General features: G+C 40.9%; 19 protein-coding genes, 3 non-coding genes and 1 pseudogene across 38 annotated transcripts; 12 read left to right on the forward strand and 11 right to left on the reverse strand.

Moving 5' to 3' along the window:
* Positions 1 to 3,488: 3,488 nt before the first annotated feature.
* On the forward strand, positions 3,489 to 26,316 carry adgrb1b (adhesion G protein-coupled receptor B1b). Of its 2 annotated transcripts, XM_006788031.3 has the most exons (32): positions 3,489 to 3,983; positions 7,263 to 8,158; positions 8,929 to 9,078; positions 9,174 to 9,272; positions 9,411 to 9,572; positions 9,981 to 10,145; positions 11,275 to 11,439; positions 11,566 to 11,730; positions 11,838 to 11,939; positions 12,057 to 12,163; positions 12,267 to 12,461; positions 12,551 to 12,619; positions 13,583 to 13,691; positions 14,226 to 14,369; positions 14,486 to 14,555; positions 14,759 to 14,861; positions 15,295 to 15,338; positions 17,168 to 17,294; positions 20,578 to 20,681; positions 20,816 to 20,918; positions 21,030 to 21,180; positions 21,305 to 21,374; positions 21,494 to 21,560; positions 21,669 to 21,754; positions 21,907 to 22,078; positions 22,213 to 22,308; positions 22,422 to 22,461; positions 22,633 to 23,249; positions 23,350 to 23,385; positions 23,490 to 23,594; positions 23,835 to 23,885; positions 24,120 to 26,316. In XM_006788031.3, the coding sequence occupies exons 2-32, from the start codon at positions 7,456 to 7,458 to the stop codon at positions 24,315 to 24,317; spliced, it is 4,575 nt and encodes a 1,524-aa protein (XP_006788094.1). In that variant the 5' UTR covers positions 3,489 to 3,983; positions 7,263 to 7,455; the 3' UTR covers positions 24,318 to 26,316. The 2 variants fall into 2 exon arrangements, with proteins under 2 accessions (XP_006788094.1, XP_035762485.1); XM_035906592.2 differs by lacking the exon at positions 23,835 to 23,885.
* Positions 26,317 to 29,331: 3,015 nt separating this feature from the next.
* On the forward strand, positions 29,332 to 29,413 carry trnas-uga (transfer RNA serine (anticodon UGA)). Its single transcript has one exon. It is a non-coding gene; the product is annotated as a tRNA-Ser (tRNA).
* Positions 29,414 to 39,829: 10,416 nt separating this feature from the next.
* On the forward strand, positions 39,830 to 43,469 carry atp5if1a (ATP synthase inhibitory factor subunit 1a). The gene is made up of 3 exons (XM_006788030.3): positions 39,830 to 40,017; positions 42,988 to 43,100; positions 43,182 to 43,469. Exons 1-3 carry the CDS (start codon positions 39,946 to 39,948, stop codon positions 43,321 to 43,323), a joined length of 327 nt encoding a protein of 108 aa, XP_006788093.1. The 5' UTR covers positions 39,830 to 39,945; the 3' UTR covers positions 43,324 to 43,469.
* A 107-nt stretch (positions 43,470 to 43,576) lies between these two features.
* hnrnpr (heterogeneous nuclear ribonucleoprotein R) lies at positions 43,577 to 51,384 on the forward strand. 6 transcript variants are annotated; one of them, XR_015717067.1, is made up of 16 exons: positions 43,783 to 44,058; positions 44,711 to 44,871; positions 44,965 to 45,083; positions 45,192 to 45,299; positions 45,466 to 45,579; positions 45,757 to 45,933; positions 46,104 to 46,239; positions 46,368 to 46,573; positions 46,665 to 46,814; positions 46,906 to 47,027; positions 47,112 to 47,650; positions 49,554 to 49,614; positions 49,946 to 50,013; positions 50,565 to 50,625; positions 50,910 to 51,015; positions 51,157 to 51,382. XR_015717067.1 is itself a non-coding variant. In XM_087834546.1 (13 exons), the coding sequence occupies exons 2-12, from the start codon at positions 44,715 to 44,717 to the stop codon at positions 49,586 to 49,588; spliced, it is 1,863 nt and encodes a 620-aa protein (XP_087690672.1). In that variant the 5' UTR covers positions 43,783 to 44,058; positions 44,711 to 44,714; the 3' UTR covers positions 49,589 to 49,614; positions 49,946 to 50,818. The 6 variants fall into 6 exon arrangements, 3 of the variants coding, with proteins under 3 accessions (XP_035762346.1, XP_087690672.1, XP_035762345.1); XR_015717066.1 differs by having other exon boundaries at positions 49,946 to 50,625; positions 51,157 to 51,384; XR_015717068.1 differs by lacking the exon at positions 49,946 to 50,013.
* Positions 51,385 to 52,093: 709 nt separating this feature from the next.
* Positions 52,094 to 58,508, forward strand: dnajc8 (DnaJ (Hsp40) homolog, subfamily C, member 8). Its single transcript, XM_006788024.3, has 9 exons — positions 52,094 to 52,177; positions 52,703 to 52,804; positions 53,339 to 53,395; positions 53,508 to 53,574; positions 53,857 to 53,951; positions 54,068 to 54,139; positions 57,655 to 57,746; positions 57,868 to 57,943; positions 58,046 to 58,508. Exons 1-9 carry the CDS (start codon positions 52,106 to 52,108, stop codon positions 58,163 to 58,165), a joined length of 753 nt encoding a protein of 250 aa, XP_006788087.1. The 5' UTR covers positions 52,094 to 52,105; the 3' UTR covers positions 58,166 to 58,508.
* Positions 58,509 to 58,872: 364 nt separating this feature from the next.
* Positions 58,873 to 60,038, reverse strand: LOC118453985 (uncharacterized). Its single transcript, XM_035906448.2, has 3 exons — positions 59,818 to 60,038; positions 59,423 to 59,510; positions 58,873 to 59,346 (listed from the first exon to the last, which is right to left on the reverse strand). The coding sequence occupies exons 1-3, from the start codon at positions 60,036 to 60,038 to the stop codon at positions 59,185 to 59,187; spliced, it is 471 nt and encodes a 156-aa protein (XP_035762341.1). The 3' UTR covers positions 58,873 to 59,184.
* Positions 60,039 to 62,233: 2,195 nt separating this feature from the next.
* On the reverse strand, positions 62,234 to 72,493 carry clk2a (CDC-like kinase 2a). 2 transcript variants are annotated; one of them, XM_006788022.3, is made up of 13 exons: positions 72,270 to 72,493; positions 70,770 to 70,969; positions 70,370 to 70,649; positions 69,220 to 69,310; positions 68,286 to 68,352; positions 66,763 to 66,879; positions 66,449 to 66,615; positions 65,889 to 65,983; positions 65,434 to 65,563; positions 64,378 to 64,460; positions 63,986 to 64,065; positions 63,800 to 63,890; positions 62,234 to 63,646 (listed from the first exon to the last, which is right to left on the reverse strand). In XM_006788022.3, the coding sequence occupies exons 2-13, from the start codon at positions 70,967 to 70,969 to the stop codon at positions 63,458 to 63,460; spliced, it is 1,590 nt and encodes a 529-aa protein (XP_006788085.1). In that variant the 5' UTR covers positions 72,270 to 72,493; the 3' UTR covers positions 62,234 to 63,457. The 2 variants fall into 2 exon arrangements, with proteins under 2 accessions (XP_006788085.1, XP_006788084.1); XM_006788021.3 differs by lacking the exon at positions 72,270 to 72,493 and adding an exon at positions 71,989 to 72,193 and having other exon boundaries at positions 63,458 to 63,646.
* Positions 72,494 to 72,777: 284 nt separating this feature from the next.
* LOC102798714 (uncharacterized) lies at positions 72,778 to 79,592 on the reverse strand. Its single transcript, XM_006788018.3, has 11 exons — positions 79,541 to 79,592; positions 77,854 to 77,930; positions 77,557 to 77,725; positions 76,133 to 76,236; positions 75,432 to 76,046; positions 74,995 to 75,156; positions 74,014 to 74,209; positions 73,858 to 73,931; positions 73,435 to 73,625; positions 73,204 to 73,330; positions 72,778 to 73,109 (listed from the first exon to the last, which is right to left on the reverse strand). Exons 3-10 carry the CDS (start codon positions 77,718 to 77,720, stop codon positions 73,244 to 73,246), a joined length of 1,593 nt encoding a protein of 530 aa, XP_006788081.2. The 5' UTR covers positions 77,721 to 77,725; positions 77,854 to 77,930; positions 79,541 to 79,592; the 3' UTR covers positions 72,778 to 73,109; positions 73,204 to 73,243.
* Positions 79,593 to 80,695: 1,103 nt separating this feature from the next.
* setdb1a (SET domain bifurcated histone lysine methyltransferase 1a) lies at positions 80,696 to 86,250 on the reverse strand. 2 transcript variants are annotated; one of them, XM_006788017.3, is made up of 8 exons: positions 85,987 to 86,250; positions 85,118 to 85,223; positions 83,561 to 83,893; positions 83,303 to 83,473; positions 82,170 to 82,371; positions 82,010 to 82,083; positions 81,724 to 81,914; positions 80,696 to 81,411 (listed from the first exon to the last, which is right to left on the reverse strand). In XM_006788017.3, exons 3-8 carry the CDS (start codon positions 83,886 to 83,888, stop codon positions 81,301 to 81,303), a joined length of 1,077 nt encoding a protein of 358 aa, XP_006788080.2. In that variant the 5' UTR covers positions 83,889 to 83,893; positions 85,118 to 85,223; positions 85,987 to 86,250; the 3' UTR covers positions 80,696 to 81,300. The 2 variants fall into 2 exon arrangements, with proteins under 2 accessions (XP_006788080.2, XP_087690674.1); XM_087834548.1 differs by lacking the exons at positions 85,118 to 85,223; positions 85,987 to 86,250 and having other exon boundaries at positions 83,561 to 85,083.
* A 307-nt stretch (positions 86,251 to 86,557) lies between these two features.
* Positions 86,558 to 86,676, forward strand: LOC118454010 (5S ribosomal RNA). The gene has a single exon (XR_004843540.1). It is a non-coding gene; the product is annotated as a 5S ribosomal RNA (ribosomal RNA).
* Positions 86,677 to 87,660: 984 nt separating this feature from the next.
* On the reverse strand, positions 87,661 to 87,843 carry LOC148096723 (cortexin domain-containing 1 protein pseudogene; annotated as a pseudogene).
* Positions 87,844 to 91,328: 3,485 nt separating this feature from the next.
* Positions 91,329 to 104,790, reverse strand: cers2a (ceramide synthase 2a). Its single transcript, XM_006788016.3, has 12 exons — positions 104,378 to 104,790; positions 98,458 to 98,631; positions 98,186 to 98,303; positions 97,731 to 97,849; positions 96,402 to 96,459; positions 95,703 to 95,753; positions 95,518 to 95,610; positions 94,603 to 94,731; positions 93,872 to 93,978; positions 92,989 to 93,142; positions 92,720 to 92,852; positions 91,329 to 91,485 (listed from the first exon to the last, which is right to left on the reverse strand). Exons 2-12 carry the CDS (start codon positions 98,628 to 98,630, stop codon positions 91,454 to 91,456), a joined length of 1,167 nt encoding a protein of 388 aa, XP_006788079.3. The 5' UTR covers position 98,631; positions 104,378 to 104,790; the 3' UTR covers positions 91,329 to 91,453.
* Positions 104,791 to 107,246: 2,456 nt separating this feature from the next.
* Positions 107,247 to 143,126, reverse strand: celf3a (cugbp, Elav-like family member 3a). Of its 2 annotated transcripts, XM_035906459.2 has the most exons (15): positions 142,980 to 143,126; positions 142,641 to 142,804; positions 141,583 to 141,735; positions 139,962 to 140,044; positions 125,574 to 125,622; positions 122,370 to 122,498; positions 120,905 to 120,984; positions 118,162 to 118,305; positions 115,144 to 115,288; positions 113,374 to 113,523; positions 113,160 to 113,219; positions 112,538 to 112,642; positions 111,673 to 111,816; positions 111,441 to 111,573; positions 107,247 to 108,159 (listed from the first exon to the last, which is right to left on the reverse strand). In XM_035906459.2, exons 3-14 carry the CDS (start codon positions 141,725 to 141,727, stop codon positions 111,446 to 111,448), a joined length of 1,362 nt encoding a protein of 453 aa, XP_035762352.1. In that variant the 5' UTR covers positions 141,728 to 141,735; positions 142,641 to 142,804; positions 142,980 to 143,126; the 3' UTR covers positions 107,247 to 108,159; positions 111,441 to 111,445. The 2 variants fall into 2 exon arrangements, with proteins under 2 accessions (XP_035762352.1, XP_035762353.1); XM_035906460.2 differs by having other exon boundaries at positions 122,370 to 122,495; positions 142,641 to 143,126.
* Positions 143,127 to 147,737: 4,611 nt separating this feature from the next.
* rprd2a (regulation of nuclear pre-mRNA domain containing 2a) lies at positions 147,738 to 165,168 on the reverse strand. Of its 4 annotated transcripts, none has more exons than XR_436807.3 (12): positions 164,709 to 165,168; positions 156,873 to 157,002; positions 156,570 to 156,721; positions 156,151 to 156,203; positions 155,875 to 156,001; positions 155,598 to 155,773; positions 154,985 to 155,327; positions 153,345 to 153,548; positions 152,720 to 152,902; positions 150,617 to 152,625; positions 148,100 to 148,248; positions 147,738 to 147,949 (listed from the first exon to the last, which is right to left on the reverse strand). XR_436807.3 is itself a non-coding variant. In XM_006788013.3 (10 exons), the coding sequence occupies exons 1-10, from the start codon at positions 164,881 to 164,883 to the stop codon at positions 150,926 to 150,928; spliced, it is 3,243 nt and encodes a 1,080-aa protein (XP_006788076.2). In that variant the 5' UTR covers positions 164,884 to 165,168; the 3' UTR covers positions 149,948 to 150,925. The 4 variants fall into 4 exon arrangements, 1 of the variants encoding a protein (XP_006788076.2); XR_436806.3 differs by having other exon boundaries at positions 147,738 to 147,953; XR_436805.3 differs by having other exon boundaries at positions 147,738 to 148,248.
* A 2,617-nt stretch (positions 165,169 to 167,785) lies between these two features.
* ciarta (circadian associated repressor of transcription a) lies at positions 167,786 to 171,898 on the reverse strand. The gene is made up of 6 exons (XM_006788012.3): positions 171,670 to 171,898; positions 169,625 to 169,972; positions 169,434 to 169,509; positions 169,263 to 169,341; positions 168,860 to 169,013; positions 167,786 to 168,605 (listed from the first exon to the last, which is right to left on the reverse strand). The coding sequence occupies exons 2-6, from the start codon at positions 169,970 to 169,972 to the stop codon at positions 168,237 to 168,239; spliced, it is 1,026 nt and encodes a 341-aa protein (XP_006788075.2). The 5' UTR covers positions 171,670 to 171,898; the 3' UTR covers positions 167,786 to 168,236.
* Positions 171,899 to 176,952: 5,054 nt separating this feature from the next.
* On the reverse strand, positions 176,953 to 179,697 carry mrps21 (mitochondrial ribosomal protein S21). Its single transcript, XM_087834550.1, has 2 exons — positions 179,566 to 179,697; positions 176,953 to 177,355 (listed from the first exon to the last, which is right to left on the reverse strand). Exons 1-2 carry the CDS (start codon positions 179,646 to 179,648, stop codon positions 177,175 to 177,177), a joined length of 264 nt encoding a protein of 87 aa, XP_087690676.1. The 5' UTR covers positions 179,649 to 179,697; the 3' UTR covers positions 176,953 to 177,174.
* Positions 179,698 to 183,933: 4,236 nt separating this feature from the next.
* crabp2b (cellular retinoic acid binding protein 2, b) lies at positions 183,934 to 189,385 on the forward strand. Its single transcript, XM_006788010.3, has 4 exons — positions 183,934 to 184,170; positions 186,768 to 186,946; positions 187,259 to 187,375; positions 189,050 to 189,385. The coding sequence occupies exons 1-4, from the start codon at positions 184,089 to 184,091 to the stop codon at positions 189,098 to 189,100; spliced, it is 429 nt and encodes a 142-aa protein (XP_006788073.1). The 5' UTR covers positions 183,934 to 184,088; the 3' UTR covers positions 189,101 to 189,385.
* A 6,769-nt stretch (positions 189,386 to 196,154) lies between these two features.
* On the forward strand, positions 196,155 to 209,473 carry scamp3 (secretory carrier membrane protein 3). The gene is made up of 9 exons (XM_006788009.1): positions 196,155 to 196,558; positions 196,807 to 196,887; positions 201,362 to 201,481; positions 201,892 to 202,012; positions 204,488 to 204,616; positions 206,019 to 206,184; positions 206,321 to 206,422; positions 207,451 to 207,568; positions 208,595 to 209,473. The coding sequence occupies exons 1-9, from the start codon at positions 196,505 to 196,507 to the stop codon at positions 208,742 to 208,744; spliced, it is 1,041 nt and encodes a 346-aa protein (XP_006788072.1). The 5' UTR covers positions 196,155 to 196,504; the 3' UTR covers positions 208,745 to 209,473.
* Positions 209,474 to 210,196: 723 nt separating this feature from the next.
* rnf115b (ring finger protein 115b) lies at positions 210,197 to 218,697 on the forward strand. Of its 2 annotated transcripts, XM_006788007.2 has the most exons (9): positions 210,197 to 210,586; positions 212,082 to 212,140; positions 212,278 to 212,338; positions 212,428 to 212,642; positions 214,168 to 214,236; positions 214,364 to 214,442; positions 214,607 to 214,700; positions 217,881 to 217,996; positions 218,136 to 218,697. In XM_006788007.2, the coding sequence occupies exons 1-9, from the start codon at positions 210,509 to 210,511 to the stop codon at positions 218,256 to 218,258; spliced, it is 894 nt and encodes a 297-aa protein (XP_006788070.2). In that variant the 5' UTR covers positions 210,197 to 210,508; the 3' UTR covers positions 218,259 to 218,697. The 2 variants fall into 2 exon arrangements, with proteins under 2 accessions (XP_006788070.2, XP_006788071.2); XM_006788008.2 differs by lacking the exon at positions 214,168 to 214,236.
* Positions 218,698 to 221,191: 2,494 nt separating this feature from the next.
* Positions 221,192 to 263,955, forward strand: ash1l (ASH1 like histone lysine methyltransferase). 4 transcript variants are annotated; one of them, XM_087834543.1, is made up of 42 exons: positions 221,196 to 221,484; positions 222,372 to 222,483; positions 225,696 to 226,499; positions 227,335 to 231,775; positions 234,713 to 235,382; positions 235,542 to 235,715; positions 235,852 to 235,946; positions 236,475 to 236,548; positions 236,630 to 236,675; positions 236,888 to 236,996; positions 237,721 to 237,927; positions 238,016 to 238,162; positions 240,966 to 241,074; positions 241,174 to 241,323; positions 241,870 to 241,937; positions 242,731 to 242,897; positions 243,063 to 243,215; positions 243,399 to 243,453; positions 243,863 to 243,995; positions 245,466 to 245,738; positions 246,153 to 246,239; positions 246,354 to 246,444; positions 246,942 to 247,080; positions 247,183 to 247,355; positions 247,546 to 247,712; positions 248,403 to 248,850; positions 256,799 to 256,837; positions 256,919 to 257,032; positions 257,750 to 257,848; positions 258,085 to 258,160; positions 258,258 to 258,332; positions 258,492 to 258,560; positions 260,460 to 260,619; positions 260,712 to 260,795; positions 260,935 to 261,009; positions 261,134 to 261,208; positions 261,289 to 261,352; positions 261,442 to 261,512; positions 261,610 to 261,636; positions 261,716 to 261,824; positions 262,072 to 262,169; positions 263,310 to 263,955. In XM_087834543.1, exons 3-42 carry the CDS (start codon positions 225,894 to 225,896, stop codon positions 263,418 to 263,420), a joined length of 10,128 nt encoding a protein of 3,375 aa, XP_087690669.1. In that variant the 5' UTR covers positions 221,196 to 221,484; positions 222,372 to 222,483; positions 225,696 to 225,893; the 3' UTR covers positions 263,421 to 263,955. The 4 variants fall into 4 exon arrangements, 3 of the variants coding, with proteins under 3 accessions (XP_006788068.2, XP_087690669.1, XP_006788066.2); XM_006788005.3 differs by lacking the exons at positions 256,799 to 256,837; positions 256,919 to 257,032; positions 257,750 to 257,848; ... (11 more) ...; positions 262,072 to 262,169; positions 263,310 to 263,955 and adding an exon at positions 251,521 to 254,124 and having other exon boundaries at positions 221,192 to 221,484; XR_436804.3 differs by lacking the exons at positions 256,799 to 256,837; positions 256,919 to 257,032; positions 257,750 to 257,848; ... (11 more) ...; positions 262,072 to 262,169; positions 263,310 to 263,955 and adding an exon at positions 251,521 to 254,124 and having other exon boundaries at positions 221,193 to 221,484; positions 248,403 to 249,841.
* Positions 263,956 to 264,796: 841 nt separating this feature from the next.
* rps27.1 (ribosomal protein S27, isoform 1) lies at positions 264,797 to 267,017 on the forward strand. Its single transcript, XM_006788002.2, has 4 exons — positions 264,797 to 264,866; positions 265,490 to 265,598; positions 265,706 to 265,816; positions 266,760 to 267,017. The coding sequence occupies exons 1-4, from the start codon at positions 264,861 to 264,863 to the stop codon at positions 266,786 to 266,788; spliced, it is 255 nt and encodes an 84-aa protein (XP_006788065.1). The 5' UTR covers positions 264,797 to 264,860; the 3' UTR covers positions 266,789 to 267,017.
* On the forward strand, positions 266,425 to 266,554 carry LOC118454009 (small nucleolar RNA SNORA35). The gene has a single exon (XR_004843539.1). It is a non-coding gene; the product is annotated as a small nucleolar RNA SNORA35 (small nucleolar RNA).
* Positions 267,018 to 267,439: 422 nt separating the features above from the next.
* On the reverse strand, positions 267,440 to 275,496 carry LOC102793342 (small conductance calcium-activated potassium channel protein 2-like). The gene is made up of 9 exons (XM_035906530.2): positions 274,621 to 275,496; positions 274,332 to 274,427; positions 273,785 to 274,072; positions 273,048 to 273,169; positions 271,199 to 271,340; positions 270,991 to 271,101; positions 270,342 to 270,463; positions 267,884 to 267,953; positions 267,440 to 267,766 (listed from the first exon to the last, which is right to left on the reverse strand). Exons 1-9 carry the CDS (start codon positions 275,494 to 275,496, stop codon positions 267,536 to 267,538), a joined length of 2,058 nt encoding a protein of 685 aa, XP_035762423.1. The 3' UTR covers positions 267,440 to 267,535.
* Positions 275,497 to 281,564: the final 6,068 nt, after the last annotated feature.

The following is a 281,564-nucleotide window of genomic DNA, read 5'->3' on the forward strand; positions in this document are numbered from 1 at the left end:
CATAGCTGCTGGTCCATGAAGGCAAACCAGGAGCTGAGCATGGGAAATAACCTCAGTCATTTTGGTGTAACTAAAGCTGGGCTTAGTCAATACAGGTGCAAAGCTGAAATGGCTGAAATTAGGTAGAAATAAATACCTTTCTGACACTGCTGTGATCTTTGAAAGAGCTGCAAATGTACCCTGTTGTAGGTCTTAAAGTACAATCAAACCACCAATTTTTTTTAAAAAATCACCTGGTTCCTTGAGAAAACTACATCCTGTGAGTCACCTGTATGTGGGGATTTGCCTCTGTTTAGGCGTGATGCTTTTTCTGGGCCCATGCAGTCCTCTCGCCTCCGAAATACTTGTGTAGTAAGAGGGCTGTCCTGGCTCATGTGGAACAGAATGCGGAGGCGAAAGGCATAAAGGTGCACTGGTGTTTCCTCAAAACTTTTTTTTCTCTGTTACAATGGCATATATGGGCATTTGTTTATATAACTGTGCCTGCAGCAGCCCACGCCTCCCTCGCAAATGAGCGCATCAAAGCAGAAAGCATTCACAGGTTCAAATAACTAAATGCAGCGGTTTGGATTTTGAGTTGTTTTCAGCTAGATCGCTGTTTATTAGCCATGGTGCATGCTTGTTAATTACTCTCACATTCGCTGCAGGCATGCACTCATTTGCACAGTTGCGGTTATGGCCTCTGAGCAGCTCTACTTTAGTAGCTGGAGGTGAGGAAAGGTCTGGTAAGCAGTAGACAGTGAACAAACACGCTTTACATTTATTTGCCCAGACTGTCTGGAGTCTTCCAATCAGAATTCCTACCACTGTTTCCCCTTTTATTCACAACCAGCATCTACTCATCATCAAAATTCACAAACTCTCCTGGCCCTTTAAGTCTGCCATCCCCAGTAGGCGAGCTTAATGAGGGAGGGTAGTTGTTGAACAATGGGTCAAACTTGTCCCCGGCTTCTCACATGCTGGGACGTCTAATGGCTCATTTGATCACACAGCTGGACATATATTTGGTATGTCCACTCAAAAGCACTCTGCTCAGACAGCAGAAGAAAAGAAAGTATAATCTATCTGAATAAACGTGACATAAATGTATTACTGAAGGGGTGAAAAGTTATGGGACAATGTATGCATAGAGGATGCTTGCTATGGGATACAGCATCCACAGCAACAGGAGAACAGACAACATGTAGCTTTATGACTAACATCAAGTAAATGCAGGTTAATGACAGGGTTACAGTGATCTCAAAGAACTGCAATTACTGTAGACAGTATGATATGATGATAATGGATAATGTACAGTAAAAGGAAGCCCGACTTGTGTTGTGTAACAAGTGGCTTTATAAATGTCGAACATGGCTTGTAATATGATGCACAGGATGTTGTTTTGCAGTGACAGTTTGTGTCACCCATGAGTAAAGAAATACAAACGCTGTTGTTCCTACTCATAACGCCAGCGTCACAAGCCTGTGTGCTGACTTCAGTCCAAAAAACAAATACAATTTTGCTACAGCTGTTCTCGTAACTCTGTGAAATGTCATTAAGTGTAAGTCGCTGAAGGGATTTGGCAAGACGTTCTACACACGCAAAAGAGACAGTTCAGACAGTTTCCGTGAAAAGAAAAGACGCTGCCTTCAAATGTAGAGAGTTTCAAAGCCCTTACAATTAAATGCGTGACACTACACAAAGAGCAAAAGTACTTTACTTTACTTTACAATTAAAATCAGCTCGGGTTTTATTTATTGTTGTTAGACGCCTTCAATTTTACTTTATTTCCAGTGCTTTAAAATCCATACATTTAGTTTACTTACATGGAACAGTTATTAAAATTATTCATAATAAAAGCTGAAAACAGAGAATGTCAGGTATTTGTGTGTGGTGAATAATCTGCAAATGATTACTTGAAATTTAAAATTTTCTCCTCAAAATTTTTTTTTAAAAAAAGGAAAAATAAAGCTTAAGTGACTCAAACAGTGACAAAATCCAACTTTGTCCTAGTTATACGAAGAGTTATAAAGGTTATTTTAAAAAACGTGTTGTTTGGGTTTGTTTTGGTTTTTTTTACACTGTTTATGATCACTCTAGTCAGTTTTAGTCTCATTCGGAATCCAGTATGTAGGTTATTAGTTGCATCTTGATAGAGGTGCCATGTCTGGCTTTTTAGTTGCATTCTGAAAATGTGCAAAACAGACCACATTTCCAGATCCCTTCCTGACTTGAATATGCGCCAACGCACCCCTTTAAATGTACTACTTTGTAAGTCTGTGGTGACTCCCCACTTAAAGAAGATTCCCATGCCATCACAACACAACTCAGCATGACTCCTCACTCCCACTAACCGTGATGAAACTGCGGGACAGAATTTAAAAAATACAAAAAAGGACAATGACTGATGATCAGTTGTTGTAGCTCCTCTGCTTTACACTTCCTGAATCATGCTGTTTGGGCAGTCATTTATTTATTCCGATCTCTTTTTTTCTGTCATGCAGTTCTGCTAGGAGAGGAATCAAGCCAACATTACACCAACAGGCAGACACCCACATTAGGTTATCCCTTTCACACTTCGAGAACTACCCAGATCCACCCACATCCCCAGAGAGACCGAGAGGGAGAGGGAGAGAGAGAGGGAGGGAGGCGAGGGGGGGGGCGCCTATTCCTGTGTGCATGTGTGAGAGAGTGTGTGTGTGTGTGTGTGTTTTAGCGAGACAGACAGGCGGAAAGAATGTTCGCGCCCGTATTTCCTCCTGCATTACCACACCGTCTGCACCACACCTCGACTTTTAATTGGTCGAGGAGATACCGCCGTTTGCATACATCATGTTCGATGCACATGTGAGCTTGCAAAATACCCCCACGTGACCGTTTAACAACTTTTACTTTTCCCTTATCTAAAGTAAGGGATCGTCCCTCGATGTGTTTAGTGAACGGCTGGATGAGCTTCCGCCACAAATCAAATGTGTCTGACATTAAAAAAAACATAATCATGTTCGCTATATGATATAAAATGTCATAATATAATATAATTAATATAATATTTACTATTGTAAAGCCACGTTTTTCAAAAACGTATCTTTCAATGTCCAGCGTTCGCGCACACAAAGTCTTGTGTTGCGTTCGTGTTTATGTGAGGACAATTCATCTCTTTATGTCGTCCCCGTGGCTGCACACCTATTCCGTTGATCCTCTTTCCGGTACCTTTGGCTCTGCGTTGATATCTGCGTAGTTTGGTGTTCATAATCGTTTGTCTCTGTCTCCCTGAACAAATCCCTCCCCTCTCTTCAGGCTCCCTCCCTCCTCCGTGCGCTGACATAGTCACTCTCACACTTTGGCACGCACGCGCGCACGCACACAAACACGTCTCCCCCGCACACTCCCCCCGTCTTGGTGCTGTCTCATTCACTTCAGTACTCCATCCACGCACAAACTCCAACTTGAAGCAGGGGGGGCGGGGTTGGATATATACAACCAAGAGCAGGCCACAAGCTACACTCAGACTGGACCCACTTGCAGTGCAAAGACCACAAGCAAGAAGACTCCGAAGCCGGGAGTAGAAGTACCAACATTTATCCTGGAGCTTAGAGCGAAAAGACAAGCGAGACCACGGCGTTTGGTTCTGCGGACTGTCTGCTGGAGCTCCGATACAACCAATTTGTCACTCCGCTATACACCAGTTTCTCTGGATATAGCAACTAAACAAAGTTGGTAGTAAACTCTTTGGAGTTTGGTTAGAGTCGCTTTATATTTCTTTGCTTGTGAGATTGGACTGCACTGAAACTTGGGATCGACCCTCCTGGGTCGGGCTGGACCTGGCGCATCCTTTTCGCGGCGTCAAACACTGCGAAAGTTTTGGCCAGAGCGCAGATCTCAAGACTTTGAGTCGGGTCAGACTTTGAGATATCCTCAGCAGCTGCTATCCGTGTCCAGATTCCAGATACCTGGGCGATCGGTTAGAGAGCCACTGACCAGACTTCAAAGAAAACGTTTTCAAGGTAAGAAAAGAGCACAAGTTTTTTTTTCGTTCTTTCGTTGCTTCATCTCTTAAACGTGCCTTATGTGAGTGCGGGGTTGTTTTTTTCTATGTTTCATAACTTAACATGCTGTTAAGACACTGAACACTGAAAGTTATAAAGTGATTGTGTATGAGTTTGTCCTCCGGCAGCGGAGTTTGTTGTCACTTGTAAGTCGCTGTCTGTGGTGCTGAAACTCTCGGCTGTCAGTGATCTGATCTGCTCTGTTCGTGCAAAGCGTTTCTGCCGAATCGTTCTGTTGTTGTTCTTTGTAGTTATTCAGCTCTTGTGTGTAACCCATGTTTGTTCCTTCAACAGCCCCTACAGCTGATCCGCACAGCTGCTCTGAACTGTTAGAAAGTTCTAGCTCAACAATCCTGGAAGGGTAGCGATAGTACTATGTCATGCAGCTCTGATTTTGGCAACAGGTTGTTTGACAGAAGTTTCTGGTATAGCTGTATCTTTTAGACTACATGGAAGATTTGGGTGTGGCTGTGAAAGGTGTTAGAATCTTCTGAACTGTATAAAGCAGAACATTTAACTATTGCAGATGCTTTTTAAGTGATGCCCTCAACAGCTTACATCGTCTGACTATTCCAGGATTTCAAAGATAACTAAGACAGAGACTTTGCACAGCAAAAAGAAATGTCTGCATCCCCGAAAAAAGCCTACAGACTGAGTTTATTTAACACACATGCACTCTGCAAACTGTGCCTCCAGGTGCCCAGAGTCCATGTGAGCAATCGGTTGAGTTTCGCTGTTTGATATTTTTACTGTAGCAAAGCCATCTCCAGTGGTCTAGTTTCCTGCACACGTGTGCAACTACTTGCAATGGGTGCAGCAAACAAAAAAGCGAGCAATTTGTGGATGAAGCACAATCAGTAATGGCTTCAGAAATTGCTTTTCTTGAGTTCGGTTCAGCAAAAGAGAGCAGCTTGCAAAGAAAAGACAGAGGTCGAGAAATACTGATTATCTGTTTGTTATTCTTCCTCTACTGCACTCAAACATACATACACACAAATCTACCAGTGAAGAAGGAGACAGATTCCATCTCAAACAGCATTCAGACAGAAAAGCTTAAGTTTCACATTTCAGTTGATACAAATCTAGATAGCTAAATGTATCTGCTTTCAAAGTGTTACATCAGATTAAAAGTAATTGGTTTGTCTTAATGGATTTTAATATTAAATATCTCTTCTGGGAGATAGTATTCTGACTAATTTCGACACTATCCTCTTTATCACATCTTAACCAAATCAGAACTCAGTGCTTACTACAACCCATGGAAGTTATCATAACTTTCTGATTTACACAGTAATACAGTTCTTTATTTATTCAGGTAAAAGTCTCATTAAGATCAAAACTCTCTTTTACAAGAGAGACCTGGCCAAGATGCTCATGCAGATGTCTTAAACATCTGCAGGTGTTTCTTAACAGCCTGTGCAAATGTAACATTTCATCAAATGCATGCTTTTTGCATTAATAAGTATAATTGTTTCTTTGCACCTGACACGAGTAATGTAAAGCTTGCTGTACGTGCCATAGAGGAACTGTGTATGCCAGCAAAAGCAGACAACATGCTGCGGATTGTTATTTTGCACTTTTTATGTGTTTCACACTGATCTGCAAAAAATAACCCCGTCTCCATAACGACAATCCGCCTGCTTTTTAGGCTGCCCGCTATGCAAAAATGTTGTTGACGACAGCAAATGGAAGAAGCAAGACGAAAGGGGCAGAAAGACTGGGTGTGGGGTGGATGGGGAGGGTGAGCAAGCGGGGGGTGGGGGGGGTGTTGAAAAAGAGCAACACAGACTTTTTCAAAGACAGCTGGACCTTTCTTTTCACTGTGTCTCATCCGATGCCCATTCATGGAGCTTCCGGTTGTTGGGAGGCGGGAGATAGACACCCACCTACACAAAGCAGAGGTCTTTGCTGCGCTGCTCAAAAAGAGGAGAGGGAGGGTTAGCGAGAGGCAGGGATGGATGGAGGGAGGTGAAAAGAGATGTGAGGAAAGTAATTATGAGTTCTCTGCCTGAAAAGTGCAGGTGCCTCTCAAAGTGACTATAGGCATCAATTGTATGGCTGTGTCGCTGCCCCACCTTTATGATTAACCCTACGGCAACATGTAGCCAATACAGGCTTTTACTGAAATAACATGTTTAACATCCTGCATACACATATCTTACAATTCCTGATCACAGCTTGTGTATTAAATGTCGCAGTGGATGATAGCTTCAGTGGGCTGCACTGACAATAATCAGTCAAGTATAGCTGAACATGAAAAAGAATAACCCTGAAAGGTGTTGCTGAGCAACAGTGTTTTGTCCTCCCGTCTGAGCTCAGGGAGCATCTTGGCCATTTCTTCTGTGAGTCCAATCGACTACACAGACTTTGTAGTGACTGTGCACTGCTTCTCCATGCAGGATTAGTCATATAGTGGCAAAGGTTGGAGTCTCTACAAGATAAAGCGAGTTCTGTACAAAGTATGCCTGCAGGATTAGTAAGACAAAATAAAGAAAAGTAAAGAATGCAGCAGATGTCTAATGTGCATGCATATGGCCTTTCAGCAGAGCAGAATTAAATGCTTCACTAGAGTGGGTTTCAGTGATTCACAGGTATGATATGTGCATGCACCTCGCCTAAAATGCATGTTTTTTCCCTAATTATGCACAGAAGACAAGCATTCGTCACCATAGCTGCATAGATCATTTCACTCACTGCAATGGTATGTAATGCAAAAGCAATTTTAGAAATGCCATAGCAGGATATGAAATCACACACAGACTAACCATTTCACTTGTTTACCACTCAATAGCAGGGGCGCATTGCACAAATGATGGAACTAATAGGCGTCTGTGGTTGCCAGTGGCAATGCTTGTATGAACGTCAGACTGACGCACACGATTCGCAGTACAGTTCAGTGTGTGGGAGGAAAGAGCAAAAGCTTGGAGATACCAGCTTGCTGTGAAGGACTGTAATTGCACTGCCTGAGTAATTATGTCCCAAAGAACAGGGCATTTTAGATCACTAAACATACCCCGAAACGCTGTGATACAGATCAAAGGCAGATTCCTGATGCATAAATATTAGTCTGACAATAGGGCCAATTAAAATGCATATCATGGAAGTGGAAGAAATGCATTGTATTTGAAGAAAGCGCCTCTCATGCATACTAATATGTGGTGTTTTGTTTTGATTAGTTAAGTGTTAGTCCATACTGACAATTTTTTTCCTCTTCTTCATTTCTCTGTTTTTCTGCAGCTTCCTCTTTGATACAGACATGGCACATTGTCTGACTTGCTAAAACTTAAGCATCCAACAATTCTTGAGAGGGGTTGTGAAAATAAGTAAGAGATCTGAGTGCAGTAACTTGCAACAAAGAAGTCAAAGAGACGACCTGGTTAAACCAGAAATCACAGATATATCAACAACATCCTCTATCTAAGCCGACCCAATGGCGTGGTCAGCTCTTACCGGCCCCTGTGTGGCCCTCGTCCTGCTCTTCTTCGGTTTGACCTCCTGCACTCCTTCTGGACCTGCCTCTCCCACCTGTGCCACCCTGGAACAGAGCCGCTTCTTTGGTGTTTTCACTTCCACGACCACCCTGCACTCCACACCATGCTCCTGGACCCTGCAGAATCCTGATCCTCGCCGTTACAACGTCTACATGAAAATCACCAAGCCCACCGAGTCCTGCGTGCCCCGCCAGATCCGGACCTTCCAGTTCGACTCCTTCATTGAGACCTCCCGTACCTACCTGGGCATGGAGAGCTTCGATGAGGTTGTTAGGCTGTGCGATGGTACAACCACTGTCACCTATCTGGAGTCAAGCAAGCAGTTCCTGCAGATGCGCAAGGTTGCTCCACGAAACGGCCTGCAGATTGTGAACGGTGACAATGATGTCAGTGAGTTCAAGGCTGAGTTTCTGGTCGTGGGGAAGAGGAACCCAAGTATGCCTGCCTGCCAGATGCTGTGCCAGTGGCTGGAGAAGTGCCTGTCCAGTAGCACCCATGATTACCCCTGTGGCATCATGAACACCCCCTGCCAGTGCTGGGAGGTCCCAAAGAGAAAGCCAGGAAGCTGCTACAGAGGCGGTGTCTATGTTGAGAAATGCCTTCCCGTTCCCAAAGACAATGGACGTGATGCTGAGATTATCAGTAAGTTTGTAACTTGAGTGTTTTGATTTGTGCTCAAACCCCCTTTTTTCCCCAAGTATGTTCTGGCTTGCTTATTATTTGCTTAGCAATAATCAAATAGTTCAGACTGTTGTTGGGGTGGTTAGATAATGTTGTGCAAGACCCCACAGCTCTGCATGCTTTCTGCAACTCGTCTGTTAGCGTGTGTGTCTGAAGAGGAGCTAAGGTAATGATCCTCGTCTGCAGAGCAGGGCCATAGGCAGAGGTTGTGTACTTAACCATCGCAGAGTAATGAGGGGTAAATCAAAGGTGTTAGAGAAATTCGCCACTGCATGTTCACACCTAAGTGGCAGGACCTCCTGAACTGCACACACAGTCAGCGCTTCATTTTATCTAGATGCTTGACAAGGAGGCTTAGTCTTAGGGGGAGATAGAGGGCATGTTTGTCCGTTAGCCCGGGGCAGAGAAGAACACAAAGACCTCGCAGCCAGCTGGCACCAGAAATCGAAGTACCGCACTTGAGGTTGTCATAGCAACGCACCAGTCAGGCTAACACACACACACTGCTCTGCTGTGGTTCACACCATGTGGTTAAAAGCAAACATTCATCATTTCAAATTGAACTTGTATTGCTTATAAAGAATCGTCCTTGCTCATTGTCTTTACATAAAACATATATTACTCACTTCCTGTTCTTTTATTGGAAATGCGATTAAAAATCAACTACATCACAACAATTTAAGTTTCCAACTTTTGCTCAATATCTCTCTCCCTCTTATCTCTTCCTGCAGAGGGCTGGTCTGGTTGGGGCCGCTGGTCCGTATGCAGTCAGGAATGCGGTGGCGGAGTCCAGGTGCGCAGCCGAGCCTGCCAGCCTGATGATACCGCGTGCGAGGGAACAGTGGAGGAAGGGCGGGCTTGCAACTCTCAGGCATGCATTGGTAAGCCCAGCTCTAATTTAGTCATGCAACTGAGAACGATGGTGCAGATGATGCAGATTAAGTAGTGTAATGGCGTAATTTTCGAACTCTTTCAGGCAAGGAGCGCAACAAGAGCCAGGGTCTGCGGGCCATAATTGGGTTGAGAAGGGACAATGCTGATGATTCTAACCATGGAGTTGTTGCCACTCAAACAGGTGAGATAGCAAGCACTTGTTAACACTTTTGCACACTGTGATCCAAGCCAAAGGTGTTACTCAGGGCATCTAATTATCATCCTAACATTTCTGAGTGTTAAGGGGCTGTGATGACCCTCTAATATATCATGTTCATAGATGCTACTACAGATGAGTGGACCCCCTGGAGTGCATGCTCAGTTACCTGCGGGGAGGGCTGGCAGGGCCGAAGCCGTGTCTGTGCTACTTCCTCATTCACCACCCAGTGCACCGGACCCCTTCGCGAGAACCGGCCATGTAATAACACAGTTGTCTGCCCTGGTGAGTCCCTGGTTGATCCTCTTTAATGTTGCAGAAGGAGAAAAGAAAAAAAACAGAGAGAGATGTAGAAAATTGGAGAGACACCTGGCGTCTTTGAAGTGTATAACACAAGTAGAAGCCATTATCTCTTAATTAGTTTCCTTTATGCAACATCAATCACAAAAGTAAAGTAGATGACGAGATGCAGACAAGTTATAAAAACATCTGAGCTCTCACAAACTGAAATTAAGAGCCTGAAAAAAAAGGGCTGACTGTCATTATCAAGGAAACTTCACTATCTTCCACCTAGCTGACTGCCCCACCTAGTGGAGAGTTTACAAAATGTTCCAGGACATAAAAGCTTACATTTTCATCCTGTGTTCTATAATATCCTTCATCAAAATACCCCCTTGTGTTACCTTTGTGCAGTGGATGGTGCTTGGGATGAGTGGACCCCCTGGAGCCTGTGCTCATCCACTTGTGGCCGCGGCTATCGTGATCGTACCCGCACATGCAAGCAGCCCCAGAATGGCGGAGAGCCTTGCCCCGGCCCCGCAAAGCAAACCAAGTTCTGCAACATTGCTGTTTGCCCAGGTGAGTCATGAACCTTTAGACTGTAAGTGTTTATTTAAGTGTAAGTATAAAAAAGACATACGTAATCCTCATCAAATGAGTTCTACTCGACTCATGTTCTTTTACTACCGTCCTTAAAAATCTATGACAACTGACCCTGGATATGCTATTTAACCCCCCTTGGCGAAGTGATTCATAAACGAGAGCTAATTAAGCCACTTATTGGCATCACCACCATCACAAACAGCGACTGCAGTGGCAGGTTGATATTACATCTGACGCATCAGAATAAAATCCTCTGTGGGCATTAGTCAGTAGCTTTATAACAACTGCCAGTGACTCATAATGTGCTCACGGTCATTCAGCCACCTACACATGTACTGAAAAGATTTAACTCGTTTTGAAGTCACAGCAGCAGTTTGATAGTTTTTCCCTACTTTGTTCACAGCTGGTTTAGTCTGTGTTTTTCCTTCTATTTTTTAAATCAGAATAAAATCTTATTGCAGTTGCATTTTACTATCAGCAGATGTCTCTGTCGTCTACAGCTAAATCACTGCTAGTGTTTGAAACAGAGAGTTGGCAAAGTCATTTACAGAGAGGATTATAAATTCAATTTGAAAGTGAAATGTTTAGGAAATTAAGTCATCCTTAGCTGCCTATTTGCTGTAATTGAATTCTTTATTTTGACCAAATTTTCTAAAGACCACGAGCATTATTACATCTATTTTATCATTTCAGGACAGCATTTAATAACAATTTTGATTCTTTTTTTTTCAGGGTTATTATGCTCTTAAATATAAAAATAGGATGTGAAAATTGGTTTCTGTTGTCAGTCAATCTTCAATCTTAGTTGCATTTCTGAGTAATTTATTTAAAAATACATTACAAGAAAGATGGCTTCCCTGGTCAGTGTAATTGCGTGTATTCTATTTAAGGAGAGTGGATCTTAGAGGGTGAAAGGTACATGCAGTCATGCTTGAAGGGCAGATTACTGAGCTCCAACTTTCTGTTTCATTTAAACTCAAAAAAGTAGGTCATGTGAAATGTTAATGTACTGGTGACTGTGCTATGATGCCTCTGGCCTGAGTGTCTGTCACGTCTTCACAAAGTTATAACTTTCCGGCGTACATGCTCTTCTGCCTCCCTCTAGTGGACGGATTCTGGAATGAGTGGTCTGCCTGGACTCCATGCTCTACCACCTGCTCCAATGGCACCATGCAGAGAACCAGGGAGTGCAACGGGCCATCTTACGGGGGTTCTGAGTGCCACGGCAGCTTTAAAGAGACAGCCGACTGCTTCCTGAAAGAGTGCCCTGGTAAATATATGTATATATATATATTTATATATGTTTATATCTATATATCTAATTCACTTAAAGAAAAAAAGAAATGAATCAGGCATATCACAGTACAGAGTTAATGCTGTAAAATATTTTGTGTAGTTGATGGACGCTGGCATGAATGGAGCTCATGGGGCAGCTGCAGCAAGACTTGCGGTGGAGGCAACCAGCAGAGGCAGAGGGTCTGCGAAGGGCCTTTCTTTGGAGGAGAACCTTGCCCTGGTGATTCTAGAGAGCATAAGCGCTGCAATGACAAGAGATGCCCTGGTTAGTGGTCTTGATGCAATAAATAAACATAGTCTCAGTACAGCGCAGCCCAAATACAAAGAAAATAGATTTCCTATCTTATCTCACTTGATTCATTTACCTGTCAGAACCCCATGAGATCTGCCCCGAGCAAATCACTGGAGATGTCGTGTGGAAGCAAACCCCCGCTGGAGACCTGGCTGCCACTGGCTGCCCTGCTAATGCCTCAGGTAGAGTAACATTGATGTTTGATGTGATTTGTAGTTTTTATTTCCGCCCCTTGGATGCTTAAACTATATAACCCCCCACTATGCCAAAAACAAGATTGTGCTTTCTCTTTACAACAGGTCTGATTCTGCGCCGCTGCACTCTTGATGCTATTGGCCTCGCCTCCTGGGAGAACCCAACTTACATCAAGTGTGTCTCCAAGAACTATGAAAACATTCAGATGCTGGTAAGCCCTGAAAAACATGCCCCAGTTAATTAAAATCCTAATTGCCTCATCTGTTTTTTGGGAGCGCAAAGGCTCAAAGTAACCTCTTGACTCTCTGTTGTAGTCGAGGGACTACAACGCCAAAGCACAGATGGGCCAAAGCGTGGACGGGGTCGCTGAGGTGATCTCACGCCTGAGAACCTCCTCTGATAAAGGGGCAAGTTACAGCGGCGACATCTTGGCCATCATGGAGATCTTGAAGAACACCACTGAACTCTACAAAGAAACTAGGCTGAGACTGAGCAACTCCGATATAGAGGTGAGGCCTTAAGACTTGTTAGCAAGCAATTCAAAAAGCACGGGTGTTGGCACCTTCTTACACCTCTGCCTCTATTTAATGATCTGCAGAACTACGTCCAGACCATCAGCAACTTACTGAAGGAGGAACATCGTGACAAATGGGATGAAGCACAGCTGGTAGGTGATAAGGGGGTTCATACACAAGTGATTCACAGTAGATGCGAGCAAGCTGGAGAAAAAGAGTCTATTTTCATGACATTCTCCAGATGGGATTATGTACAAGAAAATATTTAGAATTATGGCTCTAACATCTAGCATTTCTCAATTTGTTTAAATATGTTCTTAAGTTGTTCTTACAACAGACCGGGAAGAACATATTCCCCCCTCCCACTTTCATGATGCTCTGTCAGTGTTCCTGCTAAAGCGAGTGATGAAACAACTCCTACTAATTGAGTTCCCAAAGAGAGACAAGACTTTTTAGATAGAAAAGTTCAAAAAGAAGAAAACTCCCACCGCATCTTGCAAACACGTGTTTGTGTACAAACTGAAAAACAGGAGGGTGGATTACTAAGGCCAATGCGACACAGAGAAAAGCACGTCAAGGTGACAGCAAGGGAGAGAGAGAGAAACTGAATCAGGGAAAATCACTACTCCCACTCGGCAATCTGTGAGCCTCCATGCCATCCTACATACTGATGGCTGTTGTAGGGAGACACAAGCTGTACATCTCATGCAAGCACACACCTTGCGCCCACATCGCTGCAGTTGTGCGTCAGAAACACGCAAGTCGGGCAGCCCTCCCTTCCACTGAGCAGGAGAGAGTGGACGAAAAAACCTCAGTATGAATCAACAGCCTGCCCATTTATGGCCTTAAGGAAGTTCCGAGGTTGCATAGCAGCAAGAAACATTTTTTTCTTATTCTTTTTTCAGTCCACTGCAGAGCACTCTGAAAGAATAATCACAACCCTAACAGTCAGAGGGACAGGAAATCTAGTTATGAACATGTAATTAAGGAACTGCGACTTTGCCTTTCTACACAATTAAATCCGTTTGCACGCTTTTTATACAATCAAACTCAATCAACTGAATTCACCTGTTATTGACTCCTATCCTTCTCTCTTTTGTCTTTTTCTTAACCAGATGGGTGCCACTATTAAGGAATTCCTCCGCCTCGTTGAAGAGTTTGTGAGCATGATTGGGATGCAAATGAGTGGCTTTCAGGAAATTTATGAAACCACTGAGAATTTAGGTGAGCCCCAATTTCCTCTGCCAGCCTCTCTCTGTCCCTCTCATGTCTGCTCAGAGTGATTTGTCCTTTCTCCACCCGGAGAGTCCATCAATCTTAATCTAGCCGCTGTGTATCTGAACATACAAACGGCAGCAGGCTGTCATCTTCATCAGCTATAGCAGATGAAGTGCCACCTCCAAAATGCTGCGCCAGTATTTTTGGCATAGCATGCATGTGGTGCCTTTTGCACAAACTTATCAAACTTCCAATTAGCGCTACAGCGTGAAATACAAACGTCACACGCTGAATCACTTTCTGCAATTTGCATGGCTGTTTTGGCTCAGTGAAGGTGACATTCTCACAGAATTTAGTGGGAAGTGACTACTATGGTCAGCTAGCACTACACACGAAACTGCAGTGTCCTTGGCGCAGTTTGCATCAGTTCATTCAGTTTTTCAGCTGTTGCAGTATAAAATAAACAGAGTTGAAATAGATGATCTCTGAGTGCTGTTTACTAACAAAAAGCCATAATGTCTAAATTTCTGTTCCTCTCAGTGCTGAGCATTCACAAGCGCTCTCCGGCTACAAGCTCCAACTTCACCTTCACTTTGAAGGGCTGGAGAGACACGTCTGACTGGGTCAGGACCTCTGAGGAGAAGGTCACAGTGTCCCGTGATGCTCTGTCCGTTGAGCAGTCAGGTGAGAATTAACAAACGTGTATCGATATCATTTTTACATAATTGATTTTATGGGTGAGATCAGCCAACATGCAGCCTTGTGAACATGATTTATTTTTTTTGCTTGTGTTTTTCTAGATGGCAGCGATGCGATTGTGACTGGCATGGTCCTCTACAGAAACCTTGCATCCATTCTGTCCTTCCATAGGTAATACAATCTCTCTGCTTTTATGTGTATGAAACTGGCCTTCCATGAAATACATTTTGTAGCCACTAGATGGCGCCCCTTTGACTTTATCCTCCTGTATTTTCTTGCATTTATGAGTCATTTTTACTGCTAAGCCTTACATCAGACCATACCCGCGTTCGTTCTGCTGTAATGTCTCATTGCAATGTCCTCTTTCTCCACAGCAACACTACCCTCCTCAATTCTAAGGTGGTGACGGTAATCGTCAAGCCCAGCCCAACTCTCCTGTCATCCCCCGTTGAGATCGAATTCCCCCACCTTCATAATGTGAGTCCCTAATGGTTCTCCAAACTAATGGAGCCTCACGAATAAATATCACCCCCCCCTCTGGCTGTTTGCTCACTACAGCGCACAAGGCCTGACATTTTACTGACATTTTCAGTGACACTGTGACTTTTACTTTACTTGTGTCAGTTGAAATTCAAGGAAGATCACAGCACAGCCAAATGGCCGGCTGCTGCTGATGATGGTGAATGATGACGATGATGACAAATCATGCGTAATGATTAGCCTCTTGTGCTGATAAGGAGCTGTTTTTAGTTTCATGCATGCTTTTACAAGAGAGTGTAAGAAATGTGGGCAGGTGGCTGACAGCAAGCTGTTGCATCTCACACATTTATAGTAAGGTGTCCCAACCCACGCGTTTCCCTTTTCTGTAGCGATTCCTCACACTTTCTTCTCCATCTGCCTCTTCTTGCAGGGCACCATAAACGAGACGTGCCTCTCATGGGACGAAAGCGAAACGTAAGTGGTGACTAAAGTTGTTTTTCTTCTTATATGTGCGTCTAACCATCACTCACAAGTCCTGCATGGTCTCGTCACCTGATCTGGTGCTAGCTGCTGTTTATCTCCTCACGTAGAGCTGACGTCCCCACAATAGCTATTCAGCCCCCTCCACTCCCCCGGCACTACCCACTGTTAATCTTACTCTCACCGCAGAGAGAGCAATAATTTCTCATCCATTTTTCATGTCAATCACTTTGACAGCAACACAGAGGAATGCCACAACATGTTCATTTTTTTTTTTTGAGCCCCATGCCTGAAGCTTCAGGACTCAATCAGCTGTCTGACACACTTACTGCAAAGCACACAGATGCGAGAAATGACAGCTCTAATGAGCCACACTGGTTGCAGCACAGTGACACTTCACTTTGATCTAACAGTCCCCTTTGTCACTTTAAACTAACCACATCCCGAAGAGGGAGAAATACAAAGGCGGCACCTCTAACCTCATTATTAGCATCACAGTGAGCTCACTGCTGCACCTTTAGGTCAACTGCAGAGTATGAGCGTAAAGACGATGGACACTGTCCCTCTCGCTCCTCTCAGTTATGCTCATACGCCACCGCTGAGGTTAATGTCTGTGGCATTTGGAAGTTTAGTTTTTTAAAGATGCTTACATCCATTTGAATGACTTGCCCTGGATCAGTCAGCCTCCAGACCCACTATGCCACTCTTGAGCAATACACAGGTGGACAATTTGCATATAGATAGACTTGTATACTTCAGAAAGACTGATAAGAAAATACACCTGCACCTCACATAATAACCAGAGTCTGAGAAAATGTAATTAACTCATATACTTTCAGAGAGAAGGCATGTGCCTGTAGTCAAATTAGATTCTTTTTTGACAGCGGATGTGATTAATGGCAGGATAGAGATGGTGGAAATGGCAGAAGATGGAGCTCGGGATGGTGACAGAGTTGGGGGGGGGGGGGGGGGGGTCGCTGTTTGCTTACAGAGCTGCATATGTCTGAGAGTGCTCTCATCGCAGGACATGGTCTTTTGCTGTGACATTAATGGGGTCACACATGCTTTTTAAGACCTGCCTTTCATCACAATTCAACATGCAACCTTTAGCCTATCACAGCTCAAACAGAGTGCACATTAAAAAGTGCAGCCCAGCCTACTTAGATGTAGCCAGTCATAATAGTTTTACCCTGCAGCTGTCCTCCCATGACAATCTATACCAGACTGGACCTGCTGGTTATAATACCCTTCTCTCTTTACCACCCAGTCAGAGCCTGAGGGTGCTGGACATTGCCTTAAAGTCCCCTGTGCTCTCTGGCATCTGACATGTGGCGCTGAGGTGTAGGCTTCCTCAAAATTGAGAAATTATCACAATTCACATCGCTTCCATGTTCCTGTCCTTCTATTTCTAAAGAGGGAACATCTTGTCCTTTGTCTTCTTATCCTACATAAGTTGGACATCTGTTTGCCTTTTATCTCATGTCTGCTGAAGAAAGATAGTATGTAGCAAGAACTGTTGGAGATTAAGACTTTTATGAAGGTCTTTTATCACTAATTATGTCACAGATGGACCCATCAAAAAGAAAATAACCTGCAAATAAGTTCTAAAATAAAACAGTTCAGTCGTAGTATGTTATAGAAAAAATAATTTATTCACATAAACGAGATTTGAATGCATAGATATGTTTTATATATACATATTTTCCCACCACTTATATAACAAAAACCATAATAGTAATCCATCAAGAGACATTCACACGAGAGATTTCTCTGATCTCTCCTCTCCTAACCCGTTGTTGCCTTCCCTCTCCTTCTCTGTGCAGTTCCTCTCTGCTTGGGTCTTGGTCTGCTCGGAGCTGCAGAGCGGTGCCCGTTCATTCATTCAGAACCAAATGCGTCTGTGACAGCCTCTCCACCTTCGCCATTTTATCGCACGTCAACTTCGACTCGGTAAGTTATCCATCTGATCATAAAATAAGCTTCTTTATGCCCTCCGATGTACATGTTAAGTGTTTAGTGCAGTGTGCGCGTGAATGCGGTGCAGTGTGAACGTACAGCGCTTGTTTTTCAAGCGCTTTGCTGTAGCGCTGCCTGCCAGCGCTCCTTTGTCTCCGTACAGGTGCCGCTGATCGGAGAAAAGCAGCTTTTTCTGGGTTATGTATATTTAGCGGGGGATAACGGAGCAACATGTTGATGTGCGCGGATTGCGTTTAGATTTTGAATTCAAAACCTTGCGAGTCGGGCGTGCACATTTTTATTTTGCTCGTGTTTGTTAATTTGATGATGATTTGTTTGCTGCAGCTACATAAATTATATAAAAACAATAGAAAATATATATGTTTTATCTGTAGTAGGAAATAAGATAATGCCTAGCTGCTTGTATTAGAAGAAAGGTCGCCTGCGAATGATTAATTCAACACCATAAAATGATTTTCTGCCCGTCGGACTGCATTTATTGTCCGATTATGGTTATGAATAATGCACGTTTGTCCAAACTATACGGAGTTAGTGCAGCTTGCATGCCCGATGCGCTGATTACCAAAATGTGCCCTTGTGCATCGCTTTATTTCATGCGCAAAGACAATGTGTAATTTTCCCCCTTTAGACTGTGTTGCCTCTAGAGCATCTTCCTCTCCAGTTGCCTTGGTAACGGCTTCTGCAGCGCAAACTCGGCCTGTGTGATTTTTGATAACTGAGATGCTGAAGGGGGGAAAAACACACACACAGTCACATCCCCTCCTCTTCCTCCTCTCTCCTATACCCCTCAGGACAGAGGAAATGGTCTGTCCATCTCCGATCTGATAAACAATCAACAGATGTCCATTAGTCTGAGGAAATGTATAGTTTAAATACGCAAATTTTGCTTATTTCCTTAAGTGTGCAGGCAGGAGTAAGACAAACAACCAGTGAATTTGGTATGCAGTGTTTTTCTGCTGCTCAATCCCCACTGAGGATTGTCATTTTTTCCTCCCCAACCTGTTGTTTACATCCTAGATTTGATTTGCTTTGTTGTTGCCAGTCTAAATAGTCCCTCCAATATTTGTTACAGGCTACCCATACACACACACACACACACACACAAACACACACGGCCCTCCCCTCATTCCCCCGCACCACTAAAAATGCAGCTGCGCCAATCATTTCGTCTGCCAATATCCCTGAATTCTCGATTACATCCATTCCCCTCCTCCTCCTGCTTCTTCTATGGCCACAACACCAAGTCTGAAATGCCAGAGAGGCAGACCAATGAGAGACAGACGTCTGGTCATGCACTGATGCCCCCCCCCCTCCATCCTTTGATGTGCGCTGTGGACATTTTCAATAACATCTTCCTGCAAACTGTATAAACAACACAAGCGAAACGCACAAGGCTGAAATAGAGAGGAGCGGAAAAACAGCCAGACACTGCAGTATGTTAGCTCTCATTCGATGCTATCGTTTCACGAGTTCTGAGGCAGGTGTTTGAAACACCATGGTCCTGTGGGAACAGCCCACAGCTTGAACAGCCGATTCCCTCGACCACTACTTAGTGCTAGTAAGAAACACCTTAAAAATGTGCACGAGCTAAGATGTTCCACATTTAGATTTCTTCACAAGTAGCTGATGCGATTTGGTGAAGGGCAGGCAGAAGACATGCCTCATATGTAGGTCAAGCTGGCTTTCTAAATTCTAGTCAGTGGCCCATGGTAAAGATTCAACCCAGATATAGAGAATGAGAAAGAAAGGGGTCAGGACAAACTGTATGAACCCTTTTGTTCTCTTTGCCTGATTTAGTAAAGTCTGGGGAAAAAATACAATGCACTTCTATCTGCCATCTGTTTTGGGCCCCTTCTGATGTAGCTGGATAGATTTTGAAACAAATTTGCCACACTAAATTAGTCTTTGGCTGCCACAGGCTGGACTTCATGGTAGAGCTTTAATATCGGGGGGGGGGGGAGCCCTATGTGGAGCAAATACTGAGATGAAGACGAATAATCCCTCAAGGCTCTGTATTGTACCATTTAAATTTGGGGACACAGTGGTAAACGTATTAGAAGCTGTGCTTCTCATGTGCCCTGCAATACAAGAATTTATCACCATCATAAATCAAATGGAGGCCAAAGCAGACTCTATCTCCCTCTCCTCTATCAGGGCTAATTTGATACCTGCAGATTTATTTCATTTCAGGGCAGTTTTCTCACTCACCCTTTGCAGCTGTTATCCGTCTTTTCCCTGTCAACAAATTGTTAAAAATACAATCACAGCATTTGTCAAAGAGAGATTTTTTTTACCAGTCATCACACGCTCTGTGGTGATGACAACTTGATCAGAGGTGTTAGATTAACTTAAACCCTTATTAAAGCCACGAGGGTAGGTGTTAGACAGAGATTCCGGGCACACAAATTGTGCGAAACTGCACAATTATCTTGTGGGGGCTTTGCAGGTGCGTTAGCCAAGCAGCAAGGGTGTTTTGAAGTCTCAAGGAGATGAGATTTGTGTGCACAGCGGTGACCCATTGGCCCTCTAGGTGATTGAGCAGCAGGGACGAAAGACAAAAAACAATCCCTCCTCTGTTTCCCCCACCAGAGGTTCGGTGACAGGGCTGTTTGAAACATGGGATGGTCACCGCCACTTGCAGCGGCAGGCACCAAGCTGCTGTCAGAGATCAGAAGGGCAGGTGGTGGCAGATTAATGCACAGGTGATAATGGTCCACCTGTTCACCCCTCCAGGGATGGATGAGGAGCTGCTGGTTGGCACAAATATGAACCAAAATTCGGAGGCTAACAGGGGAGAGAAAAGACGAGCGCAGGATGTCTGTCAGTGATTAGACTGTCGCTGTAGCAGCTCAGACTAATGACTGATTACGGCAACCCTACCTGAACTGCCCCTGGGATTTGAGCAACCCCGTTCTTGCCTAATGGAGAGAGATATCTGTGTATTATTTTCACCTCATTTGCTGACTCAAATGCTCAGTGGAGAAATGCAGTGACCCTGACCATTTGTCTAGCTTGCTGCTCCATCTTTCTGACATGTCACCTTGCCTCAGCCGTGGCCTGATTGTGCCATTCAACTGTTTGCCTGTGGGGAGCTGTCTGCTATTCCAGATAGCGCATACCCAGAAGCTTAGTATCCTGAGTGTGTATGTGTGTCTGTGTGTGTGGCTTTTATTGCTGGTTTCTTCTCTGCATAAATGTGCATGTGTGTTCATAATCAGCTCTAAGAGGCATGCATGGTCTTGTCTCCTCTCTGTAGATCATGGACAAGGCACTGCTCCCGTCCGTGACTCTCATCGTTGGCTGTGGGGTCTCCTCTCTCACCCTGCTGCTCCTCATCATCATCTACGTCTCCGTGTGGAAGTAAGTATCCCTCTGAGCAACGATCAGCCATGCTAGCCTCTAATATTCTATGCCGTGTTCTGTGTTTTTCCCTTCCTTCTGCCCACGCGTTGCCAAACTCACTCTTTTTTCCTTCCACCTTTCCCAAACTCTAGGTACATCCGCTCAGAGCGCTCCGTTATCCTTATCAACTTCTGCCTTTCCATTATATGCTCCAATGCCCTCATTCTTGTTGGACAAACTCAGGCTCGCAACAAGGTAAGGCACTTTTCTAAGCAATCCTACCCTCTCTTTTTCAAATGTACTGCTTAGGGGATTGACACAGATTTCTCATCTTTCTATCTCTCCCTTCCTTCCGGGCTCCCACAGGTGGTGTGCACTCTCATCTCTGCATTTCTGCATTTCTTCTTCCTCTCTTCTTTCTGCTGGGTGCTGACAGAAGCTTGGCAGTCCTATATGGCTGTCACTGGTCGTCTGCGCAACCGCATCATCCGCAAGCGCTTCTTGTGCTTAGGCTGGGGTAAGCGTCTTCACGCTCGTGTCTCTCTCTTTTTTTAAAAAAAAATCTGCGTTGCATCATTTGTTTTCTCCATAGCTTTTTATCTTTGATGATCTAACTTTTCTCCCCTTTTTCTGTCTTGCAGGCCTTCCTGCACTGGTGGTGGCTGTGTCTGTGGGTTTTACAAAAGCTAAGGGATACGGCACTGTCAACTAGTAAGTCTACTCGAAGCCTTCTGTTTTTGTCACTTCTCTTTACTCTAGATTTTTTTTTTGAGGGGAGAGAAAACTCTTGTCTTAGCTAAAGAATTAACTTTCTTCCTTTTCATTTCTAGCTGCTGGCTCTCTCTTGAAGGTGGACTCCTCTACTCATTTGTAGGCCCTGCTGCAGCTGTCGTTCTGGTTTGTATTCTGACTTTGACATCCCAATCCATCACAATACATAGCTGTTTGTAAATGCATCACGTATGATCACACTGTTTCATCCATGTATTTTTTTCCTGCACACAGGTGAATATGTTCATTGGTATTCTGGTCTTCAACAAGCTGGTATCCAAGGACGGCATCACCGACGTGAAACTGAAGGAGAGAGCCGGGTAGGTCTTATTGATCTTCTCAACACACTCGAGTATTGTGCTTATCGTCCTTATCAGTGCCATTACAGGTTCATTGATGATGTGCTTTGATATCACGCCGCACAATCAAACAACTGAAGTTGTTACTAATCTGCTGTTCTCTCCCGCTGCAGGGCATCACTGTGGAGCTCCTGCGTGGTTCTGCCTCTCTTGGCCGTCACCTGGATGTCTGCCGTCTTGGCCATCACAGACCGCCGCTCAGCCCTCTTTCAGATCCTCTTTGCCGTCTTCGACTCACTGGAGGGGTTCGTCATTGTCATGGTGCACTGCATTCTGCGCAGAGAGGTAAGAAAACAAATCAATAAGACAAGGTAAAAAAGATAAAAAGGAATTGGTTTGATTTGGTTGTTTTTTGATCAGGTTACCTAACGTAGAACATAGACAATTTTCTCAATATCTTCCCCCCTTCCATGCATTAGGTTCAAGAGGCTGTAAAGTGCAGAGTAGTCGACCGCAAGGACGATGGAAATGGAGACTCTGGCAGTTCCCTGCACAATGGCCACACCCAGCATATGGTAAATTTCTTGGCTTATTGCCTTTTTAATGTCTTGAGTGCCTCTTGAATTTACCCTTAAATGAATATATGCATACATTAAACACTGATAGAATGTTTTTGTTCTTTTATCAGCCGTCTGATAGTGAAAAGGATGGAGATTCAAGCAGACAAGGTGAGCCCCTTTTTACATCAACTTTTTCCTTTCTTGCCCTTAACCATTTTTCCATTTGCATTTCAATATAAGTGAGCCTTGCACTTGCAAAGAAAGAGACCATTTTTATTGGACCAAATTCCTTAGACGTCCATTATTTTTAACTCTCGCTCTTGCAATTCTGCTTAAAAGGAATGAAGAGCTCCTCCGAAGAGAAGATGCCTCCTCCTCAGATGCCCCTTCCCATGGGCTCAAGCTACCACACCCTGCCATCCAACCCCAGTAAAGGTCACATGCAGGCGGTTCCTGAGTACTCCAGCCACACCCTTACCCTGAAGAGAGAGAAAAGCCGCCTGGCGGGAGGAGTCGACCCATCCTGCGGAAAACCTGTGTATGTCTGCGAGGGAGAGCTCTTCAAGCAGCTGGACGCCGATCTCGCTCAGGCAGAGGGCGGTGTCTCTGATGGCAGCGGTTACGTCCTCATGCCCAACACTACCTCCACCCTGAGGGCTAAGCCCAAAGATGACACGACAAAGTACAACATCAGCGTGGAGCAGCTGCCGCAAGCCAGACTCATGCACCTCGGCGGGCCCTTTGCGGAGCCTCAGGCAGCCTTTGGAATGAAGTCGATCCCCCCTGATCAAGTCAGCGTGTCATATTCAGAGAGAGACTCCCCCATCCAGAACATCCACAACATGTCCAGTGAGTCTCACATCACCCACAGCAGCCTGGAGAACACCTTCGAGTCCATGAACTCAATGATGTCCAAGAGTGAGACCATCTCCACCCTTTCCATGAGCTCCTTAGAGGTAAGAGAAGATGGAATAGTTGCTTTAGTCTCCTTTTGCAGTTTTCTAATAAGTTTCTAAAACTGAACTGACCTTCTTCCTCTCGCTCTTTTTCTCACAGAGACAGAAATCTCGTTATGCTGAGTTGGACTTTGAGGTAAATATTGTTTGGATATTGTCTCTGAAAACATTAGGAAAATGACTTGTATAATAAATGCAATGCAACAATGCACTAATTTAATTTTTTTACATGTACTCTAGAAAATAATGCACACCAAGAAACGCCACCAGAACATGTTCCAGGACCTTAATAGGAAGCTACACCATGCTGAGAAAGACAGAGAGTCTCCTGCTTCTGACAGCAAGGTAAGAAATCATGATGTAATTGTTGTAGCTCATCTCCATGCACATTATGTTTCAGGAATTGAAAAACACATCAATGGGAAATGCAGAGGCAATGTTATTGCTTAAAAAAAAAAAAAAAAAAGATTACGTGGTGTGAAAATGACCTTTTAAAACAATGTACAACATAGTGTATTGTACTATGGTTGTAAGTGCCTTGAGGTCATTTGAATAAGGATGTATTTTCTTCCTTCCTTCTTACAGTCTGTGAGATGGAGTGTGTCTTCAGGAGGAAGTGACAAAACGAACCACAGCGTGAGTGTTTATATACAACCTCACACTCTCAAAATTTACAAAATATAGTCAAGACACACTATCATAGAGTCCACATGCCTCAAAGAGGAGTAATTTTCCCCAAATGACAAAAATGACTTTCATTATCAGAAAATCACCTCTGATGAAGCCCATTTAATTTCAATTAGATCAGGAATTGCCCGGAGCTAACGAGTGACAGCCACACTAAAGTGACCTCTCTTTGTCCTCCTACAGGACAAGCAGCAAGGTCCTCTGGAGAGGCCATGGGAGGGAGTCCGGGGAATACCGTCATCACCCCCTGCATGGGTGCGCAAAGACCTGGAGCCCTTAGCTGCCTCGCCTCTGGAGCTGCACTCTGTGGAGTGGGAGAAGACAAGCACCACCATCCCTCTGGTGGGACAGGACATCATTGACCTGCAGACAGAGGTCTGAGGGGGAGGAAGGGGGCTAGCGAAGCCGCCTAATTTCACCTCGGTCACCTTTTTTGGTTTGGGAATGGGATCCTGCATGGATAGTGTAGGGGAAGCCAAGAAAGAGAGGAAGTGAGAAAGTAGGTCCCAGAATCAATGTCTTCAACCCTCAGCCAGAGCAGGAAAGAAGGAAGAGAAGGAGGGATGGTGGAGGGGATGTTTAATGTAGCTTCAGAGTGGACTTATCAGCATCTCTTATTAGAGTGCTGCAAAGGTCATAGGGGTAGTGGAGTGATCAGTGGAGTCCACGGACCAGGACTGTCTGTGGTTCCATTAATGCTTCACTGGGAGTTTCTTGAGCACGACAGCCTGGGTTTCAGAGCTGTGGTCGACATGCCTGTGCTTCTTTTTCCTTCTCAACTTTGGAGAAAAAGTGAATAATTTTGAAACGGCGCGTTCTCCCTGCTTCTTGGGAGCAACAGCCGGAACTCCTGGCTGATTTTCTTCCAGCCAAAAAAAAAACCTTCCAAAAAACAGGACAAGGCAAAGAGAGCATATGGGACCAGTTTCATGCTCCAATACTCTGATGGGCGCATACATTTTGCTTTTGTGAAGTGGGTTACTTTATTGTTTTTATTAATCTTTTTCTTTTATTTATTCAGCTTGTGTTTGTTTGTACTGCTTTACATCTGGAACTGCAACTCCAGAGCTGAAAATGACTCTGTGCTGAGAAAAAAAACACACTCCTCTATTGGAGAGCTTAATCACGCTGATAGAGCTTCTCACTCTTGTTATCACCATGGCTATTATAATTCCAATTATTATTGCTGGTGTTATGATTAGCATTGTTTCTCTCATTATTGAGTTAATAGCATATTTTGATTTTTATTCCTTCGTCATGAAGTGTCAGGCACAAGATTTATTGCTGTACTGTGACCTATGACATTATTCAAAAAAAAAAGAAAAAAGAAAAGAAGGATTCAATGCACCCATAATGTGTTCGGAGCCCATATCGACTGCATCGGGACAAACAATGCTGAGTGGTGATGGAGGTGGTGGTTAGTTACCATTTGCTGGTTTCCTCCAGTATTCTGCTTCGATACCAAAACACCAGCACCAGAAGGAACACAGACTCTCAAGCGGGAAGAGCAGTGCACTCTGGAAAATGCTGGATAGAGATGTGAGGAGGTGGCTGGGGACACCACCCTCCCCTCACAGCTAGCACAAGATGCAGGCTCTTCCATGTTGAACATGTGGATTCAAGGGTTCAGAAAGGCCTTTCATCATCGCCCTTTTGTTTCTCAGCCTTGCAGGACTTTTGGACAGAACAGGAGGCTCCTGGCTCTGAAATGACTTCCAAGTTCAGCGTCAGGTCCTCAAAACTTCAACACATTTGTGTTTTCAGCCATCAGTGTGATATAGTGCAATATGATGGGCGCTTGATGCTCAAGCAAGACTGATAATATAATTTAGGCCGAGATTTTTTTTTTACTAATGTTTCAAAATTTTTATACCATCTTCCTCATATTTACTGAGCATATAGATGCTTTATGAGAATACTGTATAACAAATCTGTATTAGTAATTCAAAGAATTTATTCACTAGAGATCTGTTAGCACAAGGCTCCATATTTGGAGCTCTCTGTGACAGGTAGATGATAGTACTGAGAAAAAATGAGTATTATATAGAATGAATGATAGCTTATGAATATCACAAAACTGTGTTCCAGGATGTTTGTTATTACTCTCAGCTGTGTAGCGGTGGGTAATTGAACCTCATGTCTTCTGTAACAGTGTTGATAACTCAACAGTATGTACTACCAGTCAATTCCCCTGCCCCGTCAAAATTTTCTGCCCCACCCAAAGCCCAATTCATACCTCGAGTTACTTGTATTGAAAACCCGATTGTACTTTCTCGTCACAATGTTTTTAATGTTCTGTTTTACCTCCTGTAAATGTACAGTTTTCACAGCACAAAATGAATGTGACTTATTTCTAATAAAAAAATATCTTATATTACAATACGTGAAAGAATGTGGCCTTTAATTTAGTTTTTTTGTTATTGTTTTCATTTTTACGGGTAACAACAGTGTAATGTTAAAATACAGTTTTATCCTCTTAAGATTCACATTCGCAACAACTTCTACAGAGTCTCATGTGCCTGCTGTCACGTAGCAGTTCCTAAAACCCAGAACAAAACGCAAGGGAAGCTAAAAATAGAAGTTCAAAAGTGAGAAATTGTAACTAAGAAAGGAAAAATGCTGCAATACTACAAAGAAAGATGGAATACAGACAAGTAAATTTTGAACTCCTGCCACATTAAAGCCTCTGGCAAACATTTCACTCTCTCTCTCACTTGAGATGTGATTTGCAGAAACATAAAACAGCAATCTCTTAAGATGATAGAAGTGCAATTTTCCTCTGTTCTATTTTTGCAGAAAGGCAAATTATTACCAGGAAAAAAATATTTCTGAAGTTGAGTAATGGCAAAACAAACAAATTTGACAGGCGCTAGAATATGATTCTGACCCCTTTAAAAATAGGAAATGTGCTCGGCAGTTTAAATATAGTTTTGTCTACTTTTGTCTGCAGTATTCCCGCTCTGATTTCTCTACTGCCCGTAATCAGTCCTTTGCTTTAATTGAGCCAGTGCGCTGTAATTCTGCTGCAAGGCATAAGCAAAATGAGATTTATATCATCCATTTGTAGAGCACTGCTCATTTCGTGAGGTCACCTGGAGAGCAGACTGGATTATGAGCAAATGGTACTTTACTGTAGGTGCAATTTTCGCTGCATTTTAATGTGTGTTATCAAATCATATGATGTGCACCATTACATCGTTGCTTATGGATCATTTTTGCTTTGTGGAACACTTTGTGCTAATTTATTATCTCGCCAAAAGTCATCTGCATAGCGTATGTGCAGTGTGCTAATGATGATTCACGCTGCTGATATAAAGACTGTTTTGCAGCTGCTGTGCACTGTGACCTATTGGTGTTTATACATATATATATATACACATATAAATATTCATGTCATGAGTGTTAGGAGGTTGCAGAAGAAAACAGAAAGAACTATAGAGAGCTATAGAAAGAAAAGCGATGGATTGAGAAAACAAGGAGAACAAAGGGGGGAAAGGGTCTGCTGCTCCATTTCAATCGGTCGGTGTCTGAGTTAGGGCTTGCCAGGGACACAAGTTATACACTCACACAAGCAATTTTAATGCAGCTATAAAGATTAGATGATTGCACATTTCCTAATACCCTCTGTATAGGACACAGCCTGTTTCTCCTAATCAGCCATTTAAAAAAGAAGCCAATCCAATCAAAGTCACAATAATTATATGCAGATGCAGTGTCTCTCCCAATGCTAATAACATCCAAAAGCTGTCAGTGGCTTCTCATACACACACTAATTCTTTCCCTAATTCTCATTTCAACCCCCAAATGACATGAAATCCAGTATCAATTAGCACCTTGCTGGCTAACAGCGAGAACCTGGCTGTCTCTTAATTGAAGAGGTTACTATAGAAACAGAGGATGCTAATCCTCGAGATGGAGAAAGAAGAGAGGGTCTTTAGGCCTCCCGAGAGAAGTGAAAATCTTTTCAACAGTCAGTAGCATCTTCTCATTAGCTGACAGCAGTACATTAAATTATTATAATTAGAAAGTGTGAAGCAGCAGAAAAGTTAACACTAAAACCTTTCAGTCTTTTCCAGTTAATATCTTTATTAAGCTTGAGGAAGTAAAAGATCTATGAGCTTGATTATCTTTTTCTTGTCTTTTCCCTGTAATTCAGTTTGAAAGTTAATTTAAAATGTTTCAAATTATTATCCGTGCACATATGTTAGTCACAAACAGATATTTTGACTCATCACCAGGTATATTAACAATTGCTGCACTCCGCTGCTTTTATGTGTGCGGTTTCTCTGTGAACATTTACTGTACTACTTAATAGAGATCAGCCATTATTATTATTATGCTTATGTTTGTTTTTGGTTTTTTTCTGCTGCCATAAAATAGGTCTGTTTACATAGACTTAATAGACAGCTATACTAGCAAGCATCCTCATGCAATGAGCCCCACCACAATTATATGTTTTTAGTTAAATCTGCAAAAAAAAGATAACACAGGCATAACATTTTGGCATCAACAAGGTGATACCCAAAGAGCTATTAGATGAAGACTCAGCATATCTGGGGGAGTAGGGGCGGTGATCTTCTTTGGTTCAAGTTGTTGTCACTGTGTACAGAGGAGAGAGGTAAAATAGTGTCTAGAGCCAAAACACAGTTGAACATCTTTACAAAATTACCATCATGATAACCCTGCAATGCCATCTGTAAAGTGCCTAATTCACTTCATTCTTCATTTTTCAGTATAACAATGATTCCAAATACACCGCCAGTGCAGTAAAAGCATGCATGGATAGAAAAGCACACAATGTAAAACTATCACTGAAAGATTTGCCTCGCCAGAGCCCAAATCTCAGTGAGGGATCAATTTGACAAAGAACAAAAAAAAAAGGCAGCCAATATCCAAAAAAGAGCTTTGAATATCCTTCAAGAAGCCTGGAGAACAATCGTGAAGATTACTTAAATAAATTATAATAGAGCTTGCCTAAGAGAGTTTAGTCTGCGTTGAAGAATAAAATCCATCCATCCATTCGCTTCCACTTCTCCTTTTCAGGGTCGCGGGGGGCGCTGGAGCCTATCCCAGCTGTCATAGGGCGAGAGGCGGGGTACACCCTGGACAGGTCGCCAGTCTGTCACAGGGCCAACACACAGGGACAGACAACCATTCACGCTCACATTCACTCCTAATGGCAATTTGGATTTTCCAATTAACCTATCCCCACAAGCTGCATGTCTTTGGACGGTGGGAGGAAGCCGGAGTACCCGGAGGGAACCCACGCAAACACGGGGAGAACATGCAAACTCCACACAGAAAGACCCCGGCCTGATGTTGGAAGTGAACTCAGGACCTTCTTGTTGTGCGGCAACAGTGCTAACCACCGTGCCACCGTACTGCCCTAAAAAAAGCTGTGATGGCCGAGTGGTTAAGGCGTTGGACTTGAAATCCAATAAGGTCTCCCTACGCAGGTTCAAACCCTGCTCACAGCGGCTCAATGATGAAAACAGAATACAATGATTTGCAAATCCTTTTCAATCTATATTCAAGTGAAGACACTACAAAGACAAGATATCTACTGTTCAAACTGATAAACTTTGTTTCACTTTCACTCATTTGGAATTTGATGCCTGTAACACATTCCAAAGAAGCTGGGACAGGGGCATGTTTACCACTGTGTTATATCATCTTTCCTTTTAACAACACTCAATAAGTGTTTGAGAACTGATGACACTAATTGTTGAAGCTGTGGAGGTGGAATTCTTTCCCATTCCTGCTTGATGTACAACTGCAGTTGCTCAACAGTCCGGGGTCTCCATTGTTGTATTTGGCACTTCATAATGCGTCACACATTTTCAATGTGAGACAGGTCTGGACTGGAGGCAGGCTACTCTAGTACCTGCACTCTTTTACTACGAAGCCAGGCTGTTGTAGCACATGCAGAATGTGGTTTTACATTGTCCTGCTGACATAAACAGGGACGTCCCTGAAAAAGACATCGCTTGGATGGCAGTATATGTTGCTCCAAAACCTGTACGTACCTTTCAGCATTAATGGTGCCTTCACAGATGTGCAAGCCACCCATGCCATGGCCACTAACACACCCCCGTATCACAGATGCTGCCTTTTGAACTCGCGCTTGCGCTGATAACAATCTGGATGGTTCTTTTCCTTTTTGGCCTGCAGGACACGACATCCATGATTTCTAAAAAACAATTTGAAATGTGGACTTGTCAGACAACAGCACACTTTTCCACTTTACATCAGTCCATCTCACATGAGCTTGGGCCCAGAGAAGCTAGTGGCGTTTCTGGGTATTGATGATATATGGCTTTTGCTTTGAATGGTAGAGTTTTAACTTGCACTATAGATGTAGAGCCAAACTATGTTAACTGAAAATGGTTTTTTGAAGAATTCCTGAGCCGCCATGGTAATATCCTTTGCAGAATGATGTTGGTTTTTAATGCAGTGCCCAATGAGAGATTGAAGGTCACAGGCATCTGGTGTTGGTATTCGGCCTTGCTGCTTATGTCCAGGGATTTCTCCAGATTCTCTGAATCTTTTGATGATATTATGGACAGTAGATGATGAAATCCCTAGATTCCTTGCAATTGTACGTTTAGAAACGCTGTTCTTAAAGTGCTGGACTATTTGCCCACACAGTTTTTCACAAAGTGGTGAACCTCAGCCCATCCTTGCTTGTGATTGACTGAGCCTTTTGGAGATATCCCTTTAACACCCAATCATGACAAACACCTGTTTCCAATTAACGCGTTCACCTGTGGAATGTTCAAAACAAATGTTTTTCTAACATTCCTCAAATTTACCAGTCTTTTGCCTCCCCTGTCCCGGCTTTTTTGGAACATGTTGCAGGCTTCAAATTCAAAATGAGTGAAGATTTGCGAAACAACAATAAAGTTTATCAATTTGAACATTAAATATCTTGTCTTTGTAGTGTATTGAATTGAATATAGGTTGAAAAGGTTTGCAAATAATTGTATCCTGTTTTTATTTACACAACATCCCAACGTCATTGGAATTGGGGTTGTACTTTATTTCCAGGTATGTTTCAGTAAATCGCTAAACCCATTTTCAATTTCCATTAGAAAATTCTAAATAAATAGTTTTGCACACTCCGGGCAGGGTAAGATTACACCAATAACAAGTGGATAATCAATAACCAACATAACAAACACTGATGGCAACACAAAAAACTAAAGAAAGGCTTTAATACCTGCGCCTATTATTGATGCCACTATTGGCATAACTGTCATTTGCATGACCTTAAAAGGTGACATTTTAACTGAGACACTGTACAGAAACAGTAATTACATAAACCACTTCACAGTTGGACTCATTGAACAGTTGGATTAATCCCTGGAGCCAGTCAGTGTATTTCAATTAGTGCTTCCTCAACCTGTCAACATATTGTAGAGCAAGACAGTCAAATTGCACCTGCTCATTCACCCTGAGAAGAACATTAGCTTCACGTCTGTGTAACGTTATGTAATGTAATGTCATTTCTGCAGGTGTGGAAACACCTGCACCCTCTACAGTAAATTGTTAGATGTATTGTGGTATTCCAAATTATAATTTGAGATCTGGCAAAATTAAGCAAACTCTGCCTAGTAATAAAATCATGTCATATGAGCAGAAACTGTTATTATAATAGACACCGTGTTGGATCTGTTTTCTACATTTCTGCAGAAAATACTGAATGTCCAGTTTTGTTGGACGTTTGTATATTGAGTTCCTTTGTTAATCTGTATCTTTAATTTAGAATATGGGCTTTATATTTCCATAATTCATTGTCTAAATATGTATTATGTATCTCAGTATTTACAATATAAAATAATAGATAGAAGAAATCAGATTTCAGCAATGATTCTGATAGTTTAAACGCACTGTGTCATGCTGTTTGTTACAAAATCTGTGGCAGCTTTAAGTCATTAGTGGGGAACAAAAACTCTGCTCAGAAGATTAGCTACATCCATTGTTTTCAGCTGTGGCACAGCTTGTCCTTCAGCTCAAATGACACTCGTGTTATCCAGAGCGTAACTGATCCAAAAGCTTGACTCTGAGACGCTTAAACTGTTGGGTTTTTCTGTTTCTGATAGCAGAATTTCTCTTGAATATAAATGCATATTTGAAGCAATCCCATACCACTCAGGAAATCAGCAAAGAGAGCCAGCATGAAGAGAAGTGCTGTAGAGGTTGATATTATTATGGTCTCCCACTGACCTCAAATAAGCACTTCAACCTGCCCATACAAACACATGCACACATCTGCATTTCTCTCTCTCTCTCTCTCTCTCACACACACACACACACACACACACACACACACACACACACACACACACACACACACACATACTTTCTCTCTTTCTTGCACTTTCCACTCTGATTAAGGTTGATAAAGGATCACTGTGCATTAAAATATGCCTACCTCCCATGTGGTTCCTTTACTGCTTAATGGCAAAAGTCCAGGTGTGGTGGATTACAGCTGGCTCGTGCGTCATAGCTAAATGCCACCATTCTCTTGAGAGTGGCTTCATGGTGGGCTATTGCTACTTTCAGATGGTGTGCCAACCCCAGGGCCAACTAATGAGGATAATGAATGTCTTTGGGACTGGTGGAAAGAGAGCTTAAATATTACAGTGAATATTGACCAGGCTACTCGGCTAGACTGTGGAAAGGCACTGGTACTCCTTTGTGAAGAGAAGATATATATTTTAGTCATGCTAATTGCACCTACAGGTATTGACTGATATTAAAAGGAATCTTGGTGATTTTGGTGTGTCACAACAGGATATCCCCATTTCTTGTCTTGTGAAAATGTTTACAAATATGAAATATATAAGGAATATTTAAATTTGAGGAAGATTATGATATGACTATTGAATGGATTGCCATAAGTAACTAGTTTTGATCAAGGCTGTTATCAAAATAATCATTTTAATTGTACATTACTGTGTTCAGTACTGTATGAATTGACGTCCTGCAGTAGTCTGAGCAGCAGGTCAACTATAGGAGGATTTTGGGTCACCTGATTAAGCTCTAAATATGCGCTTAATCACAAAGGAAACATTTAAAGCTGATCTAAGGGATGAAAGCTGAATGCTCTGCTTGATATTTTACTTTTAAGAACCACAAGTAAGCCAGCAGTCCTAGACGAAGTGCTCTATTGGGGCGGTATGGTCTTTAAGATAAGATGGAGTTTGATCATTCAAGAAAAATGTTTAAATTCAACACTGAAGTTAAAAGGGGTCAATGAGGAAAAGCTAACATTGGAGAAGTACGGGATGCCTTTCCAGTCCCTATCAGCACTCTCACTGCATTCTAGATTAAATAAATTACAGTAGTCCAGCCTAGAAATAATGAATGTTTCAACTAGTTTTTCAACATCACTCTGTTTCTAATTTTAGAAATATTTCGCAGATACGAGAAGGCAGTCCTGCATATTTGTTTAATTGCCATGTTGAAGGAAATATACTGATAAAAATGACTCCAAGTTTTCTCACAGTCTTATTGGTAACACCATGTTTTCAAGATTTTGTGGACCAAATATAATAATATTTGTTTGTCTGAATTTAGGAGAAGAAAATTATGGGACAACCAGGCCTTAACGCATGCTAAACAAATTGACATGTCATTTAGCTTCATACATTGATAAAGCTGGCTGTCATCTGCAATAAAAATGCATCCAAATATTTTAAATTAATGTTGCCTAAGGGGAGCATGTATAATGAAAATAGTATCGATCCCAGGATAGAGCCTTGTGGGACTCCATGACTAATTTTCACATATAAAGAGGGCTCCCCGTTTACATGAACAAATCGGAATATATTAGATTGCACCGTGTTTTTCCTTTAATACAGTGTGTTCTAGTCTCTGTAACAAAATGTTTCCACAATACCAGCTCCAGTTTCTCATTACCCAATTACATGAATGTCAGTGTAATATAACCCAGCTAAAACTACTGCTGAAACAAGATATTACTAAAGCATTACTTACTTACTTACTTAAGTGGTAATAACTTGCTATTTACATATTATTACCGTCATAATATATTCTGACTAGAATATACTCTTCTGGAATATAAAGTGCAAACATATAGAGACATGACAATTTTTTTAAAAAGTGTAAAAGGCCCCCTAAGTAATGCCTTGAAGAGCTTTTTAATGTTGCAATGTTGTATGTTTTAGAGAGATCTAATGCTGTTTCTGCCTTTTATTCAAGATTGAATGTGTAAATAGAGACTACAAACCTCTCAATTGTTTGTTAATGGTGCAACAGTGGTTGGAAAGAGTTTGTGCCGCTAATTCAACGCTAATTCTGGTAGTTAGTGTCTGCAACTCTGCTTTGCCAAAAGACCTTGAATGTACATCACACAAAGAACCTCGACCCCTTTATCAGTCCTGGTGGTCACCATGGCAACAGTGTCTGCATCCAGGCAGTTCATGAGGGCTATTAGAAACAAGGGGTTTCTGCATCAGTAGCCCCTGTGCAATAGCTAAGCTCAATGCACTCGAAGGAAACTAATAAGTCTGAGTTCTTGTGCAGAATTTATCAGGGATTATTTTTACAGAATTTCAAAGCTTACAGTTCCTCGGAATAGAGGTATGATTATGCAGCAATATAATAGTCATTTAGCAAAGCCTAACTGCATACACTAATATTGATACAGGCACACTACAGGTAATTCAGATAACCTTAAGAATACTTTAACAAAATCTAAGTTTCACATGATGTCAGATAATGAATCTACATTTTAAAGGTTTTTTTTTTTTTTAATTAAATCTGCCAAGGTCAGTGGGCATTTAAGGGAAATGTAGGGTACTCGTGGGTCTTGTAGTTCAGAAGCATGCCAAAGAAGCCCTATTATCTCAACAAAACTTTTCCCCAGAGGTGTGAATGAATTTCCAATTGAAGTGCTGTTTGATGAAATTATTGATGCACTGCTAAACAGGACATATATGATATCCAAACATGAGATTTTGTAATAAGCCCTGCACCAGAAAGGCTGTTAAATGCAAAGGTGTTGTGAATTCTCATGAAATGTTATGCAAAATTAAAAAACTGCAAACATGCTAAACGGATATTGTGACAAAATTGAAATAAATGTCCATCGATGCAGAGGGTATGAAAAGAGACTGATCATGCAGCAACATTGTGCCACATCTTGTCTTCTGCATGACCTTACTTTGTCTTTGCTCGGGTTAGTGCTGTTGCCAGGATACAATTTCCTATGGCAACACTTGAGCCGAGGAGGTGAACAGCAGTGAAAAGATTCAGGTAACCGGCTGCTTTGCATCCTGTGGACCGGAAGCCCATACATAGACATATGTGCACATCCGCACACATAAGCAGCCCTCAAAGTTCAATTTGATTCAGCACAGCAGCTGACATTTTTCTCTTGCACATAAAATGAAATCAGACACAATTTGGGCAATTTTACGTTAATCTGTTATGCATATTAAAGTTATTTATGTCTAATATATTGAAAATTATGTGGTTATGGATGTGCTACATGTTATGTCTAACAGAATTAGTCACTTCTTTGTGTCTTGTGTGCAATGATGATCACTGCTGCACAGAAATATTCACTCAGTTTCTATCTTCACTTGAATAAAATGAAAGCAACACTTATCATGGTGGACTGCAAGAGTAGATGAGATTGTTTGTGTGACTGTCGTGTGTTCAGTATATATATGAGCCTTAATAATGGGAGGAGCTGCAGCTCAGCTTAAAGTTTGAGAAACTCATTCCCCTGAGAGACTTTAAAGCATTGCCATATTAATATAGTCATGTTTTAATTAGTTGGTGGTGTGCATGTGTGCATGTGTGTGTGTGTGTGTGTGTGTGCATTGTTGTTTGAGTAAATAAATGTCATTGTGGTGTTGTGCCCTAAAATGTAAAGCATCAATAACTATTTAATTAACTAACTAAATATATGAACAGTAGCTTATTGTATATTCATTGCAACAGACAGCAGATCCTCTCCGTTTATATGAGTGCATACTGCCACCATTCGTTGGAAGGGCATTACTACCTCAGCCGTGCACATCCTGTTACTGATTCTGAAGCGTATTAATATTGAAAAGTATGTCACTTAATTGTCGGATCTAACCTGGAAAAGCAAAACGATCCCCTTTGCCCAGTCCTCCATATTTGCAGACCAAGGCTGTTTCACAGAATAAAGTGTCTCAACAGGTCTGCATGTTTTTCTCTTTTCTCAAGCACTTCCACATCCTCATGGTCATCACTGAACTTAACGGTTTCACAGGAAGCAACACGTCATTGCAAAAGCACCACGCCAACACTTGCTCATTGACCCTCAACTCTGCTGGATTCAGATGATGAAAGTGTCAGGGATGCTGAGCTTACACTACTCAGTGCTGCGATGAGCATTGTCGGGTGGGGTGAGGTGGTGAGCGGGGCCTCTTCATCAATGGGACTCCATTATGACTCATCTGTACTAAACACCTACAACCTATCCTTGCTGTGCAAAGCTTCCCTTTGTCCTGCCGTGTGTCTCATCCAGCACTTGAGAGATGAGGACTCGCTGTCGATATTTTATATTGTTGCAAAACACATAACTGCATCAGACCGTAAATTCAGTCTTTCACAGTTTATGATATGTTTTCCCACTTATGTGCGTTAGACTTGAGTCCAGGAAAGAATTTATTATGTTTGCGTAAATAGACTGAGTGAAACTGAATCGGAATTCTTGGCTTGGTTGAATAGGGGGAATGAATTTCCGGTGACAAACAGTCCTCAGCTTTTGAGGGGCACAAACCGACTGCAGCCTCAGTTCAGTGTAACTACAATTACAAGCGTAAACAGTTCATGTCATTGTATGGAAAATTCAAATTGTGTTGGGTAACTAGAAAACTTGCTTAGGCTGCATTATTCAGTTTCATAAGAACTGTCCCTCCTGCATATAAATGCACTCTCAAAATTGTCCAAAAGATGGTAACATAGAGTAAATGGACTGGTTCTTATGAAGCACTTTTCTGCTCAGCTTGAGCACTTAGAGCAGTTTATACAACATGTCTCATTCACCCATTCACACACACATTCACACTCCCATGAATGCACCGGGAGCAGCCAGGGATTTAGTATCTTGCCCCAAGGATACTTCGACATGCAAACTGGAGCAGCCAAGGATCAAACCGCCAAACCTCTGATTTAGTAGATGACCTGCTCTGCCCGCTAAATCGCAGCCACCTCTCAAAGCTGACCTCCTGTGAGGTCAGCTTTTACAAGAATGGGGAAATTTATCCACCAACAAAGTTCAAAGTGCAGTTTTCTGTGTAACTGGTAATGTATTTCTTTTCACAAGCTCTCCTACAACACATGAGAGTATGCCAAACATCAAATTAAGCCAGTCTGACTTCTGTTTGACCGTAATCTCAGACAGTCATCACCTCCTGTACCCAGCAGTCACTGTTCTTCCTTCTCATATCAAAGCTTATGACTAATTCTTAGAAAATAAACTTCAAAATAATTCACCATTATATATATGTGAAGAGAAAAATCAGTAAACCTGACACTACCTGGTTTTGTGCAGCAGTATATGTGTCTAAATATTTGCCATCGAAAAAAGCTAACTCAGCGAGGAATTCAAAAAATACAACAAAAACAAACCAACATCATCCCCCAATTTTTTTTAAAGGTCCCAGACCTTTTGTTTTCAGCGTGTTCTTTCTAATCAAACGTTTGACATGATTTGTTCTATTCAGTATGCAAATTTAGTCTATGGGGTTTTTGTTATGTTTTGTTTTCCAGAATAGCTGCCAGCATTTTGAAAAGAAAATGACACTTATTAATAATTGTTCATTTTTAGTATTATTGTGTCCTTCTGAATACAAATCAATTATGCATAGCTTTAGGCCTTGTTGAATTTCATTTTAAATCTCTTTTTTGCCCTCTAATCTTATCCCAAATTGTTTTAATCTTTCTGCCAAGTACAATGAAACAGTTTTCTTCTACCCTCTGTGCATTAACTGCATATCTCCAGTATATTTTTATTACAGCAATTAATCTTGGCTTGGGTTACATATACTTGCATTTTCTGCTAAGATGCGTATCCACTGCCTCCTAGTGTATCCATTGGATAATAATCGGAACATTGAGTTAATTCTTCTCTGATCATTCTCTTGTAGGCAAATTCATGTGCAGACTGTCTTTGTCTTGCTGCATGACCCACTTTCTCTTGAAACTGTGGCCTGGAATATTTCCTTTAGAATTTACTGGTATAATTTGGACGTCACTGGTTTGTCAGTAATAGCAAAACAGGTCCAAGTTATGTATATATACACCACCACGTTTCACAGTTGGAGTAAGGTTCTTATCTTGGAAAGCAGAATTCATCTTTCTGCCAAAAATGCTTTTCATTTCAACTAACTCTCCAGTGTCACCCAATAATTTTTCCAAGAGTTTTCTGGCTTGGCCACATATGCTTAACAATTTTATGTTCAGTTGTATTCTTTTTGGAAACCGGCAACTTTCTCCTTTCAAATGTGAGGATGAAACCTGACAAGATGCTCACTAAAACCCCCCTGTGATCCCATTAGTTCCTTGTCAAATCCCTAGCAGATCCTGTTCCTCAATAAATAAATTGTAATTTATCATGTTTTTTTCTCTCATCTTTTAATTAGGTTCTGCTTATCTCTGTGTATCTGCTTGTTTTTGCAGTTATGTTGTGCTGAGGCATCCAGCACACTCTCTTCTTGGCCAAAACTTGAACTGAAATAAAAGACTTTGTTCTGTTTTCAAAATCATCTTTGGCTGATGTAAATAAATATCAAGGAAATGAGAAAGGACACCATCACAAAATTTAATATATAGATATACAGAAAATACTAGCTTAATTTGGATTTTTGTGCATGATACCATGATAATTAATCCCATTAATATCTGTGAAACAATCCAGTTGACTTGGATTGTTGAGTGTTATGTGCTTTGTATATGAGAAGCTGTAAATAGGGCGATCAGCTGTCCCTCTTTAAGTGGGACTGCACAGTGTTGGCACTCCTGTCCCACATTTTCAGATCACATCCTACATTTTCACTTGCTGCACAGGACACTATTCTAAAGCCTGGCTCTTACTCAGTGAGTGTAAAAGGAAAAACTTTTTATTTTTATTCAGACGTATGTTAGCCTGCATAATATTTTGCCAATTAGTGGATGTTACAAGTTACCAAAAAGTCTCAGCAGTAGTAACGTGCACCACTGTGTTTGTCCCACATTAATTTGTTGGGATTTGGTCATCTCAGCTGTAAATAAAATATCAGTCCCCTACCTGCAAGATGGTGTTTTCTACAGGCCTCTGTCAGATAGCAAACATCCAGATATTTTAGGAAATTTAAGCATCCATCATTTTGGGTTAACGTCAGCTACACTCCATAAGTCCATATCCAGAGAGCAATAGATATATATAGATAAAAGATATATATCCTTAAAAATATGAAGGATCGGGCTCAAGGTCATCTAGATGTCTAGATATTGGAATTTCAAATGTCTCTTTTTATTTTATTTTTTTAGATTCATTTATTTTTAGAAAATTATTGTCAGTAAGGATTTGACATTTTAAACTTTTCTGCAATTCCTATCACCTGGGATTACGTCCAGACAAATCAGAAATGTTGTGGTGTGAGGCATTTGAGAAACTGGACTGACACACTTGAAATTACATTTAATGTGTATGCACGCGATTTGTTTCTTAGATCTTATGTACATGACTTCTTGACTGAAGAGCTAAAAAAAAAATCACCTGAAAGTGCTGAAACAAGCTGAAATACGAAATTTAGGATGGAGCCATATGGACGTAACTGCTGCACTTCTCCCCCTCGCCGGGTGGTGGCAGCAGCAAGCGCGCATGTGCCACAAGCGGTTTTCTCCACGCCCATACAAGGCGTTTACTTCAAATTTCCGCATTTTGTGCTAAAAGGACAACTAGTCGCACTAAACTTTTCTCTGTTTTGGTGCAGTTGTTTTCGCTGTTATTTGAGTGGCAATGGCCAGACTTCTTCTGGGGGCAAACCTGAGGAGATGCGTCGCCTCTCAGATCAGAATGGCATCTGATCAGGTAAACTTTGGTGGGTTTGGTGACAGTTTTGGACGTTAGCAGCTAGCTCGCTAATGTCTGCCATATCGGTAAAAGGCTCGCGAGGAAGCCAGGTAGTCAAAAATGCGACTTAATTGGTGGAAAAAGCAAACAGTGATGTTTGCAAATAGAGACAGCAGAAGATCCCTCAGGGCTGCAATGAAAAACACGCAAAAAGATGTGCAGTTTTATTTACCCCTAAACACTTTACTGACTCACTTTTTTGCGACATGTCAGTTGGTTTATGGCTATATAGACTAAGTATGTGACATTAATTGTAACGCTGTTCTTATGAACAGGATAAAATAAATATTTTATCCCCTTTTTAGTTGTGTAAATACCTGAAATCACCAGCATTTATGTGCAAAACTGCTGAAATGTGGCAAGCTCTTTATCTTGGAAGGAAAATTTTATTAAATTAAGCTTTATTCATTGTTTCAAATATACATTGTTGCTGAAAGGAGTCCGTGAAAGAAGTGAAAAATCTAACCTTACTGTGTCATTTCAGTTGAAGGTTGGCACACCTTATTCAGACTCCAATGAAAATGGTCAAAGGTCAAAAAGATCACTGTTAAGTTCTAGCAGATCATTACATTCTAACAGATCATTACATGAAGGAACCTTTTAAAAACAAACGTGTCCATGCTCACAGGTGTACACACGGGTGCTTACACACACAAACTACACCCTTTTTGGCTCCTACCTCAAAGCACACTGTGCGCTGTTGATCTTACGTGCTGCACAATAATGTTTAATATTTAGTATTTACTGTTATATTCCCATATATCATCGTGATGTTGTTTATTGTATTGCTTTTGTTTTCTTCTGCTTGTTTTCTTTTTTCTTTCTCAACAGGTGATCCAGGTGATTGATATATGTATTTTTTTTTGTCTGCTTATTTAGTTGTTTTTTGTTTTTGTTTTTTTACCCTTTATCCCCGTCCCTCTTCTCCGCTGTTTCCCCCCCCCTTTTCCTTTCTCCCTTTTCTTTTCCTCATTCAAGTCTGTCCCGTATATAGCAAGTGAAAATAAAATAAATAAATAAAATAAACAATAAAAGATGGATCAAATAGACCATTACGGCAAGGCTGGGATGGTCAATTTGGTAAATTAAATCCGTTGGGCATCTTTCTTTGCCTTTAGACAATGATTCTGATGGCAAAAGAACCAAACGCGACAGGCAAAAAAAATTTTTTTAAAAATGCGACTTAATTGGTGGAAAAAGCAAAAAGTGATGTTTGCAAATAGAGACAGCAGAAGATCCCTCATGGCTGCAATGAAAAACACGCAAAAAGATGTATGTGCAGTTTTATTTACCCCTAAACACTTTACTGACTCACTTTTTTGCGACATGTCAGTTGGTTTATGGCTATATAGACTAAGTATGTGACATTAATTGTAACGTGTGCAAAACTGCTGAAATGTGGCAGGCAGCTCCAGGCCTCGAGTGCCGGTGTCCTGGAGGTTTTAGATGTGTCCATGATCCATCACAGCTGATTTAAAGGGCTAAATGACTCCTTAGCATTTCTTGAAGTTCTCCAGAGGCCTGGTAATGAACTAATCATTTGATTCAGGTGTGTTAACCCAGGGTGTAATCTAAAACCTGCAGGACACCGGCACTCGAGGCCTGGAGTTAACTACCCCTGCTGTAGTCTATTCCACATTCTGTACACTCAGGCTGTATCCCAATTCAGGGTCTGCAGCCTTAAAGTACGCAGTCTTAACGGTCCACAAGGGCTGCGTACTCAAAGACCGCTAAGGCCGGAAGTGCGAGGCTTGTGAAATGGGACGGTCTAGCCTCCGTCGCGCTGCCCAGGTTGCCTAGCAACCATGATACTAACAGCTGGAAACGTTTCATACAGCTTTGTTTGACAGAAATGAAGGAGAAAATCTTTTGTTCATTTGTTTGTTTGTTTCTACATGAGCTTTGATCATTCTCTGTAAGATTAAGGTCAGCTATTGAACGGCGTATATTTTAAAGTAAAGGCTTTAAAACCAAGTTAGTACAAACGTCACTAATGTCACATAACTTTGCCGACATTTGGCCAACAGTAATGTTTTAATATTCTTCATTATTAAACATTTGCACATAAATAAGTGACATAATATTCAGTACTTACTTAAAGTTTACTCTTCGGGCGCCCCTCATTCGCCCTTTTTTTTTTTTTTTTTTTTTTTGGCAAAATTATCCACACCCACCGTCGCGCTATGCATTCTGGGATATGTTGGGCCACGAAGTCTACACCGCCACATCCTTAAAATTCAGGGAATTGAGGGACGCATTTGAGGGCCACATTTTGAGCAGCCTTTGAATTGGGACAGCCTTCGTCGCGTCGCTACGACGTAATCGGCCTTAAAATGCAGCCTTTAAGGCTGCAGACCCTGAATTGGGATACAGCCTCAGTATGAGCTGCTGCTGCCTGGCACACTTTCTTCTTCTACTACAACATCCAGCTGCCTCCTTTAGAGGTTGTCACAGCGGATCGATTGTCTCCAGCTCATCTCACCCCATCCCTAAGCATCTTCTTCTTTATTATATTCATGACCCTACTCTGACATCTTCCTCTTTTCCCTCTGCCTGCCAGCTCTATCTTCAACAGCCTTTATCCAATATATCCACTATCCTTCCTTTACACATGTACAAGCCATCTCAGCTTTGCTTCCCTAACTTTATCTCCAACTGCTCGACCTGAGCTGCCTGTCTGATGTACTCATTTCTAAACTTGTCCAATCTGGTCATCCCAGTGAAGATCTTTACATCTTCAGCTGAGCCTTCTGTCATTTTGTCAGTGCCACCATCTCCAATGTGCCAAGATTTTAACTTGTGATGGATGAGCGTATACTTGTGGGTCAGATGGAAAATAAATGCACTTGTCTTGATTTACTGAAATGTTGGTCCTAACATAATAGCACTTGCACTTTGTGATGTATTTTGTTTTGTTTTTTCTTCTAGCTTGGTGAGTTGGGCAAGGGAGCTGGGAAAGGTGGTGGTGGAGGAGGCTCTGTGAGAGAGGCCGGAGGTGCATTTGGAAAGAGAGAAGTAGCGGAAGAGGAGCGATACTTCAGGTAAATACTCCCTGGAAGTTTTATTTTTTCCCCACAACACTTTCACCCATTAACTTTTATTTTTGTTTTTTCCGCTTGCAGGCAGAAGGAGAAGGAGCAGATGGAAGCACTAAGGAAGCATCATACGGAGGAGATTGACCACCACAAAAAGGAGATTGAGCGTCTACAGAAGGAGATTGATCGCCACAAGGGCAAAATCAGGAAGCTCAAACATGACGACTGAACCTTGTTATTTCTCTTTGAGTCCAGACGTATCATTAGGTTAATGGTTATTAGGCATTGATTTTTGTCCAGCTTATGTAAAGCTGAGGTCATGCTAACGCTATAACTTCAAAAACAATAAAATAAAATGATTCATTTTCACATGTATCCAGAATTAATTGCCTCTCCTTTATTGCCTAACTTTTTTTTTTTTTTTTTTTTTACTTTGAGCTTTGATTTGTTTATTAGAAAAAGGAGGCTGATCCTGTATGTAGAAATGTGGCTCCCATTGGGTTAAAGCGGTGCCAGTTATAGTTCATTCTCCGTGGTTGGATAGCTGATGGAGGGCTCGTTTTTCATCCCAGCGCTACCCGCTTAGTTTGAGTTGCAAAGCCCTTTTGAGCTTGGCCCCGGTTATCGCCTGGTTTGGTTGGCGTTAAGCTCAGCTCACTTCATTCCTTATAAGCGGTAAGCATACGTCTTAAACTTTCCATAAGCTTCAGGTTGTCCGATACGAGCACGCCGGCCTGGCCTGTCAAAACGAACATACTCGGCGAGTTTTCGTCCACATCTCGCGATGGTTGCGAAGCAGTGGCGTTGTTCAGGCGAGCCGACGACGAGACCGTATCTGTCTGGAAATTTGTCTCGTGGGTTAGACTCAAACATATTCCGCGCATTTAGACACCATTTGTATGTCCGATAGGCTAGTCGTTTCACGTTTTAACACCCGTCGGAGTTAGTTTCCTGATTCGCTGTGGTGAGTTTCGCTAACTGTGTGTTTGCCCGTGTACGGGGCGCGCGTGTACTTGATTTGCGAAAGGTGTCTTTCTGCACGGCGAGGCCTTCGTATGTAAGCTCGTTAGCCAGCTAGAAAGCTAACCATCATCATTGTTTTGTTTTTTTCCGCAAGGGCAAGATAACGTATTCGGGGATCCCGCTTGACTAAAAATGCTGTAAAATCTATCCAGCGTTGTCTGCTTGTAGAAGAGGGTGTTGTGGGTTCAAAAACATATGGACGTAAATACATAAAAAGAAAAGCATTCATTTCGCTGGCTTGCAAGCTGCATGTGAAGGGGGGCGGGACTGAGGCTGTACGTGTTTTCTTGAAGTGACCAGGTTGTTGTTGTGCAGTACATTATAACGTGTCGACGCAGATTATAGTTATTAAATTACATTTATAAGAACTACAGTTCCAGTGAGTCCTATTTTTTTTTTTAAATTAAATAGAAACCATAAAGCTTGTAAATCAACTTGATTAACTGCACTTGAGTCGATGACATACATAAAGATTGAAATGTAGTTTAGGATCGTGGATCTTTCTATTTATTGGTCTGATTTTAAGTAAAATAACCTGTTAAGAAGAACCATTAAAATTAAGTAAAATGTATTTCTTTGCTTTGCTACTGAAGGAGAATGGCTGCTGCTGAGGTAAACGGTAGTTCTGCCCCGGCAAAGGAGGAGGAAGAGCCTATGGATGTGACCACAACACACACAGAGAACTACCAGACCCTCCTTGATGCTGGGCTGCCCCAGAAAGTAGCTGAAAGTCTAGATAATATCTTCCAGACAGGTGAGTGGCTGTTTGTTTATTTCCACTAAAAGAATAATGTACACCTGCTTTTCTGTAGCTGGGCCTGATGCTGAACGTCCATTGTACCCGTAGGCCTAGTGGCATACATTGACCTGGACGAAAGGGCTATCGATGCACTGCGGGAGTTCAACGAGGAGGGAGCGCTTACTGTGCTGCAGCAGTTCAAAGAGAGCGACCTGTCCCACGTACAGGTATCCACATAGGAGAAAATGAATAGACCCATGTCTCTTTGCCCTTGACAGGAGTTTTAACTTGACACAAATTGTTGCAAATTATCTCATTTGTTTTTGTTTTTTCAGAATAAAAGTGCTTTCCTTTGTGGAGTTATGAAGACCTACAGGCAGAGAGAAAAACAAGGAAGTAAGGTACAAGAGTCTACCAAGGGCCCAGATGAGGCAAAAATAAAGGTAAACAAAGTCATTTGGCTAAGCTCTTTTGTGTAGCAGGTCAGATTGAATGTCATATAAACATGCCTCTGCAGCCGCAGCTCAGTTAATGTTTGTTTTGTGTGTGTGTGTGTGTGTGTGTGTGTGTGTGTGTGTGTGTGTGTGTGTGTGTGTGTGTGTGTTTCAGGCCCTGTTGGAGCGCACAGGATACACGCTGGATGTCACTACAGGCCAGAGAAAATATGGGGGTCCTCCACCTGAGGATGTGTTCAAAGGCACTCATCCAGGCAGTGGAACTGAGGTAGAGAAGTAATTGACAGATTGAAAAATTGTCTGTCATGATTTCCAAGGCTGGGTTTTATTATTTGAGTAAGATTGAGAAAATATAAGCTAAGTGTCATTCATAAAGTCTAAAAGCGTAATGTTTTGCAAATCATTACGCTCTCTCACATTTCTTTCCCCTCTGTCCTCTCCTCAGGTTTTTGTTGGAAAAATCCCCAGGGATTTGTATGAAGATGAGCTGGTGCCGCTCTTTGAGTCTGCTGGTCCCATCTGGGACCTCAGGTTAATGATGGACCCTTTATCTGGTCAGAACAGAGGTTATGCCTTCATCACATACTGCAATAAGGATGATGCACAGAAGGCTGTGAAGCTTGTAAGTAATGTCGAGGGAAATATCAGTTCATATTTTAACAGCTTGAGGGGAAATAGACTTAAAGGTTTACTTATTAGAAAGTGAAATAACTTGTGCTTCACAGTATTTTCAGCTCATTTCACTCATTGTTAACTTGTCTGGGGGGTTTTTGTTGTTTGTTTTTTTTACAGTGTGATAACCATGAAATCCGCCCTGGCAAGTACTTGGGAGTTTGTATATCTGTTGCAAACAATCGCCTGTTTGTCGGATCAATTCCAAAGAACAAAACAAGAGAAAGTATATTGGAAGACTTTGGCAAAGTGACAGGTTTGTTTCTAACATGCAGGTTTTTGTTTCTTAGAGACTCATTTAAACAAATTATCAGTGCTTAAAAAGGATTGATAAACACACACAACAATGGTTGTGATAGTCAGATATTATTGTTTACCTCACAGAGGGTCTCCAAGAGGTGATATTGTATCATCAGCCGGATGACAAGAAAAAGAACCGTGGTTTCTGTTTCCTCGAGTATGAGGACCACAAGTCCGCGGCACAGGCTCGCCGTCGCCTGATGAGCGGCAAGGTCAAAGTGTGGGGAAACCCGGTCACTGTGGAGTGGGCTGACCCTGTAGCTGAACCAGACCCAGAGGTCATGGCTAAGGTTAGCAATTTTAGTGTCTCACTGTTTAATACACATCAGGCACGTTCTGCATTCCAGTGCGACAAACATACTGTTTCCTCTGTTGTTACAGGTAAAGGTGCTCTTTGTGAGGAAGCTGGCAACAGCAGTGACTGAAGAGCTTCTTGAAAAGACCTTTTCCCAGTTTGGAAAGCTGGAACGAGTGAAGAAATTGAAAGACTACGCTTTTGTCCATTTTGAAGAGAGGGATGCTGCCGTAAAGGTGAGTTTCTCGTGCTTTGGCCAAACCTTTTTGCTTGTGTGACGATTCCATGAGTTTCTTTTATGAGAAACTGATTGTTTTGTTGGATTAGGCAATGGAGGAGATGAATGGGAAGGAACTGGGAGGAGAAGAAATTGAGATTGTCTTGGCAAAGCCCCCAGACAAGAAGAGGAAAGAGCGCCAAGCAGCTCGGCAGACTACCAGAAATGCGGGGTGAGTCAGAGATATCTGACTGGTCAGCTGACGTCTTCTCATTTAAGGAATCAACTGCTTGAAGTGATATCTTCTTCTTTCCAGGTATGATGACTACTACTACTACCCACCTCCACGCATGCCTCCGCCGGGCCGAGGCAGGGGCCGCGGTGGCCGAGGGGGCTATGCCTATCCACCAGATTACTATGGCTATGATGACTACTACGATGACTACTATGGCTACGACTATCATGACTACCGTGGTGGCTATGAAGACCCTTACTACGGCTACGAAGACGTGTACACCATGAGGGGCCGTGGTACTCGTCCCAGCAGGGGAGGTCCACCTCCTCCCAGGGCTCGTGGAGCTCCACCAACACGAGGCCGGGGTGGCTACGCCCAAAGAGGGCCACCCCTCGGTGGTCCGAGGGGTGGCCGAGGAGGGCGAGGTGCCCCTTTCCAGCCTCAGAGGGGCCGCGGTCCTCGCGGGGCCAGGGGCAATCGCGGCGGCAACGTCGGCGGAAAGAGGAAGGCAGACGTGTTTAACCAGCCTGACTCCAAGCGCCGCCAGACCAACAACCAACAGAACTGGGGGTCCCAGCCCATCGCCCAGCAGCCCCTGCAGCAAGGGGCCGACTATTCTGGTAACTATGGTTACAGTAATGACACCATGGAGTTTTCACAGGATTCTTATGGGCAGCAGTGGAAGTAGATGCACCAAAAGGTATTTGGCAACAAAAAAGAAAAGAGAAAAAAAAAGAGAAAAACAACAATAAAAAACAAACAAACAGGAGATTGGCCACAATGTTTTTGATTGACTTTTTATTCTTCATCCTTCGTGGAAAAAAAAAAATCTGTATATATCTCAGAAAAAATAAAAATAAATGGACAGACCCCAGAATTGGCTCAGGATGATTGGCTGGAAAGCCTTTTGGCTGAAGAAATGAACGTAACCGTTGTGGTGAATCATTTCCTACTCCTACGGTTACATTGGGACACGTGTCTTTAAAAAAAGAAAAACACTCAAAAAACGCTTTTATTGTTACTTTTTGTTCCTGGTTCTTTTTAAAGCCAACAATGAACAATTACACACACAAAAAGAAAAAAGTGGACATTTCCTTCTCAAAAAGTCTGAGACAACATTAAATAATGAATATTGCCTTGCAGGAAGTTTCTGTCCATGCCCCTTTCCTCCCTTCTCCTTCTTGTACTCCCTTTATTTGTGGTTTCTCATAGTTGCTTTAGGGACTTGCTTGTAAATAAATGCATATGGTAGAGCTTTCTTACGTCATTTTTTTTCTTTTTGTTTTTGCAACGGTGGAGAAAAGAATCCACAGGAAGGAAGAAAAATCAAAGTTTTGTAATGTTTAAAGTGTATGCCTAGCGTTTCTAGATATAGACAAATTGTGTTTTTTTGTTTTTTAAACTGATACCATAACTTCCTATGTTTTCTTTAAACTTGCCCAGTAGAATTTGGTTTGGCTTACCTTAAGAGCCATAGCAGTTTGTTCTCTGATGTTCTTTGTATTTATAACTTTTACGTTTGTTCCGTTTCAATAAAACTCAGCTGAGCATCAGTCAATTGTCAGATACTCAAATTCCGTGTTGTCATTCAGTATTTGATTTGATTTTTAATCTCAATTCTCACATTTGGATGAATATCTTCTTTTCCAAGTCAAATTCTTTCTCTCTCAAAGGTTAATCACAAACGACTGAAATTGCGCAGTCAGACAACGGGACGAGAATTCGAAAGGTGTCTGGATGATACAAAAGCAGGATTTATTTTTTGTATTCCTTATTCTTCAGACTGCAGTAATATCCTGCACACTGAATTCATGTTGTGAATGTTGCAGCAACAATTAAAGGGACCGCACTGTAAATTGGACTCCTTGCAATTACCCAAGATTGTTCCTGTCTGTCAAACGGTGAACAACCAGCCTACCGTCACTTAATGCTGTCGTTTATGACGAGAAGATGGAAAGCAATTTACTCTTGTGAAAATAATGCAAATGCTTATTGAGCTTTTTATTGACCGGCATAACATTTGATAATTGGAGAGCAGTGGGTAGCTAACACAGGATTTTCACAGGTGTAAATTTCCAGCACCTCCCAGCTCCAGTGTTTTGTTTTTTCCCCTCTTCTTTAGGGCTGACATCTTATGAAACTTAAGCTCTGTATCCACAAACTTTCAAGACAAGGACAGTTTTGGATAATAGTAAAAAAAAATTATTCACACGTCTGTGGCCCTGATACTGACCTCCTTACAACATTTAGAGCAACACATTTGACTTGGAATGGATTTTCTGCAGCTAATTTCCAAAATCTGCACATCATCTCATCGTCTTTTTCTCTCCTTTTGAAGACCCCAAGGATCTGACCATCCAAATTTCCTAAAACGCACCTCCAGCTATAGCAAGCGATCACCTGTCAGGATCTGTTTAGAAAACTTTTTGGTTTTGTTTTGTTTCTTTTAGCCATTGCGTTTTGGTGCCATGGTGTCATTGTATTTTGTTTCATGTGTCTGTCCTCTTATTCCAACCTGCCTAGGTGGAGAAGCATTGAGAGCGGCACCGCTAGAATGAGGAACTCACCTGAACGGTACTCAAGGGTGAGCTAGCCTTGCACAGAGTACTGTCTCCTCTTCTCTAGCTAATTGTAATCACTGGAGAAACACTAGCCCTAATTATACACTATGCTTTTATCATCTCTTTGCTAATATACTCTGCTGTGAATCAACGTTTTTTTCCCTTGGGTTTTTTTTTTTTTTGGGGGGGGGGGGGGGTTTCTCTCTCCTCTTTTCCAGGCTTTCAAGAAGAATCAAAAATTGATTGAAGAATCATTGGAAATAATAATTCAAACCGGCAGATTTCTGGGGTTTAAAGAACATGGGAATAATGGGTACTTCATTCACAATTATAATGCCAATTTTTCATCTAAAGGTCAATGGGAGTCGTGCACAAATTTAGACTGATTAAACAGCCAGAAGGGCAGCCAGCCAAGGAATTTGGTAAGCACTTGTAAACCTAAAACTATGCAAAACACCTGCTGCCTGTCTCAGCTTACTGCACCAAAATCGTCTGTTGTCTCCATGGGTTCTTTAATTTGGGCGGTGGGTGCGGAATGGACATTTTTCCCCTTCTGTGCCACTAGAGGTAGCAGCTCTGCACCAGCACTACCAGTGGTGCATTGTTTCCTTAGCCGATGCTGCACTTATTGGCTATTTTCAGAGCTGAATAGGTGTTAATTAGGGGGTCCATATTTACTAGAGAAGTTACTTTTCATATTTATTCAATCCGATTTTGAGCTGCTAACTTAAACATCTGTGAAACTGGCCTGTGTTTAAACAAAGGCTGCACCTCTAAACTGATGTCTTTACCCTTTACCGCCACAAGATGGCAGTAGAAGGGCTACATTATTTATGTTTCACAGGTAAGCCGGGGATGTAGAGCTAGTTACTGACACACACACATTTTGATTAAAGTGCCTGCAAATGCTGGAGTTTCCATAACAGCCTCTCATGTCAGAACTGTGTCTTTATATGTTGCCTCTTGTCACCAGGCAGTAAAGGAGCTGCCCCCATCCATGTGAATGGGTTCACAGAAATGGAAAGGACTGATTGGTAAGATTGTTCATTATCAAGTAATACTCAGAAAGACTAAATATGATTTTATTTTTAGGTTAGTTCATGTTTTAAAACAATGTTGGATGTCCTAGTTCTAAACTTCCCAGAGCAAGTAAGTCTTATAAGGTTTTCAGAATAAAAATATATAAAGTTACGGATTTTGTGGATTTTATAAATGAGCATCATATGACTCTCTACAGTCATGTGCAGGGTTTGATGGTTAATGTTTAAAAATCGATCAACCAGGATTTTTTAGCAAGCTTTTTGTGTATGTTTTCTAGGGACTGCTATCCCTGATGATAAACCACATACCACAAGATGAGGAAGGTGCAGAGGTCCAGAACCCAGGGAGCACATCAGCCACGTTAGGCTCAACAGAAGTCAGAGGTCAGAAAGTTTTGCATCGTAGTAATCGTATAAATGATCCCCTTCTCAGCTAGAGCAATGTTATGCATCAGAGATGTGAAGATTTTCTAGCGCTTGATTTTTAAATAAATAAAAACATGTCCTTTTTTTGTCTTTGGACAGAAATCGAAGAAAAAGATGGACACGTGACCCACAGCTCCATCAGAGGCCTTTGGCTCCGCCTAGTAGGCTGCCACTGCTCATTCATCCAGCTCAAAGATTTACTGCTGGAAGAGGGAACGATCTATGTATCGGACTGTTTGATACATGTTATTGCACAAATAAATTTGCAGCTTTGTGTGTGCATATTTTTTTTCTTTTGTATAAACAATATTATACCACTACAGCATTTCTGAGATCTCATTGGAAATCATTGAGTGCAGTAAACTATAGCTAACTGTCTCATAGCACATTTCCAGTCAAACCAGTGGAAATGGGCAATAGAGGAGTGGACATATGTGGCTCACTGTAGACCTCAGCCAATCAAGCTGATTGTACTCAACTCACTGCCTCACATCACTCAATACAAATAAATACAGGAAGCACAGTTGACCTAAGCAAAGGAAATTTCATGCCTTAAACGTTTAAATAAATATTGCACAAGTTACACAGGATGTCTGCACCATGGTACTTATAAATATATATTCTTAGATGTTCAGTCAAGTGTGATACGATGAATACACCGACGCAGATGTGTACGACAGTGGGGGCTGGTTTTGACAAAAGGCTGAAGACATGTTACAACAGAGTCCTGCACCAGCTTAAAGATTTTAGCAAAGCGTTGTGAAGGCGTGACCGCTGTTTGTAATCTTTCGTCGCTAAATGTTAAATGTTGGTTAAAAAAAACCGTCGAAGCGGAAGTAAAGTCTTCTAGTTCCTGTCATGTCAAAACATGCCAATGCAATGTTTTTAATTTGAAAAACTTTAAACCTTTCTAACGCAGCACATTCATTCACTTTTATATTTTTTTCAATATTTAAAATTGTTATAAAACATGTGCTTACGTTACGTAGGTTTATTTATAATCTGTAGTCACGTGATGTCACTACGTCACATGTAAACCCGAGCGAAGATGGCGACCGCCGAGGGAGAGTCTTCTGTGCATAATGTGTCGGATGAATTATTTCAAAATTTTTACACTGAGGTAAAGCAGATTTAAAGTTAGTTTGTTCACTTTAAAGTATCGGTTGCTGTCTTTGCACCGACTGAAGCCGGTTATTGAGCGATTACCGCGTTTGTCACCTACGAGGCCTGCTGACATCAGCTAACGAGAAGCTAACGTTAAACGAGATGTTTGTGAGCAGCTTCAGTCTTCTGTTAGTACGAAAAAAACACCGCTATTTGGGCTTATTTTATTCATTATTATCAGCAGCCAGTACTACAAGCCATGTTACCTAAACTATGGCTTGCTTAATAGGAGTTACTGCGTTGGCGGGCCTTTTATGAAGCTGCTGCTGGGTCAGTGTACATGTTGACCTGTATTTATTTAATGAGGATAGCTTCCTGAAAAGATTAAAAGCATCCTTCTCGTTCTTCGTATTTCATTCTTCGGAGCTGGCTGACATAATTCAGAAGAAAATAAAAAATGTATTCCGGAAGCCTTGTTTGCCAGGAGCTTTGCATTGTGAAGTTTTTCACTGTTTTGTTTTGCTGCCATTCATTTTTAAAGGTGAAGCAGATTGAGAAGCGAGACTCTGTGTTAACCTCCAAGCAGCAGATTGACAGACTGCTCAGACCTGGCGCATCATACTTCAATCTCAACCCTTTTGAGGTAACCTAGTGCACTAATGGTGTCGTTTTTGTTTTGTTTTTAATTGTTATTATCATTGTTAAATATGCTACCTATCAATGTATGTATGTAGCATATTTAATAATTCATTCACACTTCACTTCTAATTAACAAAGGAACTGCAATAATGTGTATAGCTTTTAGGAGCTTATGTAATTGATATTTATACTTGATGCTTACTTATTATTTTCATATCTGTATCTTATTAGACCTAAATCAAAGAAGAGGAAACAATTTTAAAATGTACCCTTTTAAAAGTTGTGAACACCGATCTTAGGAATCAAATCATGTTTTTTTTTTTAAGTGACAGTCTTCCTTCGTTCTGTGCAATAATTTTGACTCCTCATACTACTCACTCAGTCAATCTGAAAGGATCTGTGATTGACCAAAGTCACCTGTCAGGGACAAAATTTTCCAAAGCCTAATAACAGAACCCAAGAGTTCATTGATGAATCAATGTATCAATGCTATGAGATCCAACGCTATTAACAATTATCGATTTCAAATCTCTTTCAGGTTCTGCAAATTGATCCAGAGGCAACAGATGATGAACTGAAGAAAAGGTTTCGGGCGGTAAGGAAGTCTTATGGAGGAGAGGCTTTTCAGTAACCTTATTTTTACAGACATAGCGTGTTCTTTGCAATGCTGTTTTTGTTTTTCATTTTAAATCTCTTTTACTTGGCAGTTGTCCATTTTGGTCCATCCAGACAAAAATCAGGATGATCCAGACAGAGCGCAGAAAGCGTTCGAAGGTAACAATTCTCTCACGTACATCTCTTATGGCTTGTATTTTTGTACAGCTCCAAGTTAATTAAAATTAATTTATTGGCTATTTGGACACTCTATAAACTCTGGAGGGAAAAAAAACCAAAACCTAAAAACCAGTTTCTGTCTCATTGTTGTTTTTGTACAAATTAAAATAAAAAGTATGAAAACAACAATTTGACTTTGTTAGAGCCTCTGTGATACAGTTATCTGCTAATCTTACATTAAAACCACTCTTTAATCGAGCCTTAATGTTATACTATGTCCAGCTGTGGACAAGGCATACAAACTCTTACTGGATCCAGAGCAGAAGAAGAGAGCCTTAGATGTGATTCATGCAGGAAAGGAATATGTGGAGCATATGGTGAGTATTTTCCACAGTGAAAACAAAAAATCTAATGCTTCCTCCCCCCTCCTTCCATGTTACTCAGCTTTCATTATATGGACTTTTTTAATGCGATGTTTCTTTATATTCTAAAGGTAAAAGAGAAAAGGAAACAGTTGAAGAAAGAAGGGAAACCACTGGATGTGGAGGAAGATGATCCCGAAATGGTAAGTTCTACTGAGGTACTGAAACTTTTATTATAATTTTATTGTAATTTCAGAACCACAATGTTTTAAAGGGAAGGCATGTGAAGAATAGTTCTGTCTTTATCACAAATTACTGGATTAGCAAGATGTAAAAAAAGAGGGATCGTGCTATCACTGCAAACCAATAGCAGAATTTTGCACCAGGAAAGACATTGAAGTAAGTTGTCCCGAATTCAATAAATGTTGAGCAATGAAACAAACCAACAGAGGCCCAGAAGAGTGCAATCAAACAATGAGCTTATTAAAACACACACAGGAGAAGAAGTATGCAGCATCACATCAGCACACGTCTCCTGCTAAGAATACACTTGAAAATGCTTTTATAACATCAGGCTTAACGCCCCTTCTCGCGTCGATTACAGATCAAATACATTGATAACAGTAAATGGTACATCTTAGATGGCTAAAAACTAGAGGTGGGAATCACCATACATCCCACAATACGATATTATCACAATACTTAACGCACGATACGATATTATTGCAATTTTTTTTTTTAAATATTTTGCGATATTCAGATTCTGTACATAAAGGTAAACTTTATCAATATTCATTTTATCTAATAACAAAGTCTCACACTCAGTCTTTCTCTCATTTCAGTCAGTTTTATTGTTGACAAACTGAACGGTTTGTATTACAGTCTAGTCCAACTTAACTGAATGCAACCATCTGGTACAATTATAGCTATTCTAAACTATGCAATTTGTGAAAACTATGCAGCCCATTCAGCAACTGAAGAATTTGAAAGTAAATTAAAACAAAATATAATTTTACATTAAATAAAAAAGTTTTAAACTTAATTAAAATAAAACATGTCTTAATTTAAAATAAGTAAACTGTCATGTTTATTGCTGCCAAAAAACAAGTTAAACACATCTGGACAGTGAAGGAATGTCAGGATTCTTGCTCAGAAAAAGGAGCTGATCAACATGCTCTGAAGTCCGTGTCCGATACCGATATTATAAATATGGATATCTGCCGATACCGATATGAATCCGATATAGTGTTTTTTAATCAATAAAACTGTTTTTTTTAATATCTTGCTGCTTTTTGTATAAGTTAATAGTTCAGCAATACTGATCAATCTAATAAACTTAAACCTACTCCATCCTCCCTATTCTGGCATTTTAAAGAGTAAGCAACCTAACTAATAGGGTTCTAAAACTTCCAGCAAAAAACCCAAAAAAATAGGGAACCACCCACCCTCCACCTCATGATGCTTAATCGACATAATCAAATTTAATTTGATGCAGTGTGGAAAAAAAATGCACAGAAATAAATTATTTTTCAAGAATAATTAAATAGATTCAACATCTTTCTTCAACAGAATTGCAGACTGCACAGATGGTACCTTCCCAAAGGAAAAAGTACTATAGCTTACTAGGGTACATTAGACTTAACAGTTACTATATACTGTAATAGACTTCTATATATTTTACATCAGATTAAAACTTTGGTTGTAAGATTCAGATAATTATTTATTAAAAGCTAGACATTTTAAATGAGAATAAGAAAGAAAAGTATGTCTTTGTGCCCCCTTTTCCCTGTTAATGCCCTATCGGCCCCCCTGGCTAAACTTTGCTAGATCCGCCCCTGCACAGTTACCAGCCGTCAGCTATGTAGAAAAAGATCCTGGTGTAGAACATAAATAAATTCCAACAACAGCTTATCAAGGTTAAACGTGCTGCTGTTGTTCGGCCGCTGGTTTCTTCTTTCTGATGCAAAGTGGGCAATAAACAAACAAGAGAGACTCGCGACAGAAAAGCCGATCAGCTGATCATTAAGCAGTTTCACGATTGAAGTAGCAGCAGGAGAGAGAGAGAGAGAGAGAGGCAGTCACTCCATATATTGGTTGTTAAGCTTAACGCGGGAATGCTTTACAAACATTCAGAGATGAACTTACACACTTGCTTTACTTCTCTCTGGGATAACTTCCTTGGAGATGAAATGCCGGATTGGTAGCAAGGCTACAAATACACACAGCGGCTCTATCACCTGACTCACACTGCTCCAACGTGCTACGGTTATGAGCCGAGTTACGCCGTGTCACAAGTTTTGTGAGGTGCTTTTTTTGATATTTAATGGATCGGATTACATTTTTTTATTTCTCTCCGATATCCGATACAGTAATTTAGGTCAGTATCGGACCGATACCGATACGTAATATCGGATCGGTCCATCTCTACTACACAGTAGCGATTTTTTTCCCCCACCCCTACTAAAACAGACACAGAAGTTCCTCTTTCTATACCACCTTCCATACATGGCAATTAATTTCAAGCCTAGATGGTCCCTGAGGGCTTGTCCTTTCTTGACTGGTCTTCTGTCATCTGTTACCAAGCAAACTGAAATGCAGTTAGAAGCTAAATGAATTTCGGGCCTTTGGCCTGGCAGGTTTCTGGATTATATGTGTTTTTAAGCATGTACGCAATCCTTCTGTGCTCCAAGTCACCTACACAATAGATTGTGAAGACATATCTATTGTGTAAAACCTTCTTTAATAGACTGAGCATCAACTCTGAATGAGCACAAACATGCAATGTGTATAAAAAAATTATAGCTGCGCCTGTACTAAAAAGGTTAATATGGTTGCAATAGCTTTAATAAACATATTTAATGCAATATCAATGCTGTAGGATATATTATTAATGCAATGTTAATAATGCAGGTTATATTGTAGCAGTAAAATAATTTCTGTACCTCCACAAAGTGTAACTTAATAGGGGGGAGAGGCTTTTAAAAAACAATATTTTGGGGCAAACTCTGTAAACCTTTATTTTTTAAATCTGATTTGTAGTTTTTATGTGGCAGACGCCATTGAAATTAAAGTACTTTGAATAAATGCCCAGCAGTGTTACCAAAAGGCAGTGAAGGTGAATGAGTTTAAATACCTGTGATCAACTATCTAAAGTAACAGAGTGGTGAAGAGCAGAGTAGAGGGGGTGATTTGTGACAGAAGGATAGCAACAAGAATGAAAAGGAAGGCTTTCAAGATGGTAGTGAGATCTCCTATGATGTATGAAAAAGCACTGACAAAAAGACGTCCAGAGGACCAGAATAGACAGGATTAGAAACAAGTAGATCAGAGGGACGGCTCGGGTTGAGCAGTTTGGAGACAAAATTAGAGAGGCAAGGCTCAGTGGTTTGGACATGTGCAGAGGAGGGATAGTAAATATACTGGATTGAAGATAGAGTTGCCAGACAAGAGAAAAGAGGGATGAGCACAGAAAAGATTTGTGGAAGTAGTGAAGGCTTTATGTGACAGAGGATAATAGGAATAGAGGTAAATGATCCACTGTGGTGATTGCTAAAGGGAACAGCTGAATTCAGTTAGTTCAGAATTGCCAGTTAACCTAACCTAACATGCAAACATGTGTCAGCCCTGGTTTAGTACTTGGGACCTTCTTGCTATGAGGAAACAGAGCTAACTACTGTACTTCATATCATACATGTTTTTTATTTTTCTTTCTCTCCAGTTCAAGCAAGCAGTGTACAAACAGACCATGAAGCTGTTTGCAGAGCTGGAAATCAAGAGGAAGGAGAGGGAAGCAAAGGAAATGCATGAAAGGTAATTGGTGGGATTTTTAAGAACTTGGTTGCTGCTCTGTATGACTAAAACATTCACCCGTCTTTACCACTTGGTAGTTTGTTTTCATCCATAACATCCTGGATTTCTCTCAATTTACCAGGAAAAGGGCGAGAGAAGAAGAAATCGAGGCAGCAGAGAACGCTAAGCGACAGCGAGAGTGGCAGAAAAACTTTGAGGTGCGTTCTTGTATGCCAGTTGTTACGCATCTGTAAATAGAAACACGATGACTGTGCCATTTGGATTTCTTAATTGAAAAATAATATTTTTATTTTCTTCAGGAAACAAGAGATGGACGTGTGGACAGCTGGAGGAACTTCCAGGCCAAAGGAAAAAGCAAAGAGAAGAAGAACAGGTCCTTCCTAAAGCCCCCTAAAGTCAAAATGGAACAGAGGGAATGATGTAAAACTGGACTTCACTCAATTAAATCCACTGTTTAAATGAAAGAAACACTTCTGTGTATCCTCTCCTTGTTGTCTGCGGTCATCTGTGTAATCATCATCACAGCCATCAGCATTGTGTCGTAGGACAACATCCCGAGCCCGACAGCTGTAGTTTTGTACTTGGCTTTTCTAATGTACATATTTATGATCTGGAGCTGGAGATCATACCTGCCCCGGTTAATAAAGAAATTATGCATCTTCCATTCGTGTGACAGAGGGTGGAAGCATGGTTTGCTGTCATTTGCTTTCTTGTTCTCCTTGTTGTTGTTTTTTTAAATAAATCTTTGTCTTAACAAGCCTACTTCACTGTGGTCTCCAAAACTGTTAAAACTTGCAGAAAAAAGTGAAATAACTAGATTATGGGATACAGATATCTATAAGCTATGTGGCATCTATGCTTCTTATTATCTGGCTGTCATTGATTCCTTTTATAAGTAGAATATCAACTGGATACAAATTTACAAATGTGTTGTTGGAACAGGCATTCTTGTTGAGAACCTACGTCTCTGTGCATGTCTTCTGTGTATTCATAATATAAATTTAAGCAGCTCACCGTTTTACTCCCAAGTTATGTTTTGGAGAAAATAAATTTTAAAAAACTGCTTAGTTTCTGTTTTGGCTTTTTTTAAGGACAAAATGGAAAAAAAAGACTCTGAAAATGAACAGTGGGAAAATAAAATAAGTTTAATAATTCAGTTTTAAAACTTTTTGCAGTTGTGCTCAGCAAACACCATGAAACAATGGCGATAGCTACAGTCTATAATTTGTAAAACAAACATCAAAATAAGAAGCAGCATTGTCTGCCAGAGGAAAAAGAATACTTCAGAAAATACAGAGTAATATAAATATGTTTCCCGTCCTCCTGGGTTACATGGTGAGAGCCAGTCTCATTTTCTCTATCCAGTCTCATTTGCAGAAAAATCTGCAAAAGCATGTGGCTCATTGAAAAAAATCTAAACGTCTTTACGCGTCCCATCTCACATGACTTTGCACTGATCTCCTGCACCTGCACCAGGTGCCATCACAGCAGGGGATGCATTAGTAGCCCCCATCAATCCATCCAGACTGAGGCCCTGAAAGGCTCCAAAGAAGGAGTCGTCCTTGGCCGGGGTCGGTTTCCTCCCGGAAGCGTTGCTCTGCTGCAGGCACAGGTGTTCAGGTTAGATAATGACACGCTGATAAGTCAGTTGCATTTGAATGTAGCTGCTCACTTACCCGTGGGAGGCAGTGATGGCTCCTGAAGTGAGTTTTCCTGACAGTCCTTTCAGCGTTCTTCTTGGCCAGCATGGCTTGCTGACGTTTCCTTTGGCAAACAGCAAAGAGCAACATTTAGCGTGGCACATGGGCGAGGAGCTTATTCATGTGAGGAAGAGTCTTATCCTCACTAAGCCAGGTCTGTCTGGCCAAGAGTCTTAGCTTGATGACAAGATAGTAACTGAAAATCATTGTTTTCTTAAAATACAACAGCAACTCTAACTCTTGTTTATTGTATTGCAAAGAAAGCTAAAAGTGATCGTGAAAAACTCCACACCCTGGCAAAACCACATTAAAAACTGAAATTCAATCAATCAATCACATGAATGCTTCTGTTTAATTTATTATTTTTTTACCTTTCCCTCTTCAGTTCATCCTGGTAAGCTCTGAGCCAGGAGTCTGGCACTTTTTGGCTGTTGCAGGGAACGCTTCTCCTCCTGCTGAAGCTCCTCCTGCGGGTGAAGCTGCTTCTGCGGACAGACTGGCTCCTCCCGGCGCCCCTCTTGGCAGTTCTTTTCCCCGACACACAGCTGGTGAACTGCTTCAGGGGAGCACCCAGTGACATTAAGGAATCCATTTGCGGCGTTTGTAGATGTCGCTTGATTTATCAGGTAGACTTTTCCGAGTATTTAAGGCAATATCAGCATGAAGGTGCGACTCTTTGTTTGGGATAAATATTCAGCAGCAGAAGTGAGGCTTTTATTGGAGACTGTAATCTGCAAATAAAAAGTACAAGCAGAGAAAACTTTAATACCTCTATATTGAAATTTAAAAAAAGAAAAAAATACTATCCATCCTTTATTTGGAAAAGTCTTTGTCTGTGTCCATCAAAAAGAGACACCCTAAAGTCACAATTTTACAAAACATGTTGCACATGGTTTAAAGAAACAATGACTGACCTTTGTGCGTTCTCCTGTAGACACAATGGGCTGATGATATCATTTGTCAAAGCTGTAAAGCAAAGGATCCATTTAATGCTCTGCTGCCAGCACTTCAGCTTGTGTACCTGTAGACACCTCCGCTCCGCAGCGCTCTGCTCTTATGTGGATTTGACTGATGACCTTGCAGGTCTCCAAATTGGATTAGCTGAGGACGCAACAGTCGCTTATCTCATTAACAGCAGAGTAGCTGCAAACAAATCTGCACATGCAAACAGATGCTTAAAAAATTTACATCCAGGGGACTGACGACGACTAAGCTACACTTAGTTGAAAATTTTCATTGTCAATTTTAGCAGCTGATGAAATTATTTGGCAACAGGGTCAGAGGAAGCCTGACAGATGGGAGCTGATAAAGCGGAAGGCGGAGGATGACGCTTTTATGACGCACAGAGGACGACTTCTACCCAAAGACGAGACAGTTTCATTGACTGGAAGGCTCAATTTCATTCACAGATTCGCTTCATTCACAGTGAACTCAGACAAATTCAGGCCTAGAGAGAAACAGCATTCACAGTGTCTGAAATCCCAAACCATGCACTATATACTCAATATTTTTACTACTGTTTATGTCACTTACAGAGCAACACGTGTTAATGGTTATCCAACAGCCTGTGCGAGACCAAGCAATCATTAACAAATTGGCACCTTATTTTTAAACACTATAAAGATTTACCATAAAGATTGAGCTGCCAGCTGTGCCTCTTAAAACCTGTTACTGCTGCACTGCTTTTATAGATTTATACGCCAGTGTAGTATCCAGTGCCACATACTCTAATATTTACCTGGAAATAGTATGCATTTAAAGTACTGCTACACACTGCAATTATATACACATACTAAGGGTAAAACTCTCATTATTGAAGCATACTAAATACTATATTAGTGTGGAATTTCAGACAGTCTCAGCCTGCCCACAACACTATGAATCACCTGTGTTTGATGCTACAACAGTGCATTTTTACCATACAGATTATTTCAATTCTGCATATGAAGGTTTTTACATTTAACACAAAGAATTGGACATTCCTCAGGTTGTTAGAAAACGTGAGAAAATGACCAGAAAACCTACATCCCACATCTTTGTATGTCAGTCAAGCACAGTTTCAATCAAACAGATTCAGTTTTATCATTTTCTCTTAGGGTTAATGCATAGCAGGGTTTCTATTCGGTCTGCTGTTGTTTGAGAAAGAATGGGGACAGCGAGGTTAATAAAGGTACTAATTAAAGTACTGACAGGTGGGGAAGTCTACATGACGATCCATCTATACACCTGTTGCAACAGATCTTGTGCTCAGCTTTCTTCTGCTCCTCAGGAGGTGACAGCTGAGCGTAGACTTTGAAGGGTAATGACAGAGAGATTAGTTAACAGGATAGGACTGGTGGAGGAAAAACATCCGACAGTCGCTGCCAAAAAACTCTGTCATTAGGGATTTTTTTTTTTTAATTTTATCAGTGTATGCAAAATGCCTAAAACTATTAAACAGTTAAGATACTTGGAAACCAGGATGAAAATTATCCCATTTTAAAAAAAGAATACACTTAAAAAGACCCTGAGTCTAGTGATAGAGTCTAAAGTGTGGCTGATGATCCAGAGAAGCGTGCCCCAGAATAATTTGCTATAAAATCAGACTTTAGTAATCTGAAAATGCAGGTGATAAAATGTGCAAATGATAAAATCTGATATGAATGAATCGCATGCATCTCAATTAAGATGAAAGCTTTTAGTGCCAACGGAATCCAAGAGACAGTTTGCAGTAAAAATGTGAAAGATTTAAAGAAATTACTTCAAATTAGAAAACAATACTCACCATTTTCCTTTTGTTCACTCAAGCATCCAAAGACCTGTGTGACAGCTACGCAGGTCATCCAGCAGAGGCATCGCTGAGGTAAGAAACAGAAATGGTAACCACCTTTAATTTTATCACAGGCCCAAACGGACACAGCGGAAACCAGAAGCCTTTGGCAAGGAGGACTTTAATTCTACACAATAATACATATATACAGTTTTATACGCTTTAATTTCATACAAAAAAAACAAGTCATGTACAGGTTGGCGGTGGGGACTATGACCTAGAAGAACTCATAATAAATACCATCAACAGGGGCTGTGTGCTTAACCTCGATAGAGAGACGTCAGGTCTGAAAATGTCAAACATGGAAAAGGCAGTTATTGGAGTTTGAATGAGTGGGAATGTTCCCACAACTAATGCTTACGTAAACCACTGAGCAAAACATAAACGCGTCACCCACTCCATCCAACAGACACACACTCTCACACCCAGAAATCATTGCATGACAACATATTTATCATATAAGAGAGGCAGCAAAGGCCCATGTAAGCGGAGTGTCCCGTCATTATTATCTTCTCACATTACTGGTGAATAGTAATAAACCCACTAATTTATGGCAGATTCTCCATATAGGGGACATTTCTTTTATAAAACAAGAAGTCTATGTGCAGGTCTTTAATTAACAACGTAAACAAGAAGTTGAGACACTTGCCTCTGCCACAGATGTTTGCAATACTTTCCAATTTGAATGATCAGATGTTTGTATAACAGAATCTCTTCTCCATGTCTCCTTTTTTACCCTTTCCATTCACTTCAGAATCGGAAGACTTTTTCATCTCCAAAGCTGATTCTTTTTTTTGATGACAGACTCTGGTAGCATTTCCTTATTTTCTTTACATGCTGGTTAAAATAACAGGTAAACAGAAAGGGTGGAAGGTGGTTCAGAAGTCTAAAGGAAGACAGGAGCTGCATAGTGGGCTACTTTGGATACAAACAATCTTCCATTTAAAGATTTTTTTTTGCCTCTGCCGAGGTGAGAACTAGAAAAGACTTCACTCTTTCCCCCACATCTTCTGTGGCTTATTTTTAGTCTCTGCTGCAAAAACATGCCTCTTGTGGCTACAGAGATGGACGCCAGAGGAGCGAGAAGTTAAGGTGTCCATGCTTTAATGACAGATGAGGCCCCAATTTATTCAACAGTTCCCACTGCTCCACACAGAAAGGACTGTAAACCCTTCATCATTCAGTCTTTGGAGGGTTGTGGGTCACCGGCTGATGTCCCGGTTGCCCTCCCAGCTCTTGGTGCCTGCAGCCTCACTGATCCCTAAGTTCTCAAAGAAAGGGTGTTTTAGAGAGTCAGCCAGTGCAAGCCTCTTGGAGGGCTCATACTCCAACATGCTTTCGATGAGGTCAAACAGCTGGTGGTGCTCTTCCGCCTCAGACAGCAGATATCGCTGAAAGAAGAAGGAAAAGAAAAAAAAGTGGAAATTAGTGGCAATAAAAAAAAACTCCAACACGAAATACAACAAACATCTGTTGCACCATACAGGGAACTTTTCATCCCCGCTAATCATCAAATTCATGCCCTTCCCACTCACTCCACTTACCCGTAATGGTTTGCAGTTTTCTCTAACATATTTTCCCGCTGAGGAGCTCTCATCCCAATCAAGACGACCACGATAGAAGTATTTCTGCTTCCTGAGAGAGTAAGATCAGTTTAAAATGTTGCTTTAAAAATATGTTTGCATCAGGCACATTTTTAATCCTTTACTTGTGTTTTTATGTTCTCTTACCGAGTCTTACGAATCATCCTGGAGGGCACTGGTCCCAGGATTCTTTCCATCATAGCCAAATGTTCCCTGTTGTCATGAGTCTGCAAAAAATATAAGATAAGCAAGAATGAGAGGGGGAAAGACTCACACAGAAAGGAAGAGAGTGATTCAGTAGATAAACAGGATTTAACTACTTCAGGTTCTGCTGCTGCATATGGTGTCTTCGGTTTTAGAGAGCTCACCAGTGGCAAGGGTTCATTCTTACCAGCACTGAATAATTGTACACTTGCATTTACAAGGACCCATTTACATTAGAGCTTTAACTAATAGTTGAGATTTCAGCAAATAAATCAGTTTACAAAAAGTAAATAAAAGGCGTATTCTGCTGAAACAATCTGTGTGCTGCCGTGTACCTGAAACAAAGTGAAGCCCAAGTAGTACTCAAACAGGATACAGCCAATACTCCACACATCGCAGGGATGACTCCAGCCCAGCTCTGAAACACAAAAGTATAAGTACACTAAACCACCAGAGGATTACAAGAGGACAGGATTACCACCTTGTGGTTGTAAGCTTCCCACAACCAGCCACGTTTTAATTTACATACATTTCTGGCCAGATTCACTCAGTGTTGCAGTGAAGACTGGGAATGAATTTATCAGGAAAGACTGACACACTCTCTACTTTTAAGTTTAGGCTTAAAACTTTCCGTTTTGACAAAGCATATAACTTGGGGCTGGACCAGGTAACTGTGAATATTGAGTATCAAGCCTGGTTGTGCCAGAGATTTCTTCCTGTTTAAAGGGTTTCTTTTCCTCCAAAAGTTTTTCTTTTCCACCGTCACCAAAGTGTGTTTTTGGTCATTTGGTCATTAACAGACCAGAAATGATATATCAGCACAATCTCTGTTTCTATCTCCCACTTATAATGTCCGGGAAAGTGTTTTTGAACAACATTATGTTACAGTCAGTTGATCTTTTATCATCAATTACTTATCAGTACATCGTTGAGGTTAAAGCAACATGCACGCTGGAAAGGATTCGCATGCTTGCTGAAGTCACACAAAAAACATTCAAATGATCCAATTTGTTTCTGATGTGAGTCATTTTGCACTCCTTACATCAACCAGCCCCAATTTATCTCAGCATAAACTGCTTTCAGTAGATGCTTATTGTACCACTGATGATACACTTGTGTAAAAGCGAACATTTCACATACTTGAATATCACATATCATAAATCCCATTTGTTTTTCCTAACAGAGCAATCGGGGCAGGAGCTGAGCCGTGCCTGTTTGAACCCGTTTCTTTTTGTTTGTTTGTTTGCTTTTTAAAATAACTTCAAAGTAAACTTTTGGTCTTCCAAGTAAAGCATATCGTGTCAACTGAAAAAGCCACAGTTGCTCATGTGACTGGGCCAAAGATTTGTGGATATAATCACAAAGCCATCTACTTCTATAGCAGTTCTCACCTAATATGACCTCAGGGGCACGGTAATGCCGCGTGGACACAATGGTGCTGTGGTGCTCGTGGTCAAATGTGGCACTGCCAAAGTCCACCACGCGTACTGCCGTGCTCTTAACAGTCCGCTCCTCTCGTTTCTGGAAGATGACACACATGTTTTTCAGAAATGCCCAGCTTTCTCTCAGGAGTAAATCTGCAGTAGAGAAGCTTAGCTTTTTTCCCCTTAAAATATAGCAACACGTGTTTTCATATCTATTTATCATAACTGCCAGCAATAAGTAACAGGAAAACTTTCCTCCACCTACAAGAAAGGTGATAAATTTTTATAAAGAACTTTTTTTTTTCCTTCATATGTAAAATGAACAAAAAGTAGCCCTTGAGTTCTGGAACCAACCTGCCTATAAAGAAATATGATTGTCGGGTTTTTGTTTTGTTTTTTAAACTGTTTTCCTTGACTCTTACCTTCTCTACGTTGTAGGACATGGTGAAGTCTGAGTTGACAAACAGGATGTTCTCAGGCTTGAGGTCTGTATGTGTCAGCTTATTGTCGTGGAGAACTACGGAGGTAAAAAGAAACCTTCACTGATTAAGTTATTCAAAATTGTCAGTTACCTTACATCACTTTATACAAACTGTCTACTCACCATTTATTACAACATATAATACTAATAATCATAATACTAATAGAAAAGCATCAGAAAAGCACTACTAGAATATCTCAGTAAAACCAACATGAGAACATTAACAACAGTAAACAAGTTAAAGGGCTTGGTGAGGATATATAGCTTTTATTTACTAAAGAGAAACTTGATAAGTCAGTGGGGCCAACACCCTTTTTGCTATGATGCCCTCCTGTGGTAAATGTCTACCACAACACCAGATGATTTGAACAAGTATAATCATCAAGTCAAAAGCTAAATTACAGCTCAAGTTATAAGAACCAATGTCTTCCCTTTTCACAGTATTCCTAATTCCCATCCAATTTATCTGTAAATTTCACAGACCGTAAAGATACGACTTACATTTCACAGCAAGACAGATTTGGTAGGCCATGTGTCTGACCTGACCAATTGAGTAGGGCAGGTAGTTGTTTTCCTTCAGAAAGTCAAAGGTGCTCAGAGCTAGCAGCTCAAAGGAGATGCACATGTGACCGTGGTAGTCAAACCAGTCATACATCTGTACACATAAACTGCAAGACAGACAAAGCAGGGAGGTTCAGGGAGTGAGCTGACAAATTCACTTCAATCACGTAAACCAGCTTAAACCTCGGAGTGAACACAAGACACTAAGTAATACAGGTTTAACCACAGTGCCGCATGACTGAGTCAGAACTCACAATTTGTTATCGGGATCCTTTTCATTGATCTTCTCCAGTACATTGATCTCCAAGCGAGCTGCTTCCTTGTATTTCTCCACATTCTTGATAATTTTCAGAGCAACGTGGGCTCCTCCCCTGTAAAACACAAGAGATTATGAATACAAACACTAACGTGATGAAACACAAAACATGCCTCATATATATATATATATATATATATATATACATATATACATATATATATATATACATATATACATATATATATATATACATATATACATATATATATATATATATATATATATATATATATATATATATATATATATATACATATATATATATATATATATATATATACATATATACATATATATATACATATATACATATATACATATACATATATACATATATACATATATACATATACATATATACATATATACATATATACATATACACATATATACATATATATATATATATATATATATATATATATATATATATATATATATATATATATATATATATATATATATATATATATATATATATATATATATATATGAGAAGTCACTGCAGCAGCTCCAGCTGGTTGGAAGACATTAACCCATAACGACGGCACATCACGATCTTAAGGCCCCGGGCATGAACATGAACTGATGGACATTTCTAGCTCTGTCACAACAAAATAAATCTTCCGCAGGGAGAGAAGCACAAATAGCTCCTGTTCACATGAGGGCTCACAGTCACAGGGGACTAAAATACTCTTGAGCTGATTTTCAGTATACATCACGATGTGGTGAACAGAACCAGAATTAAAATCAGAAATGTCTTTCTGCCATGTCTGGTGTGATAATGTGACTCTAAAATTACAGATAATGAACAATCTCAACAAGTTACTTGAAACATAAAACACTGTTTACCTTAATAAAAAAAACTCTACGTGTAAATCCTTTGTGCTGTCATTGATTCACAGTGGTCCGTAAATTGTATTGCACAGGTACAGACAACAGACATAACGATAATTTAAGACTAATTATTTTTCTTATGAAATTTCAGGCTGTTCATCATCACTATCTCTGAAGAAATTCTGGCCAATCAAAAGCCTACAAACAATAACATAGTGAGACATCAAAAAAAGAAAATAAAGGTGCATAGGCTGGAAATCAGTTTTCCTTATTCACATGTAAAAGTAGAAACGAACTTCTCAAAAACCTTCACCCTGGCATGCAAAATGCATAGAAAAAGCTATTTTTGCCAAAATACATGTGGCTGTAACCATAAATAAAAGACATTTAGAGAGGTAGTTCCTTTCTCCTACAGAGGGTTTTATGCAATACTTGTACTGGTCCACCCTGCTCAATACAGGCTGCATGTTGCCCATGTACTAAAAATGGGTTAAACACCTCTGATGTATCCTAATATCCCGGCCCAAAACATGCACGGAGAGGCTCTTGTTTCTTGTTGCTGAGGAAACAACAATTGCCTAATGAACTACTAAGACACCCAGAGACTGAGAGCTCACACACCTGCGATGGTCAATGCACCGCATCACCCTGCCAAATGTGCCTTCCCCCAAAGTGCTGACAATCTCATCTGCAACACAGTACAAAGAGAAAAAAAAACAAGAGAGGGAGAGCGGGGGGGGAAAAAGAAGCATTAGAAATGTGGACTCGTGCAGGAATACACAATGCAAAAGTGTAGACAGGCGAATCAGTGCTAGCGCCCATCCCCTTTCCGAATTGCTGCCTACTGAGTCTGGCAGGCTTAAAACGTTGCGCGTAAGGCTATGGTAACTAAATGGTGCTATGATGTAAAACAAAGGGGGCAAACATAAAGCACTCCCTTCCTTTGATGACCAATTTGCAGTCATAGAAGCTATTAGAGCGCATCCTTTTGTCTTTGCCCAAAACGATACAAATGCTGTATAAACTTGAAACATAAAAAATAATATGTATTGCAATCATTCTCAAATGAAGCGTTTAATGTAAAGAAAGTCTTAAAATGTGCACTGGTTGTTCTAACCTTAGTGAAATTTGTGATGAATAAGTGATGTGACCCTGAAACCATCCGAGTGAAAAACATCTAGCTTAAGTTACAGATTTAAAACTGTAACTGAGTTGTAAGCTAAAGCGCAACATAAACAAACAGCTGCAAATTGGATTTCTAAGTTTAGGAAAGTCAAATAACCTGTGAAACATAAAGGAAATGCTCCACAGCTTAAAAATCCTAGAAAAAAAAGAAAAAAAAAAGAAAAAAAAAAAAAAGCAGATTGTATCTAAAGTCCCTCCTAAAATCTTCAACATTCTTGCAATCCACCCTGCTATTTCAGCTAGAGCGAAGAGCATTCTAGCAAGGCCTCATCATCATCATGATCATCAGGCACTCCCCATGTCATGTAAATGCTCTATGCTTTAATACTCATATGGAGAAGGGTTACGATAGAGTAGTGGCAGTGAGTACATCTCTCTTGCAGGACGTCCCCACTCCGACAGATCAGGTGCCCTTCCTCGTCGTCCCTCACACTCAGTGCACGCGTCCGGCTGTTGCTCCGCTGTATTCACACCCAAACGGCCATCAGCAGGTCACAACACGACCGAAGGGGACAGGGGGGATTTCAGGGGCAGCCGCAGCCACGGCGTCAGGTGGCACAGGTGGATGAGGAGGGAGGAGGAGGGTGGTAGTTGATGTAGTTGTGGTTGTAGGTGGGTTTCATGGTCATTGGGCGATTCACGCATGACACCACGTGAAGGAAATATATAACGATAGGGATATAGTGCAAGGGAACAAGTCAAAGATCACATGTTGTCCTCTGCTCCTCTCCCGCCCCCCTACCTTTAAACCACAGCTGCTTACAAACAAGGAAGCAACTGGCACATCCATTCATCAACGCAACAACCAATTAAAACAATAATATACATAACTACTTCAAAACTTTGCAACAAGATGAAAGATAAAATAACAACGCCATAAACATTCAAGCAGGACTTCTTTAAAGATAATCCCAGCAGTTATACTACATCAAATTCAAACCTTTTCCTCATTTACGTTCATAATAATACTTAACAGGTGTGATTAACCACACCCCACACAAAAAGAAATAATTAGAGCCAACTCATTTTAAATGGCAATAAATTTTAATAAAAATCTAATGCACCATGGTTGGCAGAACATTTTCACTTTTTTCATCATTAAAAAAAAAATAAGAATAATAATTGCAAGAGCCAAAACAAAAAGGCTTTCTGCCCTCTTAGAAATAAAAAAAAAAATAAAGTAAAATAAATAAATTACAGTAACAATTATTGGTGACAAAATAGCGGCTGAAGTACTAAAAAGTGTCTGTATAAAAATGAAAATGCTCTACCATAAAAAGGAGAAAGGATTTTTGAAAAAAAAGAGCCAATTAGAGCCAAACCCACCTATTCACAAATATAATAAAAACCCCTGTGACAGAACAAAAATAAATCATAAAGGTTTTACTACTTACCAAATCTAGGGGCTGTAAAGAAAAGGTTAGGACAGGACAGAGGCAGAGAGAGCTGAGCGAAAGAAACAGGAGTTGGAGGTAGAGGATGAGGACTTAAAGCACAAACTCAGGTCTGGCTGTACTCACCGAGGAGGATGCGCTATAGGACCTGGTTCTACGCCGCCTTCGTTTGTGCTTACGCCTGCTGCCTTTCCTCCGGTACGACTCTTCTCGTTCACGCTCCCTCTCACGGCCGCGTCTGTAGTCGTACATGTTCGGCGAGAAGTCACGTGGATAGTAACTTTCGGCTGCTCCGTGTGGCTCCCTGTCTCTGTCGCGTTCTCTGCTCTGATCAAACCGTCTGTATCCCTCGCAGTATCTTCTGTCAAACGGTCGTTGTTCCACTGACCGATTGTCATAGCTGCGACTGAATAAGAGAGCAGAGAAATATCCCGAAACCTTAAGACTGGCAACCAATAATAAAGTGAAAGAGCGTTAAATATAACATGAAAGAGTAAAAGCCCAAGCTAATTTGACCATAACGCACCTCCGTGACCGTACATAGCTTCCTTCCTGTCTGTGTCCACGTCCCCTCCTGTCTCGGTCTCTTTCTCTGTCACTGCTGGAAGAGTAAGTCGGCGTTCTTCTGTGTCGATGTCTTCGCCCTCTGTCTCGGTCTCTGTAACGATCCTGGTAGCTGGCTCGACTGTCTCTTTCCGAGGACGAGTATCGTCTTGTGTGAGGCATCTGGTGTAAAAAGGAAACAAATTAGCACAGAGTACCAAAATATGTTTAAGGAAAGTCACTCCTTACATTCAAATTATTGGAGCAGCTGATCACTGCCAAACTCATGGGATTTGAGGGACTAAATACCTGCACGTTTCTCGTGTGTAGTTACAGACCCCCCAACAATACTGTAAAGTTCAGAGTTATTCCCCAAAGGCTCAAATCGGGACTGTGTACATCAGCACAGCTTTTCCACATATGGGTTCACAAAGCAAAAATCTGTGTTACCTTACTGAACAATACTCCCTTTCCTTTTTATTTTTTGACTTTTCGCCAATAAAAACGTATTCAACCTTAAGTAATTTGAACTCTGCACAACCCAGAAGTCTCGCGAGTCTGCAAGTTCCCTGATTTAACTGTCGTTATGTTTTAAGAATTTAAATTGAAAGTAAAAAGACAATTTCATAACAAACTTTGTCAACTTGGAAACAGGCACTTTTAGCATCATACGTTCAACTGCATGACAAGTGTAAATATTATTTTTACTGTTTAATTAAACTACCCTTAACCTAGAAGTAGACATTTTTGTAAACGTGGTTATATAGGAGGCCACCATCAGAACAACAGTTCAACTTTCCTTCATGCCTAAAAAGGCAACAAAATTTTCAACAAAATTCTCAACAAAAGGACCTAAAGCTATGTGCAAAACTATTGCAACGGGTCTGAAAATACTGAAAATAAGAAGAACAGCGTTCAAATGAGATGATATAGCTATAATAATCCCTGTTGCATGACCATAATAAACTTGACAACCCCCAAAACACACAGCGGTGCATCAAACCATTGCAAAGCCATTAGCACTGTAGTCAGAAGTAATTATTAGAGCAAATGAGTTCAGTTAAGCCTTATCCAACGCAGAGTGAAAGCACAAGTAAATGCCAAGTTAATAAATTGATCGTGGCTACTCATTAAGCGTTGCCTATGCTGTTTACACACATTCCAAGACGATGCAACACTCGTTAAACGTAAGGCTAAATTACCGTTAAGGTCGTTAATCTCTGCATGGATTAGTAAAATTAAGCATCTTTAACACTCCAGCACATTTACTAACAGCACCAATATTTCAAAGTCTGGAGAGAAGTAACTAATCAACAAGCGACGTAGTATCTATTAGCATGCATTGCTAGCAACTAGCTAATGTAAATAATTTGACCGCCATCTTAACTTAGCTACGTTCGTCAAGCTAACTTGCTACTTACGCTAGCAGCTGCGCTAACTGCAGAATCGCTATGTAGCTTATTTAAATATACACGGTGTTTACCGTTTTAGCAGCGAGCCCTGTACGTTTATCCCACAAAAAATCCGTGGTGGCGTTCCACTTTTCTCCTCTACCTTCTCGCCAGCTCGATGTTCAAAGCTCTTTTGCTATCACCTAGCCAGTTTTTTTTCTGTCTGCTTAGTACAGCTAGTTCTGGTTCAATTCGGCGCTCGTACCGCCCTCCTGTGCTCAAATGTGGCTACTCCTGTTCGAAGGTAGACATCCACAAGGAACTAGTGAGGAATTACCACCCCAACCTACAACCGTTACAAGTCCTTATTAAATTATGGACAGCTGATTTTTATCAGCTACCTTTTAACTTTTGTTTTCTCCATGTCCAAATATTTGACTTGCTGTTTTAAACCTTTTAAAATGACATACCTGTGGTGGTATACAAATTACTATGGAGAAAGGGCAGTGAACAGATTTAGGAGGAAAGGCTGAGATGGTTTAGACGTGTAGATGAAGGATAGTGGATATAATGGAGGCAGATGGCGGTATTCTTGCTTTTATAAGCTTTTACATGTTAAGTCACACATTTTGATTTTAATTCCTTGTAGTTTTATTACAAACATTTTTTTGGTAAAACAACTTGAAAATGAGCTGCAGACTTTGCAGCCACACACATATAAGAGATGCCCACTTTTTCAGATTAACACATAATAAGTTTGAACCTACTAAGAAAATTTTATTTTCGTTCAGCTGTACAAAATCTGTTATAAAATGAATACATTTGTAGTATCTGCATGGTCTGAAGGCATTATCCCCAGGAGTAAGAGAAAGGCTCAGCTGGACAAACTTAAAGCATCCTCATAGTCCATCAGTTTGATGATGGTGATGACTCTAAAGCACACAAAACAGGGAAACAGAGAGACTAGTAAGCCAGTAGTGATAACCAGGATAACATAATTTTTCTCCACATACAAAAGTAGTTTACCATTGATTGAGGTAGTGTTACTCTTCCGCCCGTCCTCCTTTTAAGTCTTATTTAAATTCTCATTCACATTAATCATTTGTTCCAAGCAACTGGAGCCTCGGTGGATCCACTCCTTATGATCATCATCCTAAACATGAAATCAACACACTACAGTAAGTCACAAAATTGAAATAAATGTAACAGGATTTAAAAAACAAAAACAAAACAGGAACAACTTAAGATGGAACAGACCAGAAAAACAACTTCCATCAAACTGCAGTCGATATCCAGTACTTTACTCCTCTGCAGGAATCCGTTACGTTCCACGTTTACAGTCTGTCCGACATGGTACTGCGTCATGGGTGGATAAGGCCACTTCTTTATATAATTCTGCATGAAAAGCTTGTGCTTTTCATCTAGGATATCATCCAAAGGGTTCTCCACTGTCATAGAAAATGGAAAATCTTCTTAGTAGCAGTATTATAATAGCAGCTGCTGTGGACAGCGAGTATAGAAGAATTGGGATTCTGGATTTTATAAAATTAGATATTATGGACTTGACGACAGCTGGTGTCCCAGCTGTCATAAGACGACAGGCGGGGTACACCTGGACAGATCGCTAGTCTGTCACAGGACTAACACAGAGACAGACAACCATAAATAACCTGAACTTACGTGGTTTGCAAACCATGTGCATTGCACGTAAGCTAGCATACACTGGAGTGTGATCATCAGTAAAAATCAGGAACCTGGAATATAAAAATTAAAAAATTTTACATTTTTTTCCCACCTTCACAATCTGAATTTATCACCAGAGTAAAACACACTAACCTCATGCGGTTTTTTCTGGAGGGGACCTCTGCCATGAAACCAGGCACAAACTGGTCGTCTTTGCTCCGGACCACCACACGCGCACCGACAAGCAACTCATTCACCTTTGGCATGTGTTCAAAGGCAATGTGGTGACCAGACACTAGGCTCCTCCCCTTCTCCTTAAAGTTGACCTTGTATTTCACCCTGCCATCTTCTGAAATGATTAAAGAAACATTGGAAACACTTCAGATTATACCACGTTTGCTTCTACATACTGCGTTTTCTTGAAAGAAGAAATGTCAAATACAGGTGCATTTGTTAAATTAAATGGGTTTTTTTCTCATATCAAATGTATCTATTTTCTTTGAGAGCGTAATCAAAAGCGCTTAAGCGCCAGCCGTTAAGTTACAGCATCACAATCTGTGTCAAAATGTGCTGTCAGAGGAATTCAGTTGGTGAGGCCCAAACACCAACAAACTTTAAACTGTGGTAATGTCACTCATATGTCATATCGCATGCATGGTGTGTGTAATAACAACAAGCACAACCACAACCACTCAACAAAATAAAGAAGAAAAAAAGAGTAGAAAAAAAATCTAAACGTTGCTAGTCTAGCCTCAACTATGGGACACGGATATGTAAGAAACATACCTTCCTTTAGCATCACATAATTTCTTTTGTTTACTTTGAAGTTTAAAATATTTGTTATCTTAGCTAACAGAGCAACAGTGTGTCGAGCTCTGCTTGCCGTGATGTCCTGATGACAATCAGTGTCAACAGAGCTACAGAACGTCTCCAAATAAATGCAATTCATTGCTTAACGTACTAACTACCTCAAAGCCATTTCACAGATTAAACTGATTAAATGTCACCCAACATTCCCAACTACACAAAACAAGACCTCTTTAATCGACGAGTAGCTGTCAAGCTAAAGACAAATGTGAAACTTTACAATTTGCTTTGTGCTTACCAATAGAGTCTTTTCTTTATTATTCTTACCCTTTGTTATTATTTCAACAATTGTCCCTGGATGCCAGCTCAAAGGCCTCTTTCTGGCCAGGACCTTCATGTTCACACTGATCTCTCTTTGTGGCACCGCAGCAGGGGTCTTTGTGGCTGAGGACTGGGAAGCAGCTGATACAGTGGTTACAGGAGTTACTCCTGTCGGCGTAAAAGGAGCAAAATGTCATTTGAACACTGACGATTGGATAGATCTTGTGATTTCTGTGTTTGGAAATCTGGTAGTGATCTGTTCCTCAGTGTACAAAGCAAGATCTTTAAATTTGCCAATATTTTCTACTCTTCAACAATATAATACAGCTTTAAATCAGCTTAAAAACACATAAATCCCCACATAAACCTAAGATCTGGGCAAAAAAAAGGTCTTACATGGAGTTTTTTATGTTTTTGCATAATGTATATTTTGTGGTCATTACCTGAAGCGCTTGCTGGTTTTGTCGATGTTTTCGTTGCCTTGCTCTCAGCACTTGTGTTTGTGTCGGCTTGTGGTGACTTTGCCGTTTTGCCTTTTGCATCAGGAACTGTACCCGCTTGCTGCGTCAGTGTTTTCACTGGGCTGCTTTTGGCGCTGCTTTCTGCGTTTGTTGTCAGAGTCGATGTCTTTGCTCCGCTTCTGATGGAGTTTCTTCTCTCCTGATGTGTTGTGTCATTCTTAGTGTGTTTTCCATTCTTTTTGGTCATTTTTTTCTTCTTGTTTGAACGTGTACTTGAAATAGAAAAGTCGGTATCACTCGAGTCTCCGCTGGGTTCCCACTGCATGTCAGACCCATCAGTGCCTAAAGACTCATTTTCACTCCAGTGATTCTGAGGCAATGGAGGAGATGGAGAGATGGTCATTTGAGATCCAGTCATTCTGGTCAGGACCACTACTGGGCTCTTCAAAGCGAGAGGGTGTTTTTTTCTCAGAACTTTTTCTTGTTTTTCGCTGTCATTTGGCTTAGATGAAAAAGAAGCCGAGCCATCAGAAGCCAGAGGTCTGTGGACTTGAGTTTCTGAGGGAACAGACTCGCATGACAGTGGTGATGCTTGTCCTAAAACCAGTAATAATCACAGGTTAAATTGTAGCTTCAAAAACAAACCTAGCAAGTGCACATTTTTTAATTAAATTTTGCTTTACCACAGCTTGTTTGGTCATTGTCATCGTCCAAATCTGTGTCACTGTACTCCCATTCCAACAATGAGTAAAGTTTCTTGACAGTATCCTCACATGCAGCCACAGACCTGAATGACAAAAACAAAGAGAAATGAATGAAGAGAAGATAGAAAACAAAGAAAGTAACCAGTATACAGGCTCTGATATTTAACATAGCACATTCATGCCTCGGAAGAGATTCTGGCAAATCATCAGGCAACTCAGGAGGGGAAAGTCGTGCTCTACCTGCACTGTGCATAGTGCAGGTGGAGCACTGCTGACTTTGACTAAGAATATTGTCGTGAATCATCACATTTAGAACAAAATCGTGTCCTTTAAAGAAAGCCAATACAACTTTTTTTTTATCTTAAATTTTTTATCTTATATCTTAATATGTTATGCAATGTTCTAATTAGTGTGCGTTGTATAAAAAGTAAAGGATACACTCAGTACACTTAGTTCCTGGAAGTACGCCCAGGTTGCAAAAAAAAAAAAAGGTTATCTGCTTATCACAACACACATTGTTAGAAGCCTGTAGAAGGACGTGTTATTGTGGGACAGTTTTAAGGCAAAGTAGGTGGAATTAACTAAATGTCATTAAAAGCTCAGCGGGGACTACACCATTCAAGCACTTGCATGAAATTTTTATGCTTTTGCTTCCTTGCAAGAATAAATTATTAATAAATTATGATATATGTCAATTACAGTAGATATTCATTTAGAAAGCTAAAAACAGACAGAGAAGTTCCTCTTTCCATATATGGCAATCTGTTTCACGCTCCAGGTGGTCCCTGAGGATTGACACTTTTCTTGACTCTTCTTCTGTCAACTGTTACTAGGCAAACTCAAATGCAGTTAGAAGCAAAATGTGTCCCAGGCCTTTGGCCTAGAATGAATACTATCATGTATGTTTGTAAGCGTGCATGCTTAAACCTTCTGTTGCTCTAGGTCACTTACACCATGGATCGCCTGGACATTCGCGCCACGCGAAGCTTAAGACCTTTAAATAGACCGAGCATCACTCTATATAAGCACAATCCTGCAATGTGTGTATAAAAATGATTACAGTTGCACCTGCAATAAAAGGTTAATATGTAATTATGATCACACCTGCAATACAAGTTTTAATGTAAGGCCAACCGCTTCAATAAATGTATTAATGAAATGCTGATTAATGCAATGATAATGATGATAGTTATGAATAGTAGCAGTACAATATTTTCCTCATCTCCACACTCCATATATAACAATTCTTGACTGTTTATTCCAACAATGAACCAACAAGAGAATGAACCCCAAAACCATTTTTTTGTGTGAGTAGTTAAGCATGTTAAAAGAGTTGTTTGTTAGTTTTTTTAAAGATTGCCACACTTAATGCTTTCATATTTGTTTACAATGACAACACTCACTCGCAAAGTCTCAGGAGGCACGCGGCCTGCTCCTCTCTCCTTTTCAGCAGAGACTGCAGCTGATTGCATTTCTCCAGCAAATCCGGAGAGACCCGTTGGGTCTCCTTAGCCTTGTCTATTATCCAGCACTCCTCTCCGCTCATCTCACTTTCATCTCCATCCATAGTTACTGCAACACACAAAGGTTTCACATATCAGAGATTAATTATTACTAATGTTATTCCAAAAAAGCATAGATTTTCTCATGATGCAGAAAAGAAATGAACAATGCAAAGTCCAAACATCTCAAAGACTTACACTTGGGGCTCCTAACACACTAGAAAAGATTGACATCACATCTCTTAGAGGAAGGTCAAGAGCCTTTGAGTGTTTACCTGCATAAATAAAGCACATATTAATAGAAAGTGGTTACATTGTGCTGTGGTTTAGCTAACGTACAGCTGAAATGAATCACTAATTTATTGAGCTAGAATGTTTCTGGACAACATGGTGCATTCTAGTGAGAATAGGGAGCAGGTGAAAGAGGTGGAGGTGCACTGGACAGAAAATGTTAAATTATTCAAACCAACCATCTATTACATGTAATCATGTCTTCATACTGTGTTACCACCATATAACATTAATAATGTTGCTATGAAGAAGATCGTGGCTCAAGAGTTGGCAGTTCGTCTTGTAATCGGAAGGTTGCCGGTTCGAGCCCCGGCTTGGACAGTCTCGGTCATTGTGTCCTTGGGCAAGACACTTCACCTACTGCCTACTGGTGTTGGCCAGAGGGGACGATGGTGCGATATGGCAGCCTCTCTTCTGTCAGTCTGCTCCAGGCAGCTGTGGCTACAACTGTAGCTTGCCTCCGCCAGTGTGTGAATGAATAGTGGAATTGTAAAGCGCTTTGAGGGCCTCGAAAAGCGCAGTGAGACTTATATACTAGCTATAAACTGGTACTGGCTTAAAACAGTAGACAACATTTTTAATCCAACATTGTCTTTATGTTGTCCAAGATAAAGACAATGTTGGATAACACCTCCCACCCACTCCATGACATGCTGGTCAGTCACAGGAGCATGTTCAGTGAGAGATGGAGAGTACCAAAAAGCACCACTGAACGACACAGGAAATCTTTCCTGCCTGTGGCCATCTCCCTGTACAACACATCCACTTAACACACTGTTTACTGCCACACACAGTAAACAGTGAGTATGTGTATATATACATATACACACACATATATACACACACACACACACACACACACACACACACATACATATATATATATATATATATATATATATATATATATATATATATATATATATATATATATATATGTGTGTGTGTGTGTGTGTGTGTGTGTGTGTGTGTGTGTATATATATATATGTATGTATATATATGTGTGTGTATATATATATATATACACACACACACACACATATATATATATACACACACACACACACATATATATATATATATATATATATTGTACTATTTTTAGTTAGCGTATTGTCTGTCTTGTTAATGTTTGTTTATAATGGAGCACTGTAACAAAATATAATTTCCCCCAGGGATCAATAAAGTATTCTGATTCTGATTCTGAAACCTGGCGAACATCTGGTTCCTCTGCATCTAGGTGTGCGGGCTCAAAGAGGGGGGATTAAAAGTAAATCAGAAACACTTCTCAAGCTCAAGCTCGTATATTTTAAAAAAAGACGTCCAGCCAGGATAAGGTGTTAAGGGCTTTACTAAAAATAACTAACTAAATAAATAAAAACCAAAACACCAGCATCTGATTTTGTCTTGAGACCTATTGGTCGAAGCTAGCATGGACTTCAATCAGTTAGCCGTGGAGACCGTTTCATCCTGACTCTGCGCCTCTTTATCGCACAAAGTGTATCCAACCTGATAAACATTCTTTTGATTTCAGCTAGATTAATTAATTAGATTAATTTTAATTAAAAATGTCAAATAAGAAGCAAGCCATACCTTAGCTTTGTTCTATGGTCTTCTTCTCTTCATGTTGCTGGGTAGACCTGTGAGACTCACTGCCGCCCCCTGCGTCTGGAAATACGACCGACAATCTTCCACTTCTTTTTAAACCGATTGCTATGTATGGAACGCAGAGTTATTATAGTTTTGCATTTTCTTATTAGTTTTACTTTATTTTTATTAGTCTTCCAGATGACTGGATGTTTAGTTGGTTCCAAAGAGCCTGAGGTGTGCCAAGAAAATATCCCCCACACCATGACTCCACCACCAGTCTGAACTGTTGACACAAGGCAGGATGGATTGATAAACGTATGATTACACAACATTTTCCATCCAAAATGTTGCATCAGAAATTAGGATCGGTCAGACCATGCAACGTTTTCCAACTGCTGTGATCCATGGAGCCTCAGTTTCCTGTTCTTAGCTGACAGGATTGGTACCTGGCGTGCTGCTCATCTGTGCATTCAGAGATGCTGTTCTCCATTCTTTGATTGTAACATTATATGAGTTGAGGTTGCTTTTCCTATCAGCTGGTCATTCTCTTTTAATCTCTGCCATGAACAAGGCAGAGACCTGTGGCTCACTTGATGTTTTCTATTTTTCAAACCATTCTCTGAGTAAACTTAATAGTAAATTTAAATTGAACAGTGTTGAGCTATACAAGGCTCTCTCAAATAAATGAAAACTAAAGTATTAATTTTAAAATGAGTATATTTTGTTGGGTAAGTAAACATAAATATGTCTGTTTAAGACTGATTGTTTTGGTCTTTTTTGAGTCTTTGTCAGTTACATTTTTAAGTACAGCAAATTAATTGTTCAGATATTTCATACTGGTCTAAAATTTGCACTTAGGAGCAAATATGAAACACTACCTTGCATACATCCATTTCCCTTAACTTTCCTCTCTGCTACATTCCCGATATGTATTAAAAGGTATTTATTTAACTAGTGTGACCAGGTCAAAGTGTAGAAAAGATATTAGATAACTAAACTTCTATGTCAGTCATTTTTATATCAGTAAATTTACCAGGTGAGTGCTCAGATTTATCTTTAAATTACAATTATGCACTCCAGTAAAGGAAACCACATAACAAAAAAAGAAAAAAAGTGAAAATGAATTAGGCAGAGGGTATTTGCTTGCATATGACAAGCTTATATACAAGGCAACTTTTTTTTATTGTTGAACGACAAAGGATGCAACATAACAAACACCAAAGGCAAAATAAATCAGAGACATAACTGTCATATCAATCTGTAAATATGAAAAAAGGTTTATATGAATTGTTCCCAATTCATAAAAAACAACACTGAAAAAAGTGAATGAACACACATCAGACAAATTTCTATTCATGGCCAAGTTAATAAATGAGGGTATGAATTTCACATATAACTGTTCAAAAAAAAAAAAAAGTTGAAAAAATACAGCTGCTTAACCTTGCTGTTAAAAGTTGTGCAAAGATAAAGTGCCATTTCTTTAGAAATTGAAAAAGAAAATCACCGTTCGCATGTTTTCTAGGAAAAATTATGTCTTGTTTCATTTGGCAATGCGATGGTCCACTCAGTCACTTTGCACAACTGTGCAGCAGATTAAAGATTACAAATTAGCACCAAACAGGTTAAATCTCCTCCTTATATCCTTGAGTCATTTATTTGCACGCTCACAAGCCAGTCTTCTTCCAAAGAGATGCAATGGCACATTCCTGGGGGTTGTGAATGCTATTCACAGTATTTTCACAGCATCCACTCTCTGTGGATATTTAGTCAGACTCATTCATGGCCTCTCTCCTCGCGCTCAGTTCCAAAAACCTAGCCTGTGCATGTTCCAGGCGTATGGAGCCTCTGTAGATCCACTCTCTGTGATGGTCAGCCTGAGTGAGACATAAAAAAAAGCAGACCGTCAAGGAAAGGTGATTAGGAAAAGAAACGGGAGTGTTGTTTGTTTGTTTTTTTTAGTTTTGGATTATTTAAACGTAGCCAAGGCAGATTTACACAGGAGATATGTTTTTAGGTTAAACATGCTGTCTGTATCTCATAATTTCAAACCCTCCTGAAATCCTGTGCCACAACCTGACAAGCACCTCTGTTAAATATATTTACAGAAGTATGAATAAGCATTAGATCTGCTGTTGACTGGTTAAAATGTAAAGATTAAAAAAAAAAAAAAAAAAAAGGACACCCACCTGAAAAACAACCTGTATCAAGCTGCAGTCGATCACCTGCACCTCACACCTCTGCTGCTCTCCTAAGTATTCTGCATTGAGGCTCTGTCCAACCCTGTATACGGTCAAATGAGGGTACGGCCAGTCCTTCATGTACTGTTTCATGAAATGCTTATGAAGGCCATCGGGAATGTCGTCAAACATGTTTTCCACTGTTGAAATAATAAATTAAATACGTAAGCGTGCTTCAAATAAACACTCTCCTGTCTGCTGCTGAAAAAAAAAGCCGGAACACAGCACAACTTACACGGTCTGCAAACCAGGTGAAAAAAAGGTAAGCCGACATAGACCGGCGTGTGATCATCCATAAAGACCAAGAACCTGGAAAATTAAACAGCGATGTGTGAGACACTCATTTCTTCTGACAAAAAGCCCGTGATTATGTTTGTTCATAGAGGTATGAACACCTGAAGTGGTTCTTTCTGCTGGGGAGCTCGGCTAAAACACCAGGCCGGAACCGGAACTTGTTATCCTGGCACTGAACAACAACCCGAGTGCCGACAAAAAGATGCTCTACCTTTGGTGGGGTGTCAAAGGCAATGTGGTGACCGGATACTAGAATCTTCCCCTTTTCTTCAAAGCTAACTTTGTACTTTAACCGTCCATCTTCTGGTAAAGAGGAAGAAGAAAAAATTTAGTTCCTATCATTTAAATGCTATTTCCTTTTTGAATAATGGTGGTTCATATTTGAAAGTGAAGTGCTGCTGTCTGAACACATGTCAGCCCTGCCTAGATTTTACCGCATGTACTTCACAAATTAGAAAGAAAATGAAAATGCATCTTCTATAAACAGGAACAACGTATTTTAAGTTATTATTCGCCATTTGTTTTTTTTCTAGTGTCTTTTTAACGTTTCATTTTTCTTTGCCTTTCATTTTCAGTTTATTTAACAAGGGTTCAAATTCTTTTAATTGCTTTGGAGCACTTTGGTCAATGTCCTTTTTAAAAAATTGAAGTTGCTGGCTCATGCAGTGACAAACGCACAAAACTAAGGATAATTAAAAAAAATGTGGTTATACTTCATTAGGTCATGCCCACAAGTGCAACAGTTTTTCTGCATGACTCTATCACTATCCTAAATATGTCCAATGGAAGCAGTGCGCCCTGTGAGTGTGCAATCCTCTCGCCCACTGCCAGCTAAATATGAGAAAAAAACTGAAAATCTTAACCACACAGGTCACATCCTTAAATGTGTATATTTTGGTGCACAAGAATCCATCGCTTACAGATATTTTCTTTATTGTATTTAAATTGTAAAGCGCTTTGAGGGTCTCGAAAAGCGCTATATAAATGCAATCCATTATTGTTATTATCATGATTGTTGGGTTTTTCTCTGTATGTATTGTTTTAGGGTCTACCTTACAATATAAAGCGCCTTGAGGTGTCTGGTGTTGTGATTTGGGGCTGTATAAATAAAATTGCATTGAATTGAATTGAATGAAATGCTCTCATCTGAAAAGGACTAACAAGTTTAAAGGATAATAAACAAACAAACAAAGAAAATCATAATTCCTGGAAAACCTGCAGTATTTTCTCTTACCCTTTGTAATTGTCTCCACTATTTTCCCACGCTGCCACTTCATGCGTTTCTTCCTGGCCAAGACCATCATGTCCACTTTCACTTCATCCTGCGGTAAGTTAGGATGGATGTTCGTAGTTTCATGAGAGCAGTGGGCAGAAGTTGGTGATATCCCAACAGAGGGGTTTATTTCTTTGAGGGCAAAAGTAAGAAGTGGAATTTTAAAGTTATTTGAGAGTTTTGAGAGCAGGATTCAAGTGGTAATGTTTGTGGCCTTACCACTGTTGTTGGAGGGTTTCCTTGTGTCACCGCTGGTGTTCTTGTCAGATTTCTGATTATTGTTCGAAACCGAAAAATCGGAATCAGTGGAGTCATCCTCTGGTTGCCACTGCATATCAGAATCGGAGCTGCCGGAGAATTCTTCTTCGCTGTAGAACTGTTGAGGCGTCGGCGGTTGCAAGGCGCTGATCTTATAATCGGGCAGTCTGGTCAAGACCACCACCGCTTTCTTTATTAGATTAAGAGAGGCCGAGCCATTTTCCCATTGTGTCATTTGGCTGCTGGTTTCATTTGTGGAGTGAATGGGCTCACATGCCGATTCAGACATAGTGTCTGAAAAGAAAAAAGCATCAGTGAAAGTTGAGCCATCGCCATGCCAGACTTTCATCGTGGTGAGAACAAATCCTGACAACTGTAGCTCGCCATCAAAAGAAAATAAAAATGCTATCAATCAAATTCACATTTAACTTTTGTTAAAGCTGTCTTTTCTGTGTGTCAGAGGAGTCCACTGATTTTCACTCTATACAATATATGGTTGCTTAAATATAATTCCCAAGGGGACAAAGGCTTTTTCACCCTCTGTGGTCTGACTCTTCATTGATAATGACCTCAACCTTTTGGCTCAATCTCGAAGACCATGATTGTAATTTCCATGCTCACAACGGTCCACTTGGTTTTTGTTTGTTTGTTTTTTTTTATTACATAAACCCAAAACCTGTGCTGTCAGGTTAAGAATTAGAGGTTTAAAATCTAATTAGGTGCAAAAATCAGCACATTTTTAAACTACCATCTGCCGCTGGTTTGTTTAACACAACAACAGCGCAACTAAATTAATCAGAAGCTAGAAAAAAAGCCTTCTGTTTACAGATAAGCTGTTAGATCTTTAAATTTGCCAGATTTCTTGTTACCCGTGCAGCAAATTGACAGCAGCCACTGGATCTCTTTCTAGCAGCGATACTTGTAGCCTTAAGTGGGGCACAGCATTTACTGTACTGCATTTTAAAGCACTACTTAATAAGTCAGTAGTAAATATACAGGGCCAGTAAAATACTGATCCAGTAGCCGGGTTGAGCCAGGAGGGAAAATGTTGAACATGCCCTGGTTGCCACTGAAATTGAAATTAACTTGGATAATGCTTCAAAATAAGTGGACAACAGTGACCCGAGAGCCTTTTCTAAACATCTCTTTAAGACAGGGGTGTCAAACTCCAGGCCTCAAGGGTCAGTGTCCTGCAGGTTTTAGATGGGTCCTTGATCCAACACAGCTGATTTAAATTACTAATTACCTCCTCAACATGTCTTGAAGTTCTCCAGAGGCCTGGTAATGAACTAATTATTTGATTCAGGTATGTTGACCCAGGCTAAGGTCTAAAACCTGCAGGACACACCTGCTTTAAGACCACACACCATTATCAAAATATTATGATGAAAATAAAGTGAATAAAGTGGAGTAAAACATAAACAGAAAGAATAAAAAATATATATATATATCACATGCAAAATATAACACTCCAAATGGCAGTGACTCAGTCAAGCCAGCCACTAACTGTAGAAATACCTGGTGTCAGAGCTCAGCTCACAGCAGCATGTTTTAAAGGAGTGGCCAGGAGCAGCTGGAGAGTAGACAGAATCTGCTGTTTCATTAAAGCGCCATCCAGCTGTACCTGTGTGAGTAACTCAGTTTAACTTAGCAAGTTTGTTGCGTAATGTCTTAAAAGTATGTGACATACGAGCAGTGAGAATGTATAACTTTAATGTTTGTGAGAGTACAATCAGAAAAAGATATGACTTGTCTAAAGGGCTGCAGGAGAAAGCCTTTTCTCTTTAAGAAAGAACATGGGAGCACTGCGTAGGTTTGCAGAGTTGCATCTGAACAAACCAGATGATTTATGGAACGATGTGCTTTAGAAAGATGAGCCCCAAAGTGGAGATGTTTGGCCATAATGCACATCATATTAGCACAAACACGTATCAGTCAAACTGGCTGAAATGCTGTGGCAGAACTGTGTATAAATGAATGCATAGAAACCTAATTAAACTGAAGCAACATTGTAAAGAGGAAGTCATACAGAAAACATTTGCATTTTCATTTTTTAATATCTGGATCAGCATTAGCACCAATGCCAAGTGGCAACTCCTTGTAAGTGAAACTGTTTTTCGCAAAAACAAACAAAAAACATGTGACATCACTGTGTCCTGAAGCCCTGAGAATGAATCAGAAAATGTGAACTTTTTTGTTTTTGCTGCTACAGGAGTGCTGTAGCACCAGGAGACTCTAATGAAAGCTGTTTAAAGGGCTACAACTGTGCCTACTGAGAACGAACAAATAACAAAACAAAGCTGTGTTTAGACACATTTCCTACCTACAATCAAGCTGCGTGGGGGTTTAACTCATTTAATACAAACACAAATAATTCAACCACTTACCTGACGTTATGTCTTAATTATCCGCTGTAATTAGAGCTAAAGTGAGAGCTGGAGCGGCAGCTAACGGCAGGCTAACACTGAAATCACCGTTTTGGAGTTTGCGTCAAAACTGCACCTTTTTTTTTCTTTTCTTTTTTTTTTTGATAAATATGTGTTATCCAAAATTATCAGGCAGGTTTTTCCTCCATCCTAACAGACGTTATTTTTCTCCTTCTTCTCGGCGTTCAAAAGTGGTTGTCAACAAATGAATCTGAGAAGTGCTGCCCCCTATCGTCGTCTCCTCGGTATTGTCCTCCGGCACACGCCATTTTGACTGCAGGCTTGTACTAGCAGTCTACGAAAACTTAAATAATATGATCCCTTTTATTATTTATATAAGTTTATGTTAAGAAGCAGGTGCAAACAATATTTTAGACATTGTAACACTATAGGGAGAAAGGAAAAACTACAATCAAGTCCTCGCTGATTAAATAGTGGTATGTTCTTTTAGTTAATAAAATCAACCATATTCTCAAGTGGACATATATTACACTTCGAATCTATAAATAGTCTTTTTATGATGGTTGCTCTCGCTTACGGCCATACCACCCTGAACACGCCCGATCTCGTCTGATCTCGGAAGCTAAGCAGGGTCGGGCCTGGTCAGTACTTGGATGGGAGACCGCCTGGGAATACCAGGTGCTGTAAGCTTTTCCTCTTTAGTCCAGCAGAGGGCGCTACTGCTCCAGGGGAGACAGTGTTGAAGCAGCAGCCAGGGTAACAAAGAGCGCATTGAAACCACTCATGCTGAATTAAATAATGGTTTGGAGCATAGACGGTCCACACAGAAAAAGTTTTGTATGACAAAAGCTAAACTAGAAGACAGAACTAGGTGAAGAAAAACACGTTAGTTGACCAAAGTAAACAAAAAACAAAAAAACAAAACTAGATTTCAGTTTTTCCCCAAATATGGAGGGAACCATGGTAGCCAGGCTTTTTTAATCTCTTGCCTCTTTAGTTTAGTTTATGCCTCAGACAGAAACTAAATATTTTCAAAACAATGAAAGCTAAACTGAAACGAGCAGCTTCCCCACTCTGGAAATTCGAGGAACTGAAAGTTAGAAACTGAACATATTTGAATACAAACCTGTTTTCCTTCTTTTGCCCTCCCTCTGGTTTTGCTGTTGGTTGTTGCTCTTGTGACCAGTCTGTAAAAACCTTCATAGTAACTGTAAGTCCTGCCCACAGCGGTGCTGGAGGACTGTAGGGAAACATGAGCTCCTTTGGATTGTTGATTAATTGTGAGTATGAACACAGAAGATGCATCACATTTAAACAGTTTGACGTACAGAAAAAGAAAACCTGAAATTTGCTAGTTGCAAATTTAATGAGAAATACTTGTGAGAAACATTTTCAGTAACAACCCAACAAAGGCCAAAAGCCTTAAACATGACAGATCTTTGTGTTAATGCTTGGAGCAAAGTCTGATTTTAACAGCTTGGTGCTTCGAGCCCTCAGTCTGAAACACTGAAAAGCATCACGATGCACGCCTCACGTCTTCCATGAGACTGCTTGCTTTTTGCTCAATGTCCTGAAGCTTTTCTGTACATACATTATAAACCACATGATCTTAAAAGTATGCACCCACACAGCGGTAAGATTGCACTCTCCCCCCACCCTTTCTCCCTCTCTCTCTCAGGTGATCTGCTCCTCCTGGTAGGTGGAAGTGGAGATCGAGCCATAAGGGTCCACGACGGTCTGGGCGCAGCGTACCACCGTCACCAGAAGGAAGAAACACAGCAGGAAGAGGAAGAAGAGAGCGAAGCCCAGGTCCACGTCCACCTCGAACTGCGGCACGGGGTGAGACGGCTTATCCATGTGGTCAGCGATAATGGTGAAGGGAGACCGTTTCCGTTTCTTCTCCTTTTTCAGCGCAGCAGCATCACTTTGGGACGGTGGGCATGCTCGTGTGCTTTCAAGGTGTTGGTGGTGACTTTGCGCATGAAAGAAAAAAGGTGACAAAGAGCTTCTGAATACAGAAAAACACCTGGAAAAACCGTTACAATGCAAAATATTCCACCATAGATTTACATGTTGCACCTGCAGGGCTATCTTATCGGTGAGCCCATAAAAACTGCAGTGAATCACTTCGAATCAGTTGTTAATTACAGTTTATCCAGCAAGTCTTCCCCATTACTTGTTCATTAAGGAGAATTACAACATTTGAAAAGCCGAAGAAGTGTTTGTAAATGACTGATAGACTCTTTTCGTCTTTAATAATCACCACTTTCTAATTTTCTCCTGCAGGAACAGGCACAGTAGCTCTCGCTAAACTAATGATCAAAACGTCCACAGCTGTCTGGACACATTTCTTGAGACACATTTTCCAAACTACAGTCGCTAAACTCGTGACTCTTCTGGCAAAACCTCACAAACACATGAAAACTGCTTTTGTCTGCGTCATCCCCGCAACAGGTCATAATAACCACAGTATGCAGCATTCATTACACACAAAGTACAAAAAGGTGTGTGTTTAGGATATATTTTCAACATCGCGTGGTCGTCTTGTAATTTTGCAACCACCGCATTGATGATTTAGTAGGTCACCAAGCTCATGATCCATCATAATTCAGTTTATTGGCTGTAAAGCTACAAATGTGACCTTAACCTTAAGCACAGTTTGCTTGTTATGTGTTCGCTGTGTGCAAGTTTCACTAAACATCCTACCAGTGTTCCTGCAGGAGCAGCAGTAATTTGCCTGGATGAGCTAAAAATGACAAAAATATGACATAAAAACACAAACAGACCCTCCCCGAACTTTATATTGTGTAGACGTACCAAAGCACTGGTTTATACAGGAATACGCAATAAATGTTAATGTTTTAAATGTACAGCAGAGCTCTCTTACTATATATCAACATAAGAGAAAAATATTGAGACACTTTTTGTAAGTAAATTATTCTCTGAGGCATCCATTTCTTTTTTTCTTCAGCTCGACCTCGCTCTGACCTGCCACCAGTTTGAACGGCAACTTAAGCAACAAGTGTGAGCAACATTTGTTACTGTGTGAAACTCACTGTGCGAAAATGTGTTTCAGCGAACTTTGAAAACAAAGTTGAGTGAGATCTGTAAATCGTGCCTAATGAGGCGAAAACTGCTTTAAAGTTTGCCCCAAAGAGCGACTGAATCAATAAATTATCTGAGGACACTGAGGATGAGTAAAGTAAACATGTATCCAAGAACCCCCACCCCCCAAAAAAACCCCAAAAAACTGAAATAATTCAAACTCACCATCCGTACTTTTCGCTGCAGATCCTCTCCAACAAAACTTTTCAAAAGTGTTCATAGCATCCTGCTTTCCTCTGAGGCTCCTTATTACTCCGATTACATGAGCCGGTCCTCAGTTACCAAAGTCTTTACCAGCCTCCTCTTTCGTGATTGTCAAGAAAAATGAGCGGCCCACAAATTAGCTCTTGCACTCAGAGACACATGCATACACATGCAAGATGCACAAGCATGCACTTGCATCTCACGACCTCCCCAGGGCATGTAAAGCCTTATTAATACTTAAGCAGGAATTGAATAACGGTCTACACAGTTCACAAGTGACTCAAACACCCCACTGCTTTTGTTGTCCTGTCAGGAGGATCTTCATCACTGTCACCGATTAGACTTCACACCAGCAAAACTGCGGCACCTCAGGTGAAACTGAGCTTATTCTTTTCACAGAGCTGAAAAGGTAGCGAGGGAAGGAGGGGGAAACTTGATGGTAGAGCAAAAGGAAGAGATTTAAGCAAGAGGAGTAAGATTGTACCCAGAGGAGGGGAGGGTGGGGGGGTTGGCAGCATGGAAAGGAAAGCCAGAGGAGCAGAAACAGGAGATGCATTAGCAATTAAATTGCAGAGCAGGATGCGAGAGAAGGATGGAAATTGACCCTGCCACTTTAAAATGGAGATTGTTACAGTGATGCTGCCAGTGACATGAACAGTGTCCAGGCTGTAGTGTAGGGCACGGCCGTAAAGTGATCCCACTCAATATGCAATTAGGTAAGGAGGCCTTTTAGACTGAAGCCAAAATACTGTAGGGAAGAGAGAGATGGGCGGAGGAAGAATCCATAAGTGGTTACGTCTTATCTTAAATTTTAAACTTTTAGACACTTTTGTTTGTTTTTAGGACAACTGGGGGGAAAAAATCGGAGAACTATTTTGGCATCATTCATCATCTTGAAAAATGTGCCAGGCGGCTGTGTGTCACCAGCACTTTGTGCCATCTGATATTGTAAAAGCTCCACGGTGCCTCCGGGTCTACACCAGCAGAACCAGTGACTGATGTACAGTATTCATGTCAGAATGCATTTACTCCACCTACACAGGGCTCCTTAATGATGACCATATCATTTTGTGTTCCAAAGAAAGGATTCTCAGATCCGCACATTCAGATGAGAGAGAATGGGAATAATGACAGACTATGAATGGGACTGTTTTCATGTAATACAAATAGTTTATGGAAAAGAACAAAAATGAGAAAAGAGAAAAAAAAAAGGTCTGAGTAAAACTTTTAGGACTATCAGCTACTTTAACTTTTTTTTTAAAAGACCCCCAAAAAGCTGAAAAATGTCCAGTATGTGTACATGCCGTATAATTTGTGTCAATAACAGGCTTCTGACAAAACTGCACTATACATTTTTTTTATGTATTTATTTAAGATATGTAAAAAGTGATATAAGTGCATAAATACAGAAAAAAGGTCATTCTGGTTGCTAGGCAACACATGGTAACATCATGTGGTTTTCTGAATTAGAGAAAGATTTTTTTTTAAAATATAAATGTTACATTTTTGGGAGGGCTGTCAGTTAGCCAGTTTTACGTAATGACAAAATAAATGAATAATAATTTTGATTTACCAAATATGTTTTTTTCAGTCAAACATTTGTAAACACACACACAAAAAATTCCAACTGTAAACAAAATAAGGAATTAGAGGAGTTCACCACGGCCCAGAGAACTAAATATATAAGAAATACTATGTCAATTGGTCAAATAATTGTCACGTATGCAAGTACTCGGAGGAACTAAAAGCACTGCTCAGGAAAAATAGAATAAAATATATATATATACAAGCACCAATCGACCAGTCTAATCTGTCTGGGGGGGCTTCTGTGCCTGGAGGCTAATTATTCCAGTTTTCTTACACTTAAATTTTTTGTGTGAAAGAAAACCCATTCATTCGTAAAACCATTCAACAGTTAATCGTCTCCATTATCATTTACTTTAACCTCAGGTTCTACTCCATTATTACCTCAGTGTTAAAAATGCCAAAACTCTTAGTTTAGTTTGAAATGAAAAGGAAAAAAACCCACAGAATTGTTATCCATGTTTATCTTTATCATTCTGGTCATTATGAATTTTACATCTCAGCAGCACATAATGCAGAGTAAAAACAACTGAGTAGAAGCAAAGCTTTTCAGAGGGAGCCACAGGCAGCTGAGTCATCGACGGGCTTTCAGAGATCGTGGGACGTCTGTGATGAAAAAGGGACAGAAATCACTTTTCTTTCTTCTTTTCTTTAAACAGTTACTTGAAATGATGAAGGCCTTTGCACATGACAATGAAACAGAAAATGTAAACCATACTCTGGGGTGTAATTCTTTTTCTTTTACTGAAGATTTCCATTATTTGTCTTCTTTTTACAACACAAACAAAAATATTTAGCATAAATATAAAAAAATCTAAATCATACTCCAAACAAAAAGGACAATCAGCTTGAATCAAAACGCCATCGAGCCCATTTACTCCAGTATTAATCAATGTCGATCTACAGAAGAACCCATAAAGTGCATGTTGTGATGGGAAAAACAACACTAAATAGTAATGGTACCGACTTTCAGCTGATGAAGATTCACTAAACAATTACCGATTGGCTTTTTTCGGTTACACTCAAACAAATTGCTCCCAAATTTAAACCATGGACTGGACTGAAACAAATAAAAACTGTACAAATCAAAAATAATTTTAGGCAGAAACAAAACTAAGACTTAAAATGATCTTGTGTGCGTTTGGCTTCTCAAAAGAAAAGATTTTAAGACACACTAATACACACACAAAAAAAAAATCATCTGCATGAATCAGAGTGGGGCGTTTGAAACTCAGGACTTCAGTAAATGTACTTAGAGCACGACATGGTCCACAGAAAGTCACTGCCACAATTCAGAATGGTGCTCATCACAAGGTCACTGACTTCAGTTTGGTTATTTAGAGCAAAAACAGAGGAACAAAATAATAAAGTTGGTAATAGTCAGGAGAGTGTTAACTGACCACAAGGAGGAACTACTACGGCCTCCCCTGAAAACACTTCCAGTATTAAAACATCAAGCTACAAGCAAGTGGGTTTTGGACGTGTAACTTGGTCAACAGCGCAAAATCTTGGCAAACAGCACAAAAAAAACAGAAACAAAAAACAAAAACAGAAAAGGGGAGAAGACAGAGGAAACCACTCAGCTGCTCTGGTGTGAAGCACCATCATGGTTGTCTATGGCAGTCTTCCCCACATTTCATTTAGTGTAAATCAAAGATGCGCAGTCAGTTTTCCACTGGACTACCGGGGTTTAAGAAAGGAGGATGGATGTGTGTGTGTGTGTGTGTGTGTGGTGCCTGCTGCCCCCTTTCAACCTGCCGCGCTCACGTTCTTTGGCTTTCAGACCAGAGCCTGTCATTACTTGACGTGCAGACCTCACAGTCCAATCAGTCCCTCTTACTGTGGTTGTTGTTGAGGACAGTGTGGCCGTTCTGCACATGCCCGTTTCTAGACTTTTCCCTACGCTCGCAATCACCGTCTTCATCGTCTGACTCAGTTTCCTCCTTATCGCTCCTCTCGTCCTCGACGATGTCCTGATGAGCCAAAAACAAAAACCCCCCAAGAAAAAAAAATGAGACGGGGTAAAATTGTACAACTGGTAGTGTGAGGCGATTGTGTTACACGGCCGGTTTAATAAATTCAAGACATTCAAAAGTGGGTGTTTCTCACATTGCCCGGCAGGAATTTGACGACCATGCGCAGGATGAGCACCGCCCAGAAGATGTGGAGGACCTGCAGCACACACATCAACCCGTTGAAGAAGTAGAAGCCGAAGAAGGGGGAGTAGAGAGACAGCGGGTACACAAACGTCGTATGTATGATCCTGGATGAGAGGACAAAGGCAGAACAGAGAGTCCAGTCAGAGCCACCTACAGCCAGCTTCAACAGCCCATTGAGAGGAGCCAGGAGGCTCCACAATGGCTCTGTTGTTGCATTTCCAGAATAAAGTCAGAGGAAGTTTCGAGCAAATTTAGGAAAATTCTACTAAATAAAGTAAACTACCCATTTACCTGCACAGTGCTGCATTAACTAAAAAAAGAGCACCAGTAATGTGTGTAATCACAGTACTTTTTTCCCTGCTTCCCACCCCAGAGGGAATTTGTGTGAATGAATCTGCCTGTTACGAACGTGTACACAGCAGCTATTGTGACACAGAGAGAGGACGCATGCTAAGAACCAGGGACAATATTGGTATGGACACCTTACACCTCCACTTGTGGGGTGGAGTCCTTTCACAGCGAGGAGGAGCAAAACATAAACATGAAGGACACCGGAACAACCTGTTAGGCCATCACTCAAAAGTAATTTGTGCTCAGTGACGTAATTTACCACAGTGCCCAAAAGAAAACACTGGAAAATTCCCATCATGATAATGAAGATGTTTGGTATTCGTGCAACAGCGCATTTCTCTAATGGCTTTAAAAGTTTTTGGTTAACCTCTGAGACACAAAGGAATTACACAGATGATGCACTGTATCCTGTAACTGTATCCTTTACCATTTCTAACAACGGAAAACATTTATTGTGTATTTATAGTCTTTTTATTTTTTACCAGAAGGGGAGGATTATGAGGCGGGTGACAATGAAAACTGCAGCAAACATGGTGAAGATGAAGTTGCAGGTCCTCCTCCAGCCTGCATAGTTGAACATCTTGGCAGACTTTAAAGAGAGAAAGCATTCATTCATTTTAAAGTCACAACTATTCACTCTCAGGGCTTTGTATGATAGTAGTGCATTGCTCTAAATGTTTTTGCATTATGGATATAAAATCTCAACAAAGGGACGCGGGTTGGAAAATAGTATTAGCTAGAAACTACGTGTAGCACATCAGTTTCTCTGTATTCAAACTGTCAAACTGCATTGTCTCTTTAAAATTAATAAATAGAAACAGAAAGAAAGAAACTGAAATATGGAGACACAGATAGTGAAAATGGAGTAATGACACAGGTAAACTGAAAGAAAGAGACAATAGGAAAAAAAAGATGGACAGACAGAAAAGTAAAGAAAGAAAAGAGCTGCAGAGAGATGACAGAAAGAAAAATGGACCAATAGAGGTAGAGAGGGGTAGATAGAGAGAGATGAGAGTTAGCTCTTCATGCATTTTCCTCTAGAGGGCAGGCAGTCAACTCAGTGGACTCCAATGCTCTTAAGATTAGCATGGAGGTACTCTGCAGTGTTTGTAGGTATCAAGGCAGAGAGCTGCTTTAATGATGTATACTGCTGTGTGATTACATACATTCATTTTGTACCATTTCCTGCCATGTTAGCAGGTTGTCGTCATACCTCCATTAAATAGTCAGCGGCATCGTGAACCAACATGATCAAAGTCCCTGCCCGGATGTAGTTGACCAACCAAGAAAAACTGATGAGGGCGATGGTGGCCACATGGTGAATTATCTGTTCTTTGAAATCCTGGCGAAAAGACAGAAACGGATGATGCAAGAACTGAAATCCACCAGATTTAGTCACTTATTGATCAAACTGTAAAGATAGGTCACCAATCGACCGCATTTGTCTGGTAGATGCAGCTTTTACAAATCATTAACTTCTTGCACGCAGAGGATTGTAGAACTTCAGCGGTATAAAAAGAAACTAAATACACGTTCAAAAGAGTTAGAAACAAAGAAAGAAAAGAAAAACTGAAAGTTACAAAACAAATCTTCAAATCGGAGGCTGATTGCAGCTCTGATGCTTCCCAGATAAGCCTAAAAAAATCCTACATTTCGGTTTAAAAGATTAGTTCCTTGAACTTGTGAACCGGCGTTACAAAACAGCCGGTCGTGGCACAGAGGCCTCACAGTTTGCTTACAACAACATGCAAACCTGTGGACAAAATGGTAAATCAGTATCTCCACAGTGAGATTTCCACAGAGCTCTGGTCACACATTAACTCAGAGACGCTAAAAAGCCAACAGCATCCAAGCAAAGGAGCAGCTCCGTTTGTTGTTCACTCACTATAACTTTAGCGAAGAGACGATAAAGTGGAACCAATCACCATCGATAACGTCGGTCTGAATGCAGAAAGCACCACTCGATACAATAAAGTCAGGACTTGAGGAGAAAATCAATATCCAAACCTCAAAATACATTCTCAGTGTCATACGCACTCACTGGGTGAATTCTCTGGATGGAGGGTTGCTAAGGGGTTTTATAGGATAGACATCTAACAGAGCTTAAAGACAAAACAGTATCGCTTACCTTTCGCTTGACATCTGACGCTACGCTGAAAATCAGTGAGATGTAGAAGCCTAGTTCGATCATGTAGTACCAGTACTGTGAAGGCAGCAGTGGCTGGGAGAGTAGAGGAAGAAGAGTTAGTTATTTTAGCCATTGCTCAGGTCATTATTTGAATGAAAGCAAGGCCACAGAGCAGTTTTAAATACCATTTTTGGGAAGTTCTCCCATATCAGCTTCACATCGTAGAACCATGGTTTCTGAGAGGAGAGACACAATCAGCGTATTAGTGATGGTTTAAGTGTTCAACACAACAGCTCGAGCACTCTAATACACAAATGACAAGCAACACAAGCAGAGCATCCCACAGCGTGCAGACACAGTTCAGTTTCTGTCTTTCTGTGTAGCAAAGAGACTTTCTATTTCACCAAAGAAGAGAACAAATGTTTTCACTCAGCACAAAGGTGTTCCTAGTCATGACGCGGATGTTACATATCCTAACTTGAAGTAAAGTTTCACCTTGCGTTACCCACACAAATACAGTCACCAGTGTGTTTCTGGAATCCCCCTATTATTTGCCCGTAAAAGCCAAAGTGAAGAGGACGACGATAACTGATAGCTGGAATCAAGTTACAGTTGTCCATTTTCAAACCTTACCATGAGCTTCTATGATTTTACTCGCTTTACATGTTAACTCCCCTTTTTTTCCTGTTTCTCTACAAAAAACAGCTCCAGCTGAACACAAATAACTTTAATTAGCTGGTCAGTTCTGTGGCTGAATCTCAGGAGACGCACTGTAGGAAACAATCTTCAACTCGCAGAAATGCATTTACTTCTATTAACCTTTGCATAGTCGTTGTTTGCAGAGAAACTTTGCTTTGTGCAAACATTTCTGACAGTATACTCACATCAATTAGGACTGCCAGGCCAGCAAAGAAAGCAAGAAGGTAAAAGGTAAATCTCCAACTGGAAGAGAGTGCACAACAATCTCAGAAATGTAGTTCTGGTAAAGCGTGACTTCATTACACAATATCGTAACACTGGCATGACACATGCAAAAAACACCAAGACTTGTTCCTACTGTGCTCATGTTGCTTCTGAAGTGATCCCTTTAATTCTTTACTTAATGATTATTATTATTACTACTTATTTTATTTTTTACATATAGTTTACATATAAACTAATTACATTCACAAGAAGAAGAGCAATTTGGATGTCATTAAAAAAAAAAGTCCTTACACAATAAGCAATGGGCAGAAAACCCCATTCAACTACTGCCTGGAAACACCTGGTTTACATTCAGTGTTTTTTTAAATCTGGCATCTATCATTTTTCTGCTTGATAGTGCAGTCAGTATCCTCTCTGCAACATGGGTGGTTTTGCAACAGCATTTAAAAAATGTCCTGCTCCCTTTTTTGTGGGTGTGTCTGGGTTAAAAGCCACGGTACTCATGATAAAACAGTCATCCGTGCACAATGGATAATGGATGGATAATATAAACAAAACATTTTTTATTGTTGTCGTAGTGGCAGCTCATACAAAAAGCTTTGCAAGGTTACATCCAATGAGCCACTCTTACTGTCTGACACAAGTCCATTTTAAGACAGTTGACTGGGCCATTTCTAGATGTGCAACATGTTGGATGTTTCAGCATGCAGAGAAAGCTGTAGCTCTCTACTGTGATAGATGTGCGCTTTAAAGACAACCTATTTTGCCATTTTTCAGCTCCATACCAGCATTGCACGACTGACAGTTCAGAATAATGCTTAGTTATCTTTTACTAGGCTATAGTGCAGTCCAGCATTCATCCTCTGTGTAAAACAAGTTCCTCGTCCTTTAAGGCCGCTTTCTTCTGATTGGCTGGCTCTCACAAACAGAAGATTTGAACAGCACGTGGGTGGGACTGCTCACAGCCACAGCTGTGTGTCTCAGTTGACTATACTAAGAATATCCTTTCTCTGACGTCACTATATACATGTGCTGACGTCATTATATGAAACTTTTGCCACATTAAATAGAAGTATCAACCATAGTGACAGCAGATAAAGCTGCTTTAAGGTCTTTTTAACGATACATACAAAAGAAAAATGCATTAAAAAATGCTATTAAAATCCTTCTTCACGTGGCTTTGCTGTCATGGGGACCTGTATTCTCACCAAAGCAAATTATTATTATAACATGATACTTTGAAGCTGAAGTGTCAGATTTGGTCGAAGGATATGAAATTGTTATTTTACCTTGCTTCCCTAAATTTTTTGAGCTTGCTGGGTCGGTCCTGGTTCCTCCGACGCCTGAACCACCTCTGGACCTGTCGCACTGAACAGCCTGTCTGTTTGCTTAAACTCTCAATGGAGCTCTGGCGTGAAAAGCAGAACAAAGAAGAGAAGAGTCAGCGCTGTATTTATAGTTGCAATGATGCCAGTCAAATGTCTCATAAAGTGTATAATACAGTTACTTTAACATATTTAAAGACTTCTAATAATTTCATAGGTGACTTTGGCCATTTTAACATGGGAGTTTATAGCAATTTCAGCAGCCATCCGATACTTCTGTACCGGCTCGATGACACTGCTTGGGCCAACCACATTAGATTTAGATAAATCTATCGTGGTCTCTTCTATTTAAACCTTAAACACTAAAATCTTGCATAGAGTACGAATTAAACACCTGTGACCAATGCAAACACAGGTACCTGTTTGGGATGCTTTGATGTGCTGCAGAAATAGGACTCCAGGACTGGATTTGGAGGAGCACGAACACGCTGCTTGTCACTCACTCCCAGAAGAGAGGCCAGAGGAATAGCGACAGTCCTAGGGGAAGAGGAGGAGAAGGGGTACACTTAGGTAGAAAATGAGGCTTACACATCATTTCATATTTGTCAGAAAGAAACATGCAAACCAGGCAGACAGGTGTAGATTAATAGGCAAATGACAGTGTGGGACACAAGTGTTAGACAAAACTCACCGCTCAAATATCTGCCTGATGACAAGGAAGCAGAAAGCGATGGGTATAGTAGCCCAGAGGTCCTGAGGTTTAGGGAACACTTTGCCATCGTGATCCGTCAAGTCAGCCCAGCCGTGGCCTTCAGGAAACCAAATCCAGTCCGCCCATATCAGTTCACTCAGCCGAGACAGCATCCTATAGACAAAACACACAGAGAGGAGTCTGCATGTTATGGAAGGAAATGAAGACAAGTATTAAAAATAATATTTTGTCTTCTTGGTGATCTTCTTTTGGATTTTCTATCAGATAAACCCAGCAACTAACTCAGCCATGACCGTATCCTGAGAGGAAGCTCTGCAAACTGAAAGCTGAGAATAATTAGTATTGATTGGAAGTTATTAATCTAACCAAGCGTCTCCAACACACACCATCTCTTACACTTCCTGCTCTAGATAAATGGGAGTACTGAAGGCAGTATTGTTGTGTGTGTTTTCCAGCACACACAACAATATTAAAAATAAATAAATAAATACATAAACTGTCTGGGTCAGCATGAAAAAACAAAAAGAAAAACAGGTACCATCTCCAGCAGTTGCCATGCTGGATGTCTGACAGCAAAGTCTTATCCGCAGATTAACGCAAAATGCTGCGGCGCCCAAGCTCAGCTGCCATTATGTGTTTAATTAAATAAGTACTCACTGATTAATGACATACTGTTTATCTGAATGGCAGACAGGAAATTGCACAACAGCGTGTACTAATAATCTCTTAAGCGAGACAACATGATATTCACCATTTGTGGTGTTTATTCATTTCCACTGTAACTTCTAGAGAAAAGAGAACTACACAACTGCTCTGACAAGCTCAGTTAACACAATGATTACGGTGGATTTCATCATACACATGTTAAACAAAGCAATTACAGAAGTCAGGGCAACTTTAGTTAATACAACTATGAGGTGAGCCTCTAAGACAATCTGATGAGGAAATATATAAAAGGATATGCATTGCATGAATTCTAAACGTTGCTTTTCAATGCCTGAGACATCAAATTAATAATAATAATAATATAGGAGGGTCACATTGAACACTCCTATTTTAAAAGGGATCCCCAACTAAAGATTTTCAGTGCACTTTCATCATGTGCTCCTTCACTTTAAAAACAAACAAATAAATCTAATTCGAGTTTCACATTCACACACATAAACATGTTCCATATCTACCTTTCACAGTATAGCAGCATGAGGGGTTTATATCCATCCGAGTAATTAATCTGAGAAAACTGAGCACTTATGGATGGCTGCAGTTTCTCACATTCCCCTGTGATCAGGGTCATGACTGTTCGTTCTATTTCGCAGCAACCCGTCCTGCAAAGGTAGTGGAAAGTTTACTACGTTACAGGAAAGGAGTCTTTCCCGTCTTTCGTATTCTTTAGACTCGTTCATGCCCTTGCTACAGTATTGTTTTGTCTCTTTGTGCTGTTGGAAAACTGATACTCAATCACAATGATAGCAATGATAAAAGAAAAAGAATGGGGGGAGGGGATGGCAGATGTTGCTTATATGCTGAAAATGGATCATTTTAGCTTGATGTTAGATCATTGCCAGGCAAGGTGATGACATATTAATAAACCATATATAATTAAACTTTTGTAGCTTTAATTTAGATTATGCCATTTTGAAAATACAACAGCAGAATGCTCTTCTTCTTCTGCACTAAAGGGACATAAATGCTAAAAAGGGTCATTTTAGCCTGTTGCTAAGTGATTACAGGCACCAGGATGACATTGCAATATATGATATATATGTAAGAGCCTAAGTTTGCTTATTCAGATGGCCTAGGAGTAGTTTGCAGTCACACACACACAAACTTTCCTTGCTCCTTGTATTTTTATTTTACTATTGTTTTTTCAGCTCCTTTGCCATCCAGCCACTGGTTATGTTGTACTCTGATTTATAGTCAGCTGAATGTACCAAAGGCGCTGATCTTTTGGAGGTTGTTTTCATCTACTGTCCTGGTCTTTTCTCCTCTTCTTATCCACAGGAAACCTGTGGGGACCACACTTTGGAGCACAACCAGATTACATCACTGACCCAGCATGCACCTAACGCACAAAGTAATGGTGGCGTTTGTAGGTCATGACATGTTAGGATGTTTATGAAACAGTATTTTGTTGTGTTTTTAGCCAAAGAACTACCGTACATTATTTTTTTATGTAACTGCATAAAGGCATTAAAGAATCTTCTAATCTTCTTCCAAAGACAATGATGTGACCAGGGAAACCAGTGCTGTCATGAACCAGGTTTGGAGTGAAATCTGGATTGAGGTGTCTTAATTTTCAAACTTTTGATTTTAATTTTTGGACCAAAAACAAGGAGCAGAGTCAGAAACCTAAAGAGCAGTATGACTGCTTTGTTATTAGAGTGTGCAAACAGCAACATAATCTGCAGTCAAACAAACTGCATGACCTCAGCGTAGTTACTGGCAAAACCTCAAGGGAGGTTTAGTCACCTATGGATTCGGGCCATTTGAGTCGGAACATTGCTTTACTGCTTCACCTTTGTCACTGCAGACAGTGTTTTGTGACAGTGTGAGCAACTTTCTGTTGCTAAAAATCAAAGAGGAAAATCCAGCTTTATGTGTGTGTGGACTTTAACCTGCTTTGAATCTGCTGGGTCAGCCTTAATTTGGCTTCAGTGGGACGGCTGTTTCAGAGATACAGCGACTCATCTGAAAACAGCCGCAGTCAAATATCAACTATTTTGTTTGTTAGAGTTACTCAGGTTGATTTGAGTCAACCTGTTTCCTGTTGTTTGTCAACTCTCATGCCTCAGTGAGAAACCCTTCTCTGAAAGTGTCCACAATGTTGCTTAGCTGACTGCAGATCAGGTTAAGTCTTTTGAACTCTACAAAAGGAGAATGGGTTCTCTATAAAACATTATAGATATGTTAATGAGTGCAGGTTTATTCAGTCCTGAGTGATTTATGGAATTTGGGTGAACATGCAGACTTGCTGTCTAACACGGGGAACTGGAAACCGACCTGCTCAGGCTTTGAGGTACACATTTGTACCTGTAGTTGGTCCAAACTAAACCAGCAACATTTAAAAGAAAGTAAAAAATATGCAGCGATAACATGCAATAAAATTCCAGAGGCCTAAGAGTTTATAGGTAAGTAACAGCAGCACCTGCCTTTTTTATAGCAGCAGTATCTGCTCTGATGGTGTAACGTTTCCTCCAAGTCTTCCTGACTGGAGATCAATAGTTGGCGGAAGAACACCAGCCGCTCAGCGATAAGCTGAAATAAAGCCGCATATTTTCTTAACCAGCTTTTGTACTACTTAAGCTTCAAACTGCATGCATTTGTTCTCACATGATTTTGACTGCTTCATAACAAATCTCATCTCTTCTCTGTGTGAGAGCTGTCTAGGTCTCTTACAGTTAATGACCAATATCTTCTGCCCAGTTTTTCTGCATTTTTAACCACTTAAAAATATTCCTTTGAAATCTAAATTGACAGAGGTACAGAGAAGACAATTAAAAGTGACACTCAGCTTGTTCTCAAGTTTTCCTTAAGGCTAAAGGATTCACTGGATAATCACAACAATGGTTCTCCTCCTTTTTGGCACATACAAACTCAACAGCAGCTGCTTATAATAAGACTGGATATGAGATCAGGGCCAGTCACACAGACTGCAATTTGTGCATGTACTATAAAGAATCATAACTCATCTTTCTTTTGTTGTTTTATTTTAAATAAAGTAACCACATTATTGCGGTAGAACTTACATGCTATATGATAGATAAAGGATATATTTTCCTACTCTCTTAATAACTGCAACTGTTCAATACTTTGAATTTAAGAGTTAGACAACTGTAAATGTAACTGGTGCCACTTTAATCATTTTTATTTTGCGAGTTAAGAAATGGTTGACCTTAAATTAAGAATCACTTAAAATAAATACTGTACAGATCTTGCTGAATCAATTCTTGTTCAACCACCTCATTTTAAGGTGGACCTAATATGCTAAAGTGTTTTACCGCAGACTTCTAGGTTTCTTGCATGATATCATGCATCACTGCTCAAACGTTGTCCAATATATTAGACACAACCACCTGTTGCTAAGCAAAAATTTGTATTACCCAAAACTGGCCACTGCCTTGAAGTGGTTCCCAAAAGTTGATGGTTGTTGCAGGTTGAAATCGTTTGCAAAGAAGGTGCTGCACTAAAAACTCCTTGTGATTGCTTTGGTTGCTAGCTGATTTGCCAGGTTGCCTGTGATTTCTGATATTTATTCGCAAATCCTCACCAACTACTAGTAGTACAACTTGGAAAAGTGCAACACAAATGAAAATCAAGGAGCCCTGACTTCAAACTAAAAGTTGTGCCTTGGTGCTAGCCAAGCCAACATGTTGGCAGCTTTTACTGTGAAGGAAAAGAGTCTCCATCTCCAGTTTGTGTCACACCTTTTCACTACTGCTCAGAGGATAGCTGGAAATTGTAGACAAGTCCATCACTTGCATTCAAAGAACGATCACAGCAATCAACCAATGAATCCAATTACAAGAAGTTTTTTGCCAACAAGTTGGGAATATATATTTTATCCTTAGCAACAGGTGGCTGCCAGTGGGTCACTGACCAGTCTATAGGCTTGTTTGACTACTGGCTCGATCATACTAATATTTTCCACCCACTTACGACAGGTTGTTGCCAGTCCCCTGTGTGACTGGGGAATCATTCATTTCATCCTACACAGTTGCTATCACTGAGCTTCTGGTAGAATGAAGGTCTAAGGATTTTTCACAGTGACTTTTTTATACTCTCAACATGTATCCATTGGTGGCCAACTAAAAGTATGCAGGTCTAAGGCTCTTGTGCACCGGCTTTTATTTTTCTGACCTGGAAGCTGCATCCATCTTTTATAGTATCTGTGGTTGACATACTGTTAGGTCAAAGAGTCTGTGTCACCTTACTTTACAGAAGCGGCTCTACCCACCAGCTTCCCAAACTTTGTTTGCCAAAGACAAGCCAATCACAGGAAAGCTAGCTTTACAAATTGGTTTCAGATTATGAATAGAGAGGGCTGCACCAAAGCCTAGTATAAGATGAATAAAGATTATTTTGAATTTGAATCAGGCCTGCAAAGCTACCCTAGTAGCACACAAGAATTGAAAGCTGGAGCTAAAAAGTGAGGTTCATATGTCGTCTGTAAAGTTTTCCAGTTAGTGTGTGACACCATCTACGCTGTTTGCGTAAGCGTGTGCAGGGAGTGGCTGCATGAGATTAAGCGTGGTGCAAGCGGGGAGTCTCCCGGACATAGCGGAACAGCCTGTCTGACTCACCGAGATGGAGCCTTGAATAAGTTTCCCGAACAACTACTCTTAACTCTCTTATCAGAGAGTACCACTTATAATACTCAGCCTGATGAGAGTTCTACAAAAGAGTAAGATAAACCAGGCAAACCTCCCCCGAGTGTTTACGTTAGAAAACTTTTTCTTTTGCGGACACTTAAATTGCACGCTCAGAGATATAAATGGCCGTTTATCTTTAGCAAACAACTTCCTAACGGCGGCTGTTCGCGGTTTGCACACTTTCATGACCTTATTTTTCTTAATCGCGGTGTTCCCACAAAACAAACACAATCGACATTCGGGACAAGTAAAGGCCTGCTAGCTTAAAGTGTGAGAGCTACTTGAACGTGCCCCGAACTGGTGAACCGGAGACGGCGTGTGTCAGCTAAGTTTCATGGGTATCTTCCCCCGCCCGGCTGAAACTTCACGTAAATGCTCCAGGGAGGGCGACTCTCCTGTTTCTGTCTAAAAATAGCAGAAATGAAAAACAGTGTGTGCGTCCGAGATTAAGTGTAAAGGAATTAAAGTTTTGAGGGAGGCTTTGTACGGTCTTAACCGCAGCGTGCATCGTGTGACGGTGCCGTACTCACCTCTCTCCGCTGTTTGTAGGTAGTCCTAAAATGTATGGCGGCGGCTCTGATGCTGCCGCTTCTGCTTCTGCTCGTCCTCTGTTCCTGTAGCAGCTGACGAGATTTCAGCTAGTTCTCGCCATTAAAGTCGCTCCAACTTGACCGCTCAGTGAGCTGTAATCTACTCTTTCCTCCAACCACAAGTTCGCCACATTCTCAGTCAAGAAAAAAACAAAAGCCCGTGTCGCACTTTTCTTCCTAAACTCTCTCCTGAGGTCGTGATTTTAGCTGGATCCAAAGAGGATGTAAATAACTTTTGTGTTTTTTCCCCTCCCCGTTTCATCAAAGTAGTCTAAAGCTGTTTCCGCTAAACTGCCGGGCAGTGTAATTGGTTGGATATGGTAGATATCAAGTAAAAAGAGGATGAGACGGGGGAAGGCTATTTAAAGTGACGTTAGCCTAGGCTACAATCTATGAGGAGTGTTTAGTGCCACACGAGGAGGAAACGCGCCTCTTTTTAGTAGTAGAGTCATTTAGACACAGGCATTCAGCTTTAATGTTTTCTAAATACGAATTACTTGTTTTCAGAAATGCATCTATAGTGGTTACAAAAACTATATTTTTTAATAGGGATACACATGAAATAAAAGAAAATTGCTGCAGAAATTGGGTAAAAGGTAGCTATGCAAGAGCCTGTATGTTGTTTTGTATTTCAGGTGGTGAAACAATCATACGTCATAGTTTTAGCACCTGTATATACACTCACCAGCTACATTTTTAGGTGCACCTTTTTAATTTTACTCGAGATGGCGTGTTGAAGTTCAAACTGAGCATCAGAATAAGAGAGAAAGGGGATTTATGTGATTTTGAATGTGGGATGGTTGTTTGTGCATACTAGGCTGGTATGAATGTTTCAAGAGCTGGTGATCTGGTGGAAATGTTTTCACACAGCCATCTCTGCTTTACAGAGAATAGCCTGAAAAGGAGAAAATTTTCATTGAGTGCCAGTTCTCCAGGTAAAAACATCTTTTTGATTTCAGTGGTCAGAGGAGAATGAGGCAACAGTAACGCCAAGGCATGCAGAACTACTTTTCTGAATGCACAACACGCTGAACCTTGAAGCAGATGGACTACAGCAGCAGAAGACCAGGACACTGAAGCCTCACAAAAATTGGATACTACAACATTGGAAGATGTTGCCTGGTCGGATAAGACTTAATTTCTGCTTCCACGTTCAGGTGGTGGCATCGTAATTTGGTATAAATAACAAGAAAGCATGGACCTTTCATGCCTTGTATCAGTGATGGTGGTGGTGTAATTTTGCAGATATTATCGTGGCACACTTTGGGCCTCTTAGTATCAACTGAGCATGGTACCAATGTCACAGCCAACCATGTCCATACCTTTATGAGCACAGTGTACCCATCCTCTGATGGCTGTCTCCAGAATTAAACACATCCTCTCACAAAGCTCAAATAATCTCAAACTGGTTTCTTGAGAACGTCTGTACTCGAATGTCCTCCAAAGTCACCATAGGTCAGTGTAATGGAGCACCACGTCCATGAGTCTCATCACGGATGTGCAACTGAAAAATCTACAGCAACTGTGTGATGTCCTTAAAATCTTTGAGAAATGTTTCCAGCACCTTGTTGAATCTGTGCTGTGAAGAGAAGCGCTGAAGACAAAAAGGGGTTCCAACCCACTACTTGATATTATATTATTAGATCATAATAACACGTATCACTTTAATGTGACCTGAGGATTCCCTCGAATCGATAGCTTCACAGTTTCACACACACCACACTCTGCTTAGCAGTGTTTTAGTTGTGACCAGTGCTGCAGCAGACTTCAGTTCAGGTGGAAGTGCTTAATTTTAGTTTGTCGCAGCTGCAAAAATGAAAGAAATTTATTTTGTTTTTTTAATCTCTACAAAACTAATACTGCTGATTCTGAACTGGCTAGTTTCCATTAACAGTGGTGCTTCAGCTCACTCTGCTGGTGATACCTGGTTACATCATTTTTTTATGTACGCTACATTAATATAATGTTTAAAAGGAAGTAAGATTAATTTTTACATTAGGTGTTTTTCACAAGCTTCTTAGCAGACAAGTTCATTATTTGCTGCCTTTAGGCCATGTTCAGACAGGCAATAGCACCAGCTGAGTACTCCTGTAAAGATCTTTGTAGATAAAGAGTTTTCTGTCCTCAGAACTCACAACCGGAAAGCTACACACCCCAAACAAATGTGCACTTACCTCTGCATACTTATGTGCCGTCCTTCTACTCAGACATTAGCCATTTTCCCCCTCAACGTTACACTTTTCTCCAGCGTTTTTCTACTTCTCGTCTTTGTGGCATTAATACCTCCTCATAAATCGAAGCATGCCAGAGGGCTGAGGCATGTTTAGACTGATCAGACCAAACCCAAAAGGCTGTGCCAGACAGACTTGGTGCATACCCCAGCTGTGGTTAAACACACACCTCAGCCTCCTCCCTTGTCTTCATAACTGAGCTGAATATTTATGCATGCACAGTCATCAGAAATCACGCTGCCAAAAGTGGCCCGACAAAATTATGTGCATTAACTCTGGGCATTATGTTAATCATGTATATAAATGTGCTTCATTTACCAGTGACGGTCCATTCAAGCAGCCCTACAAGGAAATTAAATGAATGGAAAACTTCCTTTGAGTAGTTTTCAGTCAGTTAGGCCCACAGTGGAGCCACTAAACCTCTGGAGGATTACAGATATTTTTCACTTTCAATTCTTCTTTAGGCCTTTAGAGAGCAGCAAACCTCCCAGAATAACCCATTCATGATCATACGCCCAAACTTGATTTGATTAGTCTCACAGGGGAAAAAAGGAAAAAAAAGAGCTCACACTGTGACATTTCTTCTAAATTGTACTTTATTTTCTTTTAAAGACATATGTTTTAAAACAGCGATTGTAGAGAATAAATAAAGAAACGTTTTTTTCCACTTCCATAGGTACATTTATGTAATTAAAAACTCTATAATAGCAGTAGTGTTCATCATCATGAAGACCACAGGAATCCTGTTTTTTTTTCTTCTTTCTTCTTCTTCTTCTTAAATTAAAAAAGAAATTGTCACATGTCCCCCGCCGTCAAATTGATTACCAAATAAATTAAAACGTAAAAAATCAAGATAGAAAAATTCCCAGCCCTTCCTTCCGCTTTGTTAATTTTTAAAAGTTGTGGCAGCAGAGAATGTTAACTGGTGAAGTTTTAGAGTCCTCCTTTTTTCTTTTTTTTTAAACCAAAGTATTTACAGTGAGAGGAAATCCATTTCTCTTCCAGCTTAAGTACCCCCATTGTTTTTAAATTTACATATAAATAATAAAACTAACTCTACATAACAATATTACCAATGGTAATCATACAGAGTAGTATTTTCTTTTGCCTCCAACTGTAGACTGGCCTTCTGTTAACGCCGCAGACCACAAATCACACTATACAGTAGAACCCTGTTCAGTAGAATAACATCAGTGATATGCTTTTTCTTAACATGTATATCTTGTTGCCAACAATAGATATGTACATATATAAATGAATCCAGCTGTGGAATGATAGGAACTCGGGAGCACTTCTCATATTGCGGATGCTGATTCAGTCGATGCGTTTGTTGCTGATATTACTGCTGCTGCTGCTGCTGCTGTTTGTTTTTGTAAAGCGCATACACGTGATACTGCTTTATGTGAAGTGTTGCTCCTGTGCTATACGGTTGGTCAAACAACCAAAAAAGGCTGGGACATCCCAAGTGGTTTTTCTTGATTGAACACTTTCCTGGGAGGTGAAGAAGGAACAGAGGAAGAAGAAAAGGAAAGAGGGAAAAAACAAACCAAAGTATGAGTATTATTTTTAGATCAAATCGCAGAAATCAAACACAGAAGTTTAAGACTTTGGAAGTGGTGTCTGCATTACACACTGCTTGCACTGATGCCTCAGGGGGAGTCTGAGTAATCAACTAGTGTCCATGCAGCTGGAATAGGGACAGTCACACTGCCGCAAGTGTATGCACGCTCTTAGAAAATTGTCTGTTGTCTTTTATTGCAGGCAACTTAATTCAGAACATGCACAGTAAGAATTCTGGTGGGGATCAACTCTTTAAATTTTAGATAAAACAAATAAGATATATATATTTCTTCAGAGGGGCATTCACAAAAAGAAGTATTTAATTAAACTGCAGTTTCTCAGGAAAATTCACTTTTGCATCACAAATTCATATTTTCTAAGCAAACTGCTGCAAACACAACATCTGCAGGTATGAGAATCTATTTATTACCTTCTGAGACCTTTTCCTTTATGCTTCATTTATCTAAATTTGAGACAAATTGTGCAGTAGGGCAGTACATGAATGAATATGAGTCTCCTGCTCTCAATCATAAAGGCTGTTCAAAGCCTAGCACTAATTAAATACAGCAGAATTTCAAAGATATTAACTACGTCAGCGAATTTAAGTGAAGTATGTATAAAACTGTGCACAAATACTGTGGGGTGTTTTACATTTGATACATTGTAGCTATTAAAAACACAAAGAGTGCAGAGGATTAGAGGGGAAGAAGGGGAAACTGTGTCAATGGCTGTTTAAAGTGATTTTTTTTTTTTAAATGGAGTGGAATAAAACTTACTGATTGTTTCTGGGGACTAGACAAATTCTGTCAGCAACATTTTTTTTAACTCTCCTGAAAATTCACTTTTGGATTTTTCAGCAGTTTCAGACTTTTTACAGCACGATAAATGATTTTTTTCTTACTTTTGACTTTATGACCTGCAGATGCTCTGGTTGTTGTTTTGGTTTGGATAAGAGGTGAACATTTTTTTTTTTTTTTTTGGGGGGGGGGGGGGGGGGGGGGGGGGTTATTATTTCAACCTTATGATTATTTATGGTTATTTCTTCTTAGCTTTTGGAGTCCCAGAATTCCTACAGAGGAATGTAGTTCCTCAGCCAGCAGCACGTGTCACAGGAACACAACAGCTTTACCCAAAACCTTATAGTTAGTGTCTCATTTGACACACACACACACACACCAACAATTTTCAGATTTTACTCAACACAAAAACACTCGCACCAACACGAGATGTGATCACAAAGTTTTAGGATGCTGCCACCGAGGGCTTCAATAATTCAGATTTAAGTTTGGCCTCTTCAGGGTCACCCGAGTGAGCAACTCTGGATCTCTTCTAGCTTTGCTGACCTTTCTAGATCGCAATGGACATTAGAGTTGCTCAATCATTTTCAGTGTCAGGTTTGACCGAATATCCTGTGGACCATCATCACTGATGATTAGAGGGTCGTCGGATCCACTGCAGTTTCCACATTTTCCAAACCTGAAAGTGATGCATCAGGTAAGGTGTGGAGAAGGGAGTGTGCTTCTTGTTTTGTGAGATTAGGCTCTGTTAATTTGTACCCAATGATGAAACTGACAGGACAGTTTAACTGTAACATTCTGAGGCACCTGTGGAAGAACATTAAAGGCCATGTCCTAAATTTGGGGAGAGGGGCGGCCGTCATTGTGTGGTAGATACACCATGTGGTAGATTGTTTTGGCCTTGCATTCATTAGCCACCCTGCTCCTCAGATTTAGGGAGCACATCTTAAAAATACACATTAAGCCATCACAGAGTGGTAATAAAAATGCTTCCAGAGAGCAATTTTAAATTAGCACAGCAGGAGATGAAAGATGTGCAAAAGTGCACAAGGAAGTGACCTTGAAGAGCAGGTTGGCCATATTTTATCTATGTATGGTTTGTGATTCATAAGCTTTATGATTGCACCTCGTACAACACTGTGTTCATCTCACACACGATCAGTCAGTCGTACATAAATACTCTGCTGTCAACCATATACAGGGGCACGTATATATTTTCTTTCAGCCTCACAAAAAAATAAAATAAACATGGACAAAGTTCAGGCACAAAGTCACATGGAATTGAATCACGACAAAACGAAAACCTCGCACTCACCGAAAACTACCACACCATCCAATTAAACAGAAGGGATATGTAAGAATGATAATCATGACAGACGACAAAAATGAAACCAATCAAAACCAAAGAGATGTCCGGGAGAGGTCTCGTGTATCCATATTTGATGGTCAACCAGCTAATTTAGCTCTTAGCACTGAAGCTTTTAGAGGACTTTAAAGGCAAACAGCATGTCATGATAATCAGTTGCTTACAGATGCTGAGGTAAGTGACGATTACTGATCAGTGTTTGCAAGGATTAAAACCAGGGTAAAATAATAAAAGAGGAAACTCACAGCACACCAAACACAGTTCATGGTCGCCACAGTAACCCGCCATGCAGTTGAGCATGGTGAATCAAGGCAACGGCCCAAAACCCCCCCAAAAAAGAAATAAAAAAACCAAACTGCTAATGGCAACCATCACAGGCAATATCGCCACAGCAACCAACCAACCAACCAACACAGGCCAATTAACTTACAACGCAGTGAGAAGGAAGGGGAGGTAGTAGGTTTTAGCGGTTGCTAGGCAACTGTACCCATAGCGACGCACGTCTTCACCATATATGTATGGACGGGACATTCTTGACAGTGGTGTGGCGTTTTTTTGTTTGTTTGTTTTTTCTCGCTTTCTCTCAGGAAAAATGGCACATATGGCACAGCACAAAAACAATAAAATGAAAGTAAAAAGAAAAAAATTAATGAGGGACAGCAGTAGGCATTCAACCCTGTGACAGAACACTGGTTAGACAACATTTGAACCCATTAAAAAAAACAACTAAATAAATAAAATAAAATGAAATCTACTTCTCAATACAGAGTGAGCAAAAAAACAGAACAAGCCACTTTTACACAACAAAAGGTATCTTCTGATCCTGTTTCAGACTGATGGTATTCTTAGTGCTTTCACCTCATTAAAGTTAATCTACTGTAGGGTTATTGACTTCTTCGGTTCCACATGAAAGACAGCCATTTACCCCCCAATTACATCCACTCTGTCTCCTTAGCTTGCACACACAGTTCCAGCTGTCTATCAATCCCTCCCCTGAGCTTCCTCCTCCCCAAAAAACTCCTCAAATGTGTCGATATATAGAAACTCACCTCCTTCAGTAAGGCCTGTTGGCATCCTTGGGCCTCTTAAGCTGCACTTTCAGTCTCTTCATGCCAATCTGGAAGCCGTTCATTGCCTGGATGGCAGTCTGGGCGCTGGATGGGTTGTCGAAACTCACAAACCCTAAGAAGAAAAAAGAAATAAAAGGTAGTGTTATATCACAGCAGCATTTCTTTCTGTGCAGGAAAGAAAGAGACACCTGTGACCGTCAAAGTGACTCACCAAAGCATTTACTCTGATTGGTGGCACGGTCGACGAAGACCTTTGCAGAGATGACGTTTCCAAAGGGCAAAAACATCTGCAGTATCTCAGAGTCAGTGAACTCCTGTGGCAGGTGGTAGATGAAGATGTTACAGCCCTCGGGACCTGTACACAAAGACAGGGCAGCCATAGAGACGCACACAGGTTAAGCGGTCAGTGAAAATGGCAGTTTTTTTCCTCTGTATTCATATAATTCTGTGCCAAACTACCTCCAGCTACACAGACTTTGTCTGCAATGTTTATGTCATCCTTTTTTGTGTGCATATTAAAACATACAGATTTAAGGAGCAGTCTTTACAAATCTGATTTTTTGCTGCAACACACTAATGTGCTTTCAAAGTTTATTATATATCATTATTTTATATAATAATTTTCCCAATGAGCCCGTGTGAACCGTACCACATAAAGGTTGCCTGATGAGTCTTGATTTCTGCTCTAACTTTCAGTTGGTAGGTTTCCAGTGTACCCATCTTCTAATGGTTGCTTCCAGCAGGATCACACACTAGTTATAAAGCTCAAATTATAAAATGGGTGGAGTTCAGTGCACTCAAATGACCTGCCAGATCCCAGTTCAATAGAGCGCGTGTGGGATGGGAGACTCATCATGGATGTAGAGCTGACAAATCTGCAACTGTGTGATGCTATAGTGAAACAAATTTGAGGAATATTTTACTAGCACCTTGCTGATTGTATCAAATGAAGAATTAAGGTAGCTTTGAAGGGTAAACACGGTCCAAGCCATTATTAGCAAGGCGTACCTAACAAAGTGGCCGGATAAAATTTGTGGTAAATTAGCCAAACATGTAAAACCCCATTTTGAGTTTACCTTCTCTTTGCTGCAGCTGCTGTGGCTGCTGAGGTTGCTGGGCCACCAGCGTGGGCTGGTGAGGGAACGGCTGTCCCACCAGGCCATAGGCTGCAGGGTAGGTGGCTGATGGAGAGGAGGAACAGGTGAGCCGAGAGCGGTGGCGATGCAAGCAGAACACTGCACACTAATCATTTTTCACTTAAAACATCTGACAGAGCTGCACCCCCACCTACAGGTTTGCTAAAATTGGGCTATGTTTTGCATAAAGTTTGTGATGTGTGACTCACTTTATAGTGCTGGAGGTTATTTACACTTTGTAATATATGTGCATGTGTTGACTTTGAATGAGAGTTTCTTCTTTGCACATGCAGCAGTTCTGACATGTAAAAGGTACTGCAGCTGCATTTGATTGTAAGTTTGCAATTTGCATTCGTAACCTGAAAAGGTTCTTACTTAAATCTAAATCTACTAAACAGAGTCCAACAATCGGATCACATCAGTTAAAGTTTGTAATTGTCCCTGTTCTAACACAAACAAGGACTTCTCTACCACAAATACATTTCTATAAATACATGGTTATTTATTAAGAATTTGTTAAGTTATATTGGACATGCGTGCCACTGTAAATCCTGATTCTCACCTGTATAGTGCTGCATGCCTGTATAAGCTTGCTGCAGGGGGTCCAGCACAGGACTCTGAGCTGTAACACAGCCAACATGTGGTTAACGACTTAAAGCATAGAAAAAAAAAATCATGAATGTTATTTGATATATTTAATGTTATATGAATGCTACACAAGAGGTTTGTGAATCTGAGGATACAGCTATAATCTGTGTAGGATGCGATGCCTGTACCTTGATAGGCATGAACCCCGTTAGTGTACAGGGTTTCTGTAGCTGGCTGGCCGTTGGGTGGTGCTGGCACAGAGGGGTAGCTGTTCACTGCGATTGGTGGAGGCAGAGCAGGAACGGGTGTAGCTGCGATGGAGGGTGGAGTGCTGGTACCTGCAGATGATTTCAAAGTAACAGCATTAATTTCTATTTTATAGGTCCTAGAAACACAGTGTCGTGCCCCCCCCCCCCCCCCCCCCCCCAAAAAAAAAAAAAAAAGTTTGGACACTGTTAAATATAAATAAAAATAGAATGCAGTGATTTGCAAGTCTCATAAACCATTTGCAGTGGAACATACAAAACATCTCATTTTTGAACTGAGAAAACCATTTTAAGAAAAAATTGTTTTGAATTTAATGGCAGCAACTTAACAAAACAGGTGCAACAAATGGATGGAAAAGTAAGTTGTACTAAAAAGGAACATTTCACAACAGGCTAGTAGGCAGAGTTTCTCAGGAGATGGACTGACAGAGGTCTACAAATTGAGGAACAATTTCAGAACAATGTTCCTCAACATAAAATTGCAAAGACTCTGAAGATCTCATGATCTACACTACATTATATCATCCAAAAAGTCTGGGAATCTGGAGAAATTTCTGTGTGCAAAGGACAAAAATCAGCACTGGATGCCCATGATCTTTGGGCACTCTGGCACTGCATTAAAAAAAGGCGTGATTCTGTCATGGAAATCACAGCACGGCCTCAGGAATACTTCCAGAAATCACTGTCTGTGAACACAGGTTAAAGCTCTATCATGCAAAGAAGAGGCTTGTTGTGAACATGATCCAGAAACACTCATCTTCCCTGGGCCAAAGCTCATTTAAAATGGAAAACTGGACTGCTGAGCAGCTATAATCCTCCATCAGACATTTGGAAGATGAATGAAGACAGCATTCATCTTCCAAATGTCCAACAGCTGGTCTGCTCAGCTCCCAGATGTTTACGGACTGCTGTTAAAAGAAGAGGGGATGCTACACAGTTATAATCATGGCCTTGACCCAACTTTTTTGAGACATCCTGCTGCCATCAAATTCAAAATGAGCTTTTTTTTTCTTAGAATTTGTACTTTTTACACAGTTTAAACATTTGATACATTTCATTTGTTCTACTCTAAATAAAATATGAGTTTATGAGATTTGAAAATCACTGCACTCTGTCTTTATTTACATTTTACACAGCGTCCCGAAAGATCTCTATTGTTTCAGTGGGTGAGAGGAGGGTGGTGATGTCACGTACTTTCACGCACCAATAGAAACCTCTGACGTAAATGTAATGACAGCTGTTTGACTGATTAGTTACTTTCAATCAAATTTGAGGTTTTGTATCATCGTTACATAGAAACAATTCTTTAAACAGAGTGAACCGTAGCCAGCAGACTGTTACCAGTTTTCAGAAGTCTTAAATAAACCACGCAGCAACTTTAAGGGTTGAAAATTTTGAATCTAACGACCACTTAAGGTTGGCTTCAAAAGCAGATGAATCGCTCGCTTATCCTGGCAATTTCCACCTTTATTTAAATATACAGTTTATATATAAACTGTATAAGTAAGTGAAATACACCTCCTACTCCTATTTTACCTTAAAAAGTAAGAGTTAACTTTGAGACAGAATGAAAAAAAAATACAGAATAGATGCGTGTAATTTTGTCCTCTCTGGTCCACCTCTCCTTGTATATCCGCCCTCATACTTCAGGCAGAAATCTAATCAAGGCCAGACATCTCTGCCTCTCATTACCTGAGGACGGGGTGATGGATGCAATCGGCGTGGCAATGATGCTGCTGGGGTTGAGGGCAGCGAGCTGCTGCATCTGAACTGCAGCCACGGTGGCAACAGGAGAGAGGTAGGCCGACTGCGCCACCAAGGCCTGCTGCTGCATCAGCTGGAGGACAGAGAGAGAGATGCTGTGATGGATTGAGGAGCAGGAGTCGGGAAAACTGACATTTAGAGTAAGTTCGGAGTCCGTGTTTCGCTGTGCAGAGGCCATTAGTGTGTATTCTCAGACTTCTAAAGTACAGAAACACCAGCAGACTTTTAAAGCATGAAGACGCTGTGCAGAGGCTCGTCATCAGACATTTAGTGAGCGATTTGTGCAGATTAGAAATGACTCACGTTGTTCAGATTTCCCTCATCAACGTGCTCCAATAATGAGATTCAGTCACTAAAATTGATGTGTTTAATATTACTGTGACATCTCCAGACCCGAGCCTCAATAAGAAAACAATAAGCAATATTTGATGATTGATGATGTATATTTTTTTCCTCCTGTTTTTCACTATTATTAACATTTGACTGTTATTATTGTTATTAATATTGACATCAATCTAAATTACACAGACATTTATTTTCATTTACTGCGAAGCAAAATGTTCAACATTTCATCTCGTGGACTTCTGCAGAACGACAGAGGGCAGAGGTCACCAAATTAACAATCAATAATATTTATCAGATGAAATGAATAAGCAGTAATAGGCCCATAACTCTTCTTTTCCTGAAGTGTTTGTATTATTTTCAAATTAACTGACATTACCAACTACATCAGCTTGGCAAAAGGCTTGTTTATTGCCCTGTACACTTGTCTATATGGTAGTAAAATAACATGTTTTACTGCTTTTAATAGATGCATCTGCAACATCGGTCACTTTTATTTAGTGAATTGAAAAACGAGTTATAATAGGGACTCCAATTTGCCCCGTAGGCCTTACGTTGAAAATCTACACGCTCAACTCAGCAATCTAATAATTTTAATTCAATTCCATTCAATTTTATTTATAAAGCACCAAAACACAACAACACTTGCCTCAAGCTGTTTTATATTGTAAGGTAAAGACCCTACAAGAACACAAAGAGCCTGCAATAACATTTTTAACAGTAGACACATTATATTTGTTGTTTTCTGTATTCTTTTATTCCAACTGTCGGCTCTATATGATGTCAAAAAAGGTTATAGCAATCTTGAAAAGCAAAAAAGTTCCTGCTGCCCCAAATCATGTGATCACTTGGACAGTCAATCTGACCGAAAAAAAAAGATTCAAAGATCAGAGTTAACACTATTTATGCAAGAGAAAGGAGAAATGGAGAGGCAGCACAAAGCTGCTGTAATAAACTCCAGGAATTAAAATGTGAAGATGGAAATGAGTATAATAGGTCCTCTTTGACTTATTTATTTTAAATGATGATAATTATTATCTCCATTACTTATTTATCTAACTAATTCACCTAATAAATGGATCTCATTGGTGAGACTACGTCAGACCAGCCTCCAATAGCTTTGGGAGATCCCAAGGGACTAGAAGGGGGACAGATGGGGGACTGATGGGGGTTGTTCCAGAGTCTGGCGACCTCCCATGGCTTAAGTCAACAGTCTTAGAAATAAATAGGTGCTGTAGAGGGGGAAGAAAATATACTAAAATGTTCCCAAGTATCAGTGCTCTGACCCATCCTGACTCCACCAGCAGTCATTGAGAACAAAAAAGAAAAGAAAAGAAAATTCCCTGTTCTTACTTAAATCCCTGTGTTTCTTCCTTTTCTCTCTTGTTTTTGTTGTTTTATGTTTCCCTTCAATAAAACAGAAAACATGAATCTATATGTTTGAAGGGTACATCTAAGCACCGCAGAGCACTCTGCCTAGTGACCTCACTCATCGGGAAAAATCGCTTCCTGATGGTTATAATCCCTCATTACGATCAAATCATGGGAATAATTAGTCTTTAGTTCACATTGTGTGCTCTTCACCTTAGCTGTAATAAGGATTCATATTGACAAGACTTTATCGATACCCAGCGGCATTATTGATTCTGCTTATAGGTCAGATTCCTTATCGATTCCCTTACTGATCCCTATTCGGTTTCCTGTGTGGGAAGACTGTGGCAGCATCGAGAGAGCTGCTTTATTATCTCTGACTCTGAACACCGTGTAGAAACAGAAGGCGCGCATCTGACTCAGTCGTGCAAAAGCCACGAGTCTGACGTCACAGTTTTGCAACGTGCAACTGTTAGAAATACGCGCCAGCCCCGATAAGAGAAACTGACAAGCTTGGAATCAAAACACATTCAGTGGATTGGATCATTTCTTCATTCACATCTCTGAGCTGTAAACAAAGAATTTTATTGAACCCCGCTTTTGGTTTTGTCTAGCTTCGAGCTTTACCTGCAATTTCTCTAAATTACCCTTCCATTGAGCATTTTTTAAAATTTTGTTTTTATGTGACCTTTTTTCTTACTAAATTACAAACACATCAATCATGAGTAAAAGTCTCGAGAGGCCTCGTTAAACATCATAATCTGAACAACTGTAAATGAGGCAAATCTGAAACCATTTGCAGTAAATGGTCAATTAGCGACGATGACTTTATATTGTTATTTGAGATTTTTTTCCCCCTCTCAATTATAATCATCTTAATATCATATGAGACATCTCTTTTGGATTGAAATTTTGAGTATAAAATGCTTGAATAGAACATTACAACTCAAGCGTCTCTCGAGTAGCTTTTTCTTTTATGTTTTTTTTGGAGGATTAAAGGATGATTTCTATGCCTATATCTTTCATCGCACTAAAATAGCTCAAAGATGATGATGAGAAAGCCAGATAGAGAAAACAAAGTGCAAAGGATAGAGCATTAAAAGAAATTACACAAAAAAAGTTCACTTTTGATATTTTGGGATCAAAATAAATATTTTCAGCAACATGTTGTAGTGCTCTCATGACAGATAGTGTGATTTGGGTGAGATGTGTGTGTCTGCAGGTCTTCCTCACGGCCTGCGTGTAGGCGTTGTAGGCCCCGAGGTGCAGGGTCATGGGACTGATGACTCCAAGCTGGGAGGCCACCTGCTGCATCCGTCTGAGCCCTCGCTCTTTCTCAGAATCTGCAAACTTTACCACCAAGCTGGACGAGGCGCCCTGCGGAGGAAAAGGCAGAAAAATCAAAACTCCATCTGTCTGATGCTTTTAACATCAACGCTCAACATCAGCAAGAGGTTAAAACACGCTGTTACCACCACTACTCTGAGCATTTTTTACTGCATCCTAACAAAACTGGTTAGAATCCAATATTTTTACCTTACACATACATTTTCCACAATGAATGCATCACTCAAAGACTCAGTGTAGTGTCTAGAGGGATGTTTGTGGAGCTCAAGGCTAATGACACTGACAAAAGCGGTTTGTGCCATCATCAAATAAGATTGGAGGTTAGAGCTAAGCGAACATTTTAATCTGAAAAATAGATCTCTGAAAACACAAGATCGGAAATGATTGATTCGAGTAAAACTGCAAAAGGCTGCAAGGTAAACTTAGAAAACAAACAAACAAAATAAAACAAAAACAGACATTTATCAGTCCACAGTTTGACAAACCGATGACTCAGGCCTGCGGGTGCACAGCTAAATGACTCCAAAGGAAAAACCCAGAGTACTCATTGAAGTAAAAAAAAAAAAGAGCCCAAAATAAGAAACTGATGGCTTAAATGAGTCACTGGAGCTGTTTAACTTCTATGTTCATTTCCCATTCTCCCTCACAGTGCATGGCTGCGTGGAGCATTACACAGAGAAAGCTGCTGCCTCCACCCCCAACCCATCCAAAAAACCCAATCCCATGGCTCCATGACTGGAGTTTGCCACTTAGAAACTCCAAAATGTTATTGTGGACTAACAAAGAAAACTTTGAAATGTTTCTGAAGAGCAGCCAGCACTACTTATGTCCTAAAGAGAGGATTATGAATACCAGTGAAGTGATGGGAAACCTGACAGCTCGCCATCACCGAGGGGGAAATAGAAATCCCATGTTTATTAAAGCCTCTCACACGATGGTGCCTAGGTGACCATCCAGCTAAAAGTTTTGCGATGCAGCAGAACGATGATAACAATCATCGAATTAGATCCTCTACAGATTCAAATAAAGGTAAAACACTCCTTGGAGTGACCGAGTTGGAGCTGAGACCGTACTCTAAATGAGTGAAATGACCTTTTTTATGCTTAAACTTAAACTGCCTGACTAAAAGCTACCAGAAAAAGCTACCAGACATCATCGCCACACATCACACAGATTTAAAATCCAGTAATTTGCCTAATTCTTTACACAAGTACATCGGTGTAAATATTTAAAGTGCTGTTATGCTCATATTTTTATTCTTGACATCTACTAGACCAGAGGTCTGCACTGTGAAGCAAGATTTTATCTTACCTGGGTGACTTCAGGGTTAAGCCTGAGTTTTCAGTACTGCAAAATCGGTTCACTTCTTTTCAGGGGTGCATCACCATGGTAACTTATTACTGCCAAACCTAACCTCCTCCAGATCAGAGATGAACAGGTGTGAAATCACCACCTACTGATCAATCAATTCTCTGAAAAATAGCTTTGTCTTCCCCGAAAGATACCTCAAACCCCTGCAGAGGGTTTAAAGTTTTTCTTTGTCTTTCCCTGATGAGCAGGGAACTTAGAACTTTATCCAACATACTGAATGACTGGATTGTAATCCATCAGATTCTCCCATGAAAGAGTTGTGATATTTAAAAGTCTGTAAACTTACAGTCACCATCTGTGCCAGCTTTCTTTCCAAGCTAAACTTTATTAATACAGGAGATTTTTTCCAGTCTTATTGATTAAAAGTGTTTAAAGTGCACACTTAATACTATATTACTGGACAGCTCTTTTCTTCTCACACACAGTTATGATGCTGATTTGTCTGCAGCATTCTGTATTGTGTCGTTAACCTCTTTATATTTTCCCCATAGTGCGGTTTATCTCCCTTTGTGAAATCAGTACGTGTATCCATCATTGTGATTGGTCAGAGGCTGCCACATGAACACGCAGGGAAAGCCTGGGTTAGCTTAGAAGTTGCTAACCACCTTTGTGTGATTGGTGATGCTAGGTAAAGTGAATGCAAATATCAGAAAAAAGAACTTGCTTCACAGTGCAGAGCCCAGCTTTGCATGATCCATAGTCCAAAATAATCCTTATTTATGTCTTCCTTAAGTCTTCCTTTTAGACAACTTTCTGATTGGCTGGTTCTCACAAACAGAAGGTTTTTGTCTGAGCATAGAGACCCAGAAAAGGTCTGAAAAATAATTGCTTGGATGTGTTGGATGGATGTGTTTAATAAAGGCTTACGTTCGTATTATTATTAGCTTAAAGTGTCCTGATTTAGACGAGCACATTTTATGATCCATTACTGACGTAAACTAAATAAACAAATAGGTTTTTATTTTAATTCTGACGCCCTACATCAAGCCACACTGCAGCAAGACCTCCAGAGATAAATCATGACCGCATTTTACAAAGAGTGTGTCCTCTATTGTGTGTGAGTGTGTGTGTGGAGGAGGGGGACAGAAAGGAGAAGTGGTGACCATTAGCTGAGTCACCCTGTGAGTCTGTAAATGACTGGGTTTGGAGCATCTGAGTGCATCTGCTGGGTTCATTTGTATTTGTGTAACCATGCTGCATGTGCAGCACGAGTGTGGTTGTGTATGTGTGTCAGAAAGAGTGTATTTTGTGGACTTACAGGTAGAGTACGACTTCCGTGAAGAGCATTGATGGCGGCCTGGGCCTCTGCGTTGCTCTGGAACTTTACAAATGCACACCCTACATGAAATGACACATCATTAAGCACAGCCCCTCTCTCACACATACACACTCACGCACACTATAACAAAAACGCTTCCCTTTAAATATACATTAGAAGCCATCTTGCATCTAGCGTTTCATCTGTTACTGTGGCACCATTAAGCATGGTCCACAGAACATTCATTGCTTCATCAATCACAGCCCGTAAACCACCAAACGCATCATTAGCTATGACCAATAAAACCTACTGCACTATTAGTCGTGCCTCGCGCAGCAAACGCAGAAAAGTCAAACCTCTGTGTTTGAACTGTTGCGGACTTTGATTTACATGGAAAATATCATTAGCATTGTTGTTACTGACAATAGTCATTTATACGGTGGAGTTGCAACATGCTGCCTGCTTTATTCTTCGGATTTAAATACAAACGGTAAAACAAAGTCAGTCCACACAAAATCATCTTACTGCTGATGATTTTATTCAGTGGGACAAATATGAATTATTGCTTAGGTTTTTAAGTAGCTAAGCCATCGGCGGTAATAGAAATAAGATGATACGACACGGCTAATTGCATCCATTTAAGCAATATTTAAGTATTTAAATGTTTAAACGATGAGGTTTCAGACTATTTAGAGTAGAGTAGTAGAGTTTGTGGACAGGGGAGGACCAGCAGGGAGTTTAAAAGTAAACACAGTCAAAATTCATATTTGTAGCTCTTTAAATGTGAGGGGAGAACAGTTTTTACCTAATCAACATAGATGGATGAATGTTTTGCTGCTAATGTGTTGTTTCTGTGAATAATACTGTATCTTTCTGTAATACGTCTGGCGTTTATCAGCTAAACAAAGTCCGGGAAGTCTCGCTGGGATGCAGGGACAACCATGGAGACAAAGAGTGGTATAATAAAAGCAGAATAACATGTAGCCTTTGCTCACCATAATTTTATATTTAGTAAGACTTCCTGGACTTTATACTTCCACCTGTTTAGCTGAGGAGCGCCGGTCAGCCATCAGAGCTTTGCATAGGTTGTCTGTTATCTTCACCAAGGATGTAATGTGCATGGTTGCATTAGTTTGCCTGTTTGTTTGCTTGTTATAAGGATTAATCTAAAAATATGCGCAGATTTGCATGAATATTTTACCAGAGGCGATCCTTGGCTAGAGTATGAAGTAATTGACTTTGGAAGTTAGTTCAGGAGTTTCTGAAAGGACTCTGTGATGCAGGACATTTTCTGTCATATTTTCAAATATGCTGCTCAAATGTGAAAAGAATAAAGTAACAATGCTTCCAAGAAAAAAAAAACTAATCCAGATTCAGATATCGTTCGGGGACTGTGCATGTTGTGGAGGGAATGTTCAGCCTTGATGTTGGATGTGTTTCACATGGCGTGATTTCACATTTTTACCTTTGCTGGTACCGTCAGGCCCGCGGAGCACCGTGCACTCCTCTATGCTGCCGAATGGCTCGAACATTTTCCTCACATCGGTGTCCGTCTGCTGCTTTCCCAGCATGCCCACAAACAGCTTCCTGTCTTCTAAGGGGAAGGAGATTACCAGGATGGGAGGGAGAAAGGAGGGTAATGTGTGGTAATGTGAGTGAGATTAAAGACGAGGGGAGAAAGAGATGTTTTTATGAGAAAGGTAATGCAAGTGAAAGCGTGCGGGGAGGGGTGGAGAGGGTGGAGAAGGGGGAGAAGCACCATGTCACTGTACATGCACGAATAACAGAAAATGACAACAGGGTGACAAGCAGTTACAAAGAGGGCTGGACGTTAGCCTGCTGTACTTCGGAGCTCCACCAGAGTGCAGTAACATGAACGGCACAACAAACAGCATCTGGCGGTGACTCAAATGTTTGTCACCCTCTGTGTGGTCAGAGAAGCTGCTCCGTCTGTCCCTGTCTGTGAAGGATCAGACCAGCGATTCTGCATGTTTGAGCCCATTCACTACAAATTGCGCGCGCCTTACATTCCTGCAGATTACTCTCAGAAAGAACAACCGAGTGATACATGTTTTGTTTTATTCCCCCCCCCCCAAAACTGTTCGTGATGCCATTTCTTTCCAATTTATTTCCGTATGATAATCAAATGTCAGAGACTTGAAGCTTGAGATACAATCAGTCACAGCGAACGTGCCATTATCCTTATTGCAAACCTACATACAGCCTAAATGTCAAGGAGATTGCAGACGATAATGTGGTTTGATTAGAAACACCTGCCTGGGTGGTGTGTTGATGGGGAGGGTTTGGGTATTGGCTGATGAAAAGCACAGAATTTGCTCACTACGCTGTGAGCCAATCAGTGTCAGAAAACACATAAAAAACTGGAAAAAAACCACGCGTTTATATATGTATATATATAAAAACAGCATATAAACAAATGCCTGCATCTGCATGCTTCTTGTCTTGTGATACTAAAAGGAAACCAAAGGATTTCTATTACTGTTTTGTGAATTTTAAAGAGCTAAAAAAAAATCTAAAGTGTTGATCCTTCAGGCTGCTGGCATAGAATCTAAAATCACATGCTCAAAATGTTAAAAACTTGGACTGACTTTTAGGAAAATGGGCCCTTTTCACAGCAGGCGTTTTGATTTGCCACAGTGTGACAGGGAGCCAGCATGCACAATACCAGAACCCTGAAACTGAAGCAGCTAAATGGCATTCAGCCATCATTAATTTTATTATCTACACCTGTGCTTTTCCTACTGTGGCACGTCAAACTCCAGTGAAAACAGGCCTATTAGAGACAGTGGATGCTGCGAGAAAGAGTCTTGGATTATTTCCTGGATGTCGACTCAGATGTGAGAGCTTTTCCAACAGCACAAAAACTGGAGCGTTGCATATTTTAATTTCATTCTTGCAAAAACCTAGCACATGTGATGCAGCGGCTACTGTGTCTGAAGCAAATTTCAAGTTTTAGTTAATATCAGGATCCTTTAAGTCACGTGTGTAGGGTTAGGGGTAAGTTTTATTTTAGCCATAAGCTAAATAGACTTATTTTATTTATTTATTTATTTATTTTTACCCTTTATTGTGATAGAACAGTGTAGTGGAGAGAAGTCAAGAAACCCAGCATGAAGATGCACAAATGGCCCCGGGGCAGATCTGAACCCAGGCTCTACGTCATCCCCACAGCACATGGGCAGCCCACTCCACCCAGCTAAACCAGTGCCCAGATAGCCAGATTTTAAGAAAATAACAGATTACATTACATTTTAAATGCAGTCTCACACATTTTGACATGTTTGTTTTTCCTGTTCCTAAATGTTTTACAGGTAGGTATAAAAATGCGTGGACACTGAATAAACCCAAACCAAAATCACCAACTTAACTCAAGCTGGGTGTCTCGATGGAGGTTAAGAGGTTAAGTGATCAGATGCTTATTATACCCTTTGTACGTTTCATAATTATTAGTTTAAACGTAGTCCTCCAGTTTCTAGTGATTTGGTTATCTTTAAAATTTACATCTGGATGAAGTCAGATGTGACATATGTGAGAGCGTTTACCAGGTCACCGGCAGCCCATCTGGGCTTAGGGTTTGGTAAACATTACAGTCTAAAAATCAACAAGAAACATCTCTTGGTTTCTGAAAATTCTCCATTCAAATTATGACTAAAAACAAACCCAACCCTAAAGGGAGAGTGAGCTGGTGTTATGCTTTGAAAATCAGCAATGGTAATGTAAAATGATATGAGGTATGAGAGATGAAGTATCTTTAATACCTCCTGTCAAAACCTACCAGTGTTTTCTTTTATGATAGCGTAAGTGGCTGTGTGCAGTGTGTGATGTACAGGTGTAGTTTGACAGCAGCAAAACATCCATCTTGACAGGCAGCTGAGCCGACTACTCAGTCTGAACAATAATCTGCTGAAGGGCTGATAAAATCTGTCATATTTTCAGTGTAGATTCCATCTTTTAGGAAATAAGGGGCCTTTAACATCAGAAATTTAATAAAACATCAGCTCCACTGTGTCCATGGTGACGGTGCATGACGCTCTGGGTTATGGCAGCTTGTCTTTGTTTAGTGCGGCTGGAAGAGGCACATTTTTAACCAACACCACAGGACACAAACCATGATCTCCTGGCTGATAAATCTGAAAATTATGGCGCCGCTAACTGCCTCAAACTGTGCCGTTATCGCTGCGTTCGATTTTGCGGTAACCAGTGCAAGGCCACGGTGTCAAAAGACAATTTGTGATTTATGGTGAGGCACAGGAGACAGATCTATCACATATATAACTGTAATATTAGCGCACACCATTTAAACCATCTATCCATTTTTGTAACCACTTATCCTACTAACTATGCAGTGTGAGTGAGCGAAACCCTAAAACAAAGATGTTCAGAATCACCGATTGACCTCAAAAGCATGTCCGTGGGTGAAAATCAGAAAAACGTGCCAATCGTTTACATCTTGCGGTCAACTTACAGTCCCAATCATCGCGCAGCACCGCTGTACTTTCCCTGAACGCATCCTCCACTCAAGCACTTACCTCGTGCAGGTGTTTTAATGTCACTGCAAGACTAACTGACATGTTATCGCTGATATTTCTGGAGGTGTTTATGTTTGAACAGGTGTTGTGTGTCTGGGTTGGGGACAGGTGTCTCTTACCCCCTCTGCTTTCGCTGTCTGCGGGCTTCACTTGGATTGGGCGGTTCATCTGGAAAAAGATGACGTAGTCGGTTTAAATGCAGGTCAGGGCTAATCAACAAAAAGAAAAATGCATTCATTTTAACATGGCAAAAAGCATATAAGCATTGAAATAACTGGCACAAATTGGAGTTTTAATGTGGCAAATGTGCCCCTTGCTGTTATGTAAATGACAAAAGATGATATTCATGTTTGTGTGCTTTATATAACCATTTATGTAAATGCAATTATAACTGTAGTACACATTTGTGCTTGTTTAGATGTTTGCAAATGTGGCCTGTACTCCAGTCGTTTATATTTACACACCAATTTCTCTCCTTTCCTTTTATTGGGCCAACTCGACTCCAGCAGGCCACAGCTGACACTGATATGTGTGATATTACATTTGCAGTGTCATACAGTCTCTCTTTCTCGCCCCACCTCCTCTCTCCGAGTCTCTCTCTCAGAATCAGCTCTAATCCTGCCGTCTATCGTTCCCTCTCCCCCTATCACACAAAACCAGGAAAAGCACACACCCACGCGGGATTGGGGAAGTGATAAGATTAAGAACACTCGCCAGCTAATCTGGATTAAAGGAGCACGCAGCATCAGAATAGAGAGAGATTCTGAGCCTGACAGAGGCAGAGACGAATGTCGAGAGGGAGGAATATCAAACAAAAACGCGAAAGAAAAAAAGCAGGGAACACACACACACACACACTTTACATTAAGTGACCTTTTCGCTATTCATAAAAGGCCGCTTCGCCGTCCTCTTCCTGGCTATCCGACTATTCAACCTCCAGACGAAACAGCAGCTTGTCCTTCAAATGTATCAAGCATGAAAAGGACCATTGAAAGAAAGCAAGCAAAATAATGTACAAGGGAGAGCAAAAAGGGAAGAAGAGTGGGATTGGGTTTGATTTGGGAGGGGGGGGGGGGGGGAGCATATGGAAGAGAGGAGTCAGGTGGGGGATGTGCATGCGAAGAGAGGAAGGGTGATGAGTCGAGGTGAGAGCAACAGAGTGACACTCTGTTAACTTTGGCTTAATGAAGGTCTTAATTATGGAGCTGGTGACATTTCAGCCAGTCGCTGATCCTGTGTCACTGATTGATCCACTGTGATCAGTCACCAGGAGACACTATTGATTGGTGTCGCGAGGACCCGCATGAACAAACATCTGTGCTGAGCCACCAGCTGAAATATCCCCAGCACCTGCTATACAAGGCTCCCGTGTCTTCTCATTCAGAGCAGTCTAATCGAGTGTACCAATTAATAGGATGATGGAGTAGATGGAGGGGAAGGCTCAAAAAACCATCTTCCAATCAGCTAAGCAAATGGAGGTCTTGCTCTGGCGGTCAGTGAATAATAATTTTTTAGTTTAAATTTTTTACAATATGCTAAAGAGAAGATATCATCATTCCAACCGAGTCTGCATGCTAAAATTCTTGTACTCCGGGTAAAGCTCGACAAATATACCTCACGGTACGTTATCGGCACAGTTTCTTGTTTATACCAGCCAGTTCTCAGGCAGGAGAGAGTGCAACAACAGCCTGTGCAAAATAAGTATTACCTTATTTACCACTGTGAAAAATTACCACTGTTTTTCTTCACTGTTGTTGCCCATGCTGTGATTTAATCTGTATTCTTCCTTTATTCTTCACACATACACCTTTCTAAAGAACGCACCATGCTGTTTTAGTGTGAACTGCCCAGTTACTGAGATATCAGCTTTAGTTGTGTACCTTCTTTAGAATATCATGGAATCAGATGATATTTAAAACATTTTTAAAAATTTAAATATGGCCTGGTTATTATAAGAATCCACAAACCTTATTGTGAGCAGTTTAATGTTGGAAGCATTTTCTTTTTACTGTCTACATTCACTACATTACAGCCGTAAACTTCATAAAAAGACAAGCATAGCCTTTGTGATGCCACTGTTTGTTTGTTTTTTTCAAAAACAAATCCCTGCTTCAACGTTCTTTTAGACTTTAATAGAGACAAAAATCAAACTCATGATGATCATCTTGTGTTCAGTAAACAATGAAACTAATGACTGAGACTATAAACTCATCAGGAAAGCATTTACTGAGTTCATTAATGCACACATCCTGTCAGATGCTAGTATGCTAGTGTGAGCCTCTCAATGTGTCAGTAGTGTTCCGTTAGCAGTGGCTATAGCTTGTCAGACTGAGAGAACATCAGTGTGTTTGTGCATGTGCATATGGAAAAACTTGTGAAGGAAGGAAAACTGATGGTGGACCAACATGCTAAACAAGGTGCTGCTGCTTGTTTTGTTTTGACTGATCTGAGATCCATCTACATCTACAAGCTTCTGTGATTCTCACTATTATCATCATTATCTTAACATATAACCACCCAAGCCAGTATGAGCAATGTAAGAAACTCCTAATAACTCCTTTGACATGTTAATAAGGAAAATCTTGATGCTGGATAGGGGATGTCAAATCCTGAACAGGTGCAGGCTCCACCAGGATTTTCAGATTATTATAAGGAAATGTTGTTTGACCAGACCAAAGTTTAACCAGCTGTTCTACCAAAACTCCACCTTATTTTTTTTTTATTCATAATTTTAATACCCTTGTAGATACTGACAGTCACTCAGTGTCTGAGCTATCAGTTATTGCACGCCACTCAATCATAGCAGGAAGGATTCTTCCACACATTGATACAGTTGGTGGGTCTATTCTGGCAGAAAGAAAATAGTTCCTACAATAAATGCTCACAAGAACATTTGTAGATTGTTTTTTCCTCTCGAGTAACCAGGTAATAATTTAGCCATGTGCCCTCTAGCACCAGTATATTCAGGAATCTACAGACATCTATAGATAGATACTAGAAATATAAGCTATTTTGGGGTTAGCTCTCTCTTAAAGCACCTTAAGTCAATGCTATGAATTAATGGCATTAAATTAAGTGGCAACTTTGATTGACATGTTTGAATGATGCTTATAAAAAGCCGCATGGCCCATATTTCACTGTGGGAAGACAAATAGTGAAGGCCGTGGTGGTGGTGGTGATAAGGAGAAGCACAGCAGATGGCTCAGGAGATTGGAATTAGAATATACAAGAGGAAAAACAGTGAGAAGTGGAGGCCATCAAGGCTGTGCCACTTCAGATCTGCACAGCAACCGGCTGCCGGTCTGATAAAGACCATGCTCACATGGCCATCGTCATGACAACCCCAGAGATGAGAACCCCCACATCAGGTAAACAAGGTTGCCCTGAACAACCTGCAAAAGAGACGGGTGGAAAACAAATGAGGAGGACAAAGGGTGCTTCTAGGTCAAGAGATAGAGGGATTAGATGCGCAGCGGAGGAAGGGAGAAGACGAGCAGGGGGAGGAAAAATGAAAGAATAAAAAAAAAGAAAAATTGAAAAAGGGATGGTAGCGGCTTCGTTCGTGCCTGTTGAATGTTGGCGCTGCCTCGAGAGCAGATGCAGAAGCAGGGAGAAAAATATCTCCCTCTAAACCTCAACCACTAACACACACTTTACAGTAATTTGCTCTCTCCCCTCCTCCTCCTGTTGCTCCCCTCCCCTCCCCTTTCTCTCTTAGGCTTGTTTACAAAAACGGTCCCATACTGTGCACAGACAACACGCATTCAAACCTGCCTGATCAACAGCCCATTTCACCACTGTGTGTTTTTGCTATTGGCTTTTTCTTGCTCCCCCTGCGCTCCATGTCCAAACACGCCATGCAGATATTATATATACAGTCATCCAAACAATGCTCCGTCGGCTCCTGACGGTCACAGTGACGCGAGCGCACATCTACACATACTTAATCTTTTCTTTCTGTGATGCCGCGGGGGATATCACGAGCATTATGAAATATTAAATCCACAGATTATCCAATCAAATAACAGCTCGACCCCTTCGCCATAATGCATGACCCCCCCTCTCCATGCCATCAAAGTTCATACACTGCAACAACAAGCCCAGAGAATCTACATCGTCAAACTGATTTAACAATTTGGACTAAATCTGCCAATGTATATTCAGCATCATGATTGGATTTAGGAGTATCTACATTTAATAGCTTTAACCCATTAAAAGAAATAGGTAATACAGACATTGCAAGGGCAGAGAATTTAGCTGGGACTGGAGGGACGTGTCCCCAGCAGTGATTTGGGTAATTTATTTTAAATATTGTGGCGAGCAGAGACGCACTATGATAGACATCAGCGAGACTGATTGAATTTCCCTTTTCAGCTACTTATTTTATTATTTTGGGGGCATTTTGATTTTATTACAAAATGACAAAAGAGAGAACAGAGAAATTTGCTCAGGAAGCAGCTCTCTCTTTGATCTTTAACAAAGCACAGAGCATCACACTGAATCTAAGTGGTCTCATCCCAGGGCATCAAATACTGCCATGCTGTCAGATGGTGCTGGAGTCACATAGATATGCACAAGGTATGCTTTGGGATCAATCCCGTGACGCACGGACGACTATAATGGATGCCAAGCATCTCTGCATCCAGAAGTTTGTTACCCTGGAGACTACCTCTTGCTTCAGATTTTGTGTTTTTAACTAGATTTAACTTCTTTTTAAAACTCACCAATTAGTTTTGATTTCTCTTGCTTTTTACTTTCACTTTTACTCTGTGGTTAAATATTTATAAGAAAAGAAAATCCTTGGTTATGTTTAGAATTTGGTTGGTATTTAGGTTAAATATGTCCTTTCACACCATTAACCCTGCAATTGGAAACAAGAGGCTTACCCAGTGTGTTTAAATGTGATGCCAGGCTGTAATGTACAAGCCAAAGGCTCCAAAGTGAGTATCTTGACAAGATGTATTTAAAGTCTTGGACATGAAAACAAGCTGACTGAACACACCTACACTGTATGGAAAACAGAATTAGAGCACAACAGCTAATTTTTTAATTTAGATGTTTTCAGTCCCATGACCACAGGTGTATAAAATCAAGCACATAGCAACGCAGTCGGCTTTTTCGAACATTTGTAAAATAATGTGAGCATTTTGCTGTAATAGGATGCCACCATGGCGACAAGTCAGTTTGTCACGTCACAACAACTTGGCCACAAAGTTGCAGACCACGTAAGTTACAGAGCTTGGTCGCTGAATGTTGAGGTGCACAGTGCGTAAAATTCACCAACTGCTGAGCGCCAAACCTCCGCTGGCATTAACATCAGCACCAAATCTATGTGCCAGAAGCTTCATGGCATGGGCTTCCATGGCTGCGCAGCTCCTGTGAGTGTAATGCATAGGTGGCCCGGAACGTTTGTCCATAGTGTATCTGTCCTACAACAGGGATTATCATCAGCACAGCACTCAGAGTCACAGTGCCCCACATAAAATAAAAAATGCTAAAATATTATTATTAATAAGGTTTTATTTATCCAGGGAAGGCTAACTATATATGAAAAAAAAAATGTCAGACCAAAATCGCAGCTGTTAGTTTAAAAAACAAACAAACCCAGAAGTGCTTGTTTATCATTGCATATTTTACTTTCTGACTAATGTGCTTAAACACAACCTATGCAAATCAAGTTTACTTAACTCTCTTCCAAGCAAATGGAGACATTTTAAGCACAAGGATATTTCTCAGACTTTGCACAACAGTCCTTGTGCTTAAAATGTCTCCATTCGCTTGGAAGGATGTTAAGCACAAACAGATTCACAACCTTAATAAAACACACAAGGCTCCCCTGTTGTAAATACAAGTCTGAATAAATGGCTTTTATTCTCTAAAAGGGCTCGAACTAAGTAGCCTGGTGTATTTAGGTGTATTTAACACCCTCCGCAATCTTTTATTTAACAGTGTACAGATTGAGGAGTGGCCATCGCAACCGTGGAAATGCATTTTCATGTGCTACAGCAAGGCAAATGTGTTTTAGATAGAGTAAAGCATACTGATGATGACATTTTTCTTGCCTTACTATTATGACCTGCAGAGCTGATGATAATCTGTCTATATAGTAGGCTGCTACTGCTGTGTGAGTGGTGGGGAGGGGGCCACATTGCTGCCTGTTTTCTCTCCAATTTCAATACATTCTGCTTGTACGCCCGAAAAAGCTGCCACTCTGAATGGTAAATATATCAGCGGAGACCGTCACCCCGCTCTTTCAAGAACATTTACAGCAGGGAGGCAGAGCTGGAGGGGAAGAGGAAGGGGGAGGAAGGGGGAGGAAGAGGAAGAGGGAGGGGAGGTGTAGCTGGGTGGGGCGGGGGGGGGCACAAAGACAATTTTCCATCTTCGCCTCCCCTCCGCTCCATCACACAGCGCTGGTCATTGCATCGTGCTGGTTGCGTAGCAACCTGGCATCCCTCGTCCCAGCCGTCTCCAGGCAACCAGACCTGCGACCGTAATCAACCTGCCACCTCCCACCTCCCCGCGCCGCCTCCTCCTCTCCCCCCGTCTCTGTTCCCTCTCCTGTCTCTGCTGCTTTTTGCTCCCTCGGTTCTCCATCCACCTTCTCTCTATCGTTGCAAATGCACTTACGCTGAGACGCACTTGTGAATTCACCCCGTGGGGAGAAGAAGAAACACAGGTGGAAATTGGTATATTAACAGGCATAAAAAAAAAATAAAAATACATAAATAAAATAAAGGAACAGAAAAGAGAGATTGCAGTTGATCACACAAAGAGTTGGAACAAAGCGGCACACAAAAGCAGAGATGCACAAGTGTGCTCCGTTAGCGTTTCCACACGTGGATGCACACACAGATGCGCACACACATGGGCGGGCAGCCACATAAAGCGAAGAGAAAACTCAACCTTCTCCTGAATTCAGTCAAACACAAAGAGACTGACAGCACTTGTGCAGTTCGATAATATTTAAACAATGTCCCAGTCTTCAGTGTCAAAGCCGCTTCCCGGTGTTGTCTCCGGCTCTTACAGGGTTCACCAGTCTGTCCGGCGCTGACAGTGTCTCGAAGCTGACATTCAGACGTTTAGCCAGACAGCCAACAAAAATCCTTCAAAGTGAAGAAACCGAATATCAAAGAGTAAATTCCTAACAATACTCGAGTTGACTCTCAATTGTTTTGTCTGTTCTGACTGTTAAATATTCATGTCAAGTGTTGTTTGACTCGAATCAGTGGAGCAGAGGGGGAGAAAGAACTGAATCACAGGCAGATTTCTGTGTGTGTGTGTGTGTGAGAGAGAGTGCAGATAGAGTCCATGTCCTACTTTTTTCCTTTTTTTTTTTTTTACTTTAACTGGCACGATTTACACATTTTAACTTCACTACAGTCCATGCATGCTCATTAGATAACCAGTCCTGCACCAAAGTTCAAAGAGCCTAATGAGTTTTGTGGCAACAGCCCTTCTCTGCTTTTGTGTGTGTGTTCATCTAGCAAACACACACTCCCCAACCCCCCAAAAAACACACAATTCCTCAGTAACAGATGTCTGTATTTAAGCTGATAAACACACTGCCTCAACGCACCTCCAGCCTTCACCACCCTTACACCACCCACTGTTCATTATGTCAAACTTTCATTCAATCCTTCCTCCCCTCCCCCTACCCTCTATTATTTCTCCTACTCCAACTTCATTTATCCAATTTCTCTCTAATTCACACCCATTTACCACCTCCATAAATCCGATCTGCATTCATCATTACAGTCGCCCCAGAGTGACGTACAGAGGACGAGCCCTTTCCCCCCCCCCCCCCCCCCCCCCCCCCCCTCTGTTGTTGTCACTCTGCGCCGCCTGTCCTGCCCAGCCGTGCATTTATATGCATGCATATGTAAATGAATCGACGCGTGAATGCACACTTAACTCCAGATAGATTCATCAAGTGAACGCACTCGCTCCGAGGCGCGCTAATTGCTATCATCATCAGCATCATCCCCACAACTCGCTGGCATCAAGATATAGGTTGCATGTGGAGGCGCCGATTTATCTCCGTATTGTCAGTGGAATAAAAGACCTATCATGTTCACATCACGGGAGCATGTTTAAGCCTTCAGACCCTCTGTTTTTGTCATTTTTTTAAAAAATGCACATGAAAATGGCAATTACTGATAAAAGTGAAGCTGAAGGTTGGAGGCTGAGCAAGTGTACAAAGCTAACAGGTATACAAGAGATTGTTAACATAACCCTGCAACCCACCATAGCTCGTGTGCATCTACAGTAGGAAGTTTGCTCAAAGATTAAGGGCACAAATTACAGCACTGCGCACTACAACTTCCTATCTCATATCCTGTGTAAAAAGCCGGAGCTATATTTAGTACGTGCATTTTTTTCAGACTATTGATAAAACCCTTCTGTCTGCTCCGTCTGACTCCTTATGTCTGAGTAAATGTCAAGCTTAGTCAGATGTTCCACCACAAAAAGGGCTCTTTCCTCTCATACGGGCAGCTTAAACGCAAAGAAGGCCTCGCAGCGCAGATTTCCCTCTCATACACGCGGCTGATAGTGAATGAAGAAACCCGAGGAGAGCTCATAATAAACCCTGCAACTTCCCTCCATCCATCCATCCCTATCTTTGGATGTGTACTCCCCCAGGAAACACGTGCACACGGAAGCAAACAGACAGTTATGCACACTCGGGCACACAAAAGCACGCACCCTTCATTAAACCGTGTAGGTGTGAACACCTGCCCTCCCTTCCCCCAGCTGCACATGCAAATACACTCCAAGTACACACACGGCTGTTCCCCCCACCCCAAACTTGGGCACAGGCTCACTATTAGATTTAGATGTTATTCATTTTAGATATTAGATTTAAAATGAACAGCGAGACATTGTTGCAAATATTACTTTAAGGAAGCATTAAACAGCTTCGTGACTATCCAAATGCATGACTCTCATTAAATGAAGGAAAAGCTTGACATTTTGCCTTCTTGTTGAGATCTGATGAGAAAAATCACCACGGCTGTCATATCGATGCAGCATTTATGAACTAGAGTTTGAAGCTTGTTAGCTTAGCTTGTTAATCTGGCTGTTGAAACAAGATGATGTGATATTCAGAGGCACTGAAAGGTGCATTTTATTCCCTTTGGAAAGAGATTGATGAAAAGAGCTAAGCTAACTGTTTTTATGCACAATTTCAAACTAAAAAGGTTGTTTTTTTCTTTATACAGCACACAGCAGGAAGTAATCCACCGTACTCTAAACATGTTTGTACTTCCTGGACAAAACATGTTGGAGGAGAACATTAAAAGATGCCAATGAAGAAGTGCCTTAAACTTGTATTCCATGTGACTGCCATCAGAAGGCGAGATCTGTGCTTGCAAAATGACTTTCTGTCCTATTGAAGTTTTGCACGTGACGTCATGCACACATTACCTAAGAGCTATCTGCCATATTGGATGTGATACAACCACCAATTGGGTGAGAAATTCCAATTCCTAGAAATTGCTTGCTGTCGCTAGGTAAAATTGGTTGCAAAGATGGTGCTGTGGCAAAAAACCTCCTTGCCATTGTTTTGGTTGTTTGCAGATTGCCACTGTTGATTGTACTTTTGATGGAAATTGCCAACTTGCCTGCAAACACTCACCATGTACTAGCAGAGCGGGGAGAAAACATTTTTTTTTAAAAAGGCACCACGCAAAAAAGAAATAAGCTCAAGTTACAGAGTAAAAGTTGTAAAAATAAAAAGACATTTTTATTATTATATTTTGAAGGCAAACATTTATGTTTCTCACAGTTTTACAACTACTTGGTGAGTAGTTGGAGAGTGTTTGCAGACAACCGGGCATCTTCCATGCAAAGTACAAGCAACTGCAGCAATCTACTACCAACTGGAGCAATTGCAAAGAGGTTTTTGGTGCAGCATCCCCAGATTCACCTCATGACTGGTAGGAACCTCCAGCAAACAGTTAGGGAAAACACATTTTCCCTTGTCAACAACTCAGTGAGTGCAGGGGATCAACCAGTGGTTGCAGTTTTAGCAACTGATTTCTCAGTGATTGCCATCAACCTCCAGCTACCACTCCCCAACCGGTCGAGGAATGCTACATTTTCCCTAATGACCGGTGGTAACCAGAAGTTTGCAGAGCAGTCTCTTGGCCTGTGTGATTCTACATTTTCACATATTCAAAATGGTGCACAAGCTATCACATGATCACTGCAAAACCTCGCAGAAATCTTGACCTCTGCAAAGACTTTCATTGTGAGTTTTTGGGCTTAATAGTCACTCATATTTAATAAAAGAAAAAAAATGTAATATTGTAAATCTTGGCCATACTATGTTTAAAAAGTAAGAATTATCCGTGGTACACATACTGTTTCTCGGTCAGACCTTCCCATCTTGGTCGCATCAATTTTTAAAAAAAAATTTTTATTGTGTTTTTTTCATTTGTTTTTTTAAACCGGACAAAGTCACGGCATCAGTGAAAAGGCTTATCTTGAGGTACCAAAAAAGGACTTCAGCTAAGCTAAGCTACGTTAGCCTGCTGCCTGCCTGCAGGTTAATATTTACTGGACAGAAATGAGAGCAGTATTGATCTTCACATTCCTCTTGACAAGAAGACAAATACATCCCAATATGTCAAAATGACTTTTCCTTTAATCTATTGATTATTTTCCTGATTAATCACGCTCTTTACAGCCCATTGTGACATTAACATTATTTTTGTTTCAGACACAAAGTGGCAAACACATTCAGTTTACTACCACAGAGGCCCAAAAAAGCTGAATCTTTGCTGTTTTTGCCAAAAAATGACATAAAAAAATGAATGCATCGTGAAAATGGTGCTGATTCATTTTCAATTATTTTGATTATTTCAGTTAATTTCAGCTCGACTGACCTTATTTGACATTATTGAGATCTAAGTTCAGTTTTGGAGGTTGCTTTACAAAATGGCTATGATTAATGTGGCATAATGTGGACGTTAATATCTCAGAGTGCCTCACAACAGCTGACCAGACCAGACAAATGGCCTGAGACAGTGCAGAGATAAAGCGATAAGAACAGAGGGGACAAGAGTACAAGATGTCCAAACAGGACAGAATGAGTGCAGCTCAGGAAGCAAATCTTCTCTCTCAAACCTCCATTTTCACACTCAGAGTGAATCTGCTGGTTTTTTTATTTTTATTTTTTTACTCGTGCCCTTTTCCCCCCTCCTCCATTCTCTCGCTTTCTTTCCTCGCTTTCAGATGAATGTGCTTTTGACACTCTTCTTCCACATCACACTTAGAGACGGACTCTCTCACCTGAAATTAAACACGAGGCCAGGTGCCACTCTGATACAACCATCTGTTCGGCCCTGTTTTTTCTCTCCCTTTTTTCCCTTCTCATTGTTAGCAATGAGAGGGGAAAAAATAGTACAGAGGGGAAAAAGGGCTGTAAGACTGACCCTTTCTTCTTAGAGAGGAAAAAGGCTTTAAAAAAAAAAAAAAAAAAAAAAAAAAGCAGTCCTGACTGTTAATGAGATCTTTCAGCTTTCTGTACACTCAGGTGTGCTTTCATTTAAGCTCTCTTGTCTCAGTCCTATAATTGCTATTATGTTTTTCCTTTTGTATCACCCTGGCCATGAGATGCCAAAGTTAATTATTCTTTGGCAGTGCAGGTGCAATTAGATGACAATTACACCACAGCTGGTGGCAGGGGTGGGAAGCAGATCTTGTCCGTGTGGGCGTGTATGGAGCTAATAAGATGGTTTTCCTCTCGCTCTCTTTTTTTTCCATGGCAAGGAGGGGGAGGGCAGGGAAGGACTGGGAAAACACTTGAGGGTTTAGCTTGTTCCACACGGCTTAGAGGTAAGAGGTTGTGAGGAAAAAGAGCTGCTAGAGTAGCAGAAAGAGGGGGGGGGGGGGGCTTTATCATGGAGCATTGGGCCCTGCTGATCAGCCTGCAAGAGGTCAGGAAGGTCACGCTACTGTCACACTAACAACAGGATCTCTTTTGTTGCCACGTTAATACCATCCTGCCCCTTCAAACTGTCCCTGCCTGCCATTACAATGATACCCTACTGCTATAGTATTTTCTCCCCCGATAGAAAATGAATGCTTTAAATAATCAAACAGGCATTTATATTTTAAGAACAAAAAATGTGGTTTGAGCTCATAAAAATCTGCTTTTGGATTTCATCTCCTTCTTTTGTAATTTAGACGTAATAAAGACAGCATTTGACGGCCTGCCTGTACCCTTAATGATGAGTTCTGACACCTCAGTATATATAAATAAAAATGTGGTTTAACAACCATTAGACTAGTTTCCCTGTTTTTTCAAGGGTAGCTGCAGAGGCAGAGACCACCCTTGCAAATGTCTGATCCACACCCAGTCGTTTTGTTCTATTTGCAGTCCTGAAATATAACCGAAACTACTCAGAAAAAGAGCTTCAAGGGATACTCCTATAAGCTTTCAAGGGATAAAGAGTTAAAGGTTCTCAGCTTCGCAGCAGAAGAAAACACTTATCAGTTATACCTGCTGTTGTTTATAAAAGACTCCTCCTTGAATCAAAAACCCTGCTGATTTAGTCCTCAGTTCTGTCCTGAAGTTGGTCATGTTCATTATACACACCTGGCTTTTTCTTTTGGGTGTTAGCGGGTAAGCTAACATCAGCTAACTCGCTAACGTGTTTGATTTACTAGCTAACCTCGGCTTACATCCTTGCTAATGGTGTTATGACACAGAGGTAAAACACTTTAGAGTGAACATCTTTTAAATTTTTATACAAATTATTTTTTTAATATTTTTTTGTATTTAGATTATTCAGCAGGAATAAATATACAGTAAATAAACTGTACCAGATATAGCTAAAACTTACATTTCTTTACATTTCAATTCAAAGTTGTACTGGATTTGATACCTTTACCAGTCATTAGACAATCCCTGACTGGTTGGTAAGTGATCAATAGACGATGCGGGGTAGTAAAAACCCCTGCTTGCAATTGTTTTGGACAAGCATACTGCTGCAGTCGCTTGTAGTTTATATGAAAGGCTACGACTTTGTACCAAACGCTTGCTTGAAAAAGTGCAACACAGTGAAAGTTGACAGTGCTGCTCAGTCAACACATTGAATGCAAACAGTCTCATTTTATGGATTGTGTTGCACTTTTCATTTTTACTATCTTGTCCAAAGTAGTTGGTAAGTGAGTGCAGATAAGTCAGCATCTTCCACTGCAAGCTACAGCAAAATGCACAAAACCAAACATATCACAGCACTGTATACCTCTTTGCGACAGATTTCAGTGGTTGCCAAATGGTTGCCAACCAGTCTCCCTACTCTGTGTGACAGGGGCTTATTCACTAATGGTCACATGACTGCAAAATCTGAATAGTTCCTAGTCAGATGCCAGTTTAAAAAAACTGTCGAGCTTCAAAGATATGAGTTTACAGGGCTATTACCAAGCGAGAGATTCTATAAAGGTTAAAAGGTTTAAAAGTTAACCAAGTAACACACTGAAAAAAAACTGTACAACCAACCACCTATAAAACTGGATAACTATTTATAAAAAATTCTAAACAGTCTTTATTTCTGTTTACCAACACGTCATGGATGGATTACTTTTTGTCTGTCAACTACTGGTTTAATAGATGATCTATTAATAGTTACTGTCTATCCTCTACTTAGAGTCTCTAAGCTTGTCATATTTTGACATTTTTAGGCTAAAAAAATGTATCAATTATGAAAAAATCTTTAGCTGCAGAGTTACACTTTTCACCTGCTTCTTCTCTTTTCCCTCAAAAACTACAGTCATGAGCTGCCATTCAGAAGAGGGGGGAAAAAAGAAGTGAATGATGTAGATTTCAACAAAAATAACCAAAAGGAAACAGCGGTGAAGCTGTCTTAGTAAAAGAGGAAGCAGCGGTAAGTCTGGGAGCACACTCTGTCTCAGTAATTCCTTGCCTTGTCGCCTTGTCTCCCATATAGTTGGTTATTATAGAGACGCGGCTGTCATGTCATATTTAGCTCTGGAAATGTCATTTGGCAGCACACCTGCTGCCTGGCTATGCTAATAAAGCTAGGTTTAACTTTGATTAGAATTCAGTGAGAGAGATGGATCGAGAGGAGGGGGAGATGGAGAGAGAGAGAGAGAGAGAGCGAGTAAGAAAGACAGAGACACGGAAAGGAAGAGAAACATCAAAGAGAATAAGAGCTGGCAAAGTCACTCCAGCAGCGAGCCTCATAGCTGTCTCTTCCGACCCATGACATGTAGCAAGATGACTCATGCCTTAACTGGATGGATATGTCTGGATGCATCACATATGAAACATAAGAGGAGGGGAGGGGCAGCCTCTGACCTTTATTGGTGCAGATTAGCTAAAGGGGGAAATCAACCCTACATGTCAAACTTGGTTAATTTTCCCAGGGTCCTGTGCGGCATGGTCAGATAGCCCGGCGTGCCAGTTATTCTGCTTCTTTGATGTAAACACATACACGTACGCCGTCAAAGACTCGAAAAGACAGCCACACACTCACCCCCGGTAGCGTCTTCTGCTCGTGCAGTGCATTCTGGGCTTTCAGGGCAGACTCACGTGCACAGTATGTCAGGAAGGCACATCCTGGAGAAACACAAGGGGCACGAGATCACTCATATAAGTGCATTGATTTTTAATGTCTATATAACGTCAGCTGGCAGCCACCCTATTATAAATTTACCATTCGGTCATGTGTGTTCTTATTTTATTGAGATTAATAAACACTAAGAACGATTCTGGGTCAACGTGCGTTCACATTTTCTAATAAATGTACAAATAAAAAGCACCCGTGCCTTTAATCAGACTGTCATTTTTTGTTAAGCAGTTCCTCCTGTGGCACCAGAGATCTATGGGATTATTAAAATAATATCTATTCAGACACAAGCAGCCTGAATGAGTATTTAATATCATGCTGTTCAAGCAAAAATGTATGCAGTCCTACATAATAGAGAAAGGCCTTCATTAACCTTTAGGGCTGCACACAAATCATGAATATGTAAATGTATGCAGAATAGGTGTTATAGGTGTTAGAGGACCCAAACCACCTGGCCTATATGTCTCCCCAATGACTGATGGTTTATGTGGATTTATAAAAGCTTTTGTTTTCTGCCCTCAGATTTGCATTAAGAATGACAGCACGGATCATTGTTCAGCTTCCGATCGCTCTGCCAGCTTCAGTCCATCTGTCAAACAGGATTTTGAACGTCGAGTTTTCCTCCTAAATATACAGAGCCTGCCCACCATGTGACGAGGGGAAGTAGTAGTAGTAGTAGAAACAGTAGTGGCAGTGGGTGGCACCAGTTCTTTCAAACTGAGCAATATCGCCGTATGAAACTAATTAGCGTCTGACAAAACACTTGGTTTTTTTTAGATTTATCTCAGACAAATGCCTTCCTGCTGATGAGAATTTACCAACATTTAAGTGAAAAAGTACACTCACATCTGAACTCAATTCAAGGAGTTTGGAGATGACAATTTTGGCCCTCTGTGAATAAAAATCAAGCTGGCAGCAGGGAACCTTTTTTTTTTATAATGTTTGTGTCTTTAAATTCAGATTGTAGCATCATGAGGTAGGCGTAAAAGGAAACCTTCCAGCGTACCCCGAAGCCACGTATTCATGAAGTTAATAGTCATTTTATGTTTGTTCTAACTGCATTCAACAGTTTCTCTGCTGCTTCCTGTCGTGTAGTTGTTTCCACAGTAGGCCTAAGGTTTAAAAGCACATTGGCCTTGGTAAACCTCAGTCAGAATCACTGTTAATGACAGACGATAAAAATCTGATATTTTATTTGTAACTGTAGCAAAGTCTATGGGGCATGAACGGATATTTGTTCATGCCAGAGAGCGAGTAAGATAATCTTTCAATTTTTTTATTTTAATTTGTATTTTTTAGTAGAAACACTAAACAGGATCTACAACATAAACCTTCCACCAGCTGTTCATCACAAAGGCTCCAAAGGGACAACAGCTCGATGAGAAATCATCCCACCTGACTCACACTTATTGGAAATCAAATCAGAGCATATACAAGAGAAAGCTTCCCCTGTCACTGCACAACATGCTATAAACCAACAAATTCTCGCCTCATTTTTTTTACTCCTTTAACTGGACACCTCCCTTACCTTTGTGCATCCCCGTGTACTTGTCCTTTATCACCGTCAACTCATAGATCTTGCCAAACTGCTCAAAGATGGGCTTCAGGTCCTTCTCTTCCAGGTTTCGGGGTATTTGCCCGATGAAGAGCTTGATGGCGTCAGGCTCCTTCATTGAGAAGTCTGGGGAGGAATAATAACACACACATACACACACACATATTCAGAGACACATATAGAGTGGAGGCGGTCAGGAGGAGCAGACAGGAGCCTGCGGGCTTAAATTCACACTGCACAGGAGGTGCAAACAGGAGGCCGAGGATGGAGGTACAGATGGGAGCGTTCGGCGAGAATGGGAGGCTGAATTAATGGTTTCTACACCCTCTGAGATGTGACAGCCCAAATGCTGTGGTAGATTTCACAGAAACGCAGCACAGTTGCATTGCTCTAAAGATTGTGTGTGTTTGTGTTCATTTTAAATCTAAATTAAAATGCTCACAAAGTCCAAGAGCTCACTCTTGCCCATGGATACATCTAAAAGATGAATTTTAAATAAATGTATCAGCCTCCCTTTATTTTTTTATTTTTTTATTTTTATTTTAGAAAGAAGATATAGAGCAACTGTTTTGTCGTTTACTTGCTCAAGAAAATGAATTTCAAAATGTAAATTACCCCAAATGACCTCATAACTTTCATATTTGTGGCGTCACATGGACACCTACAAACACGACTCACGGCTACAGAGCTCAGGTGCACTGCTTTTGCCTAAAACTGGGAAAATAATATGCAAAAAAAAGGGGGGGAAATGAATGTGAAGCTGTTGTAAACGATAGTAAACAAATTCTGAATTGCTCTCTGGGCCGCTTATATTCGAGCCCCCTTTTTACAGAAACATGACATTGTGTCTGTCAACACAGCTGGAGACCTGCGCTCTCTTTGTCAAAGACGCTGGTGACAACAACAATGACCCGAACATGATGTATATATAATACACATATATATAAATATATATTGTTTTTTTTTTTATTTACACCACAAACAACAAAGGGATAAAAAAATAAAAGAAGAAGAAAAAAGAGAGGTAATACCTGTGGTGCTGTTTGTGGCAAAGAATCGGCGCGATCAGTTGATGCCTTTCTTCTTCTTCTTTTTCCCCCCTCGCTGTTGTTTACTTATCAAACCTCAAATTACTCAGTTCATGTGTCTGCCAGAGCGTCTTTGGATCCTGTAACAAGTTAGGCCCGCACGCCCCCTAAAACAACACAAGTAACATCCAGCGACGGTCCTTTATTCGGCATGAGCGTGCTTTTCTAGCTCTGCTTGTTGTTTTTTTCCACTGCTCTTTCCTGACAGATGCTCCGTATTTTTTTCCTTTCAAATAAATTTGGTGTATTTAAAATGTATATATTTATAAACAAATCTCTTACTGGCTTGGCTAAACGGAGAGTGTTGAGATAGGTGGATATTTAGGCTTCCTTCAGTAGACTGTGGGGAATTGGCAGTCTGGCTGGCTGGCTGTCCTCTCCCTCTCCCTCTCTATGTGTGTGTGTGCGTGTGTGTGTGTCTGTACTCCTTTGACGTCGTAAGCCGGTGTCTCCCTCCCTGTCCATCTCAGCTCCATCCCTCCCCTGGGCCGTGATGTCTGCCGCCAGGGACCGTCGCTAACTTACCAGCCCTGTGACAGCCGGAGAAAAGGAGAAGAGCGGAAAAAAACCTACAAAAAAACACAACTATATATGTTTATCCTGCTGTACTCTCCTCAGCGATTTGGTTATTGGTTGTCTAAAATATTTTATTTCTACATTTATGTGCTACAGCACAAAAATCCCCCAAACTGTTTCTGTTGATATTGGAATCATTACCTTATTATCCCAGATTGTGAGTATAGTTCAGTCTTATTAGAACTGTATGTAAAAATGTATGTGTATATATATATATATATGTATATGTGTATATATATATATATATATGTATATATGTATATGTGTATATATATATATATATATGTATATATGTATATGTGTATATATATGTATATATGTATATGTGTATATATATACACATATATATATATGTATATGTGTATATATATATATATATATATATGTATATATGTATATATATATATATATATGTATATGTGTATATATATATATATGTATATATGTATATGTGTGTATATATATATATATATATATATATGTATATATGTATATGTGTGTATATATATATATATATATATATATATACAGTGTTGGGGAGTAACAGAATACATGTACTGCCATTACGTATTTAAAATACAAAATATGAGTAACTGTATTCCGTCACAGTTACCGTTTAAAAAGGTGGTATCTAGAATAGGTGGTACTTAGGTGGTACTTTCCTGTTTCATATTGTCGCGGGTCAGGACTGTTTGGGTTTTGTTTGACAGCTAGTTCTGTTGTTCCAGGTGGCAGCCTTACGGTTGCCATGGTTACAGGGTAGCTCTCTCTCTGCGTGTTTCCTGGGTGAGAGAGCACCTTTTTGTTGTTGTTGTTGTTGTGCTAAGCTAATAGGCAGAATGCTACAGGTATAGCTCTAAAGAATGTAGTCTCATGGGCAGTGTAGTCTGTGCTGCTGGGAGAATGGACTGCCATACTCATTATGTGTCTGTGAGCGCGAGGAGGGAGAAAAAGGAGAGTGGAAAGGTAGGAGTTATCGTTGAGCAAAAACGGGAGCTGGAAGCATGTAAATATAATAATAACCACTGCAGCCAAGAAGAGTGCCTGACGAGCCCAGTTGTAAGTATGCTATTAAGACTCGACTGTAGGCTTTGTTCGTGATTTCCTCCGAAACAATAAGTTCCGTTGGAGCAGCCTTTCAACGCCTCTCTTTGTCTCTCGCAAGCAAAGTTGACCCACACAACAAAGTAAAGCTATTTTTCGTATTAGTCAGAGGTCCCTTTACTACGGGTTCGGAGCCGCAGACCTTCAGTAATAGTAATAAATCACAGCAATAGTACATTCACGTAGTTGTAAAAGCATGATAATATATTAAGTAATCCAAAGTATTCAGAATACGTTACTCTCATTGAGTAATGTAACGGAATACGTTACAGAATACATTTTGGGGCATGTATTCTGTATTCTGTAATGGAATACATTTTAAAAGTAACCTTCCCAACACTGTATATACATATATACACACACACACACACACACACACATATATATATATATATATATATATATATATATATATATATATATATACACACATATATACATACATATATATATATATATATATACATACACCTAGATGAAAGCCAACAGTCTGAACCTTAAACATGTGTTTTGGATTTAAAACCAGTTGGTGGAATGAAACTTTTTTATTACAGTGTTTGTGTCTGTATTGACCTTTTATCTTTGGCTATTAGTCAACGCTGGAAGGATAAACTTATGACTTTGGTTTAACACCACACACTAACATAACAGAAAAGGTTATTTTTTAAGATCCAAATAGATTTTTTTTTCATCACTTTATTTTTCCTGGTATATGGCTGTCATTTCTGTCACGGTCCCAAAGCACATCTACTCCTTAAAATTCAGCTTGCAAAGACAATTATTTTTCATTGCTTGTTATCTAAAGAAACTGGATGAGGCTTCTGGCCTCAAGGGTGCCTTCTATGTGAGTTATTTTGGGCATGTCCAGCTGTGAGGAGACATCGCAGGAGAGTCTGGACACACTGGAGAGATCATGTCTCTCTGCTGGCTTGAGAAAACCACAGAAAACCTGGAGGCGGTGTCTGGGGAGAGAGCGGGTCTGGACGCCTCTGCTTAGGCTGGTTCCCTGTAACACAGGCTTGTATAAGAAGTAGAAAATGGATGGACGGGATTGTGATTTGATGCATAATGAACACGTTCACAGAAACACAAGTGTTTGCACTCACATTCAGAGCTGCACAGCCAGTGGAAAACATGAAAACCCCACACAGAAATGCATTAATGACCCTCCGATTATAAGCTGCCAGCTCATCATCTGCTCAGAAACCTAAAATCAAGTTAAAATAAAATGCTGTGTATTTAAAAAAATCAGATAATTCAAGTTGAAATAAAGGGAAATTCTTTCTCCCTCAAAATATAAGGCAGCAGGTGTTTGTTTTCGGGATATTCGTTTTTCGCGTGGAGATTAAAAAGCAGACAGTCCCTGACATCAAGAGACGCAAATCCGCCTTTTGTTCTCGCTGTGGAGCTGGCTGTGGTCCTGAAAGCTATCGGCTCAGTGTGCTCATGATACATTCTCGGGGATACAATGTAGCCTCTCTGAGTAGGGGAAAGGGCGTTATATTCATAAGTATATTCGTAAATGCGGGGGCCGATTTCACAGGACACACGCACACACACACACGCCCTCTCTGAAATCTCGGCAGCATGTAAACAATGAACCCACATGACAGCAGGCTGCACACACCCGACATGCGCACACGGCGCTACTTCAAAGGAGTCACGATCTGGACCTGGTTGGCTTGAGCATCGAAGCAGCGTTATAGTTATTCTAAGCATACCTCTGGGCACAGGTTTCTCGGTGGCCTCACCATTTAATACTTTATATTTCCAACAGCAGAACATCTCCTCGGCTTGTGTTAAGACTGCCATCTGCCATCATCAGTCACTAAATCCTATCTGCCCGCCGCCAGTCAGCCCCTCTGTAAGCCCGTGCAGGCGTGGCAAAAACTCAATTCATCTGGTGTCGATCGGGTATAAATGGGTGATAAGGAACAGCGTCGGGTACGTGATTTGTGTCATTTTCACAATGGATGACAATTTTATTTTTCGGAATGTAACTGACAACGACATCTGGTGACAAGCTGCTAACAAATGCGATGCCAGCAGGGGTGCTTATGTTTCTGCTGTGCTCTAAATGTAGGACTTTAGAAAAAAGAAAAAAGAAAGATAAATCTGTGGGTTTGAATGTGCTGCTGTACAGATAGACAGATAGATAGATAGATCTGAATCTTTAATAATACAAAACCTCTAGTCTGCTAATATACAGTCACTGCCACTTTGTTAGGTATACCTCCTTAACCTCTCCTTAACGCAAATAGACCATGTAGACACGGACAAGATGACCTGCTGTTGAGATCAGAGATCAGAGCAGAATGGTCGGACTGCTTCCGGTCGATAAGAAGGCAACAGTAACTCAAATAACCACACATCACACCCAAGGTGTGCAGAACAGCATCTCTGAACACACAGCACACTGAACCACACTGGGTGCCAACATGTCAGCTATTTCTGAGGAATGTTTCCAGCACCTTGCCATAAAGAATTAAGATAGTTCTTAAGGGAAAAGTGAGTCTAACCGAGTACTGGCAAGGTGTACCGAATATTTATAACCAAGTATAAATACTAGGTAAATAAAGGTTAGTTTGAAATACATCACTATCATTTAACCCTCTGCTGTCTGAGATGCAAGAACCCAACCCTGTTTTTTAAGGAAATTATATACTTAACTGTATTTTTTTGACTTGTTAACTGACACATTTATTTTGCCCTTGATTTTAAAGACATTGAAGAACCATTTTCAAAAGCCAAAAACCCAAATATTCTTATAGCACAGGGTCAGTGATGAGGGCAGTTGCCAAAACTGATGTTCTGAATTAGATGTTACTGGATTAAATAAACAAAACCCATTAAAAAAAAAACCCACTGTTTTAAGAAGATAAAAAGGTTTGAGTATAAAGAGATTTTTGAACAAATGTAGCAGAAATAAAGATGTTTATGTCTTTTGTACCTTTTATTAGAAAAGCAGAGCCGTTATATGAATGCTATGGTACAAAGGTTTCACCAACAAATACAAAGGAGGGGTCAGCTGGAAAGTGAAAGCAATCTAAAATGGAATTACTAATTGATCCAATCAAAATTGTCCTTTAGTGCAGGTGTAATGGACTCCCACAATGACTGTAACTTAATTACACAAATGTTTCCCGGAAGATTTAAATGCTCCAGAAACGGGTCTTAAACTCAATGTTCATTAAAGGTCATAAGAGACACTCTCTTTGAATTTTGTCTCTTACAACAAAATTTCAAAGTCTGGTTAAAATTGAGACATTTTTAAATTAAAGGGCAACTTTATTAAACTGAGCTTATGGAGATGCTTGTTTGTTAAATACTGTAAGGAAATGACCAGACAACGACGCTGTGTTTTGTTTTCATTTGCACAATGATCATTTATTCCACAAAAACATGCATTTAATGGGTATCTGTACAGGTTGGAAGCATGAAAAGCACAGATTTGTTTAAAGCAATGTAAAGAGAAGGCAATAAAATAGCTGTAATTATTCATAAGGTTATTAATAATCCTGGCTGTACTCACATGGTCCTCTATGTCCAGCCGTCCTCATTTCCTGTGTTTCCTCACTCACACACACAGACACACACACAGGGACGGAGAAAAAATAGAACCATTTTCAACATTTTATTTTCCCCCCACTCTGTATTGATTGTTTTGATTTCCTGCTGGTGGCACTTAGTTTCTGATGTAGCTATTAAACTGAAAGCCTTACCAGTGCACAGCGTTCATAACAGGCCGTGAAGAGCCATCACTGCGAGCGGTGCAGGATTCAAAGAGAGGAGCCGCCACCATCTTCATCAGTTAACATGTGGGGGAAAGGTTTCCATCACATCAGACACATCAAAGTGTGGCTCTGGATCCCTGAGGATGAAAACAGGAGCGAGGAGGGGAGGGGATGAGAAACGGGGAATGAGTTCAAAAAAATTCAGGGGGAAGGAGGTGCGTGTGTGTATGTAACGTTCACTCACTTCATCCTTTGCGTAAACACAAAGAAAAATGCGTACACTAAGATGACCTGACACATTTACGCACGTCCCCGATATGAAGGCTGATAAATGCTGAATAATTTAGTTATTTATTGAATTTTTCATGCTATAGGCTACCCCTCCCCTCTCTAACAAAGTGACTCTGGGAAGATGTGCTGACATCTGGCGACGGCCGGCTCACCTGTGACTATGTTTAATTTCCAAGTAAACTCCGCAGATTAAAAACTAACTTCTGACCAATAAAGATGTCGAATGGGAGCACTCGTTTTCTATTTGTTCCCTCCAATTGGTTTCATCTAACACCGCTTTTTTTTGTTTTCGTGTTTGTGTGCGCGAAGGGAACGACTTATTGCTAAAATCGAAACTCATTTCCCTAAACGACCTCCGTGCTAATTAAAGTAGACCTAAATTAAGGGCAGTTTTAACTGCACGGATTTATCAGAGTTAGGAGCCCATTCACATCGACACTTTTAAAAGGAACAAATTAAGCTGTATTATTTGCCGCTTACGCACTTAGAAATAAAAGTCCCAATAATAATGTCTTTTTTAACTTCTCATACTTGATTTAATGCAATAATTTAATGACCGCACTAAGAAACTGCAAATGAATTAAGGGAAGTGGGTCTTTCGGTACTTGATTATAACTGCCTAATCAATCCAACTGATCACCACTTTTGTCTTTTAGAGTGATTCTCACGCTGAGGCTGTGTGTGTGTGTTTGGCACCAAATCGATCTGGACCTCTTCAATTAAAGAGAATATTTGCGGAGACAAGACAGCCTTACTGAAAACGTGTTCGTTTCAAATTAAGCCAAACTGACTGCATTAACGCTCCCTGCACGGTAGCCTCACATGGAGACACCTAACAGACCTTTAACTGCTTTAAGGATCCAGTTACGCGTGAAACCGCCGCTACTTTATTTTGGATCTCAGCCAAACTAATCTTTTGCAAATTTATTCTTGTTACTAGGCAACTTTTCGGGCAATCTGCCCAACAAAGCAGAGCAAATGTGATTCGATTAAACTAAGTAACCTATGCACACAGAGGTACACACAATCAGCGTGGACACTACTTCTTTAACCGTATTTATATTAACTACCAAAAAACTTAAAGACCTAACGAATAAAAAAGTGACTCAGAGCAAAAATCTGACTTATCAAGTTAAGATGTTTTTCTTTAGAAATGTCTATCCCTATAAATGTAATAAATGTAGTAAGTGGAGCTTTTTCTTCTAATATCACTTTTATCTGGTCTGATGCAGCAACGTATTTTAAACCTAATGGGATCCTGATACATTGATGAACACATTTCCCAAACAGTATTATAGATTTAATCCTTAAATTATGAACCATAGCTTAAAAAAGAAAAAAGAAAAGAAACCCCACAACACTCTTTAGTGTTACCTGCAGTCGTGTTCATGAGTAATGGGGCCAGTGGCGTTATAATTTCTGTGTGAATAATTAGAGGTCCTGGCTTAGGTGCTTTTAAATGTGATGCAGAAGTAAAGGCAGTAATGCAACAGGTCAGGGATCAGAGATAATAAAAAAAAAAGAGAATAAATAAATAAACGACACTTTTTTCAAACTCAGATTTTTATTGGTCAGTACAAATAAACGAAAGTGAAGCCGACTGTCTTCATCCTCCTTCCAGAAATGCACTTCTTCTGCACCGGTGTTGGGAGGCTGGAAAAAAAAATCCCCCCCCTTGACTAGACTTGTGTCGCCTTCCTAAACGGGACGTAAAAATTATCGCCGAAGGGATCTTGCGCATAGGTGGGGGAAAGCAATGCTTCACAAAAAACAAAAAGACAAAACACAGAACATTTGGAGCTGGAACAATGAGAAATAATTCCCCCAAATATGCTAATGTGTACTGTAGAAGAAACAGAAATTCCATAGCATACACTCGGTTTGTCATACCCAAAGACAAGTTGAAATTAACGATTTTTCAAATGCTAATGGGATCCTGCTGATACGGGACTGAAGCAGTCAAAACTGCTCACTGAAAAACGAAATAAGAGCAGAAACACTGCACCAACTACACTCTTTTCTCACCGTCTTAGCAAAAATAACTGTCTTTCAAAAAAAGTGTTGAACTATCTGTGTCTAGTTGGTTTAGACTGGACTGCATGCACACACACGTACCATGCACGCACTCTGACACGCTTACATTTAATGCAGTGCTTCATATTGGAGGAAATGATACAAAAAGTGAATTTTATATATATATGTATATATATCCACCTCTTATCTTCTTTAATCTTCTGTCTTCGCTCTTCAGCTCAGCAACCCTCTCAGAGGCACCGTGTTCTTTATGTCTCTTGGTGTTGGCTCTCCTCAGTCTTCCACACACCCTTTTTTCTTTCTGCATTTAAAGTTTTTTCTTCTGGAGCTGCTGAATTAATTCTTCTTCAGCTCAGCTTTGCCACATCGTGCCCACCCCAGTGCAATAACTGCACATTCATCCACCTGCAGTCTCCATTTCAGTTTTTAAGAGGCTTTTATGACCTCCAAGACTTTTGACTGTGAGCAGTCTCAGGGCTACATGCTCAGTCAGTACCGTGGGGGCATAAAGGGTCTCTTAGGGGGGAACATTGGGCCTCCTGGTCTTAGACCTGGACGTTTGCCTCTAAACCTCGGGTCAGGACCTTGAAATCGAGGAAATGGGGGGCGAGGAGGTCCTCTGGGGTGTGGGTGATGTGCAGGGTGAGGAGGTCGATGCGGAGGTCGTAGAACGGGATGACGGATTTCGTGATGAGGCGGTGGTCTCCTAGGAGGGTAGTGCGGAGCAGGCGGGCTGTGATGTGGGTAGTCGTGGGCGTAGTAAGGCTCCTCTGAGTTTGAGAGTGGAGGAGTGAGGCGGCCTCGAACTCGGGGATAGTGGTGTGGAGGGCTGCCTGGTCTGTAATACGGGTCATCTGGGCCGCGATAAGGATTGTCTTGGAAATAAGGGGGCTCGTGCTGGAGGAGTTCGTCGTGGTGCCGCTCGAGGTCCCCCTGGTAATGCCGGTCATCTGACTGGTGATGTAAATCCTCAGGGTGATGTGGCCGATGCTGGTCAGTGTCATACAGATGTTCATCAGGATGATACAGGGATTTGTGTTGATGATCATGGACCACCATCCCACTGATGACACTCTCAGTTCTGGCCCCGAGCACGTCCCCAGAGTCTGTGCCGGGAATCGGCTGCTGCTCCGGAGGAATCATCGAATTGCTGGCCGATGAAAGGGAAACCTCAAAACCGCGAGGAGGGGGAGGTAACCTTGGGACAGGAGGAAGATTGCTTTTAAAGAAACCATGCAATGGGGTGCCCCCCTGCTGGGAGAGCAGCTCTTGAGGTTCACGAGTTTGCTCAGCTTGGTATGGATAAAGTCCGGATGTCTTGTTTTCTTGAGCCCCTCCAGGCATATTATAGCCGCTGGGCTGCTGAGAGCTCCCCTCTGGGTAAGTGTCACCGTACCAACTCCTTTCACTAGGCCCATGAAAGCTGTCAGCAGTCTGTGTGTTACCGGCACTGCCTGGGGCTCTTTCTCCAGGCACTGGCCCTCCTGTCTGTGCAGAAATCTGCTGGTAATGTCCAACCGGGGCAGTAATCCCATGTTCAGAGATCTCCTGTTTGCCAAACGGGTACGCCTGGTAGATCTGCCCATTCTGAGCGACACCTGGCTGCAGGTGAGCAGGCTGTTGAGGATTGTTATGGTTCGGCTGTGTGCTATTCTGGTATGCAACAGGAGCCATTATTGCAGATTCAACAGATGACTGACTTAACTTGGGAGCAAATGGAACCACCATTGGCTTGTCCATAATCTCATCTTGAGTAGGCGTGCCTCCCCCCTCGTCCCGCACAGGTGTCCCATCCTGGGTGTCTGTGCAAGTAACCGGACTATGATTATTGCTTCCGAGAGCTGGGTTTGTTGAAAAAACCAAGTCAAATGCACTAAAAGCAGGGTTTCCCTGCAAGAAGCTGTGTATTTTAGACTCTAAACTTGTAGAGGATGGTTCAGGATCTGTTGTCAAATCCATGTCTCTATGAAGAGCCTGAACCAGGGCAGAGGCAGGGTTGGAATTCTGGGAGGATGCTTGGGTGCTTGAGCTCTGCCTTGCAGTAGAGCTGGATAGGGGAAGCACAGATGTGCCAAAGGAGTGAGGCAAGCTCTGAGAGGGTACCGCTGATGAAACTGTGGATGAAGGAGAGGCAGTAATCTTGCCTGTACTGGAGGAGTCAGCTGAGCTGCCAACAACAGAGGTGATGCCTAAGGGGCACAAGGAAGATAGAAGAAAGATAAGCAAGGGTGCTGCTATAACTCAACATTTTTTTGAATACTTTAAGTAAAGGTTGATTCTCACCTTCGAGGCTGCTTTGACCCTGGACTTTGGACAGAGCACTGAGGAGGTCTGCAGGACTCACTTCTACCTTGGAGAGGATACTAACCAGTGAACTGGGGTCCTGTGCTGCCACAGGAAGAGCAGGCGTGCTCTTAACTGAGGAGACAGCGGGTGCAGCTGCAGGAGGAGTCTCCACTAACGGTGCTGCAAAAAACAAAGCTACACTCACTCACAGAGTAACCCACCATATACTAACTTTTTATTAGACAGTTAACAGATCTGTGAAGGCCAAATGTTCATTCATAGATTTATGCATTATGAGGTATATTTAAAACAAACTAACTTTGACATTTGACAAACCTACCAGATTAACTTAAATACTCTGTTAAATCTTAAACTGCATGAAAACATATATGCAGTTTAAGTACATACTCACATATGCTCTCAAGATCTTTTTGTTTATCTCTACATTAAAAATCAATGACGGTGCAGAGATATTAATGCTCCAAACACATTGCAAACCCAGTTGGTTCTTCCATAGCAGAAGTCGAGACACACTTAATGACGGCACGTGGAAGATTTTATTTTATTTTATTTTGAAAGAAATCATCTATGTGCATGTTACAAAAAGGCCCTCGCCACTCACCTGTGTTCTTCACGACTGAACTTATGCTGTTCAGGATGGAGCCAATTTTATTCATGTCCACACTTTCCAGAGCGGCCGCTGGAGCGGCAATGGGAGACGCGATCTGTGCGACGATGGGCTGCTCTGTCGCTACTAATGGCACGCGTTTTGCAGGCACTGGTGCGGGCACCTCTGGGTGGAGACCGGGTTCTGTCCGCTCTTCAACTGAGGAAAGAAAATATGGCAGCGATAACAGTGAGAGAGGGCCAATGTAATGGTGCAGCTAAGTGCAGTTCCTCTACATTTGGTTTTTGTGACTAATTTTGCCACTGACACCTGATTTCCAGGGCAAATTTCTCAAAAGTTACTCAAATAATGGTTGCAGGAAGGAATGTGGTGCAAAAAAGAGAACAGAAAATATATTTATGACTCTAGCTGTATATTCACAAGTGTTTTAATATTTTTAATATTAAAAATGTTTCCTAGAGATGTAGGGTACTGAGATTTGCTTTTGCAGAGACCTGATGCTCAAAGTAAGCTCAAGATGGATAATTACATTAGAACATTTTCTCTTTAGCGGTAACCAAAGCTAATTATTTACTTCTATACCATCCTATCCCTACCAGCTTATACTGTCATCCCGACTTTCTCCATGTCCTCATTCACTACATCCATGAACCTCCTCTGTGCTATTCCATATTCAGCATCCTTAGCCTTGCTTCTCTAACTTTGTCTCCAATTTCCTCAACCTGAGCTGTCTCTCTCTGACGCACCAATTTCTAACCCTAGTCACTCCCAATGAAAACTTCAACTCTGCCACATCTGGCTCCAGTTTTGAAATGACTCCATTTGGTCAGTGTGGCCACTAAAACCGCTTGGATGCTTCAGGATTAATGAATTCCTCTAAATAACAGGTGTGATTTGTAAAGCCTGATTTATCTTTGACGCAGAGCTTTAACAGATGTCCACAGCAGGCGATGGTTTCACCTGTGATCACAATGCATCCATCTAAGTAAATGCATACTCTGTGATATGTGATGACGGTGGGCTGGGCACACGCTAGAACTCAAACTACATTGAGGAAGAATATTCCTATTTTAACATGCAGGTCAATTTAAGAATGTGCACATCAGCTACTGCGCAGATGCTGTTTCTTCCATGGAGTCTCATCAGATTGTGTATAACAGACATTTTGTCTTTATTAAATGGTCAGAAATGAGAAGAAAACTGTCAAACTTCTGTCAAATAAAGTAACACTGACTCATCACCTTTCTTATTTCGAACGCAGTCAAATCCAAAAGGCCCTTTTTTTTCTTCCAGGAAAAACTTTAACAAGTCAGCTTATCTCAAAACAAAGGAAATATGTAAAAAGACTGCTTTTAAAATTAAAACTAGGAACATTTGAACTAGTTAGATGACACCATGTAACATCTGTATTAACTACTACCGACAGCAGGTTCAAAAGATGCTACTGCAAAAGTTGAAACAATGATTATCATGCAATGCTTGAGAACTTTTGTGTCATTACCGTGCTTGCCCATCTCTCCTGTGTTTGTCATTTCATTCTTTTTAGTAAAGTACTGAAGGCCAATATAAAAACCACACAGCACTTAAAAAGCATTGCAGAGGCTTGAAATCCCAAAACATTACCCCCTCCTTACCTATGATGCCCCCACTCTCCATTTCGTCTTCAGACAGCTCCATGTCCTCCACCTCGCGATTGTCATTCTCACCGAGACCATCTGTGTCTCTGGGAGACCCCCCCGGGGAGGACAGAGGGCTCGGGGCTGGGGGCTCTGCATCATCGTCCATTGCAGAACCATCGAGGTCTGGATCGGGGTGGGCCATTTCCAGACCGTGGAAAGGAGACTCTGAGCCTGTTGGAGATGGAGCGTCTGCCGAGGGAGAGGGGATGGGTGACTCGTCCAGGTCGGGCAAGGTGGACTTCAAGGTGTCCAGCTTACGCTTGAGGTGGGACACCCGGTTAGCAAATGTTTGGTAGGCCTTGAGAGGAGAAGCAACGGAGTTTAATACATGAAATTGTAAATGTTAAGTCTATTAGCCAGTTTTAATACAGACTTCACGCAAATTCAAACAGCAAGATAGAGAGGCATGAGGTTTATCTACAGCTAGCAACAAATAAGAGTCTAAAACATAATGTACCAAAAAGCCCAACACAAGCTGGGTAATAAACCTACAGGTAACTGAATTTCTTCATGCTTTAGAACAAAAAAAAAAAACCCAACAAATTAAAAATAAACCTCTTTCACTTACGTTAGCTACAATCTTCACTTCCTTGTACTGCATCTCATAGAAGATATCTGCGTTGGTGAGTGCCTCCATGAGTTGAGGTAGGATTTTGTTTTGTTTATCAAAGAACTTCACAAACTCCTGTAGCTGTGCGCTTCCTTCCTCAAAGTCCTTGGAGAACTTCTTTCCTCCTGCCTTATCTGCAAGAACCAAGCAGTAATGTGAGGAAATCATCAAAGTCATAACCCATCCTTCCTATCGCTCCAGGTTAGACTGTATAGCAGCAAAAAGAATAAGACACCTTTGAGTCTCCTGAGGGCATCAGAACTGAAGATGTCAACCCTCATAGCTGCCAGCTGTTTCTCTCTGAGGTCGACCTCCTCCAGAGATCTCTTGTACTTGGACAGCTGGTCTATGAGTGCCTGTGGCTAAAGCAGAGGGAGCAGTCAGTCATATCATAAGCGCAATAAAGTCTGATCACAGTGTTTGAGTCAAAGACAAGACGATAACAACCGTGCTTGTAAAACGGCACAGCTGGAGTTTAGTGAGGAGCTTTAAACTCTAACATCACACTTACCACGAATTCAGCAACGACCTTGGATCGTAGATCAGCTTTAGACTCGACTGGAGCTTTAAAATAAATAAAAAGCCCATAAACTCAAACAGCAAAATTAACTACAAACACCCAGAAATCTACACAACAGAATGAAATGCAACATTATTTCAGAACAGACATCATAATTATTTAATGGAATTATTCCTAAACTCTGGGAAAACTGTGGATGTATTAAACCTAACAAATAAGAAACTTGTCTTAAAGCCAATTAAATTAAAAATTAAATAAATTGTGTTTTCATAATCACTGACAGCCAAAACTGTAACTGCAATTAAAATACAATTAACTGTACAAGGTGCCACGACTGATAACGACAAGTTTCATGTTAAGATGGCGTGTCTAATAAAATTAAAAATTATAAAAATAATAAGCAAACTTACTTTTTTGCTCCACAGGAGTGACAGGAGGGGACTCCTCTTTGATCAGGGCGTTCTTAAGGTCGGCAATGAGAGTCCCTGAATACACACCTCTCTCCTCCCAGATGGACAGTATCCTCTCCGCTGATTTTATCACCTTCGAGTCACCTTCACAGCTACAGAGAGGGAGATGATAAAAACTATAATGATGGCTGCTGGATTTATGTGTCCGAATGAAACAAATGAGAGGAATAATGGACAAGAAACACTGAAAGGTAGAGAGTAGCAGAAAGAAACATTGCACCAGTATCTCTACAAAGCACTTACTTAACCAGCTGGAAGGCATCTAGAAGCACCTCGGCGAATGCCGTTCGGTAAACGATGGCGTTTTTCCTTTTACAGTTCTGGATGACGTCATTGGCGAGGTATAGCAGGTTGAGCCTGTGTGAGGCGTCAGCTGTTGGAGGAAACAGAGGCGCCGATGTTAGCTTGTTTGAACCAGACTGCTTCTAATTATGGTGCTTTTATCTGCGGCTGTTCATTCCCTTAAATCTTTCATTGTTTTTACTGTTTTTGTTGCTGCACAGCATGTGTGCCATTTTTAAACGTGCATATGAAAAAATCTGACTTGAAACCTGCTGAGCCTAAATATACGGAGAAGCAGCTCAGCTCTCTTTCACCTATTTTATTAAATATTGGTCAAAATCAGTAGTGGTCCAACATACTGCTTAAATTATTATCAATCTATAAATTTTGTACTTTATAAAAAGGTCAACATTTTTACTTAATGCCCAGTTAAACTAAATAAATGACAAAATCCATTATAGACATGAGTGATTAAGTCTGAAGTGATAAATCAGATTCATAAACAACACAGAAAAGATAGCATGCAGTCAAGAGCTACCAAGAATATTTAATCAACAGCTAACTGTTAAACATGACGTGAAATCATTTACACAATCTTTGTTCACATTTTATGACCTAAATAAGGAGTTTTAAAAATGCCTTTTTTATAGTTTACACACACCATGTGTCATTTTCAAGGCTCGCAAAATTTCAAAATCTCTGGTAGCCCTTCGGGCAGGCATTCTTCAGTTTTTGGTAGCCCAAAATAAATTTAAGTAGCCCGAATAAAAAAAGAATTTTTTTTTACGTTTTGTTTCCTTTACAATATTATACATTAAAGTATAATATTGTAACGGAAACAAAAATTAATCAAAAAAATTGTTAAAATACAAATCACAACAACTGTATAAAAATTAAAACCATCAACTCAAATACTTGGTTCTAATTGAACAGAAATTTCTATGAACTTGTAAGAACTGTGTAGAACATGAATCAGTCTGTGTCAGATCCTGAATCTGAAATTTTCACTGTAGTCAGGGGTAAGAAGTAAGTGGAACCAAGATCTAGGCCATTTGCTTTTTGAAGTTTGCAAAGACTGCTAAATTCTGCCAATGGTAGTTCACTCTTTGCAATATAGCACGCTGTTCTAAACAGCTTTTTCAGGAGTTCTTGTTGTGCTTGGTTTATTTGTAGTATGTTTTTTTGCAATTGGTGTTTGTTCTGGGAAACATACTGCAGACTGGGCAATAATGCATTTCTTGCATTTCTCATGGGTTCTGATGGGGTCTTTCTTAAAATGACTGGTCCCAGTAACAAAGGCACTTGTCGACTCAGAAATCAAATGAAACTCACAACACACCTGGCAGAACATCATGTTATTTAGCTCGTTATATTCCAGCCACAGAAATTCTTTTGTCCATGAAACCAAAAAAGCTGCGCTTTCTTTTTGCCTCATAGTCTGATTTGTCCAACACGTTCTCACTCCCAAAGCGTAACATTTTAGGCTAGGTGACAAATCGTCAACATATTACGTTTTCGGCTACCCACCACATTCCTAAATGACGACCTCGGAAAAATGAGGAAATGTGAGAACCGTATGGACTCAATCTACACATGTTCGCTCTTTTCCTTCAAATAGCTTAGAAACACGCTATTTAACATCATTTAAGTCCTGTTTAAGGTGAGGAAAAAGGTTATGGTTAGGGCTAGGGATAAGGTTAGGTTTAGGGCTGGAATACAGGGCTGGAACGTTGATTACCGCGGGAGCGTCATTGCACTGGATTTCAGCCATAACCGACGTGACAAAACGTCGCCATGTTACGCCTCGGGAGTGAGAACGGGCTCGATTTGTCATATCTTTTCCGTTTTGTGATCGGCTTTTCTTTGGCTGCCCCTTCTTCACCCTGACCTGTCTTATTTGGCTCTGCAGAACTAAAATACCAGCCTAAATCCTGCTGCTTTTACACACGTACTTACATAATGATCAGCGATTCTTTGCGCACTCAACCTCTGACATGTTTAAGCTTGCTGCGAGAGATTTCACTTGTCGCGTTTGAATAGTAAGCTAATGATTGATAAGACGATGTCAGAGGAATTGGTGCGCAATTAATCGTCACTCACCAATCAGTGCTGCCGCTCTCTATACACCGTTCGCGCGATCGCAAAATGAAAGTGAAAGCAAAAAGCAAGCGCAAATTCAAACGCGATTTCAATATGTCACATATTGACAGTGGCTCATCGATGCCAATGACATAATTACTCAGCTACATTGGCGAAAGAATGCAAAAGCACTGACATATATTTTCCTATGATAGCCCGACGGGCAGGGCTGAGTTAGATTTTGGTAGCCCGACTGGAAAAATCGCTAGCCCCGGGACGTCGGGCTAGCGATTTTGCGAGCCCTGATTTTTATTTGCAGTTTTTTTATATTTATGATATGATATCAGCTCATAATATCTCCTGGTCAATAGTTTAATCAGTGCTTGATAAAATAACCAACATCCAGATGCAAAATAAGTCTGCAATGCAACTAATTTCAACTCTGTAAGTAAATAATTTTGCGTTAAATAATCAAGTCTCTATTAATTCTCTAATTGTCTAGATGACAGATGAAAGCCACGCTTCTTACTCATCAGGAGTAGAAAAGCAAAAAGCTGTTGTTTTCCTTATAATGCTGAGGGTTTGAACCCTGAACACAATCACTACAAAACTGTTTACTTTGAAATTTCTCCTGCAGCACTGAGATCCGCGAGTGTGATCACATTAGAAGAACAAAATTGATTAAACGGTAATATGCTCAGAGATCACTCTAAATTCTCCAAAGTCAAACACAGTTTCAGGTAACTGTAAAATCACTGCAACCGAGATTAACAGCAAAACAGGCCAGCGAGAGCCAAAGACATCCATCTATGAATACCTTCATTAAAAGGTGGAAACAATCAGCTCAAGGCTTCAAAATATGACATCAAAACCAATCGGTGACATCACAGTGGCTAGTCATCTTTTACATACAGTCTATGTTTTAACTAGAGATGCAGTGATCTGGAATCAGCTGATTTTCTAAATTTTTAGACTAGTGACTGACTAGTCAGCCTCTTGTATATTAAATTACAAAGCGGCCCGTTCAACGCATGTGCAACACATGCACAACAGTGCAGGCATTATCAAAGGGAGCCTATCCTAGCTGCCATAGGTCAAGAGGCGGGATAGATCCTGGACAGGTGTCCACCTCGCTGCAGGCCTAACACACAGAGACAGAACTATTCAAACACACCTCACTACAACTCACAAAACCCACTAACTGCATGTTTGTAGGAGGAGGTCAGAGTATCCAGAGAGGACCCACGCAGACAACAGAAGAGCATGCAAACTCTAAACAGAAAGACAAGATGATGGATTTGAACGCAGGACCTCTTGCTGACGGGCAGCACTGCTAACCACCACCCCCTCACCCAATGAAGAACGTCTCCAGTTGAATCAAGCTTTCCAAACAGAAGTGTATTTTACATTTTTAATCTCTTTCTGTCTCTCTCTCTCACACACACACACACACACATATATATTTATACACACACAAAACTATTATTTTACAGCGCGTCACCAAAAGGTCAGTGAACCCCATCTGGTGCTGGATATTGATACAACTTTATTGATTCCAATGCCATTATCGATTCTGGTTATAGGTCAGATTCATTATTGATTCTTTTACTGACCTGATCCATGTTTGTGTGTTTTTCAACATCAACACAACTATTTTAAAATGTTTTTACGTTTAAGATCCTTCCAGTTCTTGGGCAGCCTAAACCGAATACAGCATTTCCATTAGTGAGAACATGTCTTTTATGTGCTCTAAGAGATGAAGGGCATCTACAATCTGATTTTACACATGTTTTTTTTCCTCAGCTTATGTGTAAGAAAGACTTCATTGTCTTCGAGCCTGAGAAATGCTTGAAAGTGGGTGTGCAGAAGCTCCACTGCTATGCTTGACATCATTGCTCTGCAAAGTGAAAGAAAAAAGATTCCTCTTATCAGGAAGAGGAACTAGAAATTTTGGTATGGATTCTTCACTGGAACTGGTTTTTAATTACTGTCCCTAACTCTGTACAGTGATCTGTGGTTTTAATATTTTTGTTTAAACATAAGATCTGGGATCTTTTTTTTTTTTTTTTTAAATCAAGACATTTCTGTTGGACAATGTTAATGTTTTCCAGCTTATCTCCAGCCAATCTGGTGCACTGACTTAATACTACTTACAATTAGGGTGCAGTTAGTAAGATGTAGGTATATTAAAAATACCTTAGTGCAGTAGTAGTATTAAGTAAGTTCGACCCCACCCCTGTTGTTTTGTTTAGGACAGAGGTGTCAAACATAAGGCCCGGGGGCCTGAATCGGCCTGACAAAGGCTCCAATCTGACCTAATCTGACCTCCAGCTTTGGAAAATACGACAAAGGAGATATGTTTTTAACCTTTTAGCTATATTTTCACAGGTTTGACAGCTTTTTCTGCTGATAAAGATGTCCCCGCAGCCATTAATACCACACCAAAGTAGTTAAGTAATAGATAAATAATTAGATTCGTCTTTTATTGTCATTGCACGTGTACATGGGTGCTCCATACCAACTGTGCAGGAATAAAATATAGTAAGACAACAGAAATGCATAACAAGCAATAGGAATATATACAAAACCAGAGGAAGCCCCGCAATAGAAAGACACTGTCTGTTAAATGACAGAAACAGAAGTTCCTGTCTCACTGTCTAATATTGACATTTCTATTAAAAAGGAAACAAAATCTTCATCAATTAACAAACACTTTGTCTTATAAACACAGGAGAGTCTGGAAAGTGAGCTACCAGAATGTTTTCTGGTGCTTGTGTTTTCCTACATTTATCATGTAGAAAAAAACTAACATATGCTGTTGAAATTGCATTATTTATCTAATATTAAAATACCTTTGGGAATAAACGTGTAGTTAAAGTTTCACTCCACCAACCCACCTAAGAACAAAGTGGGCTGTATGTGATGGTCAATGTAAAATGAGTTTAGCATCACTGGTTTAAGACTTTTCCAAAATAGTAAAAAATAAATTAAAAAAAAACACAAAAAAACCCAGATATGACACTGTAGAGACAAAAATGTCCACTTGTTTTATCAGACGAACACAAGGTTAGATTTAATGTACAACAGTACAAAACAGAAAAAGGAGAGCCAGCAATGCCAAAAAGCTTGATATACTTTCTATTAAATTACTGTAACAAATCTGATATATTAATCCACACATTTAACAATTTCTTTCTTATTTTCGTTCTCAAGTTCATCCAAAAAGCTTTGGTAGCTTCCAGTTAATACATTTAAATGCTATGTTTTTAAATGTATTTATTAAGTGTTATTCAGATGTTTAAAACATCTCCATCTTCATGGTACACCACTAAGCCTCTGAAAAATCACTAACGGGCTTTAAACTGCATAAATAAAAAAACTCAGGTGTCAGATATAATGAAACAGTCATATCTTTAATGACAAAATGTTGACAATGTCTAAAAGAGGATAACACTATACTGCAATCACAGAGGGAGAACCACAACCTAATGCTGTTAATAAGTCTCCACACTAAACATACTTTGCTGTCTTCATAAGCAAAAGACAGTGATGAACTTTAAATTGACAGCAAATGCTAAAACCTCCCTAGAGTACAAATTAATGAACAGTAGGTATAAAGATATCAATAGCAATGGCCTTTGTCTTAAATTACTGGACAATTCCAACTATATGAATGATCCTTAAGCTGCAAGTCAAAATAAATTACTCAAAAACTATTCAAGGGCTGTGCATGAGATTTATTCACCTGCTCTGCAGAGAATCAGAAACAGACCACTATTCTCACGTCTGCAAGAAAAAGTTTGTGAACCTGTTTAAACTACTTCTGTACTGATTATTCATAAAATGTGAGCTGAATCTAAATCACAAACATAATCCAATTACACAAATAAAATATGCACATTGTACTTTTGTTGATATAATCTCACAGTGAAGGCTTGAAAATGTAGATTCAACCGTTAGGAGCTCCACTTAATCAGATGCTGCCTGAAGCATGGATTGTACAGGGGAACATTTGATACATAGAGATGACACTACCCAAGTGAAAACATGTATAACGCAAAAGGATTGGTCCTAGCAAGGATTAAGATTTAAGATATAAGATTTGTCTTCTTAGTGTAAGACTGGTTGGTGGGAGCTGTGTGTCTTAATTACAGTTACTAGAAAGCTAGAAGTGTGATCAAGGCTACAAAAGCATCTCCTAATACCTTGGCAATAACACAAAGTACTGACTGATTTATTATAAAATAAATAATAGAGCCCCACTGAGAACCTGGTGCAGTTTGACAAATTTCCAAACAAATATGTAAGTAATCAAAGTGTTAGTGACAGCTCCAATACTTAAAGTGAGTTTGTGTACTCAGTAACATTAGTTTACTCCAGCGGGCCACATGAGGAACTAAAACTGCTGTGGAAGGCCGCACCTGTACTGAACTCATTCTGCTCATTGTTACTTTTTATTTCTTTAAACTGCTATAAACTGCTTCTGGTGAAAGTAGATCATGTTACAATTAGACCCCAATTGTGGCCCCATGGATAAATTAACTGCCCAGCACATGTTCACGGTAACAGAATATATTTTGTCTACATCAGGGGTTTCAAGCAAAAGGCACAAAATTGACCTGCCAAGGATCCAATACGATCCACTTTTACAGCATTTCCTACTGAGAAAGACCTTCCCCTCAGCCATTCATACTACAACAGTGTAATATGTAAAGGACAAAAAATTAAATGATGCAGAAATTCCTGGTTTTTTTCCACTATCAACAAAAGAAAATTCTTTTTGTTTGTTTATACACCCGGTCCAAGGTAAGAAAAGGAAAGAGAAACAGAAAGTTAACTGTGAATTAAGAAAAACTTCCTGTTTTGTAATTATCGGACAGTCTGGGCAATGAGTTACCAGAACTTTTGCTGTAATTTTACATATTAATTTCTTACAATGTAAGCACAAAGAATCATACTGGCAGGTTTACTAGAGCAACATTTCTTAACGTGTAGACCAAATTAGATGAACTGTTGAAATTGCACTTTTTAATATATTAAGATATCTCATTATTTAATGCTTATTTAAATTTGTTTACATTGACAGAAAGGAGGGTTTCACTCATCTGTCCCAATTACAATCAAAGTAAGCCGTATGTGGCTCTCGATGTAAAAAGAGTATGGTATCCCTTGTCTAGACATTATGGATGGACATTGGTGTCCAGCCCCATCCAAAACGTCACTGTTCCCCATGAGCTGATTACAAATAGCTCAGTCATACAGTTTGGTAACAAAACTGCCTTTCCAGTCTCATAACATGTTGTGATGTGGTAGGCTGTTAAATCTTGAATTTCCCGTTGTAGCCTGTAAAGCTGGCACAGGCTGACCTCTTGTAGCACTGTCAGAACTGTAAATTTGACAGGTTCACTACTCTGCACATTAGTTTATAAACTATTTGTAGACTACGCGGGTAAACGCAGGCTATAGTGTGCACATGGATGACAGCTTGAATGTCCCTGCTGTCAAAGGAGCGCCAGTTTTAAACTCCACCGTTTCCCGGCATTTCAACCTAAGGCAAATAGGACAAAGACCTTAACGCGCCCGGATAAAGGTATGATTCGTCGAACAGCAGGAATCAAAACTATATTTAAAACATTTATAAGCACAAACATCTCATTGCAACCATTGCGATCGTTGAGCTCAAACGAGTTCAAAGGTGCAGGCAGTAGGGCTACTTACATTTCTTCAAGCACTTGATCCAGTGTCGCACTATCACACTGTGGTACTTCTTGTTGTCTATGCACCACGCTGACAGTCCTTGAATCGAGTCCATGGTGTTGGTCACATTTTGTAACTTTCTGTCCAAAGTGGACTCCAGAGAGCCGCTGGTAGCGGCTCCGGCTCCCGCTGCCATGTCCGGACGAGTTTGTTGGTGAAGGCTAGCACTTAGCTTAGCATGCTAGCTTAACGCAGCACAGGCATCCTTGCACTCAGAAGCCTCTCAGCCTGCTCCCAGGTGCTAAAACGTCTTCAGTGTTTGCTAACCCGTGTCCCAATCCCTGTGTGTATACAAATTATTCACGGTGAGCTTCCTTATCACGGCTAAACAGTCATATCGTTTCACATTGAAGGACTAAAACTCAGCGCCTCGCGGCATCCTGTGGATCTGTTTACTCGTTGTTGGTGGGGTGATGAAGAACACTTCCGCAAACACTGCTTGGTTATGGCGCCACACAGTGTCACGGAAGGTGACTTTTCTCTTCTTCTTTGTTTTTTGTTAGCGACACCAGCTGCGCGTTATTGGTAGAGCAAGTGCACTGTTTACTCTTTGTTGTGGGAGAGGAGTTTTAATTCTGTTTTAATATTTAAAAAATACTAAAGTGCTGTGCAAAAGTCTTGAGTCACCTCTCATTTCTGCATGTTTTGCTTCCAAGGAACCCGACTTTCTTGTTATTTTGGTAGTCTTGAGCAATAGTTCTATGAATTATTGGAGCAAAAATGTGGCCCTACACACAACATACAATTTAAAACAACCTGCCAACAAAAACCACACAATTTATTTCCACTTTGTCAGTTGAGTCAGTAAAAAATGCCAAAAATTAATACTTATACACCAATGAGGTGATTTCCAAATTAGCCATTAAAACTTGGAATTTCTCAGGATGTTGTGCAGTGTGTCCTCAAAAAAATGTTGAGAAATCTACAGCAGATGGTTAGTTCATACCAGTGTGAAGCCAAATGTTGGGTTTGTACCATTTAAAGAATGCAGAGTAAATAAGTTCATAGTGTATGAGGTGTTCTGGTCAGAAAAAATACTTTGCTGTGAAGAGAAACTTTCCTTTTTTACCAAGCTCACAATTGGGCCTGCTGCTGGATCGGGTGACCCTGAACCAAGAATAATACAAGAATAAAAACGCCTTTATATAACCCAAACATAGAAAATACCACTCTTGTGCTTTGTGTTTTCTCCTCTCTCTCTCTTCCCTGTGTCTTTCTGGTGGGATCTCCTGCTTTGGAGCAGCATGTTCCTGACTTGCAGTTACTGGCCGCACCTTGTTATTTGCTGTGTTACTCGTGGCCTATCTGCACCCTTGTTTTTTCCTTTTCAATGCAGCCTGAATGTGCCATGACCGATTACCCTAACCCCAATGATGTAGTGTGTTCACCTTCCAATAATATGCTCTAAATTGATGCTATACAAGTAAAACTGTACTTATCTAACCCATGGAATAATAAAGGAGCCATATAAAAATATTTACGGGGTAGATTTAGTGGCTGGAAAGCAGAAAACTTAAACATCAATGCAGAGAAAATGTCCCATATTTTTCTGATTTATGTCATTCTGTACTTATAAAGAAATCACCAGCAATAATTTCATTATAAGAAATAATTTTTCTAAAACAAGTGAAAATTAAAGACATCAAACTGTAAAATTTGATTTTTTTTCTTAACTCCTTTATCACAAATAAAAAGTGTAACCCAGGACAACAAAAAGTGTACTCCAGGATACTACATCTTAACAGACTAACACAACACACCGCTGCACTATTGTTCTCCGCCTTGTGCTTCCAATTTCTGCTTTAAATAAGAAAATTCATACACAAGTAAGGACAAAGCCTGAGAAACATTCGCTTTTCAGTGGCATATGTGGCAAAATGATGTTACCATCGTTGGTTAAAACAGTACACTTTTCGTATGACTTTTTCTCGTATGATTTAATGTCAGGCAAGCTTTATGTGATAAAATAAGGCTCACTGGTTAAAAAAAAAACAACCCAAAACAAAAAGATCCCACCAGAGATGAAATGTCATTCAACATGAATGATACCTGATTATAAAATATGGTGGTAAAAAAAAAAAATTAAGGTATTTAATAGAAATGGAATGGAAAGTGTTTTGTTTATCGTATTCCCCCTGATATTGCTTAATAATGACTCAATAGAAAAGCACTTCCAGGGTTACAAATCCATTTAAAACAGGGCACAAAGGGATATTTTTTGCCCTCATGATGACACAATGCATTTGGAGCTTTTTTGTATGAATAATAAGCTAGATTTGCTCTACTGCAATCAAAAGACACGTCCTCCTCCCCCACCCTTTCCTCTACAAAAACCTGTAAAGCGCTCATCCCAGGCGTAACACACACCAAGTCTGCTGAATGGAATTAAGGTTTTCAAGTACTGCTTTCATAAATAACATCACAAACCCTTTAGTGTGTAACATTTCCTCATTGTCATCCAAAAGTGCAGCTGCATCAATTCAAAGTCACACAGGATTAAATATTATATTATTCCTGTTTAATCACCTAATAAAGAAAAAGTGACCCCATGCCCAAGGTCAAGTGTAATAAAATATTTCAAGTCCACCTATCTACAGCTAGCTCACAGAATAAAAACCAACTGAAAGACCGAGCTTCTTTGGTTTCTAACTCGGCTCAGTAATAGTCAGTCATGTTCTGTGTGGGACTACATCTGTTCTTAATAAGTGCAGATAAAAAAACAAAGAGCGTACGTTAAGTGCTGTGACACTAGAGTAAGCTGCTTGTGATATGATAATGCATCATGGTTTAATTTGGCACATTTTGGCAGCGGCTACATGCCTTTATTCTACTGTTTGCTACAATCAGACAGCTGGAAAAAATACTTTTTAAACTTTCCTAAATAAAATTTAGAGTCATCTGAGTTCAATAATGAGGTATATTTGTAATCAATTTGCGAGTTGCTTCACGATAAACTAAGCCGCTAATTAATTTGTCCTATTTTCTCTGGGAAAATAGTGCAAATGCAAAAAAAATGTAAGCAGCCGTGGAACCAATCGTCGCTTCATAAAGTATTTTATATTCAACTGACTCGTTTTTTTCCTGCTACAAACACGTTTTTCATCAATGGCATGAAATCCTGTACTGCTACTGCTTAGAGCTGCGTTCGATGATATGAAAACGTACAAAGCACAGCACAGACTGTTTTAACACATGTAAAAGTATTTTCAACATTTTTTAACTTAAAGGTCAATGTATACAAAAATCCATTCAGACAAACACTTTAAAATAACTCTGGTGTCATTAAAAACCCAACACTGGATAGTTAGGGGTTAATGACCATCTCTGTACAGTTCTCCTCCTCCTCCTCCTGGTTTAATGTTCCTTATAAGCATCACAGACTGGCTCCACGCCCAACTTTATTCTTATGTAATCGAGTCCGCCCTCTGCTTTCAGTCTCGCTGGCATGCTGAGGCACCTCCATGTGATAGCGAGGTCAGCTAAGGCCAGCTAAGGTGAGTCACTTGTAGTAATGATGTTGCTTGAAGACACCGAGCTGTCTTGTGTAGCTGGGCTGCCACATGAGGAGGAGGGCGGAGAACTCTCAGGGTGCTTCCGATTGTCATGTGCTCTCCTGCTACATAAATATGACGGCCTGCTTAAAGTGCCAGTCCTGCGTGTAAACTCGTGTTCAGAGCTACAGCTGTACCCAGCTGCTTCGTCTGCTTCTTCCTCTGGAGTTTTCTGTTCTGTACGGGATCCGCGCCAACACGTGGAAATGGTGTCTAGTGAAAAGGCAGCATGGCAGCTCCCGTGTTTTCCGTGCTTGGCTGGGACTTTGCCAGCTTGGGTAGAGTCTGGCCAGCTCAGTTTTCTCTTCTGCAATGGGAGAGCAGAACCAAAAATAACAACAAATCAAAGCCATCTTGGAATAGAATTAAGATCTTTGAGCCAAAAAAGGACAATAAAGCAGATGAGGTTGACCTTGGGGAGACTCTACTAAATACTAAGATGCTTTCTAATCATTTTTAAATGTACATTAATTTGCTTTTTTTCTCCTTCATTCCTTAAAATAATACTAATACATTAAACAACACTGTCACAGATATGGTGACATCGAGGAGGAAGCTCACCTTTACTGGGATGTGGAGCTGATTTTGGCTCCAGTGTGCTGCGACTCTGGGTGTGGTGGTCTTGTTTGGTGTGTTTGTGGATGTAAATGCCTCCCGAGGGAACCACATTTTGAGCAGCATCTCTATTTGCAGCAGATTCTGAAGATATTTCTCACTGCAGAAACAAAAGAATTGTACAATTACCCTGTGGGGTAATAGGGACAATGATAACACTGTTCATGCTGTTAACACTGCTATTAATATTAAGTTTTCTTTTTAATAAAGTTATTGTGAAAGGCATTTTAAGTCTTTATTAAACAGGACAATGTGGAGAGAGGGTAGGAGCAGTAAGGACTATAACCTTTGACATTTTGATCAGCTGCTCAACCAGGTGAGCATTAGGTATCATTTTTGGTGGACTTACCCCATTTCAGGTTTCTGTAGGATTCCAAGAATCCTCTGCAACCTGTCCATAGCAACACTCTGCTGGAAACTGGTTAAGCCTATCAAAAACACAAGCAGGTATCTGGATATAACTACCAGATTGGATGCACTAAATAATGAAGATCATTTAGGATAATGGTCAGACACATACCTCGGTCAAATCGGCCAGTCTTTAAACCATGAAGCAGCTCGAGGAGAGGATGGATAAACCTGTGCAAATCTGCACACTGTAATATTAAAGGCAATAATAAAGACTGTTAATATAACTAAAATCTGATATTTACTAAAAGTTAACACAGCTAAAAACTTAAGACCTAAAGATTCCAAAAGAGAAGTGCTCACCTTCTGAGCGAAAGCGATGTCCCCTGGTGTCACTGATGACGATAATGTGTGGTCTTCATGAGAAGGGGCAGAGCCTGGAGGTTTAGTTATGTCAGAGCACTTTTCAGACCGGTCACACTGAGATCTCAAACGCAGCTGATTGGTATGAGGAGGTAAACCAATGTAGCTTCCAGAAAGTGAGATTCCTTCATCGGCGGAAGGCAACTTTCCAATCCCACTGTCCCCCTCTCCCTCTGAGAAGGCTTCAGCCTCATCTTCAGTCTGCTCGGTCTCACTGAGCAGAAAGCTTGGAGTGGAGGGTAGCGAGTCATAAGATGGCCATTTGGAGGAAATACCTAATGAATTCATCTGTGGAGACAGTATTGAGGAAATTCTTATAAATCAAGATTATGAATAAAAGTAAAGTAATCAGTAGCACAGCAAGAAGATCCAGGGTTTGAATCCAGGCTTTTTGCATGTTCTTCCTATGGGTACACTGGCGTCCTCCCACACTCCAAAAACATGAATATTAGTTAACTGGTGATTCGGCCATAGGAATGAATATGAGCAAATCTGTGTTAGTCAGTTAGATAGACTGATAACACATCCCGGGTGTATCCCACCTAGGGCCCTGAGACAGCTGGGACAAATAGAAGAAAAAAGATGACTGGAGAGTAAAGCAATTTTCTTCTGGGAAATCTGCTCAACTTCCTAAGAAGTTGTATCATAAGAAGCTGTACAAACAGTACAATACGTTATCAGTAACCTACTCACTTCTTTTGTGAAATCTTTTGTGGTCCAAACCATAGCATTTATAACACATTTACATACTCATTTTTACAGTGTGATGATGCCAGGATCATTTACACAGGAGGTTATAATACCTTAAACAAATGCTCAGTTTTGATGCTTCTGGGGATACATCTCTGAATTTTATGTCTCTTAGTTAGCCTTAACTTACCTGCCCTTCAGCATACAGTTAAGAGTCAGACTTTTTATTGTTACTTAATAGAAAACTTTGCATTTTACTGCTATTCAAACAATATTTTATCACAGTCTTAATGTTTTTACTTTGGCCAAAGACCTGGATTTGTTTGGTGGGCACCAAAATGTTTTAAATGCACATAAAATAGAAGATCACTTGTAACATTAACATGAAAAAAATACAAGGCGCCTTAGTTATAATAGCTGCGTATTTGATTGAGTAATACAGTCATTAAATTAAAATACTATCCATATGTTACTATAAAACACTTATCAGCCTTCATGTGACTGCAATGCTGCAGCACGATGATTTCATCACTTTTATGCAATATCTATTAGAAGTGCACTTGTTGCCAAGAACGTGTTCGCAAATTCTCCGCAACCGCAATAAAATACAGAGGAGGACAGAGCCAATAACGATCAACTCTGATAGATTACGACCCTGGAAGAATACGAAGGCCCTTCGACCGACGCAATCGCAGTTATTCACTTTAAAAAACGCGCAGTTTAATCGCACGAGCCCCCTTAAAATTTCGCAAAGGCCTGTTACATAAAGTTTGTTATAGCACGTGTTGCTGCAAATGTTAGTTGCCTTGAGCTTAGTTTGTTTATATCTGCACTAGATTTTTTTAATCACTGCCTCTTAAGGCTGGATATTACGTATTTAATTTTAATGGTTAAAACTGAAGACATATGGGAATCTGATTTATGTAAGGGCACACATATGTGTACGTTTGCAGCTGATAAGCTGGTAAAACGCAATAATCATCTTATATACCAGTTATAACATGTTTGCGATAACTGGGAACAGTCTAGAAAAACGTATCTTACAAACTCGGTGATTGTTACCTGAAAATGTTTTTAAGAAAAAGCATAAAAGCAGTATTAATGCCGTTTTCATTCTGTAATTAATACCCGTGGTCAACCAGCTAACTGGAAATTTGCTATGTAAAGGTGTAAATGTAAAAAGTTACTGTTTAGTCTGTCTGAGGTAAAAAGAAAACGCAGGCTTTATATAATAAGTGAGGAGCCACCTTTCCTTAAAAAACGTTAAAGTGTAGGAAAAGGACGGAGCTTCTTACCTTTTGGACGGAGGAGAGTTGGACTCTTAAAAAAGGACAGCTAGCGCTATTTGAACTAGTTTAAAAAAATAAATCAAAGCTCACAGAGGGGACTTCCACAAAAACTAACGGCTCTACTTGTGAGCACAGATGTAACTCCTCTTAGCCAGTCCCTCCTCGTTTCTGCTACCTCCGCTCGTGGCGTTTCACTTACATTGGGAGCTCTCCGACCCGCACGCGAACTACCCACCGAGCGCAACGGCCGCTACACGTGCTAGAGCGTGTACGGAGCCGCGATTGGCTGAGCCCAGAGCTGCTCTTTTCCTCATTGGCCGAGAGGCTTGGCCAATCGGCGGGACGCACAACGTCGGTTGGTTGGTATAAGCGTTTGGATCCCTCCGATCCTTCAACGGCCGCACGTGTGGTAGGTGTGGATGCAGAGCGAGAGGAACAGCACGAGGCAACTGGCATCTAAAATGTTGATATGCAGATTGAGTCACATTATAGAGCCAACGCGTAATAACAGACCACGCTGCTGGTCCCCGCGCGCACACGCACATACACGTACACACACACCTCTACACTCTGGAGTCTTCTCCTTTTTCAGTGGGGGCTGCACCCCCCTCCATACTCTCTCCACATTCTTCCAAATCCGTCATGTTACTTAACTGAAGCTCTCCAATAGGCTTGCATGTGATGGACCAAGACACCCACGTCACTTGATTAACATCATTAATCAGAGAGATAGATAGAGAGAGACATGCACAGTTCACAGCAGGGTCTTTCCGAAGAAGATTAATATTATTTAAAGGGATTTTGTGTCAGTCTTGCGTTGATAACTTGCTTTCTGGGGTCACCTGCCAAGATAACACCTGAACATCTTCCATGCATACAACAACAAACCAAACCACTAATTGGGAGATTTAGATTTAAATAAGCATGCGATAAAGGTCTATTGAAGCAACAACATAATGTTGGCTTCAGATTACAGTGCAATCTAATATAACCTTTATTAAAATAAACTCTAGAAACAATAATTTTATTTATTATTAAGTTAATGTCAACAAGCTGGACAAGATAAGAAGATGTGGCAACATAGGCCTATTAAAGCCACAGAGGGAGAGAGAGAGAGCCCATTGGAAGGCAGGCTTACATAATTATGTAATAAGATATATGCTTGAGGAGTGAATCACTTGTGTCACATGCAAAAACAAGGGCTGTTAACCTGCAAGTGTAGGTGGGTTTAGTTGATTAAAATAGCTTTTGCAGACAAAAAACAAATGTTTATGATGATTTCGGTACAACACGGGGAACAGGTGAATAACATTAGAGGTGTGGCTTAGTGAAAAAAAGAGAGTGACATAGAAAGCAGGGCACAAGCCAGATTCAGCACTGCCACAACTCTGGGTGTGGTGGAGGGAGTCGAATAGAGTTCAAAATATTTTATTATACCGTTCAAACAAAAGTGATGCAGTGCCATTGTGAACAGAATGCCTAAATTACGTAATTTAACCTGGACCAATGAGAGCGCAGAGTTCCCAGGCAGTGCATGCAGGTTCTTTATACAAATCAGCAGATCAGTAATGCTCTTTTTATGGCACATTGTCGGTATCACTCTTGTCACACTGGTTTGATTCATGTTCCTAAAGTTTGCACAGGTACACTTAGTTCCAGACTTTTTGATTGCGACACAGGTACTGTAACCATGCAAACAGCACCAGCCATCAACTGATAAAGAAACCGTGCAAACAGTGGAGCCTACTGCCAGCAGCTGTCTATGCAGACATCTGAAGAATTATAATTGAATCAAGGATGCAGATGTTCAACATATGCATGAATGTTCTAATAGCTTTGGCCAGGCATGTTTTCTTTAAGGCTTATGTATATGGGGCTATAAAAGTATTTGACACGAGCTGCACTACAATCAGACTTCTTAAGTGTCACTGTTGGCTGCTGGTTCAAATTAGAAGCCATGGGTGGCAACATATATTATTCTAAGTGTTGACATGCCCTCTGTGCAGTCGATACTTATGAGTGGAAAGGAAGCTCGCAGTGTGTTTATGTTGGGTGCAAGCCAACAAAAGTGTTTGCGCCTGTCTCGGTGATATTACTTTACCAAGTCTGCTGGATGCACAGTCTACATCATAAAGAAAGCCACAGATTAAACCTTAAAATAAAAACTGAACTATGGGCCAATCACCTATTACTTAATACTGCCTGTACCCCATCTGATCCACCTCAAATGTTGTTGGAAGAGCTATTCTCTTATTTTGATTGAGCCTTGTTATCTATTACCAATGTCCCCCAAGCAGTGACTGCTGCCTGTGCGTAGTTATACGTGCCCAAATACACACAGGCGTGTTTGTTTGGCAATCTTTGTAATAACCAAACATGATACCTCCCAAACCCTTATCCTAACCCAGGGATTCCCGAGAGGTGTGGCGAGGCCTACTGGTTTAACTTGGAGCACGTCCAGGTATTCCTTCGGATCTTATAAACATCCTGTGAAAGAAACCCCCCGATCCAATGTTTGACCTAGTCCTGCAGTTGTCGACTGGTGGGAGTTTTGAAGCAGCAGAGGTGGTTAATAAAGGTGGTAACATATCAATATAACCACCTTTGCAGATGGCTCCATTCAGTGTGGAGCAGCAGGCCTACTCTGACCTTACAGTGCAATCAAAAGAACCTAGGTTAGATATGATTCTTCCTTTTATCATTCCTGGGACAAATAATGTCAGTTATTCACTAATGTCGTTTTCAAAGGAGTGTACTTGTGACCAAATACCCCGGTTTACTCCAAATCTCCCCTGACAATAACATCAGCCCAAAGCTGCACGCTGGGAACTTCATGGCATGGTTTTCATGACTAAACAGCTCCTGTAGGGTGGCCCAAGTAGTATATACAGTGGGGCAAAAAAGTATTTAGTCAGCCACCGATTGTGCAAGTTCCCCCACTTAAAATGATGACAGAGGTCAGTAATTTGCACCAGAGGTACACTTCAACTGTGAGAGACAGAATGTGAAAAAAAAATCCATGAATTCACATGGTAGGATTTGTAAAGAATTTATTCGTAAATCAGGGTGGAAAATAAGTATTTGGTCAATAACAAAAATACAACTCAATACTTTGTAACATAACCTTTGTTGGCAATAACAGAGGTCAAACGTTTACTATAGGTCTTTACCAGGTTTGCACACACAGTAGCTGGTATTTTGGCCCATTCCTCCATGCAGATCTTCTCAAGAGCAGTGATGTTTTGGGGCTGTCGCCGAGCAACACGGACTTTCAACTCCCGCCACAGATTTTCTATGGGGTTGAGGTCTGGAGACTGGCTAGGCCACTCCAGGACTTTCAAATGCTTCTTACGGAGCCACTCCTTTGTTGCCCGGGCGGTGTGTTTTGGATCATTGTCATGTTGGAAGACCCAGCCTCGTTTCATCTTCAAAGTTCTCACTGATGGAAGGAGGCTTTGGCTCAAAATCTCACGATACTTGGCCCCATTCATTCTGTCCTTAACACGGATCAGTCGTCCTGTCCCCTTGGCAGAAAAACAGCCCCATAGCATGATGTTTCCACCCCCATGCTTCACAGTAGGTATGGTGTTCTTGGGATGCAACTCAGTATTCTTCTTCCTCCAAACACGACGAGTTGAGTTTATACCAAAAAGTTCTACTTTGGTTTCATCTGACCACATGACGTTCTCCTAATCCTCTGCTGTATCATCCATGTGCTCTCTGGCAAACTTCAGACGGGCCTGGACATGCACTGGCTTCAGCAGCGGAACACGTCTGGCACTGCGGGATTTGATTCCCTGCCGTTGTAGTGTGTTACTGATGGTGACCTTTGTTACTTTGGTCCCAGCTCTCTGCAGGTCATTCACCAGGTCCCCCTGTGTGGTTCTGGGATCTTTGCTCACCGTTCTCATGATCATTTTGACCCCACGGGATGAGATCTTGCGTGGAGCCCCAGATCGAGGGAGATTATCAGTGGTCTTGTATGTCTTCCATTTTCTGATGATTGCTCCCACAGTTGATTTTTTCACACCAAGCTGCTTGCCTATTGTAGATTCACTCTTCCCAGTCTGGTGCAGGTCTACAATTCTTTTCCTGGTGTCCTTCGAAAGCTCTTTGGTCTTGGCCATGGCGGAGTTTGGAGTCTGACTGGTTGAGGCTGTGGACAGGTGTCTTTTATACAGATGATGAGGTCAAACAGGTGCCATTCATACAGGTAACGAGTGGGGGACAGAAAAGCTTCTTACAGAAGACGTTACAGGTCTGTGAGAGCCAGGGATTTTCCTTGTTTGAGGTGACCAAATACTTATTTTCCACCCTGATTTACGAATAAATTCTTTACAAATCCTACCATGTGAATTCATGGATTTTTTTTTCACATTCTGTCTCTCACAGTTGAAGTGTACCTCTGGTGCAAATTACTGACCTCTGTCATCATTTTAAGTGGGGGAACTTGCACAATCGGTGGCTGACTAAATACTTTTTTGCCCCACTGTATGTTTGTAGCTATGCAGACACTCACTATTTTAATTTGGCCATGTTTTACACATTACTCTGCCAGCATGGAGTTAAAACTCGCAGCATTGTTTAACAAAATGACCAGTAACAAACTGTAGCTTTGGATAATCCGCAGGACAGTTCCATGGGAACAAAAAGTAGTTCCAGTTAACCCTCCATAACAGTTACATTTTTTTCTGCTTTTGAGGGAAATTTGTAAATTCTGTGAGGATTAGAACCAAAATGCTTTTCACTACTGTTAGATCCACTAGTCATACAAATTAGCGTATCCTTTAAAAACAGTTATGTTGTGAGGATAGTCAACCTTTTACAGTGTGAAATATACGCAGGTCATCTGTCAGAGCTCTCCCCTCAGTCCTCACAATGCCACCCACTGCCTGAAGACAGAGGACAGGATATAAACATGACCTGGTAACCTCTGAGACAAGTAAGCGTGGTGAAAATGTTTAACTTTCCCTGTGTGAGTGAGGTGAGAGCAAGTGCACACATCAAAGCCCCCTGCTGGAAACAGCCGAGACAGACGTGAGCGGCCGACGCGCCTCGCTTAAGCAGCATTGCAGGAGGTGGCCGACATTGTCGGTGGACATTAACGCCACACTGTGCATTAGTGACCTTGAATTAATTTACATTATGATGCTGCTGAGCCAAGACCTCATTCACACACAGGTCGCGTTAAACTACTTCCCAATATATGGGCAAAAACATCACCCAATACACACAAAGCAGAGTTTACAGAATACACCAGTTTGTTATTCAAATAAAAGATCAACTGTGATAAGTCCTAAGTGTCTAATTTATTAGAAATGTTCAAAATGGAGACAATTACATCCCATCTTTTGTGTTTACAATGTGACAACATAAACACCACTTTTGTCTGTGTTTGCCTGGTCCTTTAGGCTCAGGCAGCAGCATTATGTTGGTCTTGTTTGCTTCTTTCAGCTTTGCTTCCCCAGTTTTATCCAGTCCATCATTCCTTTTCCAACAGGAGTCATCTCCCTAGCAGCCGAGCCAGGGATCTTCTCTGTTTGTCCTGGAGATAAAGGCAATTTTTCTGGCCATCTCCGTGTGGTATATACGCCTGCAGTTCTCAAAGTTCTTCCGCTGTCGTTCTCGGCAGGGCTTCTCGTAGTATCGTTTGCGCTTCACTGTGTCAACAATGCCATCCTGAGTCAGAATCCTGGAGTAAACAGAAAAAACGTGTGAATAGATTAGACTAGTAAACAGAAAGAGCAGTAAAAGGGACACAAATGTAGTCCCAAGTGCATCGGTTCCTATTAGATGTCAGCCTCTGCTTATAAGTGCTTAATATGCTAAAACCATTACATTTTTTTTAATTCTTTTTTTTTTTTAAGACTAATCGGTAACTCACCCAGACAAAATGTCAGAAGTACAGCAGAGAACATTACGTTTTCAGAGTCTGAGGGCATGCAAACACAGTCAGCTTCTAATGAGACTGAAGCACTGATTCATGGGTAAACTGTAACCAGAACTGCACCTAACCACAGCATGAACCGTAACTGGCTCCCAGCCATAGGATAAACTGTAACTGGGACGTAATGCCAAGATAAACTGTAACTTGTTCCTGACCACAGGACAACATGTACCCTTTAAATATGTATTTAAAATAGTCCAAATAACAGAGAGGACCAAAAATAAATAGATCTTGAAATGTTAGTCCTTCAAAAAATTGTGCGTGCTCTGCTTTTGGATCCAAATAAACATTTAAAAATGAATCATCTTGAGCCATAAAATCTATGCAAAAATAATGTGCAAAAGTCTTGGGCCACCCCTCATTTCTTTATATATTTTGCTAGTAAAATGGAGAATAGTTGCAGTGATTTACTGACCATTTCTCAGCTAAAAGGGCAGAAGGATTTATGAAGGACATGACAGATATTCAGATATTGTCCATTTGCTGTAGATAGGTTTATAGGCCTGCAACCTCTCCACTTTTTAAAGAGGACACTGCACACCATGCTGAGATATGCCAATTTTCTGGCTAATTGTGCTTTGTGACTCACTTTATTGGAGAAAAAGAACATTTTTTTGTGTTTTCTTTGCCATTTTCCATAAAAGATAAAAGTTACTTTTCAGTTGCCCACTTGTCAAATTTTAGATTATTAACATGAAACTGAAGATAAATAATTTAAATATCTATCTACCTGTACAATAGGTACCACCTGTCTCAACATTAAAAGGAAGAAAAAGAAATCATTACTTTAATAAAAAAACAACAACAACAACATTATACAGAATTGATCAAGGTGCATAGTGACTAATTTGGGTTTATTTAAAGTACTTTAATTACTTTTGTACTTTTACTCCTAGAACTTTACATGTAGTATTTTAATTTGGAAAAGCGCATTTTACAGAGAAGTACTGCTACTTTTAAGTTACTTTCAGATCTAAAACCTTCTTCTACTACCATGCAGTACAGTCTTTTAGCAGTTCACTATACAGACTCTTGTGCACTGTAACACCATCTGTATCAGGGCAAAGGACTCTGCACAAAGGCTGGAAGATCATGGCTAATGTCTTTTAAAATCAGTCCTTAACACTGTATTTATTCTTTATGATTTTCTCAGGGGTCACACAGTTAATTCATGGTCCCGTCCAAAACCCCACTCCCCACCGAGAAAAAAACTAGAATTCTCCCTGCTTTTACTTTGAAATCCAAATTTAACAACTAAACAACAGAGCTAAATAAAATTGTCGAAATGTGTGAAATTACTGTTTTTTCTAGCGCAATTTTAAGTCGATTTTTTTTTTAAGTTATGCTCTTTAAAAACCGCGAATGATGCTAGTATGGGGCGATCGTGGCTCAAAGAGTTGGCAGTTCGTCTTGTAACCGGAAGGTTGCTGGTTTGAGCCCCGGCTCGGACAGTCTCGGTCGTTGTGTCCTTGGGCAAGACACCTACCGCCTACTGGTGATGGCCAGAGGGGCCGATGGCGCGATATGGCAGCCTCGCTTCTGTCAGTCTGCCCCAGGGCAGTTGTGGCTACAACTGTAGCTGCCTCCACCAGTGTGTGAATGTGAGAGTGAATGAATAGTGGAATTGTACAGCGCTTTGAGGGTTTCGAAAAGCGCTATATAAATGCAATCCATTATTATTATTAGTAGTAGTAGTATGCTTAAAATACGCAGACTTTAATCAATTTCAATTTAAACATTTAGTGAATTCCGCTTCTTGATTACATGTATATCTTAAAAATTAAAAAAACAAAAAAGCCTCAGAAAAAGCGTATCCTGTAAACTGTGTTGTCCCCACTGCGCAGGCGCAGCTCTGTGACATTGAGCAACAAGCTAGCCTGGGCCGTTAGCGCGTCTCTGGTCGGATAACAAACACATCTGACAAACAAAGTTAAATTTAAAAAACTCGCAGTGACCTGTTTAAAGTCTTGTACGCGGCATCCACATCCCCGTTTTGGACCATCACCGTCCGGGAAATGAAGCGAAGGTGTCTCGCCATGATGAGACCGGTGCTTGCTCAACTCTCGTTCGGCTGTAAACGCCTAACGACAAAAGGTTCCGGACACAAGAAGCGCCGCATAAACACAAACACTAGGGGGCGTTTGACTCAACCGTTTTAGTAAATGGCATCTGTCCCGTCGTAAAGGCTTTTCTGCCTTTTTTTCCCTCCCAGATATTTTATACTAAAATTAAATTTTCAGTTATATTCGAGACTCTACTTTACTTTAAAAGACACGTATGCTTCATAAACCCTTTTGTCATTTTGAAATATTTCTTAAAGGTGAAAACTTGAAGTGAAAATGTATTTATGGTCGTCTATCTTCACATCCTCCTTCACTTTATCCCCGAATCTCCTTTGTGGGCTTCCTCTTTCCCCCCCTGCCTGGCAGCTCCATCTTCAGCAACCTTTGCAAACATATCTGCTATCCCTCCTGTGCACGTCCAAACCATCTCAGCCTTACCTCTCTAACTTTTTCTCAAAGTCACTTGACCTGAGCTGTCCTTCTGATGCACTTATTCTTTTGTATCCCGGCCTGTCTCAATAAAAACTTCAACATCTCCAGCTCTGCCTCCTACAGGTAAAAACAACACCCTTTTAGTTTTATCTACGGTATTTAATCTTTTATCCAATGAACTTTCTGACTCCATGCTGTTGTTAATATTTGTTACTTTGTTATTTTGACGAGTAATGATGCAGGAAAATGCTCTGTTCTACTTATGTTGGACCTCACGTCATCTTTTGAGACTGTTGACCACCACATCCTCCTTGAAAGGCTAAAACACTGGGTGTATCTGGAACTGCCTTTGAGTGGTTCTCATACATCACCGATCCTTTTCTGTGGTGGTCTCCGATTTTAGGTCATCCTCTACCTCCCTTACTTATGGTGTCCCTCAAGGTTCGGTTTTGGGGCCTTTATTGTTTTTAATATATCTTCTCCCCTTCCAGCATGTAATGTGCTCTTTTGAGGAGATTTCTTATCACTGTTATGCTGATGATATTTCTTTTAAGCCCCAGGATTTATCTAAGCTTCAGCTTCTGAATGACTGCTTAGATTCTATCAAACGTTGGATGGCTGCAAAGTTTCTCCAACTCAACGAGGGGAAAACTGAAGTCCTCATGTGTGCTCCAGACAGATTATTATCCCAGATAGTGAAAGCCCTTGGTCCTCTCTCGGTCTATGTTAAATCCTCTATCAGGAATTTAGGTGTCACTTTTGATTCGACTCTTACATTGGATAGGCATGTGAATTCTCTGGTTCGTTAAGCCCTATTTTATCTCGCTCTGAACTGGAGATTGTTATACATCCATTTATTTCCTCACGCTTGGACTATTGTAACTCACTGTTTATGTGTCTAAGCAAAGGTTCTCTGGATCGTCTGCAGGTTGTGCAAAACGCTGCAGCTAGGCTTTTGACAAAATCCTCTACGTATTCATATGTGACATCATTGCTATCTCAGCTACACTGGCTTCCTGTTGAATTCAGAGTCCATTTTAAGATCCTGGTCTTGACTTATAGAGCTTTGCATGGACTGGCACCAGCCTACATCTCTGATCTGCTACAGCCCTATGTCCCTAGCAGGTCCCTGAGGTCATCTGATCAGGGCTTACTTGCTATAAAACAGACTAAGATGAGAACTAAGTTTTGCCACTGTGGCCCCTAGCCTGTGGAACTCTTTCCCCCAAACCTTAAGAACTGTGGACTCAATAGTTGTTTTTAAAAAACAATTCAAAACTCAGTTCAACTGCTTTTGGTTAATTTTTGCCTGTTTAATATCATCTGTTTTTATCTTTTTATGACTTGTTATCGCATGCGCTGCACTTTGTGACTCTGTCTAGAAAGGAGCTATATAAATAAAAAATATCATTCTTCTTCTTCTTCTTCTTCTTCTTATTATTATTATTATTATTATTATTATTATTATTATTGACAGAGTATATATGCATTGAAGGATGCTGATTAGTTATAGAACCCATGTATGCAGGGGTTCACAGCCTCCACCCAAGAACTACACAGCCACACACACACACACACACATACAAATAAAATAATCTGAATTAATCAGAGAGAGAAAATCAAACAAACAAACAATCATGTCTCTCTAGAGCAGGGAACCAAACTGCTGCCATTAGAGGCTGTATAAAGGGAGATAGCTTTCAGGGGAATCACAGCTTCATGGAGTTACATCTGTTGTCATAGCAGCAGTGAGAGCAGTGTCCGGTGTTATTCTTTCATCAGGGCTATTCTCCTCCCGTTCTCCTCATCCCCTGTGCTCTGCTGTTGTCCTCTGTCTGAGGTCAGCTAGCGGTGAATGCTGCTGTGTGTAAGGTGGATCTAATTAATCTGCCTTTTCTCTACATAACATTGCAGATGAGGTCAACTCCCATGTTTCTGTAACTCTATAGGCTACTGTATCTGCATGGTGCCACGGGGAGGAATGCTTAGACAGCCTGCACAGATAACATCATGACTCCTTTTGTTGGGTGAATGCAGTGCATCGTGTTTCCAGAGGCATCCCGTCTCATCCAGCGCTGCTGAAACCTTCTTGGCACTGAGTCTCTCTCTCTCTCTCTCTCTCTCTCTCTCTCTCTCTCTGTGTGTGTGTGTGTGTGTGTGTGTGTGAGAGATAGAGAAACATAAAATGGAAGTTTGCATCTACAAACTCTGCCAGTGAGTTTCATCCACATTCGAGTGTTATGATCACACACATCCCACTGATGATACTTCTGTGAATATTCAAATTGTTTATTCATTTATCAGTTTCTGCTGATTTCTGCTGATTACTGTGATTGCATTGCCCAACCTGCAACCACATTAATTTAACCTGTTTTTAAATTATTATTATTTTGTCTGTTTTCCCATGCACTCTCTTCTTCATCGCACTTGTACACTGTGTTTGGTTTGGATTGTTGAACCCAGACATTTAAACTCATCCACCTTCACCGTCTCTCCTCTTTGCATCTTTACTGTTACGTCTGTCTACTCTCACAACAGATCACAATGTTGTCTGTGAACATTATTGAAACCAACTGTCACTCACGCTGCACACCTCCTCACTGTCTCACTGTCCTCACACATGTCCTGCACCACCCTCACATATTTCTCTGCCACTCCTCACTTCCTCATCAGCACCACAGTTCCCCTCTTGGCACCCTATCATACGATTCCTTTAGATCCACAAAGACACAGGACAACTTCTTCTGACCTCCTCTCAATATATTTAATGCACAACAAACCAAATGTCTCTAAATGTGAATGACCTTTTTTTATTGTGTTCTTGTATAAAGCAACTATAATTGTGGTTTGCATCCAAAGGAAAGGAGCATTTGAACTGTGATTCACTGAGCAGATAGTAACCAGCCCCTGTCCAGTTCAGATAAAGACCGAGTGAGATGATAATATAAGTTTTATCAGGTATATTAAATATAAGCTTTTTCATTCACATAAATAAACCAGTTATCAGTGAAACATGAGTCTTATTGGCCACAAAAACAGTCCTGGGCATGTTTCAGCATCTCCTTTCCTCACTTGTTGGTTGATTCTGTTCATTCTTTTGCTTTGCTTTGATAGTTATTGCTTTAGATTTTGTCTGCGTTGATCACACACACACCGGGCCACCCTCTCTGTTTATGTAGTCCTGCGCTACTCTTGCACTGAAAGAAAGGGAGACACATTTTTAATGGGCTATTAAGCCTTGTTTTTGCTGGTCCGATGCACTTGAGTTTAAACTGGGCTCTATGTGGACGCTGGATTAAAATGAGTTTGACACTCATGCTCTAAAGTTTTAATTGCAGGGTGGCAATGGCGATGGCATGTTCCTGGATGGATGCCTCCAGCTGGCTGTTTTATCTTTTCCTTTTTCATTACCAGCCTTTCCAACCCAACTTTGGAGCTAAACACATTAACCTGATATCTGATTTCACATTCCAGCCCTTTAAAACCAAACACCCTTGCTTCTTAAATAGTCCTAAACTTAATAAGTTTCAGTCACTTCGATCCTCATTCCATGTTTTTTTATTATCAGGAGCTCTTGTCAAATATCTGGGAGTAACATGGTGCCATCTTAAAAACAATTAACGCTTCTATTTAATATCCGAGCTGGCAGCCCATCAACATCAAAGGACTTACTGGAAGTGAATTCTCCAGCTCTTATCCAAATCTTTCACCATGCTGACAGAGGTGGAGGGTAGACTTGGAATCGGGGAGCGAGGGGGGAAAGTCCCTCCCTGCCACTGGCTTCTGCATTGGCTGGACCGGCATCAGATCCAGGCGAGCAGTCAGCCAATGAATGGAGGCTCAGATGCAGGCAGAGGAGACGACTTTACCAACCGGTGAACGCGGGAGGACAGACATATAGAGAAACAGTGACTGCGACCAGAATAGGCTTATAATCCTCTGATAATCCAATAATATTAATTTCTGCAAGTGCTTGCACAGAAATGGAGAATAAAGTCACCGATTTCTCTGGAAAATGGAAAATGAAGTCTTCGGAAAACTTCGAGGAACTTTTGAGAGCGCTTGGTGAGTGAATGGATTTTTTTTTTTTTTTTAATTATTATATTTGGACCTTCGCATCAATTAGCTCATTTAATTTGCTTTCTTAAAAAAATGCAGAATAACTGTATTTATGTATTACAAAAGAGGAACATGTTATTTTTAAGTATAAAAAATTTGTTACACGCGGAACGTTAAACATGCATGTTTTGCACTGATTTTAATCATGAACTGTAAAACAAAAAGGAAGGAGGTGGGATGCATCTCGACAAAAAAGTCCTGTCAGTCATTTTGGCATTATCCGTTGGGCTCAGAAATCAGCTGGAGAGCCGAAGCGGTCTGAAGTGGCTCTGCATGTGGCTAAACTGGCTTGCTCCTGCATAGTGGCTAATGTGGTCCTGGGAATATTGGTTCTGTTAAGCCACACAGGCTTTCTACTGAAAACAGGAGTGAGAGGTCAGGCGAGTGCCATCCGGTGGCATCCCTTAAAAACGTGAAGACAAATATCCTATGGAGGACGATGAGACTAGGCTCATCTGTGGCAAGCTCCTGCTCATGCGGTTGTAATTAGAGCCACTGTAAACGGAACTAAGCCTCGACATGGGCCCCAGCAGGCTGCCAGGTCTGAGACTGACTTTCCTACAATGCCTGGGGCCTCTCTGGCTTAATCTAGGGCTGTGTGTGTGTGTGTGTGTGTGTGTGTGTGTGTGTGTGTGTGTGTGTGTGTGTGTGTGAGAGAGAGAGAGAGAGAGACTGAGCGCCTGCTGCTTCTGTTATGCATGAGCAAATCTGGTCTGAATCAGATTTTTTGCGGTGTTTTTTTTAATCACTGAAGCCAGTCCAACTCACACAGCAAAAGGTTACATCCACAATAATTTACATCTATACTCACAACACTTCCATGGTGCTATTCATTCAACCTTTTCTTTTCTTGCTGTATTTCTACAGAACAAAAGTCACAAAGTGCTTTATAGAAACATGGAAAATGATACAAAAGAATAGATGGGACTACTAGAGGAGTTTAAACTGATGCAAGTAAATAAAAATGAGGTTGCACAGGTGGGTCTTCTTGAGGGTATCAACAGTGTCTGCAGATCCAGTTTAAGGACTGAAAGAACCCCCCCCAAAACCCCAAAGCATGATTTTCTTTGCTCTTCATCCTGGACCAGGTACCATCAGGAATATTTTCTGGTTGAAAAAGCTCCCTAATATAGAGATACATCTGATCACAGTGATCACCAAAATCTTAAACTGAACCCAGTGTAAGGAAATCAGAAGTGGTGTCATATGGGACCTGGTGAGAAACCTTCCAGCTTTAGCAGATGTGTTCAGGCGAAGGAATAACACATTACCACAATGAAATAAGAAGCCTGTATAAATATTTCTATTTCAGATTGAGAGACAATATTCACTTGAATGACTTTGTTAATATTTGGGTGGCTGTAGCTCAGGAGGTGGAGCGCGTTATCTACTGACTGAAAGGTTAGTGGTCTGATCCCTGCTTCAGTCTCCAAAGTATCCTGGAGCAAAATACCGAACCCTAAGTTGCTCTCCAATGGGTTCATCAGAGACGGAAAAAAGTGAATGGTTGAATAAAAAGCTCTATAATAAATATAAAGTGCTTTGAATGGTCAGGTAAAAAAAAGAACTGTATAAGGACCAGCCCATTTACCATCGCTCTTTGAGAAGTACATCAAAGAACTGCAAAAAGAAACATCCACACCTACCCCAAAAATGACTACAGAGACTCAAAAATGACAACAAAAAGAGAGACTCAAAACTGCAAGACACATTAAGATGGATTCATTTTCTACAGTTTTTCCAGTTGTCTATGCACACAATGCGTCATACCTTATCTGATTCTTATCTTCAGTGATCACTATTAGAAATATTTTTCTAGAAAACCAGACTCTTATCTCAAATCTCAAAAAAAGCTGAGGATTACAAACCGATTTCTTTGAAAAGTGGCTCAGGCTGTGAGGATGAACAAACTTCAGGTTGTTTTTCATTTGACAGGCTAATGAATTACTTTTATTTTTGCAGTGAACTGTGCCTTTAACAACAGAAATAAGTGTTTTCATACCACTGGGTCTGTATGTTGTGCCTTGTTAAGAGGAAATCCCATGTGCTCTTCATTAGCAGGAACCATTTTCTGAAGCTTACCATATGTCTGTGAGATTAATGCTCTTGGTTTTTTACGTCATTCACTATAGCCTGCATGTATAGACTTGAAAGAAATTAATCACAATGAACATTTCACTGCTTTATTTTTCCAGACTCGGGTTACTGTGTGGCAATGCAACAACGCAGACTGTTTTGAAAATGTTTAGGCTTCCAGAAATGATTTCATGCATAACCTTTGTTGTGGAGGAATCAGACTGGAAAGACAGACAATATTTAATTTTGTTGAAGGGTATGCAATAAAACTTGTGTCCTATAAAGACGTTGTGAAATTAGCAGAATGTGGGGAAATCAGAGTAAAACATGCATGCCCTTCAGATAAAGTTTGCCTGTTTAAGCTGAAAACCACTGGCACGCACAGCTATGATTATACTCATTCCCCACTGTAAAGACCAGCACTGCACAGCTCTGGTTTCACATTTGGTCTGTGTGTCTGTGCTCAGGTGTCAACGTGTTCTTGAGGAAGATCGCAGTGGCAGCAGCCTCCAGCCCAGCAGTGGAAATCACCCAGCAGGAAGAGACTCTGTCCATCAAGACATCCACCAGCGTCCGCACCACCAATGTCTCCTTCACCGTGGGTCAGTCTTTCAGCGAGACCACGGTGGATGGACGTCCCTGCACGGTACATGTCTCTTTACTTCAAATTAACCAAAAAACACAAAAACTGTGTAATGTTAGTACATGCATACCGGGATTTGGCCAAGGACAGCATAACTAGCCCCAGCTCTGTGCAAAAGAAACATATGGAAATAATTTCAGTGCAACTCGAAGAGATCTGTTTTTCATCTTCATACCGAGTGGGTGATGAAGGACAAGCCGTGAAAACATTTTGACGTGCACCAGCCAGCACACTGAGCTCCGGTTATGACCAAACCTGAACTTTGCTATAACTTCATTCAGGCATTGATACGTTTTCTCATGTGAATCCCTGCAGAGTTTTCCCAAGTGGGAAACAGACAGAAAGATCAGCTGCGAACAGACTTTACAGAAAGGCGATGGGCCGAAGACGGCGTGGACCCGAGAGCTGACCAATGATGGAGAGCTCATACTGGTACGTGCAATTGGAGTTAAAAAATAAGTACAAAATGAACAGTGCTATCAATTAGAGTCTCAGTGTAGATATTTTATGACCCCCAAGTAAGATTTGAATTCATTTTCAGCTTCCAGGAAGTAATACATTCATAAAACCCATGTTTTATTCACAAGAGGACAAAGAACACGTGTCAAATCTCTAAAAGGAGAAAAATATTGGCTCATTTTGAATTTCATAACAAAAACATTGTCTTGCTGAAACATGCAAGGCCTCCCCTGGAAATGCTGGATGGGAGCATATGTTGCTGTAAAACCTCAATGAGCCTTTCAGCACTGATGATGTCTTTCCAGATATGCAAGCTGCCAATTTCACAGCCCGCTGATTTGCCTCCATGTCATCTGCCGTGCAGAATTTTGAACTGAGTGCTGATAACAAGCCAGAAAAGTCCCTCTCCTCTTTAGTCTGCAGGATGTTGTGTCCATGTTTTCCAAAAAAGAATTTCAAATTTCAGCTCGACTTACTAAGGAAAGGTCTTCCGCTTTGCCTGAGTCCAGTTTAAATGAAAAGATGCCTGTGTTTGTGCATTAGAGGGCTTTAATTGGCATTTGTGGATGGTACAGTGAACTGTGCTCACAGACAGTTATTTCTGGAAGTGTTCCTGAGCCCATGCAGTGATTTTTATAACAGAGTCATGTCTGTTTCTAATGTGATGCTCCCCGACCACAGGCCATGTTAATAATACAAACTACAATGATGAAATATTCAAAGTTTATTATTATATTATTCTGAAATTGTTCCACTCTAGATGCTAGTGTACGTCTGCTGAAATGTTTTCCATTTCAGAGTGGTGTTGACCAGTTACAGTTAGAGCAGGCTGTGCTTGAATGGAGGTGAAAACTACAGGTGAAATACATTTAAAGTAGGGAATTTGCCCCAGTGTGGAGTACACAAGGGCTATGTCAAAAGGATTATATCATAATTTGTAAAAAGACATAAAGAAATCTGATGTCCCCTGATGTTTGTTTCACCCCCAACCCTAACCACCCCCTAAGACTGGTTCTGCTGGAGCTTTCTTTCTGTTAAAAAGGAGTTTTTCCTTCCTGCTATCGCCATACCTGATCGTTGGAGTTTTGTGATTTGGTGCTGTATAAATTGAATTCAATTGAAGCTTGCCTTTGTGTGTTCAGTTTTATGTTTTAAAAATGTTTATGCATTATGATGTTGGTTGAATATACTGGGAAAGTTCAGCCTCTTCAGAGATGTAATCATGAGACTGTTAGCTGTTTATCCACACTTTTTAAGAATGACCAGTGTACAGAACTGGAAGTATTGATGGTTTCAAATTTCGCATTAAAGCAGACATGTATTGCTTCATGAGAAAAACATTATATTTTACTTAAAACGACAACAATCAAAATTCTCGAGGAAAGTCACCCATATTAGTGGGATTCATCTTCTAAGCACCATGAATCTAACAGTTTTTTTCTTCAGTCATGTAACTACCTTTAAAAATCTCTGTTTTTTCCGTTGGGTAAAAGAAATTTTGACAAAATAATCTGACTTTAAAGACATCCTGCTGCAGGACACCTGTTCTCAATCTTTTTCTTGCTGACTAAATCGTTGTTAAACAGCTTTAAAAAAGAAAAACATGAACTGTGTCTTATCTGTGTCTGTGTTGCTGTTTTCTTTCAGACAATGACTGCCGGAGATGTTGTCTGCACCAGAGTTTATGAGAGAGAATGAAGTTTTTTTTTTCCCCCTGGACTGTCATACAATACTTCTGTTTTGTGCCTCACGCATGGTTTACATTTACTCGCCTTGTTTTTCTTCTTCTTCTTCCTCTCAGAGAGTCGTGTTGGTCAGGTCAAACAGTGCTCAAAAATGCTTCAGCTGGTATTGTTTTTATAACAGTGAACTTATTCATTATGTATCATACTACATTCCTTTTTTTTAAAAACAAATAAAGCTTTATAGCTGTGTCTAAATCTTTTTTTAAAGATGTTAATAAACAGTTTTATATAAATCAGATTTCTTTTCAAGCTCTCATTCTTTATGTTGTCCCCTCCCGGCACCTCCTATTCCCGTCTGCATATCACTTTACATTACTGTCTGCCATTTGTACACCCTTTTCCCCCAAAAGCTGTTTCCATTTGCAAACCCTTGTCCTCTGTGTGCTCTCTTTCATCACTACAATATGCATTTGATTAGTTTGAAAACTCCCAAAGACAATTCATATTTCATAAACTCTGCTTTGAGAGACACTTGGCAAAGACGAGGGGGAAAGAGGGAGTGGAGAGGAAAATGAAATGAGTGAGGGGAAAGGGAGAGGGTGGCCATGAGAACATTAGTTAGCATCAGGAGAGTTCATACACTCTATGCTCCGCTTTCCAGCTGTGCCTACATGCAGCGCATGCTCATTAAAAACTCCCTGGCTTTCTTCTCTCTGGTTCTGTGCCCAGTTACAAAGTGTTGACCGACTTCCTGTTATGTTGTGCTGGGACACTTCCAGCTATTTCCTCTCTAAAATATAATTTGTCACCATATTGGGGTGCGAACAAAACGAGAGCCAGTAGTTAACAACAAAAGTCTACCCTTTGCTCACCTAAAACTCAGCAGCGTGGTTTAGTCTGAGCCTCACCTTGCTGTGAAAAATGGACGTCCGGGGTCTCAGGCACTTCCTGAGAAGAGAACAGCTATGGTTCACAGGCAGTGATGGTTTTTCCAGGTTTGCAAACAGTGTGTAGACGAGAACCACTCTGAAGTGCTTCCCAGTTTATATACACATTGCTGAGCAAGCAGCAGGTGGACTTGGCCTCCTTTAGGACGACTGTCATTAATAACCTCAGTGGAAACGTGTGTGTATTTGGAGGAGAAAGTATCGAACCTTTTACTCAAAGGTTCGATACTGCATGGCTGTACTTGAGTACTTTTACTCAAGTACAGCCATGCACCTTATATTTTATCTCTACTAGGACTACCCTTGTCTCTTTTCTGAACTGAGGGGTTTCTGTCATGTTTCAAGTCTGCTTTGAAAACAAAATGACTGAGTGTGCATAAGATTTTTTTGACTTTTCGATAAATCCTCATCATTCATGAGAAGGTTTGGCTCCAATTCATCCCAAAGGTGTTCTCTTGAGTTGACTGAGCCAGCACTCAGTACAGGCCAATTCCTTTCACTGGAGTTAAGGGGGCGAGCCCCACTTCTAAAAAAAACATCCCTGCACTATAATCGCCCCTCTACCAAACTTTACACTGGGCACGAAGCAGTCAGACAAGTACTGTTCTCCCGGCAATCACTAAACCCAGACTTGTCCAACAGATTGACTGAGGGGAAAGCGTAATTTGTTGCTCCAGAGAACACGTCTCCACTGCTCTAGAGTCCAGTGTAGGTGTGCTTTACACCACTGCATTGCACTTGATGATGTAAGACTTGGATGCAGCTCCATGGAAACCCATTCCATGAAGCTCTCTCTTCTTGAGCTGATCCAAAGACCACATGAAGTTTGGAGGACTGTAGCGATTGAGTCTGGAGAAAGTTGGTGACATCTGCACTATGTGCCTCAACATCCGCTTATCAGATTTGGATGGTTGACTGAAGCTGCAAACGGTGCACCGAAACCACTGAAGCATATGAATTAAGAATGGGATGTCACTCGAGTTCACATGGATTTGAAGGCAGATGTTTGAATACTTTTGACAATATAGTGTGTATACTCACTGTTCGTTAACACAAATGTCAGCCAATCACACGACAGCAATTCAGTTCATAGGCATGTAGTAGGGATGCAGATATGGTTAAGATGGCCTGCTGAAGTTCAAACTGAGCATCAGAATGGATGAACAAAGCTAATTTAAGTGACTTTGAACGTGACATGGTTGTTGGTGCTAGAAAAGCTGGTTTTAATTTTTCAGAAACTGGTGATCTGCTGGGATTTTTCATCACTTGGGCTTACAGAGAATGGTGCAAAAAAGAGAAAATATCCAGTAAGCGCCAGTTCTCGGGGAGAAAATATTTTGTTGATTTCCAAACTCCTTTGAGTGTTAGGAAGGCAACAGTAACTCAAATAACCACTTGTTACAATCACGTCGACATTCAGATTGACTGCAGCAGCAGAAGACCACACCAGGTGCTGCTCCTGTCAAGTAAAAACAGGAAACTAAGGCTGCAGTTCACATGGGCTCATCAGAACTGTATAACAGAATATTAGAAATTTGTTGGTTGGTCTGATGAATCTTGATTTCTACTAGTAGGGTCAGAATTTGGTGTAAACAACACCAGTGCATTGATCCATCCAGCCTTATATGAACACTTCAGGCTGCTGGTGGCATAATGGTGCGGGGGATATTTTCTTGGCACACTTTGGTCCTCTTAGTAGCACTTTAGCTTGATTTAGATAAGGGGAGGGCCTCAAGGGCCCGTGTCCCTGCAGGTTTTAGATGTATCCTTGATCCAACACAGCTGATTTAAATGGCTAAATTACCTCCTTAACATGTCTTGAAGTTCTCCAGAGGCCTGCTAATGAATTAATCATTTGATTTGGGTATGTTGATCCAGGGTGATATCTAAAACCTGCAGGACACCGGCCTTGAGGTCTGGAGTTGCCCACCCCTGGTTTAGATGCAGGCCGGCACGGTGGCACAGTGGTTAGCACTGTTGCACCACAGCAAGAAGGTCCTGACAGATCACCTTTGAGAATCAGTGGAACAGGAGATTCACATAATGGATGTGCAGCCAGCAAATATCAGTATAGACCAAAATCTCTGCAGAATCTTTGCCACAAAGAATTAAGGCAGTTCTGAAGGCATAAGCCTAAATATAAAAGTCGTTTGTTTTTTTTTTAAGGCAAACCTGTGGCATAATAATAGCTATCATGTTAAGATAGTCCAGTAAAAATGCCTGAAATGCAGAAGATTACAAATGTACAACAGCATAGTGGAGATAAATTCGATGTATTTAAGCAAAGTACCTAAAAATGTGTACTTGAAAAACACTGAAAACACTGAAAGTATTATGTGTGACCAAGTATTTATGGCTTACACAACCTCAGCCATGATGTACGTGCTTTTATGTCTCACAACCAGAATGTGTCTTTTGAATGGCCTCAATGAAACCCGCGGTATTGTGTAAGTGCTCAACAAAACCGCAGCACTTTAACTGCACTCAGGAGAGGCTGGAATGTTCCCTGCTATTTGCTCAACAAGAAAACTGGCATTGCGCAAACACACGCACACATAACATGCCCAGAAGTCTGCCTAAATGACCCCTTTGACTGATGGTTGCAAGCCTCATAGGAGCAGTCCAAACTGGTCCCTCCTTAGCTGGGTCACTTTCCAAACAATTCTTATGCCAGTTCATTCCTCAGGCAGTGATGTCATGGAGTCTTGCATTGCTCGATTGGCTGAGGAATTCTGTGGTTTTGGACTGGGAGGCACCCGAATCCAGCTTTTGATTTGGGGCCATTTGGACCAATCATGACGAGACCCATTAGAGGAAATGATGAGTCACAGAAGTCAGCTGACAAACACAGATGCTGCTAGCTGTGACCATAAAGACAAATGAAGCAGAGCCTGTGAGTAGGTTTAGGAGCAGCAGTTAAGCTACAGAAGTTGCTGCTAATAATTCTGCAACCTGTGAAGAGTGTAAATATGGCACTGAATTATATATTATATTATATATTATATATTATTAATATCAACTGTTCCAGTCAATATTAATAATATATGTGTTATAGACATTATTAAGGCTGTCAATGAGGATTTCTTTTCAGTGATTCCCCCCAAACCCCAAATTTTTCAGTCTACAAAAATGTAAAATGAAGAAATGCAGCACATCCTTAAAGTCGACCATTTCACAAGGGGGTTTTCTGTCCCTTTCTTAATGGAAATATTCCCAAAATTATGGATGCATAGCTGCCCCCCCCCCCCCCGTCGTGTGAGCAAGAAGGGTCCAAATGCACCTCCTTAACATAGCTCAGTTTACATATGCTAAATATTTAGGGGTAATTAATGCATGCCTATTCATGCATGAAGACAAATATTCATAAAGACTCACTAATATACAGTAACTATACCAGAGTGTGTGCTGTATGTGTGTGTGAGACAGCCTGTGTGTCTGTAAAGAAACCCCATGACTGTCCTCTCCCATGTGACCCCCAACGGGATTTGCAGGAGCAGATAATGAAAGGAGACGAGGCTGGATTGTCCAAACTCATTAGGCCATGAAATGTGGATAAACTGGTGGAGCTAAGGGTCCTCTCTGCTCTCGACAACAGGGTAATATGTGAGAAGTTAAAAAAAAACCCAAAAACTTTAAAGGTTTGCTTTAAAGCATCCTGCACACGAGCTGGGATCAAAGGAGAAGCACAAGTGTCAGTCTGTGCCAGAGTATGACCTGTAAGAAACTCTGAAGAAAGCATGTTTGGAGTAAAAATTGTAACCTTTAAAGGGGGTTTAATAAAAAAAAAAATGTGTAAGAAGTTTTTCTTTGTCGCCGCTCTTTAAAAAAGGTAACTGAGGTTAAATCTGCCTTGTGAATCACATTCAGCTGAGATCAGCTGTGTGCAAGAGTGACATCTAATGGAGAAACAAGTAATTACCTTTTTATCATCAAAGGAGAAGTTCGGGTTAGCAAAAGTAGTATCAGAGACTGAGATAAGCCATTGATGTAAGGGTTTATTTTGCACAATTTTTAGCATGCAGCTGAAATTTCATAACAGCACAGAAAGATTCATGGATGAAGTATTTTGGTTAATAATTTTAAAGGAGGCTCAGAGGCCATCACCGGGCATTTTTCAAAATGTTTTTGACCAGTCTGCATAAAAACTGTACTTCTACCTTTGATGGTCTTGAAGTTTTAGCTGTTAAACTCAAAATTTCAATTAAGCTAATTCCAAATGGTCTCACTGTGATGAACACTGAGGAGAAGAGCAAAGTGTAAGATACACAGGCAAGCAAGGTGAACAAAAAGAGAGTCTTTATTGGCCAGCGTGCACACACAAAATACAAACAGTTCAAAGCAAAGAGAAAATCAGGAACAAAGTGTCACGGTTCCTGGACAGATCTCTTTTGTTGTGGAATAACACATCTGCCTCCTCTGAATCAGTGAACAAAAGGCAAGTGTTTATTTTTCACTATAGCTTTAAAGAAAAACCCAAAAAACAAACCCCACATTCAAAACGCAAACACCTTCCAAAGCTGGCTGGAAAAAAACTGAAAAAAACAGGAATTCAAAACTGGAACGGTAAAGCATCTTTAAAAGGAACGGAACGATCACAAACTAAAAATGAATCACTAATATGATGAATGCATAGCTCTTATTAGAATGATAAATATAATAGAAAACATAAATCAAAACCATAGAATAAGCAGCAGCCCAAACCTGAAAACAAAAACTTAAGATTTCAAAACTCAAAAACACCACAAAACTGCAGAGCATGACACTCTATATATTTTGCATTATAGCCATGTTATATTAGATTTATGCTCAGTAAAAATCTGCAAGAGAATATCAATAAAGCACATTAATAGTCTGTAAAAGAGCAAAATTGTGCAATTGTAGGTTAATGATTAAACCTTTGCTACTGGTGCTGGTTTCTAACTGGGTGAGATACTAAAGACTGACAAGACTTACCTGATAAAAACACACCTGTAAGTGTTTGACACAAAAATATATTTTTAGAGGTTTCTTACCACTTTAAAGAAAAGTAAACATGGCTAACAATTTTTTTCAATTATATTAAGTTAATAAACAATATGCAGCTCATTACCACAGGGTCAGAGGTCAAACCAGTATACATGATTAACCCCAGTTCTATTAAGACAGAGCAAGTCCAATGTTCTTTATTACTGATTTTTGGAACATCAACTCTTTTAAAAGTCAGATTAAGCAAATAATCCAACCTTTAACCCCTTTATATAGGGTGCTGTACCAGAAAGTATTATTAGTTACCATTTAGGGCCAGTCACTTTAACAAAGCTGCCCATTGTGTCACTGCATAGAGTAAACTGACATTTGATTGATTCCTAAGTGGATTTGACTGAAAGCCAACTTCAGGCTTCAGTTCAGGCTAACCAGGTCTAACCAACATCACTAACCAGACTGCACAGCCGTGACAAAAAGGAAGATGCAAATAAGTGTTAAATTAACAACACGTTTTAAAAAAATTTTCAAAATAAAAGAAGAACCTAAACTAATCATAGTGTATGCAGTCAGAAAATCACTGTAAGAGAGTGCATGAGAAAAGAGACGGTGTAAATTATGTTAAGTGCAAGAGACCAAACCAATAAGCAACTGTCTTATGTAGTGTCCATTACTTTGGATCGATGATCCCAGGTATGTACTCTGTCCTCCACCTTTTCCAGCCTCTCTTTCACCCGCTTCCTACTCTGCCTGCAAATCGCACTGTCATCTGCAAACATCATACTCCACAAAGACTCCTGCCTGACTTCATCAGCCAACCTGTCCCTCACCACTACAAACAAGAAGTGGCTCAGAGAGTCGATCCCTGATGTAATCCCACCCCCACTTTGAACCCATCCGCCACTCTTACCCCACACATTACCACTTTGATATAAACGAAAAAGGTAGGTCATTAGGAAACAGCTTTAGTTTGTCTGGCCCACTGAAGATCAATTGTTTGTGCCGGAGTTTCACCGCTTATTATCCAAACACAGCAGTACACTTAAACATAAACAAATATAATATAATATAATATGCTATCCAGTGTACACCTGATTATCTAAGCCGCGACAGAACCCACGTGTTTCCGCTGCAGCAGCAGTCACATGGCCAGCTTTCGGCTGTTTACTTCCTGTACCGCGGATCCTTTTCCTCCCAGAAAAACTAACGGCTTCGCTCGGCCCACAGCCGCAAACCAGACACTGACAGCCGGCCCCGGATTAGAGAAAGCTCCGGTGAATACACCCATCGACCCGTGTGAAACCCAGAGCCGTGACAGTTGAGATGAGAGCCAGAGGGGCGGGGAGATAGTTTACCTCGATTAAAAACGAGCACACCCTGCCTGTTCTTTCGTTTTTGCAACGGAAACAAACGCAGGGATATTTTTTGTCTTCTCTTTTCTTTTTTTTTTGCTCCAGCGCTGACATCAGCGAGTACGCGGTGGCTTCTTCAAGCTAGCCGCTAGTGAGATGTCAAAATACACGAGCTTCCCAGAACCGATGGAGGACCAAAACCCTTTCCAGGTGAGAGATGTTAGGCATGAAGCTAACGTCAGGGTAACGGATGGGTGTATGGGTGGGTGGATGAAAGTGGCCGGTGTTGGCTCCGTGTAATAGCAGGCGTGTTGTTGCTCATTGCTCATGTGACTTATTTCAGGGCCTGCCAGATCCTCCTCAGTGTTCGCCCACTTGTAGCTCTTATTAACAGCGAGCACATGAAAAAATGAGGATTTATTTATGCTGAATTACTCTGTCTTTGTCCTGTCTGCTAGGACCCTGCAGTGACTCAACACAGCAGCAACACAGGATATGCCACACTGGACCTTTACAACCCATTTGATAATACAACTGCGGTGAGCATTATTATATTTAACCATTTTTTTTTTGTGCTTTTGTTTCAAAGAAGACAGAGATCAACTGTGTCTCCTGCTTCCTGTGTATTTTGAAGCATCTGGCTTCTGGTTTGCAGCAGGTTGACCAGCCTGAGTTGGTATGAAATATTTAAGAAAGCATGCTGGCACAGATAACCCCAAGCTCTGAGATATTATCCTTAGGAAAGCACAGTTGTTCTTGTGAATAATGGTTAATTTTATTCCTTTTTGTAAGTCGCTGCAGAGTCACTTTGATGTCCTCATAGTGAGGCCGTTCTGTTTCACTTCACTCTTTTTATTCAGTTGGAATCACTGGGCCTGGATTTGTGGTGATTCAGAGGTCTGAAAGCAGAAGGAGACCTCAGGATTATGTTGCGAAACTACTCACATGTTAACTGTTTTATTACACACTATTAATTATCCATTTTATTAACAATATTATAATATTACACAAGACTGAAGACCGTGTATCAGCTGATATTCTTCATATACAGTGCAGACAGTGTGTTAGAGGACACAGCTCGAGTCCGCTCAGCTCTAAATGAAGACGTTTACACACACTCGTCTTGGACATGATCATTTGAGGGCTTTTAATGATTTCTTTGAGTTGCTCTTTTTCCAGGGTAGAATGATTATACAGCATACATCCTTAATGACTTAAAAAACAAGACTTGGGTACATAAGTTTGAATTTGTTTTGGATTTTCTCTAATCCACAGGCTCAAATATGTACATACAGCTCCACTAATATTTGGTGAAATATTAGTGGAGCTACCTGTAAGCTTAGTCTTAAGACTAGGCTGAAAGGTAGCTGGCAAAAAGAATCTACTAGCTTAGTCAATCATGATCTCTAATGAGAAGTTAATAGGTGTTGGCCCTGACAAGCTAAAAGAAACTGTTGAATCTTCAGGATCACATTAAAAGATTTAAGTATATTTGAGCCTGTATGGATGAGAGAAAATCTAAAATAATTCAAACTAGCGCACCCAATTCTTGTTTTTTTTAAAGTCATTAAATGTGTGTGCTGTACAGTCATTCCACCCTAGAAAAAGAACAGTTTAAAAAAACATTAAAAGACTTAAAATTTCATTAGATTAATGCCCAGGATGACTGTGTACGTCTGAGGTCAACTGTATACAGCAGTCATCTCAAAGGACTTTATACTGTAAACTAAGAACCCAAGAATATTAGAGAGAACCCAAGTGATCAGCTGATTCTCTATGAGTAAGCATATGGTAACTGTGGGGGGGAAGGAACTCCTTTAATAGGAAGAGACCACCAGCAGAACCAGGCCCAGCCATTTATTGTGACTGTCTGTGGGGAGCACAGAGACTATCTGATGAAACGGTTTCTGTGTTACACCTAGCATCTTCGTTTCTGCTTTATATGTTTAGACTGATGTCTGTCAAACACACTTTTTGCCCTGTGAGATGCTGGGCCTTAACATTAGTGTTTAACAGTATGTGTGATACACTTCTCAGCTGCAGGTTTTGGAGTTCAGGGCTTTTTGTTGCTGGGAAACAGCTGAGGTCCTTGCTATATCACTAGGTTTCTGTTGCTAGGAAACACCTTGAGTTCATGTGTACTTCCTGTCTGTCTTTGATACTAGCAAACTCTGCAGCAACAGGAACTAAACTTGGACTTGTTTATGTAGCACTTGTAGCAGAGCTCACAAGCTGCATACTTTCTCACAATAATATTTACAGTTGTATGTGGATTGCACCCTCGTGTAACCCTGATTTTCCTGAAATGCAGAGCAGAAGCATTTCTGATAGAGAGGCATGGAAATCAGAGAATCCTGATTTGAAATCTGTGGGGGATTTTTGCAAAGGTAAAGATGTGGTACAAGTGGAACTTCACAGGGTAAAAAGGCTTCTAACCTTGAAGCAACCAAGTTGTTCTAGCAATTCAAATATCAGACTCTGGTCATTTATGAGTCGGTTATATATCATAGAGTATAACAGCATAATTATAACATTAAAATATAGATAATGGTGATTCTGTAACACTTACTTCAATAATAATCATTTTTTAACTGTATACTCAATCAATTTTTAGACTGAAATAACTGAAGAATGTCAAAATAAGATTCCTAATTATGGAACATTTACAAATAAATTACATGACAATAAAGTCTATATTGTTAAATGATGGGAAATAACCTCCCATAAGCGTCCATGACATTTCGGTCACATTTGCCACACAGATGGGCCACTTCCTGCTTAATGTTACAAACCCACACATATGCGTACACCGCTGGGGTCTTTTTGAGTCTGTTTAGAAACTCCAAAGTGAGCAAATATTTTAAGTTCTTTTCATCAGATATGGTTTGATTTGTGTGGAAAAAAGCAGGAGTGGGATGTCACAGGGATCCAACACACTGTCCTATATATTTTGGCAGCTGGGATAGGCTCCAGCCTCCCTGCAACTCTGAACTGAATAAGCAGAAGAGGATTGATGGATGGATCAAAAATGCTGTTATTTAAAAATAAATTAAATAAATTCCTATACAGTAGATTTCTGAGAAAAAATGTCTGCTTTGGTGATGGACTTTTCTACTTTTGGTCCAATTTTTCCCTTTATCTGCAAATCTCCATGCAGGGAATGAGGAAGCTTAGATTTACTAAGATTAGCTGTGCACTTTCAAGTTTGAGAGTTCATAAATATGTAAAAAAATAACTCTGCTCTTTAACATGTTCTGCAGCATCTTAGATGACAGGCTCTAACTTATAAATGGTGGTGAGGCAAATGTTGATCTTTTTACACAGAAGTGTGCCTGCTTTTCTCGATTAGGAGCAGTACCTGCAGCATGACAAATTGTGCATGTAGTTCCTTCACAGACACTCCATTATAACAGCAGCCACAGTAGGAATATTCCTAGGATTTGTTCTTTTTAAGTCTCCTCTTACTCTGAATCCATTTTACTTCTCTTTTATTTAGTTAAAGGCAGTGAAATTTCTGATATTGTCATTGTTTGCACTGTTGACTGTTTCATGATGAAGTGCTAGAAATCGGAGGGTGGATGGAATTCCCCATGTGGAAACTTCAAAATAAAATACCTGTTTGGAATCTTAACTTTATTGTCCAGAAAAGCAATTCAAAGAAATGACTTAAACCAGAAATCCCCATGATATTGCTGTGTGTAGGGCTGGGCCATAAGAAAATAAAATATCGCGATAGAATATGGGTGAAACGCGCATGCGCAGTGCCTTTGTTTTCATCTTCACATGGTGGAAAAAACGTGCCAGCGACGGAGAATGAGAAGGGCGAAAGCGGATGGTTGAATGAACCAGAATTAGTTTGTAAAAATGCTGCAACTTCAGTGGTGTGGAACTGGTTTAGCTTTCGTCTATCAGATACACTACAAAGCGCTATTTTTGTTAGCGCATGCTAGCGGGCCGTCGGTATTACCGTGTTTTTTGGAAAATACGGCACACTTAATCCTTAATCCTTTTTTCTGAAAATTGACAGTGCCCCCTTATAATCCCGTGTGCCTTATGTATGAATTCTGGTTGTGTTTACTGACCTCGAAACGATTTTATATGGTACACGGCGCTCGAAAATCTGTCAAATGTTTTAGTACGACTTTGCTAAACTACGAACCCGCACCGCTTGATGGATTGTCGGAGCATTACGGCTATCGTAGGCAGGAGTCTCGCGGAGTGATACTTTGCTTAAACATAATATTACCATATTGTGTGTGTATAACCTCTTTAAGTTTTGTGGATATTATACATGGTTATGCTGAGGATATGTTGGCCAATTTCCACTGGAAATGCCTTTTGCTTAAACTGTCAGCAAGGAATTTGCATTTGCACTGTTAAATTTTTATGTAACCTTAATGCACATAAAAAACAGCTGCTTGTTTAAGTGAAAATACATTGATTTTTTTTTTTTTTGCACTAATAAAGTTGTGGAGTTGTAAAGCATTTTGTCTAGTGTCAATTATATCTTCAGTTATATCGTTATAGCAAATTTTCAAATGTATATCATGATAAATATTTTTGGTCTGCTCTAGCTGTGTGTGTGATATGGGATAAAAGGCTTTTCGCTATTAGAATGAAGAGGTCTAAATGCTGTTATCTGAAGCTTTGTGCTCAGAATTATCTAGAACGATCAGTTCACAAAAAGTGGACTGATTTCCTTTAATTTTTAGAAATGTTCAAGCTTGTGAACTTTGTCTCAAAAGTGCATAGCTGTTAATGATTGTTTAATAATGACGTGTTGTGAAAAGATTGTAAGATATTAGTTGTGGAGAGAAATGTCTTATTTTACTTTTTTGTATTGTTTTAAAATGTGTATGATCTGTATATGTTATACATTAATACTTTTAATTAAATAACAATTAATACTCTAATTGTTAGTTCTTTCGTTCAATGGGAATCATGTTTTTGTGATCACATTTTTTCGTCAGACTGATGTATGATGTCAGTTTTTGTTTTTTAACCATGCTACAGCCTCCTCCACCATATGAAGCCACTCCTCCATCTGCACCTGCTCCATCTGCGCCTGTGCAGACCCCGCCTAGCAGGACAACACCTACCGAGCCTCGCAACTATGGCTCCTACAACTCCCAGGTATACACCCTACAGTAAAGACCCTCTTTACTGTGATTTTGTATCAGCTTACCATCAGAACGTTCAGGAGCTGCTGGATGTATAAAACAGGATTGTACTAAAAGTTTTGTTAGACGTCCTTTAGTGCCATGTAAATGTTTTTATGGCTATTAAAACGAAGTGTTGCACTAATTCCTGCTGTGTATATCTGAGTGCTCAATGCTTAAAAAGAAACCACAGAAATAATCAGCTTAATTTGCATGATTTCTTAATTCCACCAGCTTTGTGGATCTCACCAGTTTTAGGAAGACCAGTCTGAATGACTCACTTGAACCTAAGCACAACCATTGGAGCAACTTTGGGACCTATATACATAATTATGCAGAATAACTTTGACATAAAGTTCTGATGCCTCATTCTTTCTGTGCTAGCCTGTTGTGAATGCTGCCACAGCAGAGCTGATGAAGAAGCAGGAGGAGCTGGAGAAGAAAGCCCAGGAGCTGGAGAGGAGAGAGCGGGAGCTTGCGGCACACAGCGTTGGACCAGGAGCCTGTAAGACATAGAGGGGATGATGGGATGGGGAGTTAATGTAGACAAGTGAGAGAACTTTAAACCTTTAGATCTAAAAGATCCTCGTCCAATTTTATCTTATATTTCTTACTGTGTACGGGAGTATTGAAAAATATGTTACATTTCAACATTTTAAGTTCCTCCTTTGATTTTCCAAGTTAAAGTACCCTGGAGTTTACAGGGCTGGGTTTAGATTTGGCAGATTTTTAATCACAATTATTTTCTGCAATTTCTTTTTGCACCCACAGCTTCACAAATCAAAGAAGCCAGCCACATTAAATTTTTCAGAATCAGATTTATTGATCAAGTATGTGCACAGATACAAGGAATTGGGCTTCAGTTTTTTTCATTGCTTTGTGGAACTCAACAGAGTAGATAAACGGATAATAACAACATGAGTATAACACATTTCCAGGCTTATATGTGCAATGGAGCAGAGTACAGGATGCTGGATTCATTATGGAATGAAGGCTGGATAACTGGTTACTCTATATAAAGTATCTGGTGACAACACTAGCTAACCACCATCTGCTTCATAAAAGTGGGAGAAAAATCCAGCAGAACACCTAAGGCAGCTGATAGTAGCTGAAGTTCCCTCTGCACATAAAAAAAAAAAGAACTGCCCTGAGGCACGACATTGTGCAGGTGTCAGGAGCAACAAAGGACATTGCAATGTTGGAGCTTACAGTACTCTTTTCAAGAAAAAGGGAGAGGATTGATGGCCTGTACAAGAATGGCCAGAAGCAGGGTGGGAGGGAAAAGTGTTTCCCTGTTGAGCTTGGGTGCAGAGGTTTCATGGGGCAGTCGTTCTGCAGGGCCTGCACTGTGGATGGCATCACAGGAGAGAAGAGGAGACGAGCCATTCGCAAGATCACTGAGGCCACAGAGAAAGCCTTAAAGTGGCTGTGGATGAAAGGGGGACCTAAAGTTTTGCACTGCTATAAAAAATATAGAAAAGTTACTTTGCTAATTAGTCTGCTGATCCACAGGAGGTCCAGTGAGAGGTGGTGATTGAATTTTGTCACGATATGACCAAAATTGTCAGAGCACTATTTTAGAGTTTGCACAAAAACAAGTACAAACCTCCTGTAATATAAATATGATAAGGTTTAATGGACTTAAATGAATCAAATCAAATCAAATGTATTTCTGTTGCACATTTAAAAGCAACAAAGTTGACCAAAATGCTTCACAATTAGTTAAGAACAAGAGAAAACAATTTAAAAACAAATACAGATCAATAAGATGAGGCAATGAGAAAGTATTAACATAAAAAACAAAACAAATGTAGCAACCATAAAACAAGCCTGATGGTATTTAAACTGAACTAGAAATAAAAACCAATATAAATAAGTGAGTTTAAAGACGTGATTTAAAAGAATAGACTGAAGTATGAATATCTGTCTGGCAAGTTATTCCAAATAGGGCTGTTCGATATAAAGATATATATCGGATGACGATATAAAAACGTCTATTGTTTCATTTTACGCTATCATTTGTTTCGTGGTGTCGCAAAATAAACTCTTTACGGCAATATTTTTTCATCGTTTTGGTGGTTTGTAGTGGCTATATTAATTTCTTAAAGTTCTCTCTTTCTCTTATATTTTATATAACCACACTACAGACGGACAAGCGCCTTGTTTATGTGTTGTCGTTAGCAACAACGATGGTAACACCATCGCGTGTCCGCTTGTTTATGTTCCACATAAACCTTTCACAATAAAGCTCAAGATCCTGTTGAGACTTTTCAAAATAAACTGAATCACGTGAAAGAGCAGATTATTTACGGATGAAAATTAAAAAAGAGCCGCCAGGTGCTAAAAAATAAACCTTAGACTCAAACGTTAGAACAGGCTTTTCCCCGCAGCACGCCGTGTAATAAATACTCACAAAGAAAACGGCGGCCGTTACAACTTATGTCTAAAAATGTATCGTTTCATGCATCGGTTAAAACACTCGACTCCAGCTACATGACGCGCAGCTGGAAACACTTCCCGCAAGTCGAGATTCACAGAATTTACAGAAAATGTTACATTTTTGTGATTTATATCGTTATGGGGACGATCGAATTCTTATATCGGGATATGAGATTTTGGTCATATTGCACCTAGACTAATTCCAAAGTCTAGGCGCTGCAACTGCGAAGGCCCAATCTTCTTTTATGCTTCAGTTGAGACCTTGGTTGTACTGAGAGGATCTGGCTAGACTATCTCAGTGCTTTTTTTGGGTTATATATGCTGAGGAGTTTGCTTAAATAACCGGGCGCCATATCATTTCAAACTTTGAAAGAAAGTAAAAGAATCTTAAAATCAATCGGATAATGAACAGGGAGTCAGCGTAAATTTGCTAAAACTGGAGTGATGTGTTTATACATTCTCACGCCTGTTAAAACAAACAGGAAATAAACTGATGACATCCCAGTAACACCAAAGTGTTTTTGACTTTTTTCTTCTTCAGCCCGGCAGAATAACTGGCCCCCGCTGCCTTCCTTCTGCCCTGTGGGTCCTTGCTTCTATCAGGACATCAATGTGGAGATCAGCCAGCGGTTCCAGCGCACGGTCACCATCATGTACTACTTCTGGTTGTGTGAGTTCCTGCAACTTTTAACAGTTTACTATTAATTTGAGGCATCAGTGTTAGGATTTAACATCATAATGAAGTTTTTGTAGCGTGAAGGGAATCTTGTTTTAACACTTAAGACTTCCTAGTTAGAGGCAGTAAACGCTAGCTCGTGCATGCGTGCCTCCTCCTGCACTGTCTGGCAGTAGAGCTTGAATATTTGTACAAAGACTCGCACTTCACTGTTAGATCGAAGACTCTGGGACACTTACACGGAGCGTCTGCACAACAACCAATCCAGCTGGTTAAACTTGCACAAGTTCTCGTTGATTTCTTCACAGAGAAACTGTAGAATTTCTCCACACCTTGTCACTTAGATTAGGCCAGGAAAAAATGTAAGAGGAGGCTTTAATGTTTTCAGGGTTGTTTGCATGTCCACAAGTCTTTAGGGCATGAAGGAAAGTTAAACCTGACACTGATTTTGAAAGTGAGAGAGAAAGTGAATGTTGCTGAATAGAAGAAGGGAAACAAACAGAAACAAGTTCTATTTTTGTACTTCTACAGTTTTTTTATGGCTAAAGCAGAGCTATCAAACATAAGGCCTGGTGGCCAGAATTGGCCTGGCAAAGATTGGAATTTGGACAACTGAGTTGTGCTGACAGATTTCTATAATGTACTACAGCCGCATGTCTTTGCCATCTGGAAAAACCGAGATGTACGGTTGAAATTCTTCTTCTTTTTCTCATTTTAAGATATCTCAGGGATTAAATGTGTAGTTAAACTTCTTTATACTGACAGAATAATTAAACTGAACTGACCTGATTTGGTTTGTTCCGCTTGAAATCAAAGTGGGTATGATCAAAGTCAAATGTAGCATGTACGTTAATCAGCCGCAGCATTAAAACCGCTGCTAAGAGTCCTTGCATTGTGGCATTTATGTGCATGTGACTTTGGCTGGAAGGTACCAAAGTGCTTGCCCTGAAACCTGCAGGATCTACTTCAGACTCTCCTGCCATCTCTCCATACAGCCATCCATTTCTTAAGAGCGGATGCAGTTCAGGGTCACTGAGCTGTTACAGGGTGTATATCCTGTAAAAACAGCTTGTCACTGCTGTTTTAAAAATTATCATTTAGATTTTTGCAGAATTATCAGATTTCGAGGACGCCTGATCTGTAAAACTGTGAAGGTGTTATTAAGATTGCATTATGCAGTTCCTGTGTGAACATGCAAAGAACAGTGTAGAGCTATTTTAAAAACGGTTTGTCACACTCTGAAATCTTGACCAGGCAGCAGACAATAACAGATTTAGTGAAAATTGCATCATATTGCATCAGCCAGAGCCAAAAGGGAGAAGGATGGGTTTGGTTTTGATCCCTACGGTCAGGCTGCAGTTCTTTTCCTTTTTAGTCATAGCCTATCTATGTCTAGTCTGCACAGGCACACTGGTCTTCAACCTGATCTCTTCCCTGGCCCTGTTCTGCGTCAACCAGTCCGGTGGTGTTGGCGTTGGTCTCGGCCTCGCCATCCTGTGGGTCCTACTTTTCACTCCCTGCTCCTTTGTCTGCTGGTATCGACCCATGTACAAAGCCTTCAGGTGTGTACCTCCGTCTTGGTGAAGAAGTTTCGAGTCGTTTTCCTTTTGGGTTTTTGCTCAGTACAGTCGCAAAAATTACACTGAGTTGTTAGTTACTGTGCAGTCACCTTAGTAATTATATTGTTCCCTCTTCTAGGAGTGACAGCTCTTTCAACTTCTTTGCCTTCTTCTTCGTTTTCTTTGCCCAAGTGATCGTCTTTATCATCATGACCATTGGCATCCCTGGATGGGGGTTCAGGTAAGGTTCCTAAACAAATATCTCTGTGTTAGCCCAGTCGAAAACCTCCTGGCAACCACCAGTTACTTGTGAAATATTTATATTTCCTGACTAGTTGGCGAGTGGTTGCTGGCAGTCAGTAGGTGAAACTGGTCACAAAGAGGCTGCTGCACCACTGCTAGCAGACTGTTGCAATCACGCATAGTTTGTGGAAAAAGATGCCAAGAAGATATGTCTACAAACCAGATTTGGAAAACGCAATTCACTACAAACCATAAACAATAAGAAAAGTAAGAGTTGTGTCATATCCCCAAAACCAACTCATTTCAAAAAGGTGTTATTTTTACATTGAGGGCTACTGACTTTTCCCCAGCAATTGGCTGGTTGCCAACTGGTCTCCAGTTTGTGTGACTGGGGCCTTAGACAGCTGCATGTCTCTGCTTGATTATCAACAACAAGATCACAGTTATTTAACAGTTGCCGGGGGGCTTTGTGTCCTTCACTGATAGAAAAGCAACTATTGCATTAAAACCCAAAAGTTTAAGAAGTATTATATATAACCAATACTAGATATCCTGCTCATTTAGACGCGTTAAGAGTTGGATCTTGTTTTTAACTGTAGAGAAAGAGAGTCCAATCATATTTGCTAAAGAACTGATTTTGTTACTAGAACCAGAGAACTACAAATTTGTTTCTAAATCCTTTGAGCAATGTGATTCCTACATTTGTTGTTCTTCATCCATGCACTTTGTTCATTCTGGGTGCAGTGCTTGTTCTCTGTATCATGTATTTATAGTTGTAATAAAAATGAATCAAATGAGCTGAAAAACGGCTTATTTTGTTCAAAAGTGTTTAATTTGGTGGTGGAAGTGCTTGTTTTGTTAATGCACACGGAGATAATAAGTATATATTTAATACCTGCTTTACATATTATTTTATCAATAACTATTCACTTTTAGGGGCAAATGAGGATACTGTTTTAAACCTCCTGTTTTCACAGTATGCGTCCTTGTATATTTGATCTTTGTGTGTCTCTCTCTGTCCTTCAGTGGTTGGATTGTGAGCCTTTCAGCTCTGAGCCCCCACGTCGGTGTCGGTGTGATCATGATGATCAATGCCGCTCTCTTTACTGCAGAAACCGTTATGGGGGTCATCATGCTGAAAAGGGTACATTTGTTCATATTTTCATGTCCCATAAAGAACTTCAAATCAAGGCTCTTATTTTTATCAGCAGATGTTCAGATTTGTCGTTGGAACAAAAGCTCAGGATTGTTCCGCACACTGAGTCAGGGTATTAGCATAGCAGTGAGTTATTTATATCTTTTTATATGTGATTATATCAGGATAAAGTGTTTTAATGCCACAGCATCTTGGTTTCTGAAAGCAGAAACTGTGTTGTAGTGCATAAGAAAACAACTGAGAGTTTCAGTGTTGCTTAAAGCTGACATCTACAGCTCATTACTTTCATTTTTGAACTCTTAATAGAAAAGCTTAGCATGACTCCCAGTTCAAAATAACCCTTATTTGTCATATACTGGGCTGGGCTTCTGTGCAGCAACTAGACCGGAATAGCTGAGATCACCGTTTTAGGGATATCCCTTCCCTGTGACATCACAAACATGCTAAAGTTCGAGCTTTTAGCTCACGGGGATTAATTGCACATACACCACGATGTGAAAACTTTGGATACGTTTACTATGAGAATCTTTCACTGTAACAGTATATAGCACAGAAAATAAGGAGATGCACAACAGGTCAACAATCAGCCTTTTAAACAGTCAGTGGACAGCACACTTCACCTGAGCCAGTGTCTGTGCATCTTTCTAGGGAAAATATGAAAGTCTTACAACGTCACTATTTGAAATGTTGAAAATGTCACATGAATATCCATTCAAACAAAATAAATTGTATGCTTTATGCTTGTAAAGCTAAAAATTAAGTGGGTTGAATTTGAGTAGGAAAGTCAAAGGTGTAGAGCGAGAACAAAATTGTCCAAGCTTTAAGTAAACACAGTCCTCTCACCACGTAGTCCAGGTGGTCCATCTACCGTGAAGCATTCAGTAGATAAAGAGCCTGAAGAATAGCCACAATATCAGGTTGTGGGTATCGTTTTCACCCTTACAGCGTGCAGAATAAGATGATGAATTGCTGCAAGGATCAGGTGTCAGCGTACTCTTGTCTTTCCCGCTCCAGATCCACAGTCTGTACAGGCAAACCGATGCCAGCTTTCAGAAGGCCCAGGCTGAGTTCGCCACTGGAGTCATGTCCAATCAGGCGGTACGCCAGGCTACTGCCAACGCCGCTGCCAACGCTGCCCAGGGGGTCTTCACCGCTCCTCGATAGAGAGAACGAACAGGGACGGTTGGATAAGACGAGGAGGAGGAGGGGAGCTTTGAGCTTGATGGTGGTTAGTTTGGTATTCATTTCCCCACGGGTGATTAGAATTTGATGGAGGGAAGTGGAGTCTATATAATTACCCCCTACTTAATTTCAGAGCACGTGCATGAGACAGATGTGGGGTTATCCAATTTCCTATGACGTACTGGAAAAGTTACCTATATTAAACCAAAACAGGAATTGACACATTGTAAGTGTTGATTCAAGAAAAAGAAAGATGGAAAATATAATAAAACAAGAAGATGCTGTATGAATTTATATGAAAAGTGATGCTTCAGTGAATAGAGGGACGATGCTTTTACTTTGAAATGACAGCTGTGTGCCAAGTTGGATTCTGCTAGCCTTGACATTTTCCACATTTACAGTTAAAATGAAAAGTGTAAGACTGGGGCTGAACACAGAAATGTTGCCATTGCCACATTTGATCCGTAACTGATTTGCTCAACTTTAGCCAGCACTACTTTTTTGTAGCTTAAGTGCAAACTAACCAGTTTGTTTTGTTATTATGCCAAACGAGAATGCCCGTTTACTGTATTGCCAAAACCTTTCATACTGTAATGATGATGAACATGTGTTGGTTTGGTTCTGGTATCTGTCACTGTTCTTTCAGTATTGCTTGTGAATATCATGACTGTGTCACTGTCCTGGTTTTATTAAAATATATTGTCATGCTTTCACAGTCTACTGCTGCCGTTATTCCCTCATCCTGTTGGAACGATAATGATAATGATGATCACCTGCATTTTAATAGTGGAAAATCCAACCTTAAGCAGGTTCCGGGCTTCACTGTCAGTAACTGACCTTTCATACAACCATTAACCTTCAAACCTTATTAGATTTATCCCTAATAAGGCCTCAAACATGTAGCCTGTGGGCCAGAAACGACCTGGCAGAGGGTTCAGTCTGGCCCACTGGATTGGATTACAAAGTGAAAATATTTAATCTAGACAAGCTGTTATCAACATAAAGAAAGAGAAACTGAATTTTAATCATATACATAATATAAAGGATGGACATAGGCAATGTGATGTCACCCACTGGTTAGTGAAGTCCTGTTCTGAAGCCTCTAGCTGACACTTTTAAACCTCTGGGTCACTGAGGTGTAAACCCACAAGCAGCTTCTATTCAGTATCATCTTAAACTAGCAGTTGAGCCCATAAAGTCAATTCAACAAGGTGCTGAAAACATTCCTCAAAGATTTGCTTCACGTCCATGCTCAAGACACAACAAGAAATATTTCTCTCTTTCGAATTTCAGATTGTGTGATCCACGAATCAAAAGGAGTGCGACACTTCTGTTTTACGCCAAAAAAAAGTTGTTGTTTTTTTGTCTTAAGAGAGAAGCGTCTCTGGCGACACCCAACAAGCTGAAAGGAAACTACATCCTTGGTGTCATGCTTACAACTTGTTGCTTAAAGTTAAGCTCGGGTGGCTGCAACTTGATCTTTGCGGCTGCCACCAGAGGAAGATCGAGTCCGCCAGTTACATATTTTTCTAAACACGTTTATTATTGGCATAACCAGTCTAGAGAAACCCTTCATGCGTTTTGCTTATCAAAACGTCAGTGTGAAGATTGTGTCCTCTCAAAAAGGTCTTAGTTTGGTTTTGGGACACCTCAACACCCTCCTGGACCGCTCTGATCCGTCTGACAGCCGTCTGAGACTTTTATGGGCTGCCACAGCTACGTCAGGGACTGCGCTTCACCGTGAAGATGGCGGAGGCTGGGGATACGCCACAAGTCTGGTTTTTCTGTCACTGCTGTAAATGTGAAACAAACCCCAAACTCCCGGTGAGTTGCTTTGGAGAGCGTTTTTGCTCCACACGTGCTGGCCTGAGCATCACCCACGATTTCTCCTCCCCGGAGGGTGTGGAATTAATATTAACCGATTCTTCAAACCGATTTAACTGATTGATTATTAACTATTATCTCCAAAACCTATGATAACTGGAACCCTTAAAGCACACATGGGGCTATGGCGGCCAGTCTTTGGCTTTTCGTGTGCACACAGCGTGTACTGAAGTCTTATTAGAGCGGGTGAGGGAGTAAAATGTGGCGATTCACGTTGCCATATTTAGAAGCGCCACTGTTGGCCACTTTGTGTCTAGTTGTCTCCCGTCAGCTGTGTGTAAGAGACGTCAGAGGGGCGTGTAGGTGTCGCCACATTTACCACCAGGATTTATAAAATAGTTCTCCGTTGCTGTTTAATGACACACATTCAGCTTGATGTGGCGGACTGAAAGGTTAAACTTCGTTTACTTTGAGTCAGTTTCTCTTGGAGGTAAAACGGAGAGCGCACAGTGGGGCGCATTTGTTGCGCAGCTGGCACTTTTCGTGGCGTAATTACGCACTGGTATTAGGTGACGCAGAACGAAAACGCACGTTAGGAGGATTCTGTTGTCCCTAAAGTAATACTTTATTTATTAAATCAACGTCTAAATGATTGGATGTTCACAATACCAGCAAACAAAATTCTAAAGTAAATCCTGAATCCTTTCTTTTATTGTATATATCTGTTAAAATCGATATAAAGGGCTGTACTTATATAACCTGTTGTGCTCATTTTGAGCTCTTACTACAAACTAGGCTGATGCATTCACACGCCTAATATTCACATACACACTTGCACTCCGATGAATGCATCTGGGTTCAATATCTTGCCCAAGGATACTTTGCCATTCAGACTAAGGAAAATCAAACCAACAACTTTCAGAATAGTAGACAACCTGATCTACCTCCTGACACTCAGGAAGAGGGTATATTTTTTTAAACATAGTCTGAAAATACTTCAAACAGACTATCTAATTCAGTATTGGACTGCAAAGTTCCTGCCAAACAGCATGCGGCTTTCTTATAGTGGCTGCTTGGCATTGTGCTTTTAAAGTTGTGTTTTCAGTTATAAACACTGAAAAGTCAATCACAATGCTGCAGCTGTGGTATCTTAAACAATAGAGACAGTGAGTATGCACAACATATGACCACACTATATCTGATCCTGGATGGTGAAGCCCATTTTTGTGGCTGTATTGAGACTGACACTGTCTACACTACAGTGAAGAGAGAGGAAACTTGACTGGCCTGCGCAGATCACCTCCAGAATAAAAACCAGGACGTCGGCTGTGTGCCAAAAATTTGTGTTCAACTCCAGCCCAATCCCTGCAGCCAGCCTCTAAAATTTTGCAGACAGGCTTGTCTGAGGATTAGCAGATTAATGCCTGTACTTATGAAATGAAATGGCAGTGACAGTAAACGAGCTTATTATAAAAAAAGCTTTTCTGTCTTTGAGGATTTCGTATGCCCCAGATGTGACTCTGGCTTCATTGAGGAAGTAACAGAAGACTCCAGGTATGGCTTTCTCTGATTTTTTTAAAAAAAGGAACACGTGAAAGCATTTTAAATATACCTTGTTAAAGAATGATAATGAGTGAAGCATGTATGAATTTTCCATTTAACACCACTGACAGATTTTCTTTACTGTCTAGTCTCCTACAGACCAGCAGAGCATCTGTTCCCAGTGAAGATTCAAACTCACTGCTCTCAGAAGTACGTCCTAACAAATGGCATTTTAATAGGAGCACTCCTCTTTCTCTAAAGCTTTGTTTGACACATTGCTTCTCTGGTCTCTCGCCAAGTTATGGCAGCTGCTGTTTATGGAGCGCTCTGCTCTGCTGTCGCATCCACCCTCCTCCGAGTCCGACCCCGATGACGGTGAGCAGGGATCTGCTGGTCAGAGCCGTCTTCTTCCAGCATCACCGGGCCCTGCTGAGGCCACAGAACCAGAGTCTCCTTCCAACCCGGAGCAAGAGACACCGTCTAGGACCTTCGAACAAAGGCCTGCAGTTGAAGGGTGTGTGAACATGGTATACAGAAACATGACCGCAAGGGTGCTGTGTTATCGATACAGAAACAACAGCCAAAGAGAAATGAAAACCAAGATCAATAACAAGACCAAAACTTTAATATCATGCATACACTACCAGTTTAAAACTACGTTTGTTTAAATCGGTGAACAACCTCTTTACAGGTTCAAATTTGTGAAAATATACTGACCTTTACCTTCCAATTCACAGGTAATGTTTTAATTTCTTATATTTGTGAAGTTTTCACATGTAAGGATACCTCAGTAATGATTTGATATTTCCAGTGATAAACACAGACTCCCAAATGAAACAGATATAACCGCTGTGATTTTGGTCTCTGCATTTTGAATCAAATCCCAGTTTTGTGCAGCCAGAAGTGACCGTGTTTAGGTGAGAGAGTGAAGTGCTCATCGACCGACGCTGCAGATATAGTCCACTAATTACTGCATAGTGTAATGGTTTACACTTTTTCTTGACAAGTGAAAGGTTGGTGGTTCAATTACAGCTGGAGATACAAATCTCTCAAACGTCCAGAGCTAACCACTGTGGTGAGCTCTTGTGAAAAAGCAGCAGCTTAGTCACTTTCAGTGCTGCATACTAATAAAATACTATTTTGAAGGGCAACACTATCCACAGAAGCCAAAACCAGTTTCTCTATCAGGCTGTAAGCATTCTTTTCAGTGTTGTAAAGTTTGAAATTAAAATATGGGAGTCTGTGGGGACTGACTTGATTTTGGAGTCAAGTGGCCATTAGAGGAATTGCAGTTTTTGGTGTTTTCACACTGACTTCATTGTTCAGCCCCTTGGACAGCATGAGCAAAGGGTGGATCTTACTGAGAACCCACGGGACACTCCCCACTCACTGAGAAGTGACTTACCAATCACACAGAAGGCACACCCTAAAGCACAGGTGTCGAACTCCAGGCCTCGAGGGCCGGTGTCCTGCAGGTTTTAGATGTTTCCTTGATCCAACACAGCTGATTTAAATGGCTAAATTACCATTTGACATGTTGATTACCATCAACATGTCCCGAAGTTCTCCAGAGGCCTGGTAATGAACTGATCACTTGATTCAGGTGTGTTGACCCAGGGTGAGATCTAAAACCTGCAGGGACACCGGCCCTCGAGGCCTGGAGTTCGACACCCTGCCCTAAAGCATACCTTGCTTTTTGTCCTCAATTTTGAGTCATATTGGGTTGATAAAAAACATCACTTTGTATTCAGTAAGACATGAAAATAGCAAATGAGATCATAAACTCATCAGAAAAGTACTTTCTGAAAACTTTTTACAGCTAGAAACATTCATCCTTTATATACAGTCTATGCTTTTAATCATTATCCTCCCCTTTACACATGCATGCAGTCAAAACAGTTCAGTATCAGACTAAGTGTATATTGGATGATATGTACTATAGAGAACAGCTTTATACATCAGTTGATGTTTAAATACTGTGAAAATACAGTAAAGCCTGGTTTAAGCACTCTAAAGCTGTCAGTTTCTGCTCATTTAAGGATGGTGCAGCAGTTCTTGGCTGGCCTGTTTGCCAACAACGGAAACCCCGGCGCTGCACCAGCTGCACTGTAAACGGTTTTAATTTTAGATTTCACATCACTTGCTCTTGAATTAATCTAACGTTGTGTGACAACCGCCCCCTCTCTCACGCGCCCTCTTGTTTTGTTCTGCTCTCCCTTTTGGTTCGTTTCTCAGATCCAGCATGCTCCAGTTGTACTCAAACCCTGGAGATTATGCGTGGGGTCAGAGCGGTCTTGACTCTGTCATCACGGAGGTCAGTGACACCAGAGCTAGTGTCTATGAAGCGCTGCGCTAGCATCGTTACTTCATTGTTTTCTTTTATTGAAACACTCGCATAAAATCATTTGCACACAATTCTCCATTCATCTGTTCACCTATTTGTAGTCGTACCACTCATTTCTCTTCCTACTCACACAGTTATTAGGACAGTTGGAGAACACAGGTCCACCCCCAGCAGAAAAGGAGATGATCTCATCCCTGCCAACCGTTTGCATCTCTCAAGAACAGACAGGTGGGAATTCCAGTATGGCACATGTACACCGGATCACATGATCTCTCCAGTACAGCTCAGTAGCTTTTTAAAAATTTTGACATATGACATTGGAGTTTGCATAAGATACACATACAGTCCTTCTGCATTTCTTTTACTTTTGATATTTTCTGCCCTTCCTCCTCTTTCCTCACTCCGTAATTACTTCTTTACTTTCCTTGTTCTGAGGATTAAATGGTTTAAGTTGAAGAAAGAAGGAATGTTGCACAGAGCTGAGTTGAGACAGGCCCTGGGTGGTAGGGAAGAGTTACCAGATGACTGGGAAAGTACAGCTGAGGGAACCCGCCGAGAAAGTGTATCCTCTAGACCAGGTGTGTCAAACATGAAGCCCGGAGACCAGAATCAGCCCGGTCAAGATAAATGTGCCATAGAGATCCAGCCCGCTGGACGACTCTTGAAAATGTGAAGGCGTGCAGAAGTGATTTTGAATGTTTAACTGTATTTTCATAAGTTTTACACCTTTTCTAATAATAAAGACCTCCACACACTACACCAAAGTAATTAAGTAATGGATAAACAGTTAAATCACAGTGGAAAAACAGAAAGCTTTTTTTTTTTTTTAAAATCTTCTATAGAAGTGTCTGACTTTTTTTCTCTAAATTAACCAAAACTTTATACTTTAAACTACCAGAATTTTTTTTATCATTTAGTTTCACTGGTCCGGTTAACTTAAACTCAAACTGGGCTGTATGTGGCCCATGGCGTTTGATATCCCTGCTCTAGACAGAGGAAAGAAGACTAGAAGACTTGGTGGTAGAATGAATGAAGAAGTAAAGTGCAGTATTTGAAGAAAAAGTGGGATAGTCAGGGAGATTGTGAAAGTTTGGAGACTCGGCGTACGGCAAAGAGAGAATAAGATAAGATAAGATAAGATAACCTTTATTAGTCCCACACATGGGAAATTTGTTTTGTTACAGCAGAAAGTGGACAGTGCAAAGTTACATAGCAAAAATTAGAAAAACACTTGAATGAGATACGAATAAGATACTGTACACAATAGAATAGAATAAAATAAAATACTATATACAATAGAATAAAATAGAATACAACAACAAATAGAAGTGGAAAACGCAAAGGGAAAAAGCTTACAGTGAGTTGTATATAAAGCTGGACACTAAGGAAGGAGAGAAGGACATGCTTTCCTCAAGATGGAAAGGATGTGCAGCAGGTTAGGGTGATCAAGAATAGAAATGGTAATGGCTAATGAATATAGTCAAGGATGAAATTAAGACTTTGAAGAGCTGATGAATGAAGAAAATGAGAAGATTAAAATGGTGGTTTGTCCAGATTACATACCTGTGAAGGTATGGAGACGTCTAGGAGAGAGGGCAGTAGACTTTTTAACCAGATTGTTTAACACAGTTTTGGAAAGTGAGAGAATGCCGGAGGAGTGGAGAAGTGTACTGCTAAGTGATTTTTAAAGAAAAAGTCATGGGATGGTGATGTAGTAACTACAGAGTGATAAAGCTGAAGAAACATACTATGAAGATACAGGAAAGAGTTGTTGAAGTTAGGGCAAGAAGAAAGCTGTTGATCAGTGAGCGGCAGTATGGGTTCATGCTGAGGAAGGGCACTGCACATGTGATATTTGCTTTGAGAATGAAATACAGAGGAGGTCTACGTGGGAGTAGATAAGATACCAATAGAGGAAATGTGGTACTGCATGAGGAAGTCAGGAGTGGCAGAGAAGTACATAAGGGTGATGCAGGACTTTTATGAGGACAATGAGACAGTAGTGAGGTATGCAGTAGAAGTGACAGATGGATTCAAGATGGAGTGGGATTACATCAGGGAGCACCACTGAGTCCCTTCTTGTTTACAGTGGTGATGAACAGGCTGGCTGATGAGGCCAGGAAGGAGTCTCTATGGACTATGATGCTCACAGACGACACTGTGAGAGTAGAGAGGCCAGGGAGCAGGTGGAGGTATGATCTGGAGAGAAGATGAATGAAAGTCAGTAGAAGGAAGCAAGTGGGACAAGTGTCAGGGATTTATTTACAGAACAATAGCAGTAAGAGTGAAAGGGTAAGGTTGTGAGAGCTGCTGTGATATATGGTTTGGAGACAGTGATAAAAATACAGGAGGCGGAGCTGGATGTCTCAGATTTGACGATGCTTAGATTTTTGTTAGGAGTGACCAGCATGGGCGAGATTAGAAATGAGTACATCAGAGGGACATCTCAGGTTAGGATAGTGGATATAATTGGACAAAGGATGCTTAAGATGGAGCTGCTATGCAGGAAGGAAAAGAAAAAGACTGCAGAGAAGATTCATGGACACAGTGAAGGACATGCAGAGGGTTGGTGTAACAGAAGAGGGAGCTAAGGATAGGGTGAAATGGAGGCAGATGATCCTCTGTGGTGACCCCTGATGAGAGCAGCTGGAAGATGAAGACTTAAATTTCTTTGTTGTGTCTTTCTTGTAATACTCCTACCAGTAATTATTTTACCTTTCATAGGTTTCCTCATGCTGTCTTTTCCTGTTATTTTTGTTTTTCTCACGTTCCTTGCCTCCTCGTAGCATTTATTTATTCTTTCACTATTCCTACATTTCCTTTCCTCTTCCTCTTATCACCATCATCCTATATGTATTTTCCCTCTCCTATATTTTCCTCCCTCTTTTATCTTTCCTTTCCTTTAGCTATGTTCCCTTTACGCCTGCCGTGTTTCTGTAATTTATATCTAGCTCCTCTTACTTCTTATTTCCTCGTTTTCATTCTGTCGTCTATGTTTTCTTTTCTCCTCTCACTGTGCTTCCTCCCTGTCCATTGCAGTTATTTTACTTTTTCTTATTTATGTCCTTGTAGCTTTACTTTCCTTCTCCTGTATTATTTATCTCCTTCCATCTTTCCTTCCCTCATCATATTTCTTTCCTACCTCTTACGTTCCTCTCCCTACTTTTATCTTCTTTATACTGCCCATTATCCTTTCCACTAATCTTTCCTTTTTTCATCTTTGTTGTAAAAAGAGACCACTTAATATTATCTATTGAGAACTATGTTATAAATCATATTAGGTATATAGTCTGTACTACCTTGTTACACTGCAATAGTCTACAGACCTGTCTAATAACTGGATTTTTTTGGTTTTGTCTTCTTCCACATACTCGTTCATGCTTTTTCCTTCCATTTCTTCCTTGTTAGATTGCAGACTGGAGTGTCCGGTTTGCAGGGAAGAATATTCATTAGGGGAAACTGTAAGGAAGCTTCCCTGCCTTCATTACTTCCACAGTGAATGTATAGTGCCGTGGCTGGAGCTGGTAAGGCTGCGGTCAGTGGGTTTGAGGGGTTTAAAGGTCTGGTAATAAAAATAAAAGATTTCCCAGGTTGTAGCATGCTATAAAGAGTGTTGTGTCACATAGTTTCTGCTGATTAACAAGAGTTTTTCTACTCTCAAAGCACGACACTTGCCCCGTGTGCCGCAAAAGCCTCGATGGTGTCGACAACAGCCTCCCGCCCACATCGGAACCCGCAGAAGAACGCTCCCTCAGGACAGAGCAACAGGAGAGGCAGGCGATCTGAGAAACGGGACGAGAACTCTACTTCATTTTACTGTTTTCAGGAGTCACACCTCCCACGTCGGAAATTTTGCTCCCCACATCAGCTGCTTTTAAATAAAACAGATGTGTCAGAGAGAGTCGTAATTTGCAGCTTTAACTTTCACTTGGTTCACGCATCTCTGCTTAAGGAACTTCTACTCCAGCATAGTTACCATTTTATGCTACATCTGAGAGTTTGCTGACAAAATTCAGAGGTGATGTGTCCTCCTTGTTACGCACTCTTAGGTGGTTTTCCGAATGACTGATTTTGATGTCATGAACTAATCCCCACTGAGCTATCTGTGGCTGTCAAAGAGGAACTCACAGAATTATGCATTATTTTCTTGGTAAGAGAGTTTCTTAATGCAGTATATTGTTGACCTTTTACCTGTGTACAGCGTTATTAAAGCCCAGCCCAGTGATCTTTACTGTCCTCTGTCTTTTCTCTCTAACATATCTCAGATTTAGAAGCAGATATTAACCAGTCACTTAGAAAAACATAGTGTTTCCCAAACTTTCTAAGCCAAAAACTGTTCATTCTACAGAGCCCACAGTTTTTATAAAAACGTAATAATAAAAAAGGTCCATGTTCAATTTTATTTAAGGGCAGCGTAATGGCATCAGCGAGATACGCTTCCTTTATTTTCCCTTAAAAAAGAAGAAAAAGAAGATTCATTTATCTTGGTTTCAGTTCACATTTTCAACTGGTTATGTGCACAGCAACACTGGGGCCTTCCCCACAGCTCAAAAACACTGGATTAAGATATAATTATGTGCATATCTGCCAGTTCTATTTGTCTCTTTTGCATTTTGTGGTCAGTAACTGCTCGATGACATTTTTTGTCCATTTGAAACCTCTGTATGCTTTAACAGGAATTCATACCAAAAACAAACAAAAAACCTCCACATAGCTCTTCTTCAGAAAATAGTCACATTATATAGTCAAACTGCTCGTCTAAGATATCAATCTATTAGTGTATGACAGCAGAGGAATTGTCACACCTTTTATGAATTAATATGACTCATTTATTAAGCAAAAATTATGAGCATTCACTTGTTTCAGACCCCAAATGTTATCTAAGCTGCATTTTCCCTGCTTTATATCGTTCAGCAGCGATCAGTTAACTGAACATGCCTGTGTTTGGACTATGGGAGCAAGCTGGAATTCCCAGGTAACCCATGTAGGCACGAGGAGAACATGAAATTTCACGCAGAGAGGCCGTAGTATCTCTAATGTTGGAAATTGGACTCCTCAGACCAGGCAACATTTTTCCAGTCTTCTGTTGTCCAGGTTTGCTGAGCCTTTGATGTGAATCGTATTAGTATCCTGTTCTTAGCTGACAGGCGTGGTCTTCTGCTGCTGTACTCCATTCAGGGCTCAACATGTTCAGAGATGCTCTTCTGCATACCTCTGTAACGAGTGGTAATTTGAGTCTTCTGTTGTTTTTCTATCTGCTTAAACCAGTCTGTCCATTTTCCTCTGAGATCAACTAGACATTTATGCTCACTTGATATTTTCTCCTCTTCAGACAATTCTCTGTAAACCCTAGAGATGTTAGTGTGTGAAAATCCCAGTAGATCAGCAGTTTCTGAAACATTCAGACTATCCTGTCATGAACTAACAACCACACCATAATCAAAGCCACTTAAATCACCTTTCTCCCACATTCCGATACTTGGTTTGAACTCTTGCAGGCCATCTTGATCAAGTCCACATGCCTATGCACTGAGCTGTGTTATTGGCTGACCTTTTTGGTTAATGAGCAGGTGGACAGATGCACCTTATAAAGTGGTCAGTAAGCATATAAATAACTATGATTTAGTACAGTGGCTACTGTCCTTACAAGTGGGAGCCCAGCTGCAGTGGTTTTAAAAGCGCAGCACAAACAGTGCTTAGCTGTGTATTCATTAGAGATGCAACATTGAATGTATTAATCCCTAACCAGTACAGCTGCTGTCCATATATATCTACACTGTGATCCGTAGGGAGCAGGTGGAAGAGAGCCTGGAGAGGTGGAGGTATGTTCTGGAGAGAGAGCGAATGAAAGAAAGTAGAAGTAAAACAGAATACGTGTGTGTGAATAAGAGGGAGGTGTAACAGTGAAGCTGCAAGGAGCAGGGGTAGTAGTTAGGGTAGATGCCATTAAATGACTGAGGTTAATCATTCAAAACAAAGGACAGCGCTGGAGAGAGGGGAAGAAGAGAGGGCAGGCAGGGATGACTGGGTGGAGACAGGCGTCAGGGATGATTTGTGGCAAGAGTGAAGGGGAAGGTTTACAAGACCTAGTAAGATGTACGCTTTGGAGACAGTTGCACTGACAAAAAGTCAGGAAGTGGCAGAGCTGAATATGCTATATTTTTGTTAGGAGCTGCCAGGATGGACAAAATTATAAATGAGGATATTAGTTATAGTTTGGACGTGTGTAGAGGAGGGATGCGGAGCTGCCAGGCAGGAAGAAAAGAGGAAAACCTCAGAGAAGTGTGACAGAAGCAGATGCTAGAGATCAGGTGAGACAGAAGCAAATAAAAGAAGAATTTTTCTTGACAGTTTTAAATCACTTAATCAGCTTTTTATTATCATCCAGAAAAAACAAACAAGCAATAAAAAAGGAAAGGATTAAAAAAAACGCCAGAGGGTGATCGATTAGTCGCCCAATCCATCAGAGTCGAACATGACAACAGAGGGCAGGATGGTTTATTTATAGGCTTGACCCCTTGAAAGGAGGCACGAAACCGGGATTTGACAGTTGACTGTTGCGCGCCGCCAAACACACCCTCGCCCTAGTGCAACCGAAAATAGCGAAATAATGAAACACAGTCATTTTTGTCAATGACTGGGGACCGCAGGAACCGCGTACAACCGACATTTGCTCTCCTCACCTCCTCTCCGCTCCTCTCCCCTCCGCCCTCCTCGGTCCGTCCTCCTTCCCTCCCTCCCTCCTCTCAGCGACCGAGAATGCCCGTGTTGTACTGACACAGTAGCGATACGGGCTGAGCAGACATGGAGGCCCGATTGACGAGAGAGGCCCGCGCTGACACATCCAGGCCCAGCTAACGGTGTGTCGGAGTGGATTTCGGAGCATCTCGGGAGATATTACGGATACCAGTCGCCGTGACGAAAAAAGGATTTAGGCACCGAGGAAGAAGAAATAAGAGGGAGATCCATTTCGGGTCTCTGTTGATTCAACGCAGCCGCCATTTTGTTGACAGTTAGTGTTTTTTTTTTTTAAATAACCCACACAGCCCTGCATCTGTTATTTTATACCGCCGGAATATAAGTCCCTGTTTTTGTTTTACTCGCGTTTTTAAGCAGATTTAATTGCGCGTTTGTCTTTGAGGTAACGTTGGGAATTTTTTTTTCTGGTTTAGCTCACTTGCTAGTGCATCGCTAGCCGTCGTAGCTGAGATGTAGTAACACGAGTGCCTGCGAGAATGTGACGGAGATGCAAGATTATGTACATCACTTGTCCCGGGTTGTGTCACTTTCACTCGGTTTACACAAATTGTATGAAAGCTGTGGGCGTTTGTTATTCATTTGCTGCCTACACGGCGTCTAAGTTAAGTGAAATTTGCTTAAATAGCTCTCAAACAGGCTGCTGATAGATGGCTAGTTAGCTGCTGCCAATGCCATTGATACAGACTGTAGTCCCGTGTCTATTATTGGACTGATTTTACGGGCTGGCTCTTTACAAAATAAACAACACTTTCGTGATGCATGGGGTTATATTAAGCTCCAAGTGGCGATCTATTACTTTACCGCTCCGGCTGTTAGTGCTAAGTGTTGTGGAAATAAAATTGTTAAGGGGGAGCGAGTGGGGGTGCTTTGCATGTTGGCACTCAGCAACTTTGTGTCTTGGAGCTTGGCAAGGTTAACGATCAATTTTAGTGAGTGGTCAGGAGCTGTGTGCAGTGGTTTCCGTTTGAGGTTGTTTGTAATACTCCTACAACAGCGTTGATATATATATATATATATATATATATATATATATATATATATATATATATATATATATATATATATATATATATATATCATACTGTAGCCCTTTTTAAATTGTTCTGATCATGTTTTTTTATTTTCATTCTGGCTTTTCAGCTGTTGGAAGATTATTTTAATAAAAGGGGGGGAAATGTGGCCACCACGTTGATGCACAAGAAGACAGGACACAGCCAAATAATGTGAACACCGTTTCTGGACTATTTCAGAGGTGAGTGGAAATGATGCACATTGATAGGTGTTGTTTACGCAGGAGTAGACGTCTTCCCACCCCAAAAGCATGCTTGCAGAACCGCATGTAGATACTCGGTTTTTTTTGTATTAACACAGTAATTACGAGTATGACTAGATAAGGGCAGTTGCGGGGGAAATTAGGGCTGATCGGTTCGCAGACTCATGAGTTGGTCCCTTGAGGGGCTGTGTTGACTGCACAGGAAACCGAAAGCAGATAACGTTATTTGGTTTGCTCACTCATGCTCTGGTTAGCCATGTTTTTTCTTGTTCTAAATTAAAGTGCACGTATGTTTTTGCGCTGTACTGGAAGTCCTCTGGTTGAACTTCCCTGGGCTGCTGGGGGAGATGTTTGCACGGTGCAGGTGTGACTGACACCTGCCTCTCTGTTCCGCTTTGTCGCAGCGAGTTAACAGGGAGTTTAATCATTGTCCCCGCTTCTTTCTTTTTTAAAGCAACGGTCTGTTACAATTCTATAGCACTTCCGCTGCTGGATGATACAAAGCAGCGGCGGCAGTGGTGGTGCTGGTGGTTGTAGTAGTAGAGGAATTTGCCTGCTTCCACCCCCTCCTCTGAGCACGGCCCTGTAGTAATACCAGTGGAGCTCTGGAAATGACAGGGAGCTCTCAGGGTAGACGCCAGCCCTCATGTGAATGATGCAGGGGGGTGGGTTGGTTGGTGGGTGGGTGGGATACTATTGCTATGGCCAAAGGGAAATAAGCAGTTATGAACAACGTGTGCAAAAGTGAGGAGGGAGTGAAAGGAGGGAGGGAGTAAAGGGGGGAAGAAATGAGAGAGGGGGAGCGGGAGTTGTTTACTACGTTCCTCCCTGCTCTGCTATTTCTTAGGTTGTTGGAGTGAAATTGATTGTTGAATCTTGTCGTTTTTCTTTTGGCATTTGTTTGCGTTCATAGCATTGCATACTGGTCTTCTCAGAAAACAAAAGCAAAGGACAGACAGGCGTGACTAATATCAGCCTTCAAAACCACAAGTGTTGCTATTTAGTTGTTTTGCAGTATGACTATGGCAATGAAATGACTGTAGTGCAGTTTAACTGCTTCACATATACAAAAAGTACCTCAGCGCTAGACATGAAAATGATACACTTGAGTGTTAAGGCTGATCAATGAGAAATTAGAAAGCGATGTGGCCTGGTGTCAGATTATCAGCAGGGGAGCGAATGCCAGTAAATGACCTGACTTAGCTTGTTAGAGGTGAGGGGAATGTTTTGACTCTCTGGGAGGCTTTTCTGCCGACTTGTGTCACTAGCTGTCCACAGAGTTGGTTACTAAAGTGGCTTATTTTTGGCATTGCTGCTGTTATGCGACGGAAGCAGCTCCCATCACCGTGAGCATAAAAGAAAGAGGAGAACATTTGTCACTGTGTGTAAAAAGGACACAGGGAAAAGGAGTTGGTGGGGTGGGTGATGGGTGAAATGTGTTTTTGATTAAAGTGGGAACACAGTGACTTTAGTTTGTGTGCTGTTCTCAGTGCTTTCCAAGTTTGCGAAATCGAGGAGGAAGAGGATGGAAAAGCTTAAAGAAAACCGGGGGAAAGAACACAAAGATTGATGGAGTGTTAAAGAAAAGTGGGAGGTGTGATTTTCAGTGTGGTATGTGTAGCGAGGGGGAGTGTGCAGTTTTGAGGCAAAATGGAGTGAGTAATTGAAGTAAACACTGAAAGAACCATGTGGGGAACCGCAGGCAAGAATCCAAAAATTCTGCAGTGTTTACTGTGTGGTTTAAAAAAATCTCTACTACTGTTTTCCACTGTCATAATCCAAAACAAACATAGTGTAAGACTATTGCAAGGAAGATTTCGTTTTCCTTTCCCCCCCTCATCTTACCGTGATGCCTTACTGATGTGATGACTTGTATGACTTTCCCGAGGCTCCATTAAGTACCTCCTTTAGTGCTCTCCACTAATGTAGGATGCAGAAAAACCGCCGGCATGTTGACGCTTGATCACTCAGGCTGGAAAAGGCGGCTGGATCCTCTCGTCTAGTCCCAGAGACCTAGTGTGCTGAGGTCACAGTTCTGAATTGCCTCCAAATGACTTCACCCAGAGAAAGCACCTGCTTGGGGGCAAATCCGCATTAAATCACTCAGAGGCCGCGGGGAGCTGTAGACAACTTCATTGAATTGGGCTGTCCTCCCAAAGAGGACAATTAAGAAGCATGCTGCTCTCTGCTGCTAGCGTGTGAGCTGTGAGCTGCCACTATCACAGGCACCCGTTTTCACTGCAGCTAATGAGAACACTTAAGGGATTGCTCATTCTGCATCTTACTCCGTAACACTTGGAAGGATGTGGCAGTGCTGTGGGATCAACTACTGACTCCAAGGAACACCAAAGAGCAAGCCAAACAAAATTTCAAGGGAGAAAATAGCCTCTAATGCCATCTGGAATGGCACGAGTGACTATTTTCATTGTATTGTCAGACAAATGAACTATTGGGCCTGATTTTTACAATGTTATTACTTTTGGACTAAACTCCACTGGCTTCTAATTTATATCCATGCCCGTGACAGACACTTGCATGTCATAGATGCGTTCTTGCCATCTCTGGGTTAGAGCTTGCTTGGCATTATGTTGACTTGTTGCTATCCCTGGTCTAGTTAAAGCCATATGACGGGTGGCTTTCACAGGCGTTTCTGACAAATGCTGTTGTCTTTAGCATCAGTCAAGGCCTTTTGATGTGCGCTGGCATAGTAAACTGAAAATTGTCGTTCACCACTTTCTATGATCCTGCAATAATAATTTTTTTTCTTTACAAAAAAAAAATCCCTAACCACACCTGGACCTGTCTCTAGGCACCCAGTTTGGAAGCCACTGCTCTAAAGTAAATCTGCTTTGGAAATCGCAGGTGGACAATTCAAAGTCCTTGTTCCTAAGGTTACATTTCTGAGGTGAGGTAGAGGGGACTTTGCTGTGTAAATAGGTCACAGATTGTTATAATCTATGAGGATGAGCGCACCATAAAAAGTGTCAGAGATGAGATGAAGGACACTCTAACCAAACAGATAATAAAATTGTTGCTCTCTGTCTGCCTTTCACCAGCGTTCATTTTAAGACTGTTTAAAACTGTCAGTGTTTCTGTTTTTCTATTTCAGTGACTAATGTGGAATTTATTTTTATCTTCTCTACCCTCCCTTTTCTTCTTTCTCTCCCCTCTACCTGTCCCTGGTCCTGCAGTTGAAGGACGGAGAAATAGGGCTGGACAGCCGAGGAAGGGAGAGAAGCCCCCAAAGCAAGGAGAGCTTCACCCTCACCGTTATCCCCCTCCCCCTTTCCCCCCTTCACCCTTATCCCATCCCTAGACAAAAACTCTACCTGGTATCCACATTAACCACTCCTTAAACTCCATAAACTTGTACCCCCCCAAACAATCTAATGGATCAGAAGATTCAAGGGAGGACTGCAACTCCACCCCCTCTCCTGTCCGGTGCTCCCACAGGGGAGCGAGAGAAGGAGGGAGCGGGTGGGAAGAAAGAAGAAGAGGAGGAAAAAAAGAGGGACAGAGAGAAGGAGGGAACCCCCACCGCATCTGCTGGTGCAGGAGGCACAGGTGGGCCAGGAGGTGCCGGTGGTGACCAGTCCCATTTCTCCATCAAAGAGAGCAGCCTGTCCGAGGGCAATGTCAAACTGAAGATTGGCCTCCAGGCGAAACGCATGAAGAAGCCTCCTAAGATCCTGGAGAACTATGTGTGCCGACCGGCTTTCAGAGCCACTGTGAGGCATACGGGTCGTGGAGGAGGTAATGCCCGTGGAAACCGTGCAGGCGCCACGGGTGACGGGGCGGGCACTCAGAGCCAGAGTCCTTCACAGGGCAGAGAAAAAGAGAGGGAAAAGAGTCCCAGTGTAAACAGACCACCCATCTCATCATCTTCAACAGCCCCAACTGCTAAAGCTCCCACACCACCTCCTCTAGCTCCTCCTCCTGCTAGCACTTCCACCCTGACACCCTCCCAAATGAATGGGAACGCGCCGGCAAAAAAGGTATGGAGGCTAGATGCTGTGGATTTTATTTATTTTGGTTCAGCAGTGATTTTCCACTTTGAACAAAATTAAACATTCAGTGACGACAACTAGTATAATTATTTTCATTCACCTTACTTCCTTAAAATGTTATTAGTCAGCCACTGGTCTACAGCAAAGCTACTCTAGTAATCACAGTGTTATTACGCTAGTAAAGAGCAGAGCATAAATTTTACTTTAGTTTTCATTGTGTTCTCAGTTGGCTTGCCTCTATTCATCACTCACTGGCCCCTTCAATCACCCTCCGTCTGTGTCGTCTGTCCTCTGCCTGGCTATGTACTCTCCACCCCCATCCCCGCATGACCCCTTTCTCTCACTCTCCCTCTCTGTCCTCAGTCTGACCCTAATAAGTGTTATTGAGCTGAGGGTAACTTCCCCCTCTGGCCATGCCTGTGAAGCACCGTTGGAGTAAAGATCTTACCAATGAATGTTTAACATTCAGTTGCTGCTGATACTTCCCATGTGTGTTGTCATGATGTGTGTCACTTTCTGTTTTACGCTTTATTTTAAAATATTGCTTAATGTTGTGCAAGATTGCTTATATCTTAATTATAATGTACCCGGTGCTGTATATATCTGAAAGATAATATTTAACTTTAATATTGTACATTACCTTCTTCAAATTGCAAATCAAGCAGTCCTAGTTTGCGCCCCTGCTGCTTGTTTACCACATTTAAAATTATATATATATAATTTAGAAATTTGGGTGGTGTGTTTGTTATTTCTTTACCATAATAATTATTCATCTCTATTATTCTCATTAATCCCTTGCCTTTTCTCCCTAACACCCTTCCAGGGTCCACCAAAGATGGATTGCAAGTCTGATTCAAAGTCAGACACAAAAGCAGCTACCACCACATCTGAGAGACCACTTAACCTTCACCGCCCTCCACCAGACAGCAAAACGCATTCCTCTGGGAAGAAAGCGCCAGCTCCGCAACCCAACCCCCGGACATCTTCACCATCTCCGCCATTATCTTTAACGAAAGAACCCAGCCTTGAAGGTGTTAAGCCTCCTCAATGTACCTACAGCACAGACAGTCAAAGAGATAAGGACAAAGGTCTTCAGAGTTGGGGAGCGCCAACCGTCACTGAAAAATTAGCTCAGCTAATAGCAACTTGTCCACCATCCAAGACCCCTAAGCCAGCCAAACCTGCAAAGATTGATCCCAGCCCTGCTCTTCCGAGCTCAGGCTTTATGGCCCCTACAGCCAAGCAACGAGACAGAGCTTTGGCCAATAGGAACACATATTCAAGAATGGTTCACCTTTCTCCTCCACCTCCTGTGTCAAGACCACCTGGTCGGCCATATGGGTCTAGAAGCAAAGACAGTATTTTAGAAAATTCAACCACCCTGACGCCGCTGAGGAACGAGGACTTGGATGGGACTGGGAAAGCTGCTAGCAGCAATGGAAACAACAGTATCAGCATGAGCAGCACCAACAGCAGTAGTCGCAGCAACAGCCCAGCATTCACCTATGGCAATAACCGCCTGACAGTCCTGTCAAATGAAAGCAACAGTGACAGCAGCAACAGTAGCATTTCTAAGCAACCGTTACACCCTGCTCACTCCTTACCCCATACCACGTCACCTTCATTGTGTCCAATTTCATCATCTTCATCATCATCGGTGGAGCAGAGGACGGTGAGTGCAGTGAGTCACCTGGGCTCCCCTGTTCCCTCACAAGGACACCATGCACGAGAGTCTCCTGCCCTCGCAGAGGAAAGCAGTGCAGGTGAGCGAGAGCAAGACAGGGACATCCCCAGAGACTTATCTAAGTGCCCCCCTTCAGCAGCAACTGGAAGGCCAGAAGGGAAAGAGAAAGGGGGAAGCAACCAGTCAGTACGAGTTGAGAGGGGAAAAAGTTCTAGTCCAAGTAAACGTAGTCCCAACCAGGATAGTAACCGACCCAGTTGGACTAGCAGTCCCCCTGAGTCTATTAGACAAAGGACACCTTCACCACTGGAGCCAGATGATGACGATGATGATGATGATGATGATGACGATGATGATGATGAAGAAAGCCCACAGACGCCTCTCAGAGATGACTCTCCTGATTCATCCCTAGACTCTCCAGCAGAGCAGGACAGCAAACCCCTTAAAAAGCGCAGGGGAAGAAAACCCCGCTGGACACGTGTTATGCTAAAGGCCCAAAGTCAGAGAAGCCCGGACAGTCTCTTCACTGAGAACAAAACCACCATGCCTTTATCTTCAAGCCTGGAAACTCCAACGCCACCAGTTAAAAGACCCGTAGGCAGGCCCCCGAATCCAAATAAGGTCAAACCAAATCCTGTGTCACAAAATTCAGTGTCACAGCTCTTCCCACCCCAGCCTAAAAAAAGAGGAAGGCCAAAGTCTAAAATGCCAAGGCTTGATGCACCGGCCCGTGGGAATCCCCCTAACAAGCTACAACCCTCTAAGGTCTTTTCATCTTTGTTGAAGTCCAAAGAAGAACAGGACCCACCTGTTCTTCACCCAGAGGTAGACTTAAACCCTCCTAAACCTATGCCTAGGAAACGTGGGCGCCCCAAGCGCCTTCCTCCTACTTTACCGCAGGAGGGTCAGCCTCCCACGTTGGCTCCAGAAGCAGGGGAAAGATTCCGCAACAAAGGAAACGGGCAGCTTATCATGAAAACTATTATTGGCAAGATCAATAAGATGAAAAGCGTTAAGCGGAAGCGTATTCTCAGTCAAATCCTTTTAGGCCCAAGGTCAGAAGACACCCCTAAAGGCACCACTAGTAGCATGGCTGCAACAGCAGAAGCTGCAACGCAGTCATTGTCATCCCTAGCTGCTTCTTTTGGAGGAAAACTAGGGCCTCAAATTAATGTCAGTAAAAAGGGCACAATATACATGGGTAAAAGGAGAGGCCGTAAACCAAAAGCAGCAACTAATGTCTCAGCTACAATGTCACCTTCAGAAACCTTTATATCTCCAAACACCACTTCCCCTCTTCATCCCCATCAGTCACAGTCCCATCAGCAGCACCAGCTCTCCTCAGAGGTTTTTTCCTCACCCTCCCTCTCACAGTTAAGTGGAGGCCACAGTCCCATCAGCGATGGTAGCTTTGTGGAGCCAGGCTCAGTGCACTTCGCAGGTCACTCTCACTATTCCAACTCTCATCATAGCCATAACACGTTTTCGCTTCCTCCTCCAACCTTTTCAGCTCCTAATCCTCGCAACCCAATCATGGGCTCGATGTCATCGTCTGGTGTCCCAATAGCCTCCCAGAAAAAGTCATCTTGCCGTGGATATCATCACCACCATCACCATTATAGGCAGCACTACCATTATCATAAGCTTTCCCCTCCCAGGCCACTCCATCCCACCTCCCCTGCCCCTCTGAGTGAGCTAAAAGAAGCCACGCCATCACCAGTCAGTGAGTCACACAGCGAGGAGACGGTGCCCAGTGACAGTGGTATAGGGACAGACAATAACAGCACCTCTGACCGTGGTGAGAAAGCTGGAGGAGCAGGTGGTTTGGGTGCAATTGGCATCCCACCTGGGATGGGCGGTGGATTATTAATGCCAGGGGTCATGGGTTCAGCTATGGGTCCAGGGATGGGCATTAACTCAAGGGGCAGGCGTCGACACAGCAATGTACTTATGGAACATCCTTCACCGTCTCCATCACCCCATGGGACAAGGTCATCGCCTGATCCCCGAAGACCTCACCCAGCAGCTCCCGCCACAACATTAGTGGGACACAAGGAGAAACATAAGCACAAATGCAAACGCCGAAGCCATGGCTGCCCCGGCTATGACAAGCTAAAGAGGCAGAAGAGGAAACGCAAGAAGAAGTACTTACAGCTACGCTCCCGACGGCTCGACCCAGACTTCCTCGCTGAGCTGGACGAGATTGTTGTGCGACTAAGTGAAATACGCATAACTCACCGCACCACAGGGCACCGGCTCGGAAGCGGAATAGGGATAGCAGCGGGATCAAGTAGAGTGCCAGGGGTGGGTGGCAGGGCTGCTGGCGCCATAGGAGGCACAGGTGGCCCTCCTCCGCATCATTATGTTCACAGAGACCTCCTGCCTACAATCTTCAGGGTTAACTTTGGCAGCTTCTACTCTCATCCACCATACTCCTGTGACCCGTTGCACTATGTTCGTAAACCGGATATGAAGAAGAAACGTGGACGGCCTCCCAAACTGAGGGAGTCTATGTCTGAGGTTCCATTTGTACCTGGACTTGGATTCCCCCTTTCAAGTGGAGGCTTCTACCACCCCTCCTATGTTCCTTACTCATCAGGACCTCTGGGGTTGGGCTATTACAGAGGTTATCCTCCAGCAAGTGCGCTGTATCCCCACCCACACCACCAGTCACCCCATACAGCCCCATCACATCACACTCACCACTCACCGTCTTTCCCACCTCCCCCCACATCTTTCTTACATCACCACCACCCTTCACATCTCCTGCTGAACCACTCAAAGTTTCACAAGAAAAAACACAAGCTGCTAAGGCAGGAGTACCTGGGAGCAGGACGGCCTCCTGTCCTATACCCACCCATGTCCTCTGAGCTCTCCTTCAACTGGCACCACAAACATAAACACAGACACAAACACAGAGAACGCTGTGCTGAGGATGACAGGGAGGAAGCAGCAAGAGGTGGATCAGGGAGCCGAGCTAGTGCAGGGATTTCAGACAGTGGAACATCTGGGAAAGGAGAGCGAGTTAGTGGTTTGGGAATGGCAGAGGCTTTACAGCGATGCCGCTTTGGACGAGACACCTCCAGCACCAGTGCCAGCAAGCTAGCTGCCACTACCTCTGCTAACTCCCCCTCTTCTTCCTCATCCTCATCTGCTGAAAGGTACAAGCGCAAAGAGAGCTCCATGTCCTGTCTAGGACCTTCAAGGCTTGCATTGGGCAACAGCTCAAAGGGCCACTCAGCTGAGTCCTGGTTCAGGATAGGCAACTCTGAAGCAGACTACTCAAAGCTGTCACGGAGTCAATTGGCTCCTGGCCAGGGTTCCTTCTCAGACGGACGGGCAGAAGACCCAGCGGGCTGCTCGGACAGTGAGGATGAGGAGCCTCTCACTCCCACAGAGGATGTAGAAACCCACGATTCTCCAAAGCGTACAAATCTGTTTGCTTCAGCAATCACCCGCACTTCACTGAAAGGAGGCAGGAGCAGAAAGACTGATGTAGTTACAGAGACTTCCAGCTTCTCTCACATGGACCGGCCAATGAGGAAGGAACACTCAACATCAGCAGAGAGGAGAGAGTTGGGTAAGGCACTTTTGGAATCTCTGTTGTTTGGGTTAGGAATAATTTAAAAAAAAACAAAAAACTAAACAATTGTCAGCTTTAGTTGACATTTATAGTAAAGGAGAATTTCTGGTGGTGGTTTATTTTGCTTTTTTTTTCTTTATGTAGATCATAGGTGGTGATGGTGTATTGGACTGCATTCCAATTAAATGTGCTCCTAGTGTACCCCATAGTAAAATTAATTTTATGGCAGAGCTTCAAAAAAAAAAAAAGTAAATGCAAAGTGGCAGGAAAACATAATTGCTTAATACCTTGCTTGAATAATCTTGGCATGTTTGTAGCATAGGTTATTAAAAACGTAATATTTTAAAGCAGCAGGGAGCAGTTTGCCTTCACCTCCTCTTGGATATTTCATCCATTAAATCCTTTATGATCTGTGTAGCTTTTCAAGCTTGTGTCTTTGATAACTTTTCTGTACAGAAAATCATTTGACCCAAATTAAATGTGACATTGTTAAAGGTTGCAGGAGTTAATTTTCCACCAAAATCACGTTTCCTAAAATAGTTCTGATGCATTTGTATTCTGTGTCTAAATGTGATTGGCTGCTGTTTGATGGGCTTTATAGTTTTGGACAGCTCTGGCAAAACTGGCACAGTGTCCAATCATTTAGATCCGGCACTAACTCCTTTATGTGGGCAGCTATTGCCATATGGCACAGCAAGTGGGGTCTCAAATACATACCTCACAGCAACACTGGAAAATTAACAATTCTCCAGTGTTAGGAAGAAAAAAAATACTAAGCTGGATGGGTCATTTATTTTAGTGAACAAGCCCACTTTAAAGACACAATGACATCTTGTGTGCATACGCTCTAACATTTGGTAGCTCTTAGTAGTGGTTACCAGCATGGCAAAAAAAGCATACATAATTGCTTAAACTAGCTCCTTTGTGTGTGTGGTTAGCCACAGTTATAGATATAGCATTTCTGCCAGGGCTCATCTTGCTAGAAGGGTGGAGTATTTTGTTAACGTGCTATACTTAGTAGTCTTTTCCCTCAAAAGCTCAGAATGTGGGGCCTAGTCCTATCCATCAGTACACCCAGCACCTGGGCTGGTTTAATGTTGCTGATGTAAGACACAGTGCCGTGGTAGATATCTCGCTTCATCTGTGAGGCTCTTAACGAGCTGTAACGTGTGTATGAGCACTGGTAGGCTGACTGTATGTGAGTATTACCTAATGTTTATGCGTGTGTCTATGAGTAATATGGGAAGCCGAAAGGTCCTTGTTGAGGCAGCATGATGCAGTTCAAACCAAGCCAGGGTAATCCTGGATTAGAGCTCAGGAGATGGGGTCACCCAGCGGTCACAGACAGAACTGTGAAGGTAGGGGAGGCCAAGGGTGGGGACTGGGTTGCCACACAACACAAGTGGGGAATGACAGAAGTTGACAAATATACAATGACAGGGTAGTGGGTGTAGAGATGGTGACGTGTAGCAAAAAGAGTGTAAGGGATGTTTTGGAAAAGGACATGTGTGAATAGATGTGAAAGAGGTTTCCGTTGAGATGGGCAGATTCAAAGAGTGTCACAGCACATTGGACTGTTAAAAATATGGTTCAGTGATTGGCTAATTAACTGATCATTGCACTCTGACCTTATATTACAGGGTGATATGCGGTCTGCTGTGTGTCAGTTCAGTACTGTCTCTAGTAAAGGAGTAGGAGGTTATGCTTTCAGGTGCTTCCTTATTTCCTTATTGTGGTCACCACAGCAGATGGATCTGCATGTTTGATTTGGCACACATTTTATGTTAAATGTCCTTATTTAAAAAACCCTACCATGAAGTAAAGAGGGTTTAATCTAAATGCATACACAATGTGTCTAATGATTCATTCAGACTTGTACAGTTGCCAGCAACTTCTATCCACTTAAGTGTATGAATTGTTATATTATTATTTTGGCATTTCTTTTGAAAGTCATATTTCAGTCAAAATAAACCATTTGTATGGGTCACCAAAAAATTAAAGGATTTTGAGTTAGGAGTAAGAATAATGCTTCTTTTTCTCAAGTAAAAAGACATATTAAATGCATTAAATGAAACTGTGTAAAGTTTGATGGTGTAGACTGTTTTAAAACATTAGGGCCTGTCTGAAATGAAAAAAATAAAAACAACTTAGAAATATGGTTTCTGAAGGTCAGACCAGGGAAGGAAGTATTCTAAGAAGATGCAGAAGATCAAGATTAATGAGGGGAAAAATAGCACAGCACAGTTTCTTTAGCCTCTCACTTTCTATTTCCATACCATTCCAAAACCCGTATTTTCTTATTTTTCAGCCATTCTGCTATTAATTATGGGATTTGGGTCATTTGTCTTGTTTCATCACCCAGAGTGTCTTCTAAGGTTCAAGGGCATGGGCTGCTTCCCTGACATTGTCTCGTAAAATTCACTCATTTTTAATTCATTGTCCTTTAAAGGATTGCAAAGCAGTCCCAGACTATGATACCTCCTCCCCCATGCTTCAAGGCTGGTTGAAGTTTTGTTGTTAGTGCACAGTGTCCTTTAAACATAGTTTTTTTTTCTTCATGTAAAGAATATTGTTGGAAGTGTTGGAATACATCTAGGGGATGATTTAGAGGTGCTGCAGGTTTTTTTTTTATGTACTTGTTTTTGTTTTCTTATAGAAGAAATATGACCAAAGAGACCAAAAGTTGTACTGATTTCAGCAGTTTTTCTGCATTTTAGCAGAGTTTTTCTGCTACTCTTGGATTAACAAAAATCAAAAAGGAATGAAGTGTGATTAGAAGCATGTATGCGAATAGAAAAGGACCTAAAGGAACAAGAGAAGACATGCATAAGCATAGTATCACTCTTTCCTGAGTGCTGACGTGTCAACTGTCCTGTTGCTACTTAGCATTTTTAAGATTCATTTAGACCATTCATTTTCTGTTTCTCTCCTCAGGGTCATCAGGTATCCAGACAAGGGGTGTTGCACTCCCAACCTCAGAAGAACCTGAAGGATCCCTGCACCACCGCCAACAGCACCATCATCAGTCTTCTCTGTTTCACTCCCACAGCTCAACCTCCTCATCCTGCCTCTCTCCCTCTCAGGAGTGTTGCCTGGATGTCTCACTGTCTCACAACTCCCATAGGGTACAGCCCTCCAAATACAGTCTGCACCATGTCAACAAAATCCTGCGTGCCAAGAAGCTGCAGAGACAGGCCCGTACAGGAAACAACATGGTAAAGAAGAGGGGGCCTGGACGTCCTAGGAAACACCCGTTACCCTCCCCACCACCGTCCCCTCCACCTGTGGTAGAGTTGAATCAAGTCCGGCACCGGGAGAAAGGGGTGGAACGGTTAGCAGAGGGAAGAGGGTGGGAGGGTGATACTGTGACTGATGCTATTGAGTCGGTAGTCCAGGGGCAACGCAGAAAAGGTCAGAAGCGAAAGCACTGGGAGAGAGAAGGGGATGAGGAAGAGGAGGAGGATGTGGAAGAGGACAGGGAGGCTGAAGACATGGAGGGACACTTGCCTGAAAGAGAGGAAAACCTAGGGAGCCTTGTGGCAAGGTCCAGACCTGGGACAGGAAGGAGTTGGCTTACCCAAGATGAGCTACAGAGCCTTCATGGGTAAGCAAATTATAATACACTATTGCATATTCAACAAGACTGGACTTGAGAGACTCTTCTCTATGACAGTGAGTACTAATATTAGGATTCAGTGGTGGTATGTATAACATTTATTAAGTCCAGTTGTCACTAGAAACCAAGTCATGTTTCTATCTTTAGCTCAGTGGAAACCAAGCCAGATGGTCACTGCTCATCAGAGGGCCCAGGCCCTGTCTCCAGGGAACAAGCTCCACCTATGCCCATAGCCACCCAGCGAGAGAAAAGACCAGCACGACCTCCGAAGAAGAAGTTCCAGAAAGCGGGGTTATATTCTGATGTGTACAAAACTGAAGAGTGAGTCTTAGGGGCGCGGAGATCCAAATCCTCTCCCTACTAATCCTTAATTCAGACAGCAACACTTCATAGTGTCATACTGTTTTTCTGCACAGCCAGTGAAATGCCTTCACATTTTTCTTTTCCTCTTCTACAGCCCCCGTAGTCAGCTTCTGCAGCTGAAGAAAGAGAAGCTAGAGTATATACCCGGGGAACATGAGTATGGATTGTTTCCTGCTCCAATACATGTTGGTGAGTTTTAAAATTAATTAGTTGACATTTTTGCTATTGATTTATTTTTTGAGCATCAAAAAAAAAATTTAAGAAGCAACTGAGGAGTTTTTAAACACTAAAAACCAAGTTATTTATTTATAGTGTAGTCATTTAATCATTTACCTAACAAGTAAACGATAGAAAAGAGACAAATTGGGGAATATGGGAACAGCTGAAAGTAGATTTAATTATTTATTTAGTTGAATTTTTGAGCACATTTCTTAAATTTCTTTATACAGAAGTCAGTCGTTGGCAGGTTTCACAAATTTGAATTTCTCAGTTAGACTTGCCAAGAGAGGGAAAGCAAAACCTAGAAAACCTCATTTTACTTCAGTCCGTGTCCAAGATTCAAACGGCTCTAGTAAATTATCCAGATAAACCTGTTTCTTGGAACAGGACTCTCCTCTGTTTATCACAGGCCTGTGTTTTCAGCTATGATAAGATGAAGCATAAATACAACGGACTGATTTTTCTCTCTTCCCAAATCCCCCCACCCCACCCCCCCAGGAAAGTACCTGAGACAGAAACGCATTGACTTCCAGTTGCCTTACGACATCCTATGGTTGTGGAAACATGATCAGGTGATCAATCTTTCTGAGTTTCTTAGTATGTATTTTTGTTTCGACCACTTTTGCATTTACCGCTCTATTTCTTCCTTTCAGCTACACAAGAGGCCTGATGTCCCCCTTTATAAAAAAATAAGATCAAGTGAGTGAAAGGATTTTTTTTTTTTATTTCAATTTTTTTAAATATAATTTGTAGCTTTGTTAAACTCAGGTGTTTCCCTATAAATATATAAGATAAGGATATTTGCTTCACCGGTTACAAAAAGAGGAATTAAAGATGTGTGTCTACAGTTCAACTTTGTGTGTCAAACACTGTAAGAATGATATGGTAATACTCAGTTTTATGTTTTACAGATGTTTATGTGGATGTGAAGCCTCTCTCTGGTTATGAAACAACTACATGCAACTGTAGACTTCCCGAAGACTCAACTGAAAAAGGCTGCATGGATGAATGCCTGAATAGGTAAAGATACACCATCATAATTGGCTGTTTTCAACAAGTCTAATGTTACTTTTCAGTATTCAGATGAAGTCATGTGCTTGTTTAGAAAAGTTATTTTACATCGCTTTGTTTTAGGAATTAAGTGATTTTGAATAGAGGGCAAAACATGTTGTCAAGACAGAAGAAAAGTAGCCTGATATCAGACAGGAATGCCAGCCATTGCACTCCATCTCCATCTTCAGGCTGTCTTTCTCTCCAGTCAAACCTATCTCCATAGGAAGGGGATTTTTTTTTTATTGTTTGTAACCAGTATATCCTCTTCAATCTGACATCTTAAGTGTTGCAAACCTATTGAGTTTTTAGCATGCAGCAGAGCAGAGTAAAAACAGTAATGTGCTTCAGATGTTGTACAGAAACCATGCCTCAGGGGTGCTGAAAACAAGCAAGCACTGGCTGTTGAAAATATCCCTGTGGCACTGCAGCAGTTAACAGCGTTTTGTAACAGCTTGGCAAGGGTGTTAGTTTCGTCCATGGTTCTGGATAGGACATTTTACAGTTGAGAATGAGTGGACTGATTCAGAGGTCTGGAGTTTTGGGGATTTGGGGGGTCATGGTAATCAAGAAGCTTCTCGGATGACAGGTAATAACATCTTCAAGAAACTTACATAAGTCCAGTTGCTTTTCTTTCCAGGCTCCTATAATGGCAGCCTTATTTCATAATTTTTTTTAAAATTATTTTTCACAGGATGAGCTTTGCTGAGTGTTCTCCCAGCACCTGTCCATGTGGAGATCATTGTGACAACCAGCATATCCAGAGACACGAGTGGGTCCAGTGTCTGGAGCGTTTCCGCACTGAGGGCAAAGGGTGGGGCATCCGCACCAAGGAGTCTCTCCGCTCAGGACAGTTCATCATTGAGTATTTGGGTGAAGTTGTTAGCGAACAGGAGTTCAGGTGAGATGGACATCTTCATGAAACTAGTGTTAGATGATGTATATTTCTTTCTCTTATCTTCAACACATTCCTACCTTCCATGTTTTAGGAGTCGCATGATGGAACAGTACTTCTCCCACAGTGGCCACTACTGCCTGAACCTGGATAGTGGCATGGTGATTGATAGCTACAGAATGGGCAATGAGGCGCGTTTCATAAACCACAGCTGTGAACCCAACTGTGAGATGCAGAAGTGGTGAGTGTCACAGCAGCATTGAACTGTTTCTCTGCTAATGCCCTTGTGGTGCTTTTGGGTGCTTACCAAAGAACAGATTTGGCTAAGCCTTTTTGGCTCTGAGCACGAGCAGTTGCCACAAGTTGTTAGGGATGGGATAGAGGCCTGGTGTGAACCACATTTGGTATACAGATATAGAGTACTGCTTTTATACTCACTATGTGTCTATAGTCCAAATCGGTATAGGTTACCATGTGAGGCAGATATTGTCAGGTCGATTTAGTCACAGGGGATATCAGGGCACAGTGTTAAACAAGTGATGCTGCTCGATGTGACAGCAGTGTCACAGGAGCTCATTGCAAAGTTTTCTAGCTTGATACTTCAGTATTTCGGTGGCTTTCTTGAAAGTCGGGGCATGTTAAGCCTATTACCTAAATAGGCTGTCTGTGTGTTATTAAAATGGTCTTCTCTGCAACCGACTATAGCTATAACACACTAGGAATGGCCCAAAAGATGGTACTGTGGAATTTAGACAACTGGAGACAAGGCCAGCTACATAAAGTCCGGCCACATTCTTGACTTTTCACTCGTGGTATCATAGACCAGGGGTTATAGTAGGTAACAGTGCAGTATAATGATGTTGCAGCTCAAAATAATGTTTATTTATTGTGTGCCTCGCCTTGGTGCAGCTCCTCTGTCTGAGCTATTTAACTCTTCTCTCATTAAAGTCACTCTACCTTTAAGACCATTTGTTTGCTGCTACTGGCAAACAAAAAAGGTTGGAGCAGCAGGTTTGGAGAACAGGATATCCATCCTCACAAAAATACCAGTAACTAAGCATTTAATGCTGTCTGAAGCCTGTTATTACCTCCGCATAGTAACAGTATGTAATAAATAACGCAGAAATTGGGTAAAAGCCTATTATATTCATGCAGCTGTACAGTTAAACCAGTTGAACAGACCTTGATAAGTAGTCACAGTGAATGCTAGGCAGTATTTGTTGCCTTTCTTTTGGTATCGTACATAATAGCTCTAAAAGACACACGTGTTGCAGGTGCACCGCTCTGTAAATGAGAAGGCTCTACCTTGAAACCCAACCTTATTAATGTGGTTGTGGTAATCTGATGAGATCACCTCACTCCTTTTCTTCCAGTGTTCAGAGACCTTAATGGCTTAAAGCCCTTACACCTGCCAAAACAATTTTCTTTTTTTCCTGAGGGCTTGTTCTCACAGCATGTTTAAATCCACAGCTCATGGAGACCTGGCTGAGCAGGCCTCCCTTTGCCTCGCTTTTCTAAGTGAAACCTGCTTAGTTTATCTTTAGTTCTTTTAGTGAACGTGCCAACTCCGTTAGAGGATTTGATTGTTGAAAGCTAATGACATCATAGAGTTTACTATCACGTTGTACCCTCTGCCCTCCAACGTAGACCAGTTCACAATCTAGGACACAGGTCTGCAGGTGCCTGCGTGCACTCCTGAAATAAAAGACTCTACAAGGATGGAGGATTTTCAGCACAAAGCCTGACGAGTCATCCGTCTTGTCACAGAAGAGAGATTACATGCAGCCGGGCCTTAGATACAGCTGTAGTGGCTGAAGACAATGCGCTGAATCAGCTTTTTACCCCTATAGAAGGAATAAATTATCAAGCGGCTGGCAAGCAGAATGGTGTGTTTTATTCTTACAAGAATAGTGAAAAGCTTGAGCGCTGCTTCATTTGGAGAGGGGAAGAAAGGGATTACTTGTTGAACATTTGTCACACTGACTATTCCCTTTTTGTCCCAATTTTAAAACTGGGTTTCATGTAATTGACTGACATTACATTTTAACTTAAAATTAAAGCTTTGCTTCAGGGAGAAATTTGTGTTTGTACATCCTTGTGTAAAAGGGATATAATATGTTTTGGATGTAGTTAGTGATTTTTTTTATCCCTAGTCTAGAACTACACCCCTTGAAAAAGTGAATCTTTTCATGTGATCAAATCAAAATGTTCACTATTAACCTGAAAAATACACATTTGGGTATAATTATATAATGAACTGAAATCATATACCTGTTGCCTAACCTTTTGGGAAGTGTGGTTCAGTACTTAGTACCGTTTCCTCACAGCAACAAAAGTGTGGTTTGCTCTTGGACTTTATGATTTTCCCTCAGGTGTATGTGTTAAAGCACTTATGTTGCAAAGAATGGAGTGACCTATGAATATCATTAACTGTATATAAAAGATGGACTGTTTTGAATACCTCCATTCTGTTTCTTCTGAGCCAGAACAGACTAGAACTGGTGATGGTGGCGTGCTAAACTTTAAGCTGAAACTAGCAAGCTTGACTCATGACATTTGTAAAATTTTAAAATAATTTTAGCCAAAGAGCTACTGTACCTGATGACATTTCTTAATTTGAAGTGTGAATGCTGCTGGCACTTTGTTTCAATGTAAAAACTGCACCATGCTGTAAATTTAGCAATATAGTATGGGAGTCTATGGAGATTGGTTTGCTTTTGGATTCAGCCTCAAGAGTCCACGAGAGGAACTGTCCTGAGGCTGTACGCTGCTGGTCAGTGAAACCACAAAAACACTGCAAATAGAAGTTCATGTAGTATCCTTATAGTTGTTGTACAGGCCCTTTTGGGACAGTTGCTACTACAGTAAGCTCAGATTTTGAAATGAAATCACCGACCTGCTATTTTATAAAAGCTGTTCCAGAGCTTGTGGGCAGGTTAAAACTTACCATGCTTCTTTGCTTCCTTTCAAAGCGGAGAATATCTCCTTAAGTATTAAAAATCTCATAAAAGCTTCACTCATTGTAATATACTCATTTTTTGCAGGTCAGTGAACGGGGTGTACAGAATAGGTCTCTTTGCTCGCAGAGACATCAGCAGCGGCACTGAGCTCACCTACGACTACAACTTCCGTTCCTTCAATACAGAAGAGCAGGTGAAGCACTAGAAACAGCTTTGGAAGAACGCTTATTTTCAGACGTTCTGTTGCACCTGTGCATATTTCTCACATACTGTACTGCACTTTTCTCTGCAGCAAGCTTGCAAGTGTGGCTCAGAGGGCTGCCGGGGCATCATCGGAGGGAAGAGCCAGCGTATTAATGGGTTGCCTGGGAAATCAGGAGGGACTCGGCGGCTCGGTCGACTCAAGGAGAAGAGGAAGTCCAAACACCAGCTCAAGAAACGAGTGAGTGATGCATATAGATGGAAGTGGTGAGAGTTTGCGGTGGGATCAGGTCACTTGTAATTAAGACTGGATAATGGCTTTTTTTCCCTATTACACAGAAAAGGATTCCCTTGCAGCTTAATATCTTGTGTTAAAAAATTTTAATGAGGGAAAACTAACATTTTAACTGAATAGAAATCTAACTGTCCTGGTAGATTTCAGGTGCAGTATCTATGTAGGGCACAAATCCTTCTTTGTCTCAGAGGTGCTCTTAGTGGGCCACGGGATTTCTAAAAAAAGTAACTCGGAGTACCTTAAAGGGTATAGTTTTGCATTAGTGACCTAAAATGTTTTCTGAACTTGCATGAAATCAGGAGTAACCTGCAAGTTATAGTGGGTTCCTCATTAATCATAATGGCAGTTCTATCCCCAACCCTCATTTAATCCCTCTGTGGCTCCTAAAGACTGAAGAGCACCTTGAATGGTGTTGTCACCGATGTGTGTGAATGAGAAACTGTTTAAGATGAGAAGACAGGAATTGTTTAATGGGACTTTTGTTATCTTCAGGAGGAAGAGTCAAGTGACAGCAGCAAGTTTTACCCTCATCTGATGAAGCCCATGTCCAACAGAGAGAGGTAAAAACATAAACGGACACACAAGATAAGAAGAGGAAGCATAACTCTAGTGGGCCAACTGATAAATTGTGTTTGGGTTCCCATGCATCCTTAAAAGTATAAATCTGACCTGTAGGCTTGTGAGAGGTTTTATATTTTAAGGTGGTAATACTAGTATCAATCAAATATGTTTCTTTATCTGTGAGTGCAATGACCTTTTAAATTTCTGCATTTTTGCTGAAAAAATGGTAACAATGAGAATTTAAGCAATTGAGCCCACTGTAAAGCCATCAAGGACTCTTTTTTTTCCACTGCTTGTTGATGATCAGTCTGGACACAATAAACCATCCAGGAGACAAAATGTTTCTCCCACTGAAAATGCAACATCCAGATGAGCAGAATTAACTTTCTGGGATTTCCTTACCTGAATAATTGAGCATGCATCAAGTCAACCACCCACACAGTTTCCAAAGTGATTTCCTGTTTCAGTCACATGAATCAAGCAGGGATAAAATAGCAGAAACCTTTTTTTAGTTTTAAAAAGCCATCACCAGTGATACCATAATCACATCTCCTTTAAGACTTGTACACAGGAAGCTGCTTGAACCCCTCAATTCATAGGCACCTGGGAAGCCAGTGACACATTTTTATTAAATTTCTTTTTCCATTGCACATAATGCTTGCTTCTCCATCCTAATAGAGTGGTTTATTAATACACAAGACATATATATATGTCATTTAAAAGTAAAAACTTCTCAACTCATGAGGTGTGAGTTGATGGTAACACATTTAAACGGTCTCCTTTGATTTCCAGAAACTTTGTGTTGAAGCATCGAGTGTTTCTCTTGAGGAACTGGGAGAAGATGAGGGAGAAACAGGAGCTGCTGAAAAGAGAGGGCGAGAGAGAGAGGGATGCCAGCAGCCTGTCCATGTATACGCGCTGGGGAGGAGTCATCCGTGATGATGGCAACATCAAGTCAGGTACAAGCTTAAGAAATTCAGTTGCAAGTAATTTAAGCTATGTAAAGAATAGTGTACGGTAAAGGGGATACGGACATTTACTTTTGAAATGTAGACAAATTTCAGAGACTGTAAATAGGCAGAAGTTTTAGACGTTAATGCTAAATGGTCATATCTTGTGTCCAGACGTGTTCCTGACGCAGTTCTCAGCCCTGCAGACGTCACGGTCGGTACGCACACGAAGGCTAGCTGCAGCCGAGGAAAACACAGAAGTAACACGCACCGCTCGCCTTGCTCACATCTTCAAGGAGATTTGTGACATGATAACCAGCTACAAGGGTGAGTGAACCCGGTCACATTGATAGTCTCATTAGTATGACCTCTAGCCTGATCTGGGGTCTGATCAGGCTTCTTGAAGGAATCTTTCAGTGCCTCGGTGTTGCTGTCCACTGTTTACTGAATGATAAGAATCTGTGATTGAAAAATGATGACAGGAATGTTATTATTTTCTTTTAATCTCAGACTCCGCTGGTCAGACACTTGCTGCCCCGCTGGTGAACCTCCCATCTCGAAAGAGGTAAGAGTGTAAACTTGCATATCGACCAGCTGTTTCATGTTTACCAAACAGCGCCTACTTATGTTATCTGGTCTATCTGTGTACAGCACCCACGTAGTGTAACAGTTTTATCTCTCGCCACACACAATCGTGACAGCCTGTGTGTTGATGCTTGTCCAGTATTGATAGTAATCAGCTGGTGTCAAAACAATAGCAGCTTATTATTTTTCTTCAGCTACATGGTAAAAAAAAAGCTGTTATAATCTGGGATTTGTTGCCCTGTATGCTCATAGAAATTTGAGTTTTGGTTGAATCTGATTTAATAAGTTTTGAACTGAATGTTCTCTTTCCTTTTTTTGTCCTCCCACCCACCTCTGCTACTGACAAACCAAATTTGGAGCCTAATTCTTTTATCTTTGTGCACCATCAGGAACAGCCAGTACTATGAGAAGGTGTCTGACCCGCTGGACCTGAGCACCATTGAGAAGCAAATCCTCACGGGCCATTATAAGACGGTTGAAGCATTTGACACAGACATGCTTAAAGTATTTCGCAATGCTGAGGTAGGCAAAGGACCAGTTCACATGTTTGTAGTAGAAGAAATTAGGATTTTATTAACTAGTAAGGATCAGAAGCTGTTCAAGTAAAGCAGCTAAACTGAGGAACTCAGATCTCTGTGATGCATTCCTTAGTTTGCATTTTTAGAGCCATAAAAAAGAGGTAGATTAATCCAATGAGGATTTTAAAAAATGCGGGTAGAAATTGAGGTACACTCACTAGCCACTCAATGTAACCATGCCTAGATAACCTTCTGAATATTTTTATTTAGAAACTCAGTGAAATGTAAATACCAACACATTAGTTTGTCGTATCATCTCTGCTCTCTCTTAATTACTTGCTAGCTCTCTCAATGAGTACTTCCTTTATTGATCTTTTAACTTTAATTTTTATATTGCTAGACAATAAGATTCCGGATTCATCCATTATTAATATTATTGATATATATACTTCATTGTGTGAATGGAACACCTGCAGATCAGCTTGAAAATCACTGAAGATGTAGAGAGTAAGAGTCTATGAAGCAGCTGGAAATAAATTGTGTTCCTATTTCAACTGGTGAAAATTGACAAGTTTATGCTGCTAGTAGTCTAATAACATGTCCTGAGGGATACACTCATCCATGAAAATGATAGTTTTCTGAAATTTTTGGTTTGGTTGCAAACTACTTGCTTAATCAGTGTCATAGATCTGTTAGTCCGTTTGTTAGCAGTCATTAGAAACTCAAACATGCTGGTGGCACGAAGGCATTCAGCTGTTGGAGCATCCAGTCTTAATCTTTGAGTGACACGGCCATGCCGTGGACTCTTGTGTGTAATCCCAGACTCTTAGAGCTCAATTATCAAAGGGCCTCGTCAAATTGATACTTAACGCTGTTATTGTGCAGCTTCAACACTTTCTTCCTCCCACTCAGTCATTGCTTTTCTTTCTCCTGTCTCGCACACAAAAACCTCCCAAATGGAACATAACTTCGCGACTGCTGATCCTGTGTGCACATGTTGCAAGGCTGTTTGATTTACATCTGTATAGCTAAGCAGTTTAAACAAGTGCCACTTGAAAAGCTCTTAGGGAAGCTTACTCTTCCAGTCAGAGAAGTTTGAAGTGGACGTATAAATTAGAATCACCCTCTCGCCCCAAGGCCCTTTCTGGCGGACTGAAAAAGTGTGAGAGGAATGTGAATTACTGTTGAATGTGGGTGTAGCCTTGCCGGTGAAATTTTGGCAGCTGCAAAGACAGTTTTGAATGAATCTTTCTGTGTCGGTGACCTTTGTCCTGCAGGAAATTGCCCGTAGCCTTTCAAGGATGAACAACTCAAAGTCTTAACCGTGCGAGTGAATGATGAGCGTGTAATTCTGGGGTCAAATGGGCATTCCTCGGCTTTATATATCATCACTTTATGGTGTCTGTGAGGTCCTGTTGTCCTTTTGCTCTGCCAGTAACGGATTGATTCAGCAACTGTCTCGTTTTCCCACCAGAAATATTATGGGAAGAAGTCATCGATAGGCAGAGATGTCTGTCGGCTGCGGAAAGCCTACTACAGTGCTCGTAATGAAGCTGCAGTCCAGATTGATGAGATTGTGGGCGAGACCGCCAGCGAGGCAGACAGCTCAGACTCGCTGGACCGTGACCACGGTCATCACCACCACACAGGAGGGCCCGGGTCTCATGACAAGGATGACGATGTCATCCGTTGCATCTGTGGAATGTACAAGGATGAAGGCCTGATGATTCAATGTGAAAAGTGTATGGTAAGTAAAAAAAAATCAGAAACAGTCTTTACTTTGACCTCTCTTCTTTTATCTCACTTGCTGATGGTGTAGAACTATTTTAGCGTCTCTCTAAAGACTTCACCTATCCGAGAAGTACTTTGTCAAGGAGATTTTCCATGCAGAGGATGCAGGCAGTCTTTTGTGTGTGTTGTCTGTTATTTTTAGATACAGAAAATGAGGAGGATAACAAATACTGAAGGAGCTTAAGTTCAGAGGTTCAGAAACAGTCGAGGTGGTGAATCACTAACGCAGAGGCTTTTTTTTTTTTTTATTTGAGCATTTCATTCGAGCTGTAACTCAATGTTACTTACAGTAACTGATTTGAAAAGTCTTCTTTTTTCTTTTTTGTCTTTATGTGCATTTATGTGATTTAATTTTTTTTTTCCATCATAGGTGTGGCAGCACTTTGACTGTATGCGACTGGAAACTGAGGTGGAGCACTATCTGTGTGAACAGTGCGATCCCCGGCCTGTAGATAGGGTGCGTCTGTTGTTTCGAAACCACAGTGGATGATGAACTCCTAAAAGTCTGGGTTTTTTGTTGTTGTTGTTGTTTGGCTAGAAGTGTCTCAGATGCGTCTTATCCTCACTACAGGAAGTCCCCATGATACCCCAGCCCAGCTACGCCCAGGCTGGCTCTGTCTACTATATCTGTCTCCTTAGAGATGACCTGCTGCTACACCAAGGTATCTAAATCATAAAGCAATCATAAGCTCACACATGCCTGGAAAACTCCCCGTACTCACAGAGTAATGTATCATTTTGATGCAATGATTTGCATGCTGTGTTACTCGAGGGCAACCTGACGTGATTGATGTGGTTATACATGCAAAAGTGTGCACGTCTGACCACACCCAACCACATCTGCCTCAACGGTTAGGAGTGGTCAGAAGTGAAACAGCTTGAAACTTTGAATCAGAAACATTCATTTCAGCTTAAGGCTGAGTTGTTCTTTAAGGTTTGTTTTTGTCGATTATTTTATTGCAAATGTCATAATGTATTATTGCAACTTATCAATAGAAGATTGCTTAAAAAAAGTTTCTCTAACTTCTCTGCAAACTTTAGACATACAAGAGATCTGCAGCAGAGAGAGTCTGATATTCTAGGTGACTTAAGTGGTCAGATTCTTGTGAGACATATTATTGTAGATAAGTAACTGATCTCTGTGTTTGTTTGTGTGCAGGTGACTGTGTGTATCTGATGAGAGACAGCAGACGCTCACCTGAGGGTCAGCCTGTCAGACAGTCTTACCGTCTCTTGTCTCACATCAACCGAGACAAACTCGACATCTTCCGAATTGAGAAGCTGTGGAAGAACGAAAAGTAAGTTTATTACCTAAACAGGCAGGGAGAATAACTGTGTGTCTGTGTGTGTGTGTGTGTTTCATTATTGTTCTAATGAAACTGTCCACTCACACTCTAAAGGGGTGAGCGATTTGCCTTTGGCCACCACTACTTCCGTCCTCACGAGACACACCATTCTCCATCGCGGCGATTCTACCAGAACGAGTTATTCCGCATGCCGCTCTATGAGATCATCCCCCTGGAGGCGGTGGTGGGAACCTGCTGTGTTCTCGACCTTTATACTTACTGCAAAGGTAAAAATGCACAAATGAACCCAAATATGTTAGCTGAACTGCTAGAACCATGTTGGAATTTGGTTAATATTCCCATTAAGGTTTGATAAACATACGCTACAGGAAAATGCATAGGCATGTGCTCACTTGAATGTTTTATTCCTGCTCAAATACATCACGTCCCTGCTAATTCAGTGTATTTTTCTTAAAGGACGGCCAAAGGGTGTGAAAGAGCAGGATGTGTACATCTGTGATTACCGCTTGGACAAGTCGGCCCATCTGTTCTACAAGATCCATCGCAACCGTTTTCCGGTCTGCACCAAGCCATATGCCTTCAACCACTTCCCCAAGCGGCTTACGCCCAAAAGAGACTTCTCGGTGAGAGCGACAGGACTGCTGAGCCGGGATCGGTTACTGATTTACAAACACTAGAAAATGTGTTGAGAATTCATGTTTTAAAAAAGTCATGTTTTAGCTGGGGTCTTTTTTTTTTCTTTCTTTGTGTTTTAGCAACCAAAGCTTATAAAATTGGGTCACACAAGAAATTATTTAAAAAAAAACACATTCACACAGAGTTAATGTAGTGTTGTATGCACCAGACTAATAGTTTATATTTGTTGTAGTGTTAGCTTTTGTTATGATGACAGCTGTCAGATTTGTATGATTTTAGAACTTGATACAGTACAGAGACTTCAACACACAATCATATAGACATCCCAGTCTCATGCAACAGATGCACCGAAAGCCTCTTCCAGCCAAGTCTGCTTGTGTTGAAAAATGAGACCAAGTTAACAGAATCCAGAACTTGTATTTTCTTTTTTTTTCTTTCTTTAAAAAAAAAAAAATACAAAAAGGGATATCCTTGTCAGCACTTACCTTTTGGCCTCAAGGTTTTAATTACTTCTTATTTTGTACTCGTGGAGGGTAACTTGGATGTTAGTCAGGGTGGACTTTCCCTAAGTGTTTTTTTTTTTTTGTATTTTTATTTTTTTATCTCTACATTTTAAAACCCTATCTACTTGAAACGTACGTGCTTTATGTTAAATTTCATTTTTGGCTTCCTTGCAGCCTCATTATGTTCCTGACAACTATAAGAGGAACGGCGGCCGATCAGCCTGGAAAAGCGAACGACCCAAAGAAGCTGGAGGCTGTGAGGACGATGCCTCTTCCTGCGACCGGGGTGAAGATTTCCCACCTGAGGGAGAAGATGGAAGAGGAGTGGAAGACGACATGGACATGGCTTCAGAAGATTCCGCACTTCTTTCAGCCAAGCCTAGAAGACCAGAACGGGAAAGGGAGACAGGAGAAGAGGAGGACGAGGAGGATGGACAGGAAGCCGATGAGCGCAAGGGGCTGGAGGAACGTTCAGCCGAGAGGATTGGAGAGTTGCTTGAAGTTCCGTCATCCTCGACTTCATCGCCACTACACCACCCAGCTCTGGGCAGGAGGGAGGCCCAGCGGGAACGACTGAACAAGATCCTGCTGGATCTGCTGCACAGAACACCTAGCAAGAACGGTGAGGGACTGGGAACAAAGGAGGGGGGTAGGTCAACAGATAAATGAGGGTTAAAGTTTAAGGTCACTTTGCTGTGACACGTCATTTGAACGTGTTGGATCATTTTTTTAAAACTACTACTATTTCTGAAAGAATAAGCTTGAAGTTGGGGCAAGAATCTGTCCATAAGAAGCATAGGATGAAGAGGAGATCATATTTATGTTCTATTTTATGTCACCTAAAAATATCAAAATTTAGACCAACGCTTCAAGGAGAATTCCCATTTACCTCAACCCGGCAAATTTACCATTAATACGGCTGTAGTGGCTTGAAGGGTCATGCTCACTTTGCGATCATCACCTTTTTTTTTAAAAGTTTTTAATCTGAACAGCATTTATTTGGGCGACAAGCATGAACTGCCTACAGTTTACCACAAAAGATATATATATTTTTTATTTTTTACATCAATTAATTTTAATCATTTTTCAGTCTGACCGAATGTTGCCTGGAACGGGCATTGTACTAACCGCATTAGGAATCTTCATTCTGGGATACTTGCCGACTGACCAAATCACTGGCATACTCATCATCACACGTGTGTAGCTGACTTACACTGTGTTTATACTGTCTTCTGAGGAGAGTCGGCAGTTAAATGCAATGGCGGATTTACCCCATGGACCATTTTGAGGGCGAGAGGCTGTATCAGCTCGCTTGTCAGTATTGATTTTACCCAGAGTAAGCAGATGGATGAGGAGCTTAAACGTAAAGAAGGAAAGACAGTACTCTGAAGATGGTGGCAGAGGCAACCTACCTCGGGAAACTGGTGGTGTTCCTGTCCTCACTGCTCTGCTAATGCCGACTGCTGCAAAGAAGGGGGCCTTTGAATGTGTCGAGCTGTGGAATTACAATTCATGAATTGAAAGCTTTGAAAACATTGCCATCCCTGAGATGGTGTTTCATCAACAAAAGACCAAGATTGGCCGGACTGAACTCTCAGCTTCCCATTTGGCAAGTAAGTAAAATGTCATTTCATGCGCTGGATTATTACACGTTACCCACTACAATACATTTGATAACCCGTGATACAGAAATACAGCCAAGTTTTGTGTTTACTGTCGGTCGGACTCAAAGACAAAACTAGCGATTCTAGTTGCCCAGATAAATGCTGTTCACATTTCCTCCAGTCTTTACAAGAGAGGACAAATTGCAAAGTTGGCATGACACTTGAGGCCACATTAATGGGTTAAAATAAGTTACAATATACCGGAGTTTCCTTTTAACACTTCATCTCACTTACTAATCTTAGCCTAACGTGAAAGATCCCCACTTCAAGACCATGAGAGGGTTGTTGCGGCGTAAAAAACCTTACACATCATATATCGGATCTGTCTGCTGTGACAACCCCTTGCAAATAAAGTAGAAGCTGAAAGAAGCTTTTATTTAAGTCACAATGGGGAATTGCCCAGGATATGCTCATTTCCTAATGATTTGTCAGTCACAAGTTGTTAGCCAGTGAGCACCCAGTTTTACATTCAGAACCACCCCAGGCTCGTTACATCATACTTTAAAACACTAACATGGATATATGGTGAAAATACTCAGGCCTCATAACATCACTTAACAAACTGATTGATGATGTCACAGTGACTACGTCCATCTTTTATAAAGTCATTAATTACGCTACTTGATACATTGTATCATTACCAAAGAAACATTGTAATCTAATTGCAGTTAACAGTATAATGATAAGCAGCCATATCAGCACAAATGTCTGTGCTCTTGCAGTTTTGTGTTGCTTTACAGTAAATTTGAAGTAATGTACATTCTGCTCTGCCATGTTTGTCCTCTCTCCCACTTGGACTAAGCTCAGGCAGGTGGGTTGTACATGAACTATGAAAAGGCACATTTTTTTTGTTTTTCTCAAGAATTTATGTAATGCTTGTGAAACCCAACTATTTGGCTTGTAGATGTAATTTGTTTCTGATAAGATAAGACAAACAGTATTTATCCAAAAAAAAAGGGAAATTCCTGTTACAGCAGCCAAAACATTAAACACATCCTGTAGTGGTTGCTAGTTTAGCCTACCGGGTTTAACAAGTGATCCATATGCTGCAAGGCTAATGCAGAGGCCAGCGTTTGATCCACCCCAAGGCCATTTTTTTTACTGCCCCCCCAAAGAAAAACCTCAGTATGTTTAAAAACTCCACAAAAGAAGGAGCTCAAATAGAGACAGATTAACTAAGCACCACAATAAATAGAACTCTAAATACAATAAATACTGATACTGTGGTATGAGGTCTTACTTGAGTTAAGAACATTACCTTACTACAAACAAATGATTAACATGTTAAAGCCAGTATCTATCCCATCGATGTCTAAGCCAAGGTACCAAAGCCATATTTGGTGGATACAGACTAGTAATCCATTACCAGTGGTAAATGAATGAGCTGCCTTAAGCGACCCTGGGAATTATTATTTTCTGTGTACAACAACATCAGACTTAATTTTTATTGCTTATTAACTGTTTAACAGATTATACTTGAAGCATTTTTGCTAAAGTAACTTGCCTTCATGCGGCTGATTTACTTAAAAAATTTTTTTTTTTTTTTTTTTTATCTTTAATGTGATCGCCCTGTGTCATCTATTTGTGTCCAAGCTGCTAATTTTCTCTCTCCTTCCAACTTTCTCCAGCCATTGATGTCACTTATCTCCTTGAGGAAGGCGCAGGGCGGCGCCTGCGACGGCGGGCGCTCGGATTCAGCGATTTTGTAGGCAGAAAATAATGTTTCTACGTGCCTGTCAAGCACACTGCCTTTCACTGTCATGAGCAAGGGGCAGAAAATGGAGAGACAGCAAGAAGGGAAATGAGCATTGTTGGTTTTCCAGCCATTAAGGACCACAATGCATCCCTGGGGGCCTCTTCCAGTTTACCTCTTCCAAGACTGTCGTCTCAGCTCTGAGAGGGGTGGATGGTGTTTGGAAGCACTGACTTCAGGAGCTCTCAAGGAGCACAAAGAGAGAGCTGACCCAGGCTTCTTGCTTATTTAAGTAGTATGATGCAAAAACTTTCTTTTTAAAAAAAGAAAAAAAAGAAAAGAAAAATAAAACAAACATAGGAGTTGTAACCCATGCACTTAAATGCATCGAACATTGAAACCATGGGTAGATGAATTCCACTAGCAAGCATCTGTAATGAAATAAGTGGTACTGAATAAGGATGGATGGGGGGGAGGGATGGATTAATGATTCAGTTTGTGGGGGGGGGGGTATGAGTGCTGGAGAATTGTTCCCCCTAGTGGAACCTAGCTGCAATGAAACAAATGTAAGGGATGAGAGAAGAACTGCCCAGGGGCTGTGGGGTGGGGGTAGGAATGGCATAGGAGAAATGTAAAGTTGAGCGGTGTGCTCAGATGCTGCTCATGAGAAAGAGAGAACAAGGGTGGTGAACTGCACTTTTGGTACCATGGATATTGTGAAGCTCTCTGTAATGTATCTATAATGAAAACACACTAACACTCTCACAGTATTGGATGATGCAGTCTGGAAGAAAAAAAAAAAGAAGCAAGTCTATTATCTTTTTCCTGTTATACTGTAGTAACTCATTTAGGAACAGAAGAGGCCTGTGGTGTGTTTGTTTTATTGGAGTAAAGGGAGGGGGTTTGGGAAGATGGAGCGTGCGCGCTTTTGTCAGTAAAAGTGTCTTGTTTTTTTTTTTTTTAATCGTCTCGTGAGGCAGTCCACTTCGCCCCTCTTTTTTTTTTTTTTTTTTTTTGTGTGAAGTAAAACATAATTCACCAGCTTAACTAAATCAGGCGGGGAGGGTGGGTCAGGGGTTGGGTGGGAAGAGGGGGGAACACTGGCTCCAACTGTAACGCCTTACACAGCCGTGCTCTCCGACTGCCTTGCGTGTGCGAGTGTGTGCGCGTGGATACGCGTTTTATTTTGTGTGTGCACTCTGCCAGAATTTCATGAAAATATACCTTTTTAAAAAAATCAAAAAAAAAATCAAGGGCTCGATGGCAATTAACAGTTTTAAGAAAACTATGGAAAAAACAATACTTAACATGAAATGTATCGTGATGGTCATATTTTCTTATATTCTGTGAGACTGGGGGGAGGTGTATACTGTATATTGGGAACCCGGGGAGGGTTTTTTTTTTTGTCTTTAAACTATGTTTCCTGGTTGCCATGGAGAATGTTTTCGAAAGAAATTGTGATATTTGATGAGATTCCTTTTTTGTTTTCTTCCCCCAAATGCCTCTGTTTAAAAGGGACAGTCTGCAATGTCCCGGTGCGTTAAACTGACAGAGATGTGACGAGAATGAGACACTGACAGAGAGAGGAGAGGGATCAGGAAGTTGTACAGTGCCAAGTTATGTAAATATACACACTTTACATTGAGGAGTGTCTCCAAAAGCAATATCTTGAAAATGGATTTTGTTTATTATTGTACTGTACAGGACTCAGCCCTAAATGTATTATGATTATTATAATAATAATATTATAATTTCTTCCGTTTGTATGACTATACTGAAGACACTTAAGCTCGGAGGAAAAAGATTTTTGTTTTTGTATTGTTTTTTCTTTTTAATGTCCAAGAAATCTCACCACCAACTGTCCTGACGACATTAAAAAAAGTAAGCTGAAGTTTCGTTGCCTATAAATGAAATTCACCTATGTACTGCATGAGCGAGAAGAATGTCAAACGGACACAGAAGGCATTGGGACATGACAGTGACTTGGCAGCGACCTCTTTGTCGCTGAACATTGTTAATATTACTTTTGAAGGAGAACTGCGCTCCTTGTTTTTTGCTGCAAAGTGTTGAACACTAAAAAAACAAACCAACATAAAAATGTTAAGATATTTTTAAACGGTGACAGAAAGAAAAAGTTTAAAAAAATAAATAAAAAAAGCTGTCAGCCCAATATTATGTTATTTTGGGTTTTTTTTGCTTTGTTTTTTTTCTTTCAAATAGGAAAATGGTTCCGTTTTGTGATAGCAGTCATTGTATGATGCTTGTACTTGTATTTGTGTGTTTTTTGTGCGATTTGTTTAGTTATTTTTAGACAATCACAAAATAAGATGCAAGCATTGTAAATGGCAGACTGGCGGACATTTTGTGATGTGTACAGTTTGTCAAAAAAAAAGAAAAAAAACTTCTTCCACTCGTTTAAAGTTTGTAATTATGATTCTTAAGTCATGAAAAATGCTGTTGGTTTTTACTTTTTGTTTTATATTTGTTTTTGTTTTTTTGTTTGTTTGTTTTTTTAATAAAAGCACTACATTATTGTGAATATACTTCATGGTGGTCTCCTTTGAAAACCCCTCATATACTTCACAAACACACATTTACAAAAAGAATTAGAAATACCCAATATAGATACTATTGTTCAGCCAAAACATTAAATACAAACCCTACCAAAATGGCTTGAATAAAACCAAAAGGCCTAATAAGCTCAAAATTATCCAAAAGTAGCTAAATTAAATAGAAAATAGAGAATACAGTGAGGTCAGTGAGTAAAAATGTAGATATAATCCTGTAAGGCGCTTGAAAATTTATGGAAATTTAACCAAATATGTAAAACTATAGTGCTAGGACATGGTGAAGATTTACCTATATATTTAAGAAAAAGTCTTCCTTGTGGTGGGTTAATATAAGGCTCTCTCAGCACTCCTGATCCACTTTAAAGAGAAAAAAATTACATATGTGAGACAGATTATTTATGTAATTTAGGTATGTTTTCTGGACCTCAAAAACTCACAAACTCTTGTATCAAGTACGACAGACTAGTCAAGAAGTAAACGAGTCCTTCTCTCAGCTCTCGCGATAGTACAGTAGTTGACAATAGACGAGTTAAACAACGTTTTCGTTATCGCTGTTACCGACTTTAGGGCCATACATACTATAATATTTTCACTCAAATATTTATGAATTATACTTTTCCACTACACTAAGAACCAAAGGTTGAAGAACCAAGAACTTAAATCTCGCGATACAACTTGAGTATCCATAGTAACGGCCAAAACGCCCTAACGGGCTCACAACGGCGTTATTAAACTCTCTGAAACGATATCGTCTCTAACGCTTTTAGCTGTGTGACTGTAATTGTGGTTTCAGGCGCAACCATGTCTAGAAAGAAAGACCCGAAAGATAAAACCAGCGCTCAAGACGAGGCCTGGAAAAGCGCAGGTTAGCCTGTTTTTGTTGTTGTTGTTGTTTTTTTTTTTTTTTATCGAAGAATGGCAGCGCCTTTTTACTTGGACTGCTACTTAACCGTAGCTGTAATTTAAATTTTTGCCACATTATCTGAAAAAATATGTTGTTACTTTAAGCATTTATACAACTTAGAATTTAACTTTTATTTCGATATGTAATTTTTGAAAATACCTGTTTTATATACTAATTACGGTTGGGGTCAGAGGTTTGTATATCATGCGCTTGAATCTCATGGCAAGTTAGGGCTTCAAATAATTATTTATTTTTCCAGGGTGGAATGATTGTACAACATACATCTTTAATGATTTTAACAAAACAAGTTGCACAAGATATAACTTATTTAGGATTTTCTCTTTTCCACATAGAGTCAAGAATTTACCTACAGGTTCACTAAAATGCACCTCCGCCTAATATGTGGTTAAATGTCTCTTAGCAAGTTTATACTCCAGATACTGTTTTTTTTAAGCCATCTACAAGCTTCTGGAATAATTCTGGCTGGATATTTAACCACTTTTCTTGGGATATGTGGTACAGTTCATTTAATTTGGTTGATTTACTGCCACAGACCCAGCTTTTAGAGTAGGGGCTTGTTTCTTCGTTGGCATCCTCTCAATGGATTGCAATGTGAAACTGGCTTCCATGTGTACAGTGACACTGGTGTTCCAGCATTTTCCAGTTCACAGCAGACTTCAACCTAGGTGGTTTGTGGGTTATTCCTGAACATTCTTGGCAAAGTGGTGACACATCACATTTTTACTTAAATACAACTGTGTTGGAATCTGCAGCTGTATAGAAATGGCCCCAAGAGATCTTCCCACCTTGTGAAAATCATCAGTTCTGTTTCTTAGATCTTCACTGAGTTCCATAGCCCTATTCGCATTGTTCTGAGCATTAGTCAATCTAATGAGTGCTGTCAAACGAGTCCTTTTTATGCTGGCAAAGAGAAACGATCAGTTGTACTTATTCATGATCACTAACGAGAAGTTAATACACCTTGGTCGTATTCAAATTTAAAAGACATTGTAGACCCTTCAGCACCACTTATGAAAAGATTTAAGGGAGCGTATGTATATATTTTGACCCTGTGTTGATTAGAGAAAATCCAAAATGAATTCAAACTTGTGGAGCTGGTGCTTGTTTTTGAAAAGCTATTAAAGATGTGTGGTGTACAATGATTTCACCCTGGAAAAAGAAAAGTTCAAAGAAATTATTAAAAGGTCCAAAGTTAACATGACATTCATGCCCATGATTAGCGTATGTGAACGTCTGACCAAAACTGTACTTTATATACTACTTTCTCATGTCAGCCTATTTTCATTATGGCAAACCTTTTTTGAAAAAAGCAAATTAGTAAATACAGGATTATTTTTCCCCCCTGAAAAATAGAGCACATGATTAAAAAAAAAGTTCTTAAAATAAATAAAGTAAGACTTCAAGTTATGTGATCTCATTTTAGAAGGTTTATTTTGAAACAGCTGCAGCACATAATCAAAGCAATCATAACAAGTACACAATAACATGTTTGTTCATCATGAGGTTTTAGTAACATAAGTTTTCCTGTCTGCAGTCTCTCAAGTAGCACTGATTGCAGTGTAGCTGTCTGTGGTAATCTAACACCACACATTATATAGAGATATGATTGACAGTGAAAACTTTTCATGCAATCAAAGTGAAAGATTTTGATGTTTGCTTTGTGAGTTGCTGGGGATTTTGTCATGCTATGTCAAGACTCTAGGCCTTTCTGTTTACAGGACCGACTCCAAATGAAACACTTCCTGTTCAGACCTTCGGTAAGCATAAATATGAAGCTCTTCTACTTAGTGTAGTTGTGGTGATAGCTGAGATTTGCACTTATCCCCATTGCCCTACAGATGAATATCAGTGCACAGGAAATGCAGAGACTGACTTCCCTGCGCTGTGTGCTCTACTGAACGTGAAGGATATCCCAGCTGTTATTGCCAAGTTCCCAGCCAGTCAAACTGAAGGTGACACCAGTAAACAAGAGATGGTTCTGCTTTGAGTAGTATCACACTGACAGAGAAACAGAAAATAAAACAAAAAAATAAAATAAAATCTGTGATACTTGTGACATTAGAGCAAGAAGGATCATGAAAATGTGTTCATGTTTTTGAATACTATATGCTTTGATTTGAATGTATTTTCCACACATTACCAACATGTAGCGTTTTGAGGTGAACTATGGCTAACAGACCTAGCGTAAAAAAATATACTACTGGAGAGGCAGAGACTTAAAGCCCACATTGATGATAAAAATGTGTCAATTAATGGGAATGTATTAGCATCAGTAATCTAAACATTTGGAATGTTTCTGCACAAAGTAATAAAACCTCTTGAGACCCAAGATCTTGTTTGGCATGCAGGAGATGGAGCAGGTTGAGCAGGACAAAAGGTGCAGGGTCTCAGGAGGTTAAACATTACACATCTACAAACACAAAGAGACATGGAAGTAAGCATGACCATGACTGCTTCACTGGAATTTGTTGTTACAGAGTCACCAGGTCGTCTGTATTTCTTAGATTTCAGTCACACAGATATTGTAAAATATTTTACCAACCGTTGCAGTATTATTGTGGTCAGCATTATTTTGAATTACTCCTTGATGCTCATTCCTACAGTATAAACAGTGAATATAATTTATATGATCTCAGACTCTCTTACCAATAATAATTTTCCTCCTAAAGATTACCAGTTACAGACGAGTGATTCTTTTTTCTGCTCAAAGCCCTGCCTCACACTGGAGCTGGAGAGTAAAGACAGAGCCAGGAGCATGAAGGTTTCTGGTAAGAGGAAAAGAAGGCGAGGGTTTATAACTGTACTTGGCATTAATTCAACATTTAAAGAATTTGAGTTTCTGAGTCTGTAGTTATCACTGGTTACCTGCAGTCATATCATTCTATGTTGTGTGTAATGTCAGAGTTTGAAAGACATCATTGGATCTTGTTAATTGAGAAGTGAGCTCATATTATTGTTTGAAGCATGTGGTGAGAAAATGACTGGATATGTCATGAATGAACAGGATGGAGGGTGAATGAGCAGATTTTCCGAGCGCTACAGAAGATGCTCCCCTCCATGAACCAGCTACAGAGCCTTGGGTGAGTAATGAGGTGCTGCAGGGAGGCAGCGAACGAGGTTACAGCTGTCACTGTTTTGTTCTTGTTTGTTGGTGGAATCTTGTCCACGGTTGTGCAGGTTTTGGCAGGCGGGACTGACAGATCGCATGGTAGTCGCCCTCATGAACACAATACCGCTGTGCTCCAGCCTCAGGTGAGCAGATACCCACTGTCCCCCAAGCATTTTGCACCACATCACAACAGGTCCAAATGTGTTTTGACTTCATGCCAGGAAATTATGTCGAATAGCAGACAAATTTCGCTTTAGCACTGAGAGTTACTGAAACAGCCCCTCTGATTTGTGTTCACTTAGGGTTGTGGCACTGGAAGGCAATGTCCTTCCACAGCAGGGCTACCACCTTCTTCTCTCTGAGGACAGCGTGTAAGTAGCGTAACAGTCACACATGTAAACATGTTTGTAGTAGCCATTTGTTAAAAATCGGGTTCATAATCAAAATGCCACTGATGCACCGTGATTCATCCCAAGTTCAGGTCGTGCAGTGCATGGAGAAAATGCAGAAGCGCAAAAGCTACATCTCAAACTCTACATGCCTCAGTTAGCTTGTTAAATGTTAACGTTCATGACAGCAACAACATGGCAGCACAGCTTAGGTTTGCAAAGTTATGTCTGAACAAGCCATGAGGCTTCTGGAACAAAGTCTTTTGGACAGAACACCAAAGTGTGAAACACAATATGTGACTCCCCTGCTCCCAAGTAAGGGTAGTCTGTCGCAGGGTAACACAGAGAGACAGACAACCATTCACACTGCTAACCTAACCCTGGGACGAAGTTGGAGTACCCAGAGAGAACCTACACATAGGGAGAACATGCAAAATCCACACAGAAAGGCCTGGCCAGATGGTGGATTCTAACCCAGGACTTTCTCGCTATGCAACAATGCTAGCCACATTACCACAGTCCAAACAGATTTATCTATTACAGAGTGGAAAACACTTGTTCATATAGCACTACTCTCCACAAAAACACACAGCTTAGACTGGTTGGGATGCTCAATACAAAAGTTTTGAGATTGTTTCAAGCTTATGAAGTGGAAATGTTTTGAAACACTGCCTCAAAGTATAGAGCTTTGTTTACAATAGTGCAACAGAATAGCATTAAGATGTGACAATAGCAAAAGCTGCCAGTAGGTGTCACTGTGGAGATGGGTGTCAGATTGTTTTTGACAGTTCTGACAAAAACTGCTTCAAATGTTTCACAAAACCTCGCTTTATCCATCACGAGAATTAGAAATCCCTTTGTCAGGTCGTAATTTAAAGTCGGTGCTTCTAACCTTCCGATAATTGAAAACACAGAGAAAAAAAACTGAACAGCAGAGAGGAGAGAAAACAATACAAGTGATATAAAATTATGAGCTGGGTCATATTGACTCCACCTTATATCACTCTCCTCCACAAGAAATGCCTGATCTATATGAGATAAGACATCTCCCACAGTGTTATCAGTCTCCTTCAGATGGTGTACTCAGTGTTGAAATCTTGCAGCAATAAGGGCCTGCATCATTGTTACTGAGCATTTGAGATATAAGCAGAGGATTGTGGTCATTGTGATCATCAGCGGAGGTGGTGCTGGAACCAAAGTACACCTCAGAATGTTGCATACCCAAAAGTAACGCTAAGGTTTCTTTCTCAGTTGTGCTCTAAATCATTTGGGGTTTCTTGAATTTCTTTGAAAAACAGCACACTGGATGGTGAACACTTCACTTCACAACCTCACTCTAATTTACTGTACCTGCACCATAAGCACTGGTGTCACTCTCTAGTTTAAAGTCATGAGCATGCACAGCGGTTTCGGCAGAAACCAGGCATGGTGGTGGAGAGGTGATGATTTGGGCTTATTTTGCAGCCACAGGACATGGGCATCTCAGTCATTGAGTATACCATGAAGTCCTCTGTGTACCAAAATATTCTGGAGTTGCCGTTTATGGTGTTTCTATAAGCTAGTGAATTGTGGCGTGTCGTTATTTTTTCACAGAACTGCATAGAGTCCTCATTTTTTCACTACCTGACAACAAAGTCCCCCCAAAAAATAAAATAAAGAAAAATCTTTTGAAAGCAATTTTGACAAGTGAGTAAGAAAATAAGCCAAAATAAAGCAAAGTAGCTAACAAAAAACATCTACAAAAATGAAACTTTCAACATATTATAATTCTTAAACAACAAATTAATAAATAGCGACCGCAATGTTGGAAAACCCTCTTCCTGTATTTACACACCATTCTGCACACAAGAGCAGTTAATGTCATGTGTTTCTTTGATCCAGCCTCACTCACTTGTCTCTGAGAAATAACCGGATAGGAGTTGAAGGCGCTCGCCTGATTGGTTCAGCGCTTTCGACAGCCAGGTCTGCCAACAAAAACCTCCTGTCGCTCAACCTGGCGTTCAACCGTATATGTGATGCAGGTGCTGCACTTATCGCTCAGGTATAACCCAGAACTGACGGCATATTCCCTGGTGTATGTCCCCTGTGTGACCGCTGAGCTGATGTCTCTGTCTCCGTCCTGTTTTGCCTCAGGGCCTGCGGCTGAATCGTTCTTTGCTCTTTCTCTCACTGTGCAACAATCAGGTTGGAGATGCAGGAGCTGCTCAGCTGGCTGCGGTATCAATTTACATCACAGAGTTTAACTGACAGATAATGCATTTAAATTAGCAGTTAAAATGTCTTAAATCATATTCATCTTATTGCATTATGTAATGTAATTTAATAAGCCTCCAGTGCTTGCTACTCCCCTTTTCAGGTACTTCGTGAGTTTGCCTTAACTCATGAGGAAATAGTGGAGAGGAGGAAGCTGCTTCTGAAAAGAGTGCAAGCTGTAAGAGTGGCAGTGTCATTCACTGAACTGACTTTAATAACTAAGTGCTCTGAATAGCACTGCTTTCACAGCACATGTAGTTAAACTGCTTTCAGGTTTATTTTTGATCTGTTTTTTTTTTCAGGCTTTAGTGAAGGATGAGCCTCTCCAGACATTAGCTGGCAGCACAGGAGAGACCACAGGCACTCCTAAAAAAAAGGTTTCATGCGAAAACTGACTTTTGGCAAATTCTTAAACTAGTGTGTGCTGCAAATCTTGTGCTATTGATTCTTATTACAGGAAGCAACCAGAAAAGACGAGAAACCGGACGCCAACAAAGACAACCAAAAGCCAAACAAGAAAAGTAATCGCTCCTGTCGCACCTGAAACACTTGTTCTGTTCTCTGAGAGATGACAGCTGTGTTTATCGTTTATCCCTGACATCTTTTCTAGCCACTGATACAAGAGCGTCTCAGGCTAGAGGTGGAAAGGCAGAGGGCAAAGAGAAGCAACATGCAGAAGAGGTAACGTTTTCTGTTTGCTGAGCATCATGTGGATGCGCAACACAGTATAAAATTTCACTGGTTTCGCTTTGTTTTGTTTTGTTTTTTTCCCCTGCAGGATACATCAAATACTTGCATGAATAAGGTTTGTTTGATGCAACATTTTGTGAAGCAAAAATATAATTCTCAATGATGGCGCTGATCTGACAGTTCTCCGTGAGCAGGCAGAGTTGGTGGATTCAGCGAATCCCCTGCTGCACCCGTCGGTGGATCCCAGGGACGGACAGGTCTTCATGCCCGGAAACACGACTCTTGTCTCCCTCAACCTGGCAGGTCAGCAGCTGTGGTGCATTTATCTGTGCTTCTCAGGAAAGTCAAAGCACAAAATCAAAGTCAAATTTATTTATATAGCACATTTAAAACCACAACTGTTGACCAAAGTGCTGTACATTTAAAATAATCATAACAGATAAAAACAACTACTGTTAGATTTGATGGCAGGACTTGTCTTTGACTTCTTGCAAGTGTGGACATGCATTATCAGGACTGAAATAAAGTCTTTTGGTGTGTGTTTGTGTAGGAAACAGAATCACAGAGAAGTCGCTGCCTCACTTTTTGGCATCACTTCAAGCGCAGGGCGAGGGCGAGGCTGGAGGTCTGCTGCGTCTCTGTCTGCAGGTACGTAGCACTCACAGGGCACTCAAGTTGACACTATGCGAAAAGTATTAGAGCCACATGAAGTTTAAAAAAAAGAAGAAGTTTTTTTTCTTTTCTTTTGCTTTTTGGAATTTTTGAGACTAAACGTGACATTTTAATATAAAAGTTGAATTTTGCAAATAAATCAGAAGATGACGTTTTTCTTTGTGTTTTGTGAATAAACTTTAAATGTCAGGATTAAAGTTGGCATTTGAAGGTGAATGTAACCTCTGACTCGCTCGCTTCATGCTCAGAATGCCAAAAATAGCATCTCCTCTCTGATTGCCACAAAAAATTGGACTTATTTTTTGACATTATTCCTAAATGTTAAACTGAAAAACAAAGCAAAGCAAAAAGGCTTTCACATTTCAATTTTATTGATATGGCTCCAAGATCCAGGCAGCACGGTGGCACGGTGGTTAGCACTGTTGCCGCACAGCAAGAAGGTCCTGAGTTCAATTCCACCATCAGGCCGGGGTCTTTCTGTGTGGTTGTTGCATGTTCTCCCTGTGTTTGCGTGGGTTCCCTCCGGGTACTCCGGCTTCCTCCCACCGTCCCAAGACATGCAGCTTGTGGGGATAGGTTAATTGGATAATCCAAATTGCCACTAGGTGTGAATGTGCAAGTGAATGTGAGTGCGAATGGTTGTCTGTCCCTGTGTGTTGGCCCTGCGACAGACTGGCGACCTGTCCAGAGTGTACCCCGCCTCTCGCCCTATGACAGCTGGGATAGGCTCCAGCGCCCCCCGCGACCCTGAAAAAGGAGAAGCGGAAGTGAATGGATGGCTCCAAGATCCTCCGCCTCTGTGTGTGGGCGTCTGTGCACAATTCCCATGAACCACATTTAGACAAAAAAAATGACTTTAAAATCGTTCACAGCCGCTGTCATCATTATTATCATTATCATCATTATTTATATTATATTATGTTTCAGCATTTATTAAAGTCTGTTTTGCTTTATTACATCCTAACTTTTTATTAATTTTTTTTTATCAACTAATGAAAGACTGAGTCTTTCATTAGTTGTTCCCATTTCATTCAATTTTACCTAAAAATAAGTGCTGATTAATGTGAACATCATTTATTTGCCATAATTTCTGATCTCTCTCTCTCTCTCTCACAGAGAAACATTTTCCCACCAGAAAATGAGCTTTACGTGAAGATAAAGGAAATGATGGCTGCCTTAGATCCAATGAAAAAAAATAACTCTGAAGAGGAGGGACTGGGAGAGTAGAGAGGCTGACAAAACGGGCCTTCACTTTGTCTTATAGCAACACAAATATGTGTATAATTGTATAATAGTAATTTCAGCTGTTTAATTATTTGTCAGAATTAATTAAAGAGAATAATATGAGTGAACAGGTCAGCCAATCAGAACTGCGTAGATTAATTGTTTTAGTTAAGTCACCTTACAGTTACCAGCCATCACTCAGGTGACATGCACATTAGGTTTATTGGTGGTTCTAAATTGGTTATGGATAGGTGGACATTGGGGAATGCTAGTGTCTTTGAGTAATACAGATGGTTCTGCTACAGACTGTTTGTCTCCTGAAACTTGATGTTTTTTTCTCCAGGATCTGAACCATTATGGCTTCAGAATAGAGGACATTTGACTCAAGAGACAAAGATCCAAGTTTTTACCTTAAACTAAATAAATCTGTTTTACCTAAACACTTTTTATCATCTGACTGCTTGAGTGCAGCATTGTTGTGCCAGTATTTACTTGAATAAAAGCTACTTTTAGCCCTCATTTACAAGGGCTCACCACAGCAGCCACTCCATGCGTGTGATTTGGCAGATTCTTACACTGGATGATCTTCCGGACGTAACCTTAGAGGGATTTATATGATTTGTATCTCCTGGAATCAAACTGTGTAATCCATTATCCTGTTGTGCTGGGATTTTAATTAATTAATATTTCATTTCGGTCCCATCATCAAACTATTCATTATTTTCCCTAAAAATAAATAAATAAATGTAAAAATTCCAATTTTGGAGTTACAGCTCTTAATGCTTTTTTGTACTTTACCTTCCACATCTGCTCCAGGTGTTCCTTTTTTTTTTTTTTTCCCCATCATCTTAAATATATAGTCATATTAGTTTGCTTTCATTTTTCTGGTGTCTGCATCCCACAGTTTGACAACCGTTGCCTTGGATGGTTCTTCACATTTATGCCTCTTCTGATGCTGAAGAAGACAGAGCACATCAGTGGTGTCATTCCCCGAGGTGCCACCAGGGGGCTCTCGAGGAAAATTAAAACATAAACTGACAACGGTTCGTAATTTACACTCAATCAGTCTAATACCTGGAAAATCTATAATATATTTTATTTGATTTGGGAATATCCATAACAAAATTGTACACTATGTTAAAAGCTTTTTTTTTTTTTTTTTTTAATTTTTACATATGATCAATAGTGATTATTTTTATTATTATTATTGTTATTATTATATTTATTATTACATATTATATGCGTTTGCCTTAAAAAGTTAAATTTATCTTAAATAAATAAAGGCCTGAAAAGACTAAACAAGGCGGGTTTTCGACCTCTCCAAAATGGCTGCCATATCCTGATAAATTCGTCACGTCCGGCTGGTGCTCAAAGGAGCTACCAATATGAACCCCTTGCTTCCGGTAATGCCTCCTTTTCGGCAGCGGCTATTTCCTCGCCAACATGCCAGTGAGTATAGACAGGCAGTATCGAAATGCTATTTCTATAAGTTAACGGGCCTTCAAGGAGTCACCGCACGGCTCAACGTGTACATGAGAGACCAGCGGTTCGATCGGTGCCGGTTTGAGACATTTAGCCGGGTTTTGGACTGAGTTTGGCGGGACTAAATGTTCCCATTTGGGCGCATTTGCGAGCGCATTGTGATACAAGATGGCTGCGCACACACCGCAAACATGGAGCCAGTTCAACGACCGATGATACAGCCTCGAAAACCTAATATTCAGAGCTATATTTTCGCTTTGCTTTGTGTCTTTTAGAGTGGCCATCGACGTATTTTACCGGGGGTGTTTGACTATTTGGGGAACAATTCGTGATCGATGTAAATGCGCACGTTGGGTTACCTAATCCAAGAAATGTAGGCCGATCGTGGAGCCTGAACGTGCACGTAGCACGAGCAAAACATGGCAACTGAAGCGTTTTTAAGCTAAATAATAAAGCTAAATGTCCCTGATAAAGCGCCTTTTCTTTTGAATTTGATAGCTTGGTGTTATTATTTAATTTTCTCTAATTGCTCTCTATGAGTTGAATAACGCTTACCCTCTTTTATTTCCTCTTTTTCTTAAATCTTGTAGCTCGCAAAAGACTTGTTGCACCCATCCCCTGAGGAGGAGAAGAGGAGGCACAAGAAGAAGCGTCTTGTTCAGAGTCCCAACTCTTACTTCATGGATGTAAAATGTCCAGGTACGCATTTTGTACACACGCACATGTCACCTGGGGTTTGAGTTTTACCTGTGAGCGTTTGCGGGGGTTTGAGTTTTGGATTATCAACCATTGTGGTTGTTTTGCAGGATGCTACAAGATCACGACGGTGTTCAGCCATGCTCAGACAGTCGTGCTGTGTGTGGGCTGCTCTACAGTCCTGTGTCAGCCCACCGGAGGCAAAGCACGTCTCACAGAGGGTCAGTATTCATCTGTGTGCAGTGTTCATCCACAGCAGGGGTGTCCTTGGATGGCATTCAGTGGCCTGCTGATATAAACTCCGACTGTATCATGCATTATTCTTTTTTATTTTTTGGGGGTTTTGTGGTACCGGCAGAAATATCTAGAATGGGGATGATTTTTGCACTTTTAATGGGCATGCCACTAGACAAATTACACGAAACGTGAGCCTCAGGCTGGTGTGTTCGTCCTGTCACCCATTTTTCCCCTGTGCCAGAACTTTAATACGCTTTTAGTGACTGAGGTTAGTCACACATCCAGACTCAGTTTTACTGGTAATACCAAATTCATTGTCAAAGTGATGCTGCTATGTGTTATTCCGAACTGGAATAAAGTCACGACTGGAATAATTTCAGACATTTAAAGCCTGTAATAGCAGATAGGCTACAGAACTATAGATGTCATCAAATAGCATTCAGAAAGTGCAGGACATCAACATCCAGGAGCTGATTTTGCTCTTTATGAAAAATCATGCTGTTGTCTTGTTTCTTATTGACAGAGGTGGGTGTCATTAATATGGAAATGCCGATACAATTTTGTGTGTTTCTAAATCACTATGACGTTTTGGCCGCACTGCTAAGTGACTGGACTTCCTCTGTCGTGGTCTTGCAGTCTCATTCCGGTGCCAGATCAACCTCAGTTTGCAGAAGGGTTGAGCTAGACCACTGGCTCCCCCCTTTCGAAGGCTGAGAACAGATTATTTACCGCCTTAAAGCTAGTGAGAGTGCAGATTTCAGGGTGGCTTGTTGAATTAGTGTACAGGGAATGGGGAAAATTAAAGCTGACCTAATCAGTCACATGACTGAAAGCAATGACTCTTGTATCGGTGCTGTGCAGCACAATGGCAGCATGCTATGCTCTGCATTAATCCTGTAGCCTGACTGTCATTGTCTCCGTTGGCAGGGTGCTCATTCAGGAGGAAGCAGCACTAGCTGTCCTCCCCGGAGCTGAAGGGGAGAGGAGGGGATGGACCGGTTGATATCAGCGTCTTTCGCCTTCGAGACGGCAGCGGCGGCGGACCCTGCGGCCTGATCGGAAACGAGATCTGGAGGCTTAACGGGACAGCAGATGGATTTCCTCTGTTAATGTTGACAGATGGTTTGTTGCTGTAACTCCACCCTCCAACCCTGTCTCTCTAAATAAAATGTTGTTTTGGCTAAAGGAATGGTTTGTGTGTTATTGTTGTTTTGTTTTTTTTAAGCTGGAAAATAAAGGTTGTGTTGTCACCTTTTATGATAAAGTACTTCAGGTTACGGTTGGATTTTTATTACAATAGAAAACTGTGCTGGAAGTTATACACATTTTATTACACAATCAGAAAGATGCAGCATTTACAGAATGAAAGCTGGCTTAGTTTATGCATTTGGAGCTAAAAGTACCTCCTGGTTATTTTGATCATGGACAACCTAAGAAGGTGAAATATTTCAGAAGTCCACATCTGATAAGTAAAATCTTGCAATAAATTCAAATTAAGTTTATTGGGCAAAGACGGTTTAATTTTCATTTTTTATTGCTGCCACAGTACTAACTTCTACATTTTAAAGTTATTTCTGCTACAGAAAATATATTTTAATACAATTATACATCTCTTTTCCCTTTATCTTCAAGTCTGTTTAAGCTGCAGTAAAGGCAGATAACTTCTTCTCAAGCGTCCTTAGAAGCCTTCGTCTGCCATCCCTCTACCTGTCTTCTCCGCTCACGCTTGCAATCTCAGTCTTCCCCTCCCTCTCCCTGAGCAGGTGGCGGATGGAGGAATTCTGTGTGGACAGTGTGCTGGAGAGGAGCGGCATCAGGCTCCTGAAGCCCTCCCTCAGCTCCTCCACACTCTTCTCCAGTGTGTGGATGTGTGTGTCCAGATCCCCCCTGCAGCCCTGCACCTCCGACAGCACGTCATACATCAGGTTCTGCATCTTCGTATAAATCGGTGTGCAGTTGGGGGAAAGAAAAGAAAATTGCATCAGCAATTAGATTATTTCTTTTTTGGGGTGTTAGCAGGACACAGGTGTTGCCTGCACTTCCTCTCATACCTTGTTAAGGTCCACAAGTGTGTTCCCCTGGTCAGCAAGAATTCTCTTCTCCATCTTCACTTGCCGCAGCCTGGAGATAAAATTGCTTGGTTTTATGACATTGCTACGTTTTCATTTTAAGACGAGCAGTAATTTAAAGGGCCAGTCAGACACATGACCAGAGAAACAAGCCATAAACGCGACACAATGTCAACAGATTTTATGAGGACTTTGGTAGAGAGTAGCTCCATTAAACAATTTAAAGGCATCTCTCTGGATTATGCAACGGGACCAAATGAAAATCTTCCAAATTTAGCAAGGAATGGTTGATATAAAAGTCAGCATAACTTGTGGCTTGAGGAACAATTGCAGGCTAAAATGTACTGTAATTGCAGCAGTAGACAAGAGTGATATAGTAGTAATCAAGTGGCTTTTATTTAGAAGAAATATCTTCTTATAAGGTGTGGCGGAAAATCCCCGAATGACAAAGCTGAACTTTTGCCTTTCAGAGACAATGTATATGGACACAAATGGCACCACTCCTTGGTTTTCATTTCATTTTGGTTGTTTCTATTTTTTTTACACGGGCTGGGCATCTAATTTAAATGACCGTTCATTGAATTCATACCTTAAATTTGTCATTTTCTTCAGATGACTATGTAGGAGAAGACGTGACTTTAAACGACTCGATTCAAACTGGGCGGTTCATTAGAAATCGTAAATCTGTTTTACAGTTAGGGATTTTTTGATAATGACACAGTTTTATAGTTTTGCCTTTGTACATCACCACAGTGGATTTAAAACCAAATAAAGTGTGACTGAAGTGCAGATTTTTAGCATAAAATCAAACTATTTTGTACACAGTCGTCCGTTTTCAGTCCAAGAATTATTGGTCAACTATAAGTTTTAAATAAAAACATTGTTTTTAATACCTTTCATACTTATCAAACATTGTTGACTCTGTTCATCAAAAACCTTTCGTCACTCATCCAAGTGACTTCTTCAGTCTCATCTTATAAACAGTACATTTGCACAATGACCAAACCCAGCCCACTGAATAAACAATGGGCTGTGAGGCCGGTTCCTTGATCATTAATATGCAAATTGTCATGACCATTGATCGACGCTACGTCCAGATGAACAGAATCAACCTTGTGGGATTTACTTACCTGGATGTTTGAGCATGCATCAAGACATTGTTTTTAATACTTGGGTGGAAGTCGCTTGTGAGTCTCTCTGCCTTTGATTTTGCGTGCAATAACTGAAAAGCATCCTCTGTTGGGTAGAGACTGGCTTGGTCATTGAAGAATATCCCATTTCGTTGCTTTGAGAAACTGCAAAATTGCTTTTGGAGCTTCCTCTGGGTCATTATCGATTTGCACTGCAAGGCACTGACTGATCAGCTTTGCAGCATTTAGCTGAGTCTGAGCAGAGAGTACATCTCTGCACACTTCATCTGTACATTATCAGTGTAACCAGTGACCCGGTTACACTGGCAGCCATACATGCCCATGCTGTAACTCTTCCTCCAGCCTGTCAGACAGATCACGCTGTATGCTTTGGATTCATCTTGGTTTCATCTGTCCTAAGAATTGTTTCAGAGCTGTGCAGCTGCTTTTAGATGTTTTCTGAGTCTAATCTGGTTTTCCTGTTGAAAACTGTGGTTTGCGCCTTTTTCTAAACCCTCTGTATTTACATTTGTAAAATAGTCTCTTGATTGTAGACTTTGAGAGTGACGCAACTGCTTTCTCCAGAGTGTTCTTAACTCGGTTAGGTGTTGTGTTGGAGTTGTTTTAAACTAAGGAAATTAATTTGTGATCATGCACCCAAGTGCTGTGGTCAGTTAGGCCCTTTGGTGCTGCTGAGCTGACCAGCACTTTCCTTCTTTTTCACAATGCACAACATCGTTGATTTGGCCACTCCTAAAGTCTTTGCTATCTCTTTGCTTACATTAATTTTTCTTTTTCCTAATAATGACCTCCCTCACTTGCACTGACATCTCTTTGGGCTTCATGTTTAAAATTACAATGAAAAGCTACAAAGTTCAGCACTTTGAATCAACTTCAGGTATTATGTTTGCTTTATTTTTCGCTGAATGACGAGGGAACAGGCTTCACCTGGCCATAAAGCTTCTTATCAGTCAACTGTCCAGTTACTTTTTGAGCCTCTGAAAATGGTGAACGGGGCATAAAAACAACTGTGATTCCTAAACAGATTTTAATACTTTTGTAAAACCTCTTGTATGAAAGCTTAAAGTCTTCAATCACATCTATGATTTGAAACTGTGTCCAACCATTCATGGAATTATGGACCTAATACTATATTAGAGAGAATGAGAAAGGCTGGAGGAGGAAAGTAGATCTATTCATTTTTTAATGGCACATAATTTAAAATGAATTTAAAATGAGCGGCATTCAATCATTTCAGGCAGTGATTGATAAAGAGGTTATTATTATTATGTGTGGGTTAAGTGCCTTACTGGTGGATGGCCAGGAGCAGCTTCCGCTGGTGCATGCGGACTTTGCTGTGGTCTTTTAACAGCTTAGTGTGCTTGTAGATAAGCCAAGTCTCTCTCAGCACATTCGCTGCAGCAATTTTTATCTGGTGAAAAGAAGAAAAATCACGGAGAGAGTTATTGTATGTTTATGCACAAAATCTTAAGAGCGCTGTTATTTACGGCACATGCTGAAAAATGCTGAAAAACGCTGACAAAAGCTGGAACAAATCCCAGTGCACCATGGGCAAATTTTTAAAATCGAAAATGAGGAAAAAATTGTCTCGAGTGAGCCAATTCCTCCATTTTCCAAAATGCTTTTTGAAAAAAAAAAAAACTTTATTCATCTAGTATCCATACAGAACAGGAAAAAAATAATGGCAATCATAGCAAACTGATTTTATTGGAAGATGATGCCACTCGTTTTGAAGATTTTAAGTCAGATTTGTTTTCTGGCATTTGAAAAGTCCCGGATTTTGAGTAAAATAAGTCAATATGTGGTATCTGATGTCAAATCCTGCATGTTACGGTGTACAAACAGGAAAGAAGTGAAGCCTTTGAATAATATCTCTTACTTTTGGACATGTTTAATCATCAATAACATTTTTTTAAAAAAGGAGATACTAGTATTCACCCTCTTGGAGATGTGTGAGTCCATCATGAAATTGTGAACATGTTTCTCTGCCCTGGTCAGCTCCAGCTTCCTGGCAACCACTGCCACCACCAACACTGTGCAGCCGGCTCCCTGCAGGAGTCACAAACGTTTAAACGTTCAGATTGAGATTTGCATTCAGAGTCAGCGCTTGCTCATTACAGAGACAACTATCCACCCTCTGCCTCACCATTATCCCGGTGAGGAGGCAAATGCTGCGTCCACAGTAAGTGTGGGGGACCACATCTCCATACCCGATAGACAAGAAGGTGACGGAGACCATCCACAGGGCCTCCATGTAGTTGCTACTCAGGTCCCTGTAGTTGTGGTGTCTGCAGAAATAAAACAATCTACTCACACTGATATCTGTGCACAATCCCCTGTTTTTTATCCTAGATTTACATTACTAATATATATATTTTTTTGAACCTCACTGAGTTTATGTTGCATTTTACAAAAAAATACTACTTTTCATAAGGCTTATGTCTGCGTGGGTTCACAATCCTGCATGTTATGGTATTCTTAAGTGCTTGAAAAGAAGGCAACTGGACTTCTTGGTTCATGAAGACATTTAGACTCTCATGTTGGAGGGTATTTCAGCGCTAAATAACTGATAGAGAGTCCCAGATATTTAAATCCTACTAGGAGGTGTCCTATTGGTGGTTGTCCTGATGGAGGTTGAGCCAATCATGGGTGTTGTCACATGAGCTAAGGTGTGAAAAAAGGCCAGGGTTAAGGTGTAAAACGTCGCAGTATCAGGTTGACGGTCACATGACGGAAGGTGTGAGTAGTGCTTGAACTGCTCAAGAAGGGATGTCAAGATTTTAGGTGGCTGATACCTGGTGTCATAAGCCACCACCTTTGATCAACAATAGTTATTCACAGTAGATGGCCTCCTTTAGAGGTAGAGGTCCCAGGAATCGTCAATGCACTGTACAGCGAACACTGCGCTGTTCAGTTTGTGTTTGAGTGCTGAGATGCACACCGGCGTATTACCTGGTCTGAAGTACACTGGGGCAGTGATGTTGTTCCATCTGCCATCCTGTTTCTCCTGCGTTGGTTTCTGAGTTTTTTTCCTCATTCCCATCTTCATCAATTTAACGAAGGCCTGGTTAGGATAACCACATGTTTAAGACCTTTCATTATGTATGTACATCCCCTTTTTGTCCACGCTGCCTCGGAGGGGTTGCAGGCTCACCCCATGTAGGTGGTTGCAGTCAAAGAGCAGGTCATGGTCTGTATTGAGGTTTCCATCCACCTTCATGAGCACAGCAGAGTCCAGGAATGGTAACTTATCATCCTTGGTATCCTCCCAGGTGAAGTTAATGTTTCTGTTCACTGAGTTGATGCGTTCGGTGAAAGCCTCTTCTTCTTAAGTTTCAATTTTGATCCAGCTGCCAACCACATATGTGAACCAGTGAGTAGCTTGTGGTTGTCCCTCTGAAAGAGCCCGGATCTTCCTCCATGTAAAGGTAATGGTGACACTGGGAATGGCACTTTCCCAGTGTCACCAGACAAAAGCACTTTCATGCTTTTGTCTGTAGAAAGAGGCAGAGGTCTAATGGGGTGCAGATCTGATCGTTTTGGACAGATGGTTTGAGGGAAGAGTAAAGGAGGCCCACTGTGAACGACACCAGCTATCAGCCACCTACAATGCAGTCTTGAGACCCCTCCCCCAGGCTTTTCTGCCTCCGCACTCACATCTTGCCTCAGTTGACCTCAATAGCTCACATGATGGTGGCGTGTCTTACAGAGGTTTGCACCTCAGAACTGCAGACACCTCTTGTACGAGCGGCGAAATGTCCTCACGTCTTCAAGATCACTATCATATTCAAAATTAGCAGCATCATATCTAGATTAGCTGATATTTAATCTTGTCAATATCATGCAGCCTGAACAGATAACAGCGGAAGAAAATTGGATTTGCTGCTGCCAGTGGGAAGATTTTACTACTACTCTTTATCTGCCAGAAGTCGGGCGAAAATGAAACATTAGATATCCCAGAGAGCCGGAGCCAGTCTACAACTATCCTGACATACCTCTCGCAGACATGTAAGCCCCATGCCGCCACAATCCACAGAGAAACACTGAAAATCATCAGCACGGTCCCAGGGTAGGTGGTCATCAGTGTTTTCCCCACAAACCGGGTGTTGAAGTGTATCTGAAGATCACAAACGGGATACGTTACATCATAATTTGACATTAGCGGCCTACTTAACCAAACTATTTGGGATAGCACCTTTCAGATTATGATTATATAATACAGAGGACATGAGGGATAAGAAAACTTGTTCTCAATCTGGCTTGACACATGGATAGTAGGTTTGGTATTGCAGAAGCAGGGGACAGAGGTTGTTTTCATCACTCTTAAATAGCATTAGTAAGGGAAGGGATTAGGCAGGTGGGTATTATCAACTGTGGAAAAGAAAAGCAGACAAGTAAAGGAGAGCTAGAGAGGGACATAGCCAACATGTGAAACCACAGGGGTTCATTGGGGCGAAACTGTGATAATCACACCTCAAGTGTCACACCTCTACAGACCTCTCGGCCCACCTAGACAGACATAAAGAGATGTGCATGAAATGTTTATAAAAGGAAGCCCAGACCCAAATCATTATCCAAAATATAGACTTAAAATCCCACGAATCCTGCTCCAAAGCCTAGAATTTCTCTCCTTTCTTCGATTTATATGTGTTATGATCTCATCACAGTACTATCCAAGCCAGATAAGCCCAAAGCCAGATTCTGCAGGGGGAGCCCAAAGGTGACTTCCCACCTTGTTCAGCGCCCCGATACTACGTGAGGCCGTGTCTGTGAAGAGGCGGCTGTGCAGCATCATTGCCCGACCGAGCAGGTAGAGCCTCAGGAACATGGGCAGAGCCAGGACGATCTCCAGCTCTGTCTCTGACAGTGTCATGCGGGTCTTGACCTGCAGGAAGTAGGCCTGCAGACCCACTGGATAAGGATGAATGGCCACCGCTGCCAGCTCCAGGACTATCAGAGCCAAACGGTCCGTTGTCATGGCAATCCGCCAATCCTCTGCACCAATATCATGAACGTAGAGCTGCCAGGGGGATCAGAAGAGTGCATTAGTGTGCAAGCGATTTCTGTGAAGAACTGTGCACAGTTTGTAGATCACAGCACAGAACGAACTATAAAATTAGATTTACTGTCTTTTCTCTGAGTCAGACTTCTAAAAATACTTAAGATGAATAATCTGAGACTCAAAATCACCATTTGGTTTTATTATTTTAGGCATCACGAACTATAAATTCTGTTGATTGGTTGCAAAGGCAAATTTCCAAATGTAAAGAACAAGTTACCTGCACCTCACACCAGTGATATGCTATGAGGAGGCCAATCAGGATGAGTGTAGAAAAACTGATGACTGACTTGAGTGCCAGGGAGTAGATGGAGCTCTGTGGGTGACACACACAAATAACACATCTCTGTCAGCTGATGACCTTCATTATGAAGTTCAGGCTATGAAAAGATATCAACAGTCATAATCTTATGTTGCTTGATCTTCCTGTGCATGTTTTCTATAACACTTTTACAAATCTTTTACAGGCTAGAGTTCACGCCCACACCCACACTCCCTTCCTCTCTGACCTTGCTGTAGATGCTCCAGGAGAGCTCCGTCTCCATCACCATCACCACAACACCGAATATCCCCACCGCCAGGGCGCAGTCGTTCAGGCGTTGCCTCCTCAGAAACAGTGCCCTCCTGCGAACCAGCCGCCAGCCGATGTTGTGGGACCTCCGGTACCGGTCGTCGTCGCCGTCGCCATCGCCATCGCCATCGTTTTTGTGCTTTGGGCTGGTCTTAGGGCTGCAAGTGGGGCTCGTGCTGGGGCACTCAGCTCCTGGCAGCAGGCCTTTTGCCTCACACGGATCCTGACGATGTTCGGTCTCCTTGTTGTGTTGCTGGGGGTTGTCGTCCTTGCTGGTGATTATTATCTCTGGAAGACTCTGGCGGTCTTGCATCTCCACAGAAACATTACCAGACTTGCGTTGACCTTGACCGTCGACATCCCTGATTTCTCGGGGTGACCTGCAGGGGCCCTCAAAGGGTAACCCACAGCGAGCAATCGGCACATCAGTGAAAGATGTGACTTTTTCCTGCAGTCTGTGGCATCCTGAGAGTTTGCCTTTGCACTGGTGGTTTCGGTCTTTTTGACCTGGCCTACTCCCCCCTGACCTTTTCTCACCCTTCTTCTCTTTCCCTTTGGATTTGTCTCCCCTTTTGTTGCAGCGAGGAGATGGCGTGACATAAAGGTGGCCGTTGTATAAAGGTGTGGTGGCCATGGCCTGGGTTCTGTCCAGCCACACGGGGTGCTCGGCTGCTGTTTGGACCGTGTGGTGAATCCCACATAGCGGGGCACACGCCTGGGGCTGAGGAACCATCCTCGGTGGCAGGATGGGGCGCTGGACATCCAGCTCATCTCCATCTACCATTGAGGAGGTCATGGAAGGGGGATGCTCCATGATGAGAAAGCTAAACAGTCTTTGAAAGAGGGTTAGAGAGACAGATGACGATGTTAGACAACATGGGAAACCACTGAATGCGGTTTGAAAAGAAGCTTCAGTCACGGGAAGCTTAGTGAAGAGATTTTATTATGGTTTTTACATTTGTTGTATTCACATTATCATCATAGAGAATAACTAAAAAAGCAACAAAACTATATATATTTTTTAAAAAACATAAAGTAATCAAAATGTACTAGTTGTGTAAGCTCCAAATGTTTTCCTTTCATATATTTTGTTCTTACCTTTTGGGTCAGTGTTCCCAGTCTGTAGCCAATCCACTCCAAGGATGAAAAAAAGGCCTTAAGTCGGAGTTTAATCTGTTTATTTCCCTCCTGGTATTTCAGAGTTGCATCTCAAGGTCCTGAAGGTCACATGTGTTTAAATCACAGAGATCCTAAAGTAAATATCCAATATTCAGATCATTAAAAATTTCAGGCTGGAACACCAGTGAGCCGTGGTTTGTTCGGATCAGAATATTCCAAACGTCCGCACTCTTCACGCAGTCTACGAACTTCCCAGAAATCCATCAGCAGCCTCAGCATCACGGAGCTCCTCCCATAAATTTAAGTGAAGTTTATAAACTCCTGCATATGACGACATATACCCACGGATATCCATTACATTTTCAGGCTTTTATTCCTGTGTTCGTCCGCATTTCCCACTGCGTTAATGTCCGCTGTCAGGGCATCTTCCTCAAAGCTGGAGCGGCTTAATGACCGCAAAGTCTCTAAGTTGCAGATGTTGTGTGGAGCGAAGGCAAAGAGAGAGTCATCTGTCATCAGAGTTTGGTTTTTTTTAGCTGGGATTGGCAGACTTTATCCTCCCTATATTTGTGTGTCTGTGTGTGTGTGTGTGTGTGTAAGAGGGAGCGAGAAAGGCTGCTTAAATATAGGTGGCCTGGTGTCAGAAATAAGCCTGAAATTATTTAAAAGTCTGATAAGAAATGAGACTTCATTAATTGGTATCATTATAGTGAAGGGAGGAGTGTGTTATGCAATCTTTTTTTTTTTCAGAATAAATCTAATCTTTAAAATGGAATAACAGTCAATTTGAAATCAGACAGAAGATTAGATTTGAAGATTAATCAAGCGAGACACAGATCTGCTGCTTATGAGCTTATGAAATATCAAATATGTCACTTCTGAATCGAACAATATGCACAGAGCACAGTGAAGTATTAAGTATTAAAGTCATAACAATGACATTCGGCGTCATCTAAATCCTTGTGACAGATGGGTCGGCAGATAATAGACCTCCCTCCAAATGGAAAGACCCAAGGAGCAAAGTGTGGGCGGAGCGCATCCGGATAGTGGCAGGATAAAGAACGGCATTATCTAATCTGAAGACAACATGTATTTGAAGACGGCCTGAAACACAAGAACGGTGTTGCTGTTGGTGCGGAGGGGGAATGACAATATTGCCCTGGTCTGATCATCCATTCTGAAAATGTACTTCTTTATTATACATCCGCCCAGATGTAAAATAGATTAATGCTGCTAAAACTACTCTGCTTAACTCTTAGCCAGAGACTTAGACAGATGCTGCTGTCTGGATTTCTTTGTTTTGATTTTCTGCAGGCAGTGAGTTCCCGGTTGCCTGAGCCCCGGTGCATGACTGTCAGCACTAAACTGCCTTTGCAGATGGTTTGTGGTGAATACAGCCTGCACCTGACGCACTTGGAGGGGAAAAGACTCCAAATATGACTGTTTGGTTGGATTAGACAGAGCAAAACTGGTTCGGGAGACAATACAAAAGTTCTCAAATTATGTAGTCGTTTTAATAACAAGCTGCTGAAAGGATATATGCACATCTGCAAGGCTTCAAATTAATTCAAGCTTGCTGCCAAGTGCTTATAAATTCTGTCCGCTCTAGCTGGTAGCTAAGTATGTCAATTCTTCCTGCCTGTGTGGCCAGTAGCCAGCACATCTTCAATTAGTCGCTTCTCCTGCAAATCATCCTTTGGTTGTTAAGAAAGTGAAACCAAGCTGGGGAATTTGGAGTGCATTAATTGCTCTGGATGGTAAATGGCAAATCTGCATCGTGGCCTGAATCTTTTAGTGAGTGGGAGTTTATCCTCTGGACAGGATATTAATTACTTAAGTCTCATCTGTTGGGAAACATTAGTTAACCTAAGATGCACAGATCGGTCATACAGTTTTATTCTCAAGGTTAAACATCTTGTTTATGGTTATAGAGTCTGACATTTACTTTAATACTAGCCACTTTATTAGGTTCACTTGTTAAACTGCTGCTTAAAATAAATATCAGCTAATCAAATGGCAGCAAGTCAATGCATTTAGGCAACTAGACATCATCAAAATGATCTGCAGAAGTTAAATCTGTGTATGAGAATGGGAAGAAAGGTGATTCAAGTACATGTGATATGTTTTTTGTTTTTTTTTAGCACCAGACGGGATGGTCTGAGTATTTCAGAAACTGCTGATATTCTGGGATTTTCCCTCACAATCATCTCTAGGGTTTACAGAAAATTATCAAAAAAGAGAAACTATCTGGTGAGCAACAGATCAGGTCAGAGGAGAATGGGCAGACTGCTTCGACCTGTTAGGAAGGCAACAGAAACTCAAATAGCCATAATCCAAAAAGTTGCATTACATCACACTCACTATTCAGCCGAGTATTCTTAGCTGTTGAAATGTTTCCTGCCAACAAACACTGGAATATGTTTGCACATTTGTTCCCTGTCGTGAACAGCCCTCCTTTACTTTGTAACCACTGCAGCATATAAAGACAAACATTGCTATCAGATCAGCTTCAGCCCCTTAACTCAGCCATTCTGTGCCAAACTGTTTTGCTCTGAACTTACCACTTACAATCAGCAGCGCTTTTGGACTGAATTTGCATAAGTGTCACCCACACATGCAAAAAAAATTACAGGTTTTAGTCCTCCAGTTAATGGCCTGAGAGATGAATAAAAGGCATGAATGAAACGTACCTGAAACAGCAGCATGCTGGGCGGCTCAGGAAGGAAACGCTTATAGATGTGCTTAATATATCCTGAATCATCTTTCGACTAATCTAAATATGAAGACATTTAAAGCCTCTCAAGTGATCTAATCTTTTTCCTTTAGCAAGTTAGTCAGTCTGAGATGAGCATTGCTGTGTCTTTATGTCTTTATAGGTGGACAGTCTTTCCAGTAGTGCAGTCTTAAGCGAGTCCATACACAGCCCAAGAGCCATTTCATTTAACAGTAAGTAAAAACAAAAACACAATATGTTTATCCTTTATTACTTTATTAGGTACACCTGTGGCAAGGTTTTTGGTGCCAGACGGGTCGGTCTGCTTGTATCTTGATAACACACATCTCACAAAGCTCAAATCATCTCAAATTTGTTTCTTGAATGTGAGAGTGAGTTCACTGTACTAAATGTCCTCCACAGTCACCAGATCTTAGTCCAATAGAGCATCTTCAGGGTGTGATGGAACAAAAGATTAAAATGTTGGATGTGCAGCAAACAAATCTGCAGCAACTGTGCTACGAATTAAAGAAGTTTTAAGGGCAAAAGGACGCCCAATCCAGTACTACAGAGGTGCACCTAATAAAGTGTCCAGTTAGTGTATATTTAAATGGACAACATATGATATTGGGCAAACCTGTATTATATTACATGGCAATTATTTATTTTAGAAACTTGAGAATAACAGTTCTGAACAGTAGAAAAATACTAACCCCATTGAGATCAGTAAAAGGTAAAATGTTTTAAAAAGAAGCACAATCTACAGAAAAAATGACCCAGAAAATAAGGAGATATTTAAAAGATGTTTTTGACAAAGGATAGATGTTGTATGATGTAAATATCAAGCCAAAAACCTCTGAGTGATAGAGCTGTGATATTTAAAATTAATAGAACTTACACAGTTGTCATTTTGTTTTTTATATTTCCTCTAGTTTTACTGAAAAGTGCCAATCAACTCACTCAGTCATATACTACTTTAGGTGCTTCGATATTACTGTGCTATGGTTTTGCTATTAAACTGTTTTTTAGTAGCGTCACTAGCCAAAGAAATGGAAGCCCTCTGCTACTTGACTCCTTATTGAAATTTTGTCCAGAGTTAAGAACTGAGCTGGTAACCCTGGAAAAGTCAAACATCACTGATTGATCAATAATTGTACTAAAGTTTGTTGACACAGGTTGCCAGTGGTGGAAATGTGCATTTTGGCATTCTATGGGATGTTGTGCTGGTTTATTGTTTTTCCATGAGGACTGTAGAGGTCTGTGAATTTCAATCGCCAACTGCCTGCATGAGGTTTGGTCCGGCTCCTGAAATTCAGAGAAATGATCTCTAATTAAAAAGCACTGCACATGTTTGAATAACCATTTGATTATTAAAACACCTTCATTGTCCAATTAGGGTTTTACATTTTGTCGAGTGAGAAAGTACAAAGCCTGCCCTTGTAATCAGAGATCACCCAACGTCTGGCTTGAACCCACAACTCTGAGATTAAGAGTCTCATGCTCTACCACCTGAGCTAACTGGGCTATGTCATAACATAATAAACATAATTTTTCCATCTGAAATATGTTTTTCAGAATGCACTCTCCTTACAAAACTCAGTAGTTTGAATGGCCCACATGCGTGTATGCATGCCTCACAATTTTCCATCTGAAATATGTTTTATGATTTTTAGGGGGGAGGCTAAAATTACTCATTGGTCATTGATATTAGATTAAACCCCATATACTGTGTAAAAGATAATGAGGTAGTTAGTTCAAATTGAAAAAGCTAACATAGTTCTTTAGAACAAAAATATATTTTTAGCATGGCATGTTTGATGATGGCAATTTTTTTATGAAATAAGCAATACTTAGAGTATAAGAGTAAAGCTAAAGGATAGGTCCAGTGTGCTTTCAAACGGTCCTAAAGTAAGTAAATACTTATACGCAGACTATAAAAAAACTAACATTATATATAGGAAAAATGTTACTTTTAATTTTTTGTCCTATAAATAACACAACTGAAATAAACAATACTAATAAATCAAGTAATTGTTAAATGTATGCTTGTTGATGCTTCATCCGCTTTATATACTGCTGTACAACAGTGTGTTGTGTTGTATTGTGTTGGGGGTCCTTCAGGCGAGTGGTGGTGCAACACATTCTCTCCAACTTCAAAATAAGGTCAGAGAGAAGTGAAATCTACCCCCCCCCCCCCCCCCCCTTTTAAATGGAATCACTGGAAAATATGTGCACTCAAATAAAATTAAAGAGCTTGAATCAGTTAAATGCAAATTTAACTCAAGTCATCTGTCTCTGTCACAATATTTATTGATTTTAAACCAAACCTGACAAGTGATAGGTAGATGTAACTAAGACGCCAGATCATAAACGATAAATCATACTTGTCTCAGACGTCTATTTTACAATAAATGGGACAGTAATTTACTAAATGAACATCAGGCTATATTAAATAAGGATTAAAACTAGACACTGACATCCTAAACTCATAAGGAAAGTGCCCACTGAGACTATAAATCAAGTGATCAGCTGGCTCCTTTTCTCACAGACTTCTGTGCATCTGATTTCTTTTTAAAGCAGACGAGTCGCCCCCTGCTGCTCAGTAGAAAGAATGCAGGTTTAAGCCACTCGGTGACATCGCTTTTTTCACCCGGGGCAACTTCCATCTTAATATTCAATCAAGGCTGCTCCCTGACTCCCAAAGAGAGATGTGGAACAGATTTTTACATTGAATGCTCTTCCAAGCTAGTCTAGTGCCAGGCTTGGGATTGGCACTGGACGAGCTCGTGAACGCCTGAGGCTGTGTTTGTGTCTCCTCCTGTCATGGATCTTTAGTGTTGGACCCAGTGTTTTGTATTTTTTAGAATCCTAACTTCTGTTTATCATTAAATATATTTGATTCTTAGTTGGTTTAGTTTTTCCTCCTTCCTTCTTTAGTTTTTTATCTTACCTCCACAATATGTCGAGTCCTTGTTCCCCAGTTTTTCCTTATCCTTAACTGAGCTTGCTTTTCCTTTGTATTGTGTAAAGCAAATACACTAACCACTAAA

The sequence above is a fragment of the Neolamprologus brichardi genome, chromosome 22, assembly GCF_056152115.1.
Source record: "Neolamprologus brichardi isolate AB-2024 chromosome 22, ASM5615211v1, whole genome shotgun sequence".
Taxonomy (NCBI): Eukaryota; Metazoa; Chordata; class Actinopteri; order Cichliformes; family Cichlidae; genus Neolamprologus; species Neolamprologus brichardi.

Bases quoted from the DNA above. Each gene is read 5' to 3' on its own strand.
- adgrb1b (XM_006788031.3), top strand. From the start codon at position 7,456: ATGGCGTGGTCAGCTCTTACCGGCCCCTGTGTGGCCCTCGTCCTGCTC. The intron at 11,940-12,056 runs GTAGAGTAACAT...TCTTTACAACAG, and splicing joins CTGCCCTGCTAATGCCTCAG to GTCTGATTCTGCGCCGCTGC. The intron at 23,386-23,489 runs GTAAATATTGTT...CATGTACTCTAG, and splicing joins ATGCTGAGTTGGACTTTGAG to AAAATAATGCACACCAAGAA.
- atp5if1a (XM_006788030.3), top strand. From the start codon at position 39,946: ATGGCCAGACTTCTTCTGGGGGCAAACCTGAGGAGATGCGTCGCCTCT. The intron at 40,018-42,987 runs GTAAACTTTGGT...TTTTTCTTCTAG, and splicing joins TCAGAATGGCATCTGATCAG to CTTGGTGAGTTGGGCAAGGG. The intron at 43,101-43,181 runs GTAAATACTCCC...TTCCGCTTGCAG, and splicing joins GAAGAGGAGCGATACTTCAG to GCAGAAGGAGAAGGAGCAGA.
- hnrnpr (XM_035906453.2), top strand. From the start codon at position 44,715: ATGGCTGCTGCTGAGGTAAACGGTAGTTCTGCCCCGGCAAAGGAGGAG. The intron at 46,815-46,905 runs GTGAGTTTCTCG...TTGTTGGATTAG, and splicing joins AGAGGGATGCTGCCGTAAAG to GCAATGGAGGAGATGAATGG. The intron at 47,028-47,111 runs GTGAGTCAGAGA...TCTTCTTTCCAG, and splicing joins CAGACTACCAGAAATGCGGG to GTATGATGACTACTACTACT.
- dnajc8 (XM_006788024.3), top strand. From the start codon at position 52,106: ATGGCGACCGCCGAGGGAGAGTCTTCTGTGCATAATGTGTCGGATGAA. The intron at 53,952-54,067 runs GTGAGTATTTTC...TATATTCTAAAG, and splicing joins AGGAATATGTGGAGCATATG to GTAAAAGAGAAAAGGAAACA. The intron at 54,140-57,654 runs GTAAGTTCTACT...CTTTCTCTCCAG, and splicing joins AGGAAGATGATCCCGAAATG to TTCAAGCAAGCAGTGTACAA.
- LOC118453985 (XM_035906448.2), bottom strand. From the start codon at position 60,038: ATGGATTCCTTAATGTCACTGGGTGCTCCCCTGAAGCAGTTCACCAGC. The intron at 59,511-59,817 runs GTAAAAAAATAA...TGTTTGCCAAAG, and splicing joins GATGAACTGAAGAGGGAAAG to GAAACGTCAGCAAGCCATGC. The intron at 59,347-59,422 runs GTAAGTGAGCAG...CTGTGCCTGCAG, and splicing joins GCCATCACTGCCTCCCACGG to CAGAGCAACGCTTCCGGGAG.
- clk2a (XM_006788021.3), bottom strand. From the start codon at position 72,012: ATGCAGAGATTAACGACCTTAACG. The intron at 70,970-71,988 runs GTAATTTAGCCT...TTTTTACACCAG, and splicing joins AGAGATTAACGACCTTAACG to ATGCCTCACACAAGACGATA. The intron at 65,984-66,448 runs GTAAGTCGTATC...TTACCTCCGTAG, and splicing joins AATCTGTCTTGCTGTGAAAT to TTCTCCACGACAATAAGCTG.
- LOC102798714 (XM_006788018.3), bottom strand. From the start codon at position 77,720: ATGGATGGAGATGAAAGTGAGATGAGCGGAGAGGAGTGCTGGATAATA. The intron at 76,047-76,132 runs GTAAAGCAAAAT...TACTGGTTTTAG, and splicing joins CAATGACCAAACAAGCTGTG to GACAAGCATCACCACTGTCA. The intron at 73,932-74,013 runs GTTAGTGTGTTT...TTTATATTCCAG, and splicing joins TCCAGAAAAAACCGCATGAG to GTTCCTGATTTTTACTGATG.
- setdb1a (XM_087834548.1), bottom strand. From the start codon at position 83,948: ATGAAAGTCTGGCATGGCGATGGCTCAACTTTCACTGATGCTTTTTTC. The intron at 82,372-83,302 runs GTAAGAGAAAAT...CCTCTTTACCAG, and splicing joins AGTGGAGACAATTACAAAGG to AAGATGGACGGTTAAAGTAC. The intron at 82,084-82,169 runs GTGTTCATACCT...TTAATTTTCCAG, and splicing joins AGCAGAAAGAACCACTTCAG to GTTCTTGGTCTTTATGGATG.
- cers2a (XM_006788016.3), bottom strand. From the start codon at position 98,630: ATGCTGTCTCGGCTGAGTGAACTGATATGGGCGGACTGGATTTGGTTT. The intron at 97,850-98,185 runs GTACCTGTGTTT...TTTTCACGCCAG, and splicing joins CATCAAAGCATCCCAAACAG to AGCTCCATTGAGAGTTTAAG. The intron at 92,853-92,988 runs GTGAGAAACACC...TTGGCTCATCAG, and splicing joins TCAAATTCCTGCCGGGCAAT to GACATCGTCGAGGACGAGAG.
- celf3a (XM_035906459.2), bottom strand. From the start codon at position 141,727: ATGAAGGAGCCTGACGCCATCAAGCTCTTCATCGGGCAAATACCCCGA. The intron at 120,985-122,369 runs GTAAAAATGTGA...CATTTCATGTAG, and splicing joins GCCTGACGGTACCAGCAAAG to GGTGTGCATTTGTAAAGTTC. The intron at 118,306-120,904 runs GTAAGTCCACAA...TTTCCTCCGCAG, and splicing joins ACGGAAGTCGTACTCTACCT to GGCGCCTCGTCCAGCTTGGT.
- rprd2a (XM_006788013.3), bottom strand. From the start codon at position 164,883: ATGGCAGCGGGAGCCGGAGCCGCTACCAGCGGCTCTCTGGAGTCCACT. The intron at 156,002-156,150 runs GTAAGTGTGATG...CCTCTGCTTTAG, and splicing joins AGGTCGTTGCTGAATTCGTG to CCACAGGCACTCATAGACCA. The intron at 155,774-155,874 runs GTGTCTTATTCT...TGGTTCTTGCAG, and splicing joins TGCCCTCAGGAGACTCAAAG to ATAAGGCAGGAGGAAAGAAG.
- ciarta (XM_006788012.3), bottom strand. From the start codon at position 169,972: ATGAATTCATTAGGTATTTCCTCCAAATGGCCATCTTATGACTCGCTA. The intron at 169,014-169,262 runs GTAAGTCCACCA...TTGTTTCTGCAG, and splicing joins CTACAGAAACCTGAAATGGG to TGAGAAATATCTTCAGAATC. The intron at 168,606-168,859 runs GTGAGCTTCCTC...CTCCCATTGCAG, and splicing joins AGCTCCACATCCCAGTAAAG to AAGAGAAAACTGAGCTGGCC.
- mrps21 (XM_087834550.1), bottom strand. From the start codon at position 179,648: ATGGCGAGACACCTTCGCTTCATTTCCCGGACGGTGATGGTCCAAAAC. The intron at 177,356-179,565 runs GTCACTGCGAGT...TGTTTACTCCAG, and splicing joins GCGTACAAGACTTTAAACAG to GATTCTGACTCAGGATGGCA.
- crabp2b (XM_006788010.3), top strand. From the start codon at position 184,089: ATGGAGAATAAAGTCACCGATTTCTCTGGAAAATGGAAAATGAAGTCT. The intron at 184,171-186,767 runs GTGAGTGAATGG...GTCTGTGCTCAG, and splicing joins GGAACTTTTGAGAGCGCTTG to GTGTCAACGTGTTCTTGAGG. The intron at 186,947-187,258 runs GTACATGTCTCT...GAATCCCTGCAG, and splicing joins TGGATGGACGTCCCTGCACG to AGTTTTCCCAAGTGGGAAAC.
- scamp3 (XM_006788009.1), top strand. From the start codon at position 196,505: ATGTCAAAATACACGAGCTTCCCAGAACCGATGGAGGACCAAAACCCT. The intron at 196,888-201,361 runs GTGAGCATTATT...ACCATGCTACAG, and splicing joins CATTTGATAATACAACTGCG to CCTCCTCCACCATATGAAGC. The intron at 206,185-206,320 runs GTGTGTACCTCC...TCCCTCTTCTAG, and splicing joins CCCATGTACAAAGCCTTCAG to GAGTGACAGCTCTTTCAACT.
- rnf115b (XM_006788007.2), top strand. From the start codon at position 210,509: ATGGCGGAGGCTGGGGATACGCCACAAGTCTGGTTTTTCTGTCACTGC. The intron at 212,643-214,167 runs GTGTGTGAACAT...TGCTCATTTAAG, and splicing joins CAAAGGCCTGCAGTTGAAGG to GATGGTGCAGCAGTTCTTGG. The intron at 214,443-214,606 runs GTCAGTGACACC...CTACTCACACAG, and splicing joins TTGACTCTGTCATCACGGAG to TTATTAGGACAGTTGGAGAA.
- ash1l (XM_087834543.1), top strand. From the start codon at position 225,894: ATGGATCAGAAGATTCAAGGGAGGACTGCAACTCCACCCCCTCTCCTG. The intron at 247,713-248,402 runs GTGAGAGCGACA...GCTTCCTTGCAG, and splicing joins CGCCCAAAAGAGACTTCTCG to CCTCATTATGTTCCTGACAA. The intron at 258,161-258,257 runs GTGAGTAATGAG...ACGGTTGTGCAG, and splicing joins AACCAGCTACAGAGCCTTGG to GTTTTGGCAGGCGGGACTGA.
- rps27.1 (XM_006788002.2), top strand. The intron at 265,599-265,705 runs GTACGCATTTTG...GTTGTTTTGCAG, and splicing joins CATGGATGTAAAATGTCCAG to GATGCTACAAGATCACGACG. The intron at 265,817-266,759 runs GTCAGTATTCAT...CTCCGTTGGCAG, and splicing joins CAAAGCACGTCTCACAGAGG to GGTGCTCATTCAGGAGGAAG.
- LOC102793342 (XM_035906530.2), bottom strand. From the start codon at position 275,496: ATGGAGCATCCCCCTTCCATGACCTCCTCAATGGTAGATGGAGATGAG. The intron at 274,428-274,620 runs GTCAGAGAGGAA...TGTCACCCACAG, and splicing joins CCTGGAGCATCTACAGCAAG to AGCTCCATCTACTCCCTGGC. The intron at 274,073-274,331 runs GTAACTTGTTCT...TCCCCCTGGCAG, and splicing joins ATCACTGGTGTGAGGTGCAG to CTCTACGTTCATGATATTGG.